Source organism: Cupressus sempervirens, chromosome 3 (assembly GCF_028749045.1).
Source record: "Cupressus sempervirens isolate cs-2001-9-10 chromosome 3, ASM2874904v1, whole genome shotgun sequence".
Taxonomy (NCBI): Eukaryota; Viridiplantae; Streptophyta; class Pinopsida; order Cupressales; family Cupressaceae; genus Cupressus; species Cupressus sempervirens.
Window position 1 is genome coordinate 1,088,973,686 of NC_143120.1, and position 288,358 is coordinate 1,089,262,043.

Sequence of the window (288,358 nt, forward strand, 5' to 3'; positions counted from 1 at the left end):
TAGTGTATGGAATGAATGTGCTAATGTTGAAAGTTGAATGAATGTGAATGAACTTGGTTTTGTTTCCTTTGTTTAATAGATGTATGTTTTACTTTCTTCAACATACACATCTCATTTGTTCTCTATGTTGTATACCATGGTTTGTGTGTTTAGTATAGTTTGTTGCATAAAGAAGCTAGAAACTAGTGCATGGAGTAGCTGAGGTATAGATAATCTGGGTATTGTATAAACATCAACTAATTGTGTAATCTAGTAGTTACTTATTTCACCATCTCTTCCTTTCTTCCTATTGTTGGAGCTAGTTATGTATGTTTCCATTCCTTACATCTAGGTTGTAATAGATTGCATGTTTTGAGTTAGTCACCCTTTCAATTGCCTAGGTTGTTTAAAGTGTTGAACAACTTGGTTTTTGCCTCTTCTATTCTTTGGTTAAGAGCATATCCCAAAACTTGAAAGACAAAATTCATTGCATATCTTGCATTCATATAATGGAGTTGTACCTTTGAATTCAGGGGTCTTTGATAGATTACTACATTGACCCATTCTGTTGTTAACATCTTTGTCCTTCGCAAGCCATTTGGCAGTTTGAGAGTCAAGGTATAAACCAAAAGGATAAGGGAGATAAACTATTAACCAACATATAGTATGATATATCTTATAATCTATACTTGTAGGGTCTATCACTTTTGTTAGATTTGAAGGAATCACTTTTATTTTGTTTGATATGTAAATCCTTGATCATATTGAACAAATTATCAATATTATCTTCATCTTGTTTTGTTTTGGAGCTCTAGGATTGAACAACTTGGGATCTTCTCTTTTTCCAATCTTACCTATTGCTTTTCTATCATTCCTGATAATTGTTGCAATTTTGAAGGTTTCTTGAAATGCGTTAGGTCTATGAGATCTTATCTCATAGTGATTTTTTATATCAAAAGCACTCAAATAGAAATTTATTAGAAAAGAGTGTACTGGTTAGAGATCTCTTAGTATCATGTTTAGAACTTTGTTAAACCTATTCTTGAATTCTACTACTGATTCATTGGAGTTCTTTTTTATGCTTGTCAGTTCATGGGATGCAAAAGATGAATCACTATGATCTCCAAACTGCTCAATAAATAAAACCATAAATCCATGCCAGCTTGAAATGGAACTATTAGGTAGCCCTCTGTACCATTCATCTACATCATCAATAAGGGATTGCACAAATAACTTCATAAACACATCTTTATGATTTTCTTCTAATTCTTCAATAGCATTTTTTAAATTAATAATACATACTTCAACATACTAGGTCTCTTCTCCAAATAATTTTGGGATTTCAATTCTCAATTCATTTGTTATGGGATTTGGATACCACACAATTCTTGTGAAGTCAAGTTTTTTATATCTTTCAATTCCTACAATGGCTCTAGCCCTATTTCATGTATTTAACTGGTTTGGATTTTGCCCTCTTTGATTATTTGTTACATTTTGTTCATTTTTTGGAAAATTATTTATATTATTGTTGTTTCTGTTTATTCCATTATAATTTCTATTTTGGTGATAGTCATTTTCCCCGTTCTGAATTTACCTCCAATGTCCATTAATTCCATCTCTCATATTTCTCTCATTTAGAGGGTTTCTATGTGAGTTATTGTAAATGAGATCTCTATGATAAGGTGGATTTTTTTTAGTAACCTTGTTGGTTTCTTGGTTTCTATCATCATCATTCTTCTTAGGAGTGACAATTTGGTCTCTCTTTATACCAATTATTTCAAGCATCTCACTAGGGACCCACCTCAAAGCCTTGGATGTTTTCTTGGGTGCAATAGTACATAATATTTGAAAAGCCGCATCGAATTTGTGAGCATCTTCCTCATTCTCTTCTTCATAATTTTCCCTGTCTTCATCATCAACCTGATATGTTTATAGTTGATTGTCATTATCAAGTGTTCTTATGATATAAAAAGGGTTATTCTCCCTTTTTGACGTTTTATTTTTATAGTGCTCACCTTCTTCAGTAAAGGGCCCATTTTCCCTATTAAAAAAATTCTTATATCCAGTATACAACATGTTTGATGATTAGTTCTTTTTACTCCTAGTCCTTTTCTTTGGAGTCCACTCTAGAAATTATTTTCCTTCGTGAACAAATCTCCTACCCCACATACACTTAATAGAACAACGTTTATAAGTTTATTTTCTTTAAAAATAACAAGACCGGTCATTCATAAAACTTTACACAGAGTCATCACATTTTCCAAGGAATTTTTTTGTATGCTAGGTCTTCTAGGTTCTCCCTCCAGTAGAGTACACTAAACAAAATATTTATACTTCCTCTAGTTTAATCTGTAAAACTTGAATCCCTAGGTAACTTTACAATACGGATTGTGGGAAACTCTCATCAATAGAGTCACTAATATGTTGGTTCCTCAAATTGTTGGTTGGAAAACCTATGAACCTCCTTGCTCAATGCTAGGTAATCCAACACAATTTGCTTAACGGTTTAGATTGATACTTATTGATCAAATCCTCTTCACTTTAGGATCAACTAACCTAGGTGGGTATGCCTAATGTAATAGTTTGATGTGACTTATATAGATTTTATTGCTTGATACCCTTAGGATAGCAAGTTATTCCCAAGGAGAAATCAATGATGTAAGATTAAATGCTTTGTCAAATGGATGCTTTTTAAAAATGTTTGAATAAATATGGGTTTAAGAATCATAGAGCATTTGAGTATGATAATTAAATCCACCAACTTCAATTGATAATGTTCTTTATAGAAATCAATTTAGACTAGTTCCTTACTCTGATTGGGAAGAATAGAGTTAATTTGATATATGATCCAAAATTATCAAAAACTCTTCAGAGATGGTACACGCTAACTATCAATCACCAGACAAAGAACTTGAATCCAAACTCTAGTTCAGTTGTTTTTAACTTCAATCTTAGAAGACCAATTGAATAAAAAACAGAAAATTTGCGAATTTTAACTCATCAAATGAATGTAATGAATTTCAATCTATCAATGGAAATTTGAATCTAAGAGAACTCTAAGAAAATAAAAGAGAATTTTGCACAATTATTGAGAGAAACAAAATATTTTTATGAGTTTATAAAATAGTACATTATAGCGGCAATTGCTTGTGGTATCCACTCAAGACTTGCACAGATTGTTTGATCTTGTGTTATGCCCTAATTTGAATATTCTATTGTATGGTATTAAATTAGTATTTGATGTATTATCTCTTGTTGGGTCTTGGTACCTCTCCTCATAGTAAATGGAGAATTGCGACAAAGCTTCAAACCCTTTAAAAATTTGTTTAACTTAAAGTAATTACAATCATTCATTATATTTGCCATTTTAATAAAAAATGAAAATCTTCACAATCCTCAAGGGAGAAGGCCACAAAACATCTCAAGCATGTTTTTGATGTATATCTATTCATCTAGTTGTTATTCTCTTTCTATCAACATTTGTACAATTAGAACACTTTCCTCTTCTAGCTCAAGTTCATGGCAGTCACTTGCATTACCAGCATAATTCTTCTTAGGGTCCCACATAGATTGATACATATTGTTAATGATATCGAATTGATATTTTTCTTCAGTAGAAAGACCATGTTGCATCATTGGCTTGGGCTCTTGACCTACTGATGAAGGGACACTTTGATATCACTGATGAAGAATCACTACCCTTAGACCTCACTATCAAGAATATAATAATATGGAGACAAAGAGAAGACAAAATGCTTCACAAAGCATGCTCATATTATACTTGAAAATCCTTACAACATCAACAAGATGATATATAGCTATGGCTTCTCCAAAAGTAAACTTACAAATTCTTTGAGATGAGATAACTCTCAAATAAGAGCTTCCAACTATCTTGCACACCAAGAGCTTCTACATAAGAAGGGGTCACACCTTGAGAGCTTCACTAAGAGAGCCTCCAACCCAAGATCTTATACATTAAGATCCTTCACCTCCAAAGCTTCAATGACAAGGGCTTCTACTAACTAATATCTTACCACTTAGATCATTCACCTCAAAATATTGATTACAAATACCCACATGCCTTTCTTAAATATGCACTTACCACCCAAGATGTTACATACACAATTGATGTGGGATAAAAGGTAAATGCAACTACCTTACAAGTACAAATATTAAATTCCCACCCCAGTTACAACTAAGCACCACCATGGGGGCCAATTATAAAATTATGTTACCTTTGTGGATCACAACGAATATTAAATGCATGAAATTAAGGAACTTTCTACAAACTTCTATAATGCCACCTACACACCTTGATAAATGGAATGACAACTTGTTTCTTATGTTTCTTTTTATGCCACCCACGTACTTTGGTAAATGAAAAAAAAACCCTTTCTCTATTTTTTATTTATTTTATTTATTTATTTCCTCTCCAAATTCGTCACTTTCTCTCTCCATTTTTTTCATGCCTCCTTTTATTTTTTGATGCAAGATGCTCCTGCATCACCTACTGGATGCTCTTGTATTAGGAATCCCATCCTTCACTTATAATCCAAAATACTACACCTTGAGGAATTTTAACTCAAAATAAACACTTGAACTTTGCTTATACATCCACCTTGAGATGAGGTCTTAAATAAAATAGTGACATTTAATAAACCACTAACTCAAAATTTCCATCGATTGCATTCCACACATGTTTTGTTGTGTATGTAAAACATTTATGTCACTTCCAATTAAAATTTCATTAAAATTTTTTTGTACTCCTAAAGGTATTCTAACAACAGTCACTTTGGCTTTTCATGTGCTTATCTGGTTCATTCCTCTGAAATTGTGATGATCACAAATAGACTGCAAAACTCTTTTCGCCATTTTGAGGCACACTTCTATAATCACCTAAAAATGGTCATCTAAACTATGAGCCTCCTTTTTAACATTTTTTGTTTAATTTATCCATTTCTTATCTTTGATCAAATCACCACTTTGCTATTTATTCAATTTTAACCTATGCTTCAATGACTTTATCCTGGCTCTTTTATTTAATTGAAAGAACTTGTCCCCTTTTAATAAAATTAAAATCCCGAAAACCCACTAATCCTAAGTGTGCACATAAAAAAGCATTATTCCTATTTTAAAATAAGAGGAAAAGACATTTTTGTCTACAAATGAATGCACAACTTTGCATGTGAGGGGAATCATCTATTTAAGAAGATAACTTTAATTCTCCTCCATGCATCTTTTGCCCCTTAAAGCCCACTATTGATCTTGCTTAAGTGAGATGCTTGTGCACATGGATCACTCAAGATTATGTCTCTTTTTTATTTTAATCTCAATTGTTTGTCTCTCTTTAAAAGGGGGTGCTCTCTTCTCATTCTACATTCTTACACTCTCATGTTAATGTTATGCTATAAGTTTGTTGGTGACTTTGGATCTTTGAAGAAATTAGAGCATTCGTGCATTTATACTCTCATATTTTCTTTCTCATTTCTTGCATCATGGAATTTTAGCTTAGTCTTTCTTTATGCTCATACTTATATCACATAGTCTAAATAGGAGGCTTGTAACTCTTCATATTTGTTAGACTAGCTTGCATCTTGTACATCATCTTAGTTTAGCTTTCATTGCATTCCATTTGCATAGTGATTCTTGGATGCTAGAACTCTTGCTCTCCTCTTTGATTCTCTCATTCTATGGTACACCTTGCAAGGGTTGCATAGCTTGGTTCATTTGAGAGCCATCACACTCCTATTTTGTACCATTGTAGATTACATATAAAGAGCTATAAGATACCTCTTGAGATGCTCTCTTTCATGGGTATTCTTGAGAATAAGGGTTTATAGAAGTGTACCTACTTTTTGGTAGACATTTTGTGACACCCACTGTGGGACAAGACAACATTTTCTAGCTACATTTCTTTCATTTTCATCACATTTTTAGCTTGCTAGTTCAATTTTTTTTACAAGCAAAACTAGTACAATACTTTACTAGTTACCGTACAATACTTTACTAGATAATTTTATCATACCTATATTCCAGATTCTATCATATTTCTTCTTGCAGATAATCATACTACTTTGGTTTATTGTGTTGTATTAATCATAAATATCATATTACTTCACAGAGAATATTGTATGATGTTTTATCAGCTAGATGTATCATACTATTTGATTTACTTGTAGAATCCAATCTTTAGCTTGCATTTTGAAACTTTTAGTTTATATCAACTTTTTTGCTTGGTTTTCATATTCTAACAATGGTTTTGCAAGGTTACTTTCATATTTTGTTATTTATTTTGATGCACTAACCATTGTTTGTTGATACCCTAACCTTTGTTATTTTGCAGGGGCTTATTGTTTACTTGCTTGCTAAGGACATTGATAAATCAAAAATGGATACTAACATTGTTGTGAGGATGCCCAAGGAAAAAAACTAAAAAATTGTGTTTTCTTTTCATTTCCATGTGTGACATATACTAGTTGTTGTTTTTTCTTAGGCACATAAAACTTATAGGTAAGGGTTCATTTTTGGTAAGAGAGTATAGTCTTCACCTTTTTAGGTGAATAAAAAATCTTCACCCTTCATCGAATGAAGAAAATGGGTGGGATAATCCACTTTTTAGTGGTTTTAATTAACTTGCTTGGCATGTTTGGGGGGAATATTAGGGAGTAGGAGAGTATGCTCTTCACCTTTTAGGTGAATCATAACTATTCACCTCCTTGGTGTGGATCCATTTTGTTTATCTCGTAGAGAGATTCATACCTTTAGAGGGCCTGTTATTGGTTGAAAGATACCAATAGGAATGATCTAAAATGGGAACAAGTGAAACCCAACTAATTTGACCCACTATAATCACAAACCTCTTGGCAAAGGTGAAAGCCTTGGGGGGTGTAACACTTGACTTCACTCAATGATATTACTTGTGGGATTATGACCATGAGGAAATCATTAGGTGGATATGCTTAAAGTACTCTTGTGGCTGTGAGGTCCATTATTATGTACCTTATTAGGTGTACGAGGGGTGTTACAAATAGAATCCTTACTAGACACTTTAGGATTTAGAGGCCACCCTTTTTAGCCGCTCAATATCTTGGTGCAAGGATCGATCCTAATGGACTACCCGGATCACCCCAAGATTTGGATCACCATATGCGTCCCTTTGGTTGTGTTAATAACACTTACCACAACAAAGCCAATATCTATTATGGGAAATGACTTTGTGTGAGGTGAGGAGGCATCAAGTTGTGGGCCAAGGCATTGAGTAATGAGTCACGTCCTTTAGGTAGAATGTGACTGATGTGTCTTTGAATTTTCTAGACCCATGGAAATCTTTTGAGCATACACAAATGGTAGTATTCATAGGTCTTTTGCTTTAAAAAAACCTCCCAAGTGTTTGTATTGGCAAGGTTGCTTTGTTCCTTGTCCAATTGCTCAAAGATATATATTTTAATCACTGTTGCTATCAAAATTTTCTATTTCATTGTAAAAAAAAAGGTCTAAACCCTTTTATAATAGTATACTTGGTCAAAAAACTCAACCAAATCAAGTCTTTTCAGCAAAAACACTTCACAAGTTGTCTTCTCTATGAATTGGAATACTATCGTATTGGTGCGTGAGAAATCTCATACGATACTTCTGGTTTTTTTAAAATATCGTAATGCTTCTATTAAAGTGTAGTAATTCCTCTTGGAAAGTATCATTTTGGATTAAAATATAGTACTACTTCTTTAAAAGTGTAGTATGAAATTTTATGTTGTCCTATTAGCATCTAGCTTACCAAATTGTCTCTCCTAGTTACTAAACTTGCTTGGTCTTGCTTCAAACTTGTTCTTGGTTGATCTAAGGTGCCTATACTTGGTTTACCATGGTTTCTTGGGTGGAAATCTATATGTTAGGGACTATTTTTCTAAAATGGTTACCTTGATCTCTTGAATACACTCTTTGATTGGGATAGTTGTTCACTTGTCCCCCTACTTACTCTATCTATTTGGCTATTGGGCTTTTGTCCTAGCTCTTGATTTGAATCATTGGTGTTGTAAGCTACTTGGACACTTTTCTTGACAAGTCATTCTCTCATTTGTACTTATCTTCTCAAGTGAACACTTAACCTCTTGAGTTTGGACATTAGGTTATCTTGTGTCACCTTATTAGCTTCCTCTAATTTCCTTCATGCTTGATTTTCAATCTCTCACTATGGTGTTGAAACCTTATTCTTCTAAACCTCAACCAAGCATAGATGATCATGAGTTCCTCCATACCGTTAAATAATTTCAAGACATATATGCTTGATACAAACAACTAGAAGAGATAGATGATCTTGCTTACCTTTGTCTCACTAGGCACGTAATAGAAATGAAGTCTAAACTTGAGAAAAGGTTAGAGGAAATAATCATGTCCTCACATGAATCCTCCTTGAGATTTTTATATGCATAAGAGTCATATTCTTCTAGGTCTACATATTGAATTCCAAGACATCAATTATCTTCATCTATTGGATATAAAGAGCTCTCTAGAGAACAAGAAAATAATACTTCCTTCGAGCCTATGCCAAGATTTCATGATGGAACTATCTTTGACCAAGATGAGAATGTTGAAAATGGTCCTAGACATAATTTTAAGATAACTTTTACTCCTTTGGGAGATTCATATGATATGGTGCTTAAGACCTTAGTTGCAAACAAGATCACCACTTTACCAAACTCTAGACCTTATCAACCCAAGATAAAACGTCCATGGTGGAGTGACAATCACTACTATGAGTACCATAGAAACAAAGGTCATAAAATTGAAGATTGCATAGAGTTGAAACATAAAATCCAAGATCTCATTGATGATAGGATTGTTGATGTTGGTGTTAGAAAGTAAAGTCCACCAAGATAACTAAGAGCAAGGAAGAATTAGTTGTATAATCAAAACAACTTGCTTCAACCTTATTAATCTTTAACCATCTTAGCTATAAGAACAACATCCATAAAGAGATACACATAAACAATGGCACCAGATATGTTAACTAGGGAAATCCTTGATCAGAGGGAAAACCCCGGTGGAGATAATACCCACAAGATGATGTACTAAAATATAAATTCCTTGTGAGATGATGGACTTTGTTAGGAGTTTTTGAAATACATTCAAAACATATTAGTCCTTGTTAGGAGACTTTGACTCCTTGTGAGGATATTCCAACCCTGTTCGGAGTTGTAGAAGACAGAAGGACCCATTGTCCAAAGAGCTTTAGGGGCAGACCATCAAACTCACTGTCTAATTGGCCTTATTGCTATCCTTGCATAATAATACCAATACTATAATAACTTAAAATCCTTCACTATCCTCTTGACCAGACCAAAACACTCTTCTAATCTCAATACTAGATCACCAACTTCACATCTAATTCCTTAGATCACATACTCATAATTATCATATATTCTTGCTCACTTCCACCATACAACCAAGGAAAATGATCCTTCCTTTATACCAAGTCCTAGAATATAATTTTTGAGTCGACTTCAAGCCTTCCCATATTACAAATACAAAATTGGACTTCATTAAGGTAATACAATACACATTACATAAATATTTCACTACTACAAACATTTGTCAGTTGTCTTCATTTACAATTATTTACACGTGGAAAATATGGCTTAGCACAATCAACCTTGTCATCTTCAATATGTCTTCTTCCTTTGTCTAAGTGCATTTATCTAGATTCTATATTTGGTAGGAGATATCATCCAAATACTAAAAACCGATTTTCATGAACTTTGTGTGTAGATAGTCCTCTATAAATCTTCAATAACTGTCGCTATTCTTCATCTTTTTATATGTGCAATTAATTTCATCATCTAGAAAATCTATAGAACATCTAGCTATGTGGGGTTAGTCTCATCTTTAATCCTCAAGCTGCGTTGTCGCAATCTTTGTCTATTACTTTGTTACTTTCTCAAGAACAACTATATGTTGACATCAATGATAAACTTGGTCATGAATGCAACATATGAACATTTTGTCAATCTTTCCAAGTGTTGAAACTCCCTCATAGGACTATTATTATCACTCATGCTAATAGTTATAGCCCCTAATGACTAATGTGATGAGAGTACTTCTCTTGAGTAAGAGTATATTGGTGAACTTATGTCTAGTGATAGTTTCTTTGATACCTTTGCTTCTTCCAATGCTCGTGAACTTTCTAAAGCATCAAAGTTTTCCAAGATGCTTCCATCAAACAAAGAACACAATGCTTTTCGTATTGACCATACGTACCCTCAAGGGCTATCTCTAAAAGAAACTCAAGCTAATCTTCACTTGGATGCAAACCTTTTCTATGCTACTAAGACTAAAGATCCTCAACCTTCATGTGTGGCTATGCATACTATGATCACTTCAATTAGTCCTTTGTTACCTCTTCAAGATCCTATGATGAAAACCTCACATTCTACCATATTCTTAAGAGTGGCTCCATGTCAAAAGGGCTCTCAAAAAGATGAAGATACAAATTTCAATAAAGATCAAGATCAATAATCCTTTCATCTCCTACAAGATGTCACTCTTCCATATCCTATGTATTATCTACATCCTAGTGCAAGAGCACCTTGAGGTCTTTTTGTAAACCTTTCCAAATTTTGTCTTATAGGAGGTTCTAGCCAACCCCCAAGGTAATAAGGACTAGCTATAAATTACCAAGGTTGATTTGGTGTGTGTGTTGAGGTCAGGGTGTTAAGGTCTTGTGATTTGTGTGTTCAATTAGGCTTTGGAGTCAAAGCCCTGGGAAAGTCAACAAAAGGGTCAAAGTTTGACCAAAATCCAAAAATGGAGTGGCACTTATATTTTTGATATTTTTAAGAATTTTGGGATCCAAGGAGTGGGTTCTATCTTGAAATGTACAAGTTAGGAGAGGGAATTGTTGAATGAGCAAAAATTACAAAAAGTTGCTCATGACAACTTTGCAAATTTGCAAAGTTATTATGGAAATATTTCTTAAAAACTAGGAAATCACCTTAATGGTTTTCTAAACCCAACCTAAGGGTCCAAGCATGTGGGAATAGGGTATATAAGGTTAGACGAACCCTAACCTAATAGTTGGAGGTGGCACTATACAGATTGAGGTTTTTAAAGGACAAGATCTAACTGTATTCTCAGAATAGAGCCTTCATCTAGTCATGATATCAATTGAAAGGACTGAACTAATTATTTGAAACTTGAATTTTTTTTTTGTTTTTACCTTGTGTGGCATTGGTTTAAATTTTTTGTATGATTGGTTAACATTTTGGTAATTTCTTATGTTTCACTAGTTCATTGCCTAGTTCAGAGCCAATTTTGTAAATATACATCCTACTTGAGTTCCTGTGGCTGAACTTCCATGGTCTCTTGGAATCAAGTAGGAGACCTTCTATATAGTGTAAGTATGGTATATGGAGTCATAATTTGTAGGAGATCTATATTTTCTATCAAGCCCTAGGTGAGTGCAGAGGCATTCTAGCTGGGAGCTTGACAAAATAGAAGTAAGAGGGTTTGCTTGATGGATTGTGTGTGCTAATAAAGAACCATAGTATTGAAGGGTCATGTTTCCTAGACATTTGAATTAAAGGAGGAGTGCAAAGGAGACCATTAGAGCACTTTTTGAGAGAAAATAAATCAAATAGTATCATATGCCCTAGAAACCCTAAAAAAAGGGGTTTGGTGAAAGTCTAATGTAGGGACACTTTGGAAGACTAATACCTAGGAAATATTGAAGCCTAGGGATATATTAGAAGAATACCTAACCAAGTTGGGGGTTGGTTTGGAAAAATTGGGAGATATCCCAAGAAAAATGAATTTGGGAGGCCTAATTGGGGGCAAAAAGGCAAAAAGGCCTAAACCTTGAAAAATAAGAACTCGATAGAGAAACCAAGGTAGAAACCAATAAGATGGATCAAAATGGATGGAAAATAGGTAGTGAAGAGTAGGGATACCTATCTCTAGTCCCTTAACTAGTTTGGGAGAGAAAATAGCTAAATTAAACCCTTGAGTGCATAGAGGATTGTGGACCAAAATTGTGCGTATGAAGTTGGTGGAGAGTTCGATGAGGAGTTAGAGATCCTAGAAGTGATCTCTAACTAGGGTAGTGATTATTACCCTAGTAAGACCAAATAATAGGTCTTTGGAAGAGCTAAAGGCCTCTAAAGAGTTAGGACTCCCCATCAAAGTGGTATTAGAGCCATTGAAAGGCTTGGGAAGTGAAGTGCATATATCAGAGGAAAGTGAGTCCATAGGAGAAAGGCCCATGGTGACCACTCAAGAGTTGTAAAGAGATTTGATAGAACAAAAAGAGAAGAATAGGCTTCTTGAAGAAGTTGTGGAAGAGATGAAGAAAAAACTAGAAGAAGTTGTTGAGACTGTAGGAAAGATGAAAGAGCAGTTAGAATTAGATAAGGACAAGGGAAGAATTCAAGTAGAAGAGGATATAGAACATGAACTAGACCATCCATTGGTGGAGGAACCTTTCCCTAAGGCCTTAAAGGCACTAAGTGGCAACACACTAGAAGGTATTCCTATTTTCACTAGAAGCATGGATGCAAAGTTAGTGATGGAATGGATTGAAGGCATGGAGAATCACTTTGAATGTGATGGAATAACAGAGGCACAAAAGAATATAGCCAAATCAAGAAAAAGAAGACAAGCATTAACTTGGTGGAAAATCTTGCAGGAAGAAAGAGAGAAGGAAGGTAAGAAGCCAATAGTAAATTGGAAGACTATGGTGGCTAAAGTGAAGGAAAACTACCTATCAAAAAATTATGACATCCAACTACATAAGAAGAGACAAAAGCTTAGACATAAGACCTCGAAGTGGTTGCCTATACTAAGGAGTTTCAAAAATTAAGCCTTGTGTCTAGAGTGCAAGAAAGTGAAAGCATCAAGGTTGCTAGGTATCTAAATGGCCTTAGATGGAATATAGAAGAAGAATTGAGCCTCTTTACACTTACTATCCTCCATGGTTGTTATAGATGGCTATTAAAGTGGAATAAAAGCTAAGAAAGAAATATGACTCCAATACTAGGGGTAGACAACGAGGCATGATTCTAGAGGTGGACATAGAGGAGGTTCTAGTGGGAGAAGCCATGAGAACAAAGACCAAAGAGACTCCAAGTTTGTTGAACAAGCACATGAACCTAATAGTAGGAGTGGTTATGACAAAGAAATAAGTTTTCCCAATGGTGGAAGAGGAAGATCAAGTGAATTTGGAAGGAGTTCACATTTTGCTTCCATGAAATGTTATAATTATAAAAAATCGGGTCACCATGCTTATAGGTGTCTTGACAAACCATCATCTTAACAAGAGGAGAAAAAGATAGCATATGTGCAAGAAGAGGATTGTCCTAAACACTTAGAGGTGAGTTTGGATTCAAAGAAAGGGGGAATATGATGTTTATGAGGATATTCATCAAAGAACCTGTGAAGGATGTGCATAAGAAAAGGAAAGTGCTTTTTAGAGTCAAGGGAAAGATATTAGGCAAAGTGTGTAGGGTCATCATTGATTCAGGGTCTACTGATAATGTCATCTCAGAGGAGGTAGTTTAGAAGTTGAACCTTACCAAGATACCCCATGAATGTCCCTATAAAGTCACTTGGTTGAACAAGGGGTAAAACATATTGGTTAATGAACAAGTACAGGTTAAGTTCACCATAGGAAAGTATCAAGATAGAATACTTTGTGATGTGCTACCCATGGATGCATGCCATATGTTGCTTTGTAGACCATGGCAATATGATAGGGAGGTAGCACACCATGGAAAGAAGAACACGAGCTTAATCAAGAAGAATAGAGTAACTTATAAGATTCAGTATTTTATAGAAGAAGATGCAGTAGAGAAGACAAAGTCCAATACAATTTTGATGAGTGGGAAGGAGTTCCTAGAGGACATGAAGTGAGAAGGAGTTGGTTATGTTATATTGGTCAAACCAAGGGAGGAGGAGTCATCTAAAGAACCACCTATGCTAGAAGAGGTAAAGAAACTGCTAGATTAGTTCAAAGACATTATTTCTGAAGGTACACCAACTACAATACCAAGAAAGGTAGAAATCAACCATCAAATAGGCTTTGTGCTAGGGGCATCATTACCTAACAAGGAAGCATACAAGATGACACCATAAAAAAATAAGGAAATAGCAAGGCAAGTCCAAGAGCTATTGGACCAAGGGTTGATCTAGAAAAGCATAAGCCCTTGTGTTGTTCCAGTAGCGTTGGCTCCTGAGAAGGGAATTAAGTGGAGAATGTGTATTGATTCTAAGGCAATAAATAAGATAACTATTAGATATAGATTTATTATTCCTAGAATAGAAGATTTAATGTATTTATTAGGAAGTGTTAAATACTTCTCCAAGATTGATTTAAAAAGTGGATACTATCAGATTAGAATGAAAGAGGGTGATGAGTGAAAGTCAGCCTTTAAGACCACAGAGGAATTATATGAGTTGCTAGTAATGTCATTTGGGCTTACAAATGCACCTAGTACCATTATGAGTGTGATGAATGAGGTTCTAAAGGACTATATAGGAGTCTTTGTGGTAGTCTACTTAGATGATATCCTCATCTATAGTAAAACAAAGGAAGAATACACGAAACACCTAGAACTTGTGTTGAAGAAATTCCAAGAGGAGAAGCTCACCATAAACCTTAAAAAGAGTGAGTTTATGAAACAAGAACTAGTCTACTTAGGATTTGTAGTATCCCAAGGTAACTTTGAGATGGAAAAGACAAATGTTGAAGCCATACTAATTTGGCCTACTCCTAAGATATGGACTGAAAAAAAATATCATGGGTTGGATCAAATTTATAGGAAGTTTATAAGAAGATTCAGTGAAATTTGTGCACTCATCCTTGACACCATAAGAGGAGGACTCACGACAAAGTTTGTGTAGATCAAGGAAGACAATTAATATTTTGAGAGATTGAAGAAGGAAGTAGCTACCCAAACTATATTGATCTTTCAAAATTTTGACAAGCCATTCATAGTGGAATATGATGCAATTAATATTATAGTGAGTGCAGTTTTAAGCTAGGAAGGCAGACCAATGGAATTCTGATGGGGAGTTTCTCCTACTTAGAGCCTTATTTCTCTATCCAAGGATTTCTTATAGTCTTCCTAGGTTCCTTTCTCTATACCCTACTTTAGAGTATCTCTTCCTAGTCCTTTCCAACCCAAAAACTCACCTATTAATTCAAGTCACTCTTCTAACCTTTCAAAACCCCAATATGCAACTTTATACCAAACAAGAAGACAAACTCACCAAGGGTTCCCAAAAAGGAAAATAAGTGTTTTTTCCACCCTCATATGGTTCTTGAACTTTTCCTAACCCTTTTGCACCTTCTTTCAAGGTATTGGGCTTCAAAATCACAAATTGGCATAGTTAGGACTTGTAGCCCTATGAGCCCCAATTAGGCCTCCTACAAACAAGGAAATTGAAATAACTCCAAAAATTCCTTAACAAGACCATGTGATGCCTTCTATAATTTGTCTAATATCAACCTAGACTAAAGGATTTTTTAGGTTTTAGCCCTCTAAAGTGTTTGTACTATACTTTTCTAGAAAACCCTATTTTTGAGGCTTTCTAGGGCAATGACAGAAATTTCTTCCTAATATGTTGGTATATTATTTTCATACCTTCTCCCCTAGCATCTAGACACTTCACCCCTTCAAATTCATTTCCCAAAGCAACATTGGCCTAGACCAATCAAGCCAACTCCATAAAACTAACCTGCAAGTGTTCCATTTCTTAGCGAAACTAGTCCAGGCTTGCCTAGGGATCGCTTGCAAAAATACCAAAATTGTTTACACAACCACCAAAATAAATATTTAAACAATGTACAAAGGATACTCTTTAAATCCAAAAGGTAATTAGGCTTTAACCATGGAAATTCACATTATAGTCATTCTCGTTCAACAGGAAAAGCAAAACTAGTTAGTTTCCAAAACCTATCAAAAAGTATAAAAAGTCCTAAAAAACATATGAAAAAATTAGTTACATGTTGTTAAGAAGATAATCCATGTAAAATAGCTAGAGGATCAATCCCATACAATAGATCTCACACCAAAATAATGTTTTCTCATCAATACTTTGCTCCTTACTCATGAACAGTTCGTACAAGACAATCACCAACTGTTCAAAATGGATTGGTTTGTCGTTATATAATTTATCCTCAATTGCTCAAACCATCAATTCAAATCCTAGACATATGTAGTGCTTCTTCCTAAAATTGTGGAAATGTTGTCATGACAAGTTTGCAAAATTGCAAAGTTGTCATGAGCAACTTTTGCAATATTTTCAAAGGTGACCTTTTAACACTTCAAACCTATCTAATTTGATTCAAATACATCCAATTTGATCCAAAAACACCTATGGACCACATTTTAACACCTATCCCTCAATATTGAGGTATTTTGCAACATTGACCATAGTTGACCCTATCAAGACCTCATAGCAATAACTAGGTCTTAACAACTAGATCATGAACAACACTTGAACTGAACCTTTTACACACTCTCTGAACACGCCTTGGGACTTTATGATTAGTCCTTATTTGGTCAATGGTTGGCTAGGTCATTTACAATTCAAAATTCCTATTAGGGATTGCCCTTCCCTAAGGTGATCCTGCATCACATTCTCTAGTGCAAGGTTGAATGAGGCTAAGCCTAGGTACTCATCCTATTATGTAGAACCATATGCTTTAGTTCAAGCCCTTAAGAAATGGAGGCATTAGCTATTTCCTAATAAGTTTGTGGTTTTTACTAATAACCAAGCCCTAACTTACATCAACACTCAATATAAGCTAAGTCTGAGGCATATAAAGTGGATGGAATTACTACATTCCTACACCTTCATTATTAAGCACAAGAAGTAAATCAATTATAAGGTTGCAGATGCACCTAGTGGGAGGTTGATAACTTTACAAGAAATACAATTTCAAAGCATTAGGGTTGAGGAATTCAAGGACCTCTATAAAGGAGATGCAAACTTCTCAGAGGTCCACAAGGTATGTATTGAATTTGACAATCATTTTCATAGTGAATATGCTGACTACACAATAGAGAATGGGTTACTATTTAAGGGAAAGAAATTATGTGTTCCAAGAGGCTCTAGGAGGGAGAATCTCATTCAAGAAACACATAATGGGAGTTTGAGTGGGTATTTTGGTTTGAACAAGACCCTAGACCTAGTAGAAACATTCTACTATTGGCCTAAGATGACAAAAGATGTAATCAAATATGTAGAGTAATGTGGAGTATGTTAGAAGGAAAAGGGGACAACATCAAATGCACATCTCTACCAACCATTACTCATCCCAAATAGGCCTTGGGAGTGCATCAACATAGATTTTGTAGTGGAATTACCTAATTAGTGTGTTTGTGGTAGTGGACAGGTTCAACAAGACGAGCCACTTTATTCCATGCAAAACAACACATGATGCTAGTCACATTGTACACCTTTTCCTCAAAGAGATAGTAAGGATACATGGGTTTCTAGTAAGCACAGTTATAGACAGAGATGTGAAGTTCATGGGACACTTCTGGGAGACCCTTTGGAGGAGGCTAGGAACCAACTTATCCCATAGCTCTAAACATCATCCCCAAACTGATGGGCACACAGAGATAATTAACATGGTACTATGTAACCTTCTGATATGTTTAACTAAGGAGTATGGACAAGGATGGGAACAAGTCATTCCTCAAGAAGAATTTGCCTATAATTATAGTACAAATAGAACTACTGGCAGGAGCCCATTTGAAGTGGTGTATGGATTACATCCAAGAGGAATTCTTGAGCTCAGAGACTTGAAGGGATATGAAGGGATCAGTGGTCATGCTGATGACTTTGCTCAATAAATGATAGAGGTACATGAGCAAGCAAGTAAGACCCTAATGGAGACCAACCATAAGTTGTAAGCTAAGAGAGATGAAGGGAGAAGAGATCTACAATTTGAGGTAGGTGATTTGCGATGGTATTCTTGAACAAGACTAGACTACAAAAGGGCATACCAAGTAAGTTATAGATAAAAAGAATTGGGCCATGTAAAGTGTTGGCTAAATATGGTCAAAATGCCTACAAGGTGGAATTACCCAAGGAGATGTCCATCTCTCCCATCTTCAATGTGAACGACTTGAAGAAATATAAAGGACTAGAGATGAATGATGAACAATACAGTAATAAAGTGAGTAAGGATGTAGAGCAACCTAAGGTCCCTGATTAGATCAAACCATAGGTTGACAAGATTCTAGATTCAAGGGTGAAGAAGAAGACTAGACACAATACATATATGGTGCACCTAGTAAAATGGAGACACCAACCAGAGTCAGAGGCTACTTGGATAGCAGAGAGTGATTTTGAAATGCATGGTATTAGCAAGGAGTACTTAACACTATAGGGCCCTTAACTTCCTTGTCATAGGGGGAGAATGGTGCAGGAGCACCTTGAGGTCTTTTTGTAGATCTTTTTAAAAATTTGGTTGGTAGGGAGTTCTAGCGAACCCCCATGGTAATAAGGATTGTCTATAAAATCACAAGGTTGATTTGGTGTGTGCGCGTGTGTTAAGGCCTTATGATTTGTGTGTTTAATTAGGCTCTTGAGTCAAAGCCTTAGGAAAGTCAACAAAAGGGTCAAAGTTTGACCAAAATCCCAAAATGGAGTGGTACTTATGTTTTCTATTTTTTTAAGTGTTTTGGGATCCAAGGAGTGGATTCTAGCTTGAAATGTGCAAGTTAGGAGAGGGAATTGTTGAATGAGCAAAAATTGCAAAAAGTTGCTCATGACAACATTTCCTAAAAACTAGTAATTTTCTTTAATGGTTTTCTAAGCCTGATCTAAGGGTCCAAGCATGTGGGAATAGGGTATATAAGGTTAGAAAAACCCTAACTCGATAGTCAAAGGTGGCATTGTATAGATTGAGGTTTGGAAAGGACAAGAACTAACTGTATTTTCAAAATAGAGAGCCTTCATCCAGTCATGATATGGATTGAAAGGATTGAACTAAATCTTTGAAACTTGAATGTGTATTATGTATTTACTTTGTGTGGCATTGGTTTAACTTTTTTGTATGACTGGTTAACATTTTTTTATTTTCTTGTGTTCCACTGGTTCACTGCCTAATTCAAAGCCAATTTTGTAAATATGCATCCTACTTAAGTCCTGTGGCTGAACTTCCATGGCCTCTTTGAATCAAGTAGGAGACCTTGTATATAGTGTAAATATGGTCTATGGAGTCATTGTTTACAAGAGAGCTATATTTTCTATTAGGCTCTAGGCGAGTGTAAAGACATTTTGTCTGGGAGCTTGACCGAACATAAGCAAGAGGATTTTCTCAATGGATTGTTTGTGCCAATAAAGAAGTGTATAAGTTAAGGGGCATGTCTCCTAGACATTTTAATTAAAGGTGGAGTGCAAAGGATAACATTAGAGCACTTGTTGAGAGCAAAGAAATCAAACAGTGTCATATGCCCTATAATCCCCCAAAAATAGGGGTTTGGTGAAAGTCCTATGTACAAACACTTTGGGAGACTAAAACCTAGGAAATATTGAAGTGTAGGGATTTCTTAGGAAGAATCCCTAACTAGGTTGGGAGGTTGGTTTGGAGAAATTGGGAGATATCTCAAGAAAATTGAATTTGGGAGGCCTAATTGTGGGCAAAAAGGCTACAATGCCTAAACGTTGAAAAATAAGAACTTGATAGAGAAACCAAGGAAGAATCCAATAAGATGGATAAAAATGGATGGAAAATAGGTAGGGAAGATTAGGGATACCTATCTCTAGTCCCTAAACCAGTTTGGGAGAGAAAATGGCTAAATTGAACCTATGAGTGCATAAAGTATTGTGGAGAAAAATTGTGTGTTTGAAGATGGTGGAGAGTTACATGAGGAGTTAGAGATCCTAGAAGTGATATGTGAGTAGGGTAGTGAGGTTTTTCTGGTACGACCAAAGAATAGGTTTTAGGAAGAGCCAAAGGGCTCTAAAGAGTTAGGACTCCCCATCACCTCCTAAGTATGATGGCAACACCACTTCCACTATCTCTATTGAGCTTATTGTAAATCATTAATGTTTACCGTATAGGGTAAATGGATAATTGTTGCATTAAGAGATTATAATGCAACACAAAACACAATAACACTTTATTTATATAAGCATATATACAATCATGAGTACAATGATGCTTCACAATTCCATTCAGACGATGTACACATATCTCTTGAAGGGGTGACTCAACCATCATGCAACCTTTTAAACACTGACTAATCCCATTGGCTATAGTATGGTTTTACCGACAACAAAGAGAATCACTACACCTATGCTATCCAAAGAAACTTGTCAAGATCAAAGTATCCTTCTTGTTCTAGTTCTCCATATCCACTTTAAAACTATGCTCAAGCTTTAAATGCTCATATCAAATATGTTGCTCCTATCAAAGCTACTCATGACTCTATTCATGGTCTTGGACACGTTTCTCACTCTAGAGATGTTGATCTCCCTACTCACTATCCCTTTGCATCTTCCAAATCTATACTTGGTCCTTATCCATCCAATGTAAAGCCTTCAAACGTTCCATCTACATTGGATCCTTATGTCCCTCCATCTACCAAGCCTTTCACTACTAGCTCTCCTATCATACCTAGAGATCAACAAAGACACTCATCCTTGACAAATTTCCATCCACTCAACCATCTAATCTAGTCATATTAGCCTTATTCATCCATAAGTCCCAAGTATTTTGGAAGCAATTTGGATGTACAAAATAAGAATAAACACAAGAATCCACTTACAAATAGAGATCACTGTGTCCCGTCTAATCAACATATGAATGCAAAGAAAGAACAAACATTCAAGAGACCACAAAGGTCCATTAACCAAAGAGAAAAATAAAAGCAAATATTGGTTCCTAAATTCACCATTGAAGAAATGTATTCCAAAATATCCAATGGCATAAGAAAAATTAAAAGCTATATGGATTCCCAATTCTCTCATGAAATATTTGAATCTTGAAAAAAAAATCAAAGTTCACATTAAAGCTTTCAAATGCTTCAAATCTATCTTCTTCTAAACATATTTCTCAAAAGCTTCCAAATCTTTCCACTCCACCTTCCTCCAAAATTAATCTACCATTTCATACATCAAAACCTCAAGCTATTTCATCCATGATTCTGCCATCATTCCATCACCCTTCAAGGTGTGTGTCAATGTTGATTTTGTCCACTTTCTCACCTACCCTTGTGCAATCCTTTCAAGTCTACACTTACCTACTATCCATACTCCTTCTAGCATTCCAAGGTATAAAACATTATCCTTCTTATACATTTTCTACTACCTTCCTTCCGTCACCCTGTCAACGTCTTTGAGCATATCTTTCTATGGCCTTGGTTTATCATGACACATCCTTTCAATAGGAGCATTCTTCATTCTATCTAAAAATATGAAGAAAAAAAATCGTGCCTTGGTGAAAACCACTTCTTGTAGCACCTTGGGAGCAAAATTAAAGATATATAAATTTGTTCTATGCTGAAAACCACTTCTTGTGGCACCTTGGACAAGTACCACGATAAAAAATTGGCAACAAGCGTCATGCATAATTCTTCCATAATCCATTTATTCCCTCTTTCCTCTTTGATCTTGACAATGTTGAGTTGTTCATGTGCATTGACTATCTTATCCATCAACTTACACTATCCTGATCCTTCTTATTCCAAATCATTCACTCATAGCCTCCACATTGAGCTCCATTCTTATTTCTCTATCCTATCCTATTAACCTCTTGGGCTTGATCACATAAAGGATTCAATATGATTATCATAGGCCTCTTGACATGTCTACTCTTTTATACTACACATTATATGATATCTCGCTTATTGGCTTCCATTGTTTATCCTATATGTTATCTCACATATTGGATTCCACAACTTATCCTATATACTATCTCACTTATTGGCTTCCATTTCTTATCCTATATTCTATCTCACTTATTAGAATTAATTTCTTATCCTACATTCTATCTCCTTCCTTGGCTTTCTTTTCTTGTCTAAAACATACTTCATGTGGCTATTTTACCCTTTCCCTAGCTTGGGAACTCTTGAGGAGTCAGTCCTTAAGGATCACTTTCACTCACTTCATACTCTTTGTCTATTCATCTTATCTACCTAATTACTACTTCATCATACCCTTCACCTTGCTTGACACTAGAACAAAATGATGTGATCTTACTTAAGAGCTAGTCAATCCTACCGAGTGGTGAAAACTTAGAAATAGGTGCTACTCAAGACCCTTGCACCTATGTCCATCAATATATTGCTTTGCACTCATTAACTATTCATATTCTATCCTTTTGCCTTGCCTAGCTTGGAATAGACTCTCATCTAGGTCTAAGAGGCACAAACTGCATAGCTTATTGAGGTCTCCTTGTTGCGTAGGTGTTTCTTTGGAACCTCACTCAATAATATTTTTCAACACTTTCCTATTAACATAGAGTGCTTCTCAACACTTATCAAATACTTTAGCTATAGTCTAGGATGATGTGATACTTCTCATTGGCAGACTTGTCTCTTGAGGAGACAACCATGAGACTTCCAAACACACACTTAAACTAAAAACTGGCTCAAACATGTTGACTTATTTTTCCTTGTGTTTTTTTTATGATGATTTCTTTGTTGAGTGTTCTCTCCTTAATAGTATCTCAAGTATGTCATGAACTAGAGGAATAGGGGCATGGGGCATGTTTTCTTTTGCTTTCTACCTATAGGTGTACTTTGTTAGATCTTAGGTTTTCTTGAGCATCTTGCTTGGCCCACTTGACAATTAGGATCTACAATGTATTATCCTTGCCTATGTTTCCTTAAGTGTATGCTTATGACCATCTTCATATTTTATGTTTCGATGCGAGCATAATCTTGCTACATTAAACCTAGAGAATCTCATTGCACTATCATCTTGACCTTTATGTCTTTGATGCACAAGTTGGGTTCCTAAAAACCTATCCTATACAGATTATATTCATATCCTCATAGTTTACACTAGTGATGGTTGTATGATCTTACAATGTCCCCAATGAAGCTCGATGGAAAAAACTAGGACCTACTTATATAACCCTTGCAGTTGCACCTTGCATACTATCTTGCATTTTAGGGTTCATTGTAGCTTAACTTTGCATTTTGAGTGTCGAGAGACTCTTCTTTATATTTCATGGACGTGTTAGTAAGATGCGTTCATTCTCTTGGTTCTTCTCGACCATATCTTCATCTTTCTTTTAAATTTTCACCCCATCAACTTTGCTTTTCCTATCATCATAAGGGGCTAATCTCATAATCATATGTAATCTATAATTTCAAAACCCTTATATAATCGTTTGACCTAATTTTTTAATCCTTGGATTTGTACATGAATTACACCCTAACCTAATTTCAACATCTTGGATTCATTTTTGGGATTGAAATTGAAATTTGTATTCATCTTGATTGTCAAAATTACATTTTAAAATTCTTCCTTCTTCTATGCAGTTGGCTGACTTTGTAAGGATTAATCTTTGAATCTTTTTGGGTCATTCATCACCTCTTCATTTCATCATCATTTACACTCTCTTCCACTCTCCTTATTCATTTAATTTTATTCCATTTCATTTCATGTCATCTTTCTTCATGTTTTGACATAATTTTGATGCTTTACCATTCTTGCCAGTCAAATTCAGTCAAGCAAAGCCATCTCTTAATTGCTTAGTGGTCATTCTTTGGTCTTAATCACTTATCTATCATCATAGATCTTGCTTTATCTCAATTTGATCAAATGTCACTCATTTTTGCATCTTTTCTATCTCATTTCGATTTTGATCTTGAGGGGGCAAGAATATCTTATCAATGTTGCAAATTACTTTTCCTTCTACAACTATCTATTTGCTCATGATTCATCTTCTTGCTTTGGCTAATTGGCTTGACATATCAATTCTCATCTCAGGTATTAATATTTTTTATCTCTGTTCTAATGCTTGATTTTGTTGCTAACTGACTGTGCATTTAGGATCTGCTATCTCTCTATGCTTCATTCTTTGGAGTCAGATTTATCTATCTATTGCTTTCTTGCTATCTTCATTCTATGAATTAATGTTTTTAGTCACCCAAAAATGGTCATATACACTATGAGCCTCTTTTTAGCATTTTTGCTTAGTTTATCCTTTGCTTATATTTGATCAAATAATCTGTTTTCTATTTATTTGATTTTAACCTATAGATTGACCACTTTATCCTAAGTCTTTTATTTAATTGACAGAACTTGTCCCCTTTTAATTAAATAAAAATCCCCAAAATCCACTTATCCCACGTGTGCACATAAAAAAATATTATTCCTAATTTAAAATAAGAGGAAAAGGCATTTTTGTCTACACATGAATGCATAAATTTCTATGTGAGGGGAGTCTTTTATTTTCAAAAATAAATTTAATTCTCCTCCACACACTTTTTTCTCTTAAATCCCACCGTTGATCTTTCTTAGGTGAGATGCTTGTGCACATGGACCACTCAAGATGCATTCTCCACCCTTGATTATGCCTCTTTCATCTTTTAATATCAGCTATCTATTTCTCTTTAAAAGGGAGGACTCTCTCCTCATTCTAAATTCTTACACTTTCATGCTAACATTATGTTACAGGTTTTCCTCGTGACTTTGGAGCTTTGAAGGACTTGGAGCATTCTTTCATTTACACTCTCATATTTGCTTTCTCATTGCTTGCATCATGGTATTTATGCTTAGTCTTTCATTATACTCATAGTTTATGTAATGCCCTGCTCGAATATTCTTACCCTACATACCCATACTCATCGTGTGATAAGTATGGGTGTACAGGGTAAGGATCTCTGAGCGGGGATGTAATGCCCCACCGAAGATCCTTGGAACAAGGATAAATATAAGCCAAGATATATATTTTTAAAACAAGTATGGATGCACACAACATACAACATATGAGGATAATAAAGATTGTAATGAAAGACTAAAAAAACATCCAACCACCAACGGATCTCCAAATGCCACTACTAACCAAAATGACTAACCATAGAAGGATGCAATCAATTTTGAATTCAAAAACATACCAAATTTTAAATACAATTCCAAGGCAGTCAAGAACACTGTAAAGGGTAGCCAAAACACCTTAGAAAAACTTGCAGTCAAATTGAAAAGTGCCAGTTGTCTGCCCTAATAGGTTTTTCCAAAATCGAGGCGATAATTTAATTCAGCATCGTGCGATACTTTCCAGTATCATATGACCTTTCTAATGAAGGAGTGTGATACCTTTAGGGTTTGGGCGACACTTCTCAAGAAGGTGTACAATACTTCATAAGTATCGTATAACCTTTCTCCAATGGGTGTGTGATACTTTACAAAATCGCACGACATTTATCCTTACAGCATGTGATACCATCAAGGATCACATGATATTTCTCCTTTGGGTGTGCGATACTTTAAAGTATCGCCCAATGCTGATGCATGGTTGCCTAGGAACAAAAATAAATATTCTATGAACAAATCAAAGGATAAAATAGGAGAATAGAACCTCCACACCAGGGAGTACTGGATCCATAGTCAAGGAAAAGTCATTTGAAATAAATAATTGAAAGGTGGAAACTGAATCTAACCATCTAACAAAGTAGTGAAGGGAAATAACCAGAAGCAACATCTCAATATATTGAAATAATAAGCTAAGTACATGGTTCCTCCCAACTGTAATAACATCATGAGAGCCCGAAGGTCCTAGCCATTCCCCACGCATAATATCCCAAACTACTGACCAGATCGTCGAAGCTATCTTACGATGATGTCACTGCTAAAACTTACAACATTAGAATAAGGAAATCTAACATGCTAAAGAGTAAAGCATGAGATAATCCTACAAATCAAACTCATCATCTAACATATGCTAAATACCATAATACAAGAATGCATCAATTAAACTAACATCATCTAACATGATATCCAAGCATTCCAATGTAAGCATAAAACACAAGAAAACATACTTCAGAACCTAAAGTACCAAGTGTAACAACAAGCAACAATCATACTGGAATAAATAACTATCTTTGTACACTAGTCCCCAACAGTGGTGAAGGTACCAACACCTCCTAACCATGCAAAAATCATGGGTCTACTCTCATCGTGCTGATAGAGATAATGATCTAACCACAAACACACCAAAATAAATATCCATGGCTACCACTCACGCCAGACAATAATGATGACTGAAACCAAGACCATGCAATAATGCAAGTACAACATGTCCTAGTCAAACACTCTACGGGTAACTATTTAGGGACTCTTGGTGGAGAGTTGGCAACATGCTAACAAACCGTTCCCCTCAATATTCCCTTGGGAGGCTGACATGTTGCGTTTGCTGCTTAACTGCATGGAGTATGTATCACTGACCATTCCCCTCAGTGCCATCCTCAAGAGGCCGACTTTAACAGTATTATGTTGTTTAATTCTCTAACAATTTGTTAAGTTATCACTTATTAGAAACTTCCTAATGCCAACCTAGGCTAGGACACCATAGATGCGTTAAAAGCCCCTCCACTGACCTTACCCCACATACCCATACTCATCACACGATGAGTGCCCATTGGCATGCATATTCCCAACCCAACCCCAAGTGAACATAGTTCCACTGAAATACAATAGGAGATTGTGCCTCGCAAGTCACTCGATAAAGGAATGTGCACGTGCTCATGTGTGGCACACCACCATCACGAAGATCAAAACACAAGGGTTGGATGAGAACACAAGCATAAATCATAATCAATCAAATAACAACTTGGGAGGATGGATCTGACATGCATCCCGATGTAACATAAAAAGTGCAAAAATGATTTGACTAACATCCTACAGATGATCCAAGTGGATGATCAATAACATGCCAAGAAAACTCAAGAAAACTGGGTGACACACAAATCGCTGTAAAAACCCCAAAACTCAAAAATATTGAAAATAAAACCCATTTGGTCTTTGGGCACAAAAGCCATGAAAATCCAATAAAATTTTGGTTCGAACACCATATGCAAAAATGACCAGCATAACAACTTGAAATCCCAAACCCCCATCCCAAAAATAGGGAAAACGTTCATACCTGACCAACTGGGCAGTTAGAACAAACAAAAATGGAGGGGAACACTAGTTCTCAGCCTCCAAACAAATAACTACCAAAAATAGATATAGAATCTGAGTTGAAACAAGAAAATGGGAGAGTCCTACCTGACATCAAAAGAGGCTGAAACAAGAAACAACACAATAAAATAAATAACTTGTAGCAGCTGTCAGAAATCATGACACAATAAGGTCTCCTTGAGCTGGATCCAACGAGACTAACCTCGCAAAGATCCCATGCACGTAGCTCTCACAACAAACATAAACATTATCCTCCAGAAGAGGATTCTCAAAAAAGCTCTCACTTTTTGTATTTTGCAAAAGTGAGAAGTGAGCAATTAATTTCCTCTTTCAATAGTTATTCACTTTTCATGTGAATAATCAATTAGGGAAAATAACTAGCCCAACCTAGTTAAACCTTGAATCGACCAAAACAAAAACAAGCTATTCCTAGTAATAGGAATTCGTCTATGACAAAGCTTCCATAAATTAAATTCAATACAATTTAAAGCTTGAAAACCCAAAATCACATAAATTTCTTAACAACTTTCATGATAATGTGAATTGCTAAATGCATAAACACGCTCACTAGTCTAGTCACATAATGCAAATGATTTTGGATTTAATCAAATCATCAGAAGGTTTAATTAAACAATTAAAATAAAGATACGTCGACCATACAGGGATGACATTGGTAAAATATGAATAGCTGAATCACTAACTCCATGTGCCACTGCTAGGGATATAAATCTTGCACACTAAAACACATGATCAAGTGCAATTGCATATAATGTTATAGCCGAAGCAATAAATGCATTAAATACCTAATTTAACCATTTACTCAATCATATTGAAGTAACCCATTTACATCACTCACGTTCACATAAAACATAATGAAACATGAATGAAGTAAATCACCATAGCATAAAATCCACATATATCCAAAATACTAGACAATCAGATATCATCATAAACCTACTGTCATCTCAAAATGGTAGCAACATGCAAATATGATAAACTAAACATCATAGCAGTATAACATCTATGATACTGAAATCAAAGTATAACATTCGACCCTCATGTCATCTCAAAATATAAAAATAATAATAAGAATATCAAGTATCTCTCGAATCAAAATATAAGAAGGTACATACTACAAACACGAGGGACACTTCAATTTAGATCATATATTCTAAATATGAGGCTTGTAACTCTTCATATTTGTTAGACTAGCTTACATCTTATACATTATCTTAGTTTAGCTTGCATTGCATTTGCATAGTGACTCTTGGTGCTAGAACTCTTGCTCTCATCTTTGAATCTTTCATTCTATGGTGCACCTTGCAAGGGTTTCATAGCTTGGTTCATTTGAGAGTCATCACACTCTTATTTTGTACCTTTGCACATAATAGATAAAGAGCTATAAGCTGCCTTTTGAGATGCTCTCTTTCATGGATATTCTTGAGAATAAGGGTTTATAGAAGTGTGCCTACTTTTTGGTATACAACTTCAACCAACACCTACAATTTGGTAAAAATCTCCATTTCACATTGTACACTCTGCATGCTCCTTGAAACCTCAAAAATTGCCATTTCTTAGGGTCATACCAACACCCTCTGCAAAATTTTGAAAACTTGCTACTTTGCAAGGTATCTTGTGCTCATTAATCAAAATTGTAATTCGCAAGGCCTATTGGGAACCTACTTCGAAATAGCGATTAGTTGCGATTTCATGCCATGTTAAGCTTTCCCCTTGCGATTTGGCAAAATTTTGCTAGTTCACACCAACTTTTGCATCATGCCCATAAAATCTTTATTTTTGTTGTTTTGCATGCCCTTCACACACACCCTTCTGAAATAGCAAAAATGAAGCTTTAATGTCAAATTATTTCTAAAAATTGATGGTTCCACCACCCTGCATAAACATGGTACCTGTGTGTTTCTTCGTCTTTAAAGAACCTTGCCCCTGCTTTTTTAAAACATGCACATGTGCCCCCTTTGTGATAAATATGCACTTCTTAATAAAATCAATTTAAAACAATTGTATTAAACAAAATCGCTACCTCACTTTTCGTAACCAAGGTCATATGGCCTTGGGGCAATTGTTTCCCTCACCAGTCAACTATGTCCAAATTAGACAAATTTTATATAGAAGTATAAGTTTTGGGGGGCTAAAAATCCAATGGTGAGGTCTACTTGGGCTCAAATTGCACTATAAAATTGCTCTCCTATTCCATAAAATAATAATAAACAATTGTGATCCATCCATACAAATCCTAGCTATCCAAAACTTCAAAAACCAAAATAAGCTATAGAAGGTCAATGCTTTAATACTATGTAGAAGTTGTCAATCTAGCTTCATGAAGTCAAGATCACCTACGTGCAAAGATTACCTATCACCGAGAAGAATGAAATAATAAAGTAAGGGTTTGAGCTCTAAAAATTTGAAAGATTATATTATCAGATCAAACAAATTTCAAATGAATTAAAAAGATGCAATGACCAATCCTTAAATATGAGATCTAGTAACCTTAAGTAAGAAACCTTAAAAATAATAATTTAATAATTAAGATAATTATTAAATGTCACTTATGTATAAAATGACATCTTAAGAGAGAAATAAATTATCTTAATGATTAAGTCAAAATGACTTAACTTAGATGACTTAATAATTAAGTTATTAATTTATTTTAACACTTATAAACTTTATCCTAATCCTAATTAATACCTAATTTAAATACTAACCCTAGCTAAAACCTAATTTAAATACTAACCCTAACTATAATCTTAACCTTAACCCTCATGCAAGCCCTAATGCTAATCCTAATTATAAATATCATATAAACTGTAACACTAACCACAATTCTAACCATAACCCTAAACTCTAAACTCTTACCATAATCATAATAATAAATCTCAACTAAACCCTAAATCTAATCTTAACCTTAACTATGATATAAACCCTAACCCTAAACTCTAACTTTAATAATAACCCTAGTTATATTAATCCATGCAACATATAACACTAAATTCTAACTGTAACTCTAATTATACTCCTAACCATAAGCTAATTATGATGCCGATATTAAACCCTAACCATGATCATAAACCCAACCTTAACATAAAACTACAACCCTCATATTGACCCTGACCCTAACCATAATCATAAATCAAACCAAATTCTAATTGTAATGCTAATATTGACCTTAATCCTAACATTGACCTTATCACTAACTCAAACCATAGCTTACCAAATTCTAAATCTTTACACTTAACATAATTACAATTACAATTCCAACCCTTATTATAATTCATAACCTGAAACTTATTATAATTATAATAAAAATTCGAATCCTAATTATAATTCTACTAAAAACATATGACCCTAAGCCCAACTCTAACTCAACCCAAGACCAACTCTAACACAACCCTAGCCCTAATTATAATAATAATTCTAAACCAAACTCTAACCCTAATGCTAACCTTTACCATGATATAAATTGTAACACAAAATATTAACCCTAATCAAATAAATTTATTCAATGTGTTATGCACGTTGTGATTACTACTATCTAATGTATACTTTATATTTAAAATATGTCGAGATGCATCAAGACATTTGATTTTTCCAGTTTTAAAGTTTTCTCTATTTTAAAGGTGAATTGAAAAACTCAACATCAAACTTTTCTCTATTTTAAAGGTGAATTGAAAAATTCAATATCTTGACAAATTTTGAATATAAAATGTATATATTAGTTAGTAGCCAATCGATTTATACAATCTAACAAATTTTTAATTATTATCTAAAATTCAAAAGTGTAAAAATAACAAATATGACCATGAATTCAAAATTTGCATATGAACACATATCATAAGATATTATAAGTCTTAAGAGTGTCAAATTTATTGAAAATATCTAAATATTAAGAAGCAAATTTGCTCCCCTCGACTTAATAAGGGTACACGGATACTCGTCCCTTTTTCCTTAAGACTGCCCTTTCTTCTTCATACCGCAATACAACATTCCAATGGGCTGCTTCAAATATATCAACGACAACACCGTCTATTCTATTCAAGCGAGACGATCTTTCCACTGCGTTCACTCTGCAAGAAATTTATATTAATCCTATTATTTCAATGTTTTCTTAACGATTATAAGATGAACAGAAAAAAAGGAGATTCCATGGATGGAAAAAGAACTACATGAATAAAAAGAAATTCAGATTGTGAGCCCTTGTGTAGTTTCTGACAGAGTTCAATGTCTTTCTAGGGTTGGATGAAGTGGAGGCAAATTGTTGTATAATTTGATAGGGAAAAGGTAACTGAGAGATGGCAAACAGAACAGATCCAGCAGCCAAGAGTGTTCATGGCACTAACCCTCAAAATCTAGTGGAGAAAATTTTGCGGTCCAAAATCTACCAGAATCCTTACTGGAAGGAGCAATGTTTTGGCCTGACAGCTGAAACGTTGGTGGACAAAGCTATGGAACTTGACCATTTTGGAGGAACGTTTGGAGGGAACCGAAAGGCTACTCCATTTATGTGTCTCACAATGAAGATGCTTCAAATTCAACCAGAGAAGGAAATTGTGGTGGAGTTTATCAAGAATGAGGACTACAAGTAAGTATTAGTTCGACAAAAATGATTTTTGATTTTACGTCTTTTGGCACTCAAATAAATATTAGCAATCAGTAACAATTGAATTTGTCCGCTTGAACAGTTTAATCGTTAGTTAGTCTTTGGGTTCTTTTACATTGCTTGACAACTCAGGCTATAATAGACCTTTGTTAAAGTTGAAGTTGATGTCCGTAATTTATTTGCAAGATACCTCATGGTAAAGTCCTCTGTATTATCAAGGGCAAAATGGTTGAAGAATCGACCTTCAATCTGACGAAGGATAGAGCCGATTCCAAGCCCCGATATCAATTAATATAGCCTAACAAAACATAGACAACAAAAGGAGGAGGAACTGTATTTGAAAGCCTATGTTGTTAAAGACCTTTTCTTTGTGTATATGAAGAATATATAAAGCTGGGAAATAATCTGGTTGTCACTATGGATAAAATAGATATAAGACTGTGAATGAGCGCCCATTGTAAAAAATGTTTAGTACATTTAAATTGCCCTAAAACTAGTTGTCCAAAGACACATTATTTTAACATGTGATTAGTGTTGGGATTAAGGTGTCTCAACTATAGAGTCCTAACATGTTGAACCATTTAATTAATTGATTTATCTTAAAATATTAACTTCCTAAGTTGTCATTCACTTTGAGGGACCTCTTGGTGATGTGTCATCCTACATGGCATATGATGAGATGGCATATTCCTTATTTTCTAGGAAGTTGGCACCCACTTAGAAGGTTCTAAGATTTGGATAGATATTGTCATATATTTCCATTTGGTGTGGAAATTGATTTGGTAATCTCCTTTGTAGACTAGATAGTCTTGTGCATTTCTGAGAAAGATGCATAATGGGACCAAATCTTCTTCAAGGATAGACTTGGAGTAAAAATTAGAAAGTTTATCTTTTAATATATTCTCTTGGATTTGTATTTTATGCAAGAGTTATGCATAAAGGAAGTTTCTAGAAATAAGATGTAAATACATTGAAGTAGATGCTTTAGAAATAGATTCCTTTTGCATGAAAACTCGATAAATAAAATGTGTTGCTAAAGAGAAGTTAGAGAGAGAAGAAGAGTTCACTTCACAAGGTTATGTTGCCGGATTTTCTCTAGGATAGAGCAAGATGTAAATCTCCATGTGAAGGATTAGAGCTTGAAAATGTATTGTAAATTGTTGCTGAATAATATATTAGCTTGATGTTTTGGAGCGTGGAGATTTTACTTGGAAGGGTTTTCTGTTAGAAAGTAAAGTCCACCAAGATAACTGGGGGGGGGGGGGGGGTGAATCAGTTATCTAAGCTATACAACTATTATTAACCTTAGTAATTCTCAAACATGTGATCGGCATAAATAACAACCATAAGAAGATAAACATACACATAACACCAAATATGTTAACTAGGGACACCCTTGATCATAGGGAAAACCCCGGTGGGGATGATACTCACAAAATGATATACTAATATATAAGTTCCTTGTAAGAGGATGGACTATGTTAGGAGCCAATGAAATACATTTAGTGCATATCAGTCCATGTTAGGAGACTTTGAATCCTTGTGAGGAGATTCCAACCTTGTTAGAAGTTGTGCTAGCCTTGTTAGGAGTTGTAGAAGGCAGAAGGACCCATTGTCCAAACAAGTTCAAGGGCAAGACCACAAACTCACTGTCCAACTGGCCTCTATATTATTCCTTTCAGAATAATAGAATTGATCAACTATCCACTAGCACTCTTTGCTAAATATAGTCACTGTGCTCATTCACTGTGCCTTTGCTACAACAAATACTCATCAGATCTCGATACTAGATCCGTAAACTTGCATCACAAGAATCCCTTCGATCTCTTACTCGCATATAACTCGCACTTACAATTCACTTTCTATTTCAACATCAACACTTACTTCGTTTACAATCACAAGGAAAATAACTATCCTTTATACCAAGCCCTCAAAATAATTTGTTGAGTCGGCCTTGAGGCTTTCTCAATTACAATTACAATAGGACCTCATTAAGATAAAACAATACACGCTACATTACATCTTTTCATAATTACATAACACTATCGGCTCATGGTCTTTACAAATCTTTCACACATGTGACCTCAAACTTTGCGCACTCACTATCATCATCATCATAGTGTCTTCTACCTCTGTCTAACTGCGCTCAACTAGATCCTATCCCTGTTAGGAGATATAATCCAATTACCAGAAACCACTTCTTGGGAACTCTATCTGTAAATTGTCTTCTATAAATCTTGAATAAATGTTATCAGTCTTCGACTTTCTGCATGCGCTCTTAGCCATGTCATCAGGACACTCTGTAGAACATGTCCTCAACTTCGCTTGATCTCATCTTCAATCCTCGAATCGTATGGTCTCTATCTTTGTTTGCTACTCCGTTAGTCTTCACAGAATCATTAGTATTTTGACATCAATGACAAACATAGTCATGAATGCAACACACAGTCATGCTAACAATCTCCCTAATGCTTCAGCAATGCTAGGATACCCCCCCATAGGAATATCATCAGCATTCATGCTAACAATTTCCCCCTTTGGCAATGATGGCAACATAGATGAAAAACATCTAAGTTCCATGAATACCAAATACAATTCCTTTCAACATTCATCAACATAGCAGCATAGCAGCAAGGGCAGCAACAAGGGCATGAGAAGCAACATGGTTATCTTACAACAGAGTTTCGAGTACAGATAACAGAGTTCCGAATAGTGGTTGTTATAGGTCGGATTCTGCAAACTCTCCCCTGTTTTCCTTTTTTTCTATTTTATTTTGTCCATGAGCTGTTTGGAACCCGAAAACAAATGGATGAAAAAGCAGGTTTTAAGCCTTCAAAATGACATCGAGAGAGGTCAGCAAGAGATAATCACTCTCAAACAAGCCTCAAATGAAGGGAAAGTGACAATAGAAAACAACTTTGAAAAAATAACTAAATCAGATAACACAACAAAAATTGAAGAAGTTCAGGCAACATTAGAAGGCATGGTGCTAAGAGAAAATGAACTAAAAGAACAAATAAAAGAGGCCAAATAATGGGCACAAATGGTCAATGAACCGTCCACGAAACAAAAGGAAGTCATTCAAAAACAAGTCAGGAGACAAATCAAAGAGGAGAAAGAAATACAAGAAAAGGCTGTAAACATCATTATCAAAGGCTTACAAGACTACAGGGAATGTGAAAAAATGGAGATTTTGACATGACTTCCTTAGGGACAAACTAAATTGGATAGGTAAAATCCGACAAGCAAACATAATTGGGAGAAGCATGGGAACAGGGAAAAACAGACACGTGAGAGTTACTCTAAGCAGCATGGAAGACAAGAGTGCAATCTTGAAGAACAGGGGGCTACTCAAAGACACCCAAATATACTTAGACGAGGATTTGACCATTAACCAGCAAGAGGAAAGGAGGAAGGAGTGGGAGAAAGTAAAATCAGCAAGGGCTGCTAGCAATGGGCTTTGATGAAAAATGATAAAGCACAGATTGTTGATAAATCAACAAATCAGAAACAGGAACTTAGGGCCCCATGAGAGTATCTAAACATGGTGAGGTGGAATTGTAGAGGCTATCCATGGAGAAGAGGATCGGGGTTGGGGCCCATAGCTAAGGGGCAAGACATTATTTGTCACATAGAAACACATGAACATGGAGGGTGTAGGATTCCAGATTTTGAAGGGTACCATAAATTCTCTATTTGGAATGAAGAAACAAAGACAGGTAAATGTCATGGAGGGATTACTATCTTGATAAAAGACACATGGAACAAAAACATAAAATTAGAGAAAGATGACCCAAATAAACAATTTATATGGCTGAAAATTGGATGACGAGGAGATCACATGGCTGGCAGCGTGCTATTTTGCACCAAAAAGCTCTAAATTCTTCAAAAAGAGAAACGTAGACAACAAAGACCCATTTGCAGCTCTAAAGAAAGATGTGTTTCTTTTAATCATACTGGTAACACAATCCTTATAGGAGATTTTAATGCTAGGATTGCGAGTAACCAATCTATCCAGCTAGGCAATAATCTAACAGAGGACAACAACCCCTTGTGGCTAAAAGAAGATGATGACAGTATCAGTAAAAGGACCTCACAGGACGAAAAAGGTGGTGTGTCTCACTTTGGGGCTGAACTCTTAGTGCTATGTAGCTTCCATGGGTTAGTTGTTTGTAATGGTATGAAGATGTGGCCAAAATCAAACAGAATCACTTGTAAAACGTAAAATGGACAAAGTGTGGTGGACTATATGATATGTTCGCAATCAACCATCACCAAGGTAGCTGATTTCAGAATTGAATAATGTCCTACGGAACTAAATTCATACCATATGTCCCCCTATATTAAATACAATATGAAAGTCAAAAGGCTAAAAAGTGATCAGGTCCTAGATGGCAGCACAAAAGGACATAAAGAGGGCAAGATTTTTATAAACAATGAAAATAAAAAAATATTTTGCACCGCTTTTGAACAATAGATCCAAATGCATCATGACATCATGAATCTCAAGGAAAACAATGATACGAAAAACCACATCTGCAACAGCTCATTGATCCCACTAATTTAGAAAGCGCAAAAGGGTTGTAAGAGAACAAGGATAAAGAAGAGCATCTCAAACACCTTTCCGGCTAACCCATTGTATGATGAAGAATGCAAGGCCGCAAAAAGAAACTTTAAAGGGAGAAAGGAAAACAAAATAATCATCAAAGAATACAAACAACTGATCAAATACAAAAAAGAAGAATATGTGATTAACCGAAGGAAGGAGCTAATCATTTTAGGAAAGCACAATTCTAAAGATTTTTGGAGGAAGTTACAACAAGCTAGAAAACATGTTGAAAATAAAATTACGGATTCCCAATGGCTAAAATATGCAAAAACTCTTTATGAGAGACCAGAGGGTGAAGTTTCACTCCCCACTATCAACAACTTGGCTTCACTATTTTCTGATGAAGACATTACTCTAGGGATAAGGAGATTAGTGAGTGGAAAAACTCAGGATATTGATGAGCTGTAGGTTGAATTTCTAAAGTGGGGGACAAATTTGTTGACCCTGCACATCAAGAGCATTTTTAATAAGGTCATGCAAGGCTACTTTCCCACGGAATGGACCACCAATGTATTCCTCTTCATAAAAGCGGGGATGTCAAAAATCCTTCCAACTACCATACCATCATGGTGAACCGCCTATTAAGAAAGCTCTACGGGAGTATGGTAGAGCGGAGAATTAGCGGATGGGCAAAAAAAGAAGGAAAAAGAACTATGGGTCAGGTAGTTTTCAGACCAAAACATTCCATCATTGATCATTGCATTACCCTAAGATACCTCATTGAGAAAGCGTGGGATAAACAAGGGGAAGAGGCTTTTTGCTGCTTTGTAGACTTCAAGAAAGCTTTTGACACCGTTCTTAGGGATAAACTATGGAATAAGATGGAAGAATTGGAGGTCCTAGTAGAGTATAGGCCTGCTGTTTATAAACTTAATGAACAAGTTAAATCGAAAATCATAACCAAAGAGGGCACGTCAGAATGTTTTGGCAGCGACATAGGGATGCCCGTTATCTCCTACCTTGTTTGGCCTCTATATTGACAAGTTAGAGGAATGGCTGAACAAAGCCAACGGAGAGGGAATTCGACTGGCTGAATATGTGATTAGATTACTTCTTTACGGTGATGACCTTATTCTCATTGCTAAAATAGCACAGGGGTTGAGGGAACATTTGAGGAACTTAGAAACCTTTTGCATGGAGATAGGGATGGAGGTCAACACATCTAAGACCAAGATCATGGTCTTTTTCTTGAGGAAAAGAAAACAACAATGCACTCTCATATCTAATAGCAAAGCTCTATAAATTGTAGAAGAATACAAGTATCTGGGGATAGATTTCCATTACCGGCTAAGTTGGAAAACATGCAGATCAAAAAGGATAGAGGTGGATGGAAGGCTTTTTATCTTCTTCAGAACAGGTGCAGGACAGCGGGGTTATGGGACTGGAAGATTAAGGAAACCCTCTTTGGGTTGTTGGTGATACTGGTTATTTTGTATGGCAGCGAGGTATGCGGGAACAATGTATCAAAGCATAAATAGTGGCAAATTGAAAGAATTCAGAAGCACTTCATCACAACTAATCTCAAAATCAAATCAACGGTTCCTTACAAAATTATTTTTGGGGAGGTAGGCATGCTCCCGGTGGAGGCCTCGACAATTGTTAGATTGTTGAGCTATCTAAAAAAAGTGGGTAAGATGGATGCACATTGCTGGCCTAGTAAGGTGATCGACGAAGAACTAGTTCGTTAGAAGAAGACATGGAAGAAACAAAACAATAAATGGTTCAACAAGTGGAACATTGACTACCAAGAGTGTTCGGAAAACAATTTAGAAATAAAAAAATAGGTGGCAGAAAAAATCAGATTTGCCATGTGGGCAAGTTAGTTAGGTAGAAAAAAAGCCTATTATGTTAAAGAATTTAATCCCACATACGAGCATGACGACAAAGAATATTTAGGAGCCAAGATTAAAGGAAAGGCAAAAATCCTAATCGCCCAACTGAGATCTGGATCACATTGTTTGAGATTTGAAACTGGCAGATGGAAGGTCCCTAAGGAAGAGTGGGAGGACAAAATTTGTAGATTTTGCAACAAGGGAGTGGTGGAAACGGAGTGGCACTATTTGAAGGATTGCATCGCATACGAGGACATTTGCAACCAGCACAAAGAAACTTTAAAAGTAAACAGCATAGAAGACCTTTTCAAAGGACCAAGACTCCTCAAGGGGGCCATCTTACTTATGCAGATTCACAACAAAAGGGACAGCCTGGAGAAATCACATCAGACTGACTAGGGAGTTTTATGTGGGTCTCTTAGGCTTATGGCCTAGTGGACGTCATTAAAAATCTTTCATTCATTCATTCAACTTTGCTGTTGCTGCTGCTGTCATTTTTTCAAATCCTCTTTGTCAATCAAATCTGAATTTCTCAAGAACAACTCTTCATCAGTGCTGGTACTCCCCCATTGATATACTTTCGCCATTGACATCAATACTTTCTTCATTGAATGCTTTTCATGTACAACTCTCCCCTATTCTTTGGAGATGCTTGTCTCCCCATTCTCAGGAGATGTTTTTCATGCATTCTCTTGCCCATTGACATCAATGACAAAGGCATCATCATGTTAACCTGCTGCTCAATATCTTCAATCAGCTTAAGTGTCCAAATGTTGTCGGTAAAATGTATAGTGTAGCCGACGGGTAGAGTAGTATCCAAACGGGCGCGTGACGCTTGAGTCACCCCTTCGGAAAGGTATATGTACACGTCCGAGATGGACTTTGGAAGCATCATTGTAATCGGAAATCATTGTAGTCATTGTAATTTGCGAATGCATACATGAATAAAGTACCTGTTCGGAATTGAATCGTGTTATACTTGTGTTGAACTTCTTACCCTATGCGGTAAACATTTGGCGCCGTTGCCAGACGTACCTGGAATGAAGGAATGATATGAAGATTGATGCCGAATTTGCCAAACAAAGATTGGAATAAGGTGAAAGATAAGAATGAACTAAGTACAACAAAAGAAATTTTAATCTTAACACAGCAAGCATAATGCAGACAGAGACTTCAGCAGATTGCCGAGGGGCACCGAAGGGGTGAAGAGGCACAGACGGAGGGAGTGCACTCACCTAGTAGGCTGAGTGCCGAGGAATTGCTGGAAGAAACTCGACAATGCTTGAATTTGGTGGAGGAAACAAGGGAAGAATTCCTTAACCTGTATACGCCGAGGGGAGAGTGTCCGAACGGAAGGGAAGCAACTCGCACGGCTCGGAGTGCCGAGGGAACACGAGCGTGGAGGGATCTCTTCGTTCTTGACACACCAGACGAACGGATATAGGCGGAGAATAGAACATCATTTGAAAACCTATCACCAGACAACGCGGTTGTTGGGAACAAAATTGTTGTCCAGAACAGCGCGGGAGCACAAAATAGCACGGGAGCTCAGAATAGCGCGGGTGCACAAGTACCTCAGAATCAAAGACAAGTAACGATGGCTGGCCCTAAAGAAAAGTTACCCAAGTTTCACGGTGATGGTTCAGTAGACCCTATCAGACATTGTAAAACGTGTGAAACCATATGGACGGCAAATGGTGTGACGGATGAGGATGATTGGGTAAGACAATTTCCAACGACCCTACGGGGTGTGGCGATAGACTGGTTTTCTGACACTAGTCCTCAGAAACTTAATACATGGGAGAATGTTAAAAAGAATTTATCGCAGAATTCAGATTACTCCGAGATGATAATGAAATAATGGCAGAAATCTACAGCACCAAACAAGGAAAAAATGAGACAGTTCGAACCTATGCCAGGCGACTGAAGGAATTGATTGGAAAGATGGAGAGTCAACCAGCGGATGGGTTGAAGAAACGGTGGTTCATGGAGGGGCTACGACCGCCTCTTAAAAAGAAAATGAAGATTGTACCACCGACATCATACATCGATGCATATACTTGCGCTATGGATTTGGAAAGTGACCAGAAGACGAGTAAGAAGAAAAAGCATAAGTCCTTTGATTCAAATGATTCATCCTCGGAGAGTAGTAGTAGTGATGAGGAATCAAACAAGAAGGTGAAAGCGCTACAGAAAGACATGCTACGGATGATGAAAGAATTCAAAAATTTGAAAAAGAATCCAGATACAGTAAAAGGAGAACTGTGGTGTACAGATTGCAAGGAGGACGGACATACGAAGGGTTCATGCCCGAAGAAGCAGTTTTGTGACATCTGCCAGGTGGCGGGGCATTCCCTGAAAGAGTGCCCGTTTAACTTGAAAGCAAAAGGACACCAACAGGTGTTACTCACGCAGGAAGCGTTGAACAATAGCAATAATGCGGGCAATGATGCAACTTCAGGTGGATATAGAAATAACAATAGACACGGAAGGAGCGGAAGCAATAACAACAACAATGGAGGCCGAAGTAGAATACAATATGATGCAAGTGGAAGGCCGATGATACAGTGCCGAGCATGTAATCTTTGGGGTCACTTTGCGAGGGACTGTACTACGAAAGAGGCGCCCCAGCTACTGTGCAGATGGTGTGGTCAAGGGGACTATGAAGATTCGAAATGTCCTAAACAAAGTGTAAATTTATTGAGTATTGAAACAAGTAAGGAGAACGTGTTGGCGATCACACAGGAGCAGGCGAGGAAGGCAAAATATCCGAATGCGGAAGAAGAAAAGGAGATGTTACAGAAAGCCCGAGCGGAGATAGAAAAGCAGATGATAGCAGAGAAGTCACAAATAAAAGACACTACTGTAATTCGGAAAAGAAACTTGGCAGAACAAAGTATGGTGAAATAGATAATGCAAATGGAGGTGCTAGTTAAATTAAATGATCTTCTTATTACCATGCCATAGTTACGTACGGCTATTATAAATATGACACCGTCCCCAAGAGTAACGGAGGAAGCAAAGGATAGTACGGAAACAACCACAGCAGCAGCAACTGTAATAACCCCAATAGGTTATAACTTCTTCAATCACAAAAAATCCTTATACTTCAGTTGTTTGACATTTTGTCAAACACTTTGCAAGCAAGGGTCATCTGACTGATATAACTTTTCAGATTGCTGCAGTGATTCTTGTTTGGATTTGCCTCAAAGAGAATGCTTACAAAAAGACTCCAGATTGTCTAAACAATGACCTAATATGAATGTGCAACTAATTTTGGCAATATTCAATACATATATGTGACTTAAACTACTTGCAAAATGCAGCTACAACAATTAGTAATTATGACAAATACTTTGGATGCAACCTAGGATGGCATTAATGCACTTACAACCAAGTGGCATTAATATAAACACTTAGTATGCAAAATTATAACATTATTTATGCCAAAAAGAGAACTTACAGCCAATTGATATTTTGTCAAACAATTGGAATGCAAATTAATAAGCTGATCATCAACTCTAGAGTTGCAATATAGATAGTCTAAAAATTACAACGCTCTTTCAATTGCAAAATCCTAGCCTTCCTTTGATACCAATAATGCCAATTGGCAAACAAAGACAAGTACAATGTAAAATAATGAAGTGCTGAAGCTATATTTTGTACTCAGCTGAAAACCTACATTTCTCAGAAAATATGCCAAATGAGAAGTGAAGAACCTGATTGTGGATGGCTGTAATATTTTCCTTCAATGCTGCCCCTTTTGCTTTTCTTTTTTCCGATCTACTTTTACCACTTACTTTTTCCGGATTTGCTTTTTCGAATTGCTTTTTCGGATTGCTTTTTTTGGAGCTGCTTTTTCGGTCTGTTTTTTTCGAACTGCTTTTTCGGCCTGCTTTTTTCGGCCTGCTTTTTCGGCCTGCTTTTTGTACTCAAATATTTTTTCTCAATGTAGCACAAATAGAAGACTGAAGTATCTTCCTCCCAACTGCAATAATTCAAGTGATATTTCACACCCTCAAAATTGCGTACCAATTGAGAGTTTTCGTTCTCAATGGCCAGTTGTGACTATTTCAGAAACCCTAGGCTCCACAATGCACATCAACAAACATCAACATTAACAACAACAAATCTGGATGATTAGAATGAAGCCCGGGGTGCCTATTTATTCTTTTTCCTCCACTTTCTCCAGAAGCTTCTAGAACATTATTTTATTTTATCTATTAAGTGACTTTATAAAATATTTTATAATTCAAGTCACTTTATTAAATTAATTAAATATAAAGTTACCTTTTAATATTTATTTATTTGATAACTTTATAAATAATTAACTTAATACCACTTATTTATTTAATTAAAATAATTAATTAGTCATCCTCATAAAATATTCATTATTTTCTAAGTTACCGGATTCGCTCCTGAAGGGGCAAAATCGAAATTCGATTCGCATGAAATCAAATTCGGTCCTGGTTCGATTCAAATTCGCAGATTTCCTGTTAAATTCCCTGTGGGTCCTTCATTTCGCACCCTGGACGAATTTGATCGAATTTCGAGCGAATTTTGGAGTCCAAAAAAGAACCCGGATGGAATGATAGCGAATTTCGGGCGAATCTGGGCATACAACGAAAAAGTTGAAAAAATGTTTGACTTTTTAATCATTTAAAAACGCGTTTTACTTTATTCTAGTCGATTTTACCATTTAATATTTATACAAAACCCTAAAACGACGCCGTCAACCATATTTTGCGTTCAAACTTCTTTATACTGCGGCTTGTTTTTGGGTTTGTTTTATACGGCGGTGTTCAGAGTTCAAATTTTCTTCTCCAACTCCAGCGATAAAAAAAGAGGTAGGTCTTTAAAAGAATCTGCACTACTCCAGATCCCTATTAACAACCAATGAATTGTTTTGCACGAATGAAAATAGTAGGATGAGATAAAACCAGGTCAAGCTCTCTCGGCTTTGTTTGATTGTGATTAATTTAGATTTTATTAAATATATTATATACATAAACTCTCCTAATCTCCTATCTTTTTAATAGCTTGTAATGTTAATGAAAACTTTGAATTTGAAAACAAAAGCTGGGGAAAAACACAGTTGTTAGACAGACGTACCAAGAATACTACTGTAGCTGTAATGTTGCTTTTAAGCTATCCAATAAGAGAATGCTATTCAACTGTAGAATTGTGTATGGTTGAAAATTTATTTAATAGGCTGTTACTATTAATATGTCGATTTGTGGCTGTAATTGTTATGTGGTGAGAAGATTAGAGAAAAATATTTCCCAACACAACCTTGTATCAATTTTAACTTTTAAGTACTATATTAATCCTGCAAGCATGTGCTGAGCTGGCCTTGGTATCATTCAATAGCAGGTAGATTTAAAGAAAATGTGTTTAATCGTCTAAAGTTAAATTTAAAATTTAAAATGTGTGGGGTATCACTGAGTGGTGAAGTGATCAAATGTCATTAACAAGGTTTGAGTTCAATTCCCACATGGAAATTGCCAAACCAAGCTCCATACAATAATGGCCCAACAAAATCATGTGCCAAACACAGTAGAATGGGACCCTTTCTAAGCCCCCAAATATGAGAAGTGAGAACTGCAGTTCCTTAGTGTCCAATTACCCTTGGCAAAGATAAAATTACAACTCTATAGAAAATTAAAAATTTCAAAATTATATTATGAGTATTGAATAACTTCTAACTTCTTACAAATTGTTCCTAGTTTTTAAATTTTCATTGTGAACTTACTGATATCTATTACAGTTTAGTTTGAGTGGATAAATGAGTTTTTTCCATATTTAATTTTTTGTTTTATGTATTGACATATTGTGTAATTTTTAAATTTGTGTGTAGATTCTATCATGGCTGGAAGTGATTCGGTTGGCAATAATCTCCACTTCAAAATCGACAGATGTTCCCCACTTTGGAAACATGTGCAAATGATTCGATCAATGCCGGGTGGAGGAGGTTACGTGTGGATTTGTAGCCATTGCAAGGAGGAATTTAGCAGCTCTTATAGTAGAGTAAAAGCACATTTGTGCTTTATTCCTCAAAAAGGCATCAAATTTTGCACTGGGAAGCCAAGAGTAAACGGGATACTACCTAAAACTTTTCTTCCAAATCACATCGTAAACAAATATATTCAAGAGCAAAAGCAAGCAGAGGAAGCTGCTGGGAGGGCAAATGCTTCACATCCGTTGGAAAGTGGTAGGCCTCTAAAGAAAGGGAAAACATCATCTATGTCTTCAACTACCACTCCTAGTGAGCCACCTGCAGAGGGCCATCCATTCATGCGTCCTCCTCAACAACAGATTGTAAGTAAAACAATGGCGGGACCCTTGGAATCATCATTCCAAAATGAAGCTAGAGACATTGCTGATCAAGCCATAGCCAGATGTGTTTATGCAAATGGATTGTCATTTAATGTTGTTCGCTCACCGTATTGGCAATACATGGTGAGGGCAATTAATGTGGCTCCAAGCGGGTTCAAGGGCCCTGGGTATGAGAAGGTACGCACCACTTTATTGGATAATGAGGTGGCCCGTGTAGAGAATGCCATGCTGCCCATCAAGGATGCATGGGTCGAAACAGGGGTGACAATAGTATCAGATGGATGGAAAGATGCAAGGAACCGTCCTTTGGTGAATGTTCTTGCAGTGTCTACAAGAGGTGCAATGTTTCTAAAAGCAGTGGATTGTGAAGGAGAGGTAAAGGATGGTCCTTTCATTGCAAACATTCTCATCCAAGCTATCGAGCAAGTTGGCCCTCAGAATGTTGTTCAAGTAATAACTGACAATGCGAAGAATTGTAGGGCTGCCGGCTTATTGGTTGAGGAGCGATATGAACACATTTTTTGGACACCTTGTGCAGTGCACTCACTCAACCTCATGCTGAAAAAAATTGGCACTAAGATTGAGTGGATAAAAAAAATGTATGAAGAGGCACAAGAGATCCAAATGTTTGTCACGAACCACCATATGACGCAGGCTATATTCAGACAATTCTCGAAATTGGAGCTCTTGAAGGTAAGTTGAATTGTTTAAAATTTAAACATGTTTTATAAATCTAGCCACTTTAGTAAGCTTTCTATGTTTTCAAATTTTTAATCTATTACTGTTTTGATTTTAAAATAGGTTGCTGAGACCCGCTTTGCCTCCAACACCATTGTTTTGAGGCGCCTTATCAAGGTTAAAGACGCATTGACTAGAATGGTAACTAGTCCTAATTGGACCGTATGGAGGCAATCTAATAGTGATAGAGCAACTACCATAAGGGGATTGATACTAAATGAATCTTGGTGGGATCGTGCGGAGTACCTTCTGAAGATCACAGAGCCTATATTGAGCATGATCCGATACACTGACATGGATAGGCCTTGCTTGGGTGAGGTATATGATGGCATTGACTCCATGATTGAGGACATTAGAAATATCATAAATGAGAAAGAGCAAGATCCTGATGAAAAGTTCTTCAAGGAGCTACAATTAATCATGATAGAGAGATGGAACAAAATGACTACCCCTTTGCATCTACTTGCCTTTGCATTGAGCCCCAGGTTCTATAGCCAATCGGTCCTCAAGGGGAGTACCACTAGAGTTCCCCCATACAGAGATCCTGAAGTTGCTCAAGGGTACAAGGCAGCCCTTCGAAGACTCTTTCCTGAGCACCTACGACCTGCAGTGAGGTCTGAATTTATGAGTTTTGCAAGCACCGATGATTGTGGTATTGAGGCTCTTGAAGACAAGAACAATGCTAATGCTCATAAATGGTGGTACTACCACGGTCAAAAATACCAACACTTGCAGCCCATTGCCATCAAAATTTTATCACAGGTTGGTTTTTTAAATTTTAATCTTAACATTCTAATTACTAGTTTCTTGTTGGTAAATACTAAATATTCAAAACTCTAATTTTTAGTTTATTGTTGGTAAATTTGCAAATCTTGATAGGTTGCTAGTTCATCATCATCTGAGAGGAATTGGAGCACATACTCCTTCATCCACTCGATAAAACGCAACCGACTAAACTCCAAGAAAGCAGATAACTTGGTGTTTGTGCATTCAAACTTGAGGCTCACAACTCACAAAGAGAATATGTATAAAAAGGGGGAGGCAAAACAATGGGATGTCGAACCAGAGGCCGCGGAGTTGGAAGTCCACTTTGATGCACTTGCGATTGAAGATGGCGATCTTGAGATACATAGTAGTACTGATGGAGCTGATCTTGAGGCTACGGCTGAGACTACGGTTGAGACTGCTGATGCTAGTGGCACTAATTGTGCTTCTAATCAGCAACTGCCTAATGATGATGAATTCTTCGATGATTTTTGATGATACATTGATATTTGTCATTTGATCACATATGAGCCTATGACTGATTATTGATTAAGTGATTAGTAATGTTGATATTCTTGTTTTAAAGACTAAAGTTTTGAACTGAAACATTCATATGGTATAATGGTGGTATATTTTGACATTTTGTCATGCCAATCGAACAAATCATTAATATATGTGGTGGTTGAATTTGCTAAATTGCTTTAGATTAGCATAATGGTGTATGAATTGGTATGCTGCAACATATTTTTGCATATATATTTTTTATTTTATTTTTAAAAAATTCTTGTACGGACGAACCCAAAAAGGACCCGAACCCAGCCCAAAATTTTTTGATCGAATTCCGAGCCCAAATGTCGAACCCGCATCCGAACCAGAATCCGAACCGGCAACTTAGATTATTTTGGACAACCTAATGAATTAAATTAATTAAATCAAATTTAATAATTGACTTAATACCACTTATTTATTTAATTAAAATAATTAATTAGTCATCCTCATAAAATATTCATTATTTTGGACAACCTAATTAATTAAATTAATTAAATCAAATTGCCTCCAAAATGGGGACATGACAGTCCGCCCTTCCTGAAATTGCTTGTCCCCAAGCAATGGCTGAACAATAAACCAATCAATCCGCCTGGATCCAAAATGTAGTCATGAACTATACTACTATCAATTAACACAGGCTCCTGCAATATCCTCTGCAATATATCCAAGAGGAATCCATAATCAAACTGACAATTACAGCTCAACCAAACTCCAAAATCACAACTACCACAGTCAGAAACCCACGAGACACAATTTCTTAGAACATTAGAACCCAAGTAAAGTGGACAAATCAAACTGCCAACACAGTAAATACCATCAACGCATCCCACTGGCCTATACGGAATGTACAATCCAACTCTGCAACAATGGTGAACGCTCCTGAATGAAACTGTACCAAGTATAGAGAATCCACACACTAAACAACTCCTGCAGTCAACACAACTCTGCAGATCACCGGCCACTGTCTCATAGCCATAACTCCCATGCACTGCTGATGGTGAAAAGACATCACAAGATAAACAGCAAGAAATGGAACCCAAACCAAATTTCCTTGCCATCAACTCCTCAACACAAGGATCAAATGCTAACTGATGTACATACCCTATAGTATAATGCTGATAAAAAGAACCAACCTCAGTCAACAGCTCACCATGAACAAGTGATACAACCCACTGTGACTGATCACCAGCTAAGTCAAGAGATGCCATAGCCAAAGGAGTAGAATCAATAACAACCACCGCCGAAGCATCACTCCCAAACTCCTGCTCTAAGTCATGTATTACAAAGCTGTCAGCCGCAGAACCTATCGCCATGTCATGCCCATCACAACTCTCATCCCGAGGCGTCAAACCGTCCCATAACTGATGACGAGCACTAGGAACCAATGTACATCTCTGTCTTATCATCTCATCAACATGGTCATCAAAGGTAAATTGATGAGCATACCTCACAGTGTAATGCCGATAGAATGCGCCAATCTCAGTCAGTGGCTCAGACTGCAATCCAGATGAAACTAACTGCAATCGATCACTAACCAAGTTGGAACTGACTACTACCTCCGAAGACATCGCCAAGGGAATAGTATTACTAGCAGGAACCATGCCAACTGTCGGCTCACCAACATCACACATGATCTTTGATACAACATCTCTAGTCTCCGTGCCATCAGTACTAGAGGCCACCACCATGTCAGGCATACAACAATCTGCTACAACACCCAACTCAACTGAACTTGACTCTAGTGGGAACGAACCCGATATGCCAATGTTAGTATCAAGGATGGATGCATCCCCATCTCCACTGTCTCTGATAATTTCAACCATGGACACCCTCGAATCACCAGACACCACAGCTTGTGACTGTACAAAATCTGGTAAAGACTGCAATCGCTCTAACTCCTTGGTCACCTTAGCCAAATGAAACTGTGACTCCTCGAAAGCCAACTGTGTACTCTCAAGAATATCAGAAGTCACCTCGAGCTGTTGAGTAAGCTCACTCACCTCATCTTCCTTGGCCAATAATGCATCGTATGCTGTACTCCCCCACTCCATAAGATAATCTCTGTCGGCTACCAGCTGCATATAATTCTGTCTCAGAATCCGAATAGCCTCCCGTAAAGAGTGGATCTCTATCAAGGAAAAATAACTGCCTCCCTGCTCATCACTAGTAGGAGAACCCCATCCATAAACTGCTAACAACTGTCGAGCAACATCGAAATGCTGGCAAGCAATAGCAATGTCTCGCTCACTAACTCTTAACTGATTAGACATATGATGGCACTGGCTAGACTGTCTCCTACAAACCTCCTCTGACGCACTGTCTAAAGGAGTATCCTCAAAGTTACTGGTCTCTAGAGTATTACCATCCATATCCTGCGAATCAACTCCAAAGCTCATATCAACATACGGAGTATCAAAAACTGTAGCACTGCTGTCCAACTCCTCTGTACCAAAAGAAACTACCAAAGAAGCTAAATCGTCAAAACTACCCACTGCATCCTCCTGGATGTCATCAAGGCCAATATGATCTTGGGACTCATCTGTACACACTGCCAAAAATGAAAGATCATCAACAAATTCCAACAAGAATGGTCGACTGGATATATGAACAAAGCCCAACACCGGTATATAAAAACTAATACCAACATCGGACCAGCTGCTGGCACAAGAAAAGACAACACCGTGCAATCTACTAATCAAATCCATGATAGCACCCAAACAATCACTGCTACCAAAAAGTGATAAAGATCTCCAGTCGACTGAATCCCAAACGCCAATATAACAATCTCGAGTCCATATTCGTAAACTATAATCAGCTGGTAACTCAAGCAAACTCCTCACCTGAGTAATATGACTAATACCAACTAACTCTACATACCTGTTTGACATTTTCCTTGTATCCTAAATGTGAATGCAAGATGAACTCACAACATTATCAACGACCACATATGATCCGCCTGCCGTAGAAAATTGAATATCAGGAGTGCAAGATGAAACTAAGCTCAGCTCCATGCCATGCTCATTCCCATGTCTCTCCCAGTACTGTAATGCCAATGGAGTATTCATCCAAGAAGCTCGAATGTCCTCAAGCTCGCGAGAAAGCCTGTCAACTTCCTCCTTTCTCCTCAAGGCATCTGAATAGTCTCCGACAAGGCTAAGAAGATGGTCACGATCTGATAGAAGATGTAAATAACTCAACTTCATCGTTCCCATTCCTTCCCTAATCACCTGTAAGTCAACACAAGAAGACTTTCCCTGAACTCCCTTATGTCTACCTTGTAACTGAATCATCCGAATGTGATCCTCTATCATATCCCGCATCTTGTCATGATGAGATAATGAAGTCACAATACTATCTTCGCTCACCTTGAGCTGGCTGGACAAATCCTGTGAAGTACTACCAGCCTCAACCTCATGTGATGAAGCATCTATCTGTGCCTGGTACTCTCTCTTAGCAAAGTCATGAATGCTCAATGTCTACTCATCTCTACCAAGTATCTCACCATCATGCACAACAATATCCTCATAATCATCATCTGAACCCACTATGCTGTAGTCACTGCCTATTGGAACCAAACCGTCCTGAGTACCTGAGACATCACCCTTTGGCAGCCTGTATACAACTGTCTCAACTTGAGTACCAAGTTGACAGTTACTATCCATCAGCGTAATATCCTTCACCACTTCTTCTTGTGGCTGAACTGAAACCTCTGACTGGTTGCAAACTTGTTTCTCGAACTCCTCATTAAGGTTCTTAGTAACATCTCTCACTGTATCAGTCAATGCTTTGCGAGAAGATTTGCCAAATCAAAATCCAGTCGACTTATCCAACTTAGCTGGGTCGGACAGCCTGTCATTTATACGGTGGTGCTTAACCAACAGTTCAGACATGTTATGCCTTATTTTCCTAAGTTCATCTCGAATGTTTGAATAGCCATCCTTTCCACAATTCCGACTCTGGATATTGTGTCTATCAATTGTCCAAGATTGTGTCCTCAGAGACTTTGTACTGTACCTGTCCATTTTGGATAAAGTAGAGTGCTGATCACTCATGTAAGTCGGTTCTCACCCCACAGGATGGCAAGAAAACCGCTTTGATACCACTGTAATAACCCCAATAGGTTATAACTTCTTCAATCACAAAAAATCCTTATACTTGAGTTGTTTGACATTTTGTCAAACACTTTGCAAGCAAGGGTCATCTGACTGATATAACTTTTCAGATTGCTGCAGTGATTCTTGTTTGGATTTGCCTCAAAGAAAATGCTTACAAAAAGACTCCAGATTGTCTAAACAATGACCTAATATGAATGTGCAACTAATTTTGGCAATATTCAATACATATATGTGACTTAAACTACTTGCAAAATGCAGCTACAACAATTAGTAATTATGACAAATACTTTGGATGCAACCTAGGATGGCATTAATGCACTTACAACCAAGTGGCATTAATATAAACACTTAGTATGCAAAATTATAACATTATTTATGCCAAAAAGAGAACTTAGAGCCAATTGATATTTTGTCAAACAATTGGAATGCAAACTAATAAGCTGATCATCAACTCTAGAGTTGCAATATAGATAGTCTAAAAATTACAATGCTCTTTCAATTGCAAAATCTTAGCCTTCCTTTGATACCAATAATGCCAATTGGCAAACAAAGACAAGTACAATGTAAAATAATGAAGTGCTGAAGCTATATTTTGTACTCAGCTGAAAACCTACATTTCTCAGAAAATATGCCAAATGAGAAGTGAAGAACCTGATTGTGGATGGTTGTAATATTTTCCTTCAATGCTGCCCCTTTTGCTTTTCTTTTTTCCGATCTACTTTTACCACTTGCTTTTTCCGGATTTGCTTTTTCGTTTTTGCTTTTTCAAACTGCTTTTTCGGATTGCTTTTTTCGAAGCTGCTTTTTCAGCCTGTTTTTTTTCGAACTACTTTTTCGGCCTGCTTTTTGTACTCAAATATTTTTTCTCAATGTAGCACAAATAGAAGACTGAAGTATCTTCTTCCCAGCTGCAATAATTCAAGTGATATTTCACACTCTCAAAATTGCGTACCAATTGAGAGTTTTCGTTCTCAATGGCCAGTTGTGACTATTTCAGAAACCCTAGGCTGCACAATGCACATCAACAAACATCAACATTAACAACAACAAATCTGGATGATTAGAATGAAGCCCGGGGTGCCTATTTATTCTTTTTCCTCCACTTTTTCCAAAAGCTTGTAGAACATTATTTTATTTTATCTATTAAGTGACTTTATAAAATATTTTATAATTCAAGTCACTTTATTAAATTAATTAAATATAAAGTTACCTTTTAATATTTATTTATTTGATAACTTTATAAATAATTAACTTAATACCACTTATTTATTTAATTAAAATAATTAATTAGTCATCCTCATAAAATATTCATTATTTTGGACAACCTAATTAATTAAATTAATTAAATCAAATTGCCTCCAAAATGGGGACATGACAGCAACAGATCCGATGTTACTAGCACTTACAACAAGTAGACATCCAGCAGTGGTGGAGATGGGCATCCTGGGTACGGTGCTAACAGATACAATAGTAGACTGAGGATCGGGAGTGAATGTGATGCTGGAAGATATTTGGAAAAAACTTGGACAACCAACACTATGGCCACCCACCTTTCAGTTACTTACAGCAGATCAACATGGAATAAAACCTTTGGGCACTCTGATGGCGCAGCCGGTAACAATTGGGACACAACCAATTTTGCTGGATTTTGTAGTCATTTCATTAAAGAGAAGAGGGTATGACGCCATCCTAGGACGAGGGTGGTTGGTGTAGGCTAAGGTAAAGCATGATTGAAAAAAGAACACCCTGTCAATGGAGAAGGGAGGTAGGAGATTTATAATCGATTTGCATACACAGATGGTAGGAGAAGAAGCCGCGTCATCGGACTCAGAAGGCGATGGCGAGAGTGACGACGAAGGGAAAAGAAGGATGGAACCAGATGATGAAGGGGTATTGAGACTAGAAGGAGGCTCAACTGATGACGACTTAGACTCCGTGAATGGACTGTTGCATTGGCAAATGGAAGATTATGAGGTCTGTCCGAGTTGCAATATTTTGAGTGTCGAGGAGGGAAAAGAAGGCCATGAATTTCCAAAGGAGTACAGTGAACTCAAGGAGGGAGAAGCGCAGGTGGATGAAACACCTGCCCATACGTCCAGTAAAAATAAACCGATGAAGTATGAAGAGCCGATGGTGAAAACAATGAACCTGGGTGATGAAGAAAATCCGAAGAACATTCTTGTAGGAAATGATTGGAACCCAGTATTGAAGGCAGCAGCTTGGACGTATAAAGACTTAAAAGGAGTACCACCAGAGCTATGTGTCCACCGAATACCATTAATCGAAGGTGCGGTAACTGTACAGAAGCGGCCGTATCGAAGGAATAAGAACTATGCAGCATGGGCCACGAAAATTGCACAAAACAGATGGAAGATATGGCGTCAGAAGCTTTTAAAATTAAACAATCTTCAACCCGGCCAGTTAGTACTGAAGTATAACAGACGGAATGGAATCAGACTTCGGAAGTTCAAAGTCAAATGGGTCGGACCATACAAGATACGGGAAGTTGGATATAACGAGACAATTAAGTTATGGACACTCAATAGGAAGGAAGTAGTAGCCAATGCAGTAAATGGTTCGAAATTAAAAGTCTACCATGAAAGAAATAACGCACCTCCATGGACGAACAACTGAGAAAAGAACAACTGTAAATATTGTATATATGTAAATACTGTACATATGTAAGATAAGAGTTAAGCATAAATTTTGAGTGCCACTGCGAAGTAATAAAGTAAAGAAAAATGTGTAACAAATGTTGTACGGGCCTTGAGGGATATATTGTGCAGGAGTTAAAAACACTGTACGACATCTTGGGAATGGAAATCAAGAAGACTGTATTGACACTGAGATATGCGGACTTAAGGAGCAGATCAGGCAAAGAACATAACAAGAACAGGCTAAGACCTATATAGCCAGAGGAAGTAGGACATCAGATATTATAGACCGTACGGCCAGCACAAGAAGACCGTACGACCAAGGACGTCAAGTATTATAGACCGTACGACCAACAAGGAACAGAGGTATGGCTGAACAAGTTGCCGTACGGACAATGGATAGACAAGCGTACGGCTGGGAGAGCTCATTAAATAAGAGTTTTGATGACCGTACGGCCTCAAACGGAGTTATGTTGGAAATAATAATAAAGCAAGCTTAAAATTTGACATGATCGTACGATCACTAGATGACTGTACGACATTGAGTTTTGTTAAACCGTACTAGAACATACCGTACCGTACAAAAGATAGACAGTATGACCCCAAGTGGAAAAGACCATACCGTACGGTGGAATAGCGAAGGGTGCAAAGGAAGACCGTACGGGCATAAGGCAAGTCAAAATACAGAGAATCATCGATGTCCGTACGGCCCAAAACATAAGGGATAGCGTAAGACCATGCGGCCTGTCTGTACGGATTGAGGGCAAAGTGAAAAAGACCGTACGGTCTCAAGACACGAAAACGCCATCATACTGAGTGGTGACCAGAATAAAGCCGCAAGGAAAAAAATAGCCAGAGATGAAGGGTATCAGGAAAGGAAGAGGAATTGCTATAGCCGATTCACAAAGTAAGTTTGCAGGAAAGAGGAAGTGGAAGAGCTAAAAAAAAAAAAAAAAAAAACGACGACAGATTCTAGTTGTTCGGAATGAGTAGCAGATGATGCCAAAGGGAAGGGGAAGCATTAGTGGTTGCCAGAAAGAGAATCGACAGAAAATGACAGGAATGGTGTGTTCCGTGCATTTCTGTATGAGGTTCGAAGTGCTAATTTGGTCTTGGCGGCGAGGGGCAGCGTGCTGCCCCAGGACCCCGCTGGGGGTGTTGCCCCCTAGACCCCCAGTCGTTGCGGATATCAGTCATGAGAAGTGTGACCAGTTGATGAGACCTAGAGCTGTTGCTGTAGGCATGAGTGTTTGTGTGTTAGAGGAGGCACTTGGAGTAGGTGTTGGGCATGAGGTTGTCTTGGTGGATGCGTAGAGAGCTCGGGAGGAGCTGATCATCCAGTTGAAGGCAGTATGGCGACACTTGGCTCAGTGTAACCAGGAGTTGGAAACAGAGAAAGCAGCACAGATGGCTATCAAGGTCAGCTAAGGAGATAGTATTGTGTTAGCAGAGGCTAGAGATGCAACGTGGGTTGGAGACCAGTTTGGTGCAGGCATAGGATGAATGTGAAAGTGATGCGACAAAAACAAATCTATCTTGTTGTAGTTAGTCAATTAATGTATTTTGTTGTTAATTTGTCTCAGATATTTTGTAATTGTCGTCCGGAGACGACCTTTCTTTTGGGGGGGGATGATGTTGTCAGTAAAATGTATAGTGTAGCCGACGGGTAGAGTAGTATCCGAACGGGCGCGTGACGCTTGAGTCACCCCTTCGAAAAGGTATATGTACATGTCCGAGATGGACTTTGGAAGCATCATTGTAATCGGAAATCATTGTAGTCATTGTAATCTGCAAATGCATACATGAATAAAGTATCTGTTCGGAATTGAATCGTGTTATACTTGTGTTGAACTTCTTACCCTATGCGGTAAACACCAAAGACATTGTTGAAATACCAAATACCCAAAGTCCTTCATGACTCAACTCAATTACAGATACTCTTCCATAGAGGAAGCATCAACGTTTAGTCCAGATAAACAATAGTGCTCCATACCATTGGACTGATGCAATCTTTGCATCATCTAATCTAAAGTAGGCAGGGGCATAACCCCAAGCATATCTCGCAAATACTCAAATGTATCCTTAGGTAAAGGCTTTGTAATTATATCTGCAATCTGCTTCTTTGTACCAACATATTCCAGTTTGATCACTTTGTTTGCAACTTTCTCTCTCAAAACATGATACTTAATAGATATTTGCTTTCTTTTAGAATGTAATATAGGATTCGTAGACATATTTAGTGTACTTGTGTTATCACAATGTATAACAACAGGTTCAGTAAATTGAACTCTAGTATCCTTCAACATCTATTTCATCCGCATGATCTGATTGCAATTAATTGCTGCTGCTACATATTCTGCTTATACTGTGCTCTGTGAGATACAATCTTGTTTCTTTCTTAGCCAAGAAACCAATCTTCCTCTTAAGAAAAAAGCTTCACCACTTGTACTCTTTCTGTCACCCATTGTGCTTGCCCAATCCGCATCAGTATATGCACATAGAGTAAAGTCATTTGATATGTCATAGCACAACCCAAAATCAGGTGTACCCTTCCAATATCTGAAAATCCTCTTTATTGCCGCATAATGTGCTTCCTTAGGATCAACTTGAAATCTTGCAACAATGCCATCTGCATTAACTATGTGTGGTCTTGTATGAGTCAAATATTTCAAACCTCCAATCATGGATCTGTACTTCTTCTGCTCAATAGTAGGCGTCTCATCTTTGCTAGATAACGTATGACTAGTTACCTTAGGTGTACCAACAGGCTTACAACTCTCTGAACCAAATCTCTTTAATAAGTCTTTCAAATACTTAGTTTGAGAAATGAAAACACCTTCATTGTTTTGCACAATTTGCAAACCCAAGAAGTACTTCGTCTCACCAATCATGCTCATTTCAAATTCTTTCTTCATCTCAATAGCAAATGCTTCACATGCTTCATCATTTCCTCCAAAGATTATATCGTCCACATATACTTCAATAATTAGCAAACCATTCTCAATGACTTTCAAATACAAGTTGCTATTTGCAATACCTTTAGTAAATCCCAATTTTGCAAAATATTTATCCAACCTCGCATACCAAGCTCTAGGTGCTTGCTTCAAACCATACAGTGCTTTCTCCAACTTGTAGACCATATCCTTCTTTTGTCAAAAAAAATCCTTCATATTGCTCAATATAAACTTCTTCTTCAAGTTCTCCATTCAGAAATGCTGATTTCACATCCATCTGATACACTTTGAATTTCTTGTTAGCCGCATAAGCAAATGTCTCCTCATAATCTATACCTTCTTGCTATGAATATCCTTTGCATGCTAGTCTAGCTTTGTTTCTCACGACCTCACCTTGTTTATTCATTTTATATCTGAAAACCCATTTAGTTCCTATAATGGTCTTATCCTTAGGTCTAGGAACTAATTCCCATGTATCATTCTTCTCAATATGATCTAACTCTTCTCTCATAGCTTGAATCCAAAAGTCATCTTTGCTAGCTTCATCTGTGCTTTTAGGCTCTACTTGAGAAATCAAACGTAACTCTTCATTTACTCTGTTTCTTGCCATAACTCCTCTATCTTTGCTTCCAATAATGTGTTCAACAAGGTGATTCTTTGTCAAATTCTTACAACTTGGAACTCATTCTGCAAATCATTGTTAGTTTCATAAAACAATTCAATATTTTCTTGGTTAGCCTTAGGATTAGCTTCTTCATCAAAATCATAATCAAGTATCCTTTCTTGAACTCCAAACTTCTCATCCACTTTCACATTTGCGCTTTCAACAATAGTCTTAGTCCTCAGATTAAAACATCTATAAGCTTTGCTTTTCAATGAATAACCAAAGAACATACCTTCATTGGTTCTTGAATCAAACTTACCAATGTCATCATCTCTCTTGATGTAACAATTGCTTCCAAAAATTCTAAAATACCTCACTGATGGCATGTCCAAACTTTAAGTCATAAGGAGTTTTGTTTGTACCTTTTCTGATTTGTACCCTGTTCATTGTGTACACTGCTGTATTAACTACTTCCCTCTAGAATCTCTTTGATACATCATTTTCAAAATCATAGCTCCTGCTGCTTCTGTTACAGACTCGTTTCTTCTCTCAGCTATACCATTTTGCTCAAGTGTTTTAGGAGCTGAAAGCTGTCTCTTAATACCATTCACTTCACAAAAACTGTTCAACTCATTCGAGGTAAATTCTCCACCCCAGATCTTAAATACTTAATCTTTAATCGAGACTGATTTTTAACTCTGTTCTTAAACACCTTAAACTTCTCAAATGCTTTAGACATTTTTCTTCAAGAAATGCTACCCACATCATCCTAGTAAAATCATCAACAAGAATCATAAAGTACCTTTCAGATCTTAAACACTTAATCTTTAATCGAGACTGATTTTTAACTCTGTTCTTAAACACCTTAAACTTCTCAAATGCTTTAGACATTTTTCTTCAAGAAATGCTACCCACATCATCCTAGTAAAATCATCAACAAGAATCATAAAGTACCTTTCACCTTAGAATCCTTTTGTCTTTGTAGGACCACTCAAATCTGTTTGAACACTCCAATTTTGCTGTTGTAGTGAACTTTTTGCTAGGAAAAGGACTTTTCTTCTATTTAGCCATAACACATTCGTTGCATACAATGTTAGTAGGCTTCACAATTTTAGGCAAATCCCTAACAACAAGTGTACTGCTCACTTTCACAATATTATCAAAAATTATATGACAAAACCTTTTATGCCACAACCAGCTGTTATCAACCTTAATAACTAAGCATGTCATCTCTGTAGGATTCAATTGAAAAACATTACCTCTTGATCTTGTGTCGGTACCAATCATCTTTCCATTCTTATCCTTGCTGATACATGTCTTCTCTGTTAACTGTAATTGATATCCCTTGTCAACCAACTGACCAACACTTAGAAGGTTATGTTTCAGTCCATTGACAAAATAAACATCATTTGTGTTAGATTTACCATCAAGAGTAATAGATCCTATTCCCTTAATATGAAAAGCCGCATTGTTCCCAACTCCAACAATTCCTCCATCACAAATGTTGAACTCAACAAATTTATTCATATCACCAGTCATATGATGTGAACAACTAGCTATGATCCAATTAGCTTTTTTCTCCACTTGTGACACTAGGGCTCGTTCTTCTCTAACTTCTTTTTCATGACTTTCTTCTTTTATAGCAACAAATCCTAACTCATCATCACTTGCACTCAAAACTCTTTCATCTAGTCCATCATCATCATTTGCATACAAGCATTCTCCAGGCATTCTAGACTTGAATTTTTTTTTTGTACTTCTTCACTCTTTTAGGACATTTAGAAGTATAATGACGAAATTCATCACAAGTCCAATATTTAAAGATTTTCTTACCATCTGGTTCTCTTCTCACAAGTAGGGCGATTCCTTTTTTCAATCTTTCTATCTTTCTCAGATCTTGACCTATTGTTGCTAGCATAATCTCCACTGGTGCTTGCACTCCTAGATAGGGTAGGTCAAACACTCAGTGCGTTAAAGCTAGTCTCCACTCTAGGCAATCTCCAGACTATTTCAAACTTATTTCTGTTGCTTCCAACCTTACAAGAAGAGTCTCTCTAGAAAACTTCTCAATACAAGGTGTCACTTGCTCAATCATTTGCGCTATCTGCTTGAATGGTGGTGTGCAAGTTTTCAAGATTTTCCAAATGATCTCATCTTCTTCTTTAGATCCTTCACAAGCCTTGATTTTTGAATCAATTTCTGATATTCTTTCAATATAACTTCTTACAAATTCATCTTCCATCATTTTGGATTCTTGAAATAGATATATCTAATTTTGTAATCTAATTCTTTTAGCATGTTTATCATCTTCAAAAGTAGATTCCAAAGCTTTACAAATGTCACTAAATAACCTCAAAGATTTTACTTGACTTTACTCATTTTTAGGAAGAGCTGACAATAGTGCTTCTCTGGCAAGAATATTACACGTGAACAAATCTCTTTCAGCTTCATTACATTCTTCAAGATTGTTTTCTTCAACTATAGTCTTCCCATTCTTGCAAATTGATGTACTCACAAAATAATGTGATAATATATAAGTTCCTTGTAAGAGGATGGACTTTGTTAGGAGCCAATGAAATACTTTTAGTACACATTAGTCCTTGTACATATTAGTCCTTGTTAGGAGACTTTGAATCCTTGAGAGGAGATTCCAACCTTGTTAGGATTTGTAGAAGGCAGAAGGACTCAATGTCCAAACAACTTCAGTGCAAGCCCATGAACTCACTGTCCAACTGGCTCTGTATTATTCCTTTTAGAACAATAACAATTGATCAACTGTCTACTAACACTCTTTGCCAAATATAGTCACTACGCTCATTCACTGTGCCTATGCTGCACCAAATACTTCTTAGATCTCGATACCAGATCCGCAAACTCGCATCACAATAATTTCTTCGATCACTTACACGCATGCAACTCGCACTTACAATTCGCTTTCTATTTCAAAACAACACTTCTCTTACAATCACAAGGAAAATAACTTTCCTTTATGCCAAGCCCTCAAAATAATTTGTTGAGTTGGCTTTAAGGCTTTCTCAATTACAATTACAATAGGACATTATTAAGATAAAACAATACACGCTACATTACATCTTTTCATAATTACATAACGTTGTCGGCTCGCAGTCTTTACAAATCTTTCACACGTGCGACCTCAGACTTTGCGCACTCACTGATGTCACTATCAAGATGTCTTCTACCTCTGACTAACTGCGCTAAACTAGATTCTATCCTTGTTAGGAGATATAATACCAGAAACTGCTTCTAAGGAATTCTATCTATAAACTATCTTTTGTAAATCTCGAATAAGTGTCATCAATCTTCTACTTTCTGCATGTGCTCTTAGCCACATCATCAGGACACTCTGTAGAACATGTCCTCAACTTCACTTGATCTCATTGTCAATCCTCAAATTGTACGGTCTCTATCTCTGTCTTCTGCTCTGTCAGTCTTTACAGAATCATTAGTATGTTGACATCAATGACAAACAGTCATGAATGCAACACACAGTCATGCTAACATTTTCCCCACGTATATTTGTGTTTTCTATTCTGTCTCATTCTTGTAGTTTTATGATTCTAGAATATTAAATCTGTATGTTGTAATGTTGCTGAAATTTGTTAGATTTGTAAATTGCAATCACTTTCCTTTAAGCTTTTAAATATGGGAAATCAACTATGTTTGTTTCCACTTTTATGACATAGTAGTATGTACTGGTATTTTGTTATTAGAAGCTATTGAAGAAACCATTGGTTACTGGTTGTACATATTGATCTTAGATAGCTTTCTCAAATGCTCGTATTTCCCTTCATTTAGAAGAGTCCAATGGATATTGAACGATTGGTTCCCCAATGACTTGAGTTTTTAGCTATGCAATAGTGTTCCACTCCATTGTCCTCTTCACCAACCAGCTTTAGAATCATCACAAGCACACACAACATATATAGATATAAGAAGATATAGACGCATTTGGCGGAAGCGTCAATCTTTGCAACAATGATGCATAACATTGTATGGGGAAATCACAATTCCAGCATGTCGTTATATTGCCTTTGAGTTCTCTTTATCTAAATACTTTGATTTTAGTGCACTTGTATTTTATCCCTCTAAATCATTTTTTTATATAGCACATTAAGATCCTTTGCAAGTTACCACTTTGTAGTTTAGCTAGGGGTATGGTATTATGGTACTATGTAGTAATAAGTGAAGGAATGGGGTGTATATGCTTTCTAAGTAATTCCACTAATAAATGAAAATAGAAAAATGAAAATAGAAGTATTTATATCACATATGGGTAAATGTTAGTGGTAGGTAGTTGAATATTATTCAATTTAGGTAAGAGCCTAGTTTGAGACGTGTTAGAACTATTGTATATAGTTGAATATCATATTGAGATATTGTGGAGTGACTTCTGTTGTCGATAAATGTATCATGTAGCCGACGGGTAGAGTAGTATCCGAACGGGCGCGTGACGCTTGAGTCACCCCTTTGGAAAGGTATATGTACATGTCCGAGATGGACTTTGGAATCATAGATCATTGTAGTCATTGTAATCGGATTGTAATCTGCAAGTGCATACATGAAAAAAGTACCTGTTCTGAATTGAATCGTGTTATACATGTGTTAACTTCTTACCCTGTACGGTAAACAACTTCGTTACAGTAAAGGGCATTGAATGGTGTTTTGCTTACCTATTTTTGAATATATTTAAGAATTTTTACTATCAGGTTGTGCTGTTTTTGGTTTTTGACATTTGATATCTAATATATTTAAAATAGATCAATACTTTTGAAGTTGGGAAACACCATACAATGACACTTATTGAAAGGAAGCCAATCCACATTGTATCTCAATAAGAAGTCCCAAACACAGAAGATACTATTCACATGTCTCTTACGAGTCTTTTGCTTACAAAATATAATATTTAGAGAAAATGGAATAAATTATTATATTCTAATTAATTAGTGGGATAACTTACAAAGCATATGTGCCTTTATTTATTTATTTATTACTAGTTAATATGCCAAAATCTTCAACAACTGTTTGAGATTAAGATCAATTCATCTAAGTATGCATTTGTTGCTTCCTCTCTCAAATTTTCGATCCAAATGCTTATCAAAATGAAGAATTCATTGTTGTATGAAGAATATAAACTACTTACGACCTAGTGTTTTATGCCATTTTCCATGAATTTAAGGTTATAAGAACCTTATATTGGTAAACGAGTCCATCCGTACAAATTACAATCTGTTGTATTTAGTGGACAAAATAAATTGGAGAAAGTGAGGGATTAGAAATGGTGTAAAGTTCCCCTTGTTTTGAAACGTGTGGTAGCTATGAGACAGATCCTCCCATACTTCTGATTATTTCTGCAATTTTTGTTCTTCTATCTTGTTGAGTTTCATTTATCTCTATTGTTCATGAGCTTTATTTTGCTACTTTTGAAGCGCATTCCTATTTTGTCGATATCGTCCCTGTTTCTCTATTTTCCTTGTTAGTTTGTATTGGCACTGTATATGCCATGTGTCATGATCTACACTTATGGTGATGCAGCAACGATGACTATTTTCTTATTAGTGACTTGGCATTCAACGTATATCCTTGCATCTACTGGCTATTGTTATTGACCCTCTATTTTTCATCCTCATGTATTTAATCTAGTCGTTGGTTACTCTTCGCCAAGTTGTCAACGACTCTTCTTCTCTTCTTGTCGGGCAAATTTATTCCCCTCTTGGTAACCACCTTTGATTGGTTTTCGTTGGCATTTCTTCTTTGTTCTCTTTTGGAATTGTTTACACACTCGGATTTTAGCAAACATAATTATTATTTTTTGGTGCTAGCAAGTAACTTCGTGTATGGAAGTGGAAGGTTACACAATTGTGCATGAGAATTGTTTTGGTGCCGTATATCGAAAGGTTTTGTTGTGCTTAAGAGAGTGAGTTTATGATTATTGAGATTGGGCAATTTGTTATTGAGCATTTTATGTTATGTATTCAAACTTTTATTTGTTAATGCTGCAAGTGCATGCAATTTGATTTTGGTGTGTGTATCTGATAAATTTTACCTTGTGTTTTACAAGAATATTGATACTTTCTTAAAATTTATAACACTCTGATCAATGTGTGATCATAGTGTTTGAAGATTTTTTAAGTGGCAGCAGTATTGTGATAATTTTGATAAAATTCAATAAATATGCATCTCTTGGCAGGCTTGGTTGTGTTCCTCTATGTATTATAAAGTAATTGGTAAAATATTTGCTTGTTATTAATAGAGACCGAGAGGTACATATGTACAAAAGAATAAAGAGATGTTTCCTTAGGAAATGCTCGTAAAGAATAGAAATATTCTATTCTAGCTAAAAGAAAGCTAAATAAAGCTAACAGATAACTACAACTAATTAAATATTAGAAACGTTCTAATATTTACAATAGATTACAAACAGATAACCATTAACTAATCATAGAAGCTTATCTATTATTGTAATACCCTTCCTTAATGGTTAATCTATCCAGAGCACGAAGCTGTCAAAAGGCATAAAAGGCAGATTCTGTATGCTCAGTGTGCTCTGCACTGTTCGTTTTGAGCTACAAACCAGATTGCTTAGATAGGACAGCTGAGCGCTTCCTACATTTGACCTTCATGTGCCCATACTTGTGGCAATAGTTGCATTGAATGTTCTTTTTCTTGGAGCCTTCCGAAGCTAGAGTAGAGGACTTCTACTAAGAAGATTGTTGTGAACCAAAACCACCCACTTATTGCTGTCGCGATATTTGAAGATGGTTAGGATCATCTGTTTCTACGTGCCATAATTGCGAACGTTGAACTTCTGATTTCCCTTGAGCAAAATATTAGTCAGAGATACCATAACACGTTTTTTAGTGAAAAATGTGAAAATTTGTGAAGGCACATGTTTTGAGGCAAAAAAATGGAAGACCCAAAAAATTTGAAGGGGTACGCATAAGGGAGCTCAAAAAAACCAATAAGAATATGTTGTCGGTTTTCGGATCCATTGGCTCGAAAATTGAGGCACACAAATTAAGGTACCCAAAAAAAATAGACAACCCAATTGAGCTCTTAAAAAACCATCAAGAATCTGTTAATTTTTTTGATCCAGTACAAAAATTTAGGGTTTTGAAAAAAACAGCCTTAGCTGCAAAAAGCTTAGAAAAATGACGAATTTGTAGAGAAAATTGTAGAATTTGGGCACAAATAACCAGCAAAGGTTTGTAAAAACCTAGACGCCTCCAAATAGGCAAAAATGCCACTTTTTAAAACAAAATGGAAAAAATGGGCCACAAAACAGACATGCGATTTTCAAAGAAATGTAGATGCGACTGGGAAAAAAATTCAGGCGTGAGTTGTAGAGAAATGGTGCCCAACAGACCTCCATGTGAACAACAGAGATTTCAGAGGATTCAATCGTGCTAGTTGCAGACAGAAGATCGTGAGTTTGCAGGCTAGAAAAAATCACGAGTTACAGACAAAATGACATGATGTTTTGGCAGAAAACCCTAGTCGAACTAGAGGTTTTGGAAGCAAATATGCATGAATAATTTTGAAAATATAAGGTAGATAATTTCAACCAAGAAATTATAATTTTTTTTGAAATTTTTTAGAGCATTGGCTCTAATACCATATTACGAAGTAATTGGTAAAATACTTGCTTGTTATTAACAAAGACTGATAGGTCTATATATAGTATATACAAAAGAATAAAGTGACGTTTCCTTAGGAAATGATAATATTCTATTCTAGCTAAAAGAAAGCTAAAGAAAGCTAACAGATAACTACAACTGATTAAATATTAGAAACATTCTAATATTTACAATAGATTACAAACAAACCGTTAACTAATAATAGAAGCTTATCTATTATTGTAATACTATGAAGAGGGTTTATCCCAGGATAACTTTTGTGCTCTCTGCATTTGTTCTATCAATTTTATATTCTTATATGCTTTTGGTATAAATTCAACATGGTATTGGAGCAGGTCTGAAGAAATTTGATCCAGAATTAGAAGCATTCCTAAATTGTGCTCTTTGTTTCTCTTTTAGCTACTTATTCCTAGTGTGTGAAAATGGTGAATGGGTTGAAAGTTGAAGATAGGTTAGATGGCTTCTCAAATTTTGCTTCATGGAAGCCTAGGGTTCTTATGTCTCTTGAAGAGAATGATCTCTTGGATTATGTTAATTTTGATGTTGGAGAGCCATCTAATGAAACTTAAAGAAATTAGTGGAAGAAGACCAAGATTATGGCTAAAAAGATCATGATCGATTTTATCAAGGATCATTCAATTCCTGTTATTTCAAAATTGGAATCAGCCAAGGAAATGTTCAAGATTCTTAAGGATTTGTATGAGTTTGATAATACCAATAGAGTTCTTGCATTGCAGTGTCAACTGCTGCATGTAAAAATGGAAAGGGGTGACTCTGTAGTTTCATACTTTATGAGAATTACAGAATTGAAGGATCAGCTCAATGCAATTGGTGAGACATTTTTAGACAAAGATCTTCTCATGCTTGCTTTGAAAGGACTTCCCATTCTTGGGAATCATTCATTTAGGGCATTAGTGGAAGAGATGAGCTTCCAAAATTTGACAGGTTAAGGGCAGATTGTATTCAAGAAGAATGCAGATCAGAAGCAAGAAGAAATGGTTGTAGAAATCATCATGAAGATGATCCTGTTCTTGCAACTCACACTTAAAAAGGAAAAGGGAAGAGAGTTAACTTTCAAGAGGTTCAGAGATTAAAAACTTTGAATCAACTCCTGACTCTAAGAAAGGAAAAATAGATCTTTCAGAACTTCAGTGCTTCAGGCGTGACAAGTATGGGCACATTGCTAGAGATTGTTATTTTGGACCAAAGACTCAATCTGCTGCAACAATTGTAGAAAATTCTTGAGGTATTCTTATTTATATCTGCACTTTCTAGCAAGGTTGCATGGGCACAGGGGTACTTGGGTGCTGAGAGTACCGGTAGAGGTGTGGGTATGACTATTTTTCAAAATAGGGGATAGGGGTACCTGGGTATGTCAAACTTTTCTTAATTATAATTTAATATTTATAGAAAATCTGAAGTTATGAGTCGTGACAATGGTTTTTCAAAACAAGAGCAGTGCTGAAGTTTGCAAATGTAATGTATTGTTTTCAGTTTCAAATTTTTGATATGTTTGTAATAATAATATATGATAAATGTTTAGATGCATAACAGAGAGGCAAACTTAGAACATTAACAAGAAGATGATAAATCATATGACAATGACATATTGCGAATGATAAATTCCTGACTTGAACAGTGATAATGTTTACTGTTAATCAGTATTCTATCAAATTTTCAAATTCAAACTGATTACGTATTGAATGAAGCTTAATAAACAAGCTGATATGCAAACAAAAACCGAATTTTTTTTCATAAATCTTAATCAAGGTCCTTAGCTATGGCGCTCTCCACTGAGTACCCAGTACTTGGGTATGCATACCGGATGTATGGATATGTGTACCCATGCAACGTAGCTTTCTAGTAATATTCCTACAAGCAGCGATACATGGCTGATTAAGAGTGGTGCATCTCGTCATATCACTGGTTACAAAGAACATCTTCTTAATTTGAAGAAAAAAGATTCTCATCTTTAAGTCATTATTAGTGATGATGCAAGTTATTTAGTGAAGGGTGCTGGTTCTACCTCAATTTAATTAGATTGTGGAATTCCTCTTCATTTAAGTGATACATTATTTGTTCATGGCATAAAGAGTAATCTATTTCCATACCAGCGTTAGAAGACATATTATATCATGTTGCTTTTACTGATGGTAAAGTCTTGGCATAAAAAGAATTGCAGTACTCAATCAGCCATGAAGTTCGAGTTTGCCATGATAATATCTACAAGCTTTCAGCCTGTCCCCTACATGCACTTACACTTAATACTTCAGACTTGAACTTTGACACAAGAGATTTGGGCATTTAAATTTTAGGACATTAGCCACTATGGAGAAGGTTGTAGTTGTTCTCCCAAAGTTGAACAAAAATTATGAAGGGGTTTGCAAGCAGTGTTACACCGGCGCGAAGGTGCGGGGGGGCGTCGAGACGAGTTTCAGGTACGGGAAAATAAAGGGCCTCAATTTAGGGATGACGGGGGCACGACAGTGGTGCAGTTGCATAGTATTGTATATATGACTGAAAAATTATGAAATGATACTTCAATGTAACATGCCAAATATAGTTGAATATAGAAAATTGAAATGCAATTCATGAACCATAAGTTCAAACTTGAAACTTGAAACTTCATAACCATTACCAATGACCATTGAACTTAGTAAAATACTAAAACTTTTAAACATAATAATGATAAATAAAAAATATAAACCATGCATAGTACCATGTAGGTCAACCATTGACTATCAATTTATCAAATGACAAAGATGAAAGATTCAAAATTCATTGATCAAATATGAATATCATATATCATAAAGATGCTTATTAGGGTTCCCTTGCTTAAAGAAAAAATAAAAAACAATTGCAAAAAATGTTTTTTTTTTTTTTTTTTTGACTTTTTAGCCGACATGTTGGCTGCACCCCACACGCACCGTGGCCGCACCCGAGTGTGCTCCAATCTGTGCGGCCACACTTTTTGCGTGGTGGGGGTGCTCGGGTGCATAACATACCTGCACCGGCGACGTACACGCACTCGGTGCGCTGGGTTTTTGACTCAGGTGCGTGCACCTAGGTTACACTTTTTGCAAGGGATGCACTTTAGGTTAGAATATTAAGAGCACTTTTTATAGTAGTGAAAGTAGAGTTAAAGATATATTTAATACATTTAGATTTATGTGGTCCATTGTCAGTTGCTTTTCTTAGTGGTTTTTGGAATTTTGTTACATTCATAGATGATTATTCTTGTAAGTGCTAGAGCTATTTTCTTAAGTCTAAGGAGTCTGATGAGGTGCTGTCCCGTTTCAAAGAATTTAAAGCTCTTGTTGAAAAATTATCTAACAAAAGAATTAAAGATCTTAAGGTCTAATAATGAAGGTCAATATGTCTCTGGTATATTTCATGACTATTCTATTGGAGTTGGGATTAAGAGTGAGTTCTGCATTCCCTATAATCCTCAACAAAACGGTGTAGCTGAAAGAAATAACATGACAATTATTGAGGCATCAAAAGCAATGATTCATGATTAAAGCCTTCAATCTTTTCTATGGGTTGAGGCATGCAAAATTGTAGTTCATATTCAGAATTGTAGTCCTCATCGGTTTCTTGACAACATGACCCTTGAAGAAGTTTTTGTAGGTATCAAACCAAACATTAGCTCATAAATTTTGGATGTGCAATTTATATCCACATTCCAAAAGAGAAAAGATCAAAATTAAAACTTTTAAGAAAGAAAGGTATCTTTGTTGGATATAATGAATCTTCAAAAGCCTTGAAGATTTATATTCCAATTCAATGACAAATTAAAATAAGCAGGGATGTTACTTTTGATGAAGGTGTAGCTTACAAGATTTCCAATGAGTCTAACTTTGAAAATGGTGAGGAAGATTTTGAGCCTCTTCAAGATTTAGTGATGGCTGATCTGGATCCACCTTCTGAGATTCAGAGGGAAAATGTAGAGTTAGATGATTTAGCTGATCCAGTTGATCCTATACATTCTATTGATACTTTAGCAAGTCCTAGTAATACTTCAGCCAACGAGAAAAGACCATTGTGGGCCATGAACATTGTGGAAGAAGTTGAATAATATGCAGCCCGACGACGTGAGACTTTCAAAGAAAGTAAAAGGCCTCATAATTATGCAGACTATGTAGCATTAATGAGCCACATTATTGCATCTGTACCTTCCAGTGTTGATGGAACTTCTAATCGACAATTATGGAAAGATGCCATGATGGAAGAGTATTAGTCAATCATTAAAAATGATGTATTAGATAAAGTTTTCCAGATAGTTTCTTCCAAATGGTTGTAGATTAAACATGCTGTTGATAGTCGTAGAGAAAAATATAAAGCTAGGTTTGTTGCTAGAGGTTTTTCACAAAAAGAAGGGATAAACTATAAAGAAACTTTTGCTCATGTAGCTTGCTACACTCTAATGAGAAAACTAATTGCTATTGCAGTAGTGAAGGGCTGGAAACTTCAATAAATGGATGCAAAAACAACCTTTCTAACTAGAGTGATTGAAGAGGAAGTTTACATTGAGCAGCCAGATGGTTTTGTGATTCAGGATAGGGAGTCTCACATTTGCAGGTTTATATGGTCTTAAGCAAGTTCCTTGTGCTTGGTATGGGAGAATTGATCACTATCTTCTAAGCTTGGGTTTCCATAAGAACGATGCTGATGCAAACTTAAATGAAGACAAGGTGCCGATTCCTGTACTTTATGTTGATGATTTGTTTCTTACTAGTTATGATGATCTTATTGTTAAGTGTAAGAGAGAACTTACTTCAGAATTTGAAATGAAAGATCTTGGGTTGTTGCATTGTTTCTTTGGACTTGAGGTTTGAAAAAGATTGAATGAAATTATCTTCAGTCAAGGTAAATATGCAATCGATATTTTGAAAAGATTTGGAATGCTAGAGTGTAAATCTATGGTTACTCCTATGGAAGGAAATCTAGAAAAATTACACGAGGATGCAAGTCTATCAAATTTAGTTGATCGTACTACGTACAGGTAGCTTATTGGTTCCTTAACGTATTTGGTTAACACAAGACTTGATATATGTTATACAGTGAATATATTAAGTCAGTTTATGTGTGAACCAAGGTAAAATTGTCTTGTGGTAGCCAAACATATATTGATATATGTTTGTGGTTCAAAAGGATATGGAAACTTGCAAATTTCTCCAACTCAATGAAAAAGCTTTTATCAAGAAACTTGTAAATTTCTCCAACTCAAATATGTTCACGGTTTTATTAAGAAACTTGCAAATTTCTCCAACTCACTGAAAAAGCTTCTTTTTGATGAAGTTTGGAGTCCTTCACGAATTCCAAGAAAACTCCTCTTCTCTCTCCTGAACGATCTCAATAAATTCTTCCTTGCAAACTCTCTAAATTTCTCTCTTGCTCCTAATTCGCTCTTCAACTTTTTGTGTGTGAGAGATAGAATAAATGGTTTGATTATATAAGCCTTCCTAATGAAAAAGCTGCCATAAAGCTGTAGGCTAATATTAGGCAGCTGCTTTACTTAGCCACCAAGATTCCCATTTTTGTGTGACTTATCGCTTTTCTCCTTGTTTTTCAAAAGTTGCCATTTTGATGCTTTCAACTTCATGATGAAGCTAAGTCCTAATTCATCCATAAAAGCTGCCATAAAGCTGTAGGCTAATATTAGGCAGCTGCTTTACTTAGACACCAAGATTCCCATTTTTTTTGCCACTTGTCGCATTTCTCCTTGTTTTTAAAAAAGTTACCATTTTGATGCTTTCAACTTCATGATGAAGCTAAGTCCTAATTCATCCACTTTTGACTTTTTTGGAAATTAATTAATTAAGTAATAATTAAAAAGTCAATATCTAATCAATTTTCGTGTTTTAATCCAAAAAATCAAATTTTTTTCAATTTTTATCAATATTTCATTTTTGGGATTATTTTTCAAAATAATTAAATTGAATATCGATAAAAATTAATATTTAATCTATTGTTACAAATGTAAATGGCGGAATACTTGAATGAATTAATCAGAGATCAAACTGATCTATATATACAAAGAGGAGAGTCGAATAGAATAGAAACATTCTATTCTAGACTACACTTAAATATTAGAAACATTCTAATATTTACAAAGATATAATAAGATACAATAGTGAGCATTAAAAAGAAATATGAAGGTTATTTTAATACCCCCCCTTAATGCTCAATCTATTTACTACACCAACAGATCCCCTGAATTTAACAAACTTGTCAGGGCCAAGGGTTTTTGTGAAAATATCTGCTGATTGCTCTGAGGTAGGGACATAGCGTAATTGAATAGATCCATCTTCTACTAATTGTTGGATGTAATGGCAATGAAGCTTTATGTGCTTGGTTCGTTAATGAAACACTGGATTCTTGGCAAGTTTGTGTAAGCCCTGATTGTCTGAAAACAAAGAAGTCGGACCTGCTTGAGGAATATGCATATCTGCAAGCATCTACCGGAGCCAAACTGCTTCACAAGCTGCCTTGACGGCTCCTCTATATTCTGCTTCTAGAGAGGAGAGTGCATGTGCCTGTTGCTTCTTACTGGTCCAAGTAACTGCTGCAGATCCGATACTAAACACATAGCCAGAAGTAGATTTCTTGTCATCAACTGAGCCGGCCCAATCAGAATCGGTGAATCCACTGAGCTGAGGAGTAGTACTCCTTGTGTAAATAAGACCATAATCTGAAGTACCATGTACATAGCGTAACACATGTTTCGCTGCAATCTAATGATCAGTCTTGGGGTTTGTCATGAACCATGAGATGTAGCTAACTGCAAAACTGAGATCAAGTCTAGTAGTAGTAAGGTAGATGAGACTACCTACTAGCTGCCCGAAGAGTGTTTCATCTACAGGAGGAGAAACAGATTGTGCGGACAATTTTAGACCAGTCTCCATAGGAGTGGAGGCAGATTTGCAATCCTGCATTCGAAACCTATCAAGCAAACTTCTGGCATACTTGGATTGAGACAAAAAAATATTGTTGTCAGTCTGCCAAACCTCAATACCTAAACAATAATGAAGCAATCTGAGATCTGTCATATCAAAAGTTCTGCATAGATCCTGTTTGATTTCTAAAATCAAATGTTCTGAATTTTCAGTAATGATCAAATCATCCACATAGACAACAAGAAAAAGAATATCATTACGAGAGTGTTTAATATATAGATTACTGTCTGACGGACTACGTTGAAATTCTTGAGCAACCAAGTAATGATCAATCTTTATGTACCAAGCCCTAGGGGCCTGTTTAAGACCATAGAGGGCCTTCTGGAGTCTATACTTTGTGTTCTGAACCGGCAATCTTAAAACCTGGAGGTTGCGTCATGTAGACTTCTTCCTGTAATTCACCATTGAGAAAGGCGCTCTTTACATCCATCTGATGAACTTTCCAACCATACTGAGCTGCAATTGCAAGAAGAATGCGAATAGTGCTCATCTTGGCTGTCGGAGCAAATGTCTCATAATCAATGCCTTCGCGCTGGGTGAATCCTCGAGCAACAAGTCTGGCTTTGTATTTGTCCAAGGTACCATCTGCATGGTACTTGACCTTATAAACCCATTTACAGCTAATGGGTTTCTTCCCAAGAGGGAGATCTGAAAGAACCTAGGTGTGGTTCTTTTGAAGACTCTGAAGCTCAGCATCCATTGCTTGTTCCCATTCTGGAATTCCTTTGGCCTCTGCATATATCTGGGGCTCAGGGATACTGTGGATGTTGGCCATAAGAGCTATATTAACTGTGTTGTGCTGAAGGCTCTTATTTCTGGAGGTTCTACCCTCAATGAGTTCATCAGGACGAAGATCACTAATCGTTTGAGCCCACCATTTTGGCCGAAGAGTCAAGGAGCCAATATCAGATGCTGTCGGAATAGCTAGATGAGAAGCAGGAGCAGGAATTGTATTATCTGGAAGTGATTGAGGTGGTGTATTAGTAGCATCAGATGCTTCATATAAAATAGAAGAACCCAAGTCAGAGATTGCTGAAGATTGAATCTCGGAATGTGGTGGGGAGTCAGAGAGCGGAAATGGTCCAAGTTCCTCATCAAACACAACATCACAATTGAAGATTAAATGATCAGTATTTACATCAATCAGTCTGTAGGCCTTATGTGTGTGACTGTATCCTGTAAACATAAGTTCTTGGCTTTTGGAATCCAACTTAGTGCGTTTGGCATCAAGAATCCATACATATGCCAGAGAGCCAAAAACTTTCAAATGGTTGATCCTAGGTTTGCAACCAGACTAGGCTTCCTCAGGAGTCTTATGATTAACTGCAAGGGTGGGTGACCGGTTAAGAAGGTAGACAGCTGTGGATACTGCTTCTGCCCAATATTTTTTGGGAACATTTATATGTTCTAGCATAGCCCTAGCCATTTCTGTGATGGTATGATTTCGACGCTCTACAACACCATTCTGCTGAGGGGTGTGAGGTGTGGTGAATTGACGTCTAATGCCATGAGTAGTACAAAAGGTAGAGAAAGCAGAAGAACATAATTCCCCCCCATTATCGGTCCTAAGAGTACGGATGGAGGAACCAAACTCTTTTTCTACTAGAGCTTTAAACTGCTGAAATACAAGAAAGGCATCTGATTTTTGCTTGAGAAAATATACCCACATTTTGCGATTGAAATCATCCACAAAGAGTAAAAAATACCCATTCCCAGTAATAGGAGTATTCATAGGACCACATACATCAGCATGGACCAGTTGGAGTACTCTGGATGCCCGCCATGATTCACCATTCTTAAATGGTGTCCTATGTTGCTTCCCTGCTTGGCAAGCTCCGCAAACGCGATGGTTTTGGGTCTGAATATTAGGTAGGCCATGGACTAAATTATCCCAAGCAAGTTGTGCTAGATATTGAATGTTCAGATGACCGTATCGCTGATGCCAGAGACTGCTGAGAGCGGATGATTCGGCGATGAAGGCATGCTCAAGGGAATCGCCTGAATCTACAAGCCTATAAATACCATGATCCTCAAGACCGAAAGCAAGGGTAGTGCGAGAAGCATGATCAATAATCGAACACTTATTTCCACTGAAAATGACATCCAACTGAGGAGAGTGCTTCATAATCTGACTAACAGACAAAAGATTATGTTTCATGCCAGGAACATAACATACATTGAGAAACATGAGTTTTCTTCCTCTAGATTGAATCTGAACATTGCCCTTGCCGACAATATTGTATTCTTCGCCACCTCCAAAGATTACTGAGTTAGAATAGGGAGTGAATTCAACAAACCAATCACGCCTATGAGTACAATGTCGGGAGGCACTAGAATCGATGTACTAGGCAGAAGATTTCACATGATTTGCAAGTATGCTGGCCATAAAGGCATGGTAGATAGATTCTTTTTGCTCTGAGTGTTGGGCAGCATTGGCTTGCTGTTTAATTGAGTTTGACTTCTGATGCTGCTGATACAGATGCTTATAATATGTGAATATTTCAAATGGCACAAACTTCGAGGTGAGAAAATGAAAGACCCAGAAAAATTGGAGTACCTAGAAAAGAGCTCGAAAAACCCAAAAATAAAATGTTGTTGGAATCCGGATTTGCTGGCTCGAAAATCAAGGCACAAAAAACGAGGCACCCACAAAAATCTGATGAAGACGCATTTGAGATTTCAAAAAACCCACCCAAGAATATGTGATTAGAAATTTTTTCCGAAGTCAAAAAACTAAGGTTTTGAGCAGAATAACAGTTGGGGGCCAAAGAGGTCAAAAAGGCAGAAAAATGATTTTTGCAGGTAAAAAAACAACAAAAGCCAGCAGCAGAAACGCGAGTAGAATATCCAACAGGGATAGATAGACCCGTTTTTGAAAAAAAAACCAAAAAATCCCACTTTTTGAGATCTGGGTGTGAACAGATTTGAAAAAACGACCTTCAAATTTGTGATTTACAGACTAAGCCACGGGTTTCGAAGAAAAAAAATTTGCAAAAAACAAATCTACGATTTTCCAAGAACGCCAGTAGCTGAAGACACAATTTTTCAGTCGATTTGCACAGAGGGTTTTAAACCCTAGCTCTGATACCATGTTACAAATGTAAATGGCGGAATACTTGAATGAATTAATCAGAGATCAAATTGATCTATATATACAAAGAGGAGAGTCGAATAGAATAGAAACATTCTATTCTAGACTACACCTAAATATTAGAAACATTCTAATATTTATAGAGATATAATAAGATACAATAGTGAGCATTAAAAAGAAATATGAAGGTTATTTTAATATCTATATTAAGTAAATCCAAAAATCTCCTTGAAAGAAAATTGCTTTAAAATCCAACTTTTTATCCTTTACGATTTTTTTCCAACTTTTTGGTTTTTTGATTTTTCAATTGATTTCCACCATTTTGCTTTTTTTCCAAAATTTTCAAACTTTGACTCTTTTCAAATTTTAAGTTTTTAAATTTTTTCACATTCTTCCAAAATTTTTCAACCTTTTACGATTCAAACATGGCAACTTTGTAGTTTTTTGGAATTTTCGCACTATTTTGGATTTTAAATTTTTCTCATTGCCGTGGATTCTCCTAAAATTCCAAAATTCTCAAATTTTCTCGAATTTTTTGAATGTTTTCACAATCTTCACACTTTGGATTTTTCACAACATTTTGGATATTTCCCACACCTTTTTCCATTGTTCGAGGTTTTTTCCAAAATTTGACTTCTTAGATTCCCCCATCTTTTGAAAATTTCCAAATTTTCCAAGTCTTGGGATTTCTTTGAAATTCTAAATTTTTTTAAACATTTCCATTTTGTCCCAAATTTCCTTGGATTTTTCCAAATTTTCGAAAATTTTCCAAATTTCTGAGATTTTTTCAATTTTTCCCATTTTTCACAATTTTGATTCTCACGATTTCAAATTTCTCAAATTTTCCTATTTGTAAATTTTCATATTCCTTCGACTTCCAAACCCAATATTTTTTAGTTTTTACACATTCAATGCTTGAGCACATTTGGGAGGGTTGGGAGACTTAAAATTTTGGAAAATTCCTTTGCACGCTTCTTTTGGACCCGAAAGAGTGTTTTAGTTGGATTTACTCACATCCTTTGGAGAAAATCCACAACATAGTGGAAAACGTGCTCCACCAAATACGAAAAGCGTATTTTTGAAGAGGTTAAGGAATTCATATTGGTCGGATAGATTCTATTACGAAGTAATTGGAAAATATTTGCTTGATATTAATAGAGACCGAGAGGTCAATTTATACAAGAGACTGAATGATGTTTCCTCAGGAAAAAATTGTGGAAACAAAAAACTAAATATTAGAAACATTCTAATATTTACAGGAGATTACAGTAGATATCCATTAGATTCTAAACAGAGATAATACAAACTATCTATTATCTTAATTCCCTTCCTTAATGGTTAATCTATCTAGAGCACGATGCTGTCAAAAAGCGTAAAAGGCAGATTCTATCTATTCAAAGTGCTCTGCACTTTTCGCTATGGGTTGCAAAGCAGATTGCTTAGATAGGGCAGCTAAGCGCTTCCACATTCAATGTTCTTTTTCGTGGAACCTTTTGAAGTTGGAGCAGAGGACCTCTATTGAGAAAATCGCTATGAACCAAAACCACCTTATTGTTGTTGCGATTTTCGAAGATGGTTAGCATTCGTTGTTTCCACGCACCATAATTGCGATAGTTGAACTTCTGATTTTCCTTGAGTAAAATATTAGTCAGAGATGCCATAGCACGTTTTTCAGTGAAAAAGCTTGAAAATTTGTGAAGGCATGTACTTTGAGGCAAAAAAAATGGAAAACCCAGAAAAATTGAAGGGGTACCTAGAAGAGAGCTTGAAAAACCCAAAAAGAATATGTTGTCGGTTTTCTAGATTTGCTGGCTCAAAAATCGAGGCACCCAAAAAAATCTAATGACAACTCAGTGGAGCTCTCGAAAAACGCATCAAGAATAAGTAAAACTATTTTGGATCTGGTACAAAAATTAGGGTTTCAAGCAATAACAGCCCTAGCTGCAAAAAAGCTTAGAAAAATGGCGGATTTGCAGAATTTGGGCACAAATAAACAATAGAGGTTTGTAAAAGACTTATACGCTTAGGCAAAAAATAACCACATTAATTTTTTTTTTTTGGAAAGAATAGGCCACAAAATAGATGTGATTTTTAGGGAAATTTGGACTCGAGCGTAGAAAAATCTGGACGTGAGTTGTAGAGAAATGGTGCCCAACAGACCGCCACGTGAACGACAAAGAGTAACCCTCGATTTTTAGAGGATTCAGTTGCACTAGTTGTAGATAGAAAGAAGTGAGTTTGCTAACCGAAAAAATCATGGGAGTTACAAATGAAATGGCGCGATTTTTTTTGGCAGAAAACCGTAGTTGAACCAGAGGTTTTGGAAGCAAATATGCATGAAAATAATTTCAAAAATAAAAGACAGATTATTTCAACCAAGAAATTATAATTATTTTTGAGTATTGGCTCTGATACCATATTACGAACTAATTGGAAAATATTTGCTTGATATTGACAGAGATAGAGAGGTCAATTTATATAAGAGATTGAACGATGTTTCCTTAGGAAACAATCGTAAATAATAGAAACATTCTATTCTAGACACATAAAACTAAATATTAGAAACATTCTAATATTTACAAGAGATCAACCATTAGATACTAAACAAAGATAATAGAAACTATCTATTATCGTAATAGATTCTGTATCAAGGATAAGACCGCATTCCAACAAACATGGTGATCGCGCTTTTCGATGGGTCACGAATTTGACTCCGTTCGAGACTTTCCTTAGCATGGGTTAAGACGCTTTCCAAGGACATGGGGGAGCAGGGTTTTCACTATGTCAGGAATTTCTATTGGCATTGACTATACCTTGGGGTGGGTTGTCCCGCGCTCCACAATTTACAGGGAGGCAATCCATTGTGGACTCTGCGTTTAGCATTTACTCCAAATTTACTTCGCAACACAAAAGGTGGAGGGGGAGGCTTCACGATGGATTGCTCTGTTCACATACTCCGTTCTATTATGCACAAACAAGGAGGGGCCCGAAGAATGGGCGATGTGTGGCAAATGTCAGAACAAGTTCTTCTGTGTAAGAGAAGCTCAAGGTACAATCCCTTGATTAATGGGTTCTTCCCTGTGAGAGAAGTTCCAGGTGCAATCCCTTGATTAATGAGTTTTTCTTTGTTCTTGTTAACGAGTTCTTCTTGTGAAATCCCTTGATCCATCCTCTGTGAGTAGGCATTATGGAAGTCATGAGTATGCGATTTCACGACTTTATTATATGCTTATTAGTTCACTCTCTAGGAGTATCTATGGTGAATATTGTTATTTTTTTGTACCTGTAATGAGAATTATTGTTGACAATACCTTTTGTTGCAGCAAAATGTATTTTTTACAAGATGCAACTCTAAGGATCTCTCTCTTGCTAAGAGGGAGTGTTGAAACCAGTGGTAGTTGTGAGACAGATCCTCCCATAATTATAATTCTCTACAATTTTTGGTCTTCTATCCTCTTGAGTTTCATGTATCTCTGCTGTTTCTGAGCTTTATTTTGCTACTTCTGAAGTGTGCTTCTATTCTATTGCTTCCGTCCCTGTTTCTCGATGTTCCTCGTCAATTTGTCTTGGCAGTCTATATGCCATGTGCACATGATCTAGAGATATGGCGATGTGGCAATGATGATTGTTTTCTTGTTAATGGTTTGGCATTCAATGTAATTCCTTACACATGCTAGCTATTGTTATTGGCACTCTCTTTATTATTCATCCTTGTATTCTTAATCTAGTCGTGGGTTATTCTCTGCTAAGTTGTCAATGGTTCTTCTTCCCTCACCGTTGGGCAAACTCACTCCCCTCTCTTAGTAACCGCCATCGATTGGTTTTTGTTGGCACTTCTTCTTCATCCTCTTCTGGAATCATTTACACTCAGATTTTGGCAAACAAAAATATTGTTTTTTGGTACTAGCAAGTAACTTCGTGTATGGAAGCGGAAGGTTACAAAATTGTGCACGAGAATTGTTTTGGTGCCGTAGATTGGAAGGTTCTGTTTTTCCTAAGAGACTGAGTTTATGATTATCGGGATTGGGCAATTTGTTATTGAGCACTGTATGTTATGTATTCAGACTTTTATGTGTTAATGTTGTGAGTGTATGCAATTTGATTTTGGTGCATCTGATAGATTTTACTCTGTGTATTACAAGAATATTGACTTTCTTTAAGTATACAAATTCTGATCAGTGTGTGATCATAGAGTTTGAAGATTTTTTTAGTGGCGGAGATATTGTGATAATCTTGAGAAAATTTGATAAAGATGCATCTCTTGGCAGGCTGGATTGTTTCCCTCTGTGAAGAGGGTTTTTCCCAGGACAACTGTGCTCTCTGCATTTGTTTCATCAATCTTATGCTCTTGTATGCTTCTGTTATAAATTCAACATTTTGAACAGCAAGCTTGAGAAAGGAAGCGTTAATCTAGTACCGGATTGTTTGAGTTGATTCTCGGTTCAAGCTCTCATCCTTGTCCTTGATGGATGTAGATGTGAAAGGTAAAACCAACATTTGTACACAACTGTGCAAATTACATTCAAGCTTTGTTGAAATCTACTAGGATTTTGTGAATTGATAAGTTAAATTTATGATTACTTGTACTGTTATACAATATAGATTAGTATGCAATGGAAGAAGCAAAATACACAAATTGATAAAGGTGGGCGGGTTTGAACATAGTGTTGTCATTCATGTCAAGGTATCCAGGAGTTTCCTAAAGGATTAATTACTTCTATTAGGACATGCAAAACATCTAAAGGACCAAGTCAAGTATGTTTGTTAACTCTCTTAATTTTATCATGTTATTTTGGTGTGAGTTGTTCTCGACTGTTTAGCACATGTGCTACTGCCTAGAAGTGTTTGCTGAAGGTTAATATTGTGTGCACACAGTTCCACTGTCATGGTGTTTGGGTTCGCATCTGCTGCTATCGAGAGTTATGGATTGTGGTTTGGAAGTAAAGTAGAATGTCACATATGGTTTGTTGCTCCAAAGTTTTAGAGGTGATGCTTAAGAGGACTGAAATTAATGATAGGGTGGTCACTGTGTCTGCACGATGACTATACTCTTGGTTCTGATGAATGCACCAGAGTTTTGCACTGTTGTGAATGTTGATTGGGACTGAGGTAGGGTTGGGTAACACATTGTGTGTTCCTACCCCTGGTGCTACATGTTGGCTTTTGGATTGGGCGTATTACATGTTTGGTTTAAGTTTATCCTTGTGGCCAACCTGCAGGTGTTGTAAATAAGTTCTTGGCTGACTTAAGGATGTAAATAATGTGTGCGTGTATTAATGATTGGATTCATTGCAACAGTGAGAAGGTGGGTGATATGTGAAGAAGACAACCAAAGCAAAAGTTGTGCAAGCTGTCTGCTCAATTTATGTTTAAGTTTGCTAATGAAAATGCAAATCTCATGCATGAAATGATAACTGATTGATATTCAATAACAAAGGAGAGGAAAGCTCATTAAATAGAGATTACATGCAGAGTTTCTAAAACAGAATCAAAAGACATAAAAGAAACACTCTACACACACACATACTGAAATGATCTTGCCATGAAATTATCCTTACATTAAATTGACCAAGTCTAATTGTGGAAGTCTGAGAAATCAGATTATATTTATCTCTCTTGAATCAGGCTTTAATTATGTATGCTTCACCATGAATCGTGTGTATGATTCACTACAGATCGAAGGCTATCAATGAAGGATGTTTAGTGCATAAACATGACCAATCACCATTGGTTGGTTAGTAAATAGTTCGTGCTTAACTACACCACATTATCAGGTCTGTTGGATAATTACATCTTAATCATTGTGTCTCTTCAATGAGACATAATTCCAAACAGTCATAACTATTCCTTCAATGCCTCTCGGTGGCTATTTATTTGCAAACCCTTCATGAGGGAATATCATCAAAATCAATTAATGATACTTTCTCTTCTCAATAACAGCAGTTCGGCCATCAATAAGTATTTGCAGAAAATTGCAGGAAGACCTAACCCTCTCAATTGAATTGTTATCAGATCTATATAAGTTGTAACTGATTATTGCCTGCAAATCATAGATCAAACCAATGCTCATTAAATTAGAAACACCAATATCACAGTCTGATATAAGTTTAACAGTACATTTACATTTAGAATGTTCCGCGACATGAGCCTGCTGCTGAGACTCTCCCTGGTTGGAGTTTTGATCAGTTAACCGCTCTCTAGAGAAATTCCAAACACGACCAAGATCAAGAACACACTGAGCACCCTCCATTGTGATATTGGGTAACGAAACCATCCCCTTTGTTATCCACAGACATGGAAACCGAGATAAATATCAGCTTCTTAACAAACTTCGATTTTGTTGAGAAAAAAATGGTAAAAATTCTCAAACTCAAAAATTATCAAAAGAAGCTGCTATAAAACAGCGCCATAATTTTTTTGTGGAAAAATCATCAAGTCCTTAATGCAATGCGGAAGTGACAGATGATTTTTGGGAAAAATGCATGAAAATCCGCTGAGATAAGAAAAACTGGCAACTCTCTGTCACAAGAACAGACAACTCTTGCAGATCTTAATTTTTTTGTTTTTTCTGGTTGAAAATGATAAAGAAATCTGCAAAAACCAAGATCTTTGTTTTAAAAAAAGTCAAAAAGTGAAAGAGCGAAAAAAATTATTTGAAAAATATCTCAGGAAAAACCACAAACTTAATTGTTAAAAAAAAATCTGCCAAAAAAATCTACAATTATTGTTTAAAAAAAATTGGGCTAAAAACTTCTAAAAATTTCTCAAAATTTCTAAGTAATCAAACTAAAATATTATTAGTTGTTTTTTGCCAAAAATCAACCTCTTCTTCAATGCAATTAAATGATAATAGATTGATATTTAATTACAAAGAAGACAAATGCTCCTTGAATATAGTTTACAATATAGTTTACGTGTAGTGTATCTAGAATAGAAATGAAAGATATTAAGTAAACATTCTGAATAAGAACTAACTAGGAAAAGGAATGATCCTAACTGAATGGCCATTATAGAACATTACATAATTATTATAACAATGCACACCATGAGAGTGTCCTAAAGCAGGTTCACTCTTGAAAGTCTGCTTGACATATCTTTCATATACTTTATTGTAATTTAGTCTGGTGCCTCATCCCCTCGAGTTGGTGCTCTATCCTTGGAATATAGGATTGGTGTCTCATGTAAGATGGTGCTTGCAAATCTGATCGGGGATGGGTAACTCCATCGTAGGTTGTAATTCTTGTAGGTTGTGTTAGTTTGCAGATTTGTCACCTAACTCTATATTTTCTCGTCCACACAAGTATAATTGAAACCAACAATTGATCCAGGTGCATTGATATTTTACAACTATCCTCTGCTTATTTTAAGGCGCAGTTACTTTCTAATAATGCATAAAGAATAAATTCCACATATGCTTTTGACCAGAAAGGAAGCAAGCAATGTAGATATACAATCAATAGTCAGACCCAAATGAATTCCAGTCAACGGTGACAGCCAATTCCTTTGCAAATGTCTGTGACGATGTAAGCAGAGCAATAAAAAGCCCATACAACATTGTGATTTATTTCTAGTGAAATAAGGAAGGTATACTAAGAAGAGACGCTGGGAACTAAGTGTATTATAATAAACTATCAATAGAGAATCATTGAGGATTGACGTAGCTATAGACATAGAGATTAGAGATATGGGATACATGATGGTTGAAACTAACATACTCAATATAGAGAATTATAAACATAAGAGAACTGATTACTTCCATAGAGATCTAGCAGATCCTTGACAGAGGACATTCATTATGAATGTCGAGCCTCTCCTAGAGAAGATTCTCAAATAAGAGGGCATTCATGAATTGAATGTCGGATTCGAAATTGAATCCAGAGGAAGAGATTAGTAGAGAATCTCTTAGAGACAATATATTGTAGTGGTAAAACATATGCATATGTCAGAGATAAAGACTTGGTAGAGGTGGGATCTCTACCAAGTAGTGTTACCAGAGATCCCAAAGAGGCCCTAAGGGAGAAGCTCTTTCTATGACAATTACCTAATCGAGACATAGTTCTCACCAGAGGGTTAGGTGATTGGAGAAAGGATCTCTCCTGAAGGGTTAGGATGGATAGCTTGGGTAGTATTTAGATTAGTATTTACTAAAATCTAATGTTGCTAATATGTTTTACGTAGAATTTTTTGATATTGTATTGACAAATGGTTGCAGGTTATAGCTTTTGAACGTAATTAAAAAGTGGGGACATTACAGAAGATGGAGATGAATGAATTAGTCTGACTTTTCAATTTGATTTAGACAAAGCCCACAACTTCAAATACATGACTGTTTTTGTATGTGTTCAAAATGTCTTTGGAATTGCAGGAACCGTCGAGGATAAATACTCCATTGGGGAGCCACGTCCTCAATGGAAGAGACTCCACCGTGGAGTCATGCTCATCGAGTACATGGCTCTAGGTGTAGATTATTCAAACAAACTAAATGCATTTGGTTACTGGTCAAGATAACAGACGCATAAGATAATCAGTTGGTCAAACATGTTTAGTCAATCGGATTTTATCAGATTATGATTATTATTATATTTTATTTGGAGATATCATTATATATATATATATATATATATGTATATTCTAACATATATAAAACAATAATAATAACAATATGATACATTGAAACATTATGATGATATATTACACAAATATATATAAATTTCAATAACATTTTTATCCTGAATGAACTAACACATTAACAGTCCCTCTCAGTTTAGAAGGATAAACGCATGTAAATATAACACCACTAGTAATATTTAGAAATAACACATCAAGAAAACATTTGATCGGAAGATTTCCAGTATATTATATCATATGAGTATTGGCCTATTAGAATATCAACACATGATATTCATCAAATACTATAATGATATCATATTAGGTAACATAAGTATTAGCTTATAAGAATATCAACGCATGATATTCACCAATTACTCTGAGTAATGGCCTATTAGAACATCAATAAATGATATGCACCAAGTACTCAAATAAGGTAATGGCCTATCAGAATATCAAGCCATGATATGCACCGAGTACCTATCATATATCTATACAAACTACTCAAAGATAAAAACCTAGTTGTTGGTTTACACGATATGGCCTTTCATGATCTATTTCAATATTTACATAAAATGTATATCATGATTGAAGTTATTGTAAGATTGTCACCTTCCAATAACTTCTACAAGTACAAGTGAAGATCATTTGAAAGTTGTCACTTTCTCATGTGTACACAGGTTTCATAAATTCATAATATTTATAATATATAATATACAATAATCAATTATTCTAAGACATTTTCTTAGAAATTACAATCATACCAAGTTCCTTCCGAAAGTGTTCCACCTTTGTTTTAGCAAGTGGTTTGGTAAGAATGTCTGCAATCTAATTCTTTGTACTAACATATTTTAACTTGACCGCATTCTTCTCAACCATGTCTCACTAGTGATATGGTATCTCAATGTGTTTTGACCTATTATGAAATACTGGATTCAAGGAGAGTTTGATGCAGTTTTGGTTATCACAATAGATAGTTGTGGGCGCTAGTGGTTTTCCAAACAATCCAACTAGATGCTTCCTCAACCATACGGCTTCTTGAGCTCCCATGGATGCTGCTATATATTCTGCTTCAGTGGAGCTTTGAGCTACGGATGACTGTTTTCTTCTGAACCATGATATCAATTTTGATCCCAAGGAAAACATCATCCTGATGTACATTTCCGATCTAAAGAATTTCTTGCCCAATTAGCGTTTGTATAACCACTTAGACTTGGTTCAACATTTGTGTATCTTAAGCCATATTCAATTGTTCCACAAAGATATCTGAGGATGTGTTTTGCTGCTACCAAGTGGACTTGTTTGGGTTCACACACTGACTTAGTGCATTTACTACATAACAAATGTCAGGTCTTGTATTGACTAAATACCTTAAGGACCCAATAATTTTTTGGTAAAGAGTAGGATCAATATATTTAGAATCTCTAGTTGCTTCTTTTAGTTTCTATAGATTTCTTTCTATAGGAGTCTTCATAGGTTTGCTTTGCATCATTCCGAATTGTTTTAGTATATCCAGTGTATACTTCCCTTGATTTAGAATGATCACATTAGAATGTTGCCATACTTCTAGTCCCAAAAAGTAGTGTAGTAATCCTAGATCCTTCATATCAAATTCGGATGCTAGATATTGTTTACACTTTACATTAGGTGATCTTTTCCTGTAACCAATAGGTCATCAACATATAGTACCAAAATCAACGTTTTCCCTTGTATTTTGAAATATAGGTTAGGGTCTTCATCGTTTAGAGAAACCAAGTTTGGTTAAGTGATGATCTGTTCGTTCATACAAAGGTCTGGTAGTTTGTTTTAGCCTATACAATGCTTTCTTCAATTTGCATACATGAGATTGCTTATTATGCACAACAAATGCTTCAGGTTGTTCAAGGTAAACTTCTTCTATTAATCCATTCAAAAAGGCGGTCTTAACATCCATTCAAAAAGGCTGTCTTAATATCCATCCTTTAGAAGCAACAATGGTTATTACGGTTCTAATAGAGGTATATATGGCCACCAGAGCAAAAATTTCTTTATAATCAATTCCTTCCTTTTGAGAGAAACCCCTTGCAACAAATTTAGTTTTGTGTTTGTCAATACTTTCGTCTGAGGCATGCTTGATTTTAAATAGCCATTTGGAGGATACGACTGATTTATTTTTGGGTCTAGGAACAATATCCAAACATCATTCTTGAGAATTGAGTTATGTTCCTCCGCCATGGCATCTTTCCAGGTTTGCTGTTTCATGGCTTCTTCTACATTTGAAGGTTCAGAACTTGAGAGTTCACTCATGAGTGCAATATAGCTAGAAAATATGTTTGGTCATTTTCTTTCTCTAATAGACCCAAAAGGAGCTGCACTATTTTCTTCGATTAGCTTTCTGGCCCAAAGAGGTCTCTTCTTATTTACTATAGATATATATGTCGTATCCATAGGTTCTAAGGAGTTATTTTCTTCTATGTGATTCTCCCTTTGAATCTTAGGAATTGATTCGTCTTTGGTTTCTTCATTATTTGATTCATTTTCAACTTTGGATCTCTTCTACGCAGTATCTTCATCAAATATTACATCTCAACTCAATTCAATGTTTCTTTATTTAGGGATGTAAATATGATATGCTTTAGATGTTTCATTGTATCCTACGAAAATTACTCTTTTTCTTGAAGGCTCTAGTTTAGTTCTTTTCTCTTTAGGAATGTGAATATAAATAGGGCATGCAAATATTCGTAGTTGACTAAGATTAAGTTTCTTTCCAGAAAATGCTTCTTCAGGGGTTCTATGTTCAAGATGTGAGTATGGACATCTATTTTGAATAAAAACAATGTTAGAGGCTTCACTCCAAAGGAGAGTTTCTAGGTTTTGATCATGCAACATGGCTTTAGTGGCTTCGACTATAGTTCTATTCTTTCTTTTTGCTACCCCATTATGTTGGGGATTGTAAGGAACTGAAAATTCCCTCTTGATCCCAACACTTTTGCAATAATTACGAAGGATCTCCAAAGTATATTCTTTACCAATGTTAGTTCGTAGAATTTTAGTTATCTTTCCTGATTTGTTTTCTACAAGAGCTTTAAATTCTTTAAACTTTGTCAAAATCTCTTCAGACTCTTTACATTTTAGGAAATAAATCCATGTTTTTCTGGAGAGGTCATCAACAAAGATGATGTAGTATAAGAATCCTCCCAAGGAAGGAACAAACATTGGCCCGCACAAGTTAGAGTGGACAAGTTCTAAGACATCTTTGGTTTTTCTTTCACTATTATGAAAAATGGTTTTAATGTTCTTCCCTAAAGCACAACCTTCACAAGTTCCTTCATGGTTAGGTTGGAGTTTAGGTAATATTGTTACCATTTTCTCTAAAGAGGGTAGTCCTTAGAAATGAAGATGCCCTAGGCTCCTATGCCAGATTTCATTTTCTTTGAAGGAATCATGAATTAGTGCTGCAGGAGAGCATGTGTTTAGTTTGTATAGACTCCATGTCTAAAGCCAATTTTGTGGGCATTTTTGATATTTGTTTTCTTAGGCCAAGCTAAGACTTTTCCCTCCATAAATGTGACCTTGTATCCTTCATCTTCAAGTGCTGATATTGACATCAAATTTCTGTTTATGCCAAGGTATGTATAGTACTTTAGCGAGTTCAAGTGAGATTCCTGATTTTAGATTGATAGTAGATGTTCCAATGCCTTTTACTGGGTAGTTAGTGTCATCTCCAATGGTTAAATAATCAACATAGTCTTCCTTGATTGAATATAATTGTTCTTTGAATCCAGTAACGTGTCGTGATGCTCCACTATCAATCACCCATGTATTTGATTTGTTTGATACTTTACTAGATAGAGCTGAATAGAAGGCATTATTTTCTGAATTTTCATTAGAGTTGCTGACTTTGGAGAAGGAAGCTTGTTGCTTGAGTCTATGAGGACATTTAGATGCTGGATGACCATACTTGTTGCATCTAAAGCATTGCATATTGGAGTAGTCTAGCTGTTTGCTTTTTCCTTTGAATTTTTGTTTCTTCTTTCTTTTATTTACTTGGGTTGAAAAAACTTGGATATCTTCTTTTGTGGAAGTGGTACCAATGCCTTGAGATGTTAACATACAGTCTTCTTGTATGCAATCAGCTTTGAGTCTATCAAGTTTAGGACACTTGGATCGAGAGCATACACCTTGTCTATAAGTACCCCAAGATGCTGGGAGTCCTTTTAGAGCCATTATGGTTAATTCCTTGCCATCAAATATATGACCTATTGTAGACAATGGATTTCTTAGCTTTGTTATTCTCATAAAATATGAGGAAATGGTCTCTCCTTTATTCATCTTGATGTTGGAGAGTTTGTCTCTTAATGTGATAATCCTTATGGTATTGCTTATCTCAAACATCTCTTCAAGAGCTTTGTACATTTCATGTGTTGTGTCTAGCTCTGTGATGATGGGAAGTAGATGGTCCTTAACATCATCCACAATTAATTTCATGGCTCTGGTGTTATCATTTTCCCATTTATCTAATTCATCACTCCGTTTGGGTGGTTGTTCAGATTTTTCAATTAATTATTTTAGACCGTTTTCTTTCAAGGTTAACTTCATTCCCAATATTCGTCCCGCAAAATTTGAATCACCTTTGAGCATGTCTTCTAGTCTCATATTGTTCACCATTTTGAATAATATGAAATTTTAAGAATATTTGAGTGCACTATATAGGCAAGTTTGATCAGGATCATCTCTTAGATTTGCTCTGATACCATGTTAAAATATCAGACTTAATTATGAGTGGATAAAATCTTTGTTTTATTGTGATCTCAAATCCTTGTATATAAATATCATACTATGTATTAAATTTTATCAGAGCAACGAATTGACTGTATATAGTTTGAAAGAAATATAGTCACAACAAAAATCTGAAGATGTAAATGAATGAATTAGTATGACTTTTCGATTTGATTCAGATTGAGCTTGCAACTTCAAATATAGAAGACTTTGTTTTTCTATGTGTTCAGAATGTCTTTAAAATTGTAGGAACCATCAAGGATAAATACTCCATTGGGGAGCCACGTCCTTGATCGAAGTGACTCCACCATTGAGTCATGTCCATCGGGTACATGGCTCCTAATGTAGATTATTCAAACAAACTAAATGCATTTGGTTACCGGTCAAGATAACAGACGCATAAGATAATCAGTCGGTCAAACATGTTTAATTAATCGGATTTTATCAGATTATTATTATTATCTTTGGAGATTCATTTTATGTAATTATACACACACACACACACACACACACACACACACACACACACACACACACACACATATAATATTCTAATTTATATAAAACAATAATAATAACAATATGATACATTGAAACATTATGATGATATATTACACAAATATATGTAATTATTCTAAATGATCGAACACATTAACAAAATCAATGTTGTTGTAGTTGTATCAAACAAAGGAAGTGAAAACTCCTTATATAGATTTACAAAGACGATGTTTCTAAAAGAGATGAACTAAAGATGGAAATAGAAACTATGTAATAAACTAAAGACTAAGTAAGATAACCATTAAAGAAACATTATAATATTCTAATACCCTCCTTTAATGGTCATTGTCTAATTAATGTGTTTTGGTCACAAATTCTTCAAAAGATTTTGCTGCTGTTAAGACCCTCCTTGGATCTGCAAAATGTTAATGACTAAGAAGCCAAAATGCGTCCTTAAGGAACAGAGAAGGGTGCTCCCTCCTTCAAAATGCTTTGCAACAAGAGACAAGAGCCTGCCACTAACTTTGCCAATGAGATGAGTCTGCCACTAACTTTGCCAATGAGATGAGTCTAACATTAACCCTCCCAGAGTCAACAAAACTTCAAACCAGAAATCATCATAAATTATCCAACATGATGTTGGATAATCGAGTTGCTCTTCCCTAGAGGCAGACAAATACTAAGAATAGCTAGTGCGATTTCGAGGAAAAAATCAATAAACCCTCCAAACTTTGTAGATGAGCATGATGCCCCAGCCATTTTTGAGGAGATAAATTGAAAATACTGAACACAATTTTTGAGGTGAAAAATCAATCAAAACTCGACATGATTTTTTAGGTGAAAAATCGATCAAAACTAGACAATATAAAGCATTGTTTTTTTTTTTGGAAAAAGGGTAAAACCTAACAGATAATATTTGAGGAAAAATTGTAAACCTGCCAGATAAGTTTTAAGGAAAAATTATAAATCCACAAATGAATCTAATGCAGCTTTGCGAATTATAGAATCAGAAATTTTTTGAGGGAAAAATTATGAAAACCCAACACAAAAATCTTCATGGGGAAAAACATGAGGCTTTGCATGGTAAAACAACACATGCAAGTAACATGCAAGTGCATGAAAGTACATGCAGCAAACATGTACATGCAACACTCGAAAATCAAAGACTTTTGTTGCAACCAAGAAATCGTGGGATCAAAAACCCTTAACTAGGCTTGCAATTTCCTGCTAAAATCTTTGAAGACGAACTACAAAGGTTTCATAAAACACCTCTAACAATTTTAATTTCTAAAAATCGAAAAGCAAATTTAGTGAAAAAATTCTAGTTCAAAAGAGGCTCGAATTTTTCTTAAAATATTCGCTAAATTTTATGAAATTCCATCGACTTGCTCTAATGCCATGTTATGGTAAATCGATGTTGCTATAGTTGTATTAAATAAAGGAGATGAAAGCTCTTTATATAGATTTACAAAGACAATGTTTCTGAAAGAAACAATTGTGAACTGTAGACGGAAATAGAAACTATGTAATAAACTAAAGACTAACTAAGATGACCATTAAAGAAACATTATAATATTCTAATATTTTCTTCCCTAAGTTAACAACTTCTTCATTCAATGTTATTCATATACAAACTATCGCTGATAAATTTATGCTATTGCTGTAGGAAACAATTGGTAGTAATACTCTTCCTCTGTATCATGTTATGGTTGCATATGTATGTGTTTGATCCGGTGTATGTTCCGCTTTTGTAATCGAACTCTATAGGTACATGTGATGACCCTTAAATATATCCATCATATTCTATATTAATTTCATCTCTAATCTCTATATCAGTATGCATCATACATCTTCAACATCCTTTGTTCTCCTTATGTGGATTTATCATGATTCTATCTTGTATATACTGCCAAGGTAATATGTATGGTTATTATGAATTCTCTTTTATGATGGTGTTTGATACTTCAAGGTATGTTCAACTTTCTTCCCATCTATTTTATTTTAGTGTTTCTGTCGTCAAGCCTCATATTTAAATCCTTCTTTCCATTTTTAACACTTTCTTCTTTTCTTAATATGTATTTATTTTACAATGGAAACTTTATATCCATTCCATTTTATGCCATATTTATAAGAGGTATGAAACTTGTTCACATGATCACAAAGCTTTATCTTCTATAATATATGTATTACCATATTACCATTTTCATCATTGAGAAGTTGGTTGATTTATATATTTATTTGCTTTGACATTGATGATGCTTGCAATAACTATCTTGTCAATTTCTGATATCAATGACAATATCTATCTATCTCCTGAATGCCTTTGACGTCAATGACAATGCCTTTGAATGGTTGCATTTTTTGCTAGAAAATGTCACGTCTTTGTCTCCTTATGCTTATATATGACAATTCTTGCTGAACATTTGATCTCTCAAAATTGTTGTAGAAAACATTGCACAACACAGTCTTGCTTTAGAGTTCTAGCATATTGTTCTGTTGTCTTCGACTTTTCATTCTTTTGGCTTTGTGATCATTGTGGTGGTTGTAATTTGACACTTTAAATAGCTTCACTGTTTTAGCGTGTTGCTCAATTGATATTCCTGGCCCTTGGATTGTGAAGTGAGTATAAATATTTCTGATGAGGAATATTCCTCAAGTTGCATGTAGTTTGATGTTTAAGAAGAAAGTTTAATTGCTTTCATGGCCATATTTAATTTGTAAAGCTAGAATTGTGTCATCTTTTAAGATGAATAAATTCTTGTTAATATTCTTGCTTATAAGAATACCCTGGAAAATCTTGAATTGAAGTATGTGTTGTTTACAATTAGCCATCTCTTTGAATAATCTTTATTTGAATTCTATGTGTGCACGCTTGATTTTTATTGGTCCACGTATTCTTGAAATGAGGCCAAGAAGGTATACCTGAAATATTGGAATAAGGAAAAACATAGTTGTATACAAATACATGATTTGAAACCCTTGGAAATCTCAAAGCATTAACAAGACTTATAATAATGCATGGAGGGTTTGTTTTATTACTCAACAACTATGGTAGTTCTCACTAATTCATAATGAAACACAACTCCCAAGTATATTGTGTCACATACAAAATGTTGTTTTATTTGAAATTTTAAATAAAATATACCTTTTTTTATTCTTAATGACCTTCCTAACAAGTGCTGTAACAATCAGATATGTTCGAATTCTTGGAGCATTTTATTTGCGTCTTGTTGGTAAACCAACAGATGTGTACCAATATCTGGAACCTTTGTACAATGACTACCGAAAATTACGATACAAGCGCCCAGACGGAAGTAAGTTGTTACAAGTAACATCTAATCTATTTTACATACTACATAGGTTTTGTTTTAGTATTAATATCATGCACTTATTCATTGCAACTGTGTGGCACATGCCAAAATGTTGCAAATGTGTTCTTAATTTAATGTTTGATTCTATTTTTTGAGCATGTCTTGTTATGATTTTAATGGGATATTTCTCAGATACAGGCTTTACATTGAGTCACGTGGATGAATTCATTGATGAACTTTTGACAAAGGATTATTCATGTGATGTTGCTCTACCACGTGTTCCTAAAAGGTATTCCCTATATATTTCTTAAACTTTCTATTACGTAAATAAAAGAACAACAATATTCTATGAATACTGTGATTAATCGGTTTCATTTCCTAGACTATTATGATATCATTCTGGGTGTTTTTTAAGATTTTAAAGTAGAGTAATTTCTGTTTGTTTTATATGGTATTCACGGGGAAGGAAATTATGGATTTATGCATTTTGATTTTGGAATGCTTTTCTCTAATGCCAGGATTAGGCAAGGGTTTTTGTTTATTGCATGTTTATCATCAGTAAACAGTTCTACTTCTGTATAGTTTATATTTGTGGTTGACTTTTGTGATGACTTGTGATGGATTTCTTGATAATTAACACAAAGTTTCTTTATTACCTTACTTGCAAAGGCTTTACTAATTATTTTGTTTTATAGCCTAAATAAACAGTGTATGCATAAAGCACATTCTCCTATAATACTTTAGTTTTAAATTTTAATTCTTTTGGAAATATACACAATTGTATTCCGATGGAGTAAATCTAGAATGAGTAATTTTTGATAGAGTTCTTATATTGACATCCTTTTCCTTCATAAATTCCACTAAAAGATTTATAATTTCGACTTTCAGATCATATGGAGTAAGCCATGAGATATAAGAAACTAAAGGCAAAGTAGTAGATTAATGACTTCATAACTGAAATATCTGTCATGCCCCTATTGGTAGTGGGCTAGTGTCCCTCGCAGGTTTCGCAACATGGTTTAATTGCCGCTTGTGGTTCTATAAGAGTATTGATTGAATCAAGCATTGATAGGTCGAGCTTTTGGTGTAATGATTACTTTGACCATTCTAACAAGTAGCATTAGAGCTTGGTCATACGTTTAAATCCACGTAGACTGCGACAAGTGACATCAGGAGGGGGATTGTTTGTAGTGGGCTAGCGTTCCTCGCGGGGTTTGCAACATGGGTTAACAACCTCTTGTGGTTCTATAAGACTATTGGTTGTATTGAGCTATTGATAGGTTGATCTTTTGGTGTAACAACAACCCTGACCATTCTAACAGCCTTGCCATGAGAACCTTGCCCTAAAAATTCAGGTCATAGTTATAATAAGTAAACCTAGGTGATTATGGTTAAGAGGCCGACCAAGGCAAACTTAAGTTTAATAAATAAGGGCCAACCTAGACTATTAGTCAAGTGCCGTGATTTCCTACAAATTAAGAGATTTATTTAAAATTAAAACGTTCTTCTCTAAAAGGCAGTGATAAAGATTTTGTAACTCTTTCAAAGGGCATAATTAAGGAAGATGTGTGACTTCTTCCTGAAATTGAAAGATATGAAGGGAGGAGTTCGTTTGAGGACATCTATAAGGGGAAATAAAATAGAGGAAATTGAAACCTAAGAGCACAATTACATACATAAAACCAGAAGTAAAATATTGTGTTCAGCAATAATATTATCTTGAGATAAGTTTCAATCATGTTTAAATTATAAATAATTAGATATGTAAATATATTTGTAGAAAGTGAGTAGTTGCAACTATTTCGAAGTAATTTCATTGCATCTCTTAAAGCTATTTGCTAGCAATTTATAAGCAAACTGCTATATGAATATATTTTGAATTTGTTAGAAATGTCTTGCAAATAGGAATAATGGATAGCCTTCCGAGTTCATGAGATATTAGGTACACTGCCCCAAGGTGAATGGACTAGGAAGCTTGCCATGCTTGTGGGCTAGGGGTGTCGAGGACCAAAAATCTAATCATGTTCTTGGGCTTAAAGATCTTATCAAGCACACAATTCCAATATAGACGGGCCCAAAATCCTATCTTGCTCATGGGTTGGGAGGTGAATGAGTGCTTCTCAGATTGTTGGAGGAGGATGGTGTGCCTGCAAGGTGGATTGAGGGACGAAGTGGACATGAGATCCTACTATTTTCATGGCCTTGGAGGTGGTGAATGAGTGCTCCTAGGCTTGAGGGACTTTTTATGTATGCCGCCCAATATGCATGTTTGTGGGGTGGAAGGTGTATGAGTTTCCTTGGACTTGGGTGTCTTCTCAAGTACACCACCCTTGGATGGATGGATGAGAATCTGCCCATGCTTTTATAGTACAAGGACAACCATCCTTGAGGTTGTGGTTTGCAAACATTTCTGACGAGTTATGAAGGTGGTTACTATAGAAATATGCTTTGTAATAAATATTAATGCTATTGGAGCTTTTCGATTTAGATAAGAAGGATGATTATATGAAATTTGACATTGTCATGGATTATTAATGCCCAATGATTTTAATGCCAGGTTTTAGTGATCAAATTTGTTTGTAGCACCTAAAGTAGGATTATGTTATAATGATATTTCAAATGGGAAATTTTTATATTCCTAAATCTATAGTATATCTTATCTTAATTTGGAAATTATGTTTTAGGGTAAAAAATCATTAATATCCTAGACGGGGACGTTTCCATTGGTATCGAAGCCTTGATTATTCCAGCGCAAGGTTCAAGAAGAGTAGTTCATGCAATTAAGCCAAAGAGCTCAAGGGCCCATGGAAAGAGAGAGAAGGAAATTTGCAGCAACAAACCTAATGAAAGCAAAAAAAATGGGTAAACAACTAGGATGAGAGTTAAGGACCTTCATGGAACAAAATGAAATAACAACTCAAGTCCTTATCCAAACCCCACAAAACATGAATAACACTATCAATACTCTTAGACCCAACCAATGGGAGGGATGCCAATTCTTATCACTTGGAGAATCAATACACCACCACTAGGGCAATATCTTTTTTAACTAGATCTTAATTCTTGCCTAGAGAAGGGCCAACAAAAGAAGATGAAGATACCAATCCACAAGTTAATGAGTTTGATGAATATGTTGAGGCCTACTCAAGGATGGATTCCAAAGCCCATTTTAGGGAATATTGTGATGCTAGGGCACAAAACACCCCTATAACGGATAAAAGATAGAGACTCATGCTTAAGGGTGAGTAAAATGACCCTCCCCAAATGCATTGGAAACTTTACTACACATGTATGGATTAAAAAGTTGGACACCTATTTCTTACTTTGTTCCATGACCTTAGAGGATGTTATTGAATTTACCATTTTACATTTGGAAGGGGTTGCCCATGATTAGTAGCATCATGGTATTATTACTTAAGGACACTAAAACATAACAGCCTATTGTAATCACCTAAAAATGGTCATCTAGACTACTAGCCCCCTTCTCAGCATTTTGGCCAAATTATTTAATCATTTGCGTAGCTAAATTGCTAAAAATCAATTTATTTGATTTTAACGTATAGTTTGACTATAATATCCTAAATCCATATTTGATTAAAGGAACATGTCCTCTTTTAATTAAATAAAAGACCCCATTCTTCTAACCCACTCAATGTGCACAGATAAAGTCTTTTTCCTATTTACAAATTAAAAAAAAGGCTTTTGTCTCACATGAAAAGTCAACTCCTTTTCATTGGTTGACTTTCTCTTACACATGGGTCATGCCAAAAGTCAACCCCCACCCTTGAGCATCCATTTTTTGATCTTGATCTCAACCATCCATTTACCTTTAAAAGAGAGAGCTCTTTCCTTCTCCAAGGATCAAGTTTTGAAGTTAATGTTATGTTGTAGGTTTCTTGACAGGTTTTCTTAAAGCTTTGTGGAGAACTTTTTGCTTTTTGTCTAATTCTCTCATTAACATCCACATACTAGTTTACATTCATTTGCAAATAGTCTAGTTTCTTTTGCGATAGCATAGATCACCTAGTTTAAGTAAAATGGTTGTAATATGCTCATCTTGCTTAGTTAGGTTGCATTCTTGCACTCCATATTAGCATAGTTCATTCTTGCATTGCATGCTTGAGAACTTGTTTGGATATTTACACTCTTGTTCCTATCTAAGGAATCTCCCATTGCATGGTTTACTAGCAAGGGTTGTGTCTCTAAGGCTCAACTGAGAGCTTCTCATATGCACAAATACACACCTTTGCACTCCATGGATAGGGAGCTCTAAGCCGACATTCAAGTGTTCCAATTTATGGGATATCTTGGATAGAAGGGTTTAGAGAAGTGCACAAATTGAGTGTACATTTTTGGAGCCCACCATTCGGCAGAATGGTCTGGTTTTACCCCTTAATTTGTACTTTTATCTTGCATTTACCGCTTGTTTTTTTTCACAGCCGCGATTATCATGCATTACTTTATTAGTATCATCTGATTGTTCTCAGTAATGTTGTGCGATACTTTTCCAGTAAAAGTATCGTACGGCTATACAAAACTCTATCGCACTAGTATACAAATTTCTATGGCATGGCTATAGGTAGAAATATCGCATAGAACAGAAGTATCGTACCCCTATACTGAAAAGTATCGCACGATATTCTGTTAGTAGAAAACTATCACCCAGCCTGGAACTTGTTGCTGTTTGAGTTGTTTTGCCAATTTCGGGTATTTGACATTCTTTTTTTCATATATCTCATGTTTACTCTTGTCTAATAGAGGTTTTGCTGCAGGTTTTACCTTGTATTTAGACTAACCTTCTTGTTGGACTAAAGATTTTGCTTGCAAGGATGCTCTAAACGCTTGCAAAACTGCTCTAAAAAATGCATGTCAAAGGTTCCCTCTTGGTGGCAATGATGGAAACAATACACTCCCTAGAACTCCTAGAATAAATGACTGAGGGTGTCCATCACCACCTAGAAACTCACAATCACATCACAAAAGTGAGAACACTGACGAAATCACTAGTGAAGACGTTATGAGATTTCAACAAGACGAGGTCGCCGAAAGGCTAATGCTCAAATTCTTGGAACAAAATGGGGATCAATATTTTCAATATATGATGGCTAAGGGATGGAAACTCCCTCAGGATTTTGATGTGGAAAGAATCATCCAAAAACTAGAACCTACTGAAGCTGAGATCTTGAGAGAGGAAATGTGAGAACTCAAAAATCAGCTCGCTCCACTACAAGTTTCCAAGGAAAAACCCAAGATCTCTTTTGTTGAAGCAATAAGTGCTCTTCCTTTCGATAGGAGCCTTTACATGATCCCATTTCCTAGGGATATAAAGGTTCCTAAATATGATAAATATGAAGGAAATGGTGATTCTCATGACCATGTAAGGTATTTCTATGCTCTTAGTATGGACTTCATGCACGAAGACAATTACCTTATGAAGTTGTTTCCTCGGAGCTTGAGGGGCCAAGTCATGGAATGGTTCACGAAACTTTCACCTCCTTTTAAGACTTTTGACGAACTTGCACAACGCTTCATCTAGGAGTATTCTTATAACATTTAACATCCTATTACTATGTTGGACTTGTGCAACATAAAAAAGAAACAAGGTGAACCCTTTGCAACATACCTTTGACGATGGAGATATTTACACTCTAGGTACCCTCGATAGATTCTTGAGACTGAGAAGATTAACATTTTTGTTAATACACTTGTACCTGAACTCTACTCTGATCTTAGGAAACAACTATTCACATCCTTTAATGATATGGTTGAAAGTGCATACCGCATTGAGGATGTTGCTATTAGAAAATCTGACATTGTGTTGAATGAGGACAAAAATGGCAATGGGAATGCCAAAGACAAAAAGAAGCCTTGGAATAAGAACGAATATGTTTTCAGTGTTGGAGTAGGGGACGCTCCTAAGACCAAGGATTCAACCTCCAACCTTTGCAATGCTATCTATGTTGCAAAACAACAAGAGACTTCAAAGTCTCAAACATTTGATAAAACTAAAAAATCTTCTAAGCGAAAGTGCATTTACACACCTATGATAGAATCTTATGAAGTGGTCTTGAAGACCTTGCTTGCAAATAAACTTTTCACGCTTCCAAACAACTCCCGGCTCTACGAACCACCCGTTAGAACTCCTTGGTGGTGGGATGATCAATTCTACGATTATCATAGGAGTAAAGGGCATAACACTAAAAATTGCTTTAAAATCAAAGATATTATGCAAGACCTCATTGATGGAGGCAAAATTGTAACGGATGGCTTAGTAAAAAATTCTGATCACAAAGCCTTCAAACAATGGTTACCTAAATATGAAAAAGGGGAATCATTCAAGGCTAACAAGAAAAACGATGATGCAAAGATCAACTATAGCTACACTGACACTAACACTGCCATAAACATGGTAGAACCTGTTGAACATCTTTACATGATGGACAGATGATGAAAGACCATGTAGCTGACACTTCTTGCAAGATTTAGCATATCTGACTGCATTAGCCTGCATAGTTGACCAATAATAGCCCACCCTAAGTAGTTTTCAAGAAAGTGCAAGGCCGTTAGAGTGTGCCTTGCAAATGTAGTCATGGACTTTGGCCAATGCCTTTTCGGACTCTTATAGTTCTCGACACCTAAGAAGCATTTTGTCTAGACCCTTCCTATTCAAATCACCAGAGACAAGGGTATAGTGAGAGGTATTTCAGAGAAGTTGGCATTTTTGGTTATGCATGAGATTTTTAGTAATTATCTAATCATGCAGGTAGGAGAAAATGGTGGAGTAACGTGAGGAGTCATGACCGACAACAGTGCAGTTCACGTGATTGTCAGAGGAGTCATATGCAGGGTGATGTAATTCTTCCACCAAGTTCTGAAAGCACGATTGACGTTCTTTTAACTTAAGAATAGATGCTAGAGTGGCCATAGCATATGCAGCCTTATATTCCACCCTAGGAATTTTTTGGAATGTCACAAATGTGAAGTAGTTCCGTAGGGCATCAATCAATTCCTTGTATGGTACAAGCTTGTAAACTTTGGTTTGATAATCATTATTAATTTGGTTAATAACAAGTTGAGAGTCTCCATAGATGTGCAGCTCTGTGATCCTCCATTCTAAAACCATTTTGATCCCTTTAGTTAAGGCCTCATACTTTGCTATATTATTGGTGCACGAAAACAAGAGTTTGTAGGACTTGGGGATTGTATACCCATGATGGTTGACAAACAAGATTCCTGCACCAACGCCATTCTAGGTGTGAGAGCAATTGAAGAACATCTTCCATGTTTTTTCAGTGACATACATGATGGAAGCATCAGGAAATTCAATCTTCCTATTATCTTGCAATGGAAAATCAGCAAGTTGATCAGCTATGGCATGCCCCTTGATGGCTTTGCGTTCAACGTACTGAATGTCAAATTTGGAGAGAATCATTATCCATTTAGCAAGATGTTCAGTAAGTGCAACTTTACTTCGTAAATACTTGAGGGGATCAATTTTTGCAATAAGGTGCACTATATGAGCAAACATGTAGTGTCTAAGCTTTTGGTACACAAATACCACTACAAGGCAAGTCTTCTCAATGTTGTAATAATTCACTTCATAAGCCACCAAAGTGCGACTAATGTTGTAAATAACATGTTATTTTCCATTCTCATCACTTTGTGCTAGCAATGCTCCTAGAGAAGATTTTGTAGCTGAGGTGTATAAGATCAAAGCTTCCCCTAGTATGGGTGGCATCAATATTGGAGGTTTAGCCAAATAGCAATTTGATCTAAGCTTGCTTGACGTTCCTCATTCGAGATGTAGTTGGAACCTTTGTGCAAGTTCTTGTTGAAGGATTGTGCTCGATCAACGAGTTGAGATATAAACCTCGTAATGGATTGAAGACGTCCCTGAAGACTTCTTAATTGACTGATGTTCCTAGGAGGCATTTCCATAATGGCTTGCACCTTTTTTGGATGAACTTCGATGCCTTTCACAGATATGATATCGCCTAGCAATTTGCCTGATGTGACACCAAAGGCACACTTTTTGGGATTTAACCTGAGCTGAAATTGTTCCATGTTGTTCGATATCAACTAAGGTCATCAAGATGTGTATCTCTCTTTTTAGATTTGGCCAATGTATCATCAACATAGTCTTCCATATTTTTATGCATCATGTCATGGAAGATAGTGGTCATGGTTCTTTGGTAGGTAGCTCCTGCATTCTTTAACCCAAACAACATGACATTCCAACAAAAAGTACCCCATACACATGTAAAGGCCATTTTTCCTGATCTCTAGGGGCAATTCTGATTTGATTGTATCCAGAGAAGCCATCCATTAAAGAATACATTTCATAACCCGTGGTCATGTCTACTATCATGTCTATGTTAGGCAATGGAAAATCATCATTAGGGTATGCTTTGTTCAAGTCTCTGAAATCGGTGCACACATGAATGGACTTGTCATGTTTGGACATAGGTACAATGTTGGAGAGCCACTTTGCGTGATCAATAGCTCAGATGAAGTTTGCACTTAAGAGGTTTTCTAGTTCTACTTTAACCAAGAGAGCCACATGTGGGTGCATTTTTCTCAACTTTTGCTTGACAGGCTTGACACTAGGAGAAATAGATAGGTGATGCATGATTAGATCAGTGTCAAGGCCAGGCATATCGGAATAGGTCCATGCGAAGTTGATTTTTTTTCTTGGAAATTTTTAGTAAATTCCTCCTTTTCCCCAGCTGATAATGATTGAGCCACATCAATGATTTTGGGGGACTCTTTTGTACCCAAATCAATAGGGTGCGTAGGTTCAATAAGAACTTATGATCTATCTTGGGAATAACTAGGTAGACTACCAAGTACCTCATCTTTAGGTGCCTCAAAGAGGTTTTCACCCTTAGGTACGTCTTTATGTTTACTTTTTTGGGGTTGAGACACCGCCACAAAGTGGTTTTCGCCATCTGAACGCTTATTTTTTGTTTTTCTCTTAATTTTGTGACTAAGGTACTTGATATCTGTTTTTGTCATGTTAATTGTAGGTTCACTGGTTGAAGATATCACAGGTTCAATGGCATTGATGTAGCAAGCGATCTCATAGTCGTTTTGAAAAGACGGTAGTTCTGGTCTTTGGTGTTGAGCAGACCAATCTATGAGATGAGGGTGGAGCAATGAGAGGGAAGTAGAGGCTTCAAGGTTGTTGATGTGGAAGGAGTCATCTCTAGTGACATGAGAGGTCGAGCCTATAGTGAAAGCCCCAAAGGAATCCAAATCAAGAATAGACCTAGAGGGACCAACATGATCCACTAGCAGGTGGCGAACCAAACTCGTCAGACCTTAGACGAGACTCTTGACTACGTTTGGTTGGGTAGCATTGGCATGGATGGCATCCACTCCCAACTCACAAGATGCATTTAAAAGGGATTGCCATTCATATTCACCAGAATCTGGACTCTGGTTCCGGGCTATCAAGCGAGCAATGTTTTCTCTTATCCTTCCTTTGTTAGGATCTTCATGATCAGATTCATGTTGCGTAGAGGTGGAAGGCTCAACATCATTAGAGTTGGCCATTGGTTCTTCTCCCCAAAGGAGAGAAATAGGTGACATGAAATCCTCTTCTTGTAGAACAGTAATAGCAATGGGTGGATCATCATCCTTTGATTCACTAAACATGGGAGCCCTTCTATCGGACTTTGGTAATTCATCCTCTAGCCCAAAGCCTAGGCCAACAATATATCTATTTTTGCATCCCTCAGTATGACTTAAGGGTTCTACGAGAGCTTTCTTATCACCAGTTAAGGATCCTTGGCCATGATTGCCCTTGTCTTTTAGAAATTTGTAGCCCTTTCCATAACGCTCAGGACAAATAGTAGTGACCATAACCTCCTCGAGATCTTCCTCCTCTCTATAGATCCAATCTCTTATAGCTTGCTTTTCTTTTTTTGCTTCTAAGGGAATAGAGGACTGAACAAAGGTTCTGAAAACGGTCATAGCAGAAGTCAAGGGCTTCAGTTTTTCAGAAGGTTTCCCATAATATCTAGGGGAAACTGACAAAGCAGCAATAGAGTCCAAAGTGTACTTGCCCATACCAAGGCTCATTATTTTCAATTTTTGTTCACTCTTTGAGGGACGGTTTGAGCTCATGAGTAGAGCAATTGTGGGGTACTAACGTTTCAGCAGCAGACATGGTATTGATAGACATTGAATTGTCCCCTGGAATAACTATCTCGGTACCATTGAAAGGGAATTTGATACATTGATGGTATGTTGACGATACTGCTTGCATGTCATTAGGACTACCGTAGGTCTTTCGTCATCTGTGTCATAATTGGGTTCCTTGTCAAATTTAGGACCCATCGTGCAAAGATGTTCAATAGGTTTTATCATGTTTATGACATTGTTAGTGTTAGTGTAGGTGTAGTTGATCTTTGCATTGTGGTTCTTCTTGTTAGCCTTGGATGATTCACCTTTTTCATATTCATGTAACGGTTGTTTGAAGTCTTTGTGATCAGAATTTTTTACTAAGCCATCCGTTACGACTTTGCCTCCATCAATGAGGTCTTGGATAATATCTTTGAGTTAAAAGCAATTTTCAGTGTTATGCCCTTTGCTCCTATGATAATTGTAGAAATGATCCTCCCTCCACCAAGGAGGCCTGACAAGTGGGTCGTAGGGCCGGGAGTTGTCTGAAAGCGTGACAAGTTTATTTGCAAGCAAGGTCCTTAAGACCACTTCATAAGATTCTACCATAGGTGTGTAAACTCGCTTTGGCTTAAATTTTCTTTTAGTTTTATCAAATGTTTGAGACTTTGAAGTCTCTTGTTGTTTTGCAGCATAGATAGCATGGCAAAGGTTAGAGGTTGAATCCTTGGTCTTAGGAGCGTCCACTACTCCAACATTGATAACATATTTGTTCTTATTCCAAGGCTTATTTTTGTCTTTGCCATTCCCATTGCTATTTTTGTCCTTATTCAACACAATGTCACCTTTTCTAATAGCAACATGCTCAATCCGGTATGCGCTTTCAACCATATCATTAAAGGATGTGAATGGTTGTTTCCTAAGATCAGAGTAGAGTTTAGTTACAAGTGTATTGACAAAAATGTCAATCTTGTTAGTCTTAGGAATTTGTCGAGGGTACCTAGAGTGTAAAGATCTCCATCGGCAGAGGTATGTTGCAAAGGGTTTAGGGATAACTTTAAGGAACCCCCCCTCCCAAAATTTATAAAATTGTGGCGAATCACATGTCATTTGGGTGAAAAAAAATTAATAGTGTTGGCGAATTATGCTTCAATCGATGGATATTTGGTGGCGAATTTTTTAATAGTTTAGACAATTTTTATAAAATAATGGCGATTATAATTTTTGTTTTTAATAAAATTATTAATATTGATGGCGAATTATGTTTTGAAATGTAATTATGTTAAATGTATTATTTGAGAACTCAGACCGTCTGATGATCCAAGATCAATCGCTGAGGTTTAATTTCGGCCAACATTTCTTGAAGGAAGAAGAATTGTCGAGGTAGTCACCGGAATGTTGACACGTATCAAGGTAAGTTGTTTGTGGAGTACAGTGTCACTCATAAAAAAAAAAATTCACATAGGAAAATGGGAATTTGGCAAATGATGATCATCGAAAGAGACACTCAATTAATTCTGTGGCGAATAAGAGTAAACATTAAAGAGAAATATGGGCGAAGAACCCGACTACCAAATTGAAATTATGTAATAATAATGGCGAACGTTCCGACCACTCTATGAGTATTTTATAAAATTTGGGCGAACCGGTCAACTAGTATACGGTGTTTTTTTTAGCCAATTTCTATAGCCCAATCGAGACATATTAGCCAATTGGCGAATAATAGCCACTAAAAAAATCCCTGAAAGGGTTCACCTCGTTTCTTTTTAATGTTGCACAAGTCCAACATAGTAATAGGATGTTAAATGTTATAAGAATACTCCTGGATGAAGTGTTGTGCAAGTACATCAAAAGTCTTAAAAGGAGGTGAAAGTTTCATGAACCATTCCATGACTTGGCCCCTCAAGCTCCTAGGAAACAACTTCATAAGGTGTCTTCGTGCATGAAGTCCATACTAAGAGCATAAAAGTGCCTTACATGGTTATGAGAATCACCATTTCCTTCATATTTATCATATTTAGGAACCTCTATATCCCTAGGAAGTGGGACCATGTAAAGGCTCCTATCGAAAGGAAGAGCACATATTGATTCAACAAAAGAGGTCTTGGGTTGTTCCTTGGAAACTTGTAGTTCAGCAAGCTGATTTTTGAGTTCTCGCATTTCCTCTCTCAAGATCTCAGCTTCAATAGGTTCTGGTTTTTGGATGATTCTTTGCACATCAAAATCCTGAGGGAGTTTCTATCCCTTAGCCGTCATATATTGAAAATATTGATCCCCATTTTGTTCCAAGGCTTTGCGCATTAGCCTTTGGGCGACCTCGTCTTGTTGAAATCCCATAAGGTCTTCACTAGTGATTTTGTCATTGTTCTCACTTTCGTGATGTGATTGTGAGTTTCTAGGTGGTGATGGACACCCTTCGTCGTTTATTCTAAGAGTTCTAGGGGGTGTATTGTTTCCATCATTGCCACCAAGAGGGATGTTATCAAGGGGTTGCTATAGTACCCATGTCTATTTTCAACATTATGAGCATGGGCATGAGCATGAGCATCAGTCCCAGCTTGGTAATAAGATCTTTCCCTAGTAGACCTACATATGGCCTCTTGCAGTTTTTCTTTTTCTAGATGTGCTTGTTCTTCTAAACGACGTATCCTCTCCTTAGGATGCATGGTGAGCGACACACTGTCTTCAACCCTAGTTGTATCAAAGGTTGTATCGAATGGGTTATCAAAGCTATAGAGCGGGTTATTCCAAGGCTTAGCTTCTTGTAGTTTATCAGAGATAGGTTCCTCCACACAAGGTTGTCCATGAGGACTCCTAGTTGGAGTTTCCAATTGTTCAAAGGTGAAAGGACGACTCCCTTTATTGACTTGGAACCTAGTCACAACCGACATGTAAGGGTATGTCTTTGTTTAATTGGATGAGAAAAGGTGTTTTAGATTCGAAGTTTGTATGGTCAAGAATGATCACTTCTCAAAGATAAAATAAGTGAGTGGCTTGTCAAGAGTGCTCAAGAATTTACAACACTGACGACTCGAGCCAAGAGAGTGAGCAAGAAGCTCGATGGCAAGTAACTAGCATAGAAAGGTAACTGGATTTTTACAAGTGACCATTAGCAACATTTTTGGCTTATATCTGATAAACTAGACCCATCTTTTCAACTTAGAATAGTACCTAACATGAAGATTTTTTACTAGACTCGAGTAGAATGAAGTGACAACACCCCTAAATCAGCTAAAAGATGCAATTTTGATTCTATTTTGGAAGCAGCAGAAATTGGGCGATATTTCTTAGAGAAGTAGGTGATATTTGATCAACAGGATATATCGTATGATAGACTTTACGGTAGATGAGCAATACTTTTATTCCAAGCGATAGTTTTACTTGTGCAATAGAGGGTTAAATTAGCAGGGGATAGAAGTTACAATAGCCAGACGATACTTTGACAGCTACAAAATGTCGTGCAATATTTCTCAAAAGGCCTTTCGATAAAGGGCCAGTGAATTGTAAAAAATGCAGTTTGAAGCTTGAAAATCCTATGTTTCGGGTGATTTTTTCGAACGTTTCAAACCAGAGGGTAGTGTAGAAGTATAGGACCTCGATTCGCAGCAAAAAACATGGTTTGGAAACGGTAATGCTAAATTCTCATGTCTCAAACAGTTGAACAAGGGAGAAAGTAACCTTGCCAATATGCAATTGGGATATCAAAAGAAAAATTGCTACAAATGTTAACGAGATTGTTTTTTGTTCAAGAATGTTTGCACAGGTCTATGACATTCGAAAACACATGCCAAACAGTACTACTTAAGTTCATTGTTCATTACTCAACAATTTGGCCCATGCTTCATGCCCCTTCGCTTCACAGTTCACACCAAGTGGTTACCCACAAGAGATAATATTGGCTTTGCCATGGATATGCCATTGGCATAACCAAGGGACACAAATGGTGAGTGTAAAATTTTAGGGTGATCCGGGTAATCCACTAGGATCGATCCTTGCACCAATATGTTGAGCTACAAAATAAGGTAGCTTCTAGCCTATGGTGTTTAGAAAGGGCTTCTGTTCGTAGCACTCCTCTTGCACCCAATTACGAGACACCTTGCCTTGTAGCAAGTAACGGGCCTCGTGGTCACAAGATACTTTAAGCATTATTGCTTAGCATTTTCCTCATGGTCCTAATCCAACAAGTACTCACACTAAGAGAAGACAAGCACTATGTCTACTAAGGTTTTGTGTCCTTGATAGCCTTGAGTTTATAGTGGGTTGGAATAGTCGGGTTCGCTTGTTCCCAGTTGGGTCATTCCTCTTGATTGCTCAAGAGCAGGCCCTCTAAAGGATTCTAAACTACACAAAATGGATCCACTCTTAGAGGTCAAGATTTCTGATTCACCACAAGGGTGAAGAGCATACTCTCCTATTCCAATCGTTTTCCGCAAACACGCCAAGAAGCTCAATTATCCCACTTGCTTTCAAAATCTAATGGTGGGTCAAGATTTCTAATTCACCATAGGGGTGAAGAGTATAGTTTCCTACCACCAAGAGATCCTAATTGCAAGTTTTAATGTGCCTATGAAAGATGAACAATCCGTAATACTGCCGCACACGAAAATAAGGGAAATACAAACACTTGTTTGTATGTTTTTATGCTTTTAGGCAGCCTTGCAAACAATCTTTAGTAGCCCTTTTGCATTTGAAGCTTTGACATGCATATTTGTTAGAGCAATTTTGCAAGCATTTAGAGCATCTCTACAAGCAAAAACTTTAGTCCAACAAGAAGGTTAGTCCAAAAATAAGGTAAAACCTGTAGTAAAACCTTTGTCAGACAGGAAACTCGAGAAATACGAAAAACAAAATGTCAAATACCCGAAATTGACAAAACAACTCAAATAGCAACAAGTTCTAGGACTGGGCGATAGTTTTTTGTTGACAGAATATCGTGCGATACTTTCAGTATATAGGGTTACGATACTTTTGTTCTGTGTAATATTTCTACCTATAGCCGTGCAATAGAACTTTGTATATTGGTGTGATAGAGTTTTGTATAGCCGTACGAAACTTTTACTGGAAAAGTATCACACAACAATACTGAGAATTATTGTACGATAATTGCAACTGCAGAAAAAAAATAGACAGACACGAAGCGGTAAATGCAAAATAAAAGTACAGATTAAGACGCAAAATCGGAATATTCTACCGCACGGTGGGCTCAAAAAACGTACACTCAATTTGTGCATTTCTCTAAACCCTTCTATCCAAGATATCCCATGAATTGGAACACTCAAATGTCAGCTTAGAGCTCCCTATCCATGGAGTTCAAAGGTGTGTGTTTGTGCATATGAGAAGCTCTCAGCTAAGCCTTAGAGACACAACCCTTGCTAGTAAACCATGCAATGAGAGATTCTTTAGATAGGAACAAGAGTGTAAATGTCCAAAGGAGTTCTCAAGCATGCAATGAAAGAATAAACTATGCTAATATGGAGTGCAAGAATGCAACTAAACTAAGTAAGATGAGCATATTACAACCATTTTACTTAAACTAGGTGATCTAAGCTATTGCAAAAGAAACTAGACTATTTGCAAATGAATCTAAACTATTATGTGGATGTTAATGAGAGAATTAGACAAAAAGCAAGAAGTTCTCCATAAAGCTTTAAGAAAACTTGTCTAGAAACCTACAACATAACATTAACTCCAAAACTTGATCCTTATAGAAGGAGAGAGCTCTTTGTTTTAAAGGTTGACGGATGGTTGAGATCAAGATCAAGAAATGGATGATCAAGGGTGGGAGTTGACTTTTGGCATGATCCATCTGTAAGAGCAAGTTAACCAAAGAAAAGGAGTTGACTTTTCATGTGAGACAAAAGCCTTTTCTTTTAATTTGTAAATAGGAAAAAGACTTTATGTCTGCACATTGAGGGGGTTAGAAGAATGGGTTCTTTTATTTAATTAAAAGAGGACATGTTCCTTTAATCAAATATGGAAGACAAGCACTACGTCTACCAAGGTTTTGTGTTCTTAATAGCCTTGAGTTTTTAGTGGGTCAGAATAGCCGGGTTCGCTTGTCCCAGCTTGGATTGTTCCTCTTGATTGCTCAAGAGCAGGTCCTCGAAAGGATTCTAAATTACACAAAATGGATAGACTCTTGGAGGTCAAGATTTCTGATTCACCACAAGGATGAAGAGCATTCTCTCCTATTCCAATCGTTTCCCCCAAACACGCCAAGAAGCTCAATTATCCCACTTGCTTTTGAAATCTAAAGTTGGGTCAAGGTTTTTGATTCACCACAAGGGTGAAGAGCATACTTTCCTACCATCAAGAGATCCTAGTTGCAAGTTTTAATGTGCCTATGAAAAATGAACAACTAGTAGTATTGCTAGACACGAAAATAAGGGAAATACAAGCACTTGTTTGTTTGTTTTTATGCTTTTAGGGAACCCTGCAAACAATCGATAGTAGCGTTTTTTCATTTCAAGCTTTGACATGTATTCTTTTTAGAGCAATTTCGCAAGCGTTTAGAGTGTCCCTACAAGCAAAAACGTTAGTCCAACATGAAGGTTAGTCCAAAAATAAGGTAAAACCTCCAGTAAAATCTTTGCTAGATAGCAAGAAACTAGAGAATTCTGAAAAACAGAATGTCAAATACTCGAAATTGACAAAACAACTCAAAACAACAACAAATTCTAGGTTGGGCGATAGTTTTCTGCTGACAGAATATCGTGCAATACTTTTTAGTGTAGGGGTACGATACTTCTGTTTTGTGCGATATTTCAACCTATAGCCGTGTGATAGAACTTTGTATACTAGTGCGATAGAGTTTTGTATAGGTGTACGATACTTTTATTGGAAAAATATCCTATAGAGTACTGAGAACTATTGTATAGACAGCAAGCGGAAAATGCAAGATAAAAGTATAGAGTAAGAGGCAAAACCAGAATGTTTTGCCCCACCGTAGGTGCCAAAAATGTACACTAGAATTGTGCACTTTCTAAACCCTTCTATCCAAGATATCCCATATATTGGAACACTCGAATATTAGCTTAGAGCTCCCTATCCATGGAGTGCAAATGTGTGTTTTTGAGCATATGAAGAGTTCTTAGTTGAGCCTTAGAGACACAACCCTTGCTAGTAAACCATGCAATGGGAGATTCCTTAGACATGAACAAGTATGTAAATGTCCAACGGAGTTCTCAAGCATGCAAGGCAAGAATGAAAAATGCTAATATGGAGTGCAAGGATGCAACTAGATTATGCAAAATGAATATATTACAACCATTTTTAATTAGACTATGTGAAATTATACTATGCCATAGGAAATAAAGTTATCCTAAATGAATCTAGTGCTAAGATGAAGGATGCAAGAATGAGATGAGATGACTAGAAATTCTCCACAAGTGCTCCAAGAAACCTGTCAAGAAACTTGCAGCATAACATTAGCTCAAAACGGGATCCTTAGAGAAGGAGAAAGCTCTCTCTTTTAAAGGTAGAAGGATGATTGAGATTAAAATCAAGAAATGTCTGATCAAGGGCGGGGGTTGACTTTTTGTAATCCATGTGTAAGAGCAAGTCAACCAATGAAAAGAAGTTGACTTTTCATGTGAGACACAAGCTTTTTTATTTACTTTGTAAATAGGCAAAAGACTTTACGTGTGCACATTGAGTGGGTTAGAAGAATGGGGTCTTTTATTTAATTAAAAGGGGACATGTTATTTTAATCTAATGCGGACTTAGGATATTAAAATCAAACTATAGGTTAAGATCAAATAATTTGATTTTTAGTGATTTGGCCTATGCAAATGATTAAATAATTTAGCCAAAATTCTTAGAAGGGGGCTAGCATTACATTTGGGAGACATTGAATTAAGGAGGACTTCTATGTGGTGGATGTGAGTGAAATTGATGTAATATTGGGCATCCAATTATGTACCATGGAGAGGCATTGCCAAGACTTCTGAAAAGTGGAGCTTAGTTTCCAACATAGTGGCCAACAGATAATTCTTCAAGGGTTTATCCAATGGTATCCGAGGAGTGGTGCCATCCATAAGAATGGAAAGAACTTTTAGGCATTGGCAAGTGGAGTAAACCAAAATAAGCTATTTTATGAAAACATGATGACTATGCTCTGCTGCAACCCAAAATAACACATGAGGCATTAGCTCTTTTCTATTGTATTGTGTCAGATCAATATAAAATACAGTTGCATTAGCTCTAACAGACCTATGACAGTTTGGGTACTTCTCTATATTCCAACCGCAATTTGAACAAGATTTGATCCAAATGTTATCTAGCAACCCTTAATAGTCAATTGCCATCCAATTAAGGTAGTTAAGGTTATTGTTCAGCCCTCTTGTGAAGCAATCCAAATATACTACTAGTTGGTGTGAGATACTACCAATTGCAAGTTGCACAACTCAAGATAGTCCCAAAGTTGATAGATGCATGGATCACTCCTTACCACCTCAATACATTTGTCAATCATACAATCCATTTCCTTGATTGTTTTTATCAAGTGATGACTATTTGGTGGCTACATTGACATTCCCTTTATAGACATTTCTTCTTATTGGCTGATTAGTTTCCAATTTAAAGTTTTAAACTTAGTTGCTAGATTCGTGCTTGGGAGGCCAAATTTGGGTCTTGGTCCAATTTGGATTCAGATTCCTTGATCTATGCAAGATCCTTGTTTTACAGTGTCGATCCGTCTGGATCCACAGTGTAAAACAAGGATTCTACCCGGATCGACACTATAAGAATTTGTGTTAGGGCAAAATAACACCAAGATCAAGAAGCTCAAGCACTAGCACAATATGAACCAATAATGGATGATCATGATAACAGTAATGAGAATGAATATCATATGAATACACACTAGAAGTGCCTGTATATAAAGGCATCTAGAATGACTAGGAGCCAGCAAAGTGATAAGTCTCACAACTAAGCACATGTCCACCAAGAGTGGATTATCCTCCATTGAGCACAGGAGTTTGTGCGATAATAAGAGAATAAGTTTACATGGGTGTATCTCGTAAAGAGATTTTGTAGACACCATGTGCTCAATTGGAGTGCAAACAATTGTGTTGTCAACATGACAACTCAGATGAATATGCAAACTCCTGTGTTGTCAACAAGACAACTCATATGACTACGCATACCCCTAGGTGTCTATATGATAACTCATATGATAATGCATTAACCTAAGTAAACTTAAGTAAAGTGTAATAATAATTAATTATTTACACTAACAAACACGAATCTGACATGAATCCTTGAGGATCCAGACGGATCCATTGTAAAACAAGGATCCTACCCAGATCGACACAAATCCGACGCAAATCCTTGAGCTTACAGTGTGAATCACAAGGATCCATAGGCAGGCAAGGTTTTAAGAATCATTGATACATACTATGAAATGATTAGAATTATATATATTTCTCTTATTTTTGTCGCTAGGAAACAGTGTATCGGGAGGCTTCCGACGGTGTTTCAGGATGTTCCCGACAGTGTATTGGGAGGCTTCCGACGGTGTTTCAGGATGTTCCCGACGGTGTATTGGGAGGATCCCGACGGTGTTTCAAGATGTTCCCGTCAGTGTATCGGGAGGTTCCCGATGGTGCATCGGGAGGTTTCTGTCAGTGTATCGAGATGTGTGCCGTCAGGCCGACATGTATCGAGATGTATCCAGAAGGTTCTATTATTATAGTTGGCATGTTGTATGTGGCCAACGGATACCTTCGAAAAGGTTCCTCGGACAGTATTTATATTTCCCGTCGGGATCATTGTAATCATCATGAACCTAATGTAATATCTTGGCTTATGCGAATAAGAAGAAGATTTCTGCTGTTCGTGTTCATGTTCATTATCTGTGTGCAATTCTTAATTAACTTATGCGGTAAACATTTGGCGCTGTTGCTCGATGGACCTGGAAAGGCAGGAGAATGAAGAGTAATGCCGAATCAGCTAAACAAGAATAAGAACAAAGTAAAGGACAAGGACGAAATACGCACAGCACACGACGATCTGATTTTGGCGCAGCAAGCTGAATGCAGAAAGAGATTCCAGAAGATTGCTGCCGACGGACACATAAGTGCGGAAGCATTATTGGAGGAGACGCGACAGCGTGTGGAATTGGTGGAAGAGGCTAGGGAGGAGTTTTTGAATTGGTGTTCGCCGAGGGAAGACAGTCCAGACGACAGAGAATCGACTCACACGGCTCGGAGTGCCGAAGGAGCAAGAGCGTGGAGTGAACTCTTCGTCTAGGATCCACTTCCAGAAGGAACAAATTCACTTAACGGAGACCTTTCTTCACCAAATACAGTTGTCGGGATACCAAGTGTGAGCATCGAAATACCAAGCGTGAGCGTCGGGATGGCGGGACCAAAGGAGAAGTTACCTAAATTTGATGGTGATGGTGATGGAGCAGCTGATCCTATCCGACATTGTAAAACCTGTGAAACAATTTGGAGAGCTAATGGCATAACGGATACAAATGAATGGATGAGGCAATTTCCGGCAACCCTCCGGGGTGTTGCAATTGATTGGTTTACTGATACTGATCCACAAAAGTTAAACAGTTGGGATAACATTAAAAAGGAGTTCATCGCTGAATTTCAACTCCTGTGCAATGATAATGAAATTGTAGCGGAGATATTCAATACTAAGCAGGGGAAAAATGAAACAATCTGAGTCTTCGCAAGGAAATTGAAGGACTTGATCAATAAGATGGAGAATAAGCTAGCTGACGGGTTACAGAAGAGATGGTTCATTGAAGGCCTTCACCCAAAGTTGCTGAAGAAGATGAAGATTGTGTCACCATCGACATACATTGAAGCATATAACTAGGCAATGAACTTGAAAAGTGAACAGAAGACCAAGAAGAAGAAAAAGAATAGTTCATCCGATTCAGATGATGACGCCTCTTCAGGAGAAGATAGTAGTGATGATGAGGGTAGCAGCAAGAAGGTTCGTGCCCTTCAGAAAGACATGATTCGGATGATGAAGGAATTCAAGAACATGAACAAGGAAACCAAGGGCAATGAACTGTGGTGCACGGAGTGCAAGAAGGAAGGCCATACAAAGGGATCCTGCCCGAAAGCGCAATATTGTGAGATCTGCCAGATTATGGGACACTCGGTAAAGGAATGCCCTTTTAATCTGAAAACAAGAACACCGCAGCAAGTGTTCCTAACACAGGAGGCATCCCCGTCAGGAGGGAACTGGAACACTAGTACAGAAGGTGCCACATCGGGAGGATATAGAAATAATCGGCGTGGTCAAAACAACAACAACAATAGTGGCAACAACAATAATGGCGGAAGAAGTCGAATCCAGTATGATGCGAATGGCCGACCGATAGTTCAATGCCGCGCATGCAATCTATGGGGTCACTTCGCCTGAGAGTGTACAACGGTGAACACACCGAAGTTGCTATGCCGATGGTGTGGACCTGGCGATCATGATGATACTAAGTGCCCGAAGTTCGGAGTAAACTTGATTACCGCCGGGATGAACGAGGAAGAAGTTCTGGCTATCACCCGGAAGCAGGCGAAGCTCTACCCTGATCCGACGGAGGAAAAGAAGAGACTGGAGGAAGCCCGTGCAGAAATTCAGAAAGCAACATAGGGAGAAACGACACACTTGAAGGACACACCGGGTACCTCTGTACGGAACTATGCAGAACAAAACATTGTAAGACAAATCTTGCAAGCCGAGGTACCCGTCAAGATCAATGATTTGTTGCTCATTATGCCTCAACTCCGTACGGCACTCACGAATACAGTCCCGATTGCTAAGCAACCAGTAGAGCGAGAAAAGGAGAAACAGGGAGACACAAGTGCAAAAGACCCGATACTGTTAGCTCTTTCATCTGGACGCTATCCAGCGGTTGTCAAAATGGGCATTCTCGGAACTGTGTTAACAGACACGATCGTGGACGGAGGGTCTGGTGTCAATGTGCTGCCAGAAGATACTTGGAGGAAGTTGGGACAGCCGACATTGTGGCCACCCACCTTTCAGTTGTTAACAGCCAATCAACATGGAATCAAGCCATTGGGAATACTCACAGCGCAACCAGTGACAATTGGAACACAACCATTCCTGTTGGACTTCGTGGTGATTCCTCTAAGGCGGAAAGGATACGATGCTATTCTGGGTCGGGGGTGGCTGATACAAGCCAAGGCAAAGCATGATTGGAAGAAAAATACTTTATCACTCGAAAGCAAAGGCCGGAAGTATGTTATCGATCTGCACACTCAGATGGTCGGGGAAGAAGCCCTATCGTCAGACTCCGAAGGCGAAGAAGATGAAAACGAGCAAAGTATGGAACCAGATCAGGAGGGTGTTCTACGACTGGAAGGAGATGATGAATTGGATTCAGTAAATGGTCTCTACCATTGGCAAATAGAGGATTATGAATTGTTTCAGAGCTGCAACGTATTGACAATAGAAGGATACAGTAATGATGAATTTCCAAAGGAGTTTATTGAACTGAAGGAAGGCGATGCGTCACTCGATGTGACCTCGGCACATAAGTTCGCTGAAGGGGAACCCATCAAATACAACGAAGCCGCATTGCAGACCATGAATTTGGGAGATGAAGCCGAACCACGACACATACTGGTAGGAGACAACTGGGACCCAGTACTAAAGGCAGCAGCATTCAAAATATTTTTAGAGTATAAGGATGTGTTTGCATGGACATACAAGGCCTTGAAAGGAGTACCGCTGGAGTTGTGTGTGCACCGCATTCAGTTGATTGAAGGAGCAATACCTGTAAGAAAGTGGCCCTACAGAACGAACAAAAATTATGCAGCATGGGTTACGGAGGAAATCAATCGGATGTTAGAGGTCGGCATTATTTTCAAGGTGCAGACCAGTGAATGGGTATCCCCGATAGTGATCTCACTGAAGGACTCCACTCAGATTCGAATATGTGTTGATTTCCGATGCTTGAATGCCGTCACCATCAAGGATCCGTTTTCGATTCCATTCATAGACAGCATCTTGGAAGAGGTAGCGGGACACGAGATCTACTCATTTATGGATGGTTTTTCCGGCTACAATCAAATTTCCATCGCAGAGGAGGATAAGCTGAAGATGACATTTGTCGTAGAAGATGGGGTGTATGCCTATAATCGGATGCCGTTCGGTCTGTGCAATGCGCCTGTGACATTTCAACGAATCATACTACACATTTTTGATAAGATGTCCGTCGGAAACTTCAAGGCATTTTTGGATGATTGGTCGGTGTTCAGTGCGGAGGACAAACACCTGGCAGCATTGGGCGAGTGTATGGAAAGGTGTTGACGTGCGCGCCTGGCCCTGAATCCGAAGAAGTGCAGATTTATGGTTCCTCAGGGCAGGTTGCTCGGACACATAGTATGTAAGGAGGGATTGAAGATAGATCCGGACAAAGTGCGAGTCATATTGGAGATGCAGCCATCCACCAATGTAACGGAGGTAAAATCTTTCCTTGGACATATAGGCTATTATAGACGCTTCATCAAAAATTTTGCCAGGGTAGCATATCCACTGGACAGGTTGATGTGCAAGGGAGAATCATTCCGATGGGAAAAGGATCAAGATGAAGCATTTGAAGGGCTCAAAGTAAGGTTGGCTACTGCACCCATCCTGGCCTACCCGGATTGGAATAAGGAGTTTCATGTGCATGTTGATGCATCCAACTATGCGATCGGAGCAACTCTCGCACAAACAGGAAGCCACGGGTTGGATCATCCGATCTACTTCGCCAATGGGTTACTATCAAAAGTAGAACAAAATTATAGTACGACCGAACAGGAAGCATTGGGGATGGTCTATGCTGTGCAGAAATTCCGACATTACTTGCTGGCTACTCTGTTTGTGTTCTATGTCGATCATCAGGCTTTGTTGTATATGATCAATAAACCAGTCATTCAAGGAAGGATCAGCCGATGGTTACTCCTGTTGCAGGAGTTTACCTTCAAGATCATTGTACGACCAGGAAAGAAACATGTAAGCGCCAATCATTTGTCACGTATCAGAACAGGAGAACCAGCAGACGATGTGAATGATGACTTTTCTGATGCACAGTTGTTTTAGATTGCCGCACTACCGAAGTGGTATACAAGCATCGGCGAATACTTGTCGACAGGACAGTTTCCAAATACCATGCCATTGAATGAAAGACGCAAGTTGGTGATACGGAGCGGAACATTTCAACTGATTAATGGACTGTTGTATAAAATGGGACCCGGTCAGATCCTGAGGTGTTGTGTCCTGAAGGAAGAAATTCCACGGGTACTAAAGGAAGCGCATGAAGGATCGGCAGGAGGACACATGGGCCCGGACACAATTGCACGAAAGATACTTCTAGCAGGATTATGGTGGCCAACGGTATACAATGACGCCAGGGAATGGATTGTTGCATGCGATACATGTCAGCACGCGGGGAAACCCTTGAAGAGAGACTTCATGCCTCTGAATCCCTCTCATGCTCAAGAGCTCTTTGAACGATGGGGTTTGGATTTCATAGGACCCCTAAAGACGAGCAGAACCAGAAGGTGCCGTTACATTGTGGTCGCCACGGAGTACTTGACTAAATGGGTGGAGGCGCGTGCACTACCAGACAACTCAGTGGTAAGTACAACACAGTTTATTTATGAGCAAATTATTACCAGGTACGGCATTCCATTACAATTAACAAGTGATAGAGGAGGACATTCTGTAAACCGTGTGATCCGACTGCTTACCACGGAGTTCAAAATTTATCATTCGCTATCAAGTTCGTACTACCCAAGGGCAAACGGACAGGCCGAAGCTACCAACAAAATCCTGGTATCAATTATATACAAATCCTGCGCAGTCGAAGGGGAGGATTGGGAGGAGAAATTACCTTCTGCTCTATGGGCTTACCGTACGGCGTATAAAGTTACAACACGACACACGCGGTTTCAACTGATGTTCGGACAGGAGGGTGTAGTACTAGTGAAATTCATGATACCAAGCCTGCGGATAGCACTAGAAAATAAGTTGGGCGACATGGAAAGCCTAAGGGAGCGATTGTACAAACTGAATAGGTTGGAGTAGAAGCGATTATTAGCACAGTGGGCCACTGAAGTAACACAGAACAAGCGGAAGGCATGGCACGATATGCACTTGAAATTGAATAGGTTTCAGCTCGGACAGTGGGCATTGAAGTACGACGGCTGGAATGAGGTCAAGTCGGGCAAGTTCAAAGTTAAGTGGGTTGGACCGTATTAGATTCGGGAAGTAGGAGACAATGGAGCAATAAAATTATGGACTTTGGATGGACAGGAAGTGCCCCAGGCGGTGAATGGCTCGAAGCTCAAGGTATACCACGGTCAGAAGACTTTTGTGTTAGAAAATGACCTTCGGGTGACCCCGTCGTCGTTGCAGACCGACGATGCTGACGGTCGAAGGGAAAACTGACTTTGCTGTTAAAATATATATTACAACAAAAAAAAAAAAAAAAAAAAAAAAGATGAGAAAAAAAAAAGAAAAAAAGAAAAAGAAAAAAAAGAGATCACCGTATGGCAGGCTGTTCCATGTCACTGTCATCGTACGGTGTTATCCATGTCACTGTACGGTCCTATTTTGGTTTGTATAAAAGCATGAAATGTAAAGAGAGGCCATTCGACTTGGAGTCAAAGATGAATGAATGAAAGTTGAATGAAAAGGCCATTTTCAATTCACCTGCTCTCAGTACACAGTGCTTGCGGATTAGGAGAGAGAGGGCGTAGGGCGAGATAGCAAATCGGGTTGGAGGCGACAATCGTTAGATTTTATCCTCTTGGCGTTCCGAATACCACCAAGGCCCTTGACGTGGTGAATAAGTAAAATAACGAAGGGGAGAGTTTTCAGACTATCATCAGCCCTACTCCGTTTGGATACTTGACATGCCACATTTGGAATGTCTTTTAGCAATGTGCCTTGCCGTTCCAATAGCAATATCATTGGAGGTTTCCTTCAAATGTTTCTGCACCTGTTGAGGGTCGTTAGTGGTTATTTGGAAGCCGTCTAGACCACAGGTTGGAAGTATTGCTTTCAAGGGTTTCATCGGAGGGCACTTGCAGCAGGAGTTACAGTGCTCTTACAGCAAAATTGACGATATGTTGCAGTGACCCTCTGTTTTGTATCAAGCGGCATGATACATGAAGTGATGGCGTGAGAGACAGTTTTGATGTGAAATTTATGCCACTGATCCTGATGCAACTGATTCTTCTGATGACGAGGAGGAGCAGAAAGCAGGGGGTTCGGGAGCTTCAGGGGGCTCTGGTTGTGTGTTTTCTAGGAGAGTGAAGTGGCGTATCGAGGAGATCAACATCCAATTGCTGGTGGATTGCTCGCCGAGTTGTAGTGAGATCGAGGATGAGTTCGCTTGGCGGAGCAAATCCGTTAGGTCGAAGGTGAAACCGTCCAGGGCTGCAGCGAAACCGGGTAATGGAAATGCTTGGGGTTGTGAAAGATTGGGAGCAAAGCGACGGGAAAGGCTGTTAGGAAGGATGAATTTGTTGAAGAATCTGATTGTGCGAAGCGGAACAAGAAGTATTGGGCGTGAGATCACAACACTGTAAAAACGACACTACAGAAAAACCACAGAGCATGCAACAGTACGAGTCAGGATAAGAAAATCTCAAGCAGCAGGAGATACGTGGGAAATTAGGGAATCCGTACGGCTGTACGACAGGCACAGGAAAGATAATAAGCATCTGCACTCACGTCAACAAGGAAATTTTTCCAAGCTGTACGGACATGTCACTGAAATAACAACTTTCTTTTCAACCAAAGGCATAGTATGCAATCAGCCGGTAAGAGAGCTTGGAGGAAACACCTTGAGCAGGATTCAGTCATGAATCAGGGGGTGCAGGTAGGACCCTCGCAAGCACGGCCACGGGGGAAGGAGACAGGCAAGCACAGGGCAAAAGTACAGACTCAGTCGGATGTCCATACAACGCCACAAACTGTAGCTTTTGAAGGGCTGAATGGAGGGGATTGTTGGAAATGGTGGGAGGAACATCCAGATACTCACTTGGTTAAAGCAAGCATCAGAAAGGCGCAGGTGGAGTGGGCTATCCAGATGCCACTTTTTTGTATTAGAGACTTTGAGGGCGTTTTGCGGCCGATGATTGAGGCTTATGACAGGCATTCTCGAAAATGCTCAATTCCATATTTGGGGCATGACATAGTGGTATCCTTTCAGCCAACTGATTTTACGAGGGTCTTTGGTATACCAGGGGCGGCGCAAGGTGGAGCCAAGATTGATAGCAAACCCAAAAAGATGAGCAAGGAGACGAAGTTGCAGCTGATACGGATGGTGTGTAATGACGAAGTACAGAAGCACATCGATACTCTCATGGACGCTTCGAAGAAAAGAGGGCTGCGGAAGTCTGAGATTCGTGAAGGACATTGGAAGTGCTTGATGGATGTGGTGAAAAGCAGGCTTACAGGATCCAGCAGGGCATCTGACATTTCCTTCCCCTTGGTCAGTATGATGAATGGAATCATGAACGGCAAGCTCTATGACTGGGCTTCATTGTTAGCCACGCACATGGAGGAGTTCATGACCCTACAACACAAAACGTTCTATATGCCGCACTACGCCATCGGACTCTTTTTGGACGCCACGGCTAGGATGATACCCCATGAGCAACTAGAAGTTAAGCCGACTCCGACAGTACTTGGCGAGCCTCCAGTAATGCAATGGAAGCATTTGGATACACCTATAGGTCAGAAGAGCGGGGGCCAGAAGAGGACACGGCAAGAGATGGAGGAATCAGGTAACACCGATAGTGGCCATCAGGACACATCTTGCGACGAGGATGATGACTTTGAGGGTATGGAGGTAGAACAGGAGGAGGAAGAAGATGAGGAAGGTAGCATAGTCTTAGCAGTCCCACTTCGCTTTCTGCGACTAGCTACACCTGTGACTACTACTTCAGCTCCGGTAATTTCAGCACCACACATACACACCATGGCAGATGTTCACATCCCAGGGTTTGGTCAGTTTCGGCGTCCAGTGGTGATGACCCTGGTTACTCTACATCCCGCATCACGAACAGCAGTAGCACCTGTGCAACCAGCAGTGCGCCAGCGGACAGCAACACCTGTAGCCACGAGTACGCAGCCAGCGGTTCACGAACCAACTTCCATACCTGTACTAGAGAGTTTGCCTCAGCCACTTCCTGTGGCGAAGCCTGTGACAGAGGAAGGAGTCAGTGAGAGAGGTACACAGGAGCAGGTTCGGCTGGAAGTGATTGGGTCAGATATGGTAGTCACTGTAGCAGACACTCTGCTATGTGAGGATCAGAGTGCTCACCCCAGTATAACTGAAGCGGCACCCCAGGTCCCAGCAACAAGTGTAGCAAGCTGGGCGAGTGAGTACCTGAGGCGTCGACTACTTGCCCCTGTCACCAGAAGTCATTCCATTCAGTCTCCCATGAGAGAGCACATGCCCTTGGAGGCCAATTGGTCCAACAGTGAGATAGTCGAGATACCGGCATCACCTGAGGTGGAGGATCAGAGTGCAGCGACAGCCGAGAAAGTGGCTACGGGAGCATAGGCATTAGATCCTCTACCAGCAGAGACGGAGGACATGGATATTCATTCTCGCCTGGCTATCATTGCTGAGCAGAGCAAGTCCATAACGAAAATGGTGCTCACAGAGCGAAGAAGGGCAGAGGCTGGGCGGAAGGCTCGGGAGACGGCAGAAAAGGCTCAGGAGGAGATGGCTGACCAACTTACCACCCAACACCTTGCATGGGAAGCGAAATAGACAGCCCTGTTAGCACAGCTCGAGGAGAGTACGCGAGGGAAACAACGGGCAGAACAACAGTTAACCACAGTGAAGCAGCAACTAGCCGCAGCCGAGCAGCGGTTGGCAACAACACTTCAGGAGAAGGACTCAGCGCAACAGGCTCACGATCAGAAGGAAGCTGAGTGTCAGGAGGTTGCTTTGATGTTGAAAGAAATGGTGGAGGAGAACTCACAGATTAGAGCCGATTTGCAGATACGGACAGAACAGGTGTATCAGCTTCGACGCAGCCGGTCGTCACAGTCCGAGACTCAACCTTCGGGTTGATGATGTATATGTCCATGTTGTTTTTGTTTTATGAATAATGTAGATAGTGTGGGTTTTTGTTGTCTCGTCGTTGGGAGACGACTTTTCTTTTTGGGGGAGATGATGTCGCTAGGAAACAGTGTATCGGGAGGCTCCTGACGGTGTTTCAAGATGTTCCCGACAGTGTATCGGGAGGCTCCCGACGGTGTTTCAGGATGTTCTCGACGGTGTATCGGGAGGTTCTCGACGGTGTTTTAGGATGTTCCCGTCAGTGTATCGGGAGGTTTCTGTTAGTGTATCGGGATGTGTGCCGTTAGGCCGACATGTATCGAGATGTATCCAAAAGGTTCTATTATTATAGTTGGCATGTTGTATGTGGCCGACGGATACCTTCGAGAAGGTTCCTCAGACAGTATTTATATTTTCCTTTGGGATCATTGTAATCATCATGAACCTAATGTAATATCTTGGCTTATGCGAATAAGAAGAAGATTTTTGTTGTTTGTGTTCATGTTCATTATCTGTGTGCAATTCTTAATTAACTTATGCGGTAAACAATTTTTAGTGTATATATATATATATATACATATACATAATGGTTTTTTTTTTCCACCAATCCATTGAACCGATTCGCATGCTTGTATTAGATTTGGATGCTGAATTGGCAACTAGGCTTTTAAACATTTTTTATATAGACAGTATTATCATTCGCTTTCCACATCATCTTCTTGACCTCTCTAATTATGAGCAAGCATCTTTCATTTTCTTTAAATGATATAGTCTCTGCATATTGTTGAGAAATTTATTTCACAAATTGCCATGATTAAATTTATTGCTGTTATACTGCTGTCATGATGTATTTACCATGAGATACCGACTGATGTGCTATATATGATTATATATGCAATGGACACCCTATAAATGCCCAAAAACTGAACCAACTGCTGATTGGAATTTAGTCAAATATTTGCATCCAACTCTTAATTTCTCCGTTAAATGTTTAAACCCCTTTATGGCTCCGGAAATAAAATGTTTGTTTGTTCTTGTCTTTGCATAGATTTGAAACCACATAACATAAACAAGAAGAAATTTATAATAATATGCAAACTGAAGATTGAACTACTGCTGAAATATTATTAATTTTTAAACTAATAAAACCAAATACATAGTAGACGTTTCAACTCACTAATTACTCTAGCATTATAACATAATATTCCAGTAATGACTTCCCATCTTGCTGCTGCAGTAATATGAATAATGCCGTGCTACAGTGCCGCTATAGTAATATCTGCCTTCAATCAGTTTAAGACTCTCATAAAATCATCCCTTCATAATGGCATAAGCATCGGACAAGAAGCGAGAATGATATGAGCAAACACCCAATCCGCTTGTAGTTGGAAATGCGCCCAATCTGCCTGTTAATGAAACTAATAGCAATGAATTCCAAAGGCCAAACCCCTAGGGATTGATGTCTAGAATGTCACAAGAGAGGATAGACGTCCTCTAATGTCAAGAACGGATCTGCAACTCACATATCGATTTTCTTCTCATATTCAACCTACCGAATGAAGCCACTAACGCTCCCTTTTATTCTTTCTTCAAGGGTCCATTCCACTCACATGAGCAATGTGGGATAAAAGATGTGCAATATAAAACATATTAAAATAATCACTTATGTCTCCCTTAGGCTCCCCTTTTTGATTTGCACACATCCCCATAAAATTTAATATTAAAGTAACACTTTAATATTTTACAACTAAATTAATTGTTACTTTAATAATACTTCAGGCATAAAAATCTATTAACTATCGGACTCCAAATAGCACGAGTGACAACTTGTCGGAAAGCTCTCACCGCGGAGTATCAATTTTGATCACCAAAACTAGTTCCTTGAATTATGTTGGCTTACTAAAAATAGTAAGTATGCTTGAAACTGGGTAAATAAACTCCACTTTGGCCCAAACTGGAGATGACTAGGCCAAAACATTCTAAGATCCCTTTAAACCCTTTGTTAGTCCTTGGGACCATGTAGAACTAGGCTAATGCACACACATTTGGTCAACTGCTAAAGTGGGGACATTACAGTGCAAAATATATGAGACAAGTTCCTGCTGCCCATTAAGATCATATTTAACTGTGAGTGGCAAATCTGGACACTATACAGTTAGTAAAGTAGACTATTATAATTGTTGAGTGCACACCTTCACATAAAATTCTAATGGATATATTGTTACCAATAATTGTCACTTGTGGGTATGATTTGGATACTGTTGATTCTTAAAGCAAGTTTAGAACTACTGGTGTAAATCTATCGAAGTATTAGATAGTTTAATGTGGCCTTACTGGCTCATGTTGAGTTTTCCAATTAAGAAGAATTTTGTAATATAATATGATTATGAAATGGATATAATTGTATCTGATTGTAGTAGCACATCATGTGGTCATATTGGGGCTTTGCATGATTATTGCATTTCAAAGATATTTTGGCTTCTGCTACTGTCCTATGCCCTGATATGACGATTTATTTCATATCAAGAGCAATGTTAGTTAGTGATGGCTTGGAATTGTGTGACAACAAAACTTTAGTTTGGTGTGATAGACAAGATATTAATTGGGGATTAGGGTTAGTTGAGTTGAATGTAGATACATTTTCAATTCTTCATTTTCTTGTGTTAGCATTAGATTTTGAATGATTATAATATATATATTGGCATTAACAAATGCAATATTTCATAGCTAGCAGAAAATCTGATATAGTCACAAAAAACCATTCTGGTTGAATCTGACTCCTTAATTGTCCTAATGGGTTTGTTCGATGTCTTGAAGTGGTGATTAATTCGGCTATGCAAGTATTTGGAGCTATATGATAATTGTCATAGTGTGCTTGTGTTGGGTGGATATTTTGCAGTTGACAGGTTTTTAGAACTTCTTGTTACAAATCAGTAGTTCCAGCCATAACGTGTGAGACAAAGTCTCTCCTACCTTAACGGGAAGGCTCTCCCGGCTCACTATTACTTGGATTAATTCAAGGTAAGCAAGAAGTCGAGATGGACATATTGTCATTGATGTCAAAGGCACTTAAGAGATTGTTGAATCTTGTCATTGATGTCAAAGTTAAGATGTGCATGCATATTGTAGAATTTGTCAAAGAGTCTATGATTGATTACTCAATGAGTATAGAAACTCATCTAACAGATACCAAACAAGTTCCAAAGTGACAGAGACCCAGCATCAGCGAGTGTATTATGCAGCTGTATTAAGAGCATGTCATAATATGAATGAGGAAATTCATATGAGCCCAATCTCATACTATGTCGTGACTGGATGTGGAAGCCTTGACTGAAGTATTGTGTAAATGTGATAACCCAACATATATTTAATGAAATAAAATAGCAATACTGATTTCAAACATTTTAAGTCTGTCATTTCAGTGTGAATATAGGAGGATAAGAAAGGGATTATACGTGGAAAGTGGAGTGATCATATCTTAAGAAAGAAGCAACAGAAAAATTAGACCAACTAAAGAACCATTCCATGTCATTTAAGGTCACAGGATTAAAAAAACATATTCGATATAATGAGACAAAAATCAGATGAAGACAAACACAAATAGAGACAAAAATCAGATAATGATAAATAACGTTTTCTGTGTAAAAAATCAGTATTTAAACAGCATCGATAATAAAAGGTTTGCTAAGTCGAAGACAAAACAGATAAGATAAAAAACAGAAACTGCCAAAAGAAGTCAGCATACAATAATAGCTAAAGCCAATTTTCTTATTTTCACAAAGGGAATTAAGAAAAATTAATCCGATTACAAGGACAAGTCAGCAAGGAGAGAATCATATATGACAATTTTTTTTGTCTTATTCAAATAACAGATCTTCAATTATAATAAGGCAAACTAAAACAAGGCAGCGATGTGTTTGAAGGTGGTCAAGCTCAGTTTCACTTGAGGACAAAAACAGACAACCTGCGACAATCCAGTGGCAAGAGATTGATCAGAGGTATACAAACGACATCATACAAAATACAATATAAAATAATAAACCATCAGTTCTATATCTGTGTACATTTTCTGAAATTGAGCTATGAAGATATACGGCAACTATAAACATTGATTAAACTTCATGAGTAAAAAGGATTAAAAAACAAAAGCAATATACGTCGTGTGTTAAGGACAATGCTTCAGATTTGAGTAAGTAATTAATGAATAAAAATGACTTTTCAATTTGAAAAGTCACACCCTTTGGTGGATAAGATATAAATATAAAATGGATAATTAACAAATATGATGCAATGATTGGAGAATAGTGGAGAAGTATGAAGTGAATGAAGTGTATCAAATGTTATAGTGCAGGAGAGGTGTGGAAGATAAAAAAGAGAGTATAAGAACAGAACAGTGAATAAAGAAAGATCTGAAAATGAAGAATATGTGAGTGGAAGATAAAGGTGCAGAGTATATATGTGTATACAGATTTATTTATCTGTCATATATATGAAGTTGAAAATACAAGATAGAAAGAAATAAACAGAGTATGAAGAGTGTGTTTTGATGACAATAAGTTTTCAGACAAAGGAAAGTAAAGTGCTCAGATTTGTGGAGCAAAATGTCCATCATCAATTGAGTAAGCAACATTGATAAGGTGAAAAAGAAGTTTGTGTGCAGTGGGTTGGTGCTCACGAAGACAAGTAGTGGGGTTGGTGCTTTCAGTAGGTGGGTGCCTGCGAAGTGTGGGAGTTGGAGTTTCCAGTAAGTCAGTGCTCATAAACATAGTGTTTACCGTATGGATTAATTAAACAACGCACACAGGAAATAGACACGAACACCGAACAGCAAACAGCAGAACTATTATTATTCTTCGCATATACCAACAGTACATCATGCTTCTCTCATATGATAATGATAATGATAAGATGATTACAATGCTTCCCGAAGGGGTTATAAATACTTTCCGACGAACCTTCCCGAAGGTATCTGTCGGCCAAGTACATTATACCCGTTACAAACTATTTTACCCGTCGGCTATATGACAATACTTCTACCGAAGGGACCCGTCGGCCGATGCACAATTTCTGCCGACGACATTATCCCCCCCAAAAAGAAAAGTCGTCCCCTAACGACTAGCAAAATTAGGAGATAACTCACAATCAAGAAGAAAGAAAAACTAGAGAGAGGGAGGGTTCCCAGAAAGGTGCTGATGACGACGCAACTCATACACTTGGTCAGTCCGGATGCGCAGATCTGTCTGAATCTGTGAATTAACTTCTACGGCCTCCTTCAGTAGAAGTGCAGCATCCATAGCCTGTCTCCTGGCCACTGTAACTCATGCTCTGCTGCATCTTTATCCCGGATAGCTGCGTCCTTTTCCTGTACCACTGCTGCCATATCCTTCAAGAGTTTTGCCCGTTCTGCTGCCCATGCTGCCTGCTTGTCGGCCAAATCAGTGGCTATCTTTTCTGTTGCCTCTTTTTCAACTGCTAGAGATCTCTGAGCTGCAATACTGTCTGCTGCCCTATCCGCCTCCGCGCGCTGCCGAGCGCTGCCGAGCATAGTAAACTTCTTTGTACAGTCCCGCGATCTCATGTGCCAACTTCATCATTGGAGTGTCACTCGGTCCCAACTTCGGCTCAGCGGCCCAATCTGCCAACATTTCTGGTGTCTCAACTGCCGGCCACCCTCTATCAACAAAGCAAGTCTGAAATCGCTTAGGACAAATCCCACGAATATATGCACGAATCAAATGTCACTCCCTTTGCCGAGTGAGAGCCTGAATCGCCACATCATGCCCTTTCTTTAATGCAGACCTCATGTCGTCGGCAGAAATTGTGCATCGGCCGACGGGTCCCTTCGGTAGAAGTATTGTCATATAGCCGACGGGTAAAATAGTTTGTAATGGGTATAATGTACTTGGCCGACGGATACCTTCGGGAAGGTTTGTCGGAAAGTATTTATAACCCCTTCGGGAAGCATTGTAATCATCTTATCATTATCATTATCATATGAGAGAAGCATGATGTATTGTTGGTATATGCGAAGAATAATAATAGTTCTGCTTCATCTCCCAAATTCATGGTCTGCAACACGACTTCATTATATTTGATGGGTTCTCCTTTGGTGAACTGATGTGCCGAGGTTACATCGAGTGCCGCTTTCCCTTCCTTTATTTCAGTGAATTCCTTCGGAAATGCCTCGGTATTGTTTTCTTCTATGGTCAGTACGTTGCAGGTTGGAAACAATTCATAATCCTCTATCTGCCAATGGTACAGACCATTTACTGAATCCAAATCGCCGTCTCCTTCCAATCGTAGAACTCCCTCCTGATCCGGTTCCATAATTTGCCCCTTTTCATCCTCTTCTCCCTCAGAATCTGACGAGAGGGCTTCGTCCCCGACCATCTGAGTGTGTAGATCAATGACATACTTCCGGCCTTTGCTTTCGAGTGATAAGGTATTTTTCTTCCAATCGTGCTTTGCTTTTGCTTGTATCAGCCACCCTCAACCCAAAATAGCATCGTACCCCTTCCGCTTGAGAGGAATCACAACGAAATCCAACAGGAATGGTTGTGTTCCGATTGTCACTGGTTGTGCTGTGAGTATTCCCAATGGCTTGATTCCGTGTTGATCGACCGTTAGCAACTAGAAGGTAGGTGGCCATAATGTCGGCCGTCCCAATTTTTTCCAAGTATCCTCTGGTAGTACATTGACACCGGATCCTCCGTCGATGATTGTGTCTGTTAGCACAGTCCCGAGTATGCCCATTTCAACAACCGCCGGATAGCGTCCAGAGGAAAGAGCTAACAACATCGGATCTTCTGCACTTGTACCCCCTTGTTTGTTGTTGTCTTCTTCTACTGGTTGTTTAGCACTTGGGACTATATTTGTGAGGGCCGTACGGAGTTGAGGCATCGTGAGCAACAGATCATTTATTCTGACGGGTATCTCAGCTTGCAATATTTGCCGGACAATGTTCTGTTCTGCACAGTTCTTGACGGAGGTACTCGGTATGTCCTTCAGGTGTGCTGTTTCTGCCCGTGTTACTTTCTAGATCTCTGCCCTTGCTTCCTCCAGTCTCTTCTTTTCTTCCGCTGGGTCAGGGTATAGCTTCGCCTGTTTCCGAGTGATTGCCAAAACTTCTTCGTCGTCTGTTCCTACGGTAATCAAGTTTACGCCGGACTTCGGACACTTAGTATCATCATGATCTCCAGGTCCACACCATCGGCACAGCAACTTTGGTGGGTTCGTCGTTGTGCACTCTCGGGCGAAGTGACCCCACAGATTGCATGCGCGGCATTGAACAATTGGCCGACCATTCGCATCGTACTGAATTCGACTTCTTCCCCCATTGTTGTTGTTGCCACCATTGTTGTTATTGTTGTTGTTGTTTGGACCGCGCCGGTTATTTCTATATTCGCCTGATGTGGCACCTTCCGCACTGGTGTTCCCGTTCCCTCCTGACGGGGATGCCTCCTGTGACAGGAACACTTGCTACGGTGTCCTTGTTTTTAAATTGAAAGGGCACTCCTTTGACGAGTGTCCCAGGATCTGACAGATTTCACAAAATTGATCTTTCGGGCAGGATCCCTTCGTATGGCCTTCTTTCTTACATTTTGTGCACCATAGGTCATTGCCCTTAGTTTCCTTGTTCATGTTTTTGAATTCTTTCATCATCCGCATCATGTCCTTCTGGAGAGCACGGACTTTCTTGCTGCTTCCCTCATCATCGTCGCTGCTATCTTCCCCTGAAGGCTCATCGTCATCTGAATCCGACGAGCTGGTCTTCTTCTTCTTCTTTGTCTTCTGGTCACTTTCGAGGTTCATTGCTCGGTTGTAAGCTTCAATGTATGTCGATGGTGGCACGATCTTCATCTTTTTCCGCAGCTTTGGGTGAAGGCCTTCAATGAACCATCGTTTCTGTAACCCGTCAGCTGGCTTATTCTCCATCTTACTGATTAAGTCCTTCAACCTCCTGGCAAAGACCTGTACAGTTTCATTCTTCTTTTGTTTGGTATTGAATATCTCTGCGACAATTTCATTGTCATCACGCAAAAGTTGAAATTCTGCGATGAACTCCTTCTTAATGTTATCCCAACTATTTAATTTCTGTGGATCGGCATCAGTAAACCAATCAATGGCAACACCCCGTAGGGTTGCGGGAAATTGTCGCATCCATTCGTTTGTATCTATTATGCCATTCGCCCTCCATATCATTTCACATGTTTTACAATGTCGAATGGGATCAGTTGCTTCATCACCATCAAATTTAGGTAATTTTTCCTTCGGACCTGCCATTATTATTGTATGTCGAGGGTTTTGTTGTGTACCTGTGCTGTTTTGCACTCCCGCGCTGTTTTGAGCACCCGCGCTGTTCTGAACACCTGCGCTGTTCTGCACACCCGCGTTGTTTTCTGCTTCCGCGTTGTTTTCAACACCCACGCTGTTTTCTGCTTCCGCGCTGTTTTCAACACCCGCGCAGTTTTCTGCTTCCGCGCTGTTTTCAACACCCGCGCAATTTTGGACTTCCGCACTGTTTGGTGAAGAAGAGGGTTTGTCAACCGTAGCTGTCCGTTCTGGAAGTATATCTCGGACGAAGAGGTCACTCCACGCTCGTGCTCCTTCGGCACTTCGAGCTGTGCGAGTCGATCTGCTTCCGTTAGGATTCTCTTCCCATGGCGTATGCAGGTTCAGAAACTCCTCCCTCGCTTCTTCCACCAAATCAAGCCGTTGTCGAGTCTCCTTCAACAATCTTTCCACACTCTTGCTTCCGTCGGAAATCTTCTGAAACCTCCTTCGACGCTCTATCTGCTGAGCCAAAATTAAATTTTCCTGCGCAACGCGTATGTCATCTTTTTCCTTTAGCTTACTCTTGTCTTTGTTCAACTGATTCGGCATTTAATTCATCTCCGCCTGCCTGCGTGCCAGATCCATCGGGCAACGGTGCCAAATGTTTACCGTATGGATTAATTAAACAACGCACACAGGAAATAGACACGAACACCGAACAGCAAACAACAGAACTATTATTATTCTTCGCATATACCAACAGTACATCATGCTTCTCTCATATGATAATGATAATGATAAGATGATTACAATGCTTTCCGAAGGGGTTATAAATACTTTCCGACGAACCTTCCCGAAGGTATCCGTCGGCCAAGTACATTATACCCGTTACAAACTATTTTACCCGTCGGCTATATGACAATACTTCTACCGAAGGGACCCGTCGGCCGATGCACAATTTCTGCCGACGACATTAGGGGCTGAAGCCTCTAGTAGGTTGCAGCCTACAAAACATTGTAAAAGAACAAGTTTATATAAAAGCATATATTTGCCATGTTCTTTTCCCGCATTAGGTTGGGTTTCCATGTAAATCTTGTGTCATTGTGTTCATGTGCATAACTATTGTTTATTTTAGTATTTGGAATTATTGTTTGGATGAAAGTGTTAATTGGCAAAGTTGGTATTATACTAATTCACCCCCCCTCTTAGTATAATTGTGTGCTCTTCACTTGGTATCAGAGCGGGTTCCTTCTATAAAACCTAACAACTTGAAGGTAGATCTATTGAGCACACATGGGAAAAAGGAAAGGAAATAAGAGAAAAGGATATACAATGAAGATTAATAACAGTGCACCAAATACTAGAGATGAGGTGATCAATAATGAATTATTTGAAAAAAGGAGCTGACTCAATATACAGTGATGATCGTATTGATATTATAGAATAAAATACATGTGATAATATCAGTGTAACACTTGAACATGTACCCCCACCAAAACCGGGCAGCACCGGAGACGGGGATGCACCCGAGATGCATCCGTACGCATCCGCATCCCTCCCCCCAAAAAAATCACGCTTCCCGCATCCACTTCCTGCATCCTTTTCTGAATCTGCATCTGAATTGGTAACTTAGCTTAGAACCCTACAATGATTAAAAAATGTTAAAATAATTTTATTTTTCTGGGCTAGATGGAAAAGCAACATTTTTGTGCTGGGTTTTTCTCATTTAAGTCCTGTGTAATTGAAATCCATTTATTATTTTATGAATTATTACCCCTTTTAATCTGCAGCATTGAGTGTGTGACCTGTTGGCCGAAGCTTAAATAAATGAAAGGATAAGTTATCTTTCGGTATTGTAGTTACTTTCATCTAGGAAGTGGTCTGAGTATTTGTTTATTTCAGTTAGGAGCAGTTTAAGTCTTTCAGTTCCTGTTAGCTCTTCCAACAATGTGCGGTTAGTCAGTCTTCAGCAGTTATAGTTAACTCCAGCAATTTGAGGGACTTATTGGATAGATAGCTTCCATAATTGAGTGAGGCATTTGTCAGTAAATTACGTGTTTGAGAGAATCAATTGTTAGTTGCCACCTTTTGTCGACTAACTTGGGTTGCTCAGGGCGAAGCTTATAGAGAAAGTGTCTTTTGGAAATTAAAGCTAAAAATTAATTCCTGATGCTAGTACAGCAGTTTTAGCACCTGGGACAAAAACCTCAAGTAGATCTACTGTTTTATTGGGTACAAAAATTCTCAGGAGACAATTAAGGCAGCAGCATGACTACAGGGTTGTGCAGAGCAAGTCAACAGCATATTCAGGACCAGATGTGCAGTTTGCAGAAATGTGCTTTCGCTCTACTGTAAGAGCTACTATATTCCTTTTTGAAATGTCTGTGAATCCAAATGAAACATCCTCCACCTGGCATTCGCTGAACCATTTCCACCTATTTACGTAGCGGAGGGCCCAGGTTTGTTTTGGACTGGGAGTTCCCAATGCTATAAACACTCGTCATTCAAGGAATCCATAAACAACATAAATGGCCACAAACCAAAATGAAAAATATAAAATAAAATTAGAGAGTTCCTTTTATTTTGTAAAAAAAATGCAAAGAAAAATTTAAAAAGCAAACAAAATCAATAACAACTTACCACTTGTTGAAATTTTCCTCTTCAATGTCTTTGAGAACTTCTCCACACTTGCAACCAAATACAAATAGCTCACAAACCAGCTTAGAGCATGCAACAATCACCTTTCAACACTTCTTGAGCAATGTCAACCAAACAAGAAAGTTTAGCAATGGAGGCAAGAAGTTTTCTTTTTCATTCACAAATGTGCAAATGACATATATCTTAACTTTTTGGCCTTTTTAGTGGTCTACTTTAGGGTTGTAGGGTCTAATGGACTATAGTAGACCATTTTCTTAAAAAAAAGTCAAAAAACATTGTTTCTGGCCAAACTCAGTCTGGTTCCTTCTGCAGAATTCCAAATTCACTGTAAAAATGGCAAAAGTATGCCTGGCTTCTTCTGATAGATTTTGTGCTGAATTTACAAGTCCGCAGCTGACTTTTGGCCAACCTGCATCCCAACCAGACTTTTGTCTGGGCCTGACTGGGACCTTGGGCTGCCAGGGAGGAGTTTGGCAAAATAATTTTTGGCATTTATATATGCCCTTCTGTGACATTTCTTGGTTTTTGCTGTGATTTTCTGTACAATTTTTAGTTTTTCCACCAAGCAGATAATTTGAGGATTTCTGTCACAGCTGAACCTGAATCAACAGTAACGGTTGACAGCATGCAGTTCATATCAGGTCAAGATGTGATTTTCATGTAGAAATGTGTTGTAGTGGCCTAAATTTTCTGGTTGTGCAGATTCCTCCTAGGGTTCGGACTTGTCCAAAATCATGGATTCAACATTTCTGAAGTGTTTTGTTCTTCTGACAAATAATCCTATTGTGTTAACTGAAAAATAATAGAATTTATTGAAATATTTAAGCTGTACAGAAATATTTTCTGTAATGATCATCTGACTCTAACTAATTTCTCGTAAAGATTTGCTAATTGTATATGCAAAGGAACAATGTTGAATACACTAAATTGCATGCAGAACAGAATATTAACTCTGATAATGGCCCTTAAAAATGAATCGGATCTGTCGCACATATTGTTGAGATAAATACAGATTTTACTGAATCCAGGATGATGCATAGGCACTTAACGATGAAGCAATGTAGAAGGCAGTATTTCACATTTCTCAATTGCTATGAATATACTGTTTGTTATACATATTACAGGCAACATATTAAGGTTTATAATAAATGCAATCTCATTATGGAGAATCAGAAGAGTGGGCATGCATCTTGGTAGTTATATTGTACATGCTGTTTGTGGCCAACATTGAGAGGCTCAATACATCATTTATTTGTCTCTGACTTGTTTTAACCTTGCACAGGTGGACCCTTGAAGCAGCTGGTCAGTTGGAACCAAGGAGGAGTGCCTTGGAGGATGATTTTGAGGAGGAAGAGGAAAAAGATGAGGAGGATCATATGCTGGGTTTGGATACACTTGCACTTGATAAGGTTTCTATTTCTGGGTGCTATATAACACCCTTGTAGATCTTCGTAGCATAACTACATTATTTAATGAATGTTTTTGATGAATGCTACCTATATAAAATTTTCTGTAGGATCATCGACGTGGTAGGAGCTCCCCAAGGGACAGAGATAGAGATGCTAGAAAACGAGACAGTTATAGGCAGCACAGGTAATAATTAGGAAGCTTTATGCACTGTGTCAGTTACTATTTTCTCTTTCTTGTTTAGGCTAGGGAAATGAATCTGTCTTAATGTGTGTGTGGAAATATATGATATACGTTTGTAAAAAATATATATTTTTAGGCATCAATGGTGCTTTATACTTTCTTCAACTTTTTTTGTGCCCAAAGATGGTGGCAACCTAGTCAACATGCTAATCTCAAGTCAATTGAGGAAAATGATCTTCTTGACTATGTGAACTCGGATGTTACAAAACTTTTTAATGATGCTGAGAAAACTCAACGGAACAAAATCAGGGCAAGGATGATACTAATTGATTCTGTTAAGGATCACTTGGTACATACTATTTCAATGTTGAATTCAGCCAACGACATGTTTTAGACCTTGAAGGATCTGTATGAATTTAACAACACCAGTAGAGCCTTAGCCTTAAGACATTAACTTTTGCATGTTAAAATGGCTAGAGGAGAATCAGTTGTATCTTTTTTATGAAAATTAGAGAGTTGAAGGATCAACTCAACGCCATTGGAGAGTCATTTGCAAACAAAGATTTGGTTATGTTAGCCATGAATATGCCGTGGAAGATAAGGCTACAGCGATCATGTGAACTATAACATTCATATTACTTTGTGATTAGGGTAACAATAGGAAGACATACACAAAGATAGAACTACCAAGGAACACTATATATATAAGGTCATAAGGAAGTGTGAGAAGATGAAAAGCGTCTGTTGGCTGACTTCAAAGAAAGAGGATTTGAATAATTATCCATCATCAGTTGAGAAAGCGGCATTGATAAGGTGGAAAAGAAGTTCGTGTGCAGTAGGTTGGTGCTCACGAAGACAACAGTGGGGGTTGGTGCTTCTAGTAGGTCTGAGTATGTGCTCATAAACATAGGGGTCATAGCCTACAAATCTTTGTAAAAGAACAAGTTTATATAAAAATAATTATTTTGTTGTGGTTTTCTTCCGCATTGGGTTTCTGTTAAGTGATCTTTGTAAATGTAATAGCACTGCTTTTTATTTCTGTGTGTTCTAAATGCAGATTGATTGTTATATAAATATGTGTAGAGGAGACATGTCTCATGAAGAGACATGTCTCTATGGTAAATTTAACTAATAACCATTAGACATATTAACACAATGTATAATCACATCTCTATTGTAAGGTTTTCAGCTAAATCTGAAGAATAAAGATCTTGCTAAAAGACAGAAGCAAAAATTACAGCATAAAACAGAGCACAAACAGAGAAACAAAAACTGAAATAATATTATTATTGATTGATTTTGTTATTACAAAGCAGGAGATTTAAACAATCAACCATCGATAGAAACAAGAATTAGAGTGAAGTTCAAATCTAAAATATAGTCAATTCTGTTGTAGTTAACATGCAATCAGAGAAGAGGACTGCAGTTAAAACCATACCTTAAAATGATGATTTAAAAATCATGCATTATGGATCGGTGGAACGCTAAGTTAGAATTATTCACCGACACCCCCCCTTAATTCTAACTATAAGGAGAAAAGAAAAATCTAAAGAAATGAAAGAGGAAAGAGGGAAAACCTAGTGGGAATAAAATCCCCCCTCAAAATAGATGCTAATAAAGCAATAAAACTGTTCTACTGCAATTTCTTTCACCCCACAAAGATCTCTGAGAAAGTGAAATGGAAGAGAAGATAGATCCTTCCACAATGTCTAGTTAATAGTAGATGCTCGAAACTGTGTGCAGAAGGTGGTCCATAATCTTCGAACAACATTTTTCCCTTTAGGAAGAAACAAAACTAAAGATGTATGAATGGAAAACTACTCCATGGTCTTTATGTAGATCTTGAAATAGCTAGAATCTTTTAGAAACTGATGTAGAACATAATTAAAAGATACATTTATCTCCTCAGAAGGCAAATAGATCTCATCAAATTGCTGTGCAAAAATGTCCAAACTCATATCAATCTGTGAAGAATGACCATGTAGAGAAGGAAGACGAGGGTCAGAAGGTTACCTCACAACAACTGAAGAAGAATTATTTTCATCAAATAGAAGATGTATGAAATCAATATTGTCATCTAGATCCAAAATGAGGGATTCTACAAACAAAAAAGATATGCTTTATAGAAATTGATACCAATGAATTGAATTCGAAAGACATAAATGATCCTGCTACAAAGAATCATTGGAAGCTTTCAATGAGGCAACTCTAATCTCTGAAGAAACAACAAGAGCACCAGAGTTATCAATAACCTGATCATCCAAGAAGGATGTGCTCATACAAGATGGGGCAACTGAAATCTTAGCAGTACTCATAGAAGCCTAGTTATCCAAGGAATCATCACTTTCAGATGAAGAGTCAATGTTTGCATACAATTGCCGGATGATGGTCCAAGCAATGAAAGGGTACTCTGTGTGCTCTATATGATATAAAATATCCTCAGAAATAGTAAGACATATTAGTCCATAGACAATATCATTACTATTAAAGCATGCAATTTTCTGTTCATAATTGCTGGGCTCAGAAATGTGTCCGAAGAGATAGGGCAAAATATCTTGCTCAAGGTAGTGATTCTCTATCCCCTTTTTCCAAGACAGATAATTCTCTGAAGTTAGCTTGATAACAGAAGGATTAAAATAAATACTAGACTTCATTGATCTCCCCTAGAAATGGAACTTTATCTCAGTTCATGATTACAAAAGGAAAAGCATTAATAACGCCCAATCTAATAAAATAATTTCATTCTAAACAAGCTCTGGTCTGAAATACCTGCAAATAACATGGATACTCCTTCTTCCAGCTCCCTACGCTCTGATACCATGTAAGATTTTCAGCTAAATCTGAAGAATAAAGATCTTGCTAAAAGAGAAGCAAAAATTACAGCATAAAACACAGCAAAAACAGAGAAATAAAAAACATATTAAATTATCATTGATTGATTTTGTTATTACAAAGAAGGATATTTAAACAATCAACCTCTGATAGAAACAATAATTAGAGTGAAGTTCAAATCTAGGATATCGTCAATTCTGTTGTAGTTAACATGTAATTAGAGAAGAAGACTGCACTTAAAACCAGAACTTAAATTGATGATTTAAAAATCATGCATTATGCATTAGTGGAACACTAAGTTAGAATTATTCACCGACATATTGACATATATATATATATATATATGTGAGTTTGTCTATCTGATGATTAACTAATAGCCATTGAAGGATTATCTCTAGATTAATTCAATCGGACTAAAGCTACAACATTAACACTCTGTCTTAGTGAGGGAGGATTGTTATATAACACATTATACTCTCAATCATATAGAAATATCATCTCAATATGATATTCTTGGAAAGGATATTAACATATATCTATCAACTTAGATGTTATCTTTCGATATCACCTGAAGTATGATTAAACAAGAAATATCAATCATATGATATTCATATTCTTGTGACGTGATTACTAGTATCAACATCAAGATACCTATCAACAAGAATATCACACTAAATCATTTCTTAGAAGGAAGTTATCTAATTTCCAGCGCATTCCGAGACAAAAACAGAGTTAGTTTATCAAATAATAATCTTGATCTTAGGGACAAAAAAGAGTTAGTTTATCAAATAATAATCTTGATCTCAGGGACAACAAAGTAGTCTCCTACATCATATGTATCATGATCTCTGACACATCTAGGGACATCAACTTAATGTAGTCCATTGTGATACTTTAATTATCATGACCTCTGACACATTCCATGACAACAATTTACAGTAGTCTGTCATGATAATAGATCAAGAACTCAAGAACAACAATTTCAGTATCATGATTTCCGACACATTCGGTGACAACAACTTAATGTAGCCTATCATGATACGTTTCATTATCTTATCTCCTGCAAACTCCAGGACAACAACATAATGTAGTCTATCAGATAACAATCATAATCTTTATCATGACAAGTATCATGATCTTCGACACTTAGGGATGGCAACTTAATGTAGTCTATCATGATACATTCGCTATCATGATCTTTGACACTTCGGGACAACAACTTAATGTAGTCTATCATGATAACAAGTCAAGTCATTGTTAAGATCGTCACCTTACAATAGTGACCTCACAAACACATCAGTGAAAGGTCATCACCTTTCATGACGTTTTCCAACAAAACCATGTAGTAACTCATATGATATCCACCATGAACCGGATTAGATGGTGGAACAAGGTCTTTCACTTAAACTTCTCTCTTATAGAGAATAATGTATTACAAGGAATTTCTCTTGAACTTTTCTTTCGTAGAGAAGAACTCATTAACAAGGAATTGCCCTTCGAAATTCTCCCTCTGATCAAAGATCCGGGGAAGTCAGATCCTCTAGCTACTCCCTTAAGAGGCTCTCTTTGTCTAAGGACGCTTGTGATAAACTATTGGACTTCCTCTGGATTTGATATCAATCTTCCGACTTTCTAGTGACAAGTTGTCACTTCCTCATGATGTATATAGGGGTAGGCTTATCAAAATCATGCAGTCACATTTTTTTAGTCTCCCTCTAAATATCAATCTTCTAAGCTCCTTGTATAAGGTTGTCTTAGATGAAGTATTAGACTCCCTCTTAAAAAAAGGATACTCATAATCTCAATCATCAAAGATATTTGCTTTATGAGCCTCACTTTATCTAGCTCGATCATTAGATGACTAATGAATTCTAGGTCAAAGCTTCTTTTGAAGCTACTATCGTAAGATTAAGTTTGTACAATATTTGGTAGCATGTGTAAGGTACCAACATTCTTTTCCTGCAAGAACATCCCTACACAATAAGGAAAAGATCAAGGCAAATAACTCTTATAGTACAACTACAATTAAGAGAGAGAATATAGTAAGTAGATAAATGTCAAACTCAAAGCTAATGAATACTTATATGTGCATCCTTGATACAAGTTGCTTTAATGAAGGTCCATATCCGTTAAGTCAGAAATTGCTTCCATATAAGCATTTTTCAAACAATGGAAATGGAACATTGAGTATCATTTCTCCTCACAACGTAAAATTCCCTCTTATATTGTTTGAACTATTTCGCATCACATCAATTATGACAAACTTCTTTATGTTTAATAGATCTTAGAACCTTAGTCTATTTGTACCATGGGAGGACGCAATAGAACGCTCAGGCCCAACTTTCAACTTTGGTTGACAAAGACATCACTTTCATAATTAGAGTCAACTATTGCATCATTACAAGCTTTTACATAAATTTGCCCCACTCTATATCCAGTATTCTATTGTATTTGACATACACCTATCTTATAACATCTTATTCTAATCCATTTCCAATGATCTTGCATCAAATTCATGCCGAGATGCTTTTGAGATGGCCATAATGTTGTTGCATTTGGGTTGGAGAACATGGATGTCATTTTCTTATTTCTCCCTCTATTGCTCAAGCTCTTTGCTAATTGTCATATCCTCCTCTGGGAAGAATCTGATCACAAGTTGTATATTTTCTTCCTCTTTGGTCGATGATTCATCATAGTGCCACTACAAGTTGTGTCTGCACATAGTTTATAAGCATGTGTGACTTCCTCATGAGATTAAAAAAAATCTTCTCCTACCTAAAATCCTTAAGCAATCTATCATCATCCAATTAGTCGGCTGATCAGCTCAATGCACCTCTCACACATTTCCAATTTTAATCAATCACTATGTATTTATAGTGCAATCGGTCATGCCTTTTGATAGAGAGACATGTCCAAATATAATCACACCTTTTAATTAAATTATTTTCTTTTAATGTAATCACAACTTTTAATTTGAAATGACTTTAATTGATTTCCTTCGATATGTCATGTTTTCCATCACCAAATTTTATTGTGTTCAACTTTCATTACGAAGAATCCTCCCTATTACGGAAGTAATTGGTAAATACTTGCTTGTTATTAACAAAGACCGAAAGGTCATTATATACAAAAGAATAAAACGATGTTTCCTTAGGAAACGACCATAAAGAATAGAAACATTCTATTTTAACAGAGAAAGCTAAAAAAGTGAAAGCAAACTAAAGCTAACTAGATATTTACAATAGATAACCATTAATTAATAATAGACGACTATCTATTATCGTAATACCCTCCCTTAATGGTTAATCTATCTAGAACACCAAGCTGTCCTTTGAATTTGACAAATTTATCAGGACTAAGAGGCTTGGTGAGAATGCTTGCAGTTTGATCTATGGTAGGAACATATTGCAAATCTATAGTCCCATCTTCAACCAGTTGTCGTATGTAATGACAGTGGACATCCACATGCTTGGTTCGTTCATGGAAGACTGAATTTCGTGCTAACTTGATAACGCCTTCGTTATCAACAAACAAAGTAGTCGGTCGTGCTGGTGACATCTGCATATCCCAAGCATCCGACGAAGCCAAACAACTTCACATCTTGCCTTAACAATCCCTTTGTATTCTGCCTCTGTAGAGGAGAGAGAAATTGCTTGCTGCTTCTTACTGGTCCATGTGATTGCATCAAATCCCAAACTGAACACATATCCAAAAGTTGACTTTTTATCATCAACAGAGCCTGCCCAATCTGAATTTGTGAACCCACTGAGTTTAAGATAAGAACTTGAAGAGTACAAAAGTCCATAATTTGAAGTGCCGTTCACATAACGAAGCACACACTTTGCTGCCATCCAATGATCAGCCTTAGGAGTTGTCATAAAGCGTGAAATATAGCTGACCGCGAAGTTGATATCAGGCCTAGTAGCAAAGAGGTAGATGAGGCTGCCTACTAGTTGCCTGTATGTAGTATCATCAATGGAAGGAGAATCAGACTTGCAGATAACTTGAGACCTTTCTCCATAGGTGTAGATGCAGGTTTGCAATCCTGCATACGGAATTTGTCTAACAGGGCCTTGACATATTTGGACGGAGAGATGAATATACCAGAAGACTGTTGCCAAACTTCAACACTTAGGCAATAATGCGTGAGCCCAAGGTCAGTCATATCAAAAGATTGGCATAAATTCTGTTTGATTCCTTGAATCAAAGATGCCGAATTGCCAGTGATGATCAAATCATCCACATAAATAACCAAAAGGATGATGTCATTGTCAATAGTCTTGATGTACAAATTTGAGTCTGAAGAACTCCTCTTGAAGCCTTGATCACTGAGGTATTTATCAATTTTTATGTATCATGCCCGAGGGGCCTGCTTCAAGCCATAGAGGGCTTTTACCAATTTGAGAACCTAATGGTCTTTACTAGCAACTTTGAAATTAGGAGCCTACATCATGTAGATCTCTTCATGGAGATCACCATTTAGGAAAGCACTCTTGATGTCCATCTGAAGGACCTTCTAGCCAAACTGTACTGCCATGGCTAGGACTAATCTAATGGTGGTCATCTTTGCAATAAGAGAAAAGGTCTCCTCATAATCAATGCCCTGATGCTAAGAAAAGCCTTTCGCCACTAAACGAGCTTTGTACTTGTCCAAAGTACCATCTGATTTGTATACCCATTTGCAGCCAATGGGTTTCTTCCCTGGTGGAAGATTAGAAAGGACCCATGTGTTCTTTAGCAGGCTCTGGTGTTCAGATTGCATGGTCTGTTCCCACTTTGCAATTCCTTTGGTCTAGGAGTATGTTTGAGGTTCAAACACATTGTGAATGTTGGCCATGAGATCAAAGTTAATAAAATCTGTAGTTTTGCTCTTTTTCGAGCAGTTCTCCCATCAATGAGCTCATCACCATGAAGATCAACAAGTGTCTTAGCCCACCACTTAGGCCGGATAGGAGAATAACCAACATGAGTATCAGGAGATGCATGATGAGTAGGTTACTCATTAAAAGAATCTTGATCAAACTTAGGTGAAGCATCTACAAAGTGAGGTGATCTTGCAGGGGAAGCCAGAGGTGTTTGTACAGGTATCACTGGTATAACTAGAGCTGCAGGAGCTACTAGAGCCCTCCCATTAGGTGGACCTAATGGAAGCCAAAGTGCCAAATCATGAGCTTGCATAGGCTGGTTTGCAGGATCAAGAATAAGAGAAATAGGCATGAATGGTCCTCGCTGTTCATCAAAGACTACATCACGAATGTAGATGAGACGAGATGTCTCAACGCCAATCAGGCGGTAGGCTTTGTGAAGACTGCAACATCCAACAAGCACGAGTTTCTGACTCTTGGCAACCAACTTGGTGCGTGATGCATTTGGGATCCAAACAAAAGCACAAGGGAGCCAAAAATCTTCAGGTGATTGATTTTGGGCTTGTGACCTGACCAGGGCTCTTCCAAAGTTTTTCCTTTGACCGCCACAGTGGGTGACCGGTTCAACAGATAAACTGCAGTGTTAATTGCTTCTGCCCAAAAAAGTGCTTCGGAATATGTCTGTGTTTGAGCATAGATCAATCCATCTCAGTGATTGTCTTGTTTCAACATTCAATTGCACTATTTTGTTTTGGCGTGTGGGGTGTGGTTAACTGGTGTTTGATGCCATGTGTATCGAAGAAGCTGGAGAAAACATTAGAACAAAATTCCCCCCCATTGTTTGATCTAAGAGTAATAATAGATTTCCTAGACTCTTTTTCAATTGAAGGTTTAAACTTCTGAAATATAGGAAATGCATCTGATTTCTTTTTAAAATACACCCACATTTTTCTACTGAAATCATCAACAAACAACAGAAAACACTTGGACACAAGAACAGAAGGAGTAGTCATAGGGCTGCAGATATCGGCATGTACAAACTGAAGTACTTGAGAAGCTTGCCATGAGTCGCCACTGGTGAAAGGTGTGCGATGTTGCTTTCCAACCTAGCATGCATCACAGTCTCCAAGCTGTTGACTCTAAATCTTTGGCAATCCAAGAACAAGCTCATCCTGAGCAAGCTATGAGAGATAATGCACATTTAAGTGCTCATATCGTTGATGCCAAAGTGTGCTGATAGAAGACCGCTGAGCAGCCATAGTTAAGTCCTGAGAATCACTAGAATCAGTAAGTTTGAAAATACCATGATCCTCAAGACCCACTGCAACAGTTGACTTAGTCACCCGATCAGTAATGGTGCACTAATGTGAATTGAAAGTGATTGCCAAGTGTGGAGAATGTCATATCAATTGACTGATTGAGAGTAGATTTAGTTCCATACATGGAACGTAGTACACATTAAGGAATATGAGATTCCTCCCAACAGATTGAATTTGAATGTTGCCTTTTCCGACAACCGTGTACTCTTCTCCGCCACCAAAAATAACAGAGTCCGAATAAGACTAGTAGTCAGTAAACCAGTCTCTGTGGTGAGTGAAATGACGAGAGGCACCTGAATCAATGTACCAGGCAGATGACTTGACATGATCTGCAAGTCTTTTAGCCATGAAGTTGTAAAAGGCAGATTTTTCCTGCTCAGTGTGCTCTGCACTATTCGCTTTGGGCTACGAACCTGATTGCTTAGAATGTGTAGCTAAGTGTTTCCGACATTCAACTTTCATGTGTCCAAACTTGTGGCAATAATTGCATTGAATGTTCTTTCGGGAATCATCTGATGTTGGAGCAGAGGACTTCTGTTGAGATGGCTGTTGGAACTTGCCTTTATCTTTCTGAAAGGATTTCGTAACAAAGGTTTGCTCTGTGGAGGTGGAACTAGAGCTACTACCGAACTGTTGTTTCCACTGATCTTGCCGAAGCAGCAGTGTGCAGAGATCAGTGAACTTCAAGTCAACACCAGAAGATGTGATGTTGATAGTCTCGATAAAATACTCATAGGACTTTGGTAAACTCCAAAGAGTGATAACCACAATATCCTCTTTCTCCATCTTGCGACCGATGGCAAATAATTGATCACGGATTTCCTTAATCTGATTCAGGTGTGCCTAAAGCGAGGTGCGCTCATCCATGCCAATAGAAAACAGAGTGTTTTTCAAAAAGAAGGCTTTTCTTTTGTTAGAAGTCTCATGAAGACCTTTAAGATGTGTCCAAATCTCGACAGTTGTCTTGCCAGATGGAATTTGAGAAAGCTGATCATCGGCCATGGATAATTTGAGAAGCATCACCGCCTCTCAATTATTCAGATCCCATGTATCCTGATTAGAACTAGGAGCAGTCAGATGTTTTGAAACACCCATAACAAGTTGATCAGTGTTCCGATATTCAAAAATTGTGATGATTCGCTGCTTCCAAGTGCCATAATTTCGACCATTGAATTTGGAGTTGTGCTCGAGCGGAATGTTTGTCAAAGATGCTATGACACATTTTTCAATGAAAAACTATGAAAATCTATGAAAGCACGTTCTTCGAGGCAAAAAATAGAAGACCCAGAAAACAGAGAGTTATCCAGAAGAGAGCTCGAAAAACCTAGAAGGAATATGCTGTTGTTTTCTGGATCCGATGACTCAAAAATTGAGGCATGAAAATCAAGATACCTAGAAAAAAAGGATGACAAACCAATTGAGCTATGAAAAAACCCACCAAGAATCTGAAATCAAAATATTTTTTTCGAGCTTAGAAATTAGGGTTTCGAAAAAACCCTAGCTGGTGGCCATTAATGGTCGAAATTGCAAAAAAAATGTTGTAGGCAGAAAAGATGCTTGATTTTTTTAGAATAGGGGTGTTTTCGCTGAGACGGTAGCGAGGATGAAGATTTGATACCAAGAAACCTAATTTTGCACCCTAAAATCGCCAGACGCCGTCCTCAAGAGACGACATTGTATGTCTCGATTTTTCACCAAAAAACAAGCCCCAACAGCTGGAATGCTAGCAAAACACCTAACAGGGATAGACAAGCCTTGTATGTGTGATATTCCTGAAGCAAATCGCGATTTGCAGACAAAACTCCAATAGAAAATCACGATTTGTAGATGGCTGCGATTTTCAGGCTAGAAACAAAATTGACGTTTTTCAAACCTGTAAGCTTGAGAAAAGATCGAGGCAAACCAAAACCCTAGACATGACTAGGTATGAGGAAGTAGATATGTGCGGAATAATTTCGAAAATAATGATCCAAAAATTTCAATTAAGAAATTCTTATTTTCGAAAAAAATTTAACCACGCTTTGATACCATATTACGGAAGTAATTGGTAAATACTTGCTTGTTATTAACAAAGACCGAAAGGTCATTATATACAAAAGAATAAAACATAGTTACACCACCCTGGGGGACGGGGGGACGGCGAAACGGGGGGACAAGTTTTCGGGACGGGGGGACAGAGGGGCCTTAATTTGGGGACGGCGGGGGGACGGTGGGGGGACGGCGGTAGGGGACAAGAGGGGTGTATATATCTATGCATATGGTATTTAAAAATGTTAGTTATGAAAATATGTATTGCAATATAGGATGTAAAGATGTAAAAGAGTGAATACTTGAAACATTGCATTGAATTGGAACATCGAACATTAAACATAAATAGTTGAATTTGCAAATAGTGAATAGTAGGATGTCCCCCATCCTCGGTGGAGGTGGTGGAATCTAGTGGCACCGCTGGGGACGGGGAGACGGAGTCCCCAAGTCTCCGGTGCGTTGAAGTCTCCGAGACGTCGGGCAAAAAGGGGGGGGACGCGTCCCCGTGTTACTATGGAATAAAATGATGTTTCCTTAGGAAACGATTGTAAAGAATAGAAACATTCTATTCTAACAGAGAAAGCTTAAAAAGCAAAAGCAAACTAAAGCTAACTATATATTTACAATAGATAACCATTAACTAATAATAGACGACTATTTATTATCGTAATACTCCCATCATTTAAATATATATATTTTCATAGGTGGTAGTGTGAAATATAGCTGCTTCTCTAATATATGCTAACATGGCTTTGTAGTTTCTTATTTTCTTCATACCTAGACAAATATATTTGTCTTTACACCTCACTTGTGTTGATTTATATCACTTCTTGGTAAACGCATCTGCTATATTTTGAATCATTACCAAACATGAAATATTGTTTGATATTTGCTTGTATTTGACTAGATAACCGCCACAATATCTTTATTTTATTGGGCCATTACAAATATATTGTCACTGCTATTAAATTTGTTTATTCAAAACTCCATCATAATTCATCGCTCAAGCATCTCTCAAGTGCCATCGATTATTGATGCAATATTATTTCCATGGTAATTCTTGGTATGACATGTCTCTATCCATAGTTTTTCATTGCTAACTGGGAGTAAACTTGTATCTTCTTATATTATCGGTAACTCTATTTATTCTGGTTTATCGGTGTATTGAGTAAACACCGCCTTCATCTACAGATTTAAAAAAGGTGCAAAGGTATTTATAATACATATGATCTGAGTTAGCATCTTGAAGACCAGCGTTGTTGACTTCCAATAATACCAACGTCTTCCAGTTCGCCCTTTACATTATCTGATATAGTCGATCTCAATATTGCAATTACATTCTTTATGGCTTTGATCCAACACTCATTTCCATCTATGTCTAATGAGTCTACTATCGGGTTTTCTTAACTCATCAAACTCTGCATATATTTATAAGTTGCGATCATGATATTTTCCATTTCCTGAATTTTTTGATTCCTGACAGTATCCTTTCAATCTGGATTTTAACTTTCTTTGTCAGCATTAATTTACCTTCGTATATATTTTATTGGCCTCTTTTCAATTAACTATCTTGCTTTTATCGATTAGTAGATTTTCATCACCCTTTGCTCATTCTTCAACACTTCTTACATACAGACCTTTAGCTACTTCAATGTCGTATATGCAACATCACTCTTAGGTTCAATACTTCAGAATCAAGACTATAAATTACTCTGTTTTTACTATTTCATAATGACTCAGTTCTGCACAACATCTATCCTTATCATTTTTATTTTGCCACATACATAAATATTGATCTATCGATAAAAAAATAGAGGACAGCACGTTTATATGTTTCTGCAAGACATATTCCTTGATTCATTATATACAACAATCTTACTTCATCCTTTAGCTTTCCTTGCAAGCTGATTTTTGGTTTCTTTGTTACTTTCAATCCTTTACATTTGTAATTTGCCTTTGATACCAGGTTAAGTGAAAGGATTTCTGCAAATGTATTGACACTGCTCTTTATTTCTGTGTGTTCCAAATGCAGATTGAATGTTATATAAATATGTGTAGAGGAGACATGTCTCTATGGTAATTTAACTCGATAACAATTAGACAAATATTAACACTATATATATATGTGAGTTTTTCTAACTGATGATTAACTAATAACCATAGAAGGATTATCTGTAGATTAATTCAATCCGACTGAAGCTACAACATTTAGAGTTTCCATGTAAATCTTGTGTCATTTTGTTCATGTACATAATAATTGATTTCAGCGTTTAAAGTTATTGAAGCAATTGTTTGGATAAAAAGTTTTAAATCTCAATATAAACTTGTGCTCTTCATTGCCCACTCTTGGGAATCCTTAATCCAACTAATTGTTGGAAGAGATGAACTTGCTATGTTTGATCTATTAAGAGATCCTGAATACAGTCTAGGCTAGAAAGTTTGGGCATAAATCTCATCTCGAATATGATCATGTTCTTGCTGCTCACACTTCTAAAGGGAAAAAGAAGAGAGATCTTTCTAGAGTTCAGTGTTTCAGATGTGACAAATTTGGTCACTCTAGACCCAAGCATCGAGTTGCTTTTGCTGATGTTGTAAATGCACTTCCCCTAGAGAGACAAGCAAAAATGAAGAGGGATCTATCTATTTCTGTCCTCCCTAGTAATAATCTTACTGATAGTGATACTTGGCTTATTGATAGTGGAGCCCCTCGTCATATTACTGGTTATGGAGAGCATCTTTCTAATCTGAAAGAAAAAGACACATCTTCAGGTTGTCATTGCTGTGAAGGATGCTGGTTCTACTTTTCAGCTAGACATAGGAGTTCCTCTGCATTAGAAGATAAAGGTTACAATGTTGCTTTTGCTGATGGAAAATTCTTGCATGGAAGAAGAATTCAAGTATTAAGTCAGCATGTGAGATTGACATTGACTGTTTACCGTATGGGGTAAATAGATTTATGCGTATAGACAATAAACAAGAACATGTAACAGCAGTACTCCTTTTATTATTCGCATATATGCCAAAGAGATTACATAATGCTTCTGATGATGATTACAATGATAATGCAAAGTTGTACATATACCATTCCGAAGAACCTTCCTGAAGGGGCCCGTTGGCTACATAACAATTACCGACGACATCAACTTGTCGACTACACAATATCTACCGACAACATCAACCTGTCGGCTACATAATATCTACTGACGACAATGACAACCTTAATAGACTTATAACCAATCCTATTCAAGTTATTACACATGATTCATTCAAGTGAGCTGTGGCACAAAATGTTTGCTCATCTTAATTTTAAAACTTTGTCTCAATCGAGAAGGTGGTAGTTAGTCTTCCTAAGCTGAACCGAGATCATGAGAGTGTCTGTAAGGGGTGTGCCCTAGGTAAGAATGTTTAAAATAGTAGTGAATCTAGAGCAAAGAAAGTCTTAGAGCTGATTCATTCTGATTTATTTGGTCCTATGTAAGTTGCTTCTTTAAGTGGTTATTGGCATTATGATACTTTAATTGACGACTACTTTTGTAAGTCGTGGATTTACTTATTTTAAAATCAAGAGAGTCTTATTAAGTGCTGTCCAAATTAAAAGAATTTAAAGCTCTTGTTGAACACTTTTCTACTAAGAAGATACCTTGGGCATATTCCAATTTTTTTGTATTGATGCTAGGATTAAGGAGTTTTGTGTTCCCTATAATCTTTAACAAAATGGTGGAGCCGAAAGAAAGAACAAAACTATAGTTGAGACAATGAAGGCCATGATTCATGATCAATGTCTTCAAATATTCTTATGGGCAAAAGCTTGCAAGACAACAGTTTACGTTCAAAATCGTAGTCCACATTCAATTCTTGACAATATGACTCTGGGAGAAGCTTTCTTTGGTTCTAAACCAGATATTAGTCATCTCCTAACTTTTGGATGTCTAGTGTATATTCATGTTCCAAAAGATAAGAGAACTAAGTGAGAGCCTTCAGGAAATGAAGGTATCAAAGGCTTACGGAATTGATATTCCTGGTCAAAAGAAGATTGACATTGGCAGAGATGTTTCTTTTGGAGAAGATGTAGCTTTCGAAAGGTCTAAAGAATCTAGTATGGAAATTGATAGAGAAGATTTTGAATCTTCTCAAAGTATGGATGTGGCTGTCCTGGATTCCCCTTCAGAGGTTCAGAGGGAGATTTCACAGTTAGAAGATGTTGCAGATCCTATTGATCCTGTTTACCTTGTTGATACTTCAGCTGATCCAAGCAACGTTTCAGCCAATAAAAAAAAGACCTTTGTAGGCTAGGCACACTATGCAAGAGGCTGAAAATCATGCAACCCCATGTGACCTTCAGGGAAAGTAAAAGACCTCATAAGTTTGCAGGATATGTTGCCTTGATGAGTCACATTATTTCTTCCGATCCTTCATGTTTTGAGGAGGCTTCAAATCAACAAGTGTGGAGGGATGCCATGATGGAGGAGTATCAACCCATTATAAAGAATGATGTTTGGGACATTGTTTCTAGGCCCAGAGATAAATCTATTGTTTCTTCTTCTAAATGACTGTTCAAAATAAAGCATGTTGTTGATGGGAGTATAGAGATATATAAATCCAGATTTGTAGCTTGAAGGCTTTCTCAAAAGGAAGGCATAGACTATGAAGAAACCCTTTTTCCTGTAGCATGTTACATTTCTATCAGGACTATTATAGCTGTTGCAACTGTTAAAGGGTGGAAACTTCATCAAATGGACGTGAAGACAATATCTTTGTATGGGGTAATTGAGGAAGAGGTTTATAACAGCCAGAGGGTTTTATGTTTGACAATAAGGATTCTCATGTGCGTAGATTGAAAAATGTCTTGCATGGCCTTGAGCAAGCTCCTTGTGTTTGGTATGAGAGAATTGATCACTACTTTTTGAGCTTGGGGTTCTAAAATAATGATGCTGATCCAAACTTATATTTTAAGGTAATTGATGATAAAACATTAATCTTAATACTTTATGTTGATGATTTGTTTCAAACTGTGAAGATGATCTCTTAATTAAATGAAGGAATTAGCTTTTTAACTTGAAATGGAAGACCTTGGTTTTATGCACTACTTCCTTGGACTTGAAGTATGAAAAAGACCAAATGTGATTATCTTAAGTCAAGGAAAATATGCTATTGACATTCTGAAAAGATTAGGGATGTTGGATTGTAAGTCTTTGGTAACTCCTATTTACACAAGAGATTTAGTTGATCCTACTATGTATGGGCAGTTAATGAAGAAAGATTGTCATTGATGTCAAAGGGTTTTCACAAGCACGGTGTACTATCCATCATCAATGTCAAAGGTATAAATAAGATTGTCATTGATATCAAGTCAAAGGTGTATGGATGATTGTAATGGCAAAAATGAAATGAATTCTTACCTTGCAAATGTGAAACCAATCATTACCCTTAATGTTGAAATAGCAAGAAAGAGAGTTCAGTTGGATAGAGTCTAAACCCTTCACTGACAAGATGAACTATAAAGAGCAGCACATGTTTGGATTACAGTAATCACATAAAATGAATGTTCTCTATATCAAAGTCATTACTGTAGCATGAACAGGTCAATACAGCATATCTGAAACTCCAAAGTCATTGTGAGGTTGATAAATGTGAAGGACAAAAACAAGGGGCTTTACAGAAGCAACATTAACTAGAAAGTCAACCGCATAAGACTCATCGCATAACTACATACACATAAAGGTATCTGGATTCTGAAGTATGCAGCAACAGTCAAAGAAACATACATAAAGAGAATACACAGGTAGTGCCCAGTCAAAACTTTAACATTGAAAAGAATATTACCTGCGAACAATTATCTCATCAGACATCATGGAAGTTTTGAGATATGTGGTGGCCTCCTGAAAGGAATATAAATGCACAGATGTATACAACCAGAAGTATGGACACATGCTTCAAAAGTTCAAACAGAGTTGAATATGGATGCCAATAATGAAATAAAGATTGAAGATTTAAAGATTAATTATTTGACAAATTTTGTCACCCGACAGGCTGGACATTACGCTACAGAAAATTGAGAGTGGAGTATAAAACCAAATAGAACCTGATAATAGCTCCAGATGAAGATGCTGTGGGGTTACAAATCAGAGAAATAAAAGCAATTGCTGGCTGAGAAAGATATCTGAGTGGCATCACAACATGAGTTCGCAGTCTTGAATAGAAATGATGAAAGCGGTATAATGAATATACAAGTCTTGTGAAAGAAAGCGATATTGTATAATGTAGAGATGGCATGGACAATAGGATTTGTGGAGTTTTTGTCAGGAAGAATCTAAGTATGATGTGAACTTCAATATTTATTTATTTACCAGGTGCTGCGTATAACAGATTTAAAAAAGGTTTGATTGCTAGATATGAAATCAGTTAGTTGGATTATGGAAGACAATAAAAATATAGTGATCAGTCATAGCAGTGTTGGAAGTAAAAGTGATGAGGCAAGACTTGATGCACATACATACAGCGATGAACATAATATATGGAAGGAGTGGTAATAATTTTGAAGGCCCGATAAAATGGATACATTGAATAACGGTGATATGCATGCAGCGATGTTAAGGAATACAAGATATGGTCTCCCAGTCAGCTATTGTAGAAACAACGATTGTGATTGTTACCACACACATGCAGTGATAGTCTACAGCGCAAGGAGATTGGTCAAATAATCTACACATAAACAATACAGAACAAGTCAGCAATCAATTGCAGCCACCATGGAAGTTGAAGGAGATACCATGTGAAGGAAATCATCAGAATCATTAATGCTGATTGAAAGTATCAAAGACTCCACGCTAGCAATAGAGCTTGCAGATGTAAATATAAAACAGTGATCTTGTTTGTTTATTGAGTGATAGCTTTTGTTAGCAAAAGGTGCGATTGGATTACAAGTTTTTTGGAATGTCACAATTTTTATGAAGGGCTATGTAGAAGGTACAAGTATGTTTGATTATTTTGAAATAAGAGTGTGTTGTAAGTGTGAAAAAAGGGGTGTAAAAGCAGAGCGGTGGATAAGTTGTGAAGTATGATTTAAAAGAAGTGTCAAATGTAAAATTGCAGAGCGGATTATAGAAAGTGTGAAAAATGGTAAAGTATGGAAGAAGGCATGTACATGTATATCGTAAGAATAAGATATATTTGTGTTAGAGTTCTATAAGCAGTAATAAAAGGAAAAGGTGGTGTTCGACTATAAAAAGTAATACATTTGCTAGATTACAATATATTATATATATAGATTTATTAATCTATTATATATTGATATTAAGAGGAAATAACATAGAACAAATCTGAAAGATATAAAATACAACAGGATTTGTGAAGACATATACGTGAAAAGAAAACATAAAAGAGTGATTCATTTGTCCATCATCGGTTGAGTAAGCAACAACATAAAGGTGGAAAGGAAGTTTGTGTATAGTGGATTGGTGCTCACGGAGATAACAGTGGGGGTCGAAGCTGTGAAGTGTGGGAGTTGGAGCTTCTAGTGAGTAGGTGCTCATAAACATAGGGGTTGGAGCCTCTAGTAGGTCGTAGCCTAAAAAGTTTATATAAGAAAGCATTTATTTGTTGTGGTTTTCTCCTACATTGGGTTACCATGTAAATCATTGTGTTATTGTGTTCATGTACATAATTGTTTATTCTAGTATTTGAAGTTATTATTTGGATACAAGTTTTAATTTGGCAAAGTTGTTATTATACTGATTCACCCCCACCCCTTCAGTATAATTGTGCGCTCTTTAGTTAATTGGTTCATTAATGTATCTGGTTTGTAATAGACCTAATATATGTTATGTTGTTAACACTAAGTCAATTCATGTTCGTCGTACACAATGATTTTGTGTGTTTATGATATTCTTCTTGTGCATAGCTGAACTTGTAGGGATTTTCTAATTCAGATTGGGTAGGATTTGTGCCTGATAGAAAGAGCACTTAAGTTTGTTGTTTAGCAGGAAACAATCTTGTGTTGCTCAAAGTACAACTAAAGCAGATTTTGGTGCAGCTTGTGCAGTTGCAAGAGAAGTAGTATACCTAAATTGCTTGCAGGATTGTTTGGGCAGCCTTTAGAGCCTATAGTGTGATTCTTTGTGATAACCAAAGCTGTGTGAAGCCTTTGGTTAATCCCGTTTTCCACGATAGAACCAAGCATGTGGAAATAAAAGATCATTATTTGAGAGATATGGTTCAAGGGAAAGTAGTGGAGCTTAAGTACATTTATAGAAAAGAGCAAACAAAGAACATTCTCACCAAGTCACTTCCTAGATTGAAGTTTTGTTATTTCCAAGACAAGCTTGGTATTGTAGAGAATGATACTCTTGTCGAGAGAGAATCTTAGCTTTACTAATTCATATACTTGTTATTAATGAGTTCTTCTTTGTGATGGAGAAGTTCAAGGTGCATAATGAGTTCTCTATTATGGTGTGATCTTTTGTTAGTGAGTTCTTCTCTGACAAGGAGAAGTTCGAGGTGCAATCCCTTGTTCCACCATTTGGGAGTAGCCATGGTAGAAGTCACATGCAAGATTCCATGACTTAGTTTTATATTTCCTCACCCTCTGGGAGTAGCTATGGTGAATGTCATGTTGAGATGACAATATTATGATGAGATTTTGTTATTGATGCCTTTTGTTTGGTTGCAGCTGTGTGTACTCCTCATGCGATGACATTTTGATGATCTATTTCTTGCTAAGAGGGAGTGGTGAATTTTTGTAGTTGCAAGAGAGCTTATTACCTATTTTATTGCCTGGTTTGGAAACGTCTTCTGTTGTGGACACGATTCCCTATTTCTAATCAATTCCTCTCAAATTTGGTTGGGCTCAAGCTCAAGACTATTTGTCATTACCGTTAAGCAGTCCAGTTCAAGCAATATTTCATAATGCTTCAACTCAAGCTTTTTTGTTTTCTTCGTATGAAGAGCTCTAAGGAGTATCATATATTGACCACTACTTGTGATTTGGCATCTACCTGTGTCGACTTAGCATCACGTGTGTGCTACGGATTTACTGGGAGTTTGTTTTGCTGATTGCTTCCGACTTGGGATCATGCCAGTATCAATATTATGCTGGAAATAAATATTATCAAGTAATGATGTTTATAGTTCCGGTGATTTATATTTTGTAGCGGTTGACTCATTCATTGATATTGTCAGTTCATTCCTTCAAGATGACGGTTGATTCCTATTGATTCCTGTAGCTATTGTCGCTTAGTTTTCCACACAAGACTCTTCTTTTGATAGTGGAGTTATGTTTGTTTTTGGTATTGTGTTCAAGAGTGTGATCACACACATGATTTTTCTTTAGTTTTTCAGAACGAAGTATTCTATTGCTTTTTTAGTTATGTATTCTTTCACACTGTAAGTGCTGAGACTTTCATATACATATTTTTGTATTGTCATATATAAACAATCGTCAAGTGTTGATGGAGTTGATTTGATAATCAATTTATTCTTTTACAAGAGTCTGTGAGGAACTTAAAAGTAAAGGCAAGCTGATGTAGGATTACGGGCTTGGATTTTGTGGACCTAATGTTTCGCGTGGTTAGGGTTATGTCTGAGGCATATTGGTGGACCTTGTCCTATGTGCGCATAATGATTGGATGGATTTTGTAGGAGTTAGAGCTCTTTTGGTGGTTGCTGGTAACGTGTTCCTTATTTCCTGGGCGGACTTTGAAGATTGTTTCCGCGAGCTTTGATCCATAGGAGTTGGCTTGTGCAATCTTAGATGTGGATCGTTGGATGTTGTGTGGGCCTATGGCTAAGGTCGCATAATGTTATTTTATCTTATGAGTTAGTTGTGATTGTAAACTTTGTGCTTGTCCTAAGTATTAATTAATCTGTCAGGCTGACTTGTGGCTTGAGTGTTTATTTGATGTAACTTGCTAGGACGACTTGTCGCTTGGTTTAGTATAAGTAGAGGATCTTGTGATGTCTAGAGTCATTATTCAGTGGAGCATGGAGTAGCTAGGAGCATCTTGAGGGATGATAGCTAGGAGGTGGATCTTGGCATATGATGATTGAGTTGTATTCTTCTTTGTATTGGTCGTAACTCTGAAGGCCTTACAATTAATCACGTTGGATGTAAATCTTATGAGAATATGCGTTGTAATTGCTCTAAATTTCTGTGTTATTATTATATTTTTGCTATGTGGTTATTTGTTGGGGGCTAGGTCATCTCCTTTGGAGGCACACCTACCTTGCATTGCATCAAGTGGTATTAGAGCGAAGGTTTGATTTGGTTGGTGATTGTTAGAGCGTGGGTTGCAGAGATTCCATGTGATTCTTATTACAGATCCATGTTCCTCGACTTGTGAAATCCTTTATTGTTGTTCGTGCGAGGTGGCAAGTTGAGATTTGACTTGCAAGCAACTCGGGTTTGTCACAAGGTGCTCGAGTAGGATTTGTTGCAGAGGGTTTTTCGGAGATCGTGGAAGATGCCTCTGAGAAGATTGAACCCTTGGGCGATTGCAAATCTCTGTGATGTGGTGGAGACAAAGATAATTGAGAAGTTTGCTAGGTTGGAAGCTGATTTAATTGATCGAATCAAGGAAAGGATAGTTGAGTTTTGCAGATGTTAGTGGAGTTGGAGTCTACTGATCTGGAAGAAAGTTGTATGGCCGGTTAGAAGACTTGTTCGAGAAGGAAGAGGGCATGACAAGGTTGTAGTGGAGGTAAAAGAGGTATGCGTGGTTGGTTTTGTTGATTAGTTTGTGGAGTTTGATATGAAACTTGCAGAGCAACTTGTGGTTGAGGCTGAGATACCTAAGCTTACCGAAGAAGTTCCTAACCTTGTTGAGATTGGATAGGAAATTTGTTTTCATGATCAGTTGGTTGTGTCTGACGTGAAAATTGCAGAGCATCTTATTGTGGATGATGAGATTGCTGATTATGAGATTTTCATTTGTGGTAACATGGATTTACATATGGATATGGATTTGCATATGGTTGCTGATACGGATCTGAATTTATATGTTGCTGAGATGATTGAGGGTGTACAAGTTACTGCTGATATTGTTGATTTGGATTTACATATGGCTGCTAATGTGAATATGATTATGGATTCACACGTTGTTGGTAATATGGTTGGGGATTCTATTGCTGCTGATATGAACGTGGATCTACATCATGTTGATATGGATGCTATTTACATGGAGTTGCATTTACATGCTATTGATGTGGATTCACTTATTGCTGATGTGGATTTGCTTGTGGTTAACATGGCTAAAGATTTACATGTTGCTACTGTCGAGGATTTTAGCTTACATGTTGCTGACTTGGTTTTGTATTTTCATGATGTTGCGAGCATGGATGTCATGTTTGAGGATGTTACTATTACTGATTGTGATTGGTTGCAAAAATTGTTGGCGAAGCATTATGTTCAGTTTATTCCTGGGAGCGAGCATGCTGATTGGGTTGTTGAGATTCATTTGATTCTAATCTTTGAATGGATGAAGCAGAGATGGTTGATGTGCAGATTTTTTCTCTTGTCGTTGATGAATTGGAAACCTTTGGTGAAGATGAAGTTGGGTGTAGATATTTCTTTTGGCATCAAAGTGTGGGATGCTTTTCTATTTACCTCGGGAGTTTGATGTAAGAGCATCGAGCTTGGATTTTGTGGACCTTATGTTTCGTGTGGTTAGGGTTATGTTCAAGGCATATTGGTGTACCTTGTCCTATGTGCGCATAATGATTGGATGGGTCTTGTTGGAGTTAGAGCTCTTTTGATGGTTGCTAGTAATGTGTTCTTTATTTCTTGGGCAGACTTTGAAGATTGTTTCTACGAGCTTTGATCTGTAGGAGTTGGGTTGTGCAATCTTAGATGTGGATTGTTGGATGGTGTGTGGGCCTATGGCTAAGGCTACATAATGTTATTTTATCTTATGAGTTAGTTGTGATTGTAAACTTGGGGTTTGTCCAAAGTATTAATCAATCTGTCAAGCTGACCTGTGGCTTCAGTGTTAATTTAATGTGAGTGTTTGTTGGTGTAACTTGATAGGCCGACTTGTGGCTTGGTTAGTATAAGTAGAGGGTCTTGTGATGTTTAGAGTCATTATTCAATGGAGCATGGAGTAGCTAGGAGCATCTTGAGGGATGATAGCTAGGAGGTGGATCTTCACATATGAGGTTTGAGTTGTATTCTTCTTTGTATTGGCCGTAACCCAAAATGCCTTACAATTGGGCATTTTGGATGTAAATCTTATGAGAATATGTGTTGCAATTGATCTAAATCTCTGTGTTATTATTATATTTCCGCTGTGTGGTTATTTGTTGGGGGCTAGGTCATCTTCTTTAGAGGTACACCTTGATTGCTTATTTTGTAGACTTCAATCATAAGCAAGAATTTGTGTACCTGTTTTTGAGAACTCAATTAAAGCATCAATATTTTGTGGGCTGGGTATTTCACCCTCAAGAGGAGGGTTTTCCTAGGATAAGTCCTCTGTGCTGCTTGTTTTGTGTTTTGCATTGTAGAAATAAAAATTGTCTGTACTTTAGATAGCATGCAGATTATACTAGTTAAGATAGTGCAAAAGACAACTAAAATATATTTGGCAGATGAGACACATGACATATTTGTGCCAAATATAGATACCTATATATTTGAGGTAATAATTTAAAATTGTCTGCACTTTAGTGATAGCATGCAGATTATACTGTTAAAATAGTGCAAAAGATAACTAAACTGTATTTGGCAGATGAGACACATAACATATTTGTACCACATATAGCTACCTATATATTGAATAATGTTTAGGTAATTGCATTAACTAATTCATTAATATACAAGGTTTATATAGCCATTACATGACAGTTTTCTTTAAAGAACAAACTGTTTAACTAAAGCTTTCAAATTGAAGCTAAAAATAGCAACTATGTTTTGAAAAAAAAAACAAGCCCAAGAACATCTAAAAATAATGGACTAGTTATAATTTAATATTCTAATAAATAACATAGCCATACTTTCAAAGATACTTTCCTATTATTGGTGCATTTCTAGAGTCCCAATGTAGCGGACAGGGTTTTTCTCCACAATCGTAAGGGTGGACCTTTAACATACATGACCTACTGGCTTCCTACATAAGGTATAGGATGGCTGTCTAAGGTTTCTGTACACTGGAGGTGCGCACTATCAAAAGTATGATGAATCACAGAGAGTCTTTTACCACCTTTATCTTCTGTGGATATTTGAAAGAACAGTGAGAATGAAATACTGCTGCTGCTTCAATTCTATATATTTAATTTTTTCTTAGATAAATATTAAGTTAAAATTTTTGATTGTTGTAGAATGCCATGGTCATTGGATGGAGTGAAAAATGCAAAAAATCATCAAGTTTAAGATTTAATTAATTTTGTGAATGATAATCAATCTACTCAGAATAAATAACAGTCATGATCTCTGATTCCATTGCTAGAACATATTGCTTGCGTCATGATAAAAAGAATGAAGTATGAAAAGTGATTATGATGGATGTGTAGTGGTTTACATGCATGCAAAATTGGTCCATACATATTTTCTTCTTTTGTTTTATATAGTTGATGCTTTCATTTGACTTTTCAAATATCTTGTAAGCCTTAAATCCCCTTTTGCCGTTGGAAATCAGAGAGCTGACTTTGATGACACCAGCTGTATTGAAATCATAGTTTTGATAAGTAGTGCAAAAGAGGACTTTTTCCAATCCCACATGGGATGATCTAGATACTAAGCTCATAGATTCGGGAGCATCCTAGAGAGAGTGATCAAATCCTTGTGGTGAGCCTTGAAAAACATATCTGAATTTTCACATCAAGGATGAACACTATTAAAATAATAATGTAATGTTCTAATCGTCATTTTTAGCAAGCTTAGTTTTACTTGCTTGTTACTATTTTTGTATTCAGTTAACGATTGTTTCGTTTAGAAACATGTCTGATACTTTTCTATTTAAAGAGACTTTGTCATCATTGTTCAAACACTAATATCAAACTATCAAGTTTTATAACATAGTATCCGAGTGGGTTTGGGTCTAACTCCCTCATGGGAGGCTTAGGATTATGTGGGTTGCATGTATTTGCATGTTTTGTTTTCCGTGCGTAATGTTTTCTTGTTTTACCATGTGATGAAGTTTGACCGTTTCTGGGGCATTTTTACCACACAGTTTGATGTTTTGATGTGAAGGTTTCTATGAAGTGTTGTTTTGTTAGCACCACTGGTATAACTTGTTTGCTGCAGTGCGAGGGTTTTGCATGATTGTCTTTAAAATCAGAGTCTTTTGGGTTTCTAATTTTTGTCCTTCAAAATTAGTTGGTGGGGTTTAGTGCTTTTTCCCTTCGAAAAATCTTATTGGATTTTAATAATTTTGTCCTCAAAAAACTATATTGTGGGATTTCATAAATTTTTCCCTTAAAAGATTTTGGGTAGGCTCTCATAATTGTTTCCTAACTTGCCATTGGGTTCGGGTTCCAGTTCAGGTTTGAAGATTCGGTTCGCTAATACGACAACACTTCGAAATGGGGTTTGAGTTTGTTAGTACAAAAAACATGTAAGACTTATATATAGCTACATTTATGTAGAATGTGACATAATATCATATAAACAACAAAAACACCATAAACTTGTTATCATAGCAACATGATCATACCATCATACCATCATAGCATCATATTTCAAGCTCAATGCCAAAATATAAATGTCAATGAATTAATTGTAACATCAAGTTCAAGTATCATTGTTTCAAGTTTCAATTAATGGATTAATAATTTATTCAGCATCATCATCATCATCATTGGCCATAGTTTATTCACAAATAGTGTTAAGGCCTACGGGATCAGCTGCACCAATAACATTATTGGTGTCAAATTCTTCCAATTCAGCAAATACAAGCTAAGAAATGAAAGCACCCAAGTCCGAATGCTCTGCATTTAAATCCCACGTCTTCATGTCCCTTCTTTGTATTCTTTATGCTTGTGTGAGAGAAGACGCAAGTTGGAATGCACATATACTAAGTTCAGCGCTCTTATTTATTGCAACCTATTGCACTTTACTGAGTGGATGAAAGAATAGGCGTTCTGTTTTTTTTTTCTGATGCAGATGAATTAGCAACTTATGAAGACAAGACAAAGTAAACAACAGTTAAAATAAAATTATTAATCTTATAAAATAAAATTACTAGCAACTTATGAAGACAAAGTAAACTAATTTAAAACAAAATATAACTTAGTTGTGATAAACTTTTGATTGCAAGGGGCTGCAACGATTGGAATCATTGGTCGTGGAGGTACCACCAACTATGAGCATTCTTCCTAAATCAATGACGAAGAGCATCATAACTTAGACCTCTTGCATCACAAACTCAATGTATTCATCTGTAATCAATCTCGTATATCATCATCAAAAAGTCTTTAAATGTTGCCTTGTACCCTTGAGACACTTCCAAGTCTCTATATGGTGGTCGCCTTTTTGGTATATCAAGATATTGGGTACTATAGTATTTTGGTGTTAATGTACAAGCAAGCAAATGTAGAGGAGTGGTCATCTTGCTCTATCGTTCTACAACAATGTTTGAAGGAGGTCTCCTGGAGATCTTGCTCTTTTTCATTTACGGTTTTCTTCATCTTCTCAAGCATTGGATCTATGCCATCATACCTCTCTAGAGCAAGGCCTATCCATGTCAGTGTGGTGAAGCATGCTCATAATGGGATCAGTCAATTTAAGGAGGTACTCCACACATTCCCACCATGAGTCATCCAATATCCTTTGCTTAATTTTCGTTGTCCTCTAGTGTTGCTTTGCTTCCATATAGACGAATTATTGCTGATCACCATATTGCTAAGTGCCACTTTCACTTTTACAAGTCATTTCAAGACCATTAAGTTTGATGCAAACCACTTTCACTTTCACAATTCGTCTCAAGATGATTAAGTTTGATGGAAAATTGGTCGCAGCAACCTGTAACAGAAAGTAGAGCAAAAAAATACAATTAAATAAAGACGAGCTTTAAAAATGAATTCACATTACACAGCCAAATTCGAAAAATAAATTAAATACTATTTAAAAATTAAAATTAAATTACCACTTCAAGTTCAAGTTCACTTACTTTCAATAGCTCCAAACTCGAGGATAATCTAACACTTCCTTGAGTCATGTGGTTGTTTGTGATTAACATCTAGATGTCCCAATTTGTGCCAGCTACTTGCTAATGTTTCAGTGTCTGGGTTTGATCAATTTTTCTCTTGAAAAGTCATGTTTTGCTTTTTTTATTTTGTCTTGAAAAATTGTTTTTGGGATTTTGCATGATTTTGTTCTAAAAATCACAGGTTCTTGTTTGGAGGGTGTTTTTAATTTTTTTTCCATGAAAAAATTATGTTAGGTGTTCTTTTCTAGGGTTTTTAACCCCTTTTCTCGGAAACACGATGCTTTGTAAATTTCAGTTTCAAGGTTTGGTGATTTTTCCAACAAAAGTCGTGGTTTCTTGTAGCTGTTTTGGATCACACCTAGAGTTGCTAGGGCAACAATCTACATAAGGGTTTGCCAGTTTTTTTCCTAAAATTGTGGTTTCAATTTCATCTTCATGTCTCTGGCTGCAAGGAGTGATACCTTTGCTTCTGAACATCAGGTTCTTGGTCATTTTCTAGAACTTTTGCAGATTTAGGGAGGGTCTCAGTAGCAGGCTCACTTAGCAGTCTTTTGAAGAGAATGGGGCAGCCTTCTATGCCAGCCAGCCTATGGGACTATATGCATGTTCTTTTCAAGTTTATCCTGCTTGCTATGCATCTGCCTCAAAAAACTAGTCGTATTGTGTAGATTGGTCCCCGCAAAGAGCTGGTGTAGATGGCCCTCCTTCAAGCTGTCCTCAAATTGATCTCGGATATCTTGGTATGCAACGCATTCATAGATAAAGTGCCATTCCGTTTCAACGCATCCTTTACTGCAGAAGATGCATTTTCTTTCTTCCCACACCTCCTTGGGTATCCTCCATCTACCTGTCTCACATTGCAGATGATGGGATCCCATTCTTAACTGTGCTATTAGCAGCCTATTTTTGCCTTTCATGTCCACCTGTAAGTAGTCTTCAATGTCATGACACCACATGGGGTTGAACTCTTTGACATAATGTGTCTTTTTCTTCCCCATTTGTTTCGTCCACATGGTAGTTTTAAATTTTTCCAGCACAAAACTTTTTATCCCTTCATTTGTGTTTGGGCATTCTAAGATGTCAATATCCCACTTATTTAACCACTTTTCATTCTGCTTCATCTATGATGACCATTAAGAGAGGGTATTAAAATAATAATGTAATGTTTCTAATTGTCATCTTTAGTGAGTTTAGTTTTATTATTTAGTTTCTATTTTTGTATTCAGTTAACGATTGTCACATTTAGAAACATTGTCTTGTACTATCAAGTTTTATACCACTCTCAAGAATACTAGTCTTCTTGTGAGACCGTATCCGTCTTTTTGTCTGCTTTTTTTTTTACCATTATTCCATTCTTTTAATAGTTTCTTAATGATTCTGTGTGACATAAATAATAGATGTTAGTGAAGATTCAAGCTACTTTCATATATTCACATTGTACACATTTTACTTTTTCTCTGTAAATCAGAGCTTATTTATCAAGGATTAATGTCTTGGTTTGGTGTTGGTTTTTTCTCAATGTTTGTTATCACAAGGATTTACCCCAATTGCACTTGCGTGGAATTACACATTAATTTCTTTTCACAGTAATTATATTATTGATGTGAGTTGACTCGTGTTCCAACATTTATGCAGAGATCGCAATCATGATAGGGATTATGATTATGATCGAGGCAGAGGAAGAGAAAGGGATAGGGACAGGGATCGGGACCGAGATTACCATCGGGATCGCGATCGTGGGCGGGATGACAGGGATTCCCTCAGGGACAGAGACAGGGATTATTACAGAAGAGAACGTGATAAGGAAAGAGAGAGACATTACTGGGATAGAGAAAGGCGGCATAGTCGATCACGTAGTCGTAGCAGAAGCAGGGATCGCAGAGACCGAGATCATGATATGGTTGACTATAAAAAACGACATCGTAGCCTTAGTCCTCAAAATCACAGGCGTACTGATAAAGATGCATTGGAAGCAGAGCATCGCAATGGCCGAGATGAGCCTAGGAGGAAGAAGGAAAAGAAAGAAAAGAAAGAGCCTGCTGCTGATGGAACAGATCATCCTGACCCAGAAATTGCTGAAGCCAATCGCTTACGTGCAGCATTAGGATTGAAACCTTTAAAGTAGCTAGTTTTCTTTGTAGTGAGCCTAGAACTTAATTTCTCTCTCTGCTATTTGAAGCCATTTTATGGATGAGACCTACAGAAATTGTATGAAATGTTTTTATCATCTGATACTTATTTGAACGACGACATGTAGATGTAGCCTTGTTAGGGAGGATCCAATGTAACTTCGAACTTGAATTGATCTGAGCATCTTGACTTTTGTAATAGCTTGCTGTCGTGGATGCCAAAATATAATATGATAAGTTATTAGAAGCCAATTAAAATTCGGCTTTATTCTCAGCCTCTAAAATGAATCTTTTATATTTGTGCAAATGCATCCTATAAATCAAACACAATTGATTTTTTTTTTGTATGATAAGAGGTGTGTTATGTACGTATTTGAATCCTACGATGCTAACTATTTCTACTACAATATTGTGTATGGCCTACCTCTAAGTAGGACATGTTAAAATGAAAATAACTTTTGATGATTGGTCGTGTCTCCTTTGAGGTGATGACTACAGTGGTAAGACATGCAATGCTTGAAATCGAAGGTCATACAGTGGTTGGCAGAAAATCTATCAATCCTCTTTAACTAAAACAAAGTAAAATTATCAGGATGAGAAATTGTGATACAAGCATTATGAAACATTTCTAGCATTTTGTATGTATAGAACATGATAAGTTTGTCTACGTGTGCACTTTTGTTTTTAGTTAGTAGCAAGTAGAACTTTACAACAATGCTGTTTTGCCTGGAACAACGAATAGTCTGCACAGTGCTAAATAATGTGCAGAATGCTGCATTTTCAATTTCTTTCTAAATGTTCTTGTTATTGCATGTTTATTTCATTTATTTTCCACCTCCACTCCTCCAGTTTGATTTTAATTTCAGCTTCTCTGATTTCTTTCACGCTATCTTTGAATTGCTCTTTAATTGCAGCTTTACTGATTGACATCTTTGCTTTCTTTATGAACTAAGGAATCAATTCTATAATGTACAGACAAGGACTCTATTTTGGTGTAACATCTAGGGTCTTACAGTTACTTTTAAAGGTTATGGTTTCATTAAGGGTGTAACATCTAGGGTCTTACAGTAAGAATAGGTCCAAGGAGTACACAAAATGTAACTTGGTTAGAATTAAAATTCAGTTTAGATATGCTCCACCATAATGTAATGAATATACATGTAATAAAATATATACCTCTGCTTTCGTCCACTGTATCTTCAAATGACTATTAATTGCACTTTTACCAGTTGACTTCCTTGCTTTCCTTATGGACTTAGGACTCAGCTCTATAATATATACTAGGAAGATCTTATTTGGTGCAATATCTAGGGTCTTACAGTTATCTTCAAAGGCTATGGTTTAGTTGGAACTTTGGGTATGAGTAGGGCCCAAAGTGTACACAAAATCTAACTTGGCTATCTAAAATTCCATTTAGATGTGCCGCACCATAATAAAAGTACACAATAAAATACACACCCAAGGAATTATGTTGGTTAGGCTCTATATAAATTCTATATCGTGATTGACATTAATGAAAAAGAAACTAGCGCATGCCACTTGGTGAAAAGCTTTTTTATTCACAAGGAAGTACTCTCTCTTTATAATTAGCTTGAAAATGATATGATTCTGCCATAGCACTAAAGATAAGATCAACTCCTCTATTTCAAATTCTCCTTTTGAACTAGTGACTCGTAAGGAATTATGTTGGTTAGTTTCTATATGAATCGTACATCTTGATTGACCATAGTGAAAAAGAAACTAGTGCATGCTAAGAGGTGAAAAGCTTTTTAATTCATAAGGAAGTACCCTCTCTTTATAATTAGCTTGAATATGATATGATTCTGCCATAGCAGTAGAGATAAGACCAACTCCTCTATTTCAAATTGTCTTTTTGAATTAGTGACTTGTAAGTTTGTGCAGAGAAATGTACTATATGTATATAAGGTCACAAAGAATGATCCCACATGCTTTCTAGATTACATGCTTAAGGTTTATTGACTAATATAGCCATTAACAACAATAAAAGTCTTAATAGAAAGGATTCATTGTAAGTTTTAAAATAGAAAATAAAAATTTAAAACAAAATGTTAGCCATTGATTGTTAGTTAATGACTAATTATAAATAATGAATAATTCTTTGAGATAGATCTTTCCACCCAGGGTCTTCAACGTTCTTTTGAGGACAATCAAGGTCCTCTTACGTGCTACAAGTGCTATCGCCTTCAGTTTTGCGAGGTTATCGATTTGGTGATCATAATTGGTCTTCTCTATTTTCTAGGCTCTTGGCTCTCACTTATTGGCCTCACTATGGTGGTGCGAGTGTTTGTGGATTATTCTCTCTCGCGCCTCCTCCATCTCTTCGATCACCTGCTTCACTATCTCTCGCTTCCCTCTTGCCAACCATGCTCTGCTCAATCTCTCTCTACACTTCTCTGCCCCTTCCCAATTCCTCCTACTCCCCTCATTGTGTCTCCCCCACCCGCACTTCCTTTCGCTTTTCAAAGTGTGATCGTGAGCTCTTCACCCTCCATCTTAGGTAACTCCTTCCCTAGGCCTCTTTCACCGAGGTTGTCGATGCTTCCTCCATGTTTGACCTTCTGGCATTCGTGCTTTGGGAATCCGCCATCCTCTCCATACCTCCCCGAACCAACCCTTTTTCCAACTACTTCAAACCAAGGAACACTTGTCCTATGAACCAATGGTTCGATGATGGCTGTAAATCTTTCCTCTGTTTGATTCGTTCGACCTTAGCCTCCCACTCCCCATCCTTCACCCAACCGCATCTCTCTTACTGCCTTCTTTGTTACAAGAAGCAGTTGTTCATTTTGCCCCAGTGTTACTCTCTGTGCCTCCCTCTTGCATTCACCCAAGCTTTTTTGGTGCATCCCCCTGTCACCCCTGGACCACAACTCGTTAGTCTCCCATACCTCCACTCTATATGACATCCCAGGCCAATCCTCCCTCCCACCTCTCCTCTGACCCATTGCCACCTCTTCACCTTCTCTAACATCAGTGAGGCTATCAAATTCATGAGTTGCAAGAGGACGACATATGAGGAAGGGTTCCAGGCCAAACTCTTCAAGTTTGGTTACATGGTCGGGCTATTTCCTCCCTGTACTAATTAATAAAGTGGTTTGCACGAGCTTCCTTGACTCTTGATCGAAACACATTATCTACCCCATTTACAAGAATGAGTCAACTTTCGACCCCGACAATGAACTATCATGATTGGGCACACTTTTGCCAAACTCTATAGCACTTTGTTAAATACTATTCTTTCTAGAGAGCTTGACAAAAGGGGTTTCTGTGCAAGGGGGCAAGCTGACTTTCAAATTGATTTTCAAATTATCGATCACATCTTGACTCTTTGGGCTATTATTGAGGAAGCTTGTCACTACTCGACGAAAGTTTACTGCTTCAAAGCTTTCGACTCTATTCCCACAAAGGCTCCTTTCCAACATCTAAGCGACATTGAGATCTCCGCAACTCTTTTAGTGGCCATAATGAGATCATATGAGTTTGTGGTGGGTAAATTCAAGACTCCTTACGATTTCTCCGACCCAATTTTGAGCACCATCGAGGTGAAGCAGGGTTGCTCGCTCTCCCCCACCTTATTTAGCATCTACATTGATGAGCTTGAAGCATTCCTTTGTAATTCTTTGCTCCCTAATGACGGTTGTTACTTGCACCAAGTCCTAATCTTCATTCTCGTTTTTAGGCATGATGTGGTTCTTTTGGCTTCTTCTCTGAGGAGCCTCTAGTGACTTCTTGATGGTTTGGCTTCCTTGTGTGACTCGAGACAATTAACGGTGAACATGGGAAAGACCTAGGTGGTCTTTAATTGCCCAAAGACTTCCCATCTTCACTTCTGTTTTCAGGGGCACGAGATTGAGATTGCTTCCTCATATACTTACCTCGGGGTTAATTTCTCTAGGCCCTGCTTCATCTTGAGATCTGTCATGCAACCCATTGTCAACAAAGGGCTTAGATCTCCAACTATGCTTGAGAGAGTGCAATAAACATCACTTTTAGGACATTACATCCAAGCTGTCCCTCATGGACTCCTTGGTCAGACTGACCATTCTCTACGATTTTGTTGCACGAGGGCCCTCTCTTCTTGCCACCAATTGGACCTTAGTTGAGAGGGCTTAGATCCTTCTCCCTCAGGGCACCATTAGATTTCATCTATCCACTCAACATTATTTTGGGTGAGTTCAAAGTTCATCCCTTCAAGCTTTGAACCATCTTTGACATGTTCTGGTTTCTTCACTATCTTCCGAGCTTCGTAGACTGCCGATGGGCATCACAAATATTTGTAGTTAGCTTATTGCTTGTCTACGTCCATTGCAGAATCTAATCCCGATGAAAGAGCTTGTTGCTAGTAAGCATAGGCTTCTACCTTTTCGAGTTTGGATGGGATTGAGATTGATTGCTTCTGTCCCTTCTAGATTTCTCTGGACCACCTTCTTCCCTCTCAATGGGAGCTGAATGGCCATGTTCGACTTGACATCTACAGACAATACATTACCATGACCTAGTGTAGTCCCACGGGTGGTCTTCGACTCATGATGGCCTTCTATGCTAAGCACTTTTTGGACATTCAAGACAATGTTCTTTATGTGCCCTCCTTATTTATCTTTGCATTGGAACCATGCCCTTTGCATCTCATTGGGTTCTTTCTGTGTCGACTCTTACCTATTTCGCATCCAAACTAACCACTAGATTGATAAAGCCGGTTGGATATGCTGTCTTTGTACCTTGGCCGATGTCAAGATTAGGATTCACTTTATCTTCTAGTGTCCCATCTACTGTGAGATTAGAGGGAGGTAAAACTGCTTCTTTAGAGAGTGTATGTCCTTTTCATGATTCTTTAGCTACATCAACCAACGATGCCTTGCTCTTTGCCTTTAGGAGGCCATGCAGCTCTGTGATCACATCTTGTAGGTTGTTTTCCTTGAAAGGGAAACTTTTGATCAACTTATCACTTCTTTATCTCATCGACGTCCCCTATCCAGGGCTTAAAGTGACGACTTGGCCCTCCTACTTCTAGTCACTCCAGGCGTGTGAGGTCTCACAACGGGTATTTTCGACAGTGACTCTACACTTCCAGTGGTACTCTACGGTGGTCCAAGGCTCTTCCCAACTTTGGACCCTATCATTCAGTGTTGGCCTTTTTTCTAGTCAGAAAGGATCCATTGTCTTTTCGATTGGGCTATTCTATTTTCCTTTTTGTTTCTTCTTAGACACCGTTTGGTATTCATATTGTTGGTTGTTGCCCTTTTTTGTTTTCTTTCAATCCCTTAGACCCTTTATGGTCTCTTGTTGGATATTAATAGATTTATCTTATCGTATCTTATCTTATCTTATCTTATTAGAGGTTAGCTACTAGTTAAGTTAATATGATGAATTATGAACAATGAATCATTTTTCAAGGTTAATTATTGATATGCCATTTTTAAAGTTAAAGGAAGGGGAGAGTGTTAGACCCTCATATTAAAATAGGACTTTAATACCACAATTCATAAATATATATTAGGTATTTCTACATTAAACATTTTCGACATGCTTTTCTTTGATATTAGTTGATACTATCTTAAATACTTTCAAAGTTTAAATGGTGAATTATAATAATAAATCTTCTTTTAAGGTTAATTATTAATATAACATTTTATAAGTTAAAGGAAGGGGATATTGTTAGACCCTCATATTATAATAGGTTAATTGCACATTAGAAATTTCTATGTATTACAAGTTAGACATTTTTGACATAATTTTCTTTAATACTAGTTGTTACTATTCTAAATAGTTTTAATAAGATAGAGTGTCTTTACATTCTTATGCTTATAAATAAAGGTAGAGAGCTTCTTTTAAATCATCATATGACTGATTATCGAATTCATATATAAATCTAATTATGGGGCTTCACCCCCTCAAACTGGTTTGTTATATTTATGATTTTTGCATTTATTTCCAAAAAATATTATAACACGTGATATTACATTTTTATTTCCATTATAATGTCTAAGCTAGTGTTAATTTAGATTTGATATTTCTAGGTATGTAGTAGATAAGTCTTAGAAAAATAGACTTCAAAGAAGTAGTTTTTAATATTTTCTTAGTTTTCATTAATTTTTCCTATGGACCATTTTTTTAAAATACATTTTTAAAAAGCTCATAATATAGTAGGTTGGGTTGGTTTTTTCTAATTTACTTTTAGACATAATATAGATGCTTTAAATTAGTGGTTAAAGTTGAGTCAATTTTCATCAATTTGTTTGTTTTGAAGGGTGCAACTTTTTGATTTAGAAAAATATATATACATTTTTGGAAATTTTCGAAAAATAAAGTAAGGTTAGTTCTTTAAAATTTAATATTACACATAAAATATATTGTTAATTAAATAGTTGAGTCTAGTTAAAATATAAATATCAAAAATCGTAATAAAATATAGTCCAAATTTTTATGGGTACAACTCACACTAGATAGTATCCTCATTTAATCTATAAAAGTGAATCGATATATCTTCCTTTAATCTATAAAAGTGAATATATAGTTCAAAACAAAATACCATACACTTGAAGCCATTCTCTCTTTAGGATCAAAGTGTTCTTTTATGGATATCAAAACCAATGATCCTCTTTATTGCCAACTCCCTAAAATTGAGGGAATATTTCTACTGTATAGTGAAGAAGTACATTTTATCAAGAATAAGTTATTTGATCCATTTTCAAAATCTATAAATGAAGGTTTATGTAAGTTTCAAAAGTAAAATAAGAATAGGGGGGCTGACAAAGCCACCAATTGTGTATAACCCATATAGAAAATCAAGGGATAGGACAATCTTTTCAGCATTTTAAAATTACACTTATAGAAAACAAATATGCACAAATTTGATGGTATAGATGAAACTTTATATAAGTATCATGAAAAATATTTTAGACTCCATGATATATTTGATAATGTAATGGTTGACATAGCTTCTCTACATTTGAAAATTGAACGTTGTCAATGGTAGCAACAAATGGTGCATTAAAAATCAAGGAAAATGTTGGAGATAATTTACTGATGAATTAGAAGCTCACAATGAGCAACCATGGAAAGAGCCTTACTTAAACATTTAAAATAAATAGGTTTTGCAATAGAATATAATATTAAACATATGAGATTGACAATTTGAACTCAAGATGTGACGTTAATGTAATCAAGGAATTGATCAAGCTCATTGTTTATTGCTGAAATCTTGTATATTTATAAAAACTATGCAACAATAATTGGCCATTGAGCAAGAAAACATCACCACAGAAAAGGTCAACACAAGGCCAAACTATCCTTCTTCCAACGCTGCAACCTTGTCTTCTTCCGATCTCTTAACATACATAAGCACCGACAAGACTCTAACTTTCAAACGTGGCACATAAGCCGATAGTCACTAGTGGCAAAGTATTCTATTCGTCCAACAACATACTAAGTGACATGACTTAGTAATTGACCAACAACGAAGGGATTAATATCCGTGGTGATTAAAAGTCTAAGTTATTAATTAGTCCATATTACTAGGAAAAGATTCAATGTCGTCGTTGGAAGGATGCGAGTTCCTCCAAATCGTATGACCTAGGGATAATAGGCATAAAACAAGTCAATATATAATCTTATGTATGGAAAGATTGATTCAAATGGTATAGTGTTATAATGGGGATCTCACTGACATGACTATGTTTTCTATAATCTTTATAATGTTGATATGTAAGATAATGATCTTCATTTGGTCTTGACCAACATGACTAAGATTTTCTAAAATATTAGAATTATGTGAAAGATTTAACAAATGTGTGCAAAATGTAAAAGATATAAATGAGAGAAAGTACTGATATACCCATATCTCCACTCTCTATGATATCCCTGGTCAACCTCCTCTCCTCTTTATCCCACCTCCTAGCTCATGCCACCTCTTCACGCCGTCCATCATTCATGAGGTCATCAGATTCATTAGCTCTAGTAGAGCTGCGGACGAGGAGGGTTTTTAGGCCGAGCTCCTCAAGCTTGACATCTCTATCTTGGTTTCCTTTCTTCCCGTGCTCTTCAATAGTGTTGTTTGCACTGGTTTCCCTAACTCATGGTCGAGGCACATCATCTATCTGATTCTCAAGACTGACTCAACTTCGGATCCAGGTAACTACAAATCTATCATGAATGGGCACACCTTTGCTAAGCTCTATGCTACATTTTGAACATTACTCATTCTAGCGAGCTTGACAAGAGAGCGTGCAGAGCCAGGAGTTAGGCTAGTTTTCAAGCTGCTTACCAGTCCATGGACCATATTTTGACATTGTGGGCCATCATCAAGGAGGCTCGTCATCACTTTGAGAAAGTCTACTATTGCTTTGTGGACTTTCATAAGGCCTTTGATACTATCTCACGGATTGGACTTTTCCAGAGACTGAGAGACATCAACATTTCAAAGATTCTGTTGACTTCCATTATGAGACTATATGAGAGTGTTACTAGTAGATTCAGGACACTAGAGGGTTTCTCAGTGCTTATTCAGAGCACTATTGGGGTGAAACAGGGCTGCCCTCTTTCCCCTACCTTGTTTGATATTTATATTAATGAGCTGGAGACCTTCATTAGAGACTCTTCACTGCCTGTGGATGGTTGCTACCTGCATCAAATCTTGATCTCCATTCTCTTGTTCCCTGATGACGTGATCCTTTTGGCCTCCTCTCTAGAGAGTCTTCAAAGACTTCTTGATGGCTTGGCCTCCTTTTATGACCTTCATCATCTCAACCTGAGCAAGACTTGGGTTATGGTCTTCAATTGTCTGAGACCACTCATTTGTACTTCTACTTCCAGGGTCTTGAGATCGAGATCACCACATCATATGTGTACCTTGGGGTCAATTTCTTTGAACCTTTTGCTTCAGATTGAGACCCACCGTCCAGTCTATGGTTAGTAAAGGTATGGGCCCCCTTGCCATGCTTGAGAGACAATGCTTCAAACATCACTTCTAGGACACTTTGTCCAAGTTGTCCCTCTTGCACTCCTTGGTCCGACCGACAGTTCTTTATGGCTTGGTGGTTTTGGGACCCTCTCCCCTTGATTTTGACTAAGCTTCCATCGAGCATGTCCAAAACCTATTTCTCCAGCGTATTATCAGATGTCATCAACTCACCCCCCACAATATTGTTCTGGTTGAGTTCGAGGCCCATCCCTTTAGGTTGAAAGCCATTTTTGACTTGATTTAGTTTCTTCATCATCTTTATGGTTTTTCTAACTCTGTGGGTGACCTATGTAGATACTCTTACTTGGCTTATTGCTTCTCTGTCATTTTAGTGGATTCCAATCCGACCTCTCGGGCCCGTTGTTGGTTTGTGTAGGGTTCGTCTTTGTTGAGCTCGATTGGGATTGATATTGACCACCTCCCTCCCTTCCAGTTCTCTCTCGATGCTCTTGCCCATGTCCTTCCCTCACAAAAAAAGTTGAAGCAACATGCCAGACTTGACATTTATAAACAATATATCACCATGACTTGGTGTAACCCTACTAGTGGGTTACGCCAAAAGATGAACTTTTATGTCGAATAATTTTTGGTTATCAGAGATGATATTATTGTGCCCCCTAGCTACTTGTCTCAATGTTAGTGTCATGCCTTACACATCTCTCTAAGCTCCTTCAAGGTTGGCTCCCACCGGCTTCAAATTTAGACAGATCAACACATGAATAGAGATGACCAAACTTGTCACTTGTTGATGTATAACTAGATAGTTTGTTTACTTAGTCCTACTCTTCTCTAAGACTTACTTAGGCTTTCTCCTAGCCTATAAGGGTCCAATTTTGTGCCCTAAAATTTAGAGGATCTCTTTCCTATTACCCCAATTCTTCACTATCTAGATACACCAAAAATTTTACTTGTTGCACTCACCAAATGTCTCTTCAAACTAACTTGCCAACTTCATCTCCTAGACTTTCTTGAGCATTTCTTCAACTACATGATGTAAGGGGTTGATATATGTGGTGTTAGACTTCACCTAGGCTTCTGGACACAAATCCCACAAGATTTTCTCAAGTTCCTTGCATCTATTCCAAAATTGTAAAAAACAAGCCTAATTGAATTAGCCCTCCAATTTGGGTTTTTGGAATCTATCTCCAAAATTGTCTGAATAAGGTGGTAATCCAATCATGGATTAAAGTACCCTTTTGGAAAAACTAAAATATTTTGTAGGTCTCAGGTTCCCATGTCCTCCATACACTTGAAAGCAACTTTTGTGCTTATAATCAAGGGTTCTACTTTGAGAATGACAATATTGATTAGGGTCTAATCAAAGACTTCACAAAACTTGATTTGAAACTTCTTCCTCTTGCATATAGAAACATCACTCACCCCTCCCCATTCTGCACCTTGTAAAGTATCTAACACATTCAAACCCCCAAAAGCTTGTTGGAAGCATTGTGAGTGCCTAACCAAGTGTCTATGACTTGCCTAGGGCATCACATGAAAAATAGCTAACCATCTTTTCAGGGCCCAAACAACTATATACATTTGTACAATGGCTCCACTTCCATTCCCCTTAAGGCCATGATGAATCCATGGTAGGAACTCATGGGGGAGCCATTTTACCAAAAAATGTCAAACCAAAAATAGTGAACAACCTATATACAAGTGGTTTTCCAACTATGTACAGATGGACTCTAATCAACTTGAACTTTAAAAGAAAAAGTACTGCAACAGTGTGAACAACAAGAATCCAACACAAAAATGAACCTTTCAATTCATTGATCCGTACATGCAGTCAATAAATGCAAAAAACTATCAATCTCTGAACTATATTTTCTGGGTCCACTTGCAGAACTTCACTTGTAACAATTACCAACCCTTTGAATGGGTTCATTTTGTGGTTTTATAAGTTTACCAAGAGGTTTCAAATAGTTATAGTAAATATAAACCTTAGATCCACGAAATGTTCAATTTTTTCTCAAATGTTGTCATGCAACTTTTCAAAGTTGCTGACAACTTTTGCATTTTTACAATTTTAGGACATCTATCACTTGGAACCTTCCAGGTAGGTCTAACATGGTCCAATTATGATGTCTAGGAATGTTTTGGCCTTCAAAGCATCAATCCACATGTTTTTGATCACTTTGACCTATTTGACAACTTTGGCAATAATTGTCTTCTTTCTCTTTTTTTTGTCCCAAATGATATGTAGGATCTCCAGCCTATGCAAGAGGATGTAAAAACATCAAAGAGGACAAGATAGGTTTAAACCATACCTTCCTCAGGCTTTTATGGTCTAAGATCCATAACCCCTAACAACCTAAAAACAAACAAACAATATAAAGCAAGTAAACCAAACCACCTAGAGTGGATTGAACCTAGTCAACTCCACCTAGGAATAAACTAAACCATGACCTCCTAAGGTCTAACCACACCTAACTAACTTGGCTAAGGTTAGTACAAGCCAAAAATAAAAACCCTAGGACTGGGATTAGGAGTTAGCCTAGGTGCTTCTGCACCATACTCCCCAAAACAAAAAGATGTTAATCCACCTTTGGATTAACTAAGTTGGGGTCTATGTCCAACTTCTTGAAGTCCACTTCTTAAACCCAATTTACATCTACATCATCTATACCATGCCACTTGATAAGATGCTCCAAGTAGGTTTTGGTCCTAGTTTTCTTACAAACTCTTGAGTCAAGTACCTTATTTGATCTTTTAGGTGATGGAGGAGTTGAGGTCCTCTACTGCTTGGGTGACTTCTTTAAGCCTCTAACTAGCATCTAGAACAAGGCCTTTGTACATCACTAAGTCTGCAACATTGAAAATGGGTGACAATCCAATATCCTTATGTAGTTCTACCTTGCAAGCATTGTTGCCATATTTGTCCAGGATTTTGCAAAGTCTTGATTTTCTCATTTGAAGTTTATGACGGACTCCTTTCAACAACCTTGCTTTATTCAGATGGACCATTACAAGATCCCCAACCTTGAAGTGTACCTCTCTCCTACTGTCATCCATTCTATGTTTCAATTTCTCAGTGTTCTCAGTTAGAGTCTTCCTCTCTGTTTCATGGACTTCCCTCATATAATGAGCAAAGTCATCAGCATAGCCACTTCTTTGTCCACCATTCTTCAAATCTCTTAGTTCAAACACCCCTCTAGGATGTAACTCATAAACGATTTCAAAAGGATTCTTACTAGTGGACCTATTGACTGTTTCATTATATGCAGACTCTACTTGCCCAATGAGTTGATCCCAAGCCTTTCCATATTCCTTGGTAAGACACCTCAACAAGTTTCCAAGACTCTTGTTTATCACCTCAGTTTTGCCATTCGTCTGAGGGTGATATGTAGAACCAAAAGACAGATTGGTGCCTAACCTTTTCCATAAGGTTTTCAAAAAATGACTCATGAATTCGGTGTCCCTATCTGAAATGATGCTCAAAGGTAAGCCATGGATCCTTATCATCTCTTTGAAGAACGAGTGTGCAATCTAGCAAGCATCATCTACTGTCCTACAAGGGATAAAGTGTGCCATTTTACTAAATCTTTCCACCACAACATAAATGCTATCAAATCCCTACTTGGTCCTCAGTAACCCTACAACAAAGTCCATGCCCAAACACTCCCATGGTCTGTTAGGAATTGGTAGGAGTTGATAGAGACTTGCATTGGAAGATGTGCCTTTTTTTTTACATACCATACAACACTCCACTTATTGTTTGATATCCCTATTCATCCTAGGCCAAAAGTAGAACCTAGCAACTAATTCTTGTGTCTTATTGACTTCGAAGTGACCAATAAGTGCCCCATTATGTTTTTCCTAAATCAAATTCTCCCTCTTTGATCCCCTAGGAACACATAATTGACTTCATTTAAACAACAAGTCATTTTGAAAAGTGTAGTTAGAAAACTCACTATGAAAGTTGTTCTTATACTTCTTACATACCTTGTATATTTTTGCAAAATCTTCATCATTAGAAAATAAGTCCTTGAAGCTATCAATCCCAATGCTTTGCAACTAAACTTTTTGCACTGTTAGGAGTCTCCTACTTAGTGCATCAACTACTTTATTTTGCACCCCTTTCTTGTGCTTTATGTTAAAAGTGTAGGCTTGTAGGTATTCTACCCATTTCATGTGCATGCTTTTGAGCTTGTCTTGGGAGTTCAGGAAACTAAGGGCTTGGTTGTCTGAATACACCACAAATTCTTTTGGAAGCAAATAGTTCCTCCACTTCCTTAGGGCTTGGACTAGAGCATACAACTCTAAGTCATAAGAAGAGTACTTCCTTTTTGCAACATTTAGATTCTCACTATGAAAAGTCATTGGCCTCCCTTCTTGGCTTAGGACTACCCCAATTTCCACATTGCTAGCATCACAGTCCACTATGAAGAGCTTGTCTAAACTAGGTAGAACAAGTCTAGGTTGAGTAGCTATCCTCTTTTTGAGTGTCTCAACCCATCATCTGCTTGAGAAGTCCAATGAAACTTTGTCCTTATCCCACCTTTGATGGTGTCTAACATAGGAACACAAATATCACTAAAATGCTTGATGAACTTTCTATAGTATTGGGAGAAGCCATGGAAATTTCTCACCTCAATTGCAACTTTAGGAGTAGGCCAATTGAGTATGGCATCCACCTTGCTTGGATCCATCTTGAGACTTCCCTGAGAAAAAAAACCCAAGGTGCACTAGTTCCTGCTTCATGATGTCACAATTCTCCAAATTGATCATTAGCTTTTGTTAATGCAATTTCTTGATAACAATTTTAAAATGCTTGATATGCTCCTCCTTAGTTTTACTAAAAATCAAAGTGTCATCTAAATAGACAACAAGAAACTGACCAATGTAATCCTTCAATACCTTGTTCATAAGCCTCATAAAGGTAGATGGAGCATTTAACAAGCCAAAATTCATTACAAGCCATTCATACAAACCTTCCATGGTATTGAATTTTGTTTTCCATTCATCCCCTTTCCTTATCCTAATTTGGTGATAGCCACTTTTTAAATCTATCTTGGTAAAGTACCTAGCTTCCCCTCAACTATCCATTAGGTCTTCAATTCTAGGTATAGGGAACATATACCTAATGGTGATCCTATTTATGGCTCTTGAATCAATACATAGTGTCCAAGTTCCTCCCTTTTTAGGTGCTAAAATAGTAGGCACAACACAAGGGCTTATATGTCTCCTAATTAGGCCTTGGTCTAAGAGTTCTTGGATTTTCTTGGCAATTTCCACATTTTGTAGGCAACTTTACTCCTGGAATGAAGTCAATTTGATGGCTAACATGTTTTTTTGGAGGTAGGGTAGCAAGTTTACCATCACTAACAATATCCTAGTATTCTTCAAGCATTTCTTGCACTTCTTTCAGCAACTCTATTTTCTATCTTGCCTTATCAACAACTTCTTGTTTAGGCTTCAACACTAGGGAAAACACTACTCCTCCTTCCTCCAAGGTCTTTAAGAACTCTTTTTCACAATCATAAGGACATTAGGACTTGGAGTCTTCACCTCTCCTTCTTCTATTATGGACTAGATTGTGAATGTCACATCATCCTTTTGGAAGGATTATGCATTGTTTTTGCTATCATGCATTGCTTTCCTATCAAACTGTCATGGTCTTCCTAATAGGAGATTACATGCATCCATAGGTAGGATGTCACACGACACCTTATCTTTATACCTTCCTATTTAGAACTCCACTCATGCTTGTTCAAGCCCCAAAATGTGTTTCCCCTTGTTTAACCATGTGACCTTATAGGAATTGGTATGGGGAATCCTTGTCAACTCTAATTTGTTACCTGCCTCTTCTGAAACAATGTTATATGTGGAAACTAAATCAATGATGACTTTACCCACTTTCTGCATCATCTTTCATTTCACTTTGAATAGATCTCTCCTTTGGCTTGGATGTTCCTTTATGGGTTCCTTAATCAAGGTCCTCTGTATCATTATATTTTCCCCTTCTTTTGATTCTAGGGGTACCTCAAATCGTTTATTGCTACTACTAGACTCTTCTTGCACATAATTGATTCTTTTTATGCTTGGGAAGTAGAACCTTTCTTAGGGCACCTATATGCAGAGTGTCCCATCTGGTTGCAATTATAATACTTCATGGTTGCAAAGTAGGATCCTCTACCTTGGTTGCTACTTCTTCATCTCCAATTATAGTTAGAGATTCTTTGTCTTCTATAACTATCTCTATTTGGGTTCCCTTCTTGTTGCTCTATCAAGTTGGTTTTGCCTTGGGTTCTTGAATCTGAGCCTCTATCACTATAACTTCTGTAATGTCTACCATGTCTACCTCTACACATACCTCTAAAGTTGGTGTCAGAATTCTTCTTGTTGTTTTCTTCCACTTTCAGTGCCAATAGGAAACATCCATGAACTATTGTAGGTGTCCATAGGTTGATTTATTCTTGTATGTTCCACTTCAACCCACCTAGATACCTAGCCACCTTAATAGGTTCTTCTTCTTGAGTCCCTAATCTCAAACATAACTTTTGAAACTCTTCAGTATATGTTGCTACATCCATTTCTTTTTTTTTTAAGCTTTGCCTCTTCTTGTGTATTTGAATCTCATAGTCTTCAGGTAGGTATTGCTACTTCACCTTGGTCACCTTGGCTTTCTAATTTGCGCTAGATTTCTTACTCATCTCTTCCCTCTCTTCTTGGAGGTACTTCTACCAGGTTAGGGTTGACCCCCTTAGCCTAGACTTGGCTACTTTAACTTTTTGTGTTTCTATCACACCTTCACACTCAAAATGATTTTCTATCCCCTCAATCCATTCCATCACAAGTTCAGTGTCCATCTTCCTACTAAATAAGGGAATCCCTTCTAGGGATTTTCCACCTAATTTCTTGATGGCTTTTAGGAATGGTTTTATATTTATAGGAGGGTCTGGTTTAGGAATGAGATCTTCTTCTTCAATCTTCTCTTTACCCTTACTACTACTTTCACCTTCTTAGTCTGTCTTCTTAGTTATCTCAACAACATCTTTTAATTTTTCTTTCAATTCTGCTAGGGATTCTTCAAGGATCCTATTTCTCTCCTATTTCTCACCCATTTCTTTGGTTAACTCTACATTAGTCACCATTTTTGTCTCACCTACTAATTCTTTAGTCTGATACATCTAACCACAAGCCCAATCTTTTGTGGTTAATACCAATCTAATGTATAACTAGATAGTTTGCTTACTTAGTCCTACTCTTCTCTAGTGCTTACTTAGGATTTCTCCTAGACTAGAAGGGTCCACTTTGGTGCCGTAAAATTTATAGGATCTCTTTCCTATTCTCCCAATTATTCACTATCCAGATACACCAAGGAGTTTACTTCTTGCACTCACCAAATGTCTCTTCAAAATAGCTTGCCAACTTCATCTCCTAGACTTTCTTGACCATTTCTTCAACTACATGGTGTGAGGGGTTCATACATATGGATTTATACTTTACCTAGGCTTTTGGACACAAATCCCACAATATTTTCTCAAGTTCCTTGCATTTATTCCAAAACCGTAAAAAACAAGCCTAATTGAATTAACCCAAATTAGGTTTTTGGACTCTATCTCCAAAATTCTCTGAACAAGGTGGTAATCTAATCATGGATTCGAGTACCATTTTGGAAAAACTAAAATATTTTGTGGGTCTTAGGTTCCCAAGTCCTCCGTACACCTGAAAGGAAGTTTTGTGCCTATAATCAAGGGTTTCACTTTAAGAATGACAATATTGACTAGGGTCTAATCAAAGACTTAGAAAAACCTGATTTGAAACTTCTTCCTCTTGCATATAGAAACATCACTCACCCCTCCCCATTTCGCACCTCATGGTTGGAAGTATCTAACGCATTCAAACTTCCAAAAGATTCTTGGAAGCACTGTCCAAGTGTTTGTGACTTGCCTAGGGCATCACATGAAAAACAACTAACCATATTTTTAGGGCCTAAGAAACTATATACATTATGTACACTGGCTCCACCTGCATTCCCCTTAAGGCCATGATGAGTCCACAATAGGAACTCATGGGGGAGCCATTTTACCAGAAACTATCAAAGAAAAAATTGTGAACAACCTATATACAAGTGGTTTTCCAACTATGTACAAATGGACTCTAATAAACTCAAAATTTAAAAGAGAAATTACTACAATAGTGTGAACAACAAGAATCAAACAAAAAAATGAGCCTTTCAATCCATTGATTCGTACATGTAATCAAGAAATGCAAAAACTGTCAATGCCTAAACTGTATTTTCTGGGTCCACTTGCAGAACTTCACTTGTTACAATTCCCAACCCTTGGACCGGGTTCATCTCATGGTTTTATAAGTTTACCAATAGGTTTCAGATAGTTATAGTAACTATAAACCTTAGATCCATATCATGTTCAATTCTTGCTCAAATGTTGTCATGTAACTTTTCAAAGTTACAGACAACTTTTACATTTTGCAATTTTAGAACATCTATCACTTGGAACCTTCCAAGTAGGTCTAACATGGTACAATTATGATGTCTAAGGATCTTTTGGCCTTTAGAGCATCAATCCACATGTTTTTTATTGCTTTGACATATTTGACAACTTTGGCAATAATTGACATTTAAAAAAAATCTTTATCAACTTTTGTCCCAAATGATATGTAGGATCTCCAACCTATGCAAGAGGATGTAAAAAAATAAAAGAGGAAAAGATAGGGTTAAACCATACTTTCCTCAAAATTTTATGGTCTAAGACCCATAACCCATAACAATCTAAAAGCAAATAAACATAAAGAAAGTAAACCAAACCACTTAGAGTGGATTAAAACTAGTCAACTCCACCTAGGAACAAATTGAACCATGACCTCCTAAGGTTTAACCAAACCTAAAAAACTTTTCTAAGGTTAGTACAAGCCAAAAAAAAAACCCTAGGACAAAGATTAGGAGTTAGCCTAGGTGCTCCTGCACTACTTGTGTACCTTGGACACAACCGAGATGGAAATCCATTTCATTTTTCACTGTCCTATCTACTACAAGATTCATGGGTGAATCTATTGCTTATTTTAGGGAGTGCAACTCCTTCATGACCTTCTTCAACTATATAGACCAAAGATGCCATGTATTGCACCTCAGAGAGACTATGCAGCTCCGTGACCATACCTTACAACTTTTATTCCCCTAGAGAGTGTCCCCAGTTCAACTTATCACTGATTTATTCCTTCCCTTGTCTCCAACATGTGGGATAGAGTGGCCTTCTATTGCCACCTTTTCCAATCACTCTAGAGATGTGATACCTCATAGTTTTTATATGTGTCAATGACACCCTCCCTACTTTTCTTGGTGGTAGTTTAGGGCACCTGCTCACCCTAGTTGGTACCCTTCGGTGCTTGGCTTCTTTTTACTAAGAAATGACCCTTAGTCCTTGCCTTGTTCTTGTGTTTCCTTCATGTTCTTCTATCTCTTATTTTTCCTATTTGCTTTCTTTCCTTAGCATTGTTTGGTGCTCTAGTAGCTAGCGGTATATTATCTTGTATGCTTTTTAGTCCCATAGACCCTTGTGGTCTATTGTTGGACATTAATAAATTTATCTTATCTTATCAATAGGATGAATCAAGAAGTATAAAATATTGTATCAAAGATGTTTATGCATAGATAAGTATTTTCCTTGAGTATTACATTCATCTATTCATTGCAGTCAACCTCTTATTTGTAATTTTATACATACTATAAGAATTATTTGCCTTGATCTTTTTCAAGAATGTTCTCATAGGAAAAAGAGGGAGATTGAGATTCAGAGGGAGCTTGACATTTCATTAGAGACAAACTTAAAAGATAGGGAGTAGAAAGAGGATATGATTCAGTCAATCTTCAGGGATCTCGGTCATATTGATTCAAAGGGAGTAAACCATGTTAAGATGGATTCTCCAATGATCAATGAATTATAGTTGTTAAGAGGACTACGATTCATGAATATACCTCATGACTGTGATTGTAATGGGCCTACCCTTGTGTACATCATGAGGAAGTGTCAACTTCCAAATGATGCCACTTGTATTTGCAAAATTTAGTGTAAGCTGTGATTGCCTGAATTTTCACCTAGTATAATATTTGTGAAATCTTGTGAAAATTAGGAAAAAATTGTGTTTAGATTGCTTAAGGTTTCTAAAATTTTGTTTTTTCCTCATAAAAAAACCCTAGGACAATAGTCATGTTTCATGTCTTGTCAAAACTTGTTCAAAATTTGACATGCAAGTATTAAATATGGATATGTAAAAAAATCTTGCTTATACGTTTATATCCCTAAGTCTTTTGATCTATTATCGCATTATTTTCATGCTTCTTAAGTCTTTTAAGTTGTGATGTTGCGAAAGTCTTTTAGGCTCAACATCACTTCTCTATGATCACTAATAATTTTGAAGGGTGCGAGGATGCAAAATAGTCGTTAACATTATCAGCGTGGCTTTGCAGTTATTAAGGTTAACTGTCAAGTTTAAGTTACAAAGAGGCGATAAGCTATTAATCACAAGGTTGTAGGCACTATCAAGCTTAAGGCATGCAGAGTTGCAAAGAAACAATTAAAAGCCATGTAGTTAATGAAGAAATAAGGTTAAAGTGACATGTTCTTATTGGTTGTAGACACTATTTCTGATAGAGGACCATCATCTTCTTGATGCCGTCCAATCTTGTTTGATCAATAGTTGTTGCTTTCATACATTTTGAAGCTGTATAATGTTTAACCAAAGTAGGAACGTGATGAAGGAACACATGTATTAGTGGGCCTGAAGATAAGGTAGCAACAACAACCAAGTTCAAGGTTTTCGCATCTACATAGGTGGTTAAGAATAACCCAGGGTTAAGGTGGAAAAGTAGCGAAATCTTGCAGTCACACCATCGCAGGATTAATTGTTGAGTTAGAGATTCAAGTTGCGAGGCTACGATGGCATGAAATAGTTAATCTTAACTAGTTATCACACTTTTGTAGGTTAGAAAACATTAAAGGGATTTCAAGTTTTGAAGCATCAATGAAGAGCCAAAGTAGTCAAGATAATAGCTATTGCAACATCGTACAGTTAAGCTAAGAGAAAAAATTTTGAGTTGCAAAACTGTGAAAGAGAATTTGGGAGTTAAAGAAAATGAACAGCATACTATTGCAAGGTTTTTGATTTGAAGTGAAAGTTAAGTTGCAAGTGTGCAAAAGGTAATTAAAACAGTTAAGGTCTAAGTAGTGGCAACATCGTAGAGAGTTAAGGTCAACCTCTGGTCAGAGTAGTGATGTAGCAAAATGCTTTGATCGCATCTTCATGGGGTTAGAGCTATGGTTAAGACTTGAGGTTGTGAGACTATGAACAAAGAAAATGTTAATGTTAAAGGGGCTAGTGCAACATCACAATGTTTCAATACCAGTTTATACTTTAGTTGCAAAGTTGTGAAATCAAGTAATAGTCAAATAAAATAGTATTCACATCGGTGTATGATTAAGAAAGGTTGTGTGTTTGACAGTTGGAAAGAGGTGACAAGGTAATTGTTTGAACCATCATTATTTCTCAACTAAAAGAAGTGTTAAGTCATGAACCATGATGAAGGTGCAAGATAATAAGTTTAATGGTCATCGCAAGATTACAATAGTTAATGAATTGAAGTGATAAACAACTACGAAGCAATGATAAAATAGAAAATAAAGAGAACATAGTTTTGCAAGCCCACGTAGTCAATGAAGAAATGAAGTTACAGAGCAATGAACAAGAGAACGTACGATGTCACAGGCCAGACATAATAGTTAAGGAAAAGGGAAGCGATGTTGTGAAACAATAGGAATAACCCTCTTTGTATGGTCGTAGGTGGGATAAAGAGCGAAGGAAAACCATAGTGAGGTAGTGACAAGGAGGTCATCTGACCATTGCAAGGCTCAGTTTTAAACACATAAAATAGTTTTCAATAACCATGTCTTAGTTGGAAGGAAAATATGAGTTGGAAACATGGATAAGTGAAAAAGTGAAAACATCACTAGCTTTTCAAGGATTTCAAGAATACAGGTTCTAAAGCCATTAATGCCACCCTCCCTTTTGTAGAGATGGATAAATTCTAAGAAGCACATAAATGTTCATTACCAGTTGCATGATTGTTTGAGTTTTCATAGTAGAGAGAGAGAGTTGCAGGGTGAATTCAAACAGATTCCCAATATCTAACATTTAGAATACTTGAGATTATTGTTGTCACAAAAGTTTGCACCCTTGTCCAAAGTTCTTTGCTAAGGACAACTTTGTGAAAAATGGAACAACCTTCAAGCTGTGGGACTTGAACTATGATGTTGAGTCTCTGGAGAAGGCCAACTTCCTTTACTATTAGGATGCACCTAACTACTCTTGGAGAGAAAAGGGAGAAGGAGATGCAAGAATCAAGCTACCTAATCTATTGTAAGAGGGCGATGCACCAAAATAGAGTGTTTGATCTTATATCTTCCCATAAATGCATAGTTAACTAGTTATAATCTCAATGAATACATATTCAAACCTTGCTTAATCTAGAAATCACATGTATATTAGAAAAGACAAGAATTCTATAGGAAGAAACTTCACTTAATATCATTCAAATGCCAAAAATGGATACAATCATATAGTTGCAGAATATAGACAAGAACATTAACCAGATGCAAAGAAATCTTGCACAACATATTAATGGCTGAAAGAGACCCATCAAAGAATTACAATGGCTCAGAGGCATAGGAAATGACAGTAGCGAGTATGGGATACAGTGCTAGAGAATCAGAGAAAGATCAACCCCTACAAAGATTAGAAAACCTTCCTTTGTAGCTCAAGCATAAATGAGATTTCTTCCCTTAGAAGTCAAGCTCAACCACTACCATTAAGTATTTTTGAGAATAATCAAGACGATCCAAGCAATAGATCTGATTTAATACACTTGCAAAGACATGAAAATCATGGAAACCTTGACATGGAAGAAACCTAAAAGTGATAGAAATGACACCAATCATTGCTAAAATCCCTCAAATGGACAATAAGATGGTAGAGAGCATGTCTCTGCATCATTCCTAGCACAAAAATAACTGTGGAGTAGCTGGGATTGATAAAAAAATTAGATCGTGCAAGAAACCCTATCTTTATCCTTCCTAGCTCAACAAATCAGCAAGTTCAACACTCAACCAGGGTCAAGCGATGAGGATAAGCCACATGGACAAACCATGTTATTTCTTTTTGCCACTTTGTGAAGTCTTCATGCATTCAACCACTTTAACCAATTGTGCCACCCCTAAAACTTAGCCACAATGACTTACAACATTGTTAAACTTAACCATGATGTGACTGTAGTTGTTACCTTTCAAACTAGGCCCACCATGTATATGTGTCAACCCGTCGCTTTGTCACATGAGTTAAATATTGGGCAACACTACATGGCAACAAAGTGATGGCTGTAGATTTACCTCCATCTAATGGCTCCAAAAAAATACACCAAACCTGTCAATGCATTGACCAATAGAAACATGGCCCCATGCCAGCTCATCTAACACCTTGTCCACATCACCTATGACCCACAAAAGGAAAAGGACCTACATGCCACATGTCAATCGCTTACTTTCTCACATAATTTAAAATCCTCGCATCTTGAGAAAGCAAGAAAGTGACAACCCTCAGATGATCTTGATCTGATGATAAATTAATTGCTCACTATTGATTGTGTTGACCAAAGGAAAAAGGGGGCCCATGGTGTTACATGGAAACATCTCACTTTTTCTCACGAATTAAAGATTAAGCAACTCTACATGGTGACAAAGCGATGAACGTGGATCTACCTCCATCTGATAGTGGATAAAACATGGGCCCGAAAAGATATTAAGTCACGTATGAAACTTAGGAAAAGAGGTATAACCCAAGGTTTTTTAAATATTTATTTCTACATGCCCTAATTTGAATTTTAAATACATGAATGTTACTTAGTTTAAATTCAAATGTTTCAATTTTGGTGGGACGGAAAAATTAGCCAACAATTCTGGTGACTCAAGAGGGATGCAAACCTGCTATGCATGGACTAGTAGCTTGTGCATCCATTGAGCAAAAAAGTCATAGAAATAATGAATATCCATCCAGAAAAACCCTAACATCATGGAAAATACATTCCTAGTAAAACCTCAAACCTACTCTCTACAACTATGAAACAAGAACCAAAACCTTCTACAACAAACCATGTGCTTGTGCACTTCTTGGAAAATAAGAACAAATAAAAAGAAAACTAACTAACTATGTACATGAAACACTCATTTATATTAGAAATAGGGCTTGAGATATATTCCATTGAATTGAATAGGAAAGATCTCACCATCAGGTCTACTTAACTAGAAAACATTAGCTTGCTTACAACTAATAATCACATAGGAACCACTCCATAATGCATCAAATTTTGAGTGCCTCCCTAGTTTTTCCCTATTTGCATCCCATTTTAGCATAAGATACCTCCTCTAAAAATTCTAAACTTAGCTTTCAAATCAAAGGACTTCTTGATCTGTTGTTGATGTTCTTCCAGGGTCTATAAGGCATGGTGTCTTTTCTCCTCTAGCTCCACCAACTCTACTATTCTTATAGACATAATATCATTTTCAATTTATTCCAATTGATGGGCTAATTCTAGGGATGTAAACTCCAGTGAGATAGGAAGCCTTTCTTACCTGCCGTACACCATCATGAAAGGTGAGTTTCCAATAGTCCTTTTAGGTGTTATTCTGTCAGCCCAAAGGGTTATTCTTAACTTCTCATGCCAACACTTGTGGTTATCTTCTATAGTGATTTTTATGATTCTGATCAAATTTTTGTTGGAAAACTTAGCCAAGCCATTACCTTGGGGATAGTAATTAGAAGAAGTACTCAAGTATATACCATGATAAATTACCCATGCACAAATATGGGCTCCTACAAATGATTTTTCATTGTTTGAAATAATGGTGGATGGAGTACCAAACCCTGTAATGACTCCATCAAAAAACTCAACAAATAAATTCTCAGTGGCATCCTTTAATGTAATTGCTTTTGTCCACTTGGTAAAGTAATCTGTAGCAGCTAGGATTCATTTATGACCAATTTTAGAAGGAGTATTAATAGGACCTATGAAGTCTAATCACCATTGAGCAAAGGGATGGTCAAATTGAATGGGATGAAGTGGAAGGGTTGAAAGTCTCTGCTAACCTAAAAAGAAAGCACATTTTCACATTTCCTAACATACCTATGGCAATAATGGAATAAGGATGGCCAATAGTAACCAACTCTCATTATCTTCATGGCAGTCATCCTTGCTAAAAAGTGACCACTATCACGACCATCATGAAGCTCCTTAATCATTCTCTCAGCTTGATCTATACCAGTACATCTTAGCAAAGCTCCATTAAAGTCCCTCTTGAAAAGGATACCATTAACTATGGCATAAGGAATTCACTGCAACTTGTACTGTCTTCTTTTAGCTCTATCCAATCCTTGAGGATATCCATTTCCTGTCAAGAAGGTCATCATGTCATCCATCTAATTCCTTGGATTATCATTTCTTTCTTCTTTCTATTTTTTTAGTATCAAAGAAAATTCCTCATCTAACTCTTGAGATGAGATCATTTGTTTACACAATCCTTTCCCTTTTACCAACTTGGTGATCTAGATGTTTACATCATACTCCATCACTTTGGTGATCCAACCTACCCTTTTTTCACTAATATCCTTGCTCAAAAGGAAATCTTTAACACTTTCATGAGGGACCATTAAGTGGATCTTATTTTGGGATAGATGGTGCTTGAACTTCTTCAGAGCTCTTATAACTACAAGGGCTTGCTTCTCCACATAGATGTACTTGTCTTCATATTCTTTAAGCCCTTCACTAAAGAAAGAAATGGGCTACTCTTCATTCTTATCATTTTCTTGAGTCACAATAGAAATGCTTGACTCACCACCCAAGGTGTAAAGGATAAAGTCTTTCTCAAATTAGGATTGATGAGAGTAGGGGCTGAAAATATGGCTTCCTTGATCTCTTCAAAACTTCCTTTCCCTTCCTTGGTCCATGAAAAGTTCATGTTATTTTTAAACATGGTTGTAATACATTTCACCATGGTAGCTAAATTAGGAATAAATCTTCTCACAAAATTTATTCTACCAAGAAAACTTTGTAGCCCTTTCTTATGACTAGGAAAAGAGAGAGAGAAAGTATTCCTTTAGTTCTCTCTAAATCAATGGTTAGACCATATTTGGACACAATATGTCCCAACAACTTCCCTTGATTATTGGAAAACACACACTTGCTTGGGTTTAGGGATACTCCATACTCTCTGCATCTTATAAATACTTGTCTGAGATGACCCAAATGATCTACTACATTCTTTGAATACACTATGATATCATCAAGGTATACCAACATAAACCTTTCAATCATGTTTTTAAAGGCCATCTCCATTTCCTTTTGATATGTGACACCTGCATTAGTTACCCCAACAGGCATTTTATTGTAAGCATAGGTGCCCCACTTTGTGGTGAAGGTTGTCTTATATCTGTCAGACTCTTTGACTAACACTTGGTTATAACCTAAGAATCCATCCAAGAAAGGGAATATCTCTAAACCACTAACCTTAGATAGTGTTTTTTCCATATAAGGGAGGGGATGATGATCCTTAAGGGAGGCTTGGTTAAGATTCCTAAACTCTACACATAGTCTGATTTGTCCAATCTTCTTCCTAATAGGGACAAGAATTGCTACCCAAGAGGAGTGTTTGATGGGAAAAATGATATTAGCCTCAATCAATTTGGATAGCTCCTTTCTCATTAATGGTTCAATCATGGGATTCATTGGCCTTTGCTTTTGTCTTAATGGTTTGGCATTTTCAACTAAATCTATGCTTTGTTGAAACAAAGTTGGGTCAAAACCATTTAAATCATCAAATGTCCAAGCAAATACATCATTAAATTCTTGACATAGGTGAACAAAACATTCTTTCTTAGTTTTAGAACATACCTTCCTCATGTTTAGCATCTTTCCATCAACAACCATGATCGGTATGTGATCATCCTTGCTTGCAACAAGGTTCACACCTCTATCTCTTGCTTGGTCATCAATATTGGAGACACTCTCTAAGGTAATGAGACCCTTAGGAGACTTTTTGGAATAGAGATTAATGATTTGATCCCCATAATGGTCATGCAACCTTGAATAATTTCTCTCTAAGAGTTCTACTTCATTTTGTAAGAAACTTACAATTTGTGCATCAAATTCAAAGACTTGCCAATTGGTATTATTATCAAGGATAGCAGGCCTAACCACCACTCTAATTTGTTGCTTCCTCTCATCTTCAAGGCTCTTTGGCACATCATAAGATGCACCCACTACTGCAAGTCTATCAACATGTCTATTCTCTTTTCTAGGAATGCTTTGAATATTAAATGCATTGAAACTTTCAAGAAAATCCCATACTATATGTTTATAAGACTTGAGCAAACCATTCTTAGTGAAATTCTAATTTCTCACCTGACAGACAACCAACTCACTATCTCCATATACACCTAAGGCTTGAATTCCTCTTTTTTGAGGAAGTAGAAGACCTTGAATCAATACCTCATACTCTACTATGTTACTAGTATAATTGAATTGAAGCCTAAAGGAGAAGTAGTACCTTTCTAGTGTAGGAGAAACCAACATCACACCAACCCCTAACTCATTCTTGTTCCTTGATCCGTCAAAGTGCATGCTTCATATCCCACTTGTATCTTCTTTGGTCTTCATAAGGTTAGGGACAAAAACATAATTTTCTAATATGTAATATGTACCAAGGCCTATCTCTAGGGTTTCCAATATAGGATCAAAATGGTATGCATTAGCCCACTCATCCAAAAGAAAACCAAGAACCTCTATCAATGAATTAGTAGGCCCCCTTTCCATGTCATTCTCATCTATCTCTAGGATAGTACAATTCATATTAAATGAGATTAGAAGTGTAGGGCTCAATATGATTGAGGGCTAAGGGTTCTACTCTAATTGAAGCCTTGGTTCCATATCTTGTTCTAAAAAAATGTGTATGACCAGTCATAGGATATGTAACCACCTATTTGGACAATGATATCTTGAAAGACAAATGACAAAGTGTGGCTTAACTTTGAAAACTAATATATCTTGAATTACAATACAACCAAGGAACACATGCAAGGCCATTTCAACATTCTTGAGGATTTTGACAATCTTGACAGTACTACCATCCAATTGTAGTACTCCCCTAATAATGGGCTCATATTTCATTTCTAGGACATCAACTACACAGTTGGGCATTACTAAACTACTAGCCCCTGAATCAATCATGCAATTATGGGCTAGTTTATCCTCTATAATTAGAGAAACATAAAATGGAGGGGGTCTAACCTTTTTACTTGTTTCTACCTCCCTTGATGGTTGTACTACACTTGTGCCACTTTCTTCTCTTGATGGTTGATCCTTTGATTCAATGCTCTTCAATTCTTGCTACAACAACCTCTTTTGCATATGTATAGTAGCAACAACATCCCACATAGAAATATTCACATTTGTCTTCTTCATCTATTCTACCAAACTGAATGAGGCATTAGATGCTTTGGTAGAAGCCTTGGGAGCTGCATGTGTAAGAGGTGGTGATGGAATAACTTGAGGGCCATTCACATGTCTTCTACTATTTTTCTATTTTTGTTGTTGAGGAGCATTGAATTGATCATTTTCTTCTTGTACACGAGGTATTGTATTTGATGTTGAGGCCTGATTAGGAGGAGGAAGAGTAGCATCTTCAATAGCTCTTCTTTTTCTCCTAGTGTTGTGAGAAATGGAATCCTAGTTTACATTACAATGTTCCTCCACCTAGTGATTCATGAAGGAGAAATCACCTTGTCATTGCAAATGTGAGGCATCTTTAGATTGGCTCTTCCTATATGATTTCCCTACTACAGGCTCTTGAGTGGTCAAAGCCAAATATGATTCAGCCTTTTGACACATACAATAGGTGTAAGAGTAACTATAGGAGGGACACAAATCTTGATCTTGAGCCATATTATTTTGAGGAACTAAGTTTCTAGTTTGATTAACATTTGAAGTAGAAGCATGTCTATTTTGTCTACCCTAATCAAAAGAACTATTCCCATGATTATGATTTGGGGATTTGATATTGTAGTTGAGGACCTTTATTACGCTAAGCTTGCTATCTCTCCAAAGTCACCACCTTGTTGCATACCTTTTGCATCATAGAGAAGCTATCCTCCAACTTCTTCTCTTGACCTTGGAATCTCTTATCTATGTTCAACATCATAGACTGCATCATCTCCTTAATTTCATCCATTCCATTTGAAGATGTGGAAGCTTGAGGGGCTAGAGCAAGGGGTGGTGATGGGGAAGGTGTGGGAATAGGGGCTATGGTTGGTTGGTGATTTGGGATATCAGGGAAGAAGGTCATATGAGGACTTGGAGCTAACTTACCTCCTTTTATTAATATATTTTCTACCCTTATTGCTATTTCATAAGCATTAGATAATGCATCTCCTTCTATGGTTTGGATTGTGGTGGAAATATCCCTATTAAAAGTTTAGAGGTATTGTAGGAAAGCATTACCAAGGTAGGCTTTACTACAGTGGGTATTCTATCACATGTTTTCTAAAATATATAATTAAAGTTAGTCATGTATTCATGGGGGCCTCTTTTTATAGTTGTCAACTGTTCTAAAAGTGAAAGATAGTCACTTTTTTCTTCAAAGTGTTTGCATAGGACTGCTCCTAACCCATTCCAATCAGCTATAGAGTTGTAAGACAACCCTCTATACCATTGTAGTACTTTTCCTTTTAAGGATGAGGCTAGAAGCCAAATTGCTACATCATCCTTAGATATTCCATGTATATTGCAAACATTTTCATCCTCTTGAATATATTATAAGGGAGAGATGAAAGCTTCACTATGAACTCAGGTATAATTTTAAGAGCTGATATTGGTATGTCATGTCTTGGGCTAACAGGAGAAGACTTCCACCATTAAAAGTGGAAAAAGAATGGGCTCTAGGCTTCCATATAAGTGAGTTTTCTATTGATATGAGTAGATGGTATTCTAGGTTGAGATCTAAAAAAATGAGGAGTGGAGATAGATATTATAAGTGTATGTGTTAATGTTGCACTCTTAACTGGTGATAAAGATACTCCAATCTTTCTTCTTCTAGGATTGGAAAATGAAACCTCTTGGTATTGAAACTTACCTCTAGAAGATGTTCTTGTTTCAAATTTGGGTATAAATCACAACAACTATGGTCTAAAACCAGATGTGAATGATGTAGAGTCGCCAAGTGCTTTGTGGAAATGAGCCTCTTGAAGGCCTGGAATACTAAGAGCAAAACTATCTTCTTAGCATCAACTTAAAATTCTTCTCTTTTAACACTAATAGACTTTGAAATTTTCTGAATATTGGTCACATTGGGTGTGCCAAAAATCATTGTAAAAAAAGTTTACACCCTTGTCCAAATTTCTTGCCTAAGGACAACCTTGTGAGACATGGAAAGAATCTCCAAGCTGTGGGACTTGAACTATGAGTTTGAGTGTCTAAAGAAGGCCGACTTCCTTTACTATCATGATGCACCTAACTACTCTTGGAGATGAAAAGGGAGAAGGAGATACATGAATCAAACTACCTAATCTATCCTAAGGGGGTGATGCACCAAAATAGAGTGTTTGATCTTAGATCTTCCCATAAATGCATAGTTAACCAATTATAATATCAATGAATACAAATCCATACATTACTTAATCTAATAACCACATGTAGATTAGACAACACAAGAATTCTATACGAAGAAACTTCACTTAATATCATTCAAATGCCAAAAATGGATACAATCATATAGTTGCAAAATATAGACAAGAAAATTAACTAGAGGCAAAGAAATCTTGCACAGTGTGTTAATGGCTGAAATAGACACAACAGAGAATTACAATGGCTCAGAGGCACAAGAAATTATAGTAGCAAGTATGGGATATAGTGTAAGAGAATCAAAGAAAGATCAACCCCTAAAAAGATTACACAATCTTCCTTTATAGCCCAGGCATAACTGAGACATCTTCCCTTAGAAGTCAAGCTCAACCACTGCCATTAAGCCTTTTTGAGAATCATCAAGATGATCCAAGAAATAGATATGATTTGGTACACTTGCAAAGACATGAAAATCATGGAAACCTTGACATGGAAGAAACCCTAAAGCGATAGAAATGACACCAATCAATGCTAAAATCCCTCAAATGGGCAATCCAACGATAAAGGTAATGTCTCTGCATCATTCCTAGAACAATAATAATTCCTAAGTTGTTAGGATTGATTAGAAAGGTCAGATCATGCAAGAAACCCTATGTTTCTCCTTCCTGGTTCAACAAATTAGAAAGGTCAATATTTAACATGGGTCAAGCGATGGGGATAAGCCACGTGGACCAACCATGTTATTTCTTTTTGCCACCTCGTGGAGTCTTCATGTGTTTGATTGCTTTAACCAACTAATCGTGCCACCCCTAGAACTTAACCACAACAACTTACAACATTGTTAACCTTAACTATGATGTGACTACAATTGTTACCTCTCAAACTAGGCCCACTGTGTATATGTGTTAACCCATCACTTTGTTCCATAATTTAAAGATCAAGTAGCTCTACATGGTGACAAAGTGAGGGCTATGGATTTACCTCCATCTGACAGCTCCAAAAAAATACACCAAACCTATCAGTGCATCAACCAATAGAAACATGGCCCATGCCATCTCATTTGACACCTTTTCTACATCATCCACCACCCACAAAAGGAAAAGGACCCTCCTACCATGTTTTGATTTCTCGTGTTCTTGTATAATTTAAAATCCTCACATTTTGAGAAAGCGAGAAAGTAACAACCCTCGGATGATCTTGATTTGATGGTGGATGAAAAACTCACTATTGACTACGTTGACTGAAGGAAAGGGGGCCCATGGTGCTACATGAAAAAATGTCTATTTGGCACATGAATTAAAGATCGAGTGACTCTACATGGTGACAAAGTGATGGCCATGGATCTACCTCCATCTGACGGTGGGTAAAACATGGGCCTGGAAAGATATTAAATTATGCAGGAAGCTTAGGAAAAGAGGTATAACCCAAGGTTTTTTAAAGATTTATTTCTACATGCCCTAATTTTAATTTTAAATACATGAAAATTATTGAGTTTAAATTCAAATATTTCCATTTTGGTAGAAGGGAAAAATTATCCAACAATTATTTTGCAAAAATGATGCAAATGGAAGGAGAACTGATGATACAAGCCATAAATGAAGAATCTTCTTCAAAAGGCAAAAGCCCTAGCCTTGTTGATGAATGGATGTGGATTTTACCTAGTTCCTCAAATGCACAAGCTATAAACAACCATGCTTTCAAGGATCCTTACATATTCTGCAGAGATGCAAAGGTGCCAAATAGAAATGGTTGTGAATTATTTTAGTATTTCTACAAGAATAGGATAGAAAAGGTTCCAATATGAAACCCTTAGACTAGGAATCTTGGAAAGTTAATTATGCCAGAGGGTTTTGTGGATGTTGACCTGTTGAAGGCATTAATCTAATGTCATAATCTAGTCAACAAGTCTTTTCATAGGAAGGATAGGAGTATCTTCCTAGTGCTGGACAAGGAAGCATTCATTGAAGCATTTGACTTGGGAGGCCCTATGTCATTGTCAATTGACATAGAAAAATTAAATGAAAATTTCAAAAGTCTAAAGAAATTTTACATGGGTAGGGTTATGACTAGGCACATCCCTCAAATACATAAAGAGAAAGGGGAAATACCAAAGAAAAAGGAAGTAGATCAAATCATACCTATTGAGCTCTTTTAGAGGTATATGAAGAACACTATTTTTTCACTGAACACAGTCCTAGGTTTAGATGGAACCATGTATGCTACTAGTGCACACTACATCATGGCATTAAACATTCAAGATCCCAACACAAATGTGGAATATGATTTTGTAGAGTACATCATCACCAAGAGCCATGATGAAATTGTTGTTGCCTAGGAGGGAGATTTGGAAAATTTTAGATTCTTTCACTACTCTACTCTATGGTCATGCATTTGATCTTGTTTAGAAATGTATATCTTTTTGATGAGAGTTTCTTCGAGTGCATAGAAGAATGGGGAGAAAGATTTTCGGTGTAGAGATGGAAAAGGGTATGGAAAATATTCTACCCTTATTCTAATGCTATTTTTTTCTATAATGACTTTGTACACCCTATGTTAAAGATGATAGGAACTATTAATGAAAGGATACCTCATAGTGTGAAGAAGATTGCTAAGCCAAATTTATATTTTGATGTGGGAAAACAAATAGGGATAATTGGGGTAGTGTTTTCATTTCTGAAGATTATACTATTATAAGGGTTTTTGGATGTTCTTAGCCACCCCATCTTGTAATGCCCTGCTCGGGAACCCAAGAGAAAAAAACCTAACATGTAACCAAGTTTATTGAACTATTTAAAAAAATTTGTTTTAAACAACATCAAAGTAACAATTCAGAAGCAACATACACATTCACATCAAGTACACATAAACAATTACATTATAGATTTCATTGCTCAAGGGTTCCTTTGCATTGAGTCACATTTAAGAAGTTATATTAATTAGCTTAAGCTCAAGTACGATGTCTTGTCATCGTAAAGAAGTAACATATACATAATCACATAAGAAAATGAATAAGTATAACTAATACAATGAAAGTACATCCAATAAATAACATCCACTACACATGTCGTAGGGTATGTGAGAATAGATACAATACATCATAATACATAAAAACATATATACATCAATTGAAAAGAAGTCTTTGAGACAAGAAATATGAATGATAAAGGTACATCTCCTGCAATGAACATTCAATAGCTGGCAATATGAGGGGGACCCAAATGGTAAGAAGACACTACCTCTTGAGCGCGTGGTTACCTAATTAGGCTTCCACTCCCACTATGCAGGGAAGATAATGAATGATCCAAAAATGACTAATCAAACATAAAGCATTCCTAGGATATGAATCTTAAAAGCCAAAACTACCTCAAAGGTAACACATACTACTCAAGAAGATAAGATACTCCAAAAGAAAGAACACTCAATCCGATACCAACACTGCATAAAAAAACATTGTACATATACCAAGAATAAATCAAATCACCAAAATCATAAGATAAAGTCAACAAAAGATATCCACTTCAACTCAAAAACCACATGTCAAAAGTACATCATCCATGAATCACCAATCATCATCAATGAAAGTACATAACCACAATAAACACATCCAACAATAAGTACACCACTAGAGGTACAAACAAAATCTATAGAGGAGACTCAGGCTACATACTAGGGAGTGTCATCACATGGTCAAACTATTTGAGTTAACCTGGACTGATCTCTCAACAGACCCTAGACCCTCAAGCATTGAGTTAGCCTGGACTGGTTACTTTGAACCCTGAACCCTCAATGTGACACATGCAAAACTAGAAAACCCTCTCAAGAAGACTAGGCAAACCAGTTATACTATCATCCCATTCCCATCCTTAGTCTATATAAGCACTCAAGGCATGGGCGGGGAAAATACTCTAACTTATCTTTTTAGTTTTTTTTCCCAAAATATTAATTACTATATTATCACTTATTACATAACTTACAATAGGTTACCTTGGCATTGACCATTTCGGATCCCGAACCCCTATTGCAAGCCACTCCTAAAGACATGTACCTAGACAACCTCTCCTAAGCACATAAAACATAGTTGTGTCCCATACCACAACAACCATAAAGATCAAACTTGGTTGCTTAATAGGCAACCATAAAATAATTTGGTTCTCAAAACCCAAGTCAAATGTTCAACAACATAAAACTCATAAAACATAAGTATCAATTTTGAATCATAAACTACATCATGACCTCTAGTCAAATAACCATCATGAAATAAATATCAAAAGCCTCCTCTAGTGCATATCCTAGTTTGGTAAACTAACACTCCACATAAAGCCATCACGAAATAGAAACCACACAACTTAAAATAAAGCACACAAGAAAATGAAGATTCCTATTCATACGAGTTAATTCATTTGCTTTTGAAGGTTCGATTTGGCTATATGAACATGTTTAATAATCAAACTTTACATATTTTTAAAAGAAAATATTGTCTCCATAATAAATATTTCAAAATAAATCATGTCTATATAAAACAATAAGTATTACTAATAAAACACGTAAATATTTATTATTATAAATCTAATAATGTTGACATCCTTAATATATAATAGTTTTAAATAAATAATTGAAAATATTCTAAAGTATAAATCTCTATTAAACTTGATTATAAATTTTTTAATTTAATTAAGAAAATCCTTATCACATATATTTATACGTAACATACAATTTATTGACAAAATAAATGAAACAATCACTTTTCTACAAATTAAATCTCATAAATAAAATTAGAGAAAATAAAATATTTATTCTAATTTATTCCAATACATGCACAGTAATAAGTGGCTACAAAATAGGATGGAGACCAAGTAATAAAATAAAGAACTTTACATAAAAACAACTGTAATCCTATCCCCTAAAATAATGCTAGCTTTTCTCCTATAATATAGTCAATGAAGTAGTTCATAAATAAAAACAATTAAATCCTATTAACATGGATCTTACTTTTACCAAATAATATGCAAGTCAAATTTTTTGACATCAATTTCCAAAATAAACAAACCTTTGCATTGAGTTATTCTATATGTATAAAAGATGACATGGCACTTTTGGTGAAATCTTAATTTAAATAATAATAAAAGTAAATCCGATTTGGTTTGGAGGGATGAGCTCTACTAGGGTTTGTACAGTTTGTGTCTGAGCCCTTTCTGTATTACTGTCTATCATTCTGCATTTAGTGCGGGAATTTATTTTAGCATATAATGGCCTCAGCCCTCTTTGGCCTAGTAGTTACTATTGGTTTTGGAGTTGCTACTGCATGCAAAAATGGCCTCACTGAGAAAATGCCTATGCAAATTTGTGCCTAAGGTATTTCATGAGGTAATTCCTCTCCTGACTTGGTTCTGAATATTTTTTCTTTTGAATCTACTTGCCAATGGATAGAAAAAACCCTTATTGGGTATTTTGTGGGTCGCACTCCATCTGAAAGTATGTTGTGTGAATGGGTATCCAAGGCCTAGTCCCCCTAGGGGATTCACCTTGAAGGGATTCAAAACCTCACCAAGGGTTTTTTCTTGTTTCATTTTGGTAACCCCTCCTAGGCTGAGAGTATTTTCAGCCATGGGCCATGGATAGTTCACTCATCTCTGCTTGTTTTCCAGAGATGATCTTGAGACTTTTGTGTCTTGAATGACCGCAAACTTAGGGTTCCAATTTGGGTAGAGTTTCCTGGGTTGCCCATCCCTTGCTGGTATTTTCTCACTAAAATTGCCCAAACTATGGGCAAAGTCATCTACGTGGAACTAGACCAATTTTTTAGTGCCCATCCTCAACGGAGGGTCTGTGTTGAGGTCAACCTTTCTAGGGAGCTTAAAGAGATCATGGAAATTTAGATTGGTGCTATCACCTTTTCTCAAAAGGTGCTTTACTTGAATCTCTCAAATACTTATTTTTGCTATCAATATGCTAGTCACAAGATCAAGGATTACCCTCTTCTTGAGCATAATCACTCTTCGGTGCAAGAACTCAAGTTGGCTCTAGCTATTAAAAAAGATGAGTGGACAATGGTTGTTAAGAAAGGAAAGGGAGCTTCTAAGAAAAACCCTATTTTTCAAGAACCTAGCCGCCCTAGCTCCAGTGTAGCTCCTCTTGTGCCCTTGGCACCAAAGGCTCCTATGGTTGTGCTGCCATCCATTTCAAACCCTACATCGTAGGGGACAACTAAGCTAGAGGTACAAGTTGCCTAGGTTTGGGCACCTCAAATAGCTTCTATGATTTCTTCTCCATCTCCCCATCACTCTTGCATCCCTGAAGGAAACAAGCGAAGAGCCATCACTTTGGGTGACTCTTCATTTGAATCCTCCGCTTTCTTGGATAACAATTTTTCCTCACTTGAAGACAAGGAGAATATGAAAGTTGGTTTATGATGAATTTTCTCTCATGGAATGTGTAGGGGCTAACAGACCTCCCTAGAAAGTATTTTGTTTGTGATATCAAGTGTAGGCTTGGCAATATTGATGTTCTATGTTTTCAAGAAGTCAAAGTCTCTAGGTTCCTTCTCAACTTAGCTCTCCATGTGATATGGCTAGATGGTGTTAGTTTTGCTTCTTAGCATGAAGTTGGTTGAGGTGATGTAGTCACTCTCCTTTCCCCTTGGCTTTTCCCTTTTATTATTTCCCATGGTTCTGATCCCATGTAGAGAGTAGTTTATATTTTTTTTTCTTTTCAAAATCATTCTTTTGGCATTGTCAATATCTATGCCCCTAATGATGTGATTGAGCACTCATACTTATGGAGGTGGCTAGCTAATTCTTTACCACCTACCACCTGGTTATTTTATGGGGATTTTAATATGGTTGAGTTGGCTGTTGATAAAGTGGGCCTTTTGCCTTTTTGATTTTCAGTTGGTGAGTGAGAAGCTTGGTTCTACATGTGAAACAAGTTGGGTCTTTTTCATCCCAATGTTCATAACTATCGGATTGATGGCGTCTGGTACACATGGTCCAACTTTCAAGAGGGAGCTGATAGGGTCCTTAAAAGATTGGACCATGCTATGATTTTTTCTCAGTCCTTTTTTTCTTTTCCTCACATGAGTCTTCTACCTATCACTCCACTCCCTAATGTGACTCTTTTGGATCATTTTCTCATCCACTTCTCCATTACCTAGCATTCCACCCCTTGTAATTGTAAAACTCATTTTTACCTTAATACTTTTGTGCTATCTCATCTGCCCACCACCACACATATTTTACAAAATTGAAACCTTGAACCTAGGCCCCACTCATCCTTTGGGTGGATTTAGTGGTGGAATGATGCCATCACCCATATTGCGAGGTTTCTTTGCATTTATGGAAGGCAATTGGCCACATATCACAAGAGATCCTATGAGGCCACTATCAATGATCTTCGTACGACCACTAAAGCTTTTGCCATAAATCTATTTGATATGAATGTCCAGGTTTAGCTTGCCAACCTTCACCATCAAAAATAAGTTATAGACAATTATACTGCTCGGGGAGCTCAATTTAAAGCCTGCCTTCACTAGTTGGAGGTTGGTGATCAAGATTCCAAGGAATTATTAAATGCATTGAGGGAACACTACTCTGTGATGGGGATAAAATGCATTTGGGAGGGTTAGAATAACATCTATGAGCTTCATGATATTCTTCAAGCCTTTGTTCGCCACTATGAAAAAGTTTTTATAGCTTAGGGTCCCTTGGTGGCCAAGGATCAAGCCTTGCAGGCTTGTTTAGCTATCATGCCTAAAAGACTCACTCTAGAATAATATGCATTCTATGAGTAGAAGCTCACTCTAGAGGACCTCAAGGAAGCCGTCTTCTCCATGGAAGATGATAAGGCCCTTAGTTGTGACAGCTTCCCTTATGAATTTTACGAAGCATTTTGGGATGAGATTGGTCTAGACCTGCATAAGGTTTATATTGAGGCATACAATTCTCATTCTCTGGGTAATCTTATTAAAAAAGGAAATATTAAGTTCATACCTACGATGGATGACCCTAAAGACATCTGCAATTGGAGGCCTATCACATTGTTGAATATCTTCTATAGGATCATTGCCAAGGCTCTCTCGCTAAAAATCCATCATTTCTTCCTCAAATCATTTGCATTGAACAAACGAGTTTTATCAAGTCCCATTATATCTTGGACAATATAATTTCTGTATGGGAAGGGATGGAATGGGCTTGTCATTCCAAGCAACATGCCATCTTTCTCAAAATTGATTTTGCCAAAGCTTATGACAAGATTGATTGGCCTTTCATTCTGGCCATGCTTTAGGCTCTTGGGCTTGGCCCTAACTTTTTGCAATCAGTCCAAATGCTCTTTGGAGATGCCTCTGCTTACATCTCCTTTAATGGCCATCAGTCTCAAGAATTTGGGCTTTATCAATCAATTCACCAAGGCTTCTTGCTGGCGCCCTCTTTATATGTATTGGCAACATAAGGTTTTGGGTATTTTCTCGCAAATGCCATCTCCCAAAGAAGGGTCTGAGGTATTTCCCTCCTAGATTCCCCTGATCAACTTCTGAATGGTCATTTTATAGATGACTCTTTCCTCACTCTCATTGAGGATGAAGAGAATATTGCCTCTGCTTTGCAATGTCTTGGCACATTCTGTCTTGCTTCCAGGTTTTCCATTTAGTGGCACAAAACCATTTGTTATAGGAAGTCTTACCTTCCTCATCCTGCTTGGCTTGAGAAATATAAATGGAAATGAGTTCAACATGGGGAAGTTTTTCATTTTTTGGGTATCCCCTTCACCTTCCAAGCCTTAGCTGTTGAGCTCTAGAATGCGGTTCTTGCTAGAATAGAGAAGAAGCTGGATTATTGGATCACCAAACCTCTTTTCCTAGTGGGAAAATTCCAGATTTGTTCCAAAGTGTTGGTCACCACCCATGTTTATTATTCTTCTTATTGGGCTCCTTCAAAGGCTTTGTACCTCAAACTTGAGCACCTTTTACATGAATTCCTATAGGCGTCAGACACTTCTCACCAAGGCTTTCATAGAGTTGCATGGGATTTTTGCTATCTTCCTAAGGAGTCTGGTGGTCTAGGCTTTCTTTCCACCCAGAAGAAAGGTACTACTTTATGTGCCAAAATGGGTGATTTCTAGCTCTATCTGGCAATGAAGCCTGGAATATTTTGTTAAGACATTGCATTTCTTCAGGCTTTCTGATTCACCGGCTAGCCTTGAAGGGGATTAAGTCTCAAACCCTTCTGGTTACCCCTGAACCTATCCAAATTTAGGGTAATTTTTTTGCCAAGAGTATTTGGAAAGCTTGGGAAGTAGTTAAGCCTTGACTTTACTAGGTTGGAAATGGATTCAGAGATAGGCTCTCCTTGAACCAACATAATCTTTGGTGGTCACTTTTATTTTCTATTCAAGGTGTTCTCCTGGCTAAGCTGCATGGGGCTAGTGCTCTGCATTTTTTTAAAAGTGGCATAAGGACTCCTAAAGATCTTTTCTCCAGAGTTACTATGAGCTTGCAGTTGTGGGAAGACATGAGAGTACAATTCTAGCTCACTCATCCAGATCGATAGAGTTTTGATCTTCTAGTTTTTGTTGGAAATGATTGAAAAGATCATGAGGAAAGTTGCTAGAATGATATATGGAAATTGTAAAGAATGTTCTCAATCATTATTTTGTCATTGATGTCAAACTTGCTATTTGTAGGAATGACAATTGCTTTAGTGATCCAAATACTATCAATTAGTTGATTGACAAGGAGGAGGCAATCAATAAGATATAACTAGTACACCAAGAGAAAGGTTGAAGTTATGATGTTGTAATGAAGTACACGGATCAGCTAAGCCATTGATGAAAAAGTGTGTTGATGACATACTATAAGACATAGAGAATGGGCACACTGAAACACATCTAAGATGTAAGGTTTTTAGCTAAGACATCTGTAAAGCCTAACTAAAGTTCATTAGAGAGAGGGAGCCAAGCAAGCTAATTGAAGCTGAGCAGATTCCTAGTTAAAGCCGAGCAAGATCAATATCAAGTGCCGAGTGATATCAAGTGCCAAGTGATATCAAGTGCTGAGTAAACTTCAAGTGCCAAGTGATATCAAGTGCCGAGTAAACTTCAAGTGCCGAGAAGATATAGGCACCAAGTAACACAGAGATGCTGAGCACCAGTAAAACCAATAGCGCCGAGTAATACAGAGATGCCGATCACCAGTAAAACCAATAGTGCCGAGTAACATAGAGATGCTAAGCACAAGTAAAAACAATAATGCTGAGTTGCTGCATTATTTTGAAAATCGAAGATTCGCTAGATCTAAGCCAACAAGGTTGTTATTTAGAAGTTTGTAAATTAAATGAAAGTTAAGAATGATGAGCTGGTGGCACAGAACACCATGTAAAACATTTTTAAGGATACAACTAATGAAGTTTCTAGATGAGAACAAGATATGAGGTAGATACATTGTATCCTACCTAATCCATTTTGAAACCCTAAAATTAGAGAAGAAGAATTGAGCGGCAAAGGCAAAAATCAGATTTCTATTTAAGGAGTCATAAGTCCATAAAAGAGAGAGAGAGAGAGAGGTGGTCAAGCATGAAAGCATAAAATGCTGTAGGAGGTGCTAAGGAGAAAAGAGAGCATAGTTACTTTGTTTCAATAAGAAGACCTCAGATATGGATGCATTGGTATGATGAGTAAGAAGACTCAAGGAGATGAAGCTTGATAAGAAGACAAGAAATCAGAGCTGAAGTGATTGAAGCCAAGCATAAGGATTGAACTAAAAGTGTGATCTGAAATCTGCAAAGTATGTTGTAAGTTATATTAGATCAACAGGCCATTATCGTTACTTTCTAGCAATTGTAATAGTTAGTTTAAATCCTATGGACTTAGGTTGGTTTGATAGCCATGATATAAATCCTTTAACAGGGTGACATTCCAAGTGAATGTTCTAAAGTCCTTTAACCAGGCCCATTCCTAACAGTTTGGTGAAATCCTCTAACAAGGTCACATTTAACAGTGTGTTGTAAGCCTTTAACAGGGCATCACTTTAGAAGAGTGAGAATCAAGTAGCATGTTACTGGTGGTTTTTCCCAAATTGGGTTTCCATGTAATCATTGTGTCATGTGTTGATCTTGAATGTTTCACCTCTGCATGTTGATTTACTGTAACTTACTAATATGGTTGATTTAAGTTTGGATGGATGAAAAGTGTATGGATTTATTAAAAGTGTAGAAAAAGTATTATTAGGGCATTTGGACCTTGAATAACTGATTCCACCCCCCCCTCCGCCCTCTCAGTTATTCTAAAGAATTCTAACAGTTTTTGTGTTGCCTTCACATTTGTTACACAAAGTGGGCATTCAATGTTCTCACCCTTGGTGGAAAGATTGGAAGTGGTATCCAGATACTCTAATAACTAGCTATATACCTAGGCTGGGTTATCGATGGCTAGTTCCTCACCTGCCCATGGTTGATGTGCTCAACCAACATTGGCATTTTCAATCCTTGCATCACACTTGGAGTCATAGGTTCTCCATTGTGTGGCATTCCATTACTAAACCCAAAATTGTGCATTTCGCTTGGTGTATTCTTTTCCAAGGCTTGCCTTTGGGCTCTTGGATGCGGCATCTGGGAGTTCCTAACGCCCATTGCCTTTTCTATGGTCAACTAGAGTCCTTTTTGCATATTTTTTGGTTATGTAGATGGGCTCAGTGTTATTAGCAATGGATCCATGTCTCTTTCACCCCTTCCACTTAGAACCTTTTTCTTGACATATGGTTCTTTTGGGTGATGATACTTTGATACCCTTCAAATACACCCAGAAATGGCATGCTTTTAGATTGGAGATCTTATTTACCATTTTGAAAGATTGCAATGCAATCATTTATGCTCACAACACACTTGACGTTAATGTGGCTATGTATGCTAAAGCATGTATTTATAACAATATCATGTTGTAGATTCAAGTATAGACAAATAAAGTGGCTTTGGAGGTGGCTTACTTATAGGAGCTTTTGGCTCATTGGGGAAATGCCCCTTGTATGGTTGCTTGTGTTCTGCTAGATTTGGCATCCGACGAACATACTCCTCCTCACGATCGCCATCGAGGATGTAGCAATTTTGCTCATTGCTTGCACATGCCTCACTCTTAGCAGTACCACTCTCCCAGCAATGGTGCTTTTAGTCAGCACCACACTTCTAGAGGTTTTGGTGATCAACACTACTCAGCCTTGCCTCCCTAGAGGTTTGGTTTTGGGTGGTCCCCAATGGCTCCTCCTACTACTCTTGCTATTGATTGGCCCTCTAATCACTCAGACCCCAAGTGGATGTTTCCTCGGCTAGACTTAGCCATTTCTCCTCCCAGGCTTGAGGGAGAGAAAGATGAAGATAATGCTACTGTTGCTGATGATGATTGGGCTCCTCCTAAGCCATCTACTCACCCCACTTTTAGGTGGGGATCTGATGGTAAGGATCCTCCTTCCTTGGCTGGTGCTGCATTGGTAGAATGAGGATTTCTTTGTTTTCTATTGTTTTCTAAAGTTTTTTGATGAATAGTTGATTTCTGGCCAATGGTCATATGAATTTGCAGACTGATCCTATTTCCCCCAGCCCCTTTTTTTGTGAATATGTAACTTTATTGTTTTTTTTTAATATAAGGAAGGGACTATTCATCAAAAAAGAAGAAGCAAAACCCCAAATTTTAAGGCTAGTTGCTCATGATACATGCAATGTAAATGTGAGAAGTACGGTGGGGTCGTTTCTTTAATTAAATCTATTGGCAGTTTAGAATGCACACACACACACACACACACACACACACACACACACACACACACACACACACACACACACACACACACACACACACACACACACACTTGATAGATATCTAAAAATGAACATGCATATATTTACATGAATAAATTTATATTTATACATGTAAATAATATATTGATTTCTTTTCTATAATTCAATGTCAAATGAAATATGTTTATTTTAAAATAATTTCATAATTTATTTATTCGCTTCTAGATTTATTTATTTATGTAGTGAATAAATAAATAACAATAACTAATTTTGTTATGAAATAATCAAACCTCTATATTTATAGTTTTTTAAATCCATATTTTCTTAATTCAAACCCTAACTTGTTTAAAAATTATCTTTCTTTAATTTTCTATTGTCAAAATTTTCTAATAAAAAGGGTTTCAAAATGAAATCAATCTTGATAACTATCTAATTCTGTTTATAATTTCCTGGTCCGATAAATCTCAAATCCAACTAAAACTCTACAATGAGTTTACAAACCCTACCTCAAAACAATAGCTAAAATCTGAGACAATCTATAAATGCATGCAAATCCAAACCCTCTGAAACTTTGAATAATTCTTTTGATCCAATTCCCAAATTTTCTCCCCAAAACCTGTGTGTGCAATAATGACCCAAAAACCCTCTAATATAGAGCTCTAATTACCTTTTAAGGTATTTGTCTCTAAAATTCTAAAATTCTAATTACTTTATTTAATTATTTCTTGCATGCACAATTAATCTATTTTTAAATTAAAATATTATTTTATTATTCCTTTCATGCACACTTAAATCATTTTTCTTTTATTAAAATATTTTTTTATTATAATTTATTTATTCCTCAACTTTATTATTTAAAGTAATTTCATAAGATAATATTTATTTATTATTTAATTAATAAAGATAACTTAAGTGCATTATTTAAATGTCACTAATTTTAAACCTTAATTAATTAAATAATAATGCTACACCAAAATCAAAGCTTAATATATATAATATTCAATTTTCAAATCTTTTTAATGTGGTTTTCTAGAATTAAGACTTTTAAATTAAATCTTTTAATTTAATTAAAAATCCATTTAGACTCGGAATAATTTGAAAAACACAAGATCATCCTATTTTAACATTTTTCCACTTTTAAAATAAATAACATCTAAAAATTTGATATCAACGATCGATCCATGAATCATAAATAATTAATTTATCAGGCAAATCACTAAGTCAAACCTCAAGAAATGCATAAGAAAGAACAACCAAAGCAAGAATCAAACAACATACACACAAAAGACTCATATGTTTTAAAAAGGGTAGATAGTCTGTTACGAGTCCTTCTTGCAAGACAAGTATTTAGGCTATGTTTGGGGTTGGACTTGATCATTATCTTCCCATTCTCACCATTTGAGTATTTGTAATTGGGCATGCTCATCCTAGCAATTCAGGGAAGTCGATGCCCAGTACCTGCATCCTGCATAAAAGATGGGCATGTACATGTATATAAATATATTTGAACTAAACAAGCAATGGTAGGGAGTGGTACATCGTGTAGATCCTAACTAGCAAGTGACTACAACTCCCTCCCTCAACCACATCAAACACATCAAACAAAAGATAAAATAGACACGTGCACCATACACATGCAAGTATGGGGTAAGTACCACAATAAATCACTAGCCAACTTATCAAATGCTTAGATATAATAATGCATCTCTATCAATACAAACATAGTCATCATTAAAGACATCACGTTAACATTGTTATGAAAGAAATCACATTTACTAACTAGGAATCATCAAAGCATCATTAACAACATGTGAAATGAAATCAACTAATCAATTATTACTGATATATCTGTAATCCAAGTTGTGAAACAATGTCATATAGCTGAAATCAAATATATCAAAAACTAACAAAAGCATCGTAATAGGCCTAAAAGAGTTTGGCAATAAGAAAATAAAAGCAAACTTTGGGTGAGCATTACACATCTTCTTCCAAAATTTGTGCTAGAGAGGTTAGGAATTGTAGAAATATTCTAGCAATTGATTTCATTAAATAGGGAATACTTAGGAAAAATTGTCAAGAATGGTACTTTCCTATGTAGGTGTACCAAAGTAGGAGATTTTGAGATATAAAAGAATGCAATTGAGGAAATTGATGCTTTCCTTAGGAAATATAGATTTCCAGTGGTCCCTACTAGAATTTATGACCTTGACAATGTAGTTAGGAATGCCTTGAAGAGCATGAGGAATTATGCCTTGCCTCCAAAAAAATGCCTATGGAAGGAGGATATCATTGTTGCTAGATTTGATGAAAGTGTATGTAGATAGAGAATGATTAAATTCTAGGATGTTGTCAGTTTTGAGCAAGAAATGAGGAAGGCAGATCCATCTTTCAAAGGATTTTATCCTGAGATGGACTATTAGGCTAGGTTGGAAAAATGTGTTGAAAGTTTTGATGAAATTTCAGCTCAAGAGCCTAAAGAAATCTAGAAAAGAGTAGATCCTGAATCTTCTGACCAAGAAATTGTGGTAGAAGTTAGTGATGATGAAGATGACCAACCTAAAAGTTCAGAGTGGGTAGAGTAGAGAAATAAGAAGCATAAAATGGTGGAGATTCCACCATAGGCTACATAAAAAGACTTACAAATTATTTCAAGGGGTAGCTAGTATTTTGATAGTGTGAGAAGAAATTTCTTGGTAAATCAAGCCATTAAAGATGAGAAAAAGGGCAAGAAACTAGAAATTCAAGCTCAAATACTTGATGGCAGGATCATAGAGGCAAATAAATTCATGAGTGATGATAACTTTATCAAAATAGAGGAATTTAAGGGTTTTTTTGTTTAAATTAAAAAAAAAAAAAAGTTATCCCTACAAATGAAGCCAGGTGACTTAGATGAAGTAGTTTCTTAGATGGTTTAGAAACTACAGGAATATGATCTTTCCACTGAAACCCTCATTGTCGAAGAAGCCAGAGAGCTAGTGTAGAGGAGTGGTATGATTTTTTTCCCAAGATGGGACAACAACTCTTCATTTTTATTGGATCAGATGAGAAGACAGGAAATAACCATATCTTTTGAAGATAAGAAAGATGGGAGAATTGAGAGGCTTTGGGTATAACATTGATGTCCAAACTATGGCAATATGGAGCTTAGCTCCAAAAAACCAGAATCCTACTCTTATGGAAATAAAAGAGTCCCTAAGGGGGAATGTTATATTTCAGAATGTGAATTCTACTTCTAGTAGCCAGATATATGGGTTGTAGAATTTAGTAGTAATGATGGGCAAAAATAGGATAGATGTGCTGGAAGAACAACTAGAAGGAGCCTATGAGAAGTATATTAAAACTAGGAGGCATTATGAAGAGGAAATGAAAAAGATATATGTCCCAGAATGGAAGAACCTTTAGTTGGAGAATGAAATAATTTTTTTAAAGAACACTACCAGATCAACTACAGAAATGTAAGAAAAGGGCATCTAGAAAGAGGGCCAAGCATTTGAGATTGAAGGTACATCAAGGCAGGCCATGGGAGTTGATGAAGAAGATTTGGAATCTAGCTAGGAGATTGAGATTAGAACTATCAAGAACTTGTTGGTTCACAAGATAGATACATTGAAATTGGTCTTTCAGAATGTACACAATAATTATCTTGTTTTACAATGCACTGAATACAGGTTTTCTGAGGAAGTTGCTCTATTGTCTCCCTTTTTCACTACTTGGGGTCCTTACACTCCAAAATTTGATAATCATGTACCCTTGTTGGCACAAAATATCTTGATCTGCCAAAAGCGGTGATTATAAATACCAAGAAGATGATAAAGAAGGTAAAGAATTTGAATGGTTCTTTGTTGGAAAGATGCATCTAATTCAAAATAAGATGAAAGAAATTGCCACATGAACAACTAATTTTGTGCCCACCGCTCTAGATAATGATGGAGGAGTTAAGGATTGGATGGAATGGTCATCTTCTCTTGACAACATTTTGAACCATCCGAGATTCCTGGCATACTGCAATGATGAAGCAAGTGTATTATTAGTATATGATTTAATAGATATTCTATATAATATGGAGGCTGAAAAGTCCAAGATAACTACATAGGTCAAAGCCATAGCATATGCAAAGTGGAGCAAACACTTTGAAGAGTTAAATGTAGTTAGAGATGCCACTTGACCTAATGTGGACATAGACATAGCCATTTGGGAGGACATAACAGATATTAAAGCGTTACCATCTGGGGAAAGTGACTATGAAGATGCAATTAAAGGAAAAAGAGACAAAAAGATAAAGAAAAGGAAAATAAGGCGAAAAAAAACTAAAGAATAAACAAAGAAATGTTGAAGATGCACGCAAAAAGTTCCACTTGCTAGTGTTGTAGCTACATCCTAAATTTTGATCAAAGTACAAAGAACATTTGTTATGTAACTATATATGAAATATCTTTGTATTTTGTTTCTAGTAGAATATTGAAATGTGTCCTCCCATTTGAAGCATGTTACAATCCTTCCTATAAAAGGATTTCCAAGATGTGGAGTGAGGGTTTGAAGTCTGTATAATTTTTAGTGTTTATGCTATTTTGCAGTCGGTCAAATTATCTTTGTGTCAATTTTATGTGTTGTATTCAATTTTGCAAATTTGGGAATACCAATGAATCTTCAATGACAATTTTTGTCATGTCTTGAGTTATTATTGAGTTTACACTAGTAATGTATTATTTTTAAAGAATATTAATACAAAGAGGGAGTTCTGAATATCTGTGTTTCTAAATTCTATCTCCATATTCATATGCTTGTTATTTTGGAATTGAATAAGCAAAGTTCATGCAATTTAATGCAATTGGGATAAGTTTTATGTCAATTTATTGTTGCTTTAATTCAAGGAATTAAGTAAATGCTTCCATAAATTGATAGGATTTCTAGGCATATGAGAGGGATATCATAAGAATGGAGTGTAGGGTTAGCAACTAATGAATTTAATTGCAAGTCAATTAAATAGATCAATTATTGACTAGTCTGACTCTGTATAGCAATGGATAAGGTAGTAATCATCAATTCATATGCAAATTGATAAGTTCATGTGGTTGTACAAAGCACATTTAAATCAAATCAATATTTAATTTCTGTAATGAAGAGTCAAATTTATGGTCATTACTGTTGGAATGTCTTAATGAGAAGAGTGCTTTTGAGAGGGGGGGTGAATCAGAAGTACTAGCCTTTTCACTTGTTTTAAATCCTTAATAACATATAACTGAAATTAACATGCATGCATATAAACATTAAACAATCATGAGAAGCAAACATGCATCACCACATAACTCTTGAGATTTTGGTGACCCAGAAACCCTCCAGGAATAAGAAAGTAAAACTGGGGTGGGGATGATACTCACAAAATTACTGCAGCAATTGATTTCAACCACTTCTGATGGTTTTCCCTATTAAAGGCCTACCCTATTAAAGGCTACAACACACTATTAAATGTGACTCTATTAAAGGATTTCTACACCCTGTTAGGAGTGTTCCCTATTAGAGGACTTAAGAACATTCAACTTAGAATGCCACCCTATTAAAGGGTTTACATAGAGCTATTAAATCCACCTAACTCAATAGGATTTCCAAATTCCTAATACAATTGTGAGAGAGTATTAGAATAATACACCTGATCTAATGTAATCTCTGATGCTGATCTCAGGCTCTTGATATGCTCTTCTATAATTGATCTCTACTAGATTTGATCTGCTAATTGTGTTCCTTGTTTTGTTCTGATCAACTAGATGTGTAAATGCCGTCCTTTCCACTAAATCTTTAACACCAATGTTATGCAATGACCTTAATAATAGGATTTTCTTTTCCTTCTTCTTTTCTTTGCTTCTCTCATTCAATGGCATCAAGAATCCCTTATAAAGATTAGTGGTTCATTATGCATCCTTGATTCAAGTGTTCCCTCTCAAACCCTTGAAATTCACCCATTGGCTGCATGCAATCTCTAATTTTTTGATTAGCTACATGAGGATTGCATAGGTGGTTGGGAGGATTTGATCTTATCCTTTTATCCTATCATGAGTCATGCATAACCATTTCACATCATGCTTTGTATTGGCAAAAACTCTTATGCTAATCCTGCATTGCTCCTCACATGAAGTAATACTAATGCTCAACACCATCTATTTTGGATTTCTCAACATCTACTATGTTTTTGCTTTACTTGGCACTTGAAGCTTTCCTGTATTGCTTGGCTCCTATTGGATCCTGAGTTACTCAGCTCCTATAGAATTACTATGTCAGTCGGCACCTATAGAATTCTTGTGTTACTCGGCACCTATTAACTTCCTATGTTACTCAACACCTGTTAACTTCTCATGTTACTCAACACCTGTTAGTTTTTTGCATTTCTCAGCTTCTACTGATTCCTAAATTACTCAACTCTTATTAACTTTGCAATGCTTGGCACACATTGGGCTTCTGCTTTGCTTGGCACATACTGTCTTCTGATCTACTCGACACTATCTGTAACTCGACATGTGTTAGAGTTTTGGCTCGGCTTCCATTTTATACTTGACATGTATAGTGAAGATGGTTAAGTGTGTTGACACTCATTTTTCAATCTTACTTATTTGATCAACAATCTCCCCCTTTGACATGAGTGTCGAAAACACTTAACTGATCATTCATGATCTAATCTTTATATGTACATTCTTCACTTGCTTAACTTACACACAAAATTTCAAAAAATATTGTAAACAATCAATATACCTTATGACTCCCCCTAAGTTGTTTATGCCTTGTCATGTCATGAAAATTGTGCCAATGTGCCTAATCTACTTTGTTCTTTGACTTGTTTCTGAACTTGTTATCTCCTTATCTTCTTTATATGCATTTCTCCTCCTTTAATATATCTCCCCCTTAGAATATTGTCTCCTTCATTATCTCCCCCTTTTTGACACTGATGTCAAAGGGTTCTAAATAATAATGCCATTCTTGGCCAAAAATGTCTTGTTTACCTCAAGGAGTATTTTGAGAGCTGCATCCCAGTTATTCAATGCAATATCCAATGACTTGTGTTGGATTGCAAGCTCTGCTGCTAGATCAAAAAGTCCTTCATGTGTAGAAATATTTGGATCCTTCTTGAGGACTGTTTTAGCATACATTTGCTCCTTGTGTAAGACTTCCAAATGCGGAGTAATTGAGGCTTGAATTTGCACCAGTTTTTCTTTAATAGTCGCCTCTTCTGCTGATAATGCAACTAATTTCCTCTGAGTGTGAAGCATTTGAGAAAATTGCTTCTCACTTTATGCAAGATTTGAGGGTAGTTGCATATTGGAGAGCTTTAGTTTTTTCTCAAGGTTCAAAATTTTTGGATTTATTTCTTGTGTGAATCTGGAGAAATCACACAATTTTCTATAAAGGGAAAAGATGTTCCCTAGTACAATCTTTACCTTATCCAATTCCTTGGCTAGGTCAACCTATCCCAAAATAATTCGATTAGCTATCTTTTGGTTGACCTTGCCTAGAAACTTCTTTTCTAACCATTCCATGAGTTTTACATTTGTATCATGGTCTTCATTATTTACTTGGTCAACTATATCATATAGTTGCTCAGGGATTGGCTTGCTTGAATCTAGAGGTTGTAGGCTGAAGGCATCCATGAATATATTTTTGATCTCATTCATTGCCTACTTGTATTTGAACTCTTTCCTCAACGCCTCTTGCCTCCTTCTCTTGTCCAATGCACTTTGTATCTCATTCATCTTTTCCTCAGTTAAAGTGCTTGAATCATAATAGGGTATTTGAATTTCTTCATCAAGCTCAGGAATACCACAATGAATGGTCCTAGCTACCCTAGTAGAACTTGAGCTTGGTGTACTGAATTGTAAGGTCAACATGTTAGTAATCAGCTTCTAAATAGGTTTGGTAGGAGTTCCTATTTTTGGAAATTCAACCAAATTTTGTATTGCTAACTCCTCCTTATCTTGTGTTTCTTCCTTATCTTCTTCTTGTGCCACTGCTGTTGGGGGTGTACTTGTTATCTATACTGATGTACCTATGACTTCCTTTGCTGTTGCACTTGGCTCCTGATGAGCTTGCATGGCTATTCTTGGTGGTGATGAAAGTCCAGTAATTTGAGTGATTTGAGGTGGTTCTTGTGGTGACACCTTGGCTTCTTTGAGTTTATCTATTGACTTTTGCAGCTGATCTACACTGACCAATATGGGACTTGTACACAATTGTGCTTGAAGAGTTGTTTGGTCAAGGATCTTAGTGAGATCCTCTGCTGTTAGTAGATTGATGTTTTGACTTGTGGTGTTAGTAAAATCCTTAATCTTTATGATTTCTGTAGGTGTGATGGTGGAGTGAGGAGGGCTGGGAGGTGGTAGTCGTTTGTCTTGCACACTTTGGTCTTGCTGCCCATCAGTACCCCTGTCTTCATCTTTTCCTTCCTCCTCTTTTTCTTCCTTGTTTTCCTCTTATTCAACCTTTTTCTCTACTTCTATCTTCTCTTCTCTCCTCTTTCTCCTCTCTTCTCTCTTAGCAGTAGCTTCTTCTTTGTATTCCTCTTCAAGGACATCTTCAGTTTTCTTATATAAATTCTTCCACGATCTTGTGGTTCTTTGTACAACTTCTTCTATTTTATTCTAAAGTATGGAAAATGCGCTATACTTAGGTGTAAACCTTTTATTATGCCTTTTGACTGCTTTAGTTATCTCTTCCCTCTTCAAATTAGGCACTATGCTTGTTAGGGTTGCAGATTCTCTCATCTCTTTTTCCATTTTCAAACAAAAATGCCATTTGTCCTCTACAATTTTAGACAAGTCCTTTGGCAATTGTCCATCTAGTTCAAGAGGTGTATACTTGAACTATGCCATCATTTCATAGACTGATTCTTCTATTCTATTTTGTTCCTCTTTAGTGAACTTATTGAAATCAATATTTTCCATGTCACTTAAGTTTCCATTCTTAATCTTTTCACATAATGTATCAACTGAAGACTTAGGAGGATAACTTACCTTTTCAGATTGATCTTCCTCATCATTATTAGGTTGAGCCACATATCTTTTCCTTTTTCTTGGCTCTTCCTGTGCCTTCTTGGCTTTCTTCTTCTTCTTTGTAGCTTCCTCTTTGTCTTTTTTTGTGGAGGCCCTTGTTGTAGCTCTGGTTGTTGTCTTCTTGGGTGCTGGCATGGTAGCTTTCTTGATGTAGGTTGAGAAGCGGGAGATGTCTTTGCCTTCCTTTGATAGCCTTGGCTTCTTCTTCCTCAACATCCTCATCTTTGTCTTCACCTTGGACTTGTGTCAATTCAAGTGGCCCTTGTTCTAGCTCATCTTCATCTTTCTCATCATCACCTTCTTCTTCATCTTCACTAATTTCTTTTGCTTCTCCTGCTACACTTGTTTCTTCAACACCAAATTTATTCTTTATTTTCTTTACTAGTTTGTCCTTCTTCTTGACTACTGTGGTTGTCTTGAGTTCTGTAACAACTCTTGATCTGACAGTGTCATAAGTTCCAAATGCCTTGGCAGTTTTGTCCATTTCCTCTGCAAGTAATGCTATAATAGCTGTAGAAGCTTGATCAACATCAAGCTCATATCCCAATGGTCTAAGCCATCTTACTCTTGGAAGGACTGCTTGGATGTAAGTATAATCAATGTCAACAAGAAAGCATATTTCATTCTCATGTTGATTCACCAATGAGACTGGTATCCTCATTCTTTTCTTCATTGCATTCTTGAAATCATCAAAATAGATAGTCATTTGATCATCAAAGCTATCTCCCATTTGTGCAATAAAATCATTTATTTGATCAACAATTGTTTTATTCTGACTCCAATTGACTTTGCCAAATGAAGGAAATTCCTTCATCACATAAAAGAACATGCATACCAATGCTGACCCAAATTTGCATTGTGCTCCCTTAGACTTTCTAATTGCTCCAATATTTTCATTTATCTGTTGCAACATGAGCTCTGCAAGGTCATAGGTGTGGTCTTTCTTTACAAGCTTATATGCCACATCCACTGCTATGCAAGGTACACTATTCAACCTACTGGATTGATAAAACTTATGTGATATGATCCTTACAACAAAGTCTAGAAGGGGATTAGTTATGGTGTCTATGGTCATGCCTCTATTGCTCCACTTTGCTCCTGTGTTTTTCTCTATTGTTTCCTTCTTATCACTTCTCAATGTCTTTGGCCGATCTAGGGTTGGAAAACTTGTGACCCTATGAACCATCTTCTTAGTAATTTTAACTAGTCCTTGCTCTAACCAGAATGATCCATCATGGATTCTGCTAAGTACTATACATATCCACTCAGTTTTTGAATATGATTAGAAAAAGTAGGGCTTTGGTTAAACCCTTCTTTTCTACAATTGAAAACTCATCTTTTAATATACCATTATCATAGAGTTTATCATAGGCATTGAATATTTCTAGGTCTCCTATGGCTCCAATCTTATAGTTGTAACACTTACACACATCCTGAACCATAATGACTTTTTCTGGAATCATAGACAATGCACTTGTGGGATCATTTTTGTACGCTACCTCTGATATGGGCTTAAACTCAAGTTGTTTAACCTCATTACTAACTAGCTAAATCTCACGACTTTCCTTCCCTTTGGTGAACTTTGAACCAAACACCATTTTAAACTGAACTAGGGTTTGATGTTTAAAGTAAACTTCACAAATTGTACAACTCGACACCTAAAGGTAATACCTGGTTAAATGCTTGAAATCACTTGGGTTGATGATGAATTGCTGCAAATTACTGGTTGAATACTCAAAAATCACTCAGTTGTGCTCCTAGTAATTATTCTTCATTTGAATGGCTCAAAATGAATTAATTTTCACCTTTAAGTGGCTCAAAAGCCTTGCATTTAATGCATTCTTGTACCTTCACCTATCACTCAGCTTCCAAAGATTTTCAACTCGGCATCCACTCCATTTTACTCGGTAGCTATTCTCACTCGACATCTACTAACTTTGTTAATAACTCAACGACCACTTATAGGCTTTTCTTAGCTTCCACTTGACTTTTTAACTCGTCTTCCAAAGTAGTTTCATTCAGCAACCAAAGACAACTCAACATCATCATTCAAATTTTGTCTTGGCATCTTAACTCATGCAGATTTATACTTTGCAGTGCTTCTTTCTCTATTTAGGGCCAATGTCTGATACTTCCTTGTATGTATCAGCCCCATAGGCTCATTTTTTGATTAGTTCGATGAGATATGGCCACTTGACCTCTTGGGTGAAGTGACCCTTCCATTGGATGTACTTGGCCCACCTTTTTTCTGCCATGTCTTCTTCATGTCTGTTTTGATGTGTGCCTCCTCAAATTTTTCTTTTCCCTTATTTACTTCAGTCTTGGGTGCCTTGGCCTTTGTTGGACAATTCCTGCTGACATCTCCAGTTTTCAAGCAACTGAAGAAATTCATTTGGTTCAACCATCTTTTATAGTTCCCTTTGAAGTGTGTTCTTATGCAGTTCTGGGGTATATGTCCATACTCTTGTACATAGTTGTCCCTCCTTACATGCTGATTTGGTGTCCACATAGGCTTTGATCTACACTCAAAGGCTCTATGTCCATACTTCTTGCAATTATGGCAGTGTCCATCAAATCTTTATGTCCTTGTGACTTTAGACCTGCAATATTGTGTCATATGTCCTTGCATGTTGCACTTGTGACAGTCACCCTTGCTTTTGGGTGTGTTTGGTTGATTGATCCTTCTTCTCCTGCAAACATTAGCAGTATGCCCCTTTTTATTATAGTAATGAAAAGTGGGTTTAGGATCCTTACCTTTGTCACTTCTTTGCTCAGCACTCTTTGATGATTCACCACCTTCAGTGCTGGTGTATCCAAGTCCTAATGTATCATGGGTTGATCTTTGGGGATTTTGGCAACTATTCAAAGTACTTGATAGCTTCACTTGACTTGTTGAGATTCTTTTCTATTTCTTTTTCTCTCTTCAATTCATTCTATAGTTGTTCATTCTGCATCCTCAAAGTAGAGATCTCAATATCTTTCATATTGAGTTCATGATGAAGATTCATCAGTTGGCCAAGTGTATCCATCTGCATGTTTGAGATTATTGTTATTTTAGTACATTTTTCTTCAAGTCTGTTTGCAAGATTTCTTTTGTCATCTTCCAGCATGACTCTATCCTCAACTACTTTTTTCTTTTGTTCAGTGATTTCACATAGCATCATGGCCTGTGATTAATGCTCCATCTTAAGAGTTCTTATCTCTTATGCTTGAACTCTATTTTTCTCCATCAGTTCTACTATTGCTGCATCAAATTCTTTGGAATCTCCTTTGAAAAATACTTGTGTGATCTCAATCTCCTTGTAGTGAATATCATTTTCGGCTATAGCTATTTCCTTCCTTCTTTTTAAGGATTTTCTTATATCCTCTCTAGCTTCCTCTACCTTGTGTAGAGCGAGATGCACATCTATCACCTAGTTCTCAATGATCTTCCCAAGTTTGAAGACTTCCATCTTTAGATATTTTCCTCCAAGCTATTAAGCTTCTTCTTAAGAGAATTTGGATCTGATACCAATTGTTGGAATGTCTTAATGAGAAGAGTGCTTTTGAGAGGGGGGGTGAATCGGAAGTACTGGCCTTTTCACTTGTTTTAAATCCTTAATAACATATAACTAAAATTAACATGCATGCATATAAACATTAAAAAATCATGAGAAGAAAACATGCATCACCACATAACACTTGAGATTTTGGTGACCTAGAAACCCTCCAGGAATAAGAAGGTAAAACTGGGGTGGGGATGATACCCACAAAATTACTGCAGCAATTGATTTCAACCACTTTTGATGGTTTTCCCTGTTAAAGGCTTGCCCTGTTAAAGGCTATAGCACACTGTTAAATGTGACCCTATTAAAGGATTTCTACACCCTGTTAGGAGTGTTCCCTATTAGAGGACTTAAGAATATTCAACTTAGAATGCCACCCTATTAAAGGATTTACATAGAGTTCTTAAACCCACCTAACTCAATAGGATTTCCAAATTCCTAATACAATTGTGAGAGAGTATTAGAATAATACACCTAATCTAATGAAATCTCTGATGCTGATCTTAGGCTCTTGATCTGCTCTTCTATAATTGATCTCTGCTAGATCTGATCTGTTAATTGTGCTCCTTGTTCTTTTCTGATCAACTAGATGTGTAAATGTCATCCTTTCCACTAAATCTTTGACACCAATGTTCTGCAATGACCTTAATAATAGGCTCTACTATTCCTTCTTATTTTCTCTACTTCTCTCGTTCAATGGCATCAAGACTCCCTTATAAAGATTAGTGGTTTTTTATGCATCCTTGATTCAAGTGTTCCCACTCAAACCCTTGAAATTCACCCATTGGCTACATGCAGTCTCTAAGTTTTTGATTAGCTGCATGAGGATTGCATAGGTGGTTGGGAGGATTTGATCTTATCCTTTTATCCTATCATGAGTCATACATAACCATTTCACATCATGCTTTGTATTGGCACAAACTCTTATGCTAATCTTGCGTTGCTTGGCACATGAAGTAATACTGATGATCGACACCATCTATTCTAGATTGCTTGGCATCCACTATGTTTTTGCTTTACTTGACACCTGAAGCTTTCCTGTATTGCTTGGCTCCTATTGGATCCTGAGTTACTTGGATCTTATAGAATTACTGTGTTACTCGGCATCGATAGAATTCCTGTGTTACTCAACACCTATTAACTTCTTGTGTTACTCGACACCTGTTAAATTTTTGTGTTACTTGGCACCTGTTAGTTTTTTGCATTGCTCAGCTTCTACTAATTCCTAAGTCACTCAGCTCATATTAACTTCGCAATGCTTGGAACACATTGGACTTCTACTTTTCTCAGCACATACTATCTTCTGATCTACTCGGCACTATCTATAACTTGGCATGTGTTAGAGTTCTGGCTCAGCTTCCACTGTATACTTGACATGTATAGTGAAGATGGTTAAGTGTGTTGACACTTATTTATCAATCTTACTTATTTGATCAACAATTACTCATTTGTAATAGCTTTCCTCTGAGTTATAGTTAGCTACTATAATCAAGGAGTCATTTACAAATCCAAGAAGATTGTTGAACATTTTCTAGTGTAGGGGATAGTTTTGAAAAGAAGAGTGTGAGTGAATGCATTTTTGAAGAATAATATCAATTATCTAGTTATTTCCATCCCTAAGGTGCACCCATCTTGGTCTTCTAGAGCCTAAAGTGTTGAGAGTCCTGGTACTCTGTTGAAGTTGGTATAGATCCGAGATGTATTTAGTTGAATATAGGAATTATCTAATCCTTAGACTGAGTTTTGTCTTCTGCATCCTGATATTGGGTTTATTGCAACTTGGTAATTATGAAACACCAACAAGGTGATGATCTTACAATAATTTGTATTATAAGATCAAAAAAGTTGAGCATACGGTGAATGTCTTGCATCTCAACATTTTGGAAGGCCATTACTCAAAGAGTATTTGGTGAATATCATTGATATTATGGGAGGCCGATACTCTTGATATAAGATATGATATCAAACCTTATTTTGAGTATTTGGTGAATATCATTGATATTTTGGGAGACTAATACTCTTGACATCATATGTGATATCAAAACCTTTTGAGTACTTAGTCAATATCATTGATATTCTAGGAGACCAATACTCTTGATATTAGATGTGATATCAAAACCTTTTGAGTATTTGGTGAATATCATATGTTGATATTTTGGGAGACTAATACTCTTGATATCAAATGTGATATCAAAATGATGGAAATCTTTTGAACAATTATATCTTGCTAACTTAATATTACTTTGAGGTAATACATGTGTTTATCCTCCTCAACTAAGAGGGAGTGTTGATGTTTGGTAGCTTCAATTGGATACACCTATGACTATATATAATTATATATGAGATATAAATTAATAATATGAAAGAAAATAAATAAATAAATAAATATATAATTATCTTTATTATTCTATTAATTGTCAAATTAACAAATATAAATGTCTGATGAAGGGACATGTCTCTTCTTAGCCCTTTCTAAATTATAAATAAGAGGTTGCTGCCATTTAGAAAACATATACCAAGAATAATGACAATGCTAAGTACATTTGCAAAGATCCTCAAAAAATCAACATAATGAAATGTTGAAATTGAAAATTAGTTAAAAATATATGCAATTCAAGGATTTTTCATCCTAATAATTTTTTTTGTTTACATTAAGTGGTTATAGTTAAAAGAAGGACATGACTCATAGGAAGTGTCTTGTTTAAAGGGAACTTAATAAGCTCACTCATAAGAATAAGTTTCCTTTTTTGGTCAATAAAAATTAGATTATATTAATATATAAAAGGATTTTACATTATAGTCCATGAGGCCATTATATTAGTGCCTTAACTTGAAACTCTAGACTATGAGATGACATATATCCAACTTTAACAAACAAGATAATCTAATGGTTCCCATATGAATCCTAGCTATCTCTTATATACATTTCACATTTTTAATACTAACTTAAAACATACATTTAAATAATAATCCAAAAAAACCTTTTGACCATATTATTTCACCATTTCTACTGTTTCATGCTTGCCTTTGTCAAATTTGAGCTTCGATTTGCTCCTGTCGGTGTGTCCACACAAAAAAAAAGTAGTCTTTTGTGACTCCATTTCCACACTTGTCTTCCAAAATTTTAGTTTTAAAAAACACAAACTTTCACATTTTTCATTTTGGGTAATTCATACACCACCATCACCCTTATCCTTCTAGAATTTGTAGACCACTTGCGCTTAGGAAATTCCATAGGGTCGAAGCTCATAACCTTTTTTTTGCCTTCAGATCCTAAAAATCCTTTGTTTCCTCCTTCAAATAGATCATTTTTATGTACATAAGTTTAAACCAAATTCATTAGCCATGTGGACTCTTTTTATTGTATGCTTCTATATAAGGACTTCGATGTTATTAGGAACACATGGCTCCAATAGAGAATTCTCAAGGGTTCATTTGTGAATGGGTGAAGTGGTAAGAAGCTCAAGTATGGATATCTATGCATGAGTATTCCATAACTATGATAGAACATCATAGTGAAAAGTGGGTTGATTTTAGGTGGAAGGTGCAGTAGAAACATTTGGAGTTGGTGAATTAGTGGAAGTAGATGCTTGTAAAATAAATATTTCCCATCTTGTGGTTACATTACAATCATCATATTTTATTTTGATCATGTTAACATGATGATTACTTGCTTCAATGCAACTGCACATGTAATAAAAAATACATATAATGTTTGTATCAATATTTCTAGACAATGTATAAAAACTTGATATGTGGTTAGTAGAGTAGTGAATTGTGTTGCATTAGAAGTGGAAGATTTGTTTATGTTGTTTGTGTTTCTGTTTTCATTATTTTTATTGTGATTAGGGAAGGGTTTATCATAGATCTTCAATTTTGCTTTATTAGAGGATGGTCCTCCTTCTATCTTGATTTGTCCATCATTAATAAGGTTTTGAATGAAGTGTTTAAGACTCATGCATTTTTTATGTCATGCCTTTGGATGTGATGATAATTGCAATACTCATCCTCCCTATATCATTGCAATTCAGGTTTATTTTCATCAAAGGGACTTGTGTTGGGAAAGATCATCGAATTTTGTTTCACTAGCTTCTTGAAAATTACATCAAAGGTTCTTGTAAAGTAGTGAATTGTCTCTTCTAATCATTATTGTGATTGAAGTTATTGTTCCCATTATTATTATTATTGCGAGGAAATAATTATGTTTTATTTCTCAATTGATTTTGATTGTTGTTTTGGCTATTATTTTGATCATTTTTTAATTTCAATTGTTGTTCCAGTTTTGATTTTTGTTGTTTCAGTTTCTATTATTATTGCTGTTACCTTGGATATTTTGCACTTGTTTCACATCAGTCACACCATCATCAATAACACCTTTATTTTTGGACCATAATTTAGGCTTTTCATTATTGTTGGTGTTGGTGTTTGATGATGAAGAAATAAATTTTCTAATTTTACCCTTTGCAAGAGTCCATCCTTAATGTTCTTTTTGTTCTCTACCAAGATTTCAAAGCCTTTGGGACATGCCATTTCATCTTAAAGGACATAGTAGGGATCAAATTTTTGATAAAAACATCTACAAGATGAGAATCCTTAATATTGCAAGGCACAAAGTTATAAAGCTACCACCACCTTTGTGGGAAATGCGAAAAGGTCTTATCATTCTATTGTTTCATCTTGCATAAGTGGCTCAAGTAAGTGTGGTGCTCAATTTTCTACAAGTATTAAGCAACAAATTTTCTAGTCAAATAATTGAAATATATAAAATACCCTTGGGGAAGGTTCATCAATCACTTAAGGGGTAGGACACCAAGACTCCATGTGAAAAGTTGCTTTAGGTAGACTTTATTATATGCGACTTCTTGATGTAAGATATAAATCATTGAGATGTGTAACATACACTTTTTTCCCATGTTGTTGGAAATGGGATCATATTAATCAATTTGTTGAAAGGAAAAGAAAAAATATTGTCAAAAGATAATTCCTTCCTCTTGTTGTTGTTCATGCTTTGTATGTAGTTCCTCAAACCACTCATTTTTTGTACCAAATTGAGACCATTTTGCATTGTTGGGTGATTTTGATCATAGCCTCCTCCAAAGTTTTATTGATTGTGTGGTGGTTCATAATAGTGAGGTGGAGTTGGTGGAACTTGACCTTGACCAATTTATTGATATGATGATGTAGATGTTCGACCAAAGGTCTTCAACATTTTTGATGGAATTTGTAGAAATGAAGGAAGTTGTTGAAGAGTGGGTTGTGTAATAGCCACTAGTGGTTGAACATGTGTCTGCACAATGTTATAGAAACCTACAACCAAATCTGTTGAGGTAGTAAACATGGTGTTTGTATGTGTTGTTATATTGGGCAAGACGCTAATGATTTGTTGAATATTTATACTCTCAATTGAAATGTAGCTTCTTGTGAAGTTGATGAAGGCACAAAAGATGTCTCTTTAGGTTCTTTTCCTTTTTGTAATGATTTATTTTTAGCAAGAGCTTGTAGGAAAAGAGCTCTATCTTTGGTGATTTTTTTGAACAAAGTGGTCTCATAAAATTTTATGGGAACAATGACACCATCATTAGTGAGATTTAAGAAGATTTTCATTTTTTTTTGGCTCTTATTGATTTTTTCTTTATTTTTGAGTTGTATGGTGTTTGTACCCATATAGACCTTGGTAATGAAACTTTTAGTGTAGGGTCTTGAATCTCTTTGAACCAAGTTCAAAGTAGTTCAAAGTGGTTCAAATTATCAAAGAAAATTTAAATGGTTTATTTTAAGCCATCTTGGTTTAGTGGTTCACCAAGTTCAGATTGATTTCATAATATTCTTGGTTCAAAGATGAAGTTTTAGATTGTGAGTTCCAATAGAGAATAGATCCAAATTGGTTGATTTCAAAGGTGATTCATCCATCTTTCCCGCTCAATTCTTTCCATTTTTCTGATTGGTTGCATGTTGATTTCATAGGGAATTAAAAAGATTCGATCTTATCTTTTAGATCGTTTGAGATTCATCTTGAGTCATCTCAAAAAGGGTTTACATCTTAGTTTGTGAGGGCACAAAGTCTTATGTTGATTCTGTGTTACTCAGAACTTACTGATTATTGATGCTCAACACACATAGGAATTTTTTCTTGCTTGGCTCCTATAATAACTCAGTCTTTCTTGGCACCTATACTTTACTTGGCACATATGCTGGCTCAGCATCAATTGTCACTCGACACTATCTACGACATTGTCTATCTACTCGACATCTAAATAACTTAGCACCTGTTGAATTTTTGGCTTGGCACATACTATAGCTCATCATCTATATTATACTCAGCATCAACTTAGAAATTTATTAAGTGTGTTGACACTCGATTGTCAAAACCAATCTGAGACCAACAAGGGCCTCCAAAGATGCTTGAGCTCTCCATTTTCTTCTTCTCTATTATGCATCGAGCATTATTGGTATTATGGAATACCATTTGTATGCAATGATCTTCCCTTGTTTGAATACAAATCTTCTAACTCCTTCCAAGCTTGAAGATTTAGTCTTGATATGTTTCTTGCACATTTATTTGAAATGTGTAGTTGGGCATTTGATCAAGCACTTCACTCAGAGATTCAATCTTCCAAATGACAATTTCACGAGGCTCACAATTTTTTATTTGGGCTCATCATTCCTCTTCCTATAGTTCACGCTCTCTTTATTCCCTTCACCTTCCTGTTGACATGGATGAGGCTCAGGGGCATGATACTCATTACTAAAATGTTTAGGATGTCATTATAAGACACAAAGCATTAATAGATGTGATGGGAATCAAGTTTTTCCACCAAACCAAATATGTGCATGGTCTTTTCCCATTGGTGGTATCAGTATGGAATCGTATTTGGTGCCATAGATCATAGCTCATATGATGTCTTTGCCATTAATGTCTTCCTCGACAAATGAAGTATTGGAGCAGGATCAAGGTATGTACATACCTATGTCATTCAAGAAATCTATAAATGTTGATAATACCCTCCAATAACTTTGGGTTTTTGTGGAGAACTGACTACCATATTCATGTTTGATCTCAACTTGGTTTAGCTTCAATACTGTGGATGACGACACCCCTTCATACCAATATTTCACTTTCATGGTGATATGTGTGAGAATGGATAGTCAAGCCTCAAAAATATATATACTTGGAGATATCTCACTGTTAGGTTTGAGCATGTTTTTCTTATGTAACTTGATGTTATATATGACCCTCATAACATTAATCATATATTGAGTGACCCAAAATCCTTTAGGATTATGATGCTCAACCACAAAAATTGACCCATAGCATGCATCATTTGATTCACTGTGGGGTCTTCACTATGACTCATGGCATATGGGTGAGACCACACTATAATATCCATGTTGATTATATGCTAGCCATGTCATAGCCATTTTAAATCTAATATCATCTTTGGTGAGAATTTTTTCACTATTCCTCTCAAATTCCTCTTATGGATTCAAATGCCAACTTCCATGTACTTCTCTAGTACCTTGATCCAATAAAATTTTGATGATCAAGAGCAAAAAACTTCACAAATGTTAGAAGAGAGCAACTCTCGATTGATGTTGAATGAGTATCAAGGCAAGAGTTGTGGGACTTGAAATTCTAAAACTTGAAGTTTCTAAATTTGAACTTGTAGGATCTTTTCACACCACTTGACTTCAAGCTTTGGAATTTGGAACTTAGATCACTGAGACTAAATTCCTCTTAGACGCCACTAGATTGCCATGTTTGGCTTATTAGTAACATTATGACAACTTCACATATTTTTGCAATTACATTGACTTTCTTGCATTTACTATGCAACTTATGACTTAATGACCTCATAAAACCTTCCTAGTACTCAAATACACCCCATGGACTATTGCATTACATGTATTCCTATGCATATATTTCCTTATATGCATAATTGGTCAATGTTGTGCCTTATAGAAGATATAATTTTATAGGTGGAATTACTCAATCTTGTAGTACACTAGATAAGACATTCTCTATTATGCATAATTTTAGCTTTGGCATTTTTTATAAGAGTGTTTCAAGGTTGGGAACCACTTCAACATCCTTTGCATGGTTTAGAGGTAATGCCATTGTGGAAAAGGATTATGCAAGGGAACGAGCCTCGTTATTTTGGCATTTACACAAAAGAAAAATGTGCTTCTTCAACTCCTTACACTCAACTCTTCATTGAAGTTAATCTTATAGTACTGAGAATAACTACTACAAATTCTTGGGATCCAAGGGATCTTGAACCTATGCTACATTTTCTAGAGACATAGGATAAGTTACTATATGCTTCAGTACTTCATAACATTCTAGATCATATAGTGACACCCAAATTAATAACAATAGTAGCTACTTGGGATCCTCAGTACTTCATAATGTTTGAGCACTGAACAAGATAGGAAGAGCTTGGGGCTAGTGTTTACCTAGCCACCTGGAGCTAACAAAATAGACAGTTTGATCCCAAGATGAAAGTTGAGAGAGATTTGGTAGTTGGAAACTTTGTATTGGCCAACGCTACAAATTTTAGCATCACCTAAGATGGCATCACAAAATAAAAATGGAGTAAGATCTCCAAAAAGTGAGAGAGTTTACTGTAGGTCTTCACAACACAGTCCTATAGGAACTAACATTGCATCCATACCTCACATGAGCTCTGAGGTATACCCTATCAAAGATTGCAGCCCTATGGCATTTAGTGACCCTTAGGGATGTTTTGGTTTGGCGTGCTTGAGAACGTTCACAGCCCTATGGCATTTAGTGACCCTTAGGGACATTCTAGTTTGGTGTGTTTGAGCACTGAAGGGGATGGGATGAGGTTGGGGATAGGGTTTACCCAGCCACCCAGAGCTAATATAATAGACAGTTCAATCCCACGATCAAAGGTGAGAGAGATTTGGCAGTTGAAAACTTTGTACTGGCCAACACTACAAGTTTTAGCATCACTTGAGATGGCGTCGCAAAATCAAAGCGGAGTGTGATCTCCAAAAAGTGAGAGTGGTTATTGTAGGTCTTGACAACACAATCCTTAGGAACTAGAATTGCATCCATATCTCACACGAGCTTTGAGATATGCCTTGTCAAAGATTGCAACCCTATGGCATTTAGTGACCCTTAGGGATGTTCTGGTTCGGCATGCTCAAGAATGTTTGAATGCTAAAGGGGATGGGACAAGGTTTGGGATAAGCTTTACCTGGCCACCCAGAGCTAATGGAGTAGACAGTTCGATCCCACAATGAAAGGTGAGAGAGATTTGGCAGTTGGAAACTTTGTACTAGCCAACACTACAAGTTTCAACATCACTCAAGATGGTGTTGCAAAATCAAAACGAAGTGTGATCTTCAAAAAGTGAGAGAAATTATTGTAGGTCTTAGCAACATGGTCCTATAGGAATTGGAATCACATCCATACCTTGCACGAGCTCTGAGATATGTCCCATCAAATATCACAACCCTATAGCATTTAGTGACCCTTAGGGACATTTTGGTTCAGCATGCCTGAGAATGTTCAAGCAATGAAGGTGATAGGATGAGGTTGAGGATAAGGTTTACCCAACCAACTGGAGCTAATAGAGTAGACAGTTCAATCCCATGATGAAAGGTGAGAGAGATTTGGTAGTTGACAACTTTGTAATGGCCAACACTACAAGTTTTGGCATCACCCAAGATGGCATCATAAAATAAAAAATGGAGTAAGATCTCCAAAAGTCAAGAGAGGTTATTGTAGGTCTTCACAACTTGGTCCTATAGGAACTAGAATCACATCCATACCTCACATGAGTTCCAAGATATGCCCCGTCAAAGATCCCAACCCTATGGCATTTAGTGACCCTTAGGGACGTTCCGATTCAGCATGCTCGAGAACATTCAAGAGTTGAAGGGGATAGGACAAGGTTGGGGATAAGGTTTAGCCAGCCACCTAGAGCTAACAGAGCATACAGTTCGATCTCACGACGAAAGGTGAGAGAGATTTGGTAGTTGGCAACTTTTTACTGGCCAACACTACAAGTTTTAGCATCACCAGAGATGGCATCATAAAATAAAAATGGAGTAAGATCTCCAAAAAGTGAGAGGTTATTGTAGGTATTCACAATATGGTCCTATAGGAACTAGAATCACATCCATACCTCACACAAGCTCTGAGATATGCCCCATCAAAGATTGCAGCCCTATGGCATTTAGTGACCCTTAGAGACATTTTGGTTGGGTGTGCCTGAGAATGTTCGAATGCTGAATGGGATGTGATGAGGTTGGCGATAGGGTTTACTCATCCACTTAGAGCTAACAGAGTAGATAGTTCGATCCCACAATGAAAGGTGAGAGAGATTTGGCAGTTGGAAACTTTGTACTGGCCAACACTACAAGTTTCAGCATCACCCAAGATGGCATCACAAAATCAAAATGGAGTGTGATATCAAAAAAGTGAGAGAGGTTATTGTAGGTCTTAGCAACATGGTCCTATAGGAACTAGAATCACATCCATACCTTGCAAGAGCTCTGAGATATGCCTTGTCAAAGATTGTAGCCCTATGGCATTTAGTGACCCTTAGGGACGTTCCGGTTTGACATGCCCAATAATTTTCAAGCATTGAAGGGGATAGGATGAGGTTGGGGTTAAGGTTTACCCAACCACCCAAAGCTAACAAAGTAGACAGTTTGATCCCATGATGAAAGATGAGAGAGATTTGGTAGTTGGCAACTTTGTACTGGCAAATAGGCCTAAAAGGAAAATTATTCCTAAATGGGTTTAGAGCTCAAATTTCCTAATAGAAAAGGTTTTTATGGACATAATCCAACAAGAAAATCCAAACTTTGAAGTTCTCCAGCACCCAACAACTGATCTGCATAATTGTTACCAGCATTCCTAATAGGGCTAATCCTAGCTTTCTTGGTCAAACTCCCAAACCTTGCAAAGGACCCCACTATATTTTCACTTCTTTAGACACCCTTCAACCACCTCAAATGAATGATGTATCCACCCTCATTTTATCCTAGAAAGGTGTGGAAGGTAGTTTATTGAGAGGCCCTAGTTTTGAGGCTTTTTTATGAGCAATTTGGGGCTTTTGTACTTCGTAGCATCCAAGGCCCAAATTGGTGACATATTTGGAGGTTTTTCATAATCTTTAGTTTGTATGGCATGTAGGGGCCTTGGTATGAGAGAGACTATTGGGACTTGTGAGGGACATCCTTTTTGAGTCAACCTTCGATACAAAAAGTCAATTTTTGGCTTCTTTTTCTTCCTTTCTTTAATAGTTGTTTAAAGTTCTTTGTATTCCATTGTGTTTATTACTTTGTGAGGTGCTTCTTGTTATTTTTCTTGCTACTACTCTTATTCCTTCACCTTACCCTCTAAAGATTCTCCCATCTCTAGATTAAGTTGCTTCTTCTTTTCCTTCAAATATCTTTCACTCCTCTCAACTAATTTGTTCATTTTATCCTTTGTAGTATTGAGTGCTTCAATGTTCCAATCCATTTTTGGGATTGGTTTTTTAAAATTTTGTTTTGACCATAGGCAATCTTAAGAACTTTTCTATCATCTCACTTTATATGACATTTTTACAATCCATTCAATCTTCATTTGATGAGCAATGAGGAATGAATAACTTCATTAGACTTCATATTCATTTTTGCAATTAGCTCATATATCTTCCATCCTTAGTTTGTGCTTATAGAAATTCCCTAACAACCCTTGTATGCACAACTTGGGGTTAAATGAGTCGCTTGCTTCAAATGCATATAGCATCACTTAAGCCATTTCAATTTATTTAGCATTTGCAACATGAAGAGTACATCAAACATGTTGGAAAATATTGTCATTGATATTGAAGGGTAGAATTATGAGGCAGGTTAAATATAGTAATTTGCATAATTATCTTCGCATGGGAAAAACCATGCATGGAAGGAATTATAATAAAAGCCTGTTGGCCGCCCATCGGCTTTTGGCAACCCCTCTTAATGTACCCCACCCAACTGCCCCCCACACCCAACAAAAGAAAATGAAGATACCTCGATTTGAGTGCCTTATTGGGAAAATGCAAAAAGTGAATAAAAGTGCACTTGATCGACCTCATTAAGGTGACATTATTTTTAAGTGAAAGGGTACCAATGACTACAATATTTTATATGCATCATTATTATAAGTGGTTGTGTCATCAATAAGAAAGAACGGGTATAGCACACAAGAAACAAAAGTAAAACTATCCCACATGCACACAAGAGAAGAAAAACATGAGAAATATCTATTTTGCACCTCTTTTTTAATATCATTTTATTGCTTAACTAAATGGTCACCTCAAAATCATAGTATGGAATAATTTCAAAAAATCCAACATGGACATATTTAATGTGCACAATCTAAGAAATATCTTTAAATGTATTTTTCATTGACTATTTTTAGGGATCTAGACATGCTTAAAAAAAACTACTAAGTTTCACTCATAATATTTGGTTTCATCAAGTGTTGACATTATTGCAAACAACATCCCAAAAATATCAAAATATCAAAAGTCTTCTGGTTCTCTCAACTTATACATTGGCTGATCAACATTCTCCTTAGAGAGAACTATATCTATAACTACCCCTTTATCATCAGATCGAGACTTGTTTTCCTTCTTACTTTGTGATGATTGTGATCCTCTACAATCCCAAGCATAAGATGATTAACACACAATGGTACTTGAACAAAAAACACTAATAAATATTGAGAATGTGAATTGATAATACCATTTCACAGATGATTTTGGTGTCTCACCCTTTATCACTGGTGCTTCGACTTTATTAGCCATCTTCTTTGGTGACCTGCAAATGAAGAATTAGCACAATAAAAAATCTAAGATAAGATTAATCACTCTCTCTCTCCCTCTCTCCCTATTCAATCTAATGAGCCAACTGGATTTGCTCTACATTTTAATGTCTCAAGTATTGCCTTGTGGTTTGACTCGTGAACTTTCCAAAGAGTCTTATTATGTGGTTTTCCACCATATTTTATCAAGTGGATATTTGATGCGAAAACAAGGTTTGAATAATGAAGAATCTTCCTCTCTATTTGTCAATCCTCAAATAACCACAAGTTAGGGTTCTTCATAGAATATCGTCTAAGCCATGTGCCGGTTACAACCACCACATCGAAATGGTACTTTAAACCTTCACCATCCATAATCGAGTGATCCAATTTTTTTTTGGCTTGGACACAATGACACAAATAATAATATGTCCCTTCTTCATTGTCTTTAGGTGCAATAATAGCAAAAACATGGCCTGCAGTGACAAATGTACAAAAAGTGGTCATTGATTTAGAAAATACTGAGGTAAAAGTGATAAAGCATATTGAAATTACAAAGATATATAAATATATATATTACCAGGTTGCACTAGATCTGACAAGTGGTAAAAGTCAATAGACAAATCAATCTCTACCATTTCCAGTGATTGTGGGGGATGATAGGTGTCAATTGGGTCCAAAATCCATATATCACATTTGTGCACCCATTTGGTCGACTCACAGTCATCCCAATTTTCCTCTGCACATGATGGACAATAGCATGTCATTTTTCATGTGTGGATACTCCATGAACTTACATCAAAGCTTCTAAAAGAATGCAACTCACTGGATCCTGTTAGTGTGCAACAATCCTAATATGGTGCAATGTTAGTATTATCTATCAACCAAAAAAAATCTATGAACCATAGACTCACCTTCCTTACCTGGACCCATTGTAGTGTTACAACACTGGATGATGGATTTTGCATTTGTCAATATTGCTCCATCTTTGTACTTTAGTTCCTCACAAGCTAAGGTCTTTTGATGCATGTGCCTACACCATTGTGCTCTACCTTTCCATGACCAACCTCTATGAAATTCCACATATATTGAATTCTACACAACCTATGCATCCTACTTAACCAATAGAACATCTATGCATTCTTGAATTAAGGTGCGCAATTGTCTAACCAAATAATGTGTTGATGATATGCAATGCCCTTGTTAGCCAAATCTCCATAAAATAGTTGAAAACAACCCTGTACAAATTCTGTAGAATGTGATTGATCATCGCTAATGTAAAAATGGTACTCCCTCAAAATCTTCCCATCATACTTTGTACTTGTAGGTGAATGCATGAATGTTATGTGAACAAATATGGAAACCTGTTGAGAAGTATAATACTTTGCTTGCACCTCATTTTGTGGTTGTAGTGTGTAGTTCTCTGCGAAGTCTACAACCAAAACAATGGTATCCAGTGGAAATGTATCTTTGCACAACTTGAATTGCAAATCCAGCCATCACACTCTATGTGTATGCCTTGCATACTCGTAAATAATATTTTCATGAAAAATCTTCATGAACTCATACACTGAAATCTTTTCAATGACTAAATCACATCTTTTTCCCTATTTCCCATCTTTTAGAGCATATGTAACTATCTTAACTTTTTCGTAATCTACTATTTCATTTCCAATTGCATGTGTACTATCTGTATGTTGACAAGTTGATAAAAGTTGCAAAGAACCACAAAATAAGCATGTACCATCCAAGCATGATGTCTTGTAAAATTTTTGGCCATCCACTATTTCACGTAAAATGTTAGATATGAATTCCCTTGAAGATCTTGGTGGCTCATTCATGTCACAATCCTGTAAAACAAACTTAGAATACAAAAAGACACATATATGCCTAAAAACATCAAAATGGTTAGAAAATTCAATATGTATCCTACAACAACAAGTTGTGCACATGTGATTTATCTTCACATAAAAAGGTTTACCCATCTCAAAAAATCTTTGACTTATTCAAATTTGAGGATACATACCAATAAATTTTGCGAAAAAATGTGTTTGAGTTGAGTCCAAAAAATGTTTCGCATGTGGGTCGTGGTTTTGGCTACCAATCCTCTTTCTTACAACAACTCTTTGATTAGGGGAAATAGGTGTGTTATTTTTCCAAAAATTTTCGATCAATGATTTCAAAGCTTTACTAATTTCTTTATCCTTTCATGGTAGTCTACTATTAAATGTCCATAACTCATTTTTTTTTAATCTTCCAATCTCTCACGCCTTAGCATGGCTCTCTTTAGAGTACCTCTACCAATTTTTAATGTTTTTCTTGTCTTTCTCATGAGTCAAGCTTTCTTCATTTGGCTACTTACTATTTTCAATGTAAGTACTCGTCTTGTAATATTACTATATTTGGTGCATGATTTAGAACCCACTTTGTCATAAGCACTCATTAGATTCTTTACAATGGTTTTTTCATCTAAATCATCCATAGTTCCTAGCCCAAGAATCTTCATGATAGGCCTAAATTTCAAATTCCTCATCATTTCAACAAATAATTGGCATTGACCTATACTATTTAATTCTTCAAAAAATAATCTGCACATACGATTAACTTTTCTTTGACAAGTACGCTTGCTAATCTTGTCAGGCATTGATTTCAAAATGTTAGTATCAATATCAATCAAATATTTTAGTCTTCTAAAATGAATTCTAGAGGGTGTTATAATCTCTTCCATTCCCTCTACATTTTGAACATCAACATAAGGTTGAGTGTATTGTGTACCTTGAACAGAAGATGATGTGCCTTGGCAATAAGATGTAAAAGATGGAATATCACCTACTTGATGTGTTGATGTTGTGTCTTCAACATGACATGATGGAGTGTGTACATCAATGGATCTAAAAATTAGTGTCTCTTCAACATGAGAGGATGATATGACTCTAACATTGGAAGATGGTGTAGTGTCACAATTCAATTGTCTTCTTGAGCTTAACAGTCTCATTCGTTCTCTTTGTCTTTCCAATTCTTCCTCTTTGTTTCTTTGTATTGGTGGTTCTTGATCCTCTTCAAAATTCAATTTTTTATTATTGCTTTGCAATTTTATTTGTTCACGTAGTAGTTTCCTTTTATCTCTTTTAATTGCCAAATCTCTCTCCCTATCTTCATTTGTTTGAGCTTTTGGTTTCTTCCTTGGCATGATGATGATTTCTACATGTCAAATTATTCAAACATCTGAATTACTTTTCAAACATCTAAATTACTTACAATATGTAAATTACAAATTATTTAATTACATATAAAAATTATAATTATTTGAATGAATACACAATATATATCAAACAACTTGTCAAATTTCTAACCATTTCAAAATAACATTTCATTCAAACATACAAATTTCAATGAATTCACTATATATTAAACAACATGTCAAATTATAATCAAATTTGTATCTATATATCAACAAACAATATTTAAAATGGATTGCACTAACCTTTTCTATACAAGGAATATTCAAAAAGTCTTCAAATCACATATCCAATGATTGAATTTCATTTTTGCTAGCTTCAAAAAGTCTTCAAATAATGTTTTCTATGTTGAAACCTATGATTTCTATTGGAATAATAGAAAGAAAAATTGACCAAAAGTAGAGAATGGATGAAATGGGACCCAAAGTTTCTTTTTGACCATTTTTGGGCGATTTCACATAGTGCATATGCACTATAGCACGTACACACTATAAAGAATGTATGTACTATAGTGCATATGCACTATGTCAAAACACATCACTCTGTATCCTCCCTACTCTCTCTCCCTACTCTCTCTCCATACTCTCTCTCTCTCACTACTCTCTCTCTCACTCTCCCTCTCTTATTGCCTACTCTCTGTAACTCTCCCTCTCCTACTCCCTCTCCCATCGCCTACTCTCTCCCATCTCCTACTCTCTCTCTCTCACTCTCCCTCTCCCATCCCCTACTCTCTCTCTCACTCTCCCTCTCCCATCGCCTAATCTCTCTCACTCTCCCTCTCATACTCCCTCTCCCATTGCCTACTCTCTCCCATCCCCTACTCTCTCTCTCCCTACTCTCTCTCCCCTCTCCCATCTCCTACTCTCTATCTCTCCCCTCTCCCATACCCTACTCTCTCTCTCTCTCTTGCTCTCCCTCTCCCATCCCCTACTCTCTCTCTCTCTCTCTCTCTCTCTCTCTCTCTCTCTCTCTCTTTCTCTCCCTCTCCCATCCCCTACTCTCTCTCTCTCTCTCCCTCTCTCATCCTCTCTCCTCTCCCATCCCCTACTCTTTAGATCTCTCACACACACTCCCACTACCTACTCTCTCTCTCTCTCTCTCTCTCTCTCTCTCTCTCTCTCTCTCCCCTCCTATTTTTTCTTTGCCACCTCCTTCTCTATCTCACACTCTCTCCTATCCCTTACTCTCTCTTACACACACTCCCATCCCCCCTCTCTCTCTCCCTCTCCCGCCACCTAGTTTCTCTCTCCCATCTACTACTCTCTCTCTCATGCTACTCTCTCTCTCCCCTCTTCTATCCCCTAAACTCTCTCTTTTATAGATACACACTCCCATCCCCCTCTCTCTCTCCTCTCCCATCTCTTACTCTCTAGATCTCTCACACACACTCCCATCCCCCCTCTCTCTCTCTCCCCCTTTCCCACTGCCTCTCCCACTTCCAACTATCTCTCTCTCTCAAGTTCTCTCTCTTCCTCTCTACTCTCTCTCTCTCTCTCTCTCTCTCTCTCTCCCATCCCCTACTCTTACTCTCTCTTCCATCCCCAACTCTCTCTCACACTCTCTCCCATCCCCTACTCTTACTCTCTCTCTCTCTCCCATACTCTCTCCCATCCTTTCACTTTGTCTCTCCCATCCCCTACTCTCTCACACTCTCTCCCATCCTTTCACTCTATCTCTCACAACCCATACTCTCTCTCTCTCTCTCTCTCTCTCTCTCTCTCTCTCTCTCTTCCACCCTCTACTCTCTCTTACACTCTTTTCCATCCTTTCACTTTGTCCCTCCCATCCTATACTCTCTCTTTGCCACCCCCCACTCTCTCTCACACTCTCTCCCATCCCTTACTCTCTCTCTTTCATAGACACACACACACACTCCCATCGCCCCTCTCTCTTCTCTCCCATCCCCTACTCTCTAGATCTTTTTCACACACTCCTACTCCCTCTCCCACCACCTAGTCTCTCTCTTGGGCTACTCTCTCTCTCCCCTCTCCCATCCCCTGAACTCTCTCTTTTATAGATACACACTCCCATACCCCCTCTCTTTCTCCCCTCTCTCATCCCCTACTCTCTAGATCTCTCACACACACTCCCATCCCCCGTCTCACTCCCCCTCTCCTGCTCCCTCTCCCACCACCTACTATCTCTCTCTCTCTCAAGTTCTCTCTCTCCCTCTCTACTCTCTCTCTCTCTCTCTCTCTCCCATCCCCTACTCTTACTCTCTCTCTCCCATCCCCTACTCTTTCTCTCTCTCCCATCCCCAACTCTCTCTCACACTCTCTCCCATCCCCTACTATCTCTCACACTCTCTCTGATCCTTTCACTCTGTCTCTCCCATTTTGTACTCTCTCTCTACCACCCCCTACTCTCTCTCACTCTCTCCCATCCTTTCACTCTATCTCTCCCATCCCATACTCTCTCTGCCACCCCCCACTCTCTCTCTCTCTCTGCCACCCCCTACTCTCTCACACTCTCACACTCCCTCCCATCCACTACTCTCTCTCTTTCACAGACACACACACACACACACTCCCATCCCCCTTCTCTCTCTTCTCTCCCATCCCCTACTCTCTAGATCTGTCACACACACTCCCATCCCCCTCTCTCTATCTACCTCTCCCTACTCTCACTCACACTCTCTCCCATCCCCTACTCTCTCACACACTCTCTCCCATCCTTTACTCTTACTCTCTCCCTCTCCCATTGCCTACTCTTTATCCTTCATCCCCTACTCTCTCTCTCTCCCCCCTCTCCCATCCCCTACTCTCTCTCTTTCACAAACACACACACTCTTATCCCCCCACACTCTTCTCTCCCATCCCCTACTCTCTAGATCTATCACACACACTCCCATCTCCCTTATCTCTCTCCCTCTCCCTCTCTGACTCCCTCTCCTACTATCTCCTATCTCTCTCTCTCCCTCTCTACTCTCTCTCTCTCTCTCCCATCCCTTACTCTCACTCTCTCTCCCATCCCCTACTCTCTCTCTCACACTCTCCCATCCTCTACTCCCACTCTCTTTCTCCCATCTCGTATGAGCTCTCTCTGCCACTACCTACTCTCTCTCACACTCTCAAACTCTCTCCCATCCTCTACTCTATCTCTCTTACACACATTCCCATTCCCCCTCTCTCTCTCTCCCTCTCCCATCGGCTACTCTCTCTCTCCCCCATCCCCTACTCTCTCTCTCTCCTCTCCCATCCCTTACTCTCTCTCTTTCATAGACACACACACTCCCATCCCCTCTCTCTCTCCTCTCCCATCCCCTACTCTCTATATTTTTCACACACACTCCCATCCCCCCTCTCTCTCCCTCTGCCACTCCCTCTTGCACTACCTACTATCTCTTCCTCTCTACTTTCTCTCTCCCATCCCCTACTCTCACTCTCTCTCTTCCATCCCCTACTCTCTCTCACACTCTCTCCCATACCCTACTCTCTCTCTCCCCCCCATCTCGTACAAGCTCTCTCTACCACCCCCTACTCTCTCTCAAACTCTCACACTCTCTCCCATCCCTTACTCTGTCTCTCTTACACACATTCCCATTCCCCCCCTCTCTCTCTTGCACTCCCTCTCCCACTACCTACTCTCTCCCATCCTGTACCTTGTCTCTCTTACACACTCCCATTCCCCCTCTCTCTCCCTCCCACTCCCTCTCCCACTGCCTACTATCTCTCTATCTCTCTCACTCTCTCCCTCTCTAATCTCTCTCTCCCATCCCCTACTCTTACTCTCTCTACCACCCCTACTCTCTCTCACACTCTCACACTCTCTCCCATCCCCTACTATCTCTCTTACACACACTCTCATCCCCCCTCTCTCCCTCTCCCTCTCCCTCTCCCATTGCCTACTCTCTTTCTCTCCCATCCCCTACTCTTTCTTAATCTCTCTCTCGCCTCCCCATTCCCTACTCTCTGTCTTTCACACACACACACCCATCCCCCCTCTCTCCTCTCCCATCCCCTACTTTGTCTCTCACTCGATCTCCCTCTCCCACTCCCTCTCACACTGCCTACTCTCTCTCTCTCTCTCTCACTCTCACTCTCTCTCTCTCTCTCACTCTCTCTCTCTCTCTCTCTCTCTCTCTCTCTCTCCATCTCTACTCTCTCTCTACTAGCCCCTGCTCTCTCTCTCTCTCTCACATTTTCACACTCTCTCCTATCCCCTACTCTCTCTCTATCTCTCTCTCTCTCACACACACACACAAACATTTACATCCCCCCTCTCTCCCTCTCCCATCACCTACTTTCTCTCCCATCTACTACTCTCTCTTGAGCTACTCGGTCTCCCCTCTCTCCCATTTCCTACTCTCTCTTTCACACACATGCACTCCCATCCTCCTCTCTCTCGCTCTCCCTCTCCCACTCTGTCTCCCACTGCCTACTCTCTCTCCCCCATCCCCTACTCTTAATCTCTCTCTCCCCATCCCCTACTCTCAATCTCTCTCTCTCCCACCCTGTACTCTCTCTCTGCCACCCCTACTCTCTCTCATGCTTCCTCTCTCTCCCATCCCCTACTTTCAATCTCTCTCCCCCATCTCATAATCTCTCTTTTCCACCCCTACTCTCTCTCACACTTCCTCTCTCTCCCATCTCGTACTCTCTTTGCCACCCCTACTCTCTCTCACAGTTCCTCTCTCTCCCATCCCATACTCTCTCTACTACCCCTACTCTTTCTCACTTCCTCTCTCCCATCCCATACTCTCTCTGCCACCCCTACTCTTTGTCACTTCCTCTCTCTCCCATCCCCTACTCTCTCCCCTCTCCCATCCCCTACTCTCTCTCTCTCTCTCTCACACACACACACACACACACACACACATGCACACACACACAAATAGCCATTCCCCCCGCTCTCTCTCTCTTGCTCTTGCTTTGCATATTATATGCATTATTTGGGCCTCAATAGTGTGTGTGCACTATAGCATGCATGCGCTATTAGACCAAAATTCAAATGCTTTAAATAGCGTGTGCGCGCTATAGCATGGATGCACTATTGAAAGCTTTACATTAAAACCAAGCCTAAGGCTTGGTTTTTCCTTGGAGATCTGACCCAAAAGTTTGGAGTTTATAAATAGGTATGAGATGTGTTTTCAAGTAAACATACAAAAAATGATTAATTTTTCTTGTGTGCTCTGCTTCAAGATTCCTCGTGGTTGGACAGGAATAAGATCAGGTTACATGACATTGTAGGTCTCTGTGTTAGCTATATAACTATATAATTTATTTTTAATTTGAACTATTTAAATCTTTCATCTATAATTTCTTTTGAATGTATGTTCATTTTTTGTCAAAAACCACCATGTACTAATTGGGCTATAGATTTTAGCTCGTTCATCAAATTTTGCAACAACTTAGTTTTTTAGAAACTAGATTCCATTCTACACACTTTAAAATTTTCTTTTTTGATTTTAGATTAGTTTTCAATTATTTGTAGGGGGAGCACATAAATATTTCACATTTTTGGGATGTGTCTAGATTAAAAAATTCTGAAAAAATAAAATACACAATATAATATTACCCAAAAAATTAGGGATAAACTACATAGTGTTAAGTAACTTTTGACCAAAGCAATTAAAGAATTTAAAAAAAAAAGTTAAAATTTTAGGGGGGCCACACTTTGTACTGTGTTATGTTTTTTTGCAATAAATAGTACCACTTTTTGTGGCCCCCTTTTTTGAGGAGCTAAAACTAAACCATTTTGAAAAAAAATTAGTAGTTTAAAAACTAGATTTAAAGGACTACAACTTTTGTTTTTGTCATATCCTAAAATTTTGAGCGTAACTATATTCAAATTCTTGTTGAAGTTCAAAAATTGCTGATTTTAGGAAAAAGGTGTCCACTTATACCCCCTTTTTGATACCACAACTTGGTGCACTTACCCCTTTATTAGTTTAGAAATTTACTCCATACATGTCAAGTTGAAAGGTCTTCCCATCCATGGCTAAATACAAATATTTAATTAAAGAATATATTCTTTATATATCAAACACAATTTACGATCTTCTAGACTCCAAACTCTAACTCTATCTTCTTCATACTAAACCTAAGACTCGACCCCTTTATTTATGCTTGCCAAAATGGCTTACAAAAGATTCCAGTGTTGCATTAGATAAAGCAATGAACTAAAACAGGTCTACATGATTTCCAATTATCATTCCGATACATTGATTCCACGTCAAGAAATATTAAATACATAAGTTGACTCTCAAAGAAAGGCCAAATAGATAACTCAATGTGTTGGAAACTACAATTGGAGCAATTATTATGTTTTCATTAATGTCAAACCTAATGGTAGGATAGAATGTCAAACCTACTAGAGATACATTTTAGTAATAGTGTAGAGTGACATATCATTTGATTGATAATGCGGATTTAAAAAGAAGAGATCATTAGATGATGATGAAGGGCGCTCCCCTTAATACCATAAACTCATAACAAAAATAAAGAAACAACAACAAATGCAAGAACAAAATATGGACATCTTATTTGCACCGCAAATGCATAATTACAGAATTCACAAGTTTATGGTATTAAGGGGAGCAATTTTAAATAGACAATTTTATGCCGCTCGGGAAGGTTCTAGAAATTGAAACTTAATAGCTAGGGCCAATAGACCCTAAAAATACATACAGATTCAGCCAAATACGTCTTTGACAATTATTTTAGATATTTTGGGTTGCCCAACTTTGAAAGGCCATAACTCATGAACCATTGCTTTGATTGGCTATTATAACCACTTTTCCTAAATGCTAGCTCTTGATCTACAAGCTCAAAATGAAACAAATGACCTTCCATCAAGTTTTCAGACCTCATCCAGGCACTCTAAGGCCTCCAAGGTGAGCCTAAAAAATTTTCTACAAATTTTTTCACAAAAAATCTGTAATAACTTCTTTGATACTTAAGGTGGAGCAATGAGATTTTTATGGTAGGCTTATAAGTTTTAAATGAAACTTCATGTAGAAAATGAGAACATTCTGTTCTCATATGAAAAACTTACTAAAAATAGCAAGTTCCCATAAATAGTAACCACCCTGTCTACTAGTCCTTATTAAAATAGAAAAGATTGAAAAGAAAATATTTGTTTGGGTGATGCAAGATTTCTTTTACACCCAAGATGCTCCTGCATCAGACACCTGGGGTAATTTGAGAAGTGACTTTATCATGTCTCAAGTGTTTAGATGAAAACCAAGACAGTTAACCTCCTCCTTTGCTAGCCATGATGAATCCTCTACTGGCCTCCCTTTCCATTTGACCAAGTATTCCTCATAAGTTATGTTCCTTTTACTTTTTCCAATATGACAGTCTAGAATCTCCTTAATCTTCTTTGTATCCGAACTAGCTACTAGAATACTAGACTATGCTTCTACAACTTCATCTCTATCACCTCCTTCATAATACTCTATCAAATCTAAAATATTAAATACTGGTGAAATATTCAATTTAGTAGGCAACTCCACTTCATAAGCATTTCTAGAATCATTCTTTTTCACTATCTTTCTCAGTCCAAACTTCTTTATCTTCAACTTATTACGTGTACCCACTAGAAAACTCTCCTTTTTCAAATGAACTATGAATTCATCTCCAATATAAAATTCCTTATATCTCCTTTTCATATCTACCTTAGCCTTGTACTATGTATTCATCTTTATGATGTGCTTCCTCACCTCCTCATGGATGTTTTTGAAATGTTCAGCAAATTCTTTTGCTTCAGCACTACTTATCTCTCCTTTATCCAACTGTCACAATTCAAAAGCATTTCTAGGACTACTCCCATTTACAACCTCAAATGGTCATTTACCAGTACTCCTATTGATAGAATTATTATATGCAAATTCTACTTGTGGTAAAATTAGATCCCACCCTTTTGGCTTGTCTCTAATAAAACATCTTAGTAAATTTTCCAAACTCCTATTCACCACTTTTATTTTTCCATCAGTCTATGGATGATGTGATGAACTCAACTTCAAATCTATCTTCAACCTCTTCCAAAATGTACGCTATAAATACTCAAAAAATTTGGTATCTCGATCTGAAACTATACTCTTTGGTAGACCATGTAGTCTTACCACTTCTCTAAAAAACAATTCTACCACATGAACAACATCATTAGTCTTCTAGAGTATTATAAAATGTGTCATCTTTGAAAACCTGTCAACCACCATAAAAATAGAATCATGCCTACATTGTGTCCTCAGTAATCCAAGAGAAAAATCCATGTTGACATCCTTCAATGGTTTCTCTGGTATAGGTAATGGCTAATACAACCCTGTATTCTGCTTCACTCCTTTTGCCATCTGACATACTTTGCAACTCTGTACATACTTCTTCACATCTTTTTGCAACTATGGGCTATAGTAATTCTTAGCAATCAAAGGAATGGTCTTATCTCTTCCAAAGTGTCTAGCCAGTCCTCCATTATGCTTCTCCTTGATGAGATTCTCTCTCATTGAACTTCTAGGAATGCACAACTAGCTTCCTTTGAACAACAAACTACCCTAGATCATGAAATCCAACCACTTTACCCTGTTAGGTGTAATAGGTTCTATACAAGTCTTCCATGCTTCACCAAACTAAGGATCATCTGGATACAAAGTACTGAGTTCCTTGAACCCAACCACCTCTATTTGTATTTTTGTCAGCGAAAGTTATCTTCTACTAAGAGCATCTGCAACTCTATTAGACTTCCTACTCCTATGTTTCAAAAAAAATGTATAACTCTACAAAACTCAACCCACTTCAAATGCCTATAGTTCAATTTTCCTCAACTATTGAAATATTGTAAAGCTTGATGATCATTATAAAAAGAAAACTCCTTAGGAGAAGATAGTGTCTCCACTTCTTCAATGCTTGAACTATAGCATAAAATTCCTGATCATAAACATAATATTTTCTTTTTGCATCATTCAACTTCTCACTAAAATAAGCTACAGGTCTACCTTCTTGGCTCATAACAACTTCTATTGTAGTACCACTAGTATCATAGCCTTCTTGAAACACCTTGTTAAAATCAAGAAGTGCTAAAATAGGATGATAAGTAACTTTTTGTTACAATAGATTAAAACTCTTATCTACTCCTATAGTCTACTTAAGTTCTTTCTATCCCTTCTCATTATTTCAGTCAAGGGTCCACAAATACCACTAAAACCTTTTATGAACTTTCTTTGAAAACTAGCCAGTCCATGAAAAGATCTTATCTCTTTTGTACTCTTTAAAGTAGGCCATTCAAAGATATCCTTCACTTTCTCTGTGTCTATTTTCAAACCTTCTGCTTAGACTAAAAATCCTAGGTACATCAATTCCTTTTTTACAAAATTGCATTTCTTCAAGTTTATAAACAACTTTTCTTCCCTCTACTTGTCAAACACCTTGTGAATATGGATCAAATTCTCTGCCAATGTCTTACTAAAGATCGAAATATCTTCTAGGTAATAAATGTAAACTTACTTAGAAACTCCTTTAGTACCTCATTCATGAGCCTCATGAATGTTCTCGGTGCATTGGTTAGCCCAAAAGGCATGACTAACCACTAGTATAATCCTTCTTTTGTCTTAAAAGTACTCTTCCACTCATCACCTTCTCTGATACAAATCTAATGGTACCCACTCTTCAGATCTATATTTGTGAAATACTCAATCCCACTCAAACAATCCATAATATCATCGATCCTAGGTAGTAGAAATCTATACTTTATTGTGATATTGTTGATAGCACGAGAATCTATGCATATCCTCCACTCTCCATTCTTCTTTAGTGCTAGTATGCTTGGTAAACACATGGACTCAGACTCTCTCAAATCAAATCTTTTTGCAATAACTTATGAACTTGTCTGTTCAACTCTTCACTTTCTGCTGATGTCATTCTGTGCACTGCCTTGTTTGGAAAATTGGCTCTTAGAATCAAATCCATCTGGTGACTGATCTTCTTCATTGGGGGCAATCCATCAGGTACATTATCTGATACAATATTAGAAAATTATCCCAACATATCTGCAACTTCTGCAGGTACCACCTCTACTTCTACTATCTTTTGGAATTATAGCAAAACACATATGCTCACATTTCATATCTTTGAGAAATTCTTTTCCATGAACAAAACATATTTTGGCAGCACTACATACATTTTCTTCTTTCTCCTTCTATGACTTCAACTTATGTTTCACTCCATCCTTGGTCAGAGTGTAGGTATTTGCTCGCCCATTTTTTTTAGCATGCCTGTCAAACTGACATGGCCTACCCAACAATATATGACATATGTCTATAGGTATGATATCAAAAAGTACAGGTCATCTTGGTAGCTCCTAATCTTGAACTTCATTGAGTACTACTCATTAGCTATGACCTTATGGTCATCTTGCATCCAAGAAATATGATATGGATGTGAGTGTTTTAGTCTCTTCAGCTTCAACTTGGTGACCATCATTTCTGATACCAGATTATCATTAGTTCCACCATCAATGATCACATAACAACACTTATCTTCACATCTACACCTTGTGTGAAACGAGATCCTTCTTTGATCAGGTTCATTCTCACCACTCAATAGGACTCTTCTATTAACTAGGACTTATCCTCTTTCAACATCTTTAGAATGTGAGGATCTATCATCTTCATCAACATGTGCAACTCTGGCCTAGCCTTTTTTTCTTCAATCTATCCTTCCTTGGCATTGGAAACATTTGAACGCTCTATGCCCTTCTTCCCCATAGTGAAAAAATTTCCCATAGAAGCCTCCTTTTATAGATCCTTGTCCTCTACCTCTTCCTCTCTGTTCTCTATTATTCTGATCATGGAAATGATTGGAATTATTTCCCCTCTAGTTTTGACTGCTACTTCTAGCCTCGTCCTTGTTCTTTTGATCATCATTATGACCTCCATAAGATCATCCACAAGATCTTCCACCGTGACCTATTTTTCTATTCTTGTTGTCAAACTTCATGCTCAGTTTTTCCTCAACTCTTAGGGAAAACTAATATGCCTCCTCAATACTATTCATTCAAACTAGATTCAACTCATCCTAAATACTTGGCCTTAACCCATTAAGATAATGAGCCACTTTCTCCTTATCATCTTCTACATGGCAAGTTCTTCTGAGAACTTAGTAGTAACTCTTTGGTATACTCTTGAATATATTTTCTCGCTTGCTTTAACCCTTGCATCTTCTTTAACAGATGAAGCTCATAATCCTTTTCTATTTTGCTCCAACTGAACCTCCTACCACCACATCTTTGCATGTCCATTTAGTTTCACCTTTGCAAATTTTACTCTATCAAGATCCGCAATATCATCATACTCAAAGTACTTCTCTAGTTTATTGATCCAATTGATTAGCTCCTCTGGATTAAGATTTCCCAAAAATGTGGGAACCTCAAACTTAGGTCTTTTTCTAATCTTGGAGATGGCCCTAAAAAGCCTCTCTTCCTCTAGGTTTAGAACTACCTTTACTTCCGCATTTTCTTCTACTTCGTCCTCATCCTTACTTTCATCTCTTATAGGAAGATTTATTTCTCTATGCATTTTTTCTTTTAATTCTCGCATTTGTCTTTTGAGGGCTTTGAAACCCTTAGGTGTAACACCTACAACTCTTCTGCCACGCTCTTTTTGTGGAGGCATTTTTTTCACGTTTGATAAAACCCTAATGCAAATTGCCTTACAATCAGTGATCTATCTACATGCTCAGCCCAAACCATAAATCTTGGTGTGAACTACCTTACAATCAGCGATCTATCCACACACTCAAGAACTCTAGCTCTGATACCACTTGATGAAGGGTGCTCCCCTTAATACCATAAACTCATAATAGAAACAAAGAAACAACAAAAAATGTGAGAAAAAAATGTGGACTTCTTATTTGTGCTACAAATGTGGAATTACATAATTCACAAGTACAGTATGATAACCCACATCGACACCTTCATTACAGTAATCTGTAAGACTAAGCTGCAAACTACCATGCAAAATTATCCTACACAATGTTAGAACCTTTCTTAAATAATAAATTTTATGTTTCTTGAGAAGGTTTTAGACATTGCAACTTAATACCTAAGGCCAACAGACCCTAACAATACATACAAAGTCAACCAAATCCATCTTTGACAATTATTTTAGATGTTTCGGGTATCCTAACTTTGAAAGGCCATAACTCACAAACCATTACTTTGATTGGCTATAATAACCACTTTTCAAAAATGCCAGCTCTTGATCTACAAGCTCAAAATGGTGCAAGTGCCTTGCCATTGAGTTTTCAAACGTTATCCAAGAATTGTAAAGCCTCCAATGGTGAGCACAAAGATTTTTCTAGAAATGTTTCCACTAGAAATTTGCAATAAATTTCTAAGATACTTAAGATGGAGCAATGAGATTTTGATGGTAGGCTAATAAGTCTAAAATGAACCTTCATGTAGAAAATAAAAACATCATGAGCTCATATGATAAACTTACTAAAAATAGCAAGTTCCCATAAATAGTAACCACCCTATCTACTAGTCCTTATTAAAATTGAAAACACTGAAAAGAAAATATTTTTTTGGGTGATGCAAGATTGTTCTTATACCCAAGATGCTCCTGCATTAGATGACCTAGTGATTTAAGGTTGAGTTGAGATGTGTTAAGTATCATGGAAATACAATAGGCACTTGATAAATTAGTTCTTGACAAAATAATGTGTTGTTCAATCAATACATCAAGTGAAGAAGACAATTGGATGATACTAAGTGTTGAAGCAAGTCAAAAGAATAAGCTTGACCAAGTATCAGTATTGGTCAGTCAATGAATGAGCTACAGTAGGAGATTAAGAAACTTAAGTAGAAGCCAAATGAGACAGTTCAAACTGAGTGCTAGGTATTGCTGAACAAATGGATGAAGAAGTTTTAGTAGCGACCAAGCATGGTAATGGCCAAGTGAGCCAATTGATATCAAGTGAGAAAGTATAGTGTATGTCGAGTGACACTATGATGATTGAGTAGAAGAACATAGTGATTTCTAAGAGACAACAAAAATTACACTTTGAGAAAGATTTAAATTCGAGGTAGACATAGAATTTTGAATTAGTCAAAGCATGTGGAAGATAAGGATTGATGAGATGGCATATTTAATGCACATGAGGAGAATTTGTTAAGTAATCAAAGGAAAGGATTTGATTAGAAGTTTTCAAAAGAAGGAGAACAAAAATATGGAAGGATTCGATGAATTTGACCTAACCCTAAGATCAACAGTGATGTTTAAATGACAAAAGATCAAAATTACCTATTTAAGGAAGTATAAGAAATGTTTTCTAAGGTTGGTTCATGGTTGATTAGTGATCTGAAGGAGAACTTGTAAAGATGAGAGCATTACATTTAAAGTGTAAAGAGTTTGGCAAAGAAGTGTTTGCTTGAGGAGACACCTAGAAGATCAATGATAAAGATATCAATGGATTCCAGTCAATAAACCAAAAGATGAGAGAATGGAGATGTGAATTTTCAAAGTGATTTTTACTTTATAGATCAAACCTGTTGTGTTGATCTCATTTTGGTTTTGACATGGAAGTGACAAAATACTTAAGTCATTGCTTAACAGAACTCAACATGTATCGATAAAGTAGTGTATACTAAGTAATATACATATTTAGTGTCGAGAAAATGGTATGTGTCGAGTCACTAAAGTGTCAAACAAGTCATATATGTTGAGTGATTTAGATGCCAAGTAAAATAGTGGATGTTGAGTCATTCAAAAGATGAGTGATAGCATTAAGGATATAGTGAATGTCGAGCATCAGAACTTTCAAGTGTTGAGTAAATAATTTTTTGAATAGTTGTTTGTAATGGCACAAACTTCTATGTAAACCATTTATGGGGCAAACTTAAGGACTTTTTTATGATTCTAGAAGATATATACAACTTTTAGTTATATTGAGAATCCATATGCAGTACATGAATCCAATTAGAAAAAGGGAAGTATTAAGAGAAAATATGGATGAATCACAATCGTTGATTTCTACCTAACTCTAGCTCACCTAAGTCTTCCTAAGGAAGGAAAACCCTAAAGAGTTTTTTGTGTATGCATGAGAGAAGAAGAACAAATTCTAAGTGTAGAGAGAGAGAGAGAGCATTCATGGTGACTATGAAGTTTACGATAGAGATATGAATTACAGAATCAATTAGAGAGAATAAAGCAAAGCAGTTAAAGGATAGAGGAGACATATCTGATTAGGAGGATCAAGGATATACCTGGAAAGAGAAGATCTAATATCTAGCAACAAAGTGTTAACCGAAGGAATAGTGCTAAATCATTTTTTAACAGGTGATGTAGGGAAAATCTCCTAATAGAGTAGTCTTAACAGACTTGTGTAAATCTCTTAACTGAGTGCTTGTTTTATTTCAAGTTAAAGTCCTCTAACAAGGAACACTTTTAGCAAGGTGTTGAAATCCTTTAGCAGGATAAGATTTAATAGTATTTATAAGCCTTTAATAGGGTAGATCATAGTTTATGATCAACAATTGTAACCTTAATTAGATACACTTTACAATGTTGTAGTGAAGATTTGTGGGTCTCGTCCCCACCCCATTTTTACCATTTCATTGGAGGGTTTCAGGGTAACAGACTTATTGTGTTATTTGTTATGTGAACATATAAATGTTTCATGTTATGGATGAACATGTGTAGTTATCTATTTCTATTTACATGTTAAATGATGAGATCAATGTGTGGTGAATGTTTTATAGTCAAAGTTTTGAAGCATTGATTCACCCCTCCCTAGAGTTTACTTTCCCATTTTCTATTTCCAACAATTGGAGTCAAAGCCTTGTTCTCCGGAAAGCAAAGCTTTACAACTTTGAGGAAAGATCTTGAAGATGGAAGTCTACAAGTTAGGAAAGACTATTGAGAACTAGAAGATTGAAATGTATCTTGCCCTACACCAACTTATGGAAGTAAGAGATGAATTGCAACATTTATTGAGGAGAAGGAAAGATATAACTATTGAGAAAAATGATACTCATTACCAAGAGGAAGACACTACTGGACTATTTGAGAATGGGAACTCAAGTGAGTTAGATGTAGCAGATGCAGATCTAATGGAAAAGAATGGTGCACTAACTAAAGAGTTAAGAAATCTTAAGTAGAACAAGAAGTCCAATCAGTATTTCTATGTGAGGTGACCGAGTAGAAAAAGAAAGTTGAGGAAGAGAAATTCATGATTGACGATGACAAATAACATTGACTAACAAACTGGAAGAGAAGACATTAGAGGTAAATATGATTTCTCACATACAACTGGATACAATGAATCAATTGATGATTGAAAATCATGAATTGAATTGAATGGACATTGAGATCACAACCCTAAAGTTATAGAATGAACAACTAAGAAAAGAAAAGAATTTTGTTGAAATTTTTAACAAACCTAGTGAAGCCATCAAATACTTTGAGAGACTAATGAGATATCCTAGATCTAACAATGATACTACTAGATTAGGATACACCAGTACTGAGGAAGGAGAATCATCTAAAAGTGGTGAACAAAGAAATAACAATGGTAAGAACCTACAAACCCACTAGTCATAATTGTGGAAAGTTTGGTCATACAAAAAATATTTGTAGGAGCAACAATGCAAATTAGAACCCTAAGAAAAAAATCAAGGGTTAATTTCATAAGTGCAACAAGCAAGGACATCAGGAAGATGAATGTAGGACCAAGACCTTAAGCATACAAAGATTTGAAGGATATTTTCACAATTGTCAAAAGTATGAACATAAAGCATATGGATGTAGATCTAATGCCAATTGGACAAACAAATGAATAAAGGTACAACAAAATGGAAAATTCTACAATTGGGATTACAAAAAAAGGTAAAGTTGTCACTATTGTCAAGAATATGCACATGTTCCTAAGAATTGCATTAGAACACATTTCAGCTTTGCAACTACAATAGATGGTTGAGTGAGACTGCATGCTTTAGCTATTTGAGGATTGGTCATATTAGTAGAAACTATTCAAGTAGATCACCAATGCCAAGTAATAGAAAAAATAAAGGAAAAGAAATGGCCAATCTTGAGAAGGTTAAAGTGTATAAGAACAATAGATGGAAGAGGAAGGAAGATTGCAACACATCAAGTTCAGATGAGGTCACTTCATCCAATGGATCAAGTGATCACATCACCCCCAGCTAAGCAATAAAAATGTATGCATGGGATTGATATTTCAAAGTTATATTATACATTAGTTCCAAGAATCTAAGTTCTATAAAGACTATATATGCATGAATTAAGATGCAATGTATTAGTTAGAACCTGGAAGAAATCTATAATTTTGTTAGTTTTCATGTTATTTTTGAGCATGTAAGGTTTCACAGTTGTTGTTGATTGATGGAATTATGTTAGTAATGGCCAAGCTCACAATGGTTTTTGAGCATAGTGGAAATCATGTATAAGTTGAGTGAGTGGGAAATCCTATGATAGTTGAGCTTACATCTATATAAGCATTAAGCATTTATTGTCAAATATCAAGGGTTATATAGTCAATTTTTGACTCATTTGGATTCATCAAAGACCGAAGAGAACATGAAGAGCATAAGGAAAACTGAGGAGAAAGATTCAAGTGTTTTCAAACTAAATTCAAATGCTACTCATTATAATTCGTCAGATTCAAATGGTATTTCACTAGTGTCGAGTTTCATTGTTTGAATTGTCATGAACCCTAGTTACACAAAATGGCATCTAGCTCTTTTGCAAATGTTAGGAAGGAAGGAAAATAATTTTTTAATGTGAAATTAATTAGTAATGAAGTTATACAACCACCCTTCCAAGCTATTTATGAGATAGCATATAAGGGAGATCTGTCCAGTGTGCTATTGATGATACCACCAAATTTTTTAAGTATACAAGATGTCATATGCTTCTACACTATAAAGATGGGAGAAGTAGGAGACATGGAAATAAGAGATGCATACAAAAAATTATGTGATAATGGATTTTTGAGGGAAGAGTACAAGATTGTTGAATAGAAAGGATTAAATCATGCCCTAGATTTTCCCCAAGTTTTTAAGAATGATTGGATATGCATTGTTTTGAGTCGTATTCATAATAATTTTATTTGGTTGGAAAATTGACCCATTAAGATCACCAAAAAGATCATCCACTGAGTATTAGGGGTACCCAACCTAGAAAGACCTAAAATTATGTGGAGGTAATTGAGGGGAATACAAGGGCATTTTGGAATAAGAGAAGGGTGTCCATAGACACAATTTTAGATCCCCTAATTGACTTTGCAATAAGAATAATTACTCATAAGCTCTTTCAATATAGAAAATTGAAGAGTGTGTCTTGCATGGTTGTGGATTTGGGATAAAGATAGTAAAGAAGAATCACTCTCATGACCTTCCCAAGTCACACCTTCAACAGTTATCAAAAAAATTGGAGAACATAAGAAAGACAAAGAGTGCACAATGAAAATTTGGTTCACTACTTGTCTACATATTCTTCTATGTGTAGAACACTTTTCCAAGTTTTGGTCAAATAGTGTGGAAGACCAATAGGCTAGTGACATTACAGATTAAAAAACTAATTGAGCAGCTTGGAGACAATTTTGAAATAATCATGACAAGCTACTTTGAACAATTCAAGAAGTCTATGAAACAAAGGCTAAGGATTCTTGTATCACTAGTTGAACAATACTACAATGATGTTTTCTTTTGAGTTGATGTAGATTACACATATGTGCAAGTAACCATACCTAGGGTTAGATGGTTGAATCCCTTGCCTTGTGAAGTCAATTTAGATGATGCATCTACAACTATTACAACTCTACTAGTAGAGGAATTTGATAAGATTGCCACCTCATTTGGAAACTATGAGGAAGCCAAATCAAGAATCACTATTGATTTGAAGATATCTACTATGATAAGAAAGAAAGACAATATTTTGAAGAAGATTAAAGATAGATTTGGTGAAGGGGGAGAGGAAGAAGAAGAAGATGATTATGATGATGAAAATGATGATGAAGAGCATCAAGTTGAAGCTCAATTAGCACTCACTCTAGGCCAAGGCGAAAATCAAGAAGAGAATATTGAAGGTGCCAAGGAAGAAGAAGTCAAGGAAACACCAAAGCTAGTTGAAAAGAAGAAGAGGAAAGAAAAGGAGTCTAAAGTGGAGAAACCCAAGAAGAAGCTTGTGAAACTTTCACAATAACAACCAATAGTACCTGGGTGAACCCACAACAGTGGGTTACAATTTTTTAGAGGAAGAAAATACTCCCAAATCATGTGAACACAAAAATTTTACTTCAAATTTTTGATATAAACTTATTATTTTCTATCAAAACTAAAAAAGTGCATAGTTTCTATCAAAACTATTGACATTTTTGATTTTCAATCGAAAATATCTTAAAAGTTTCAATCAAAACTATAAACCTGACCCCACTTTATTGAACCCACAATCAGGCAGTATAGTTTCAATTGATACTATATTGAGTAGTTTTGATCAAAACTACTTAATATAGTTTGATTGAAACTATTAAAATGTAGAAAGAATGTAAAAGGCCCATACCAGAGCCCACGCTATCATTTTTTATTGTAGCAAGTTTCGATTGGAAGCACAAGTTCAAAGAAAAGGCATCCAAATTTATTGACCTTCGAAAAAGGTATGGTTTTATATGTTTTTTTGTTTTTTTTTTAATACTTACATTTTATATGATTTTTGCTTCAATTTATATATGTTTTTTGTATATATGTACATATATACATGATATATATGCATATATACATGACATATATGCATATGTCATATATATATATACATATATGTCATATATATGCATATATGTTATGTATATATGCATATATGTACATGATATATATATATATATATGTATATACATATCACGTACATGTATATATATACATACATGCACGTATGTATTTATCTATGTATATATATATATATATATATATATATATATATAAATATAAATGTAACATCATGTTTTACATACATGAACATATTATGGATATGTATTTAAATTTTTAATGTACACAGGTTTAGACAATGTAATATATTAAAATTTAAGTTCATTTACATGTACATGCATGTGTGTGTGTGTTTGTGTTTTTAAATCTTCACCTTACCTCCAATAATAAAATTTTAATGAATTAACCCTTTAACATTAGGGTATATGCAGGATGGTGTGCCAAAAAGTGGCAATGTGAAAAAAATAGAGTTTGAAAATGTATAAACGCATCCAAAATTCGCTCTAAATTTTTTTCACCCATCCAAATACCAAACCTGGAAAGTAAGGCCCAACCCTTATCAGGTATCTGATTTGATATCGGATACCTGATATTATATCGGGTATCCGATATTATATTGGTTACTTGATATCTGTCTGTGTTATTAAAAAAAAGCACAATCCGCAGGTTGTTTTCATAGTCATATTTTGGGTTTTGCAGCACGGATATCAAATTTTCAATCAGATACACAACATAAGGTTTTTTTAATTTGTTTTTTTATCAATTTTAATACAAATTTAATAAATTTTATTATAAAATTGTTAGTTTTAGTTGAATTTGTTAGAATTTAGGGTTTTTTTGATAGAAATTGTTAAAATTTAGGTTTTTTTAATAAAAATTATGTTTTACAAATTAATAGGAATGGCTGATCAAAATGATGACCATGAGGCACTGAATAATGTTCCTCGTAACCCCCCACCAAATGATCCAGTGCCCCACAAAATTGTCCACCAAATGATCCTTTACCCCCTCAAAACCCTCCTCGAATCGAGGATTTAATAATTAAAAATCTCACCCAATTGAGGGCTTTGCAAACAACATATAATAATGTACCCACATTGGCTCCTAAGTTATCCATGTTAAACACCATAGTGGATAACATTGAAACCCTTACCAATCAACAAATTGTCGCTCTTTGTTGGCATGATGAAATGCATGAGATGTTTGATGATGGCTTGGACTATGATGAGGTTGCAGCCCTCAATATAACCAAAGATGATTTGGCTGGCCTTTTTGTGAACCCAAAAATTGGTATACTAGTCAACCACAAAAAACTCAAACTATCGATTAAATGGTGCACAAATGATGCCATACGTGAAAACTTTTAGGATCATTGGTGGATGGTTTTTGATATCCCTACACATAGCAATTTAGAGGTGCCATTTTATTTCCTTAGAAAATTGTATGCAAAATTTGTGTTGAAACTCAAAGTGAACTATTGGAGCATGAAGCCCAACATGGGTGTAGGACTAGGAGCTCCTCAAGATAGACCCTCTTCCTAGTGGAAGAAAGCTAGCACTTTTTTCTCCCCTACTGATGTCTCCCCACACTCCCTGAGTGTAGCATCTTGATATTATGGAAAAGGCTAGCTCTCAAACCATTAGAGCCATTCATAGGTTGAGTAGCCTATTGATATCTCAGACTAGGTCCGTCTTGCCTCTTTGTGTTGATGATGATGGCACCAGTTCATCATCAGCTAGCTCATCACATTTTTGTGTGCCTCACACTTTCATTACGTGCAATAATATTTGCATGGGTCCCATAGGTGATCTTCCTAAGTATCATTTTGTATTAGACGAGGATACACCAGACACATGTGCAAAGGCTACAAACCATGATACGAGAGAGGAGGGGAATGCAGAGGCATTGCCTCCTTCTATGTTGGTATGTATATACATTTTTTTGTTATGACATATGTGATTTAAAGTTAATTTTTACAATAGAGTAATTTTAATTTTTAAGATATACTGACTTATGCATGTATGTGATCTTCATTCATGTTTAGTTGATGATCGAGGAGGAGTTGAGATAGGTTGATGATGCCACACTCTCGACCATTTCATTTGGCCTTGAGACATGATCTATGGTAAATTATGTTGTGTTCTCATTGTTTTTCTATTTGATATTGTAGCATATATGGTTGCTAATCTTTCTTTTATCTTGCAGGTACCACCTATCCCTAGGGGACAAAGTGTGGGGGATGAGCCAGCACCCATTGACAAAGAAAAGGTAATTAGGTGCTTTCGATTTGATTAAATATCTATGCATTCTTATAAATTTTTTTTGGTAATGAGATTTCATTACATTCTTTATTTTATATAGGGCGTGGCTACTAGCGATGAGCCCATACAGATTTTACGTCGTAGACACTTAGAAATTTCCATTTACATCGAGAGCCCCATTGTATGTATAAGTATCATTTATTTTTTATTTTCCTTATCTTCATAAATAAATTCAAAACTGATTTCTGTGATATTAACAACCACTATTTTTTATCTCATAGGAGACTCCTAGTGCACATCAGGTTTGACGGGGGAGTTTTGTAGATTTGATGATGCAGCCACTATATCCTAAGGAGAAGCCTACACTAGTAAGTTGTAGTTTGAATTCATGATTAAATATGTTATAAATTTAGCATGCTATGAATTATAATGTTATAGTTTATGTTGTAGATTCATCCAACAAACATATTTGAACATACGTAGCCCATAATCAATGAGGTACAAGCATTGTTGAGGGCATACAAGAGGACTCCTAACCAGCATAGGAGGTTGATGAGAGAGATATTTATTATGAAAGTTTAATAGTATAAATATTCATTAAAAAAAAATATCATTATGCATTTGAGTAATTCAATGTTAGATAAAAAGAATCATATAAATTTAGTAGTCTAACTTTGGGTTTTCCTTTTTTGTTTATGTAGGAGGCATCTGATCCACCTAGTGTAGAAAAGAAGTTGTATTTTGATCATCCACTAGCACCCTAGGATAGTATAGTTGTTTTAGGATGTGTCATGAGACATTTTGAGATGGCATATGCCACATTGTTTATAGAAACATTGATATTATACACATTTCAATGGCATGATTAGCCACATTTTGTGTATGGATCTATGTATTTTGATATATATTTGTGTACTTTGTCTATGGATACATGATCTTTGATATATATTTGTGTAATTTGTCTATGGATACATGTATTTTGATATATATTTTTTTCATTTATGTGCACAATGATATACATATTAATTTAGTATCTAGTATTGTTCAATTTATTGTGGATCATGTGTATTGTTCATGTTTATGGAATATCATTAATTTTGATCATGTTTTTTATATTCGATTCAAATGCAATAATTTGTGAATAAAATTTTAACAACCTTTATTATCAAATTTGGATGCAATGTTTAATTTGAAGTGCTATCATGACATAAACACACTTGTTAACCTCCTACATAAGGTTCACATAACCCCGAATCTAATTTTAAACTCCACCTTCAATCTTGAAACTAACTCTTGGCTTCAAATATAATACCAACACACTTAAGGACTCCACTCCTCAATCATGGATTCTATTCCCAACCATGAGCTCATTCCTAGACTCATAATCTTTGATAACTAGCACTTCACTTTGTTACTATGCTCATACTACAACTTTTCAATTTCAACATAACCTCAAAATATCCCAACTTAAGAGACTTGATTGGATCAAACCTTTTTAACTTGGTTCCCCAATACCTTATCCATATGAATAACATCTATACATTTCTCACATTGATCAGATTACCCATACTGATCCACTTAACAAAACTGGCTTCATTAGTGCATGTTATCATTTCACACCTTATATTGGTGTTTCCAACTTTATATGGTCATGCTCAAACCCCTAATTGACTCTTTGCACTCATTTTAACTTTGGAATAAAAGTTATGACTCATTTTCCTACAGCATTCAACGATTCATCGATAGCCCTCACAAGCTCCGAGTTATGGCCCTAGGAAGATCGACCTCAAAACACACTTGGAGCACCTTGGACTCTCCTCGGTATGGGGTGGTCCCAAATGATGGATGGTCTCCATGGATAGAACAAGGGTGTCACTAAGGTTCACCCACCCATCCAGAGCTAATGGTGTTGACGATTTGATGCCAAGATCAACAGTTTCAAAGTTACGCTGTGGTACACCTATGAACCGAGGCACACTGCGAGTTTTGGCATCGAGTGAGATTGTTGTGTTGAATCGAAATGGAATGTGATCTCTCAAAAATGAGATAGGTTATTTTAGGCCTCAGCTTCATTGTCTTGTAGCATTCAATGGTTCATCTATAGCCCTCACGAGCTCTGAGTTACGACCCTCGAAAGATCAACCTTGAAATGCACTTAAAGCACCTTAGAGACTCCTCAATACATGGTGGCAGCAAATGATGGAGGGTCTTCATGGTAGGAACAAGGGTGTCACTAGGGTTCACCCACCCATCCGAAGCTAATGTCACTGATGATTCGATGCCAAGATCAGTGGTTTCAAAGTTACGTTGTGGTGCACCTATGAATTGAGGCACACTATGAGTTTTGGCATCGAGCAAGATCGCTATTTCGAATCCAAATAGAATGTGATCTCTCTCTAAAATGAGAAGGTTATTTGAGGTCTCATCATCATCATCTTGTAGAATTTGATGGTTCATTGATAGCCCTCACAAGCTCCGAGTTACAACCCTCGGAAGATCGACCTCAAAATGCACTTAGAGCTCCTTAAAGACTCCTCGGTATGGAGTGGCTGCAGACGATGGAGGGTCTTCATAGTTGGAAAAGGGTGTCACTAGGGTTCACCTGCTAATCTAGAGCTAATGGCATTGACGATTTGATGCCAAGGTTAGCGATTTCAAAGTTACGCTATGGTGCACCTATGAACTAAGGCACACTGTGAGTTTTTGCATTGAGCAAGATCGATGTACTGAATCCAAATGGAAGGTGATCTCTTGAAAATGAGATAGGTTATTTTAGGCCTTGGCAACACCATCTTGTAGCATTTTATGGTTCATTGATAGCCCTCACGAGCTTTGAGTTATGACCCTTGGAAGATAGACCTTGAAATGCACTTAGAGCACCTTGGAGACTCCTCGGTATGGGGTGGCCGTAGATGATGGTTGGTCTTTGTGACCAGAAAAAGGGTGTCACTATGGTTCACCCACCCATTTGAAGCTAATGGCATGGACAATTTGATGCCAAGATCAGCGGTTTCAAAGTTACGCTATGGTGCACCAATGAATTGAGGCACACTATGAGTTTTGGCATCAAGCGAGATCAATGTGTTGAATCCAAATGGAAAGTGATCTCTCAAAAATGAGATAGGTTATTTTAGGCCTTAGCATTATCATCTTGTAGCATTTGATGGTTCATTGATAGCCCTCATGAGCTTCGAGTTACGACCCTCAAAAAATTGACCTTGAAATGCACTTAGAGCACCTTGGAGACTCCTTCGTACAGGGTGGCTGTGAACAATGGAGGGTCTCCACAACTAGAAAAAGGGTGTCACTAGGGTTCACCCTCCCATTTGGAGCTAATGGTGCTGACAATTGAATGCCAAGATTAGCAGTTTCAAAGTTACATTGTGGTGCACCTATGAACTAAGGCACACTGCGAGTTTTGGCATCGAGTGAGATCGATGTGCCAAATCCAAATGGAAGGTGATCTCTCAAAAATGAGATAGGTTATTTTAGGCCTCGGCATCACCATCCTATAGCATTCAACAATTCATTGATAGCCTTCACGAGCTAAGAGTTATGGCCCTCGAAAGATTGACCTCAAAATGCACTTGGAGCACCTTGAAGACTCCTTGGTACAGGGTGGCCACAGAGGATGGAGGGTCTCCACAGCCAGAAAAAGGGTGTCAATAGGGTTCACCCACCCATTTGGATCTAATGATGTTGATGATTTGATGCCAAGATCAACGGTTTCAAAGTTACGCTGTGGTGATCCTATGAATTGAGGCACACTACGAGTTTTGGCATTGAGTGAGATCACTGTGCCAAATCCAAACGGAATGTGATCTCTCAAAAATGAGATAGGTTATTTTAGGCCTCAACATTACTGTCTTATAGCATTCAATGTTTCATCGATAGCCCTTATGAGCTCTGAGTTATGACCCTCGAAATATTGACCTCAAAATGCACTTAGAGCACCTTAGAGACTCCTCGGTATGGAGTGGTAGCAGATGCTGGATGGTCTCTACGGCCAAAACAAGGGTGTCATGCATTCTTGAATTTTTTTTTATTAGACATACTAGGTATGTGAATGATCAACAACCTTGTATTTCATTAATGTTATTGGATTGAGAACCAGTTTTCCTCTTAGTTGGAAGGGTGGGCCTAAGGGTTCAATACTAATGGGTGATGTTGAACCACCTTGGTAATGACTAGTTGATTTGGGGAGGCTTGAGACTGCATGCAAAGGGATTCTTGTCAATTTTACTCTTGTTTTAAGGGGTGGGCCTAAGAGCTCAACATGTTTTGGTGATATTAAATCACCATATTAATGAATAGCTCATTTGGAGATGCTAAAGAGTGCGTGCAAATGGAATATTTTCCTTTAATGTCATAAAATGTTATTTTTATGAACTTTTATGGATGTGGTGCACCTATGAACTTTTATGAGCTATCCCCTACATGTTGATAACATAAGAAGAGATGAGGAGTATTGATAGACAACAATAGTATTACATGCATAATGATGAGTGTGCTTACCAAGATCAACAAAAAATGGATTGGCAAAAAAGGAAGTATGATGAATATCTTGCAAGAGAGATAACTATAAAAGAAGAGTAGATGAGATTGCAATTTTCTCAATTTCAAGAGGTAAAGACCCAACCACCTTGTGTTCCTAGTCAATGAATCAACCCATTAAAGTGGAGACCTTTCAAAATGAATTTCCAAGCTCTAGGCATGTTGTTCCTCTACAATATCCAAGTATACCTCCTATTTTTGAGATTCCAAGTTTTAAGGGTCATAGCGTTGCAAAAGAAATAGAAAAACCCCTATATGAGTCCCTACATGGTCAAATTACCAAACTAACATGGAGGCCTTCTTGGACCAACTATCCTAATTTTAAAATGCCATTACCTTCTTTCGTTGAGCAGAATGAGGAAGATGTGATTCAAACCACATAATCACAATAAAAAAATATGAATGAGATGGTAGCGAACCAAAGCTTAGAAGATTATTTTTATAGTATTGTAAAAGTTTTTTGTGAGAACCTTGCTACTAAAAATTCAGAGTATATGCATTTTTCCTAATGATTCTAAGCATGAATGCAAGATGGATCCATTTCTCAAGAGCATTCAATAGGTTGATAGTTGCTATGAACTTTGAGCTACCTTAACAAAAGGAAGGGACTCCTTGACCATGGATGATGCAGAGATAGCACAATGAAAGCAAGGATCAAGCCAACTCCTACACAACCTTCAAGGTTTTCACAAGGATTTAACAAAAGACTTGGTCTACTTCCTTAAATGGATACTCCTCCTAAAAAACACTGAAAAAGGTTTCTAGACTTACCTTCCACAAGTAAGACCCAAAACCATATGCACCCAATTCAATGAAAATATGAAAACCTCCCTCAAAATGGTAAAAATGAGGATTTTTCTGTTCTAGGCCTTTCCACTACTAGCAAGGGCTTGGAAAAACTTTGTCTCAACAAAAAAAAGCTGAACCAACCACTAGTTGCACTCCCAACAACCCACAACTCAATTTGCTCAATTAGACCTAGTGGCCTATTAGGTCTCCTAAAATAGATTTTGACCAATAACTCCAAAACTTACCAAAGGACCTAGGAAATAAAATATTGATTCAAGCAAAATTTTCCAAGTACTAACAAAATCCAAAGTTTCAAAGGCCAAGTCCACTTTAGCATATCTCAACCAACATGAAGTACACATGCCTAATTTGCCACTTTAATTAAGCTTGGTTTTCAAGGAAAATGGTCAAGAATGGGTGCATGAAGTCATATGTCCACCACAAAGCTATTATTTAGACTCAAATAAGGGTACTTTAATTTTACACCAAGTCCTCAAACTCTTTCCACCATCCTATCCACTCAAATTCCTCCAAAACAGGGTCAAATGCATAGAGATATTTGACCTAGGGCTCGCTCTCAAAATTCACCAATGCAACCTCCTGCTCCAAAACTTCCAAAATATGATAAAGTACATCCCTAATGTTCTCCATGCCAAAATGGAAAGAAATCCACTAGTGAAGAATCAAGTTAGGGCCATTTTTGTGACCAAACCCTGATTTTAAGAGTTTCTTAGACCAACAACCAAGAAAATAGGATATCTTTTGCAAAATGATTGATAGGGACTTCAAAAAAAAACCAAGATCTTCTAAATGAATAGTTCCAACTTATAAATTCAAAAAGTTCACCCTTCAACCATTTGGTTCTGTACTGCACATGAGAAATTAGAAAAAATGCACTTGAAACAACAAGTTTTTATTGATTTGAGAGCAAGTACAATGTGTTTTTTCAATCTATCTCCTTCTTCAAATGTTCAGAGCCTTTATATGCTATTTTCAACTGATTAAACCAACCTATGGACCGTTTTAGCCATTAGGAGTTACATTTTGAAAAGTTGTCAAGAAAATAGCAAAAGTTGCTAAGCAACTTTTTGCAATTTTTGCTCTAAGACAACTTTTATTGCAAATTTGCTTGTAAATGAATTCCAAAAACTCCTAGGGACCCTACTAGTGTTCTAAACACCTAGACTACCTAGAAAACATAGAAATAACCAAAAATCCACTTTATTGGACCAATTGATGCCCAAGGCTTCTAGTTGCACCATGGGGTCTTGTGTCCATTACAAAAGCGGATGGTCATAGGGAGATCATTATATCTATCCCTAGACCTTATTACATCAAGTAAAGAAAACAAAAAATTAGGTGCTTCACACCATTCTCTCCTGCATAAAAGAAACTCTATATCTAGATTGTTGAGAAGAGAAGGTTCAATGCCATAGGCCTTAAGAGCCTTCTTAGTCAACCAAGTGGCATCTATTGTTGTTTTCCCCTTCTACTATACTAGATACTCATAATATTTTTGCCTCCTTGTTTGCTTACTAATCCTCTTGTCCAAAATAGTTTCCACCATTGGTTTAGACATAGGTGGTATGGCTTTCTTTAACTTCTACTTGGGTTCTTCAAGTGTACCTGCATCAACATTAGTTGAAAAAGTACCTTTAAAAGCATATAGGTCAAAAACATTAAATATAGGAGACAAGTTAATATCAAGGGGCAAATCAATTTGGTAAGCATTGTTGCCACACTTTTTTCCAATGGAGGAAGAGTTGGCATGGTTGTAATAATGCATGGTAAACATGATGAACCAACAAAAAGTAGAAACACTATAGAAACCAACAAATCAAGCCTAAAGTTTGTGCTTTCAAGAGGTTGTGCAATCAAGTATTTTTCCCAACTCAAGTCAAGGGAGGAGTCACCATTCAAACTATCACTTGAACATGAAGATGATTATGGAGAGGATCAAATGCAACATGTTGATTTAGTCCCAAATGTTGATACTTTCAATCAATAATGTGAATTAAGTCACACCATTTTCATTCCTCAATAGATGTTGCATCAAATGATTCAATATTGTTCATTTATCCATATTTTGGTATTTTCCTTTAAGCATGTTAATCATGGCACTTTTAAAAATAAAGTCAACTATTTTAGTTAACTAGTGAATGAATTTATTTAGCATTTGTCTTGTTACTGGTTAGGCTAGAGTAGGTTAATTTTCCAGCTTGCTACAAGTGTTACCTTTGGATAATACTTGTCAATTATGAAGTGTACATTAAGCCTAAATTTGGCTCATTAATATCTTTCCTTTCTTGTACATAGGTTCAATAGGAATTTTGAATTCTAGCTCAACATTTTTGGGTAAGTATGATGATGTGTCACTACCATCTTTCTCTTTTGATAAACCAACATGGAAAAAGGTTGACAAGTGAAACACTTATTTTAATTTGACATATCTTTAGAGATGTTAATTCACCCCCCCTAGGATCATACAACCAATAGGCTTTACCAGAGTCATAATAACCAATAAGGATTAATTTTTCAATGTTATTATCATAATTCATTGTCTTCTCTTTTTGGGATATGTTAACCTAGGTTGACTGAGTCCAGAATAGGTTAACCTAGGTCCAACTATTCCAAAATAGGATAACTTGGGTTGACCTATTCCCTAGGGACTTTGGGTCCCAGTGCAATTTTTTTCTTAGAGTTGTCAATTTGGAATTTGGGTGACTTGTAGGCTTGCTTTGTTTTTTACCATTGTAGAATTTGAGCAATATAAATTCATGAAACCCTAAAGAACACATGTATGCAAGAACTTGTCACAGATAGGTAAAGAGGAAAAAAAACAAGGGTTTAACTTTGACAATATCCAAGATCACATTATTAGAATAAAATAATGAGTAAAGTATACAATGGAAATCTCACACCATAAAAAGAAATGAAATGCATTGATAAGACTTGTAGTAAAAGGCTTACACAATATTAGCATCATAAAATCACTTCTTGTTTCAATGCCTCGTTGTGAATGAGTATTCAAACTTATTGACACTTTCCCCAAATTTTTTTTTAAGGAATCAAGTATTCTAATTGTTTATCCATATTTTCCAGATTTGTCTTATTTGATTAGTTTGATAAAAATGGCTTTAACAATCATAATGTCAGCTCAATGACAAATAAGAAAAAAGCCAAACTTGTAATAAGATATCCACAACCAATTATCTTTCATTGTCTCCTTGCTTCAATACTCATATAGCTATAAATGCTCTTAAAATTGTCCTTATAGCCTTGTATCACATGCAAATATAATTTGCAAGAACTTGTTCAATATCTTCTTCTTATAATTCCTTACAAAGAACCTACCAAAATACAAATTAGAATATGTAATTAATTTAACCTATCTTTTTCATTATTACAAAAATCATATATAAAAAAACTTTACATTTTACATCATAATACATCATAAATCTTAGGATTTCTCCCCAACATCACACCCCCCCCCCCCCCTGTCCACTCTTCATGATGTACCTACATTCCAATATCATAAAAAATATTAGTAACTTATTGTATTAAACAAGATAATCATTAGTTCATTGAATCATTATGAAGAAAATAACATAAGAAATAAATATACCTAGTCGAGTGTTCCAGTAGGGTCCTCTCTCTGTTTTAGGATCTCCAATAGGGCTTCATGATCAACATTAGTAATAGTAAAAAGTTCTTTTACTTTTGGTCTTCCTTGATGCTTCAACAACTTTACATTTTTAGCAATAATGAGATGCGAATATATTAGAATTATTTTGTGCTTTTGATAGTCTTCGAATGTAGGAATTCCATTCCTTCTAAGCATGTATGTCTATAGCTATGTTCCAGTGACAAGCACTAAAATGGTAGGATATGTGTATCCTTCATCATCTGTGATCAGTTGTGCAAGCTTTTGTTTACCTCTTACACAATGTGCTAACCAATAATCATATTTCTCATCATTTCCCTATGATGCAACCAATGCAAAGACATGTCCTAGCTAAAGAAGATCTAATAGATGGTTATGCTCAAGTGAACTTTCCATGTCATCATTTATGATAGAGGATATGATAGACAATGGAGTAAGATAATGTGGAGCCCATGTGTCCACTCACTCACTCGACTCATAGTGATCCCAATCACATTGAAAACAACTATAGAACAATCTGATCTATAGGACAATCTGATCTATCACTCACTCGATTCATTTTTGATGAGTCTCTCACTATAGAACAATCTGATCTATCACCTATGGACCCTTCCTCAACCAACCAAAAGAAATTGTGTACCATTGAATCAAGAGTCCCCCCCTTTGATAATGCTAAACTACACCAATCAATAATGCTCCAAGCATCAAGAAGCTTTGCTACTGAAATCTTCAATTGCTCCTTAATTGGAGCTCTCTCCACACATGCCCCTGGTCCATCATGTTCCCCTTTCCCATGGCCAGACTCAAAAAAACTCTGAATATGAGGCACCCCCCTCTCTATGTGCATCCTACACAACCAATAAAACACGTGAGCATTCTTGAATTGACCTATATTGTTATCTGACCAAATGATATGTATATCCATAGCAATTGCATGCTTTTATAAGAAATCAAAATAATTCTCGAAAAAATGTTGCACAAACTCATGAGAGTGAGATCTATCATCACTCATATAAAAATGATACTCTCTAATAATCTTTTGGTTATCTTTCACACTATCAAGGGCATGTCTATATGTTATGTGGAAGAAAATAACAATCTGAATGGAGTTGTAATACTAAGATTGTGTCTCATTTTGAGGTTGCAATGTGTAGTTCTCAACAAAGTCAACAACTAATACAACAGTGCCTATGGGAAAAGTTTCCTTACACATTCAAAATTGTTGATCCAACCACTGAGACCTGTGACTATGTCTTCCATACTTGTAGAAAAGATTTGCCTTGAAATATAGAATAAAACTAACCACACTGATTTCTTTTGCAACCAATTCACATATAGAGCCCTCACCCCACTTTTCAATGTATATTTCACCATTTCATATACCTTTTTTTTTACCATTGTCTTTCCAAGATCTTGTTCGCACCCCTCATGGAAACATGTGTCAAACTTGGATAAGCCACCATATTCTGAACACTTCTCATTTAAGAAAGAACTTCAATAAAAGAAACAACCATCATCTCTACAACATAAAAATTGATCTAGCAAGTCTCTTGATGATTTTGGAAGCCCATTAGAACCACAATTCTCTAACATTTCTTTACTATACAAAGTAGAATGGATGGAGTGTAATAGTTCATGGTGCATAGAAAACTTGACATGATATTTGCAGCATGTATTTCAAATTTTAAGTGGCACATAATAAAATGGCTTCAAAGATTCAAAAGCCCTTTGTGATATATGAAGACTTGGATGACTCTCTCTAAATTGTTTGAACAACATAGTTTGACTTACCTCCAAATAGTGTTTAGGATGTGGCTTGTGGTCTCTGATGCTAGTTCTCAATTTTAACACGTCTTTAGCATTGGGTGATACTCATGAGCTAGAGTGTCAAAATTGTGTAATTTCTTTCTTCACATCATCAGATAGCTTCTTATCAAAACATGGAAGTCTCCCACCAAAAGCCCATGTTTCATTTTGAAGAGGATCATCAATTCTCTCTTGTCTACTAAGTGCTCTTCTCAAAGTAGTACAATTTAGGTTAAAGTCAATACAAGTTTGTCTCATATATCTACCCTTTCTCAAAAGATAACTTACCTAGGAGTTCGTAATAATCCTTTGAGTAGCTCTCTTATCCTTCTCCCTGCTATTTTTCCCAATGCTATTGAAAGCACTGAAAAGATTCTTCACAATAATGGAATTTCTTTCCACTTTTTGATTGACATGAATCTTCAATTTGGAAAGCATAGGTCTCATCTTTTGTATCCTTAATAATTGCATAAAAAAATGACATTGCTCCACCACTGTCTTGTTGCCAAAAAATATTATATAGTCTTGAAGCCCATAACCGAATGGTTTTTTCTAATTTTTTTCCCTTCCAAATTGGTAATAATCATTTCATCAATTTCAATTATCCATTTTGGTGTTCTAGAACCTTCATGTCAATTATAATTAGGAGATATGTAAGGTTCTTGTGCATTGTCATGTTCAGCATGGTCAATCGTGCAATTTAAATTATGACCTGGTAGCATTTCATCCTCCAAATTTTCATTCTCTAAATTTTCAATCTCGACATTATCATTTTCAATTGGTACATTTTCATTTCCCAAAAACACATATTCATTATCTGACTCTATGATTTCACCTTTGACTAATTCATCATCAACTTGACTCACATTTAACATACCTTGTCTTTTCCTTTGGTGATTTACTTTGTCCATTTCCCTATATGCTACAATGTCTTCATTGGATACCTTCCTTTTGTGTTTAGCCTTTAGAAAATTGTTGCTCCCCATTCAGATGACAATATCGAACACCTTATGATATATTATCAAACTTTTATCAATCGTTTGGGCCCCAAAATGTGAATTTTCACAAAACCTGTGATAATGGCCCACAAAAAGCGATGTTGTTGGGTTTGTAGTCATAGGGAATATTTTGATAAAATCATGCCAGTAAAATCACATATCTAATTTGAGATCAGATACCCAATAAAATTTAATATCTAATTTTAGATCGGGTATCTGATATGGAAGCCAAAATTTTGGAGGGAAATATGAATTAAGATTCAAAATATAATGTATAATGAGTTATCTATGAGTTATGAGTTATGTATTAGATTATAATGTATTATTATATTATGTTATTATTAAAAATAATAATATATGTTATTATTATTATAATCTATAAATATATAATATATATATATATACATATACATATATGAAATTATTATATTATATTATTATTACTATTATTATTAAATATAATAACATAATTTATATGTTATTATTATTATTATGACCTAGGACCCCTAGGGACATATTATAATCATTTATATGGGTCAAAAGGGGTCATAGGATGACCTATGACCCCTGTCGACGCATTCCATAATGACATATGTTTGGACCCCTAAGGACATATTATAATCATTTATATGGGTTGAAAGGGGACATAGAATGACCTATGACCCCTTTCGACACATTCCATGATGATATATGTCTCTAGGGGCCCTAGGACCCCTAGGGACATATTAGAATCGTTTATATGGGTCGAAAGGGGCCATAGGATGACTTATGACCCCTTTCTTGACACATTACAACATATGTCTCTAGGGGTCCTAGGACCCCTAGGGACATATTGTAATCATTTATATGGGTCAAAAGGGGTCATAGGATGACCTATGACCCATTTTGACACATTCCATGATGACATATGTCTTTAGGGGTCCTAGGACACCTAGGGACATATTATAATAATTTATATGGGTCGAAAGGGGCCATAGGATGACCTATGACCCCTTTCGACACATTTCATTACAACATATGTCTCTAGGGGTCCTAGGACCCCTAGGGACATATTATAATTATTTATATGGGTTGAAAGGGGTCATAAGATGATCTATGACCCCTTTTGACACATTTCATTACAACATATTTCTTTAGAGGTCCTAGAACCCCTAGGGACATATTATAATTGTTTATATGGGTTGAAAGGGGTCATAGGATAACCTATGACCCCTTTTGACCCATTTCATTACAACATATGTCCCTAGGGGTCCTAGAAACCCTAGGGACATATTATAACTGTTTATATGGATCGAAAGGGCCATAAGATGACCTATTACCCCTTTTGACACATTTTATTACAACATATGTTACTAGGGGTCCTTGGACCTGTAGGGACATATTATAATTATTTATTGTTGGCATTATGTTATATTTGTCGTTAGTGATAAAACTTATTCGATTCTAAATGGCTACTGAGCTCATCACTCAGTCCATAATTTATACTGAGCATTCAGTGGTTACCTAGTAAGTTCAACAGTTAAGCAGTTCACATTGAGCATTCCTAAAGCTACCGAGTGAATGTGTAGTTCAACAATGTTTACCAAGCTTACAGTGTTCACCGAATAGATAGTGGTTACCGAGCTTTACACTGTTTATCGAGTTATCAGTTTGTGTGATGTGAAGTTAGTTTCTACCTAGTGATGGATGTGTAGTGTTTACTGAGTGACATCAAGGTAAATGAAGGATTCAATATCTACCGAGTGACAGTATATCTACCGAGTCTCCAATCGTTACCAAGTTCCAAGCTATGTTGTGTGAGTAGTATGGACCAAGCTTCTACTTCTATCAAGTGCATAACAATGTTGAGTAACGCAGTGGATGCCAAGTATCAAAAGGTCACCAAGTTAGCTTGAAGAACTTGAGTTTTCTACTATTTGGCCGACTTAGTAATGTTTTGTTTACTTGTGTTCTAGTTGACCTTGTAATTGTAGTTATTGGAATGGTATATATGGAATGTATTGTATCATTTGAAAAATATGGATGAAAATATAAAGGAATAATATGCAATGTTTTGAGAAGAGTGAATGAAAATCAGTAGCAAAGCAGAGTATTTAGCAAAGTTTACAAGGAGCAGCAAAGTCATATCAGTCACAAGAGGTGATCTATACTTCAAGGATCTAATCAGCAATCAAGTTGTAAGTTAGATCTACTATTTCATCCTGACAGGTGAATCAATTTTCCAAATCCTATAATAGGGTAGACTTGACAGTCTTTATATAAATCTCTTAATAGAGTGCATACTTAATTGTATGTTTGTAAGACCTCTAACAAGGTGGACCTAGCAGTCCAAATTTCTCTTAATAGGGTAGATTATTAGAAGTGGTCAATGTAAGACCTAACAAGCCAACTTTATACTATAGTAGTGAAGTTTTGTGGGTATCATCCCCACCCTAGTTTTACTTTCTATTTGGAAGGTTTCTGGGTCACCAAAATAATATGTTTATGTGTTTTGAATGTTTTTCTTTCTCATGCATGCAGTAGATTAGATAAATGAATGGTGAATAATTTATATGGTTAAGTGATGAATTGATTTAAATTTTTTTGAGGTTATTGATTCACCCCTTCCCTCTCAGTAACCTAGCTAGTCTTGATTGTTTCCAAGAATTGGTATCAGAGCTTTGTGGTTCTTAGGATAAAGTTTGACAACTTGAGCAAAGATTAAGGACAATGGAGATATTCAGATTGATAAAGCTATTGATAATCAAAAGCTAGATTTGGAAATGGCCATAGCTTAACTCAAGGAAGCAAAAGAGCATCTTTTCCAATCACTAAAAAGAGCAGTTCAAGTGAAGTTAATGAGGCAATCAAAGAACTCCTAGAAAAGAATGGTTCTCTGCAAGAAGAGGTAAGAAACTTGAAAAGAGAACAAGAAGTTCAGTCAATAAGAATGTGTGAAATTTTGGAACAAAGGAATAAGGCAAGCGAAGACTTGGAGGCAGGGAACAATGTAAATCAAAATCAATCCCTTCAGCAAGAAAGTCTTATCAATCAGCTCTCCAATGCAAATGAGGAAATCATGAATTTGAGATCTAAAAATGAAAGCTTAAGGAATGATCTAATCACTGAAAGAAAAATCAATGAGACATTTAAAATTGATCTAATTTCTGAAAAGCAACTCAATTAAAGGATGAGGAAATCTCAAGCAGACATGGATCAATTGAATCAACAAAGTGAGTAGAATCTCTATAGGAAAAAAGGTAAAATAGGACTTGGTTACACAGAAGAAGGTGAATCTTCCAAACAAGGTGTCCAAAGGAATCAAAGACCTACTTGCAATCACTGTGGTAAATTAGGTCATACATCAAACAAATTTTTTAGTAATGGAAAGGCAAAATTCAATGGAAAATGCTACAATTATGGTAAGAATGGTCATAAAGTTAATGAATGCAAGGAGAAACCAAAATTTGAAGCCAAATGTCACAAATGCAAGAAACAAAGTCATAAGGAATCTGAATGAAGATCCAAATCATTCAATCTAGCTAAACAAATTATCAAAGAAATATTTGGTTGGGATTAAAATACTTGGTGTAAATGTCACTATTGTGGATAATATGGACACATTGGCATAGACTGCACAAGGCATCACTTGAGAAAGAGGGACTCAACAGTAAGATGTTATACGTGCACTAAAATTGGTCACATAGCTAAAAACTACATGAATATAGGAAGAGTTGAAGATGAAAAGAAAGCCAAAGCTGATAACATCAGGAAGTAGATGAGACAGGAGTGGATTCCTAAATCTACCGAGTAGAATAGTTCAAATGATGGCAATGTTACTCAAGAAGTGGGTGACTCCACCATTGCCAATTAGATTCATGAAGGAGGAACTAAAACTATATCTGAAGTAATTCCAAATGGAAGAAAGAAAAATATCCAAATTAGTAGTTTGGATATAAAGGGATCATATGAGATCAGGCCTTATTGAGTGAGGTTAGTCACAAACTCAACTGAGCTAGGTTGGGAGTAATGAAATTTGGTTTGATCACCGAGTCACAAGTTTCTACCAAGCTAGTGAGTGGATGGTAGTTTGTCACACACTACGTCATTATGGTACCTAGCATTAATGGTGAATTTTCATCAAAAAGGGGAAGAATTCAACTTCATTTTTCATCGCAACTTCAGTATTCATAGAGCTAAGATATTTCCAAGTGCACACAAACAATTCCAAGTGATTTCAAGAAAATTTCCAGTGAAGAATTTGTTTTAAAAAAAATAAAAAATCTTTCTCTTACTAAGCAGCGATGGCATCCAGTAGTAGGAGCAGTAGCAAGGCAAAAAGAGGTTCAAAAATGTTAGTTAAGGGTGTGGAGTGGAAAGCTCCAAACTTCAAGCTAGTACCAGCAAATGCGAAGGCACTCGACCCAAATGGTGTATGATCCCAAATTCTGGCAAAGGTACTTTTAATTAATGACATTTACACTCATTTTAAGTGTTCTATTTAGGAAATTGGAACCCTAGAAATGGATAGTGCTTTACGAGCGATGTGTGTTGATGGTTCATTAAAACTTGAGCATAAACATCTTGAAACAAAAGGGTTAACTCATATCACACACCTACCAATAAGTTTTCAGATTAAGTGGATTAGATACATTCTTAGTCATGTACATAATGGTCAACTATGGTTAAAGTAGTCCATGTTAATAAAAAATAAGATGATTCATAAGATTATTGGTCTTCCCATGTTGAACAAAGAAAAATCTACCAAAACCCTAGGTCGGGATGAACTCTAGAAGAAAACCCTAGCCAAGTTAGATGGTAGAGGTCTGAAAATCAGCACTGTTTCTAATGTAGAATTAAGATTTGGTATTCATGTAATTGCCCACAAGATTTATAGCTCTATTCATTTGAACAATGTGCCATGTGAGACAGTGGATTTAACATTTAAGGTTGTAAAGAAAAACATGGAATTTGGCTTGTCAGAGTTATTGTTGGAACAATTGAACAAGAATATGGATAGTATTAGGACATCAAAGAACAACCCTTTTAAATTTGGTTCTTTGTTGACATGTCTTTTCTTTTATTTACAAAACTGCTTTCCATCCAAAGGTTCTGTTGTATGGAGAGAAGATGTCCCCATTCTATATCAGATAAATGAGTTTATTGCAGAAATGGGTGTAAACTTTGACAGCATTATGGACAATTATTTTGAAGATTTCAAGGAAAGGATGAACAATAGGTTCAGGATTCCACCCAAACTTGTTGAGGATTATAAAGATGATGTGTGTTTCATGGTTGACTATGATAGAATTTACATTTAGGCAGTCATGCCTCAAATTGCATGGGTAAAACCTCTTCCTTATGAGCTAAATATTGATGAAATCAGAGACATTATTGAACCATTGGTAAATGAACCTGCAGATCCTAAGAAACCAATTTTTGGTACATATGATGAGGTAAAAGCAAGAATTGAGCTTGAAATCAAGCTACCCCAAGCAATTAGAAAAGGCAAGAGGAAGATAGCTAAGATTAAAATTGCCATTGGCCCTTTAATGCTTACTGAAGGTAAAGGAGAGGATGAAGAAAAAGGAGGAGAAGAACAAGAAGCTAGAAGGAGGTAGAGCCAGCAAAGAAGAAGGGAAAGGTAATCATTACCAAGCCACCAAAGGCCTCCACAACTATTTTCACTAGAAGAGGAAAAGGAAAAGGTGAAGTTTTGCTCAGCAAGCCCCCACTTACCTTTCAGGAAAGATTGAAACAGATGGAAGAAGGAGCAGGAATCACAAACTTCAAGGCTTTAAAGTTTGAGACAAGGATTGATGTTGAGAAGATGCAGATTGAGGAATTGGTATTCACCAAAATGGGAAAGTGGAAATATTCCCTAGATCATATTGTTCCTTAGATTTCAAAGGAATTATTGGTAAGATTGCTAAAGATATTTATGAACAATCTTTGAGGAAGTTACTGCCAAATCTTACTGATGCAGAAGTCAAGGTAGCAATGAAAAACAATAAATGTAAAATGATGATTAGATTCCATACATGTTTGATTTTAATCAAAGATATTGAGCATGTTGTTAGAGATGCAACAAACATATGGAAGAACATCTATCATCTACATAAGCCCAGTGATGACCTAGTGGAAATCAAGGATGATGATGATGACATTGATGATGAAGAGGATAACACTCCATGTGTTACATTTGATGCTGAAGACTATCAGGCATTAAGGGTTGATGATGAAGAGAAAGAGGAAGAAGCTGAAGAAGAAGAAAAGGAAGAAGATGATGAAGATGATCCAATGAAAATCGTAGTAGAAGTCATTGCTTCCCTTCCTCATTCTCCACCTAAAATTGCTACATCATCAGGGTTGGAGATAGCTTTAGCAAGTATGATTGCCAGAACCATAGGTATATCATTTGCAAAATCATTAGTTGCTACCTCACGGCTCCAAGTATCTACAATGTAAGTGTCAATCACTTCATCTACTGAGTTGCAGCCCTCTACTTCAGTAGTATGCACAGCTGCCAATTCTCCAATTGTATCAATTTCTTCAGCACCATGTATAGTAAGTTTTCTAGTATGTTCTACAGTTTTGACAACTACAACTTTAACTACACTAGCTTTTGTTACCAGTTAGTTCTTCAGCTGTAAGTACTCCAGTTTGTATACCACCTATTGATACTTCATATTTGGGAAGCACATCAGTTTTGGATACAGTTAGTACTTCTCTCAGTTTTCCTTTAGTTGGACCAATTCAAGTCTTTACTGCAAGTCCAGCTACTTCTACTATTGTTTCCATTTCTAAATCTAAGGAGGTAAGCTCAGAAGTATAACCAAAGACTTCTCTAAAAATTTTTCTTACTGGAAAAGCAATTGATGAGGACATTGATTTGGACAAGGAAATTGTTATTCTTAAGATAGATCTAGACACTTCCATAGCTAATGAAATGATACTGGCCAGTCAGATTTTAGAGGAAAAACCAAGGCAGAAGCAGCTTAGAGATGAGAGAGATAGAGAGTTCACAATAATTGAGAATGCCAAAAATATAATAATTAAGGCTATAGGTATTGATGTGGACTCATCTCAACAGATTTTGTTGCAGTTGGAAGAAGCTGTAAATAAGTTCAATGAAGATACCTTTGGCCAAGAAAAGCTCATTGAGAAGGTAGAGAAGAAGTTTGATAATAAGGTGCTTGAGCACATTGCTCAGTACATTGCCATTAATCAAGTAGAGTTATCTTCAATTTTGAGCAATCTTGAACAATCTTTCACCAATGTGACATCACTTTTTGGCAAGCTTTGTGATATTACCGAGTATACTAAGGATATAAAGGAGAAATTGAGTAAGATTGATGTTGATATGAAGGCAAGCACTCAAAGGCTACAACTTGATCCTAGTTCAAGCTCATCACATCACATGAAGGTAAAATTTTTGTCAAACATACAGGCAGAATTACTAAGAGAGGAAGTCAGGATCAAGTCTACACTGATTAATATCCAAATATGATCATTCTAGTTATGGACTCAATGCAGAAACACATTGCATATTCAAAAACATTGGTCTAGGATAATGATTTTTCCATACTAGATCATATGATTGAACTTTTTGTAGAAGTTCAAGTGGCACTCTCCACCTGAAAAATTTTGCAAGACAATTGGGATAAGACATTGGCTCTTATTCTCAAGGTACACTCTGAATTTCTCTCACATTTTGATGTCTCTATTTGATTATTTTTCATATCTCTTTGACATTATTGTCAAAAGGGGGAGTATAAGATAGTAAGAGACATGGGAGAAAGAGATGATAAGAGACTTGTGGAGAAATCAAGGGAGAAAATAGATTGATATATGTATAGTGATAAGCTATGTATATACTATGCAATATTTATGCGGGAGACATGTGAGATATGTAAGATATGTATATAAAACAACTTTACAAAGATAAATTATGAAAAATAAAAAATAAAAATGTCAGTATACATAAGTTTTGGCTCTTAAGTGTTTTTTTCACTAATGCCAAAGGGGGAGATTGTTGGCATTATGTTGTATTTTTCATTAGTGATAACACTTATTCGATTCTAAATGGCTACTGAGCTAACCACTCAGTCCATAGTTGTAAGAAATGATAATGTTGAGCAAGGAACGAGAAACAATCCAAGTAAGTTAAGTGTGAAACAATGTTACCATAAGATAAGCAACTCCAAGAGCATACACCAAGATGGTTCAACAATGGAGACAAGTATTTATAAGGGGAAAGCAAAGAAAACCCCTTGTGAGTATTATGAATGAAGGCAAATGCCTAGAGAAGAGAGAGAGAGAGTGTTGGAGCAAAAGTAGCTCAATACAATAACATCAAGTGCTAAGAATGAAGAAGAAAGAAGGAGGAACATCTCTTATATAGAGATGAGAGAGGAGTTGCATTTGTAACTCCCATTTCTATTAATGCCACATTCATAATAGGTGTGTGCAAAGTGTCACAATCCCCTTAAGGAGGATAAACTAAATAAAGAAATAAACAAGAGTTGTCCTTACATGTGGAATAAAGGACAAACAATGACATGTCCTCCACATGTGTACAAGAGGAAAAACTACATTTAGGGACCCTTGGAATATCCCAATTAATATATCCAAGGAAAGATTAACCTTTCTAACACCCCCCCTTAATCTTTACTTGGGGAGTTTACATCAACGGGTTGTAAACCCAAATTTTTACAATGGAACTGAAATCTCTCTTTAGAAAGTGGTTTGGTTAAAATATCAGCCACTTGATCTTCTCCTTTACAATAAAGAAGAATAATTTTCTTGTCTTCAACTTGTTCTCGAATGAAGTGATGTTGAAGTGAAATATGTTTGGTTCGTGCATGATAAACTGGATTCTTTGCCAAGGCAATAGCACTTTGATTGTCACAATGTATAGGTGTAGGTGATTGTTGAGGTAGACCCAAATCATCAAGAAGTCTTCTAATCCATAAAGCTTCCTTAGCTGCATTGGTACAACCTTTGTATTCATCTTCAGTTGAGCAAAGGGAAATAGAGTGTTCTTTTTTGCTTTTCCGAGAAATTGCACCTGAACCAACAAAGAAACAATAACCACAAGTGGACTTCCCATCATTGGGATCTCCACCTAGATCGGAGTCAGTATAGCCATGTAAAATAAATTCAGAATTTGCATCATAAAATAATCCCACATTAATAGTTCCTTTAATGTACCTTAAGATGAGTTTAGAAACTTTAAAATGAGTTTGTTGAGGTTTAGACATAAATCGAGAAACTAAACCAACACTATAAGCAATATCAGGTCTAGTAAGAGTTAAATAATTTAAACTTCCTACCAACTGTCTATACAAAGTTTCATCAACAAAAGGAGTATTCATATCATTCATTAATTTAGTTCCTAATTCACATGGAATTGAAACATGGTTAGAGTCATTCATCTTAAATTTTTCTAAAAGATCATAAGCATACTTGCTTTGAGAAAGAAAGATACCTTTAGGAGTTTGGAAAATTTGCATACCTAAGAAGTAATGTAAGATACCTAAATCAGTCATCTGAAATTTCTGTTTAAGTTGGAATTTGATATCAGAAATCAAAGTGTCTAAATTAGAAGTGAGTATTAGATCATCTACATAAACAATAACAATAATAATGTCATCGTTAGTATGTTTAATATACAAATTTGGATCATTCTGACTTCTAGCAAAACCTTGAGAAATAAAGAAAGAAATAATTTTAGAATACCATTCTCTAGGTGATTGTTTAAGACCATAAATAGATTTGTTCAATTTGCAAACCAGATTTTCACTACCTTTCTTAACAAATCCAGGAGGTTGAGCCATATAGATTTCTTCATGTAAATCACCATTTAAGAAGGCACTTTTAACATCCATTTGATGAATGGGCCAATTCAGTTTAGATGCTAAAGCAAGAACTAATTTGATAGTAGGCATCTTAGCAACAGGAGCAAAAGTTTCATTATAGTCTAATCCTTCAATTTGTGAAAAACCTCTAGCAACTAGTCTAGCCTTAAATTTACTAATTTCATTATTAGTATTCAACTTTGTTTTGTATAACCATTTACATGAAACTATATTCTTGCCATGAGGTAATTTGACTAAGTCCCAAGTTTGATTAGCAATTAAAGAATCATATTCCTCTTGCATGGCTTTTTGCCAATGAGGTTGAGAGTTAGCTTGATCAAAAGACTTAGGATCATTAGAATTCATAATAGTAGTCATCAAAGCATAATTACAATAATTAATCCTTCTATGTTTAATTCCACCAGATCGAGAAATGTAATCATCACCTTCATTGATTAATTTTTGAGCCCATTTAGGTTTACGTTTAGTTGTAATGGAATTATCACTAGAGGAAGAATCATTAGTAATAAAAGTATCATTAGTATCTACTTGAATATCATGAGGTGTAGGTGCAGAAATAATAGGTGGTACTTGATTTGAAGGATTAAGAGGAGGAGTAGGGTTGAGAGAAGGAGGTTGGTCCTCCACCAGAACAATTTTAGTGCCACTGAATTCTACATCATGTGTAGTACAGCAATCACGAACTCCATTTTTTGCAATACAAACATCGCTAGCAACTTGAACTTTTTTAGTAGTGGAATCATAAACACGATAACCTTTAGTGTTTTCATCATAACCAACAAACATATAAGGAGATGACTTAGCATCTAATTTATGCCTTTTCTGTTTAGGAGTATGAACATAAGCAATAGAACCAAAAATTCGTAAATGATGTAAATTAGGTTTCCTACCAGACCAAGCCTCTTCTGGAGTGATAAGCTTGAGAGCTTTGGTAGGAGTCCGATTAAGAATATAAGTTGCACAAAACATGGCTTTAGCCAAAAATTTATAATGCAGATTCTTAGCATGCAACATGCTTCTAGCCATTTCAACAATGGTCCGATGCTTTCTTTCCGCCACACCATTTTGTTGTGGTGTATAAGGAATAGTAAGCTCGTGTTTAATTCCACATGATTTCAAATAAGAATGAAAATCATTATTCACATATTCCTTTCCATTATTAGTTCTAAGAATTTTAAGTTTAAAACTAGATTGTTGTTCAACATATAACTGAAATTCAATAAATATATCAAGAACTTGATCCTTGCTATGCAAAAAATAGATCCAAGTTCGTCTGGAAAAATCATCAACAAAGGTAAGTGCATACCGAGAACCTTGGATGAAGGTATTCTCCATGGGGCCCAAAAGATCACTATGGACAAGATGCAACTTATGAGTTGCCAGCCATGATTTTCCACTTGGAAAGGGCTCCCTATGCATCTTACCACTCATACAACCTGTACAGGAAATCTTGGAAGGAATAATGTGAGGCAAGCCATCAACCATATTATGCTTTTGCATGAAAGTAATATAATCAAAATTTAAATGGCCAAGTCTTTCATGCCATATATTGAAATCAATAGAAGTATGTAGTGAATATCATGAAGTAGCAAATTCATGGAATTTAAACAAATTGTCATTATCCATTTTAGCATGAGCAATCACTTTTAGAGTTTGAGGATCTATGATATAACATGTATCTTTGTAGAATTCAACTTTATAGTCCTGACATAATTGTGAAACAGAAAGCAGATTAGTTTTCAAGTCAGGTACATATAATACATCATGCAATTTACCATTAGGAATAGTAACATCACCTAATCCTTCAACTTTACAAGTCTGATTATTAGCTAACTGAATAGGAATGTTAGCAATATCAAGTTGTAAAGAATCAAAAATTTCTTTATGAGAGGTTACATGTTGTGATGCACCACTGTCAACAATCCATTCTAAAGGTCTACAAAGATTAAAGCTACAAGTATAAGCATGACGAGGATTAAAACCAGTAGAGTTACCTTTTTTATGATTTGAGTTTTGATTATTGGTACTATTATTCATAGGTTTTTTATCATTTTGTTTTTTAAAACAGTTATTGACAATATGACCATCTTTGCCACAATAGGAACAATGAGGTTTGGAATTGGAATGATTCCTTTGATTATTAGTATGGTGAGTGTTATTAGGATGATTGGTATTATTATTATATTTTGCATGAAATTTATTGTTGGAATTATTTGAATTAGTATTATATTGTTTGTGGTTATTATTATTATTATTAGAACGAGAATTAGTATTTGAATTTCTAGACACAAATGCATGTTCAGTTGATTTAAGGGTACCAAACTGAATTAGCTTAGCTTCTTCCTGTCTTAATAAAGTTTGAAAAATAACATAAGTTAACTGAGAAGTTAAAGTAGGAATAGCAAGCTGTGCATGAATATTAGTTATAAACTATTGAAACTATCTAGGAAGACACTTTTTAAGAATAAGATGAATTAAACGAATGTCCTCTAATTGAACACCTAAGGCAATAATTTGGCTTTTAAGAGAATCAAATTTTAATAGAAATTCATCCATACTTTTAAAATCTGCATACCTGAGATCTTCAAGTTGATCCTGCAACTGTATTTTGTGGTATTCATCTCCACTGTCATACTTGGTTTTCAAGATGGACCATGCATCATGAGCTTTAGAACAGTGAGCAATTAACACATAAATCTGGAATAATGGAAATACCAATTAACCCTAAAGCTTCTTCATTTTTAGATTTCCAATTATCTTTCTCGTCTTGGGTAGCCGCTGAACCAGGTTCAAGAGAAGGATCAGTGGCTATTTCGAAGAGGTGTTTAAAATGAAAAATAAATGAGATATGAGTTTTCCAAGAATGATAATCAGAATAATTAAGTTTTATTTCTGGAATTAAGGTTGACGTGATTAAAAAAAATTCCTTTTTAAAAAAAAATCCTTAATTTGAAAATCAAAATTAAAAAAATGATGTCTTTTATGTATAAAATTAATAATATATATATATATATTTTAAAAAAAAAATTAGAGTAAAAAAAATTATAAAATGAAAAAAGTTTGTTTTGTTTTTTTTTTTATAATAAAAAATGAATGAACAATTCTTTTTTTTTTAAAATAAACTTTTTTTTAAAAATAAATCTTTTTTATTTTAGGGTTACTTGTAAAAAAAAAAAAAAAAGTTTTGAAGAAAGGTGTATCGAACAAAGCGGAGGATTCAAATAAAAAAAATGCGGTTGAAATGAAATAAGGATAAGGATGAAGCCAAGCAGGTGGCGTGGTTGCGCAGGCGGCATTTGACGCATGGCCTGAACGCAGGCCGTGCCTTAGGCTTTACGTTGGGCTGGGCAGAATGCTAACGGCTTGTGGCCCGTGGATGAGGGTTTGAAGGGGGTGGTAGGAGCGGTGGGTCCGAAGTGTTTCAAAACCCAGCGATGGGTCTAGGCGGAGGGTTTGCAAGTGGATTTTTGCATGCGCAACAGTGGACGCAGGGTTGGTCGCAGGTGGCGCACTGCGGCACTGAGGATACGTGGCGGTGCTGAGGGTGCATGGCGACGTTGAGTGCAGGCGGTGGCTCGCGGAGGTGCTAATGGTGCACGGCGGCGCTAATGGCTCGTGGCGACGTGCGGGTGGCGCACGGGGGTGCGTGGGTGGCGCGACCGCCCACAAAAATTTAAATAAGAAGATTCGCGCTATGCGCGATTAAGACATGAAAAAGTAAGAAAGATTAAGCAAGGAAATTATAATAATAAGAAATGATAATAGTATAGTATGAAAAAAAAAATTAAAGACACCAATATAGATTATAGTATGAAGAAAAATAATATAGGAATTTTTTTTTTTTTAAGGAGTAATAAAATTATAGACTTATTGAAAACTTTACTCATGTAATACTTCTTGTTTTGGAAGCATGCCTTCCAAAACAAGAAGAAAAATTGAAATTTTATAAGAAAACCCTTTGGAGGTAAGCCTTCCAAAGAGGGTTAGTAAAAAAAATAATATGAAACTTGCATACACAAGATATGTTAAAATGAGCTAAAACCACAACACAAACTTCTTCTCTCAATAACGTCTCCAAATAAGGTGTGGTCCAATGAATGGAAACCTTCAACACAAAACTTAAAACAAGGATTAGATAGCCAAGCTCTGATACCATGTAAGAAATGATAATGTTGAGCAAGGAACGAGAAACAATCCAAGTAAGTTAAGTGTGAAACAATGTTACCATAAGATAAGCAACTCCAAGAGCATACACCAAGATGGTTCAACAATGGAGACAAGGATTTATAAGGGGAAAGCAAAGAAAACCCCTTGTGAGTATTATGAATGAAGGCAAATTCCTAGAGAAGAGAGAGAGAGAGTGTTGGAGCAAAAGTAGCTCAATACAATAACATCAAGTGCTAAGAGTGAAGAAGAAAGAAGGAGGAGCATCTATTATAGAGATGAGAGAGGAGTTGCATTTGTAACTCCCATTTCTATGAATGCCACATTCATAATAGGTGTGTGCAAAGTGTCACAATCCTCTTAAGGAGGATAAACTAAATAAAGAAATAAACAAGAGTTGTCCTTACATGTGGAATAAAGGACAAACAATGACATGTCCTCCACATGTGTACAAGAGGACAAACTACATTTAGGGACCCTTGGAATATCCCAATTAATATATCCAAGGAAAGATTAACCTTTCTAACAATAGTTTATACCAAGCATTCAGTGGTTACCTAGTAAGTTCAGCAGTTAAGCAATTCACACCGAGCATTCCTGGAGCTACTAAGTGAATGTGAAGTTCAGTAGTGTTTAATGAGCTTAAAATTTTCACCAAATAGATAGTGGTTATTGATCTTCACAGTGTCTATTTGAGTTTTTAGTTTGCATGATGTGAAGTCAGTTTCTACTAAGTGACAACAAGGTAAAGGAAGGATTCAGTAACTATCGAGTGACACTATATCTACTAAGTCTCCAATGGTTACTGAGTTCCAAGCTATGTTGTGTGATTAGTATGGACCGAGCTTCTACTTCTACTGAGTGCATGATGATATTGAGTAACGTAGTGGATGCCAAGTATCAGAAGGTCACCAAGTCAGCTTGAAGAACCCGAGTTTTCTACTATTTGACCAACTCAATAATGTTTTATTCACTTATGTTCTAGCCGACCTTGTAATTGTAATTATTAGAATGGTATATATGTAATGTATTGTATCATTTGCAAAATATGGATTAAACTATCAAGAAATCATATGTAATGTTTTTAGAAGAGTGAATGCGAATCAGTAGCAGAGCAAAGTATTCAACAAGGTCTACAAGGAGTAGCAAAGTCATATCAGTCACAAGAGGTGATCTATACTTCAAGGATCTAATCAGCAATCAAGTTGTAAGTCAGATATACTATTTCATCTTGATAGGTGAATCAATTTTCCAAATCCTTTAACAGGGTAGACTTAATAGTCTTTATATAAATATCTTAACAGAGTGCATACTTCATTGTATATTTGTAAAACCTCTACCAAGGTGGACCTAGTAGTCCAAACTGCTCTTAACAAAGAAGATCATTAGACGTGGTCAATGTAAGCCCTAACAGGCCAACTTTATAGTGTAGTAGTGAAGTTTTGTGGGTATCATCCCCAGACTAGTTTTACTTTCTATTTGGAAGGTTTTTGGGTGACCAAAATACTGTGTTCATGTGTTATGAATGTTTATCTTTCTCATGCATGCAATACATTAGATAAATGAATGGTGTATAATTTATATGGTTAAGTGCTGAATTGATTTAAAGTTGTTTGAGGTTACTAATTCACCCCCCCTCTTAGTAACTTAACTAGTCTTGATTATTTCCAATAGTTTATATGGGTCGAAAGGGGTCATAGGATGACCTATGACCCCTTTCGACACATTCCATGATGACATTTATGACCTATGACCCCTTTCAACACATTTTATTACAACATATGTCTTTAGGAGTCCTAGGACCCCTAGGGATATATTATAATCATTTATATGGGTCGTAAGGGGTAACAGGATGACCTATGACCCCTTTCAACACATTCCATGATAACATATGTCTCTAGGGGTCCTAGGACCCCTAAGGACATATTATAATCATTTATATGGGTCGAAAGGGCCCATAGGATGACCTATGACCCCTTTCGACACATTCCATGATGACATATGTCTCTAGGGGTCTTAGGACCCCTAGGGACATATTATAATCCTTTATATGGGTCAAAAGGGGTCATAGGATGACCTATGACCCCTTTTGACACATTCCATGATGACATATGTTTCTAGGGGCCCTAGGATGCCTAGGGACATATTAGAATCATTTATATGGGTTGAAAGGGGCCATAGGATGACCTATGAGCCGTTTTGACATAGTTTATTACAACATATGTCTCTAGGGGTCCTACGACCCCTAAGGACATATTATAATCATTTATATGGTTCGAAAAGGGTAATAGGATAACCTATGACCCCTTTCAACACATTCTATGATGACATATGTCTCTAAGGGTCCTAGGAACCTTAGAGACATATTATAATCATTTATATGAGTGAAAGGGACCATAGGATGACCTATGACCTTTTTTGACACATTTTATTACAACATATGTCTCTAGGGGTCCTAGGACCCTTAGGGACATATTATAGTCATTTATATGAGTTGAAAGGGGTCATACGATGACCTATGACCCCTTTCGACACATTTCATGATGACATATGTCTCTAAGGTCCTAAGACCCCTAAGGACATATTATAATTATTTATATGGGTCGAAAGGGGCCATAGGATGACCTATGACCCCTTTCAACACATTTTATTACAACATATGTCGCTAGAGGTCCTAGGAACCCTAAGGACACATTATAATAATTTATATGGGTTGAAAGGGGTCATAGGATGACCTGTGACCCCTTTCGACACATTCCATGATGACATTTGTCTCTAGGGGTCCTAAGACCCTTAGGGACATATTATAATTGTTTATATGGGTCGAAAGGGGCCATAGGATGACCTATGACCCCTTTCGACACATTTTATTACAACATATGTTGTTAGGGGTCCTAGGACCCCTAAGGACATATTATAATCATTTATATGGGTCGAAAGGGGTCATAGGATGACCTATGACCGCTTTCAACACATTCCATGATGACAAATGTCTCTAAGAGTCCTAGGACCCCTAGGGACATATTATAATCATTTATATGGGTAGAAATAGGCCATAGGATGATCTATGACCCCTTTGAACACATTCCATGATGACATATGGTTCTAAGGGTCCTAAGACCCCTAAGGACATATTATAATTTTTTATATGGGTCAAAAGGTGCCATAGGATGTCCTATGACCCCTTTCGATAGATTAAATGATGACATATGTCTCTAGGGGTCTTAGGACCCCTAGGGACATATTATAATCCTTTATATGGGTCGAAAGGGTCCATAGGATGACCTATGACCCCTTTCGACACATTTTATTACAACATATGTCTCTAGGGGTCCTAGGACCCCTAGGAACATATTATAATTGTTTATATGAGTTGAAAGGGGTCATAGGATGACCTATGACCCCTTTCGACACATTTTATTACAACATATGTCTCGAGGGGCCCTAGGACCCCTAGGGACATATTAGAATCGTTTATATGGGTTGAAAGGGTCCATTGGATGACCTATAACCTTTTTTGACACATTCCACGATGACATATGCCTCTAGGGGTCCTAGGACCCCTAGGGACATATTAGAATCGTTTATATGGGTCAAAAGGGGCCATAGGATGACCTATGACCCATTTCAACACATTCCATGATAACATATGTCTTTAGGGGTCTTGGGACCCCTAGGGACATTATAATCATTTACATGGGTCAAAAGGGGCCATAGGATAACCTATGACCCCTTTCGACACATTCTGTGATGACATATGTCTCTAGGGGTCCTAGGACCCCTAAGGACATATTATAATATTTTTTTTTCAACACATTTTATTACAACATATGTCTCTAGGGGTCCTAGGACCCCTAGGGACATATTATAATTGTTTATATGGGTCGAAAGGGGTCATAGGATGATCTATGACCCCTTTCGACATGTTTCATTACAACATATGTCTTTAGGGGTCCTAGGACCTCTAACAACATATTATAATTATTTATATGGGTCAAAAGGGGTCATAAGATGACTTATGACCCCTTTCAACCCATTTCATTACAACATATGTCCCTAGGGGTCCTAGAAACCCTACAGACATATTACAATTGTTTATATGGGTCAAAAAGGGCCATAGGATGACCTATTACCTCTTTCGACACATTTTATTACAATATATGTCACTAGAGGTCCTAGGACCCCTAGGGACATATTATAATTGTTTATATGGGTCAAAAGTTGACACATTTTATTACAATTTGTCTCTAGGGGTCCTAGGACCCCTAGGGACGTATTATTATCATTTATATGGGTCGAAAGGGGTCATAAGATGACCTATGACCCTTTTCAACACATTCCATGATGACATATATCTCTAGGGGTCCTAGGACCCCTAGGGACATATTACAATCATTTATATGGATCAAAAGGGGCCATAGGATGACCTATGATCCCGTTCAACATATTTTATTACAACATGTGTCTCTAGGGGTCCTAGGACCCCTAGGGACATATTATAATTATTTTTATGGGTTGAAAGGGGTGACACATTCCATGACGACATATTTCTCTAGGGGTCATAGGACCCCTAGGGACATATTATAATTGTTTATATGGGTCGAGAGAGGCCATAAGATGACTGATGACCCCTCTCCACACATTTTATTACAACCTATGTCCTAGGACCCCTAGGTATGCATTTGGTTGGTCCCAATGTGTCGAAAGGGGTCATAGGTTAACCTACTCTTGACGCATTTCATGACAACGTATGTCCCTAGGAGCCCTAGGAGCCCTAGGGACCCATTGGGAATGCATCGAAAGGGGTCACTAGGGGCTCTAGGGACATATGTTGTCATGAAATGTGTTGAAAGGGGTCATAGGTTAACCTATTACAACTTTCGATGCATTTTATGACAATATTATATTTAATAGTAATATAATATTGTATATTTTAATATAATAATAATATATTATTAGATTATATAACAATAATAATCATATATGTTACTAGATTATAGATTTAATAATAATAATAACCATATATATTATTATATATAACAATAGTCATATAATATTACTATATATATTTAATCATAATAATAATTATCATATATATTACTATATTATATTTAGTTATAATAATAATAATTATATTATATTTAATAATAATCATCATACATATTACTATAATATTATAATAATTATAATCATATATAAAAATAATAGTTAATAATAATAATATCAATGTCCACACTTCCCCCAAATAAATTTCCCTCTAAAACACTCTAAACTTTCCCTCTCAAATTTATTTCCTATCAAATTTCCCTCCCTCAAAAATTGCAATTACAATATATTTCCTTTCAAATTTCCCTCCAAAATTTCAATTGAAAAATCACGGACCTAATCGGATACCCAATTTCAAATCAGGAATCCAATTTGGAATCAAATACCCAGTTTGATTTTGGGTATCCAATTAGGCTCGGTATTTACCAAACCTATTTGGTCAACCCAAAAAATGTGTTTGAGAAGGGTTTCACTGACACTCAGACTTCAGGTAGCCATCTGATAATGTTATTTTCATCGAAATTGAATGAAACGAAAAGGGTTTTTTTTATAACACTCTCGAGATTCCATTGATATAATTGTTGTTAAATTCTGAGTTCGATAAGTATTTATTAGTTAATTTTCAATGAAGATGATTGTAAAGTGATGATTGACATACTGATTGAAAAATAGCTATAACTTTCAAACTATATAATATTTTTAAATCCAAAAGTTGCATCACATTCTATGCTTCAACTAGTATAAGAAAGATAAAGTAAAAATTAAATTTGGTAAATTTTTCTATTAGTTAAGGTGGTCAGACATGGGAGTTTTTTTTTTCTAAAAAAGTTTTAGTAAAAAATTCATATTTAATTATTTATTTGGAATAAAAACACCCAAAAATATGTGTCACATCCGAGGATGAGTCTACTTTTTATATCTATAATTATATTAAAAAAATATTATCATTTGATTTTGATTAAGGTGGTCAGACATACACCTACTTTTTATTTGTTCCCTAAAATTTTCGTAGTATTGCATTAAAATCCAAACTTTTGACCAATCAATTTTTTTTTCTCTAGATAAGGCCTAGTAGTTTAGAAACTAAATTCAATTTCTTACAAATTATTTTCTTACAAAATTTTGATATGAAGTTCACTTTAAAATTATGTGTCAAGTTGACATAACCCCGATTTGTTGATTTTTCACTGCCACTTAAGGCCATAGTTTGGTTGACCATGATCTTGCACAAACTTATTAGTTGGACAACAGTTACTTGTCACAGATATATACACACACACACATGTTATATATATATACATATATACATATATATATATGTGTGTGTATATACACACACACATATTATATATATACATATATACATATATATATGTGTGTGTATATACACACACACATATATATCTATATATATGTATATACATATATATATGTATATATGTATATACATATATGTATATATATATATGTATATATGTATATACATATAGATACATATATATATATATATGTGTGTGTGTGTGTGTATATATGTATATATGTATATATATACATACATATATAGATATATAGATATATAAATCTATATATATACATACATATATAAAAATATATACATATATACATCTATATATATATATATACATCTCTCTCTCTCTCTCTCTCTATATATATATATATATATATCTATATATATATATCTATATATATATATATATCTATACATCTATATATATATACATACATATATATATACATATATATATATCTATATACATACATACATACATACATACATATATATATATATATATATATATATATATATATATATATATATATATATATATATATATATATATACATACATACATATACATATACATATATATATATATATACATACATACATATACATATACATACATATATATATATATATATATATATATATATATATGAACCCTAATTTATAAACTGCACCTTGACCTCCTCACCCTAATCTTCAAAGTCTAATTAAACCTTCACTAGATTTAACCTAATCTAATTTAGATAAATATAATCATGCAATCCTAACCCTAGAAATGCCATGTAACACAATGCTAACCATCATGTAAATTTAATCCTAATCTTAACTCTAATGAACTCATGTTATATATTTAACCTAGAATGAAGAAAGGTTGATTCTAACCATGTAATCATAAAATCTAAGTTACTCTAGAAACATAAACCTTTAAACATAAAGTTTTATCATTTTAACCCAAAAGTTATCACTAAACCTAAGCATGAATATTAATTTTCTAACTTTAAATTTTTATAGCATGATCCTCACTTCTTAACCCTAAAAAATAGGCTAATTTATGAATTTCCTAACTAAAAACTTTAATCTAGAGATTTGTACACTAACCCTAAACATTATATTAACTTTCTAGGTAACATTTCAATCATGATTCTAATGATATAACTATACATAACCATGTACAACTATAGTGTACAATAACATATTTACATTTTAATCCTAGGTAATACTAAACCAAGTAAGAGGATAGTTATATTAACTTACTCAACATTTAATGTTACTGAATAAGGTATTTACCTAGAATCATAATTCTACCTATAATGCTAACATAAATCTCACACTGATATTAAACACTAA

At 36.6% G+C, this 288,358-nt stretch overlaps 2 protein-coding genes across 3 annotated transcripts; both read left to right on the plus strand.

Annotated features, from left to right (window-relative positions):
* Positions 1–31,168: 31,168 nt before the first annotated feature.
* LOC149570566 (PRP38 family protein) lies at positions 31,169–163,064 on the plus strand. Of its 2 annotated transcripts, none has more exons than XM_089823155.1 (6): positions 31,169–31,717; positions 91,652–91,773; positions 91,963–92,059; positions 133,167–133,293; positions 133,401–133,477; positions 162,287–163,064. In XM_089823155.1, the coding sequence occupies exons 1-6, from the start codon at positions 31,428–31,430 to the stop codon at positions 162,774–162,776; spliced, it is 1,203 nt and encodes a 400-aa protein (XP_089679281.1). In that variant the 5' UTR covers positions 31,169–31,427; the 3' UTR covers positions 162,777–163,064. The 2 variants fall into 2 exon arrangements, with proteins under 2 accessions (XP_089679281.1, XP_089679282.1); XM_089823156.1 differs by having other exon boundaries at positions 91,969–92,059.
* Positions 43,885–46,711, plus strand: LOC149570567 (uncharacterized). The gene is made up of 3 exons (XM_089823154.1): positions 43,885–45,205; positions 45,314–46,012; positions 46,130–46,711. Exons 1-3 carry the CDS (start codon positions 44,042–44,044, stop codon positions 46,508–46,510), a joined length of 2,244 nt encoding a protein of 747 aa, XP_089679280.1. The 5' UTR covers positions 43,885–44,041; the 3' UTR covers positions 46,511–46,711.
* Positions 163,065–288,358: the final 125,294 nt, after the last annotated feature.

Bases quoted from the DNA above. Each gene is read 5' to 3' on its own strand.
- LOC149570566 (XM_089823155.1), top strand. From the start codon at position 31,428: ATGGCAAACAGAACAGATCCAGCAGCCAAGAGTGTTCATGGCACTAAC. The intron at 91,774-91,962 runs GTAAGTTGTTAC...GATATTTCTCAG, and splicing joins ATACAAGCGCCCAGACGGAA to ATACAGGCTTTACATTGAGT. The intron at 133,478-162,286 runs GTAATAATTAGG...ACATTTATGCAG, and splicing joins GACAGTTATAGGCAGCACAG to AGATCGCAATCATGATAGGG.
- LOC149570567 (XM_089823154.1), top strand. From the start codon at position 44,042: ATGGCTGGAAGTGATTCGGTTGGCAATAATCTCCACTTCAAAATCGAC. The intron at 45,206-45,313 runs GTAAGTTGAATT...ATTTTAAAATAG, and splicing joins CGAAATTGGAGCTCTTGAAG to GTTGCTGAGACCCGCTTTGC. The intron at 46,013-46,129 runs GTTGGTTTTTTA...AAATCTTGATAG, and splicing joins CCATCAAAATTTTATCACAG to GTTGCTAGTTCATCATCATC.